The 282,909-nt window shown below is 48.1% G+C and overlaps 9 protein-coding genes across 15 annotated transcripts; 5 read left to right on the top strand and 4 right to left on the bottom strand.

The window, feature by feature from the left end:
* Window positions 1-889: 889 nt before the first annotated feature.
* On the top strand, window positions 890-58,781 carry WASF2 (WASP family member 2). 2 transcript variants are annotated; one of them, XM_058553366.1, is made up of 10 exons: window positions 890-1,057; window positions 35,003-35,052; window positions 37,231-37,403; window positions 44,346-44,480; window positions 45,258-45,411; window positions 47,566-47,683; window positions 48,688-48,818; window positions 51,373-51,528; window positions 53,282-53,796; window positions 54,731-58,781. In XM_058553366.1, the coding sequence occupies exons 3-10, from the start codon at window positions 37,274-37,276 to the stop codon at window positions 54,886-54,888; spliced, it is 1,497 nt and encodes a 498-aa protein (XP_058409349.1). In that variant the 5' UTR covers window positions 890-1,057; window positions 35,003-35,052; window positions 37,231-37,273; the 3' UTR covers window positions 54,889-58,781. The 2 variants fall into 2 exon arrangements, with proteins under 2 accessions (XP_058409349.1, XP_058409348.1); XM_058553365.1 differs by lacking the exon at window positions 35,003-35,052.
* A 7,268-nt stretch (window positions 58,782-66,049) lies between these two features.
* On the bottom strand, window positions 66,050-69,217 carry GPR3 (G protein-coupled receptor 3). The gene is made up of 2 exons (XM_058553364.1): window positions 69,163-69,217; window positions 66,050-68,492 (listed from the first exon to the last, which is right to left on the bottom strand). The coding sequence occupies exon 2, from the start codon at window positions 68,278-68,280 to the stop codon at window positions 67,135-67,137; it is 1,146 nt and encodes a 381-aa protein (XP_058409347.1). The 5' UTR covers window positions 68,281-68,492; window positions 69,163-69,217; the 3' UTR covers window positions 66,050-67,134.
* Window positions 69,218-75,801: 6,584 nt separating this feature from the next.
* Window positions 75,802-79,925, top strand: CD164L2 (CD164 molecule like 2). 3 transcript variants are annotated; one of them, XM_058553363.1, is made up of 6 exons: window positions 75,802-75,926; window positions 76,388-76,555; window positions 76,656-76,727; window positions 77,249-77,293; window positions 78,880-79,024; window positions 79,749-79,925. In XM_058553363.1, exons 1-6 carry the CDS (start codon window positions 75,839-75,841, stop codon window positions 79,750-79,752), a joined length of 522 nt encoding a protein of 173 aa, XP_058409346.1. In that variant the 5' UTR covers window positions 75,802-75,838; the 3' UTR covers window positions 79,753-79,925. The 3 variants fall into 3 exon arrangements, with proteins under 3 accessions (XP_058409346.1, XP_058409344.1, XP_058409343.1); XM_058553361.1 differs by lacking the exon at window positions 79,749-79,925 and having other exon boundaries at window positions 78,880-79,327; XM_058553360.1 differs by lacking the exons at window positions 78,880-79,024; window positions 79,749-79,925 and having other exon boundaries at window positions 77,249-78,020.
* A 2,353-nt stretch (window positions 79,926-82,278) lies between these two features.
* Window positions 82,279-86,847, top strand: FCN3 (ficolin 3). The gene is given in 10 exon segments (XM_058551942.1): window positions 82,279-82,311; window positions 82,732-82,771; window positions 82,774-82,905; window positions 83,189-83,284; window positions 83,630-83,674; window positions 83,918-83,950; window positions 84,169-84,296; window positions 85,423-85,552; window positions 85,648-85,782; window positions 86,606-86,847. Coding segments are annotated over 10 exon segments (1,014 nt in total).
* A 1,441-nt stretch (window positions 86,848-88,288) lies between these two features.
* MAP3K6 (mitogen-activated protein kinase kinase kinase 6) lies at window positions 88,289-100,328 on the top strand. 2 transcript variants are annotated; one of them, XM_058553359.1, is made up of 29 exons: window positions 88,289-89,010; window positions 90,301-90,440; window positions 90,526-90,549; window positions 90,827-91,017; window positions 91,136-91,304; window positions 91,701-91,807; window positions 92,222-92,392; window positions 92,484-92,596; window positions 92,973-93,132; window positions 93,343-93,505; window positions 93,581-93,688; window positions 93,784-93,833; window positions 93,925-94,020; window positions 94,181-94,268; window positions 94,349-94,482; window positions 94,863-94,990; window positions 95,239-95,375; window positions 95,716-95,821; window positions 96,305-96,462; window positions 96,560-96,752; window positions 96,860-96,998; window positions 97,301-97,460; window positions 97,832-98,008; window positions 98,293-98,398; window positions 98,671-98,860; window positions 98,949-99,061; window positions 99,158-99,231; window positions 99,521-99,597; window positions 99,811-100,328. In XM_058553359.1, exons 1-29 carry the CDS (start codon window positions 88,668-88,670, stop codon window positions 99,899-99,901), a joined length of 3,906 nt encoding a protein of 1,301 aa, XP_058409342.1. In that variant the 5' UTR covers window positions 88,289-88,667; the 3' UTR covers window positions 99,902-100,328. The 2 variants fall into 2 exon arrangements, with proteins under 2 accessions (XP_058409342.1, XP_058409341.1); XM_058553358.1 differs by having other exon boundaries at window positions 93,343-93,688.
* Window positions 100,329-100,345: 17 nt separating this feature from the next.
* SYTL1 (synaptotagmin like 1) lies at window positions 100,346-109,546 on the bottom strand. The gene is made up of 15 exons (XM_058553357.1): window positions 109,244-109,546; window positions 106,529-106,754; window positions 105,371-105,519; window positions 105,077-105,149; window positions 104,950-104,995; window positions 104,469-104,541; window positions 104,103-104,212; window positions 103,835-103,948; window positions 103,420-103,586; window positions 103,076-103,172; window positions 102,594-102,752; window positions 102,187-102,265; window positions 101,965-102,064; window positions 100,710-100,915; window positions 100,346-100,502 (listed from the first exon to the last, which is right to left on the bottom strand). Exons 2-15 carry the CDS (start codon window positions 106,714-106,716, stop codon window positions 100,363-100,365), a joined length of 1,701 nt encoding a protein of 566 aa, XP_058409340.1. The 5' UTR covers window positions 106,717-106,754; window positions 109,244-109,546; the 3' UTR covers window positions 100,346-100,362.
* A 3,561-nt stretch (window positions 109,547-113,107) lies between these two features.
* Window positions 113,108-122,577, bottom strand: TMEM222 (transmembrane protein 222). 2 transcript variants are annotated; one of them, XR_009221885.1, is made up of 7 exons: window positions 122,369-122,577; window positions 118,454-118,538; window positions 117,150-117,181; window positions 115,620-115,716; window positions 115,404-115,534; window positions 113,985-114,204; window positions 113,108-113,886 (listed from the first exon to the last, which is right to left on the bottom strand). XR_009221885.1 is itself a non-coding variant. In XM_058553356.1 (6 exons), the coding sequence occupies exons 1-6, from the start codon at window positions 122,560-122,562 to the stop codon at window positions 114,117-114,119; spliced, it is 627 nt and encodes a 208-aa protein (XP_058409339.1). In that variant the 5' UTR covers window positions 122,563-122,577; the 3' UTR covers window positions 113,108-114,116. The 2 variants fall into 2 exon arrangements, 1 of the variants encoding a protein (XP_058409339.1); XM_058553356.1 differs by having other exon boundaries at window positions 113,108-114,204.
* Window positions 122,578-131,899: 9,322 nt separating this feature from the next.
* On the bottom strand, window positions 131,900-196,189 carry WDTC1 (WD and tetratricopeptide repeats 1). Of its 2 annotated transcripts, none has more exons than XM_058553353.1 (16): window positions 195,796-196,189; window positions 180,034-180,181; window positions 178,495-178,578; window positions 152,892-152,938; window positions 152,342-152,453; window positions 149,360-149,547; window positions 146,185-146,367; window positions 145,332-145,426; window positions 144,809-144,924; window positions 143,420-143,495; window positions 142,694-142,802; window positions 141,433-141,606; window positions 138,094-138,329; window positions 136,367-136,544; window positions 135,231-135,423; window positions 131,900-133,886 (listed from the first exon to the last, which is right to left on the bottom strand). In XM_058553353.1, the coding sequence occupies exons 2-16, from the start codon at window positions 180,079-180,081 to the stop codon at window positions 133,689-133,691; spliced, it is 2,037 nt and encodes a 678-aa protein (XP_058409336.1). In that variant the 5' UTR covers window positions 180,082-180,181; window positions 195,796-196,189; the 3' UTR covers window positions 131,900-133,688. The 2 variants fall into 2 exon arrangements, with proteins under 2 accessions (XP_058409336.1, XP_058409338.1); XM_058553355.1 differs by having other exon boundaries at window positions 142,694-142,799.
* Window positions 196,190-230,621: 34,432 nt separating this feature from the next.
* Window positions 230,622-279,913, top strand: SLC9A1 (solute carrier family 9 member A1). Its single transcript, XM_058553352.1, has 12 exons — window positions 230,622-231,765; window positions 266,604-267,064; window positions 270,210-270,460; window positions 271,322-271,539; window positions 272,584-272,786; window positions 274,374-274,463; window positions 274,943-275,013; window positions 275,132-275,305; window positions 275,575-275,689; window positions 275,859-275,960; window positions 277,331-277,403; window positions 278,065-279,913. Exons 1-12 carry the CDS (start codon window positions 231,414-231,416, stop codon window positions 278,400-278,402), a joined length of 2,448 nt encoding a protein of 815 aa, XP_058409335.1. The 5' UTR covers window positions 230,622-231,413; the 3' UTR covers window positions 278,403-279,913.
* The last annotated feature ends 2,996 nt before the right edge of the window (window positions 279,914-282,909 follow it).

Raw genomic sequence — 282,909 nt, 5'->3', positions numbered from 1 at the left:
CCAGGATGTTTCAAATTCCCTGGGTGACCCAGGGTAAGTCATGGAGTTTTCAGTTTTCTCTTCTGCAAAACGAGGACAATATCCGCCTTACCGAGTTGCTCTAGAGAACTAAATGAAGTATCTTCGCTAACTTGTGTATCTGTCACATTGATACCCAGCTGCAGCCTTTTATAATCAAGATGCACATATACCGACTCATGCATGAATCCTCAACAAACACTCCAAGATAGGAGGCAGACATGACTGCTCCTATTTTGCAGAAGAACAAACTGAGACCCAGATAAGTTCAGGCAGTTGTCTGAAATCGCAGAGCGGCGTGGCGGCTTAACCAAGTTCTACTTTACCCGACCCTGGCCTGCCAAAACCAGCTTCTAGTCCCAGAAGCTCGGGCCTCGCCCCGAACGGATCCCTCCGCGGCGGACTGGAGCCTATGACTCACTTTCCCCACCCTACTTTCGGCCGGGCCTGCGACCGAGAGGGAAGGGACAGAACCATCTGCAACGAGGGGTGTCCACAGAAAGGTCTGGGCTTGGCCCCTTCCTTCCACCAAAAACACTGGTTCTTTGAACTCTAATAGGAATAATTCGTCTTTTAACAAACTTTGTGTGAGTTTTTACACTTCCTTAGGGGAGATTTTCCAACCTTGAATTTAGGAGTTGATTTAGTTTAATCTCCACCCCCACTTCACTTGGTTTGCCCCGCCGCTGTTTACTCTGATTGCGGAAGTAGCTCGGGTGGAGCTCCAGGGACGGTACACTTGAGTACGTCTTTTGCGTAGCAATTTAACTGGCATTCCACTCAGGCCAATGGAGTGCCCGGAAGCCCCAGGCGGGTGAGGCAGAGAGCCAATCAGGGTTGTTGGCGGGGTGTGGCTGCGTCCCAGGGCGGGGAGTCGCGTAATGGCGGACGCGGGCCGGTGGAGCGCGGCTGGGGGCGTAGTGCGTTGAGGGGGTCTGGCTGTGTGGCAGCCTGCGTGGCGGCCCGCGGTAACAGTCCCCGTGCCGAGAAGGGCGGGCGGCTGGCCCTTCTGTCGCTGAGGGTAACCGCGCGAGACCAGGTGAGCAACAAGTCCCCGCGAGTGGGCCCCACCGTGAGGCGCCGGGCCCGGCCGGGCCGCCCCTCCCGAGCGGCGCAGAGTCCCGGGGGAGTGGGTGCCGCGCCTCCTGCCGCGGCCAGGCAGAGGCCGAGCGAGCGGGCCGCGAGGGGTGGCGTCTTTTTCTACACTCCCTTCCCCAAGGAGGAGGTGTCCCGGAGATCCCCTGGGAGAGTTGTGGGGCCTGCGAGTCTGTGAGGCTGCGAAAGTGCCCCAACCTGACTTGGCTCTGCCACCAGCTCTCTGTGTGACCTTGGGCAAGTCACTTCCTTCTTTGGGCCTCAGTTTTCCCATTGGTAAAACGAAGGCTCTGCAGGCAGATGTACATGAGTTGGATGCCAGATGTTGTCTGAGATCTTGGGTAAAGTCTTCACCGGGCGGAGCCTCAGTTTCCATCTCTGGGCCATGAAAGAATTGAGGTGCTCTTTGAGACCCTGGTCTGCTAAGTTGCAGAGTAGTGGAGGGGACTGTCTGTGTGTGTGGGTACACGTACGTGTGTGTACAGGATGGTACTGCAGAGTAAGGAGGAGAGTTGCCTAAAGGGGCTCTGGATGGACCCCAGACTGTGGTGGGTGGAGTATGGTTGTCTTGGTCCTCCAGGATCCTAGAGCCTCGGAGATGGGGAAGTTTTATGCAGTTCTGCATAGAATTAGAGAAGAGGAAGGGTCTTCGGAACCTCTTGGGGCTGTGATTGAAATTTAGGCCCAAAAGAATTCAAGGAGGTTAGGAAGAGAAGGGAGAACATTTATGGTGCTCCTACTATGTGCCAGACCTTGTTTAGGCATATGTTCTTATTTAATTTTTACAGCTGTCTTTGAGACTTTATTTACACATGAGGAAACTAAGTTTCAGAGGAGTTAAGTAACTTGCCCAAGGTCACGCAGTATGGTGCAGAGTTTACCAACGATAGGGTATTTCCTTTGAGAGTCACTGGGCAAGGGGGAAGTCACTGCCCATTTAAAAGAAGTTTGCTTTGTCACAAAGCGGGAGAAGGGTCTGGTCCCAGACGCTTGAATTGACTTCTGGCGTGGAGATAGGCCAGGTTTTGATCTCTGCCTGGGTAATTATACGTGCATCCCCTTTGTTCAGTCTGTGAGTTGGAAAGGACCATTTCTGAATTGTAAAAGTCACATTGAAGTGTATCAGAACCTCAGAGAGCTCAGTTTGAATCCTGACTGGGTGGCCTGTGGAAGAAAGTTCACCAACTATTGGTGTATAAACTTGACTCTTGGTTCAGAGTGGTGCCAGCCCAGTAACTTTCTCCTCCCTAAGAAGGCCAGGCTTTCTTGGGATGGGAGAAATTTCCCATTTGTTAGTTCAGATTTCTTTGGATTCCTGGAGTGAAAGTTTCAATAGCTTGCCTCTGATTAAGCGAAGTGTTTCTTGTCTTTGTGCTCTCTGTTATCTGACTTCTAGATGCGTGAAGATTGTGGACCTGGAGTGGGAGGTAATTGGGTACTATAAATTGCAGCACTAATTTTTCCAAGTCTCAAAGCTTTTGATTAATCGAAATGGTAGGACCAGCAGTATGTATTGTTCTCATATGTCAATGGTAGGGAAGAAAATTGGAAGAGGAAGTTACTGAGAAAGAGGGCGTTTCTTAGCAGTGGAGCCAATATGTATTTCTTTGTTTGAAATTCTAAAACCAGAAAAGCAGCAACTGAAGGAGGAAGGAAGGAAAGAACTGTGAAACTCTTCTTCCCATTCAGATATCTTTAAGTGCTGTCCCTGTCTGCTCTGCTTTCACAGAAAAAGTTAATTATAATTTATTCAATGTTCAGAAATTGTATTCTAGAATGAAATAATTTTAAATTTTAAACCCTCTGAGATAAATATTTTAAAAATCAGAACATTTTACTGAGTACTTTATTGGTGGATGATTCTTTTTCTCAACATAATTACCAATTGCAGTCTGTTTTAACTGTGCATTAAATTAGTGGATTTCAACCAAAGAGGAATTGATCTAAATATTGGATGATGCAAATGTTACCATCACATTAAAAACACATAATGGTGTGTTTGGTTTTTGACATTTGTTAAGTCTTTTTAATGCTTTATTTTACAGGATTATATATGTGTGAATAGTTGTTAAGACATTGAATTTATTGCATGTGAAGATCTATCTTTTTTTTTTTTATAATTTTATTTATTTATTTTCCCCCCAAAGCCCCAGTAGATAGTTGTATGTCATAGTTGCACATCCTTCTAGTTGCTGTATGTGGGACGCGGCCTCAGCATGGCCAGAGAACCGGTATGTCGGTGCACGCCTGGGATCCGAACCTGGGCCGCCAGCATCAGAGCGCATGCACTTAACCGCTAAGCCGTGGGGCTGGCCCCAGAAGATCTATCTTCATTGTCAGTATTAGTTATATTTTCTGTATAAGATTTAGTCTTAACTAGTGTACCAGTCCACATTACCTTGGGGCCACAAAAAAAGTTCTTGGGGCCAGATGTGTTTCTGAATTTAGAATTTTTTGGATTTTAGAAAAGGAATATGGTACATGTACTGTGTGTTATGTAACATCCCAGAAAATTCTGGGGCAGCACCTTGTAATCAAACACATTACTATTTCTGTAGTAAAATGTCAGAATTTTCACACCAACTGGGATAAATAAATACTATAAATAGCCTCATGTCATTTCACGTCAGAATTTGCCGCCAAATGAATAATGAAAAGCTTGTTTTTTACAGCCTTTTGGATTTTGGAATTGAAGTTAAGGGATTGTGGACCTCTATGGATAAAACTTAGGTGATGACAAGAACAATTACAAGGAACAATAGTGTAAACCAAGCTAATTTCAAAACCATGGGTCCTAAAAACAATATTACATAGAAGACACTTTTTTGTTGTTTCTTTCACATAACAGTCTTATTCTAATTAATATATGCCAGTGTGCATTTTTCCTTATGTACCTAAATTTATCTTTTTCCTTTATTTTGGTGAGGAAGATTAGCCCTGAGCTAACATCTGTTGCCAATCCTCCTCTTTTCTGCTAAGGAAGATTGACCCTGGGCTAACATCCTTGCCCATCTTCCTCTGCTTTATATGTGGGATGCCTGCCACAGCATGGCTTGATAAGCGATGTGTAGGTCCATGCCTGGGATCTGAACCCATGAACCCTGGGCCACTGAAGCAGAGTGCCTGAACTTAACCACTACGCCACCGGGCCGGCCCCTAAATTTAGTTTTTAATACCTTCATTGGTTCCTGTTTTAGATGTTTGAATGATACCCTGCCCCTCTTTCTAAAAAGTAATTTATAGGGTCTTGTGCTCATCTGTTTTTGTATAGCAATTAAGAGAATTATACCTTTCTCCATATAATTCATAGAAAGACTAATCAGGTGAGGATCTGTAGATTCATGTTTGCAGAATCTAAAGCTGATGTTCCCTTCAGGATGGTCTTTAGTATGAGGTCATCACTGTTGGGTGGCATTTAAATAAAAAAATATTTATTTTTAATTTATGAGGGCTCCACTCTTTGCACATCTTGGTAAGGAGTATACTGAAATATATTTAATTTAGAGTATTTTTATTTTTACTTTTTTTTTTTGGTGAGGAAGATTGTCCCTGAGCTAACATCTATGCCAATCTTCCTCTATTTTGTATGTGAGCTGCTGCCACAGCATGGCTTGATGAGCGATATGTAGGTCCGCACCCAGGATCTGAACCCATGAACCCCAGGTCACTGGAGTGAAGTGCATGAACTTAACCACTACGCCACTGGGCCAGCACTGAGTATTTTTACTTTAAGCATATGCTGTATAAGAAACTTGAGTTTACCACCCTTATGAGTTTGGGTGATTTTTTTTAATGGCCAAGGACCTCTAGAAGCAAATTTACAAAAACTCAGTCTACTCTACTTTTCTTGGACACTTCAACTATAAAGTGAAGTGGACTGGTGGTGTTGGAGGTTAAAGAATTATTTCTTCTCTTTAGAAGAAGCCTCATGACAGCATGAATTTGAGAGATTCTGGCCTTCAGGACAGCACGTAGTCACCTGATTTGAGGGCCTCAGTTCATCTTCTTACTTGGGGGTGTCTCCATAGTTCCTAAGAATGGTACTTTCACTGTCTGGGAGATAGAAGGGGTGTGGAACTGTGTATCAGGAGTCACAGATGGAGTCGGTGTATGATTGGACTAGGGAATAGGAACAGTTCTTATTTAGACTACCCCAGTTTCTTCTATTTCATAAGCACTAATAATATTGCAAAAGGATTACAAATTAGTGGACTAACATCTTATTCCAGGTTTCCCTGTTGTGAGTGAGGATAAGCTCTTCAAGACAGGAACTGTGTCTTACACTTCTTTTGTATTCTGTAATGCCTTAAGACCAGGGCATCAGATTTGTCTTAGATCAGAATTTATCCATAAAAAAATATTCATGTCTAGCCTGGGAGCTCTGATGTCAATACACAACCAGGGTTGAGAACCATTGAGATAAGTACATTGGTAGGTGTTCAAAATATATGTTGATTAATTTGCTATTGGTCCTGGTGTGAATTGGGAAGGATGGAAGAGGACCCAGATTTTTTCATCAAGTAAAACAGCTTTCCAAGATACCAATACATCTAACAGTTGGCAGATCTGGACCTATAGTCAGTTCATTGCTAGTTACTCTGCCAGCATCACCACCCTGATTTTGTGACCTAGGCAGGATTAGATACAGTCTGTGTCAATAGGCAACTGAAAGTTTTGTTTACTTCTTGGGTGGTGGCTTTACTGACTAAGTTTGATTAGGGTGACAGTTGCTAAATTGGGAGTAGGTAGAAATGCAAGAATTGTTGGGGATTTGGGTGAGGGAGGTGGGCTGCTGGGCACCAGTGATGCCAAGTAAAGAAATGGAAAGTAGTAATTTGTGTGGGTCTCCAACACATAGCACAAAGCATGAAACATAATTGGTGTTCCATAGCTTTTTGTTGACTGAAGAAATGAATGGCTCTTTGGAAAGAGGTGTATAAGCTGTGAAATGAGACGCTTCCTACTCATCCTTCAGAACTGAGCTAAGATGGTATCTATTCCGTGAAGCCTTCTCAGGAAAAATTGAGTGACTCCCTTGTGTATTTTGTCCTTAGTTAAAGCATTTATCAGATTGTCAAATCTGATATCAGAGAAATTACAAAACTCTTTCCCCTACCTGACCATGAGCTCCTTAAGGGCAGGACTGTATTGTTCATCTTTGTTTGACTGGTGCTCAACACACAATAACAACTTAATAGATTCTAATAGTGCTTAAATTATGGCGTCGGTCTTATACTTCGTTCTCGTAGACTTCTCTTTTTTTTTTCCTAATTCATGGTCTTTCCTTTTCAGTTCATATCAGCAAACATTTATTGAGTGTCTTCTGAGAGGTAGGTCTTTCTTGGGCCTTGGGTAAGGTTTCTCAGCTTTGGCACTATTGACGTTTTGGACCGGATAATTCTGTAATTGTGGAGGGCTGCCCTGTGCGTTGTAGGATGTTTAGCAGCATCCCTGGTCTTTACCCACTACCCAGTAGCACCTTCCTTTCACTGGCTGTGACAACCAAAAATGTCTCCAGATATTGTCAAATGTCCCCTGGGGGGCAAAATTGTCCCTTGTTGAGAACTATATCAAGGGTAGGGGTGGTGGAGTCATAGAGGGAAGTGAGTATAGATGTCCTCAGGTGTGCACTCTCCTTTTATTCCTTCTTTCTGGTTGTACAGTCTTTCTCTGACTTGTGGATAAGAAAGAAAAATGAGAGAAATCAAGAGGTGACATCCTTAAAATAGCCCTATTGTTTTTAATCTGTTTGTTTTATTTGGTTTAATATATTAAGCAGGGGCCGGCCTGGTGGTGCAAGCAGTTAAGTGCACGCGCTCTGCTGCGGCGGCCCGGGATTCGCAGGTTCACATCCCGGTCGCGCACCAGCGCACTGCTTGGTAAGCCATGCTGTGGCGGCGTCCTATATATATAAAGTGGAGGAAGATGGGCACGGATGTTAGCCCAGGGCCAGTCTTCCTCAGCAAAAAAAAAAAAAAAGGGGGGGGGAGGATTGGCAGATGTTAGCACAGGGCTCGTCTTCCTCACACACACACACACACACACACACACACACACACACACACAAAATATAGACTATATTAAGCAGTACAGATAGCTGAATTATTTATGCAGATCTATGTAAATTCAGTTTCTACCACTGATTAGATGGAGTAAAGAACTACTAGAGTATTACTACTGTCCATAAGAGACTGTTTTCTCAGAAAAGCTCATAGCTGAAGAGTTTAACACCTAAAGAATAACCAGCAATGTTTTATAGAGAACTTGCCAGGACTTGTCAGGATTCTTCCTTGCTAATCTTTGAGATTCATGTCTAAGATGTATTATATATTTTGATGTCCCTGTGTAGATAGTTTATAACTCTAAAAATCATGTTTAGCTAATGGGCATGTTTTTCTAAGCTCAGTATTTTTTGTGATAGGTAGATGGGTCAAGGCAGTGGTTCTTGGTCCCTTTGGGCATTCATAAAGTGATGACAAGTTATCAGTAACATTTGAGGACTTCATTCTCCTCTGGCCAGCCCTCCACAATATAACATTATAATCATTCATGTCTTAGTCACCATTAAGTGAAGTTGAATGAGTGTTGTTTTTTCCTGTTCTATTTGAAGTTATGAATGGTACTCTAGAGAATTCAAATGTATAGTTATGAATGGTATCTCAGAATAGTTACCATTTATGCAAATGAAACACACTTCTTAACTTAGAAACCAAACAGAATTGAATTAGAAAAGAGAAGAATAGAAACAAGAATTGTTGAATGCTTGCAGAAGAAATAATGTTCACATATAGAAGTATCTCAGAAAAACTTGCTCTTCATCATGATTTCTAAACACTAACAAAGAAAAACAGTTTGAGATTGATGGGAGAGGCTATTAAATTTTGCCCGTGATATTACTTTACAAGCTGTTTTTCTTTTCTGGTAAAATATGGAAGTCTGAGAGGTACTCTCTTAGTTGTAAGATTAATTCCAGTTGAACAGAATTAAATTTTTTATTTTTAGAATATAGAAGCCGTTTTGGGAAGAAGCAGTGGTTCAGCTCAGTTCCAATTTGAGTGAATATGTGTATCTCTGCACACATACATACTTACATATATATTATGTGGCTTATGGTGACATTTAAACTTTGTAATTGACATAGAGTAACAAGAGCAATTCTTTTACTTTTAAGTATTTAGAATTGAGACCTTTTTCTCCCCTGATTATGCTATTGTTCTAGCAAGTACTCAGTCTAAAAAGCTTTCTCTCAAATCATATCTTGAGAAATAGTGTTTAACTGTGTAGAAGGAGGTCTTAGGTCATGCCGATCGATGTTCTCTTCCATTCACAGTTGAGATCCATAAGTAAATTTCCCTTTGTAGAATACTGTTAGTCTTTTTTTGTGTGTGTGTGTGAGGAAGATCAGCCCTGAGCTAACATCCATGCTAATCCTCCTCTTTTTGCTGAGGAAGACCGGCTCTGAGCTAACATCTATTGCCAATCCTCCTCCTTTTTTTTTTCCCCCCAAAGCCCCAGTAGATGGTTGTATGTCATAGCTGCACATCCTTCTAGTTGCTGTATGTGGGACGCGGCCTCAGCATGGCCGGAGAAGCGGTACGTCGGTGCGCGCCCAGGATCTGAACCCGGGCCGCCAGCAGCGGAGTGCGCGCACTTAACCGATAAGCCACGGGGCCGGCCCAGGAATAGTATTCTTTAAAGACTAACAGGGGCCGGCCCCGTGGCTTAGCGGTTAAGTGAATACTATTCTTTAAAGACTAACAGGGGCTGGCCTCGTGGCTTAGCGGTTAAGTGCACCCGCTCCGCTGCTGGCGGCCCGGGTTCGGATCCTGGGTGCGCACCGACGCACCGCTTCTCCGGCCATGCTGAGGCCGCGTCCCACATACAGCAACTAGAAGGATGTGCAGCTATGACATACAACCATCTACTGGGGCTTTGGGGGGAAAATAAATAAATAAATAAAATCTTTAAAAAAAAAATAAAGAATAGTATTCCTGATACCAAAGACATCTGTGGAATTATGGGAAGTATAAGACCAACTTAGCCCCCTTTTTTACTTTTAAAGCTCCTTCAGCATTCGTTGGGTGATACTTTGCACAGTGCTGCCACTTTGACATATACCATTACAGTCAGTCCCCAGCACTTGAGATTAATTATGTTAGTAGCTACATTTTATAAATAAAAAGGCTTAGAGAGGTTAAGTAACTTCCTCAAAGTCACTCAACTAAAAAATAGCAGATTTGAGATTGAACCTTGTCTTTTTTAATGAGATTTTTTTAAAGGTAAAGTGTTCACATTTAGTGAAATGCGTAGAAATGCAAGTATGTAATTAGATGAGTTTTGACAAATGTAAACACATGTGTAGCCAACACCCCAATCAAGAGATGGAACATTTCTATAACCTTCCAAAGTTCCCTCACACTCCCTTCCAGTCCGTCCCCACTGTTTTACAGGCAACCACTGTTCTGATTTTTATCCTCACTTATTAATTTTGCGTGTTCTTGACTCATACAGTATGCTCTTTTGTGTCTGAATTCTTCTGTTTAGCAAAAAGTTTTTGAGATTCAGCCATGTTGATGTGTATATCAGTAGAAACCTGAGTCTTTTCTAGACTTCTTTCCAACAAGCTGCAGCTCCTAATTTGTTTATTCTTACATCATATCCATATTTTTTGCTTTGATATTTGCATGTAATTTACTTCCCTATTCTAATATCCTAGATTTATTTGTTTTTAAAATCTCTAAAATTATAAAAATAATACATGCTTATTGCAGCAGATTATACAATCAGAAGTGAATAAATAGTGAAAGTTCCTCAGATTTATTTTTATTTTTGCTGTTTTCCAGTTATGAAAATAATGAGTATTCTTTGTAAAAAAAAAAAAAATTTCCAAATTCAAAAAATATAAAGCAGAGCATAAGAATCACCCATAATCCCACCAGTTAACATTTTGCTATAATATTTTCCTCTTTCTCTACACACTGTTTACCATAGCTAAGACCATAGTTTAGGGATTTTTAGTCTTCCCTTCTTATATTAAATTTGTCACATCCTCATTAATCAGTTCTTATTCTTTCAGTGCTTATGCTTGTGGCCACCCCAGATCTGAGTATCTCACTGGCAGTGATCTTGGCTGGGTTGGCCTCATCAGGCAACATTTTTGAATACTTACTGTACATTCCTTCATCGCTCGCTTCGTTCTTGCGTACCCAACACCCAACATTTCTTGCAGAGTAGGAGGCAGTATAATTCTGTGGTTATGAATGTAGATTCTGGAGTCAGTCCATCTGGGTTCAAATGTAGGCTTCTCACGTACTAGCTCTGTATGTAGCCTTGGCCAATGGCACTCTTAACCTTGGTTTTCTCATCTGTAAAATGGGGACCTAATTTTACTGTAAAATATAGAGCATATCTTAAAGGGTGTTGGAAGGATTAAATGACATCATTACTTAGTCCAAAGCTCAATAAATATTAACAATTGTTGTTACAAGTTAAGAAATGGCGTATTTGGTCAGATATATCTTCTATCTAGCGCAGAATTCTACTGCTTGTGGGAAAGGGATGAAAATGTCAACTTCAAAATTTAGGGCTGTGTTGCCCAAGATTCATAATTTCTCTTAGGAGTTTCTTATGGAAATGTTACCTGTGAATTTATCTGGACTAGCTTTGAATTATTTTTTCTTACATTCTGTACTCTCTATCTGAGTAATGAATTTTATTACTTTATATACTGGATTGGGTAGTAAACTGTTACTTTTTATTCGTTCTAATAAAAGCAGTGGCTCCTAGGTAGTAAGTGTAGACTGTGTGCCAGGCAGTGTGCATATCTCCATCCTTTCAGCAGTCCTTCAAATTAGTTTTTTTTTTTTTTTTGCTGAGAGAGACTGTCACCCTGAGCTAACACCTGCTGCCAATCTTCCTCTTTTTGTTTCAGGAAGATTTGCCTTGAGCTAACATTTGTGCCCACCTTCCTCCATTTTGTGTGTGGGTCGCCACCACAGCATGCCTTGATGAGTGGTGTATGTCCACGCCTGGGATCCCAACCTGTGAACCCCGGGCCACTGAAATGGAGCACGCTGAACTTAACCACTACGCCACTAGACCGGCCCCAAATTACTTGTTATTTACAGATGAGAAAAGTGAGGCTCAGAGAAATTAAGTGACGTGCCCAGGGTCGCACAACTGAGCCTCCTGGGACTAGAATTCAAAACCAAGTTCCCTCCTTTCCTCCCTTTCTTCTTTTTTGATGTAGAACTCCTGTCTTTCTGATTCTAAAACCTGGACTTAAATTTTTTTTTGATATACTTGATTGTTTCTTTAGACTTCTAAGTTTTATAACTTCTAAGATTTGGTGCAGAATCTCTGCCATTTCACACCCTCTTTGTTTCATATTAAAATGTCCTTTATATATCTATATCTATATTTAAAAAAAATCTGTATGCTTACAGAAGCTCCTCGGTCCTCTGGTCTTTTTGGATACCTTTCTCGGCCTTCTCTATTTATTTTACCGTTTTTGTGCTGTGCTGACCACAACTGTACATTCTATTCTAGGTACAGATGCACTTTGGTTTGTACAAGGGCAGGATAATGTGTTCTCTGTTTCCAAAGCTTTCGTAGTAACAGCTAGCATTTTGTTGCCTTTTTGTAGCGGTATTCAGGATGAGTCCAGGGACTCTGAAACCCTTTTCTTGTATTGTAACAGGTAGCTTTAGAGCTCATCATCTGATAATTATAGTTGGACTGTTTTTCCATTACTGCATTACCTTATTTTTGTCTGCATGGAAGCTATTTTCCACATTTCTCAACATACAACTTTGTGTCATGATACTTCTAGCTACTGCTGTAGAGTCATCTGCCAACTGGGAAGATTTCACTTGATAGTTTTTTATAGATAATTTCTAAAAATGTTACTTCTGATAGGTTTCAGCTCAATCCCTGGGGGACCCCTTTGTTTATATGTACCTCTTTATCTAGAAAAGAGACTATATCAGAACTCTCTTATTTCTGTTTCTAAATGAATTCTCTAAGGAAAAAAATTATTCTTCTTAAATCATATTTATTTGCTGTTTTCAGTAGCCTTTGGAAGAGTTTTTTTTTTTTTTTAATTCTGTCTATTTAATTCTCATATCATGTATCTTCTCACTTCAGGTGTGCATATCTGTTGCCTGAAGCCTTCCAAACAGTAGGTTCTCTGTAAGGCTTTATTATATTAAATGTTCAACAATAGGATAATGCCCAGTTTGGGGTTATTAGTTTAACATTTAACAGATTTATTGAGTACCTACTATGTGCGAAGTACAAGAAATACAACTCAGTGACTATGAGGGGCAAGGTCCCTGCTCTCATGAGTTTAAGGAAACTTGGATAGACAATAAATAAACACATAAGTAAAATAGTGAAAGATTGTGATGTGTTAGGAAGAGAATAAAATAGGGTGCTGTAATAGAGAGTAATGGAGGAATTTAGATAAGGATAGTCAGGAAAGGCTTCTCTGAGAAGGTAACACACTGAAACTGAGGAATGAAAATGAACCAGCCAAAGAGATGAGGAAAGAGTTCCAAGGTAGAAGGAACAGTAAGGGCAAAGGGATTTCAAAATTTTGCAGGACTGATAAGGAGTTTTATTTATTTATTTATTTATTTTTGTGAGGAAGATCAGCCCTGAGCTAACATCTGCCAATCCTCCTCTTTTTGCTGAGGAAGACTGGCCCTGGGCTAATGTTCGTACGCATCTTCCTCTACTTTATGTGGGATGCTGCCACAGCGTGGCTTGACAAGCCGTGCTTCGGTGTGTGCCCGCCCGGGATCCGAACCCCGGGTCACTGCAGCGGAGCTGGCGCACTTAACCACTACGCCTCCGGGCCGGCGCCAGGAGTTTTATTTTTAAGTAAAATGGGAAAGTCTTGAAGAGGTGTTTTTTTTTTCCACCTTAATTGAAGGGCTTGAAGAGTTTTTAAAAAAACTTTTAGTGCAAAATTTCAAGCATATATAAAAGTAAAGAAAGCAATATAATGAACTCCTATGTATCTGTCTCCTAACTTTAACAATTATTAACTCATGGCCAATCTTTCTTCTTCTAATACCCATTCTCTTCCCCTAATGTTATTTTTTTAACAGTTAATATAACTTTTACATATTTTTAAATTTTTTCCAGCTTTATTGATATAATTGACAAGTAAAAATCTTAGGTATTTAAGGTGTACAACATGATAATTTGATATATGTATACGTTGTGAAATGATTACCATAGTCAAGCCAATTAACACATGCATCACTTCACATAGTTAACATTAATAATGTAACTTTTATTTAAAATTATTATCTGGCCTATGGAACTCTGGCCCTTGAAATACTTGAATTAAGTGCTTTTATTTTATTTTATTTCTACAACAGCTTTAATGAGATGTTGACATACAATAAACCACATACAATAAACCACATGTTTAAAATGTAAAATTTGATAAATTTTGACGTATGTATGTACAAATGAGACGACTGCCATAGTCAAGATAATGAACATATCCATCACTCCTAAATGTTTCCTTCTGCCCCTTTGTGATCACTCCCTCCTGCCACACTGCTCCCCCTGCCCCCAGTCCATAGGCAACCACTGATCTGCTTTCTTTTTTTTTCTTTTTCTTTTTTTTTTTTTTTTGTGAGGAAGATCAGCCCTGAGCTAACATCTGTGCTAATCCTCCTCTTGTTTTGCTGAGGAAGACCAGCTCTGAGCTAACATCTATTGTCAATCCTCCTCCTTTTTTTTTCCCCCAAAGCCCCACTAGATAGTTGTATGTCATAGTTGCATATCCTTCTAGTTGCTGTATGTGGGACGCGGCCTCAGCATGGCCGGAGAAGCGGTGCGTCGGTGCATGCCTGGGATCCGAACCTGGGCCGCCAGTAGCGGAGCACGCGCACTTAACCGCTAAGCCACGGGGCCGGCCCTACCACTGCTCTGCTTTCTAACACTATAAATTGGTTTATATCTTCTAGGATTTTGTATGAAGGGAATCATGTGCTTATTGAGTATGTGCTTATTGAGAGGGGTGTCTGGCATCTTTCATTCAGGATAATTATTTTGAGACTCATCCATGTTGTTGCAAGTATCAGTAGTTGCCAAGTAATAATCCATTATATGAATATACTAATTTGTTTACCCATTCACCTGTTGATGGACATTTGAGTTATTTGCAGTTTGGGCTATTACAGATGAAGCTACTATGAACATTTGTGAACAAGTCTTTGTATGGACTTTTCTTTTTGACTTTTAAAATTGAGATATATGGGGCCGGCCTGGTGGCTTAGCGGTTAAGTGCGTGCGCTCCATTACTGGCGGCCCGGGTTCGGAACCCTGGGCGCGCACGGACGCACTGCTTCTCCGGCCATGCTGAGGCCGCGTCCCACATACAGCAACTAGAAGGATGTGCAACTATGACATACAACTATCTACTGGGGCTTTGGGGCGAAAAAAAAAAAAGGAGGCGGATTGGCGATAGATGTTAGCTCTGAGCCAGTCTTCCTCAGCTAAAAGAGGAGGATTAGCATGGATGTTAGCTCAGGGCTGATCTTCCTCACAAAAAAAATAAAGAAATAAATAAAAATAATAATAAAAAAAAATAAAATTGAGATATAATTTACATGGCAAATAATTCACCCATTTAAAGTGTGCAGTTCAGGGGCCGGCCCTGTGGCTTAGTGGTTAAGTGCGCGCGCTCCGCTGCTGGCGGCCCGGGTTCGGATCCCGGGTGCGCACCGACGCACTGCTTGCCTGGCCATGCTGAGGCCGCGTCCCACATACAGCAACTAGAAGGACGTGCAACTATGACGTACAACTGTCTACTGGGGCTTTGGGGGGAACAAATAAATAAAAAAAATTATAAAAACAAAATGTGCAGTTCACTGATTTTTAGTGTATTCACAAGGTTGTGCAACCATCACTACTGTTTAATTCCAGAACATTTTCTTTTCTTTTTTTTTTGGTGAGAAAGGTTGGCCCTGAACTAACATCTGTTGCCAATTTTCCTCTTTTTGCTTGGGGAAGATTGTCCCTGAGCTGACATCTGTGCCAGTCTTCCTCTATTTTTTGTATATGGGATGCCACCACAACATGGCTTGATGTACAGTGTATAGGTCCACACCTGGGATCCGAACCTGTGAACCCCAAGCTGTTGAAGCGGAGTGCATTAACTTAACCACTATGCCAACGGGCTGGCCCCTCCAGAACATTTTCTTTCTTTCTTTTTTTTTTTTTTTGTGAGGAAGATCAGCCCTGATCTAACATCTGTGACAATCCTCCTCTTTTTGCTGCGGAAGACTGGCCCTGAGCTAACATCTGTGCCTATCTTCCTTCACTTTATGTGGGACGCCGCCACAGCATGGCCTGACAAGCTGTGCATTGGTGTGCGCCTGGGATCTGAACCCGGGCCACCAGCAGCGGAGCGCGCGCACTTAACCGCAACACCACGGGGCCAGCCCCGACATTTTCATCACCCAAAAAAAGAAATCCCATACCTATTAGCAGTCACTCCCCATTCTCCTCTTCCCCCAGCCCTAGGCAACCATTAGTCTACTTTCTGTCTCTACGGATTTACCTATTTTGGACACTTCATATAAATTCAGTTAGGGCCGGCCTGGTGGTGTAGAAAAAAATAAACTGTACTTGATCAAAATTAAAAACTTTTGTGCTTTAAAGGGCATGGTCAAAAAAGTGAAAAGACAAGCCACAGAAATATTTGCATATCATATCTGATAAGGGACTTTTATCCAGAATATATAAAGAACTATTACAACTCAATAATAAAAGGACAAATAACCCAATTTAAGAATGAGTAGTAAAAAAAAACAAAAAAAAAAGGATTGGCAGACGTTAGCACAGGGCTGATCTTCCTCACCAAAAAAAAAAAAAAAAAGAGTAGTGGCCAGCTCATGGTTGTTTTTGTGTGTCTTATCTAAGAAACTATTACCTAAGATTGCAAAGATTTACACCTATGTTTTCTTCTAAGAGTTTTATACTTTTACATCTTATATTTAGGCCTTTGATCCATTTTGAGTTAAATTTTGTGTATGGTGTTAGGTAGGGGTCCAACTTTATTCTTTGCATGTGGGTATCCAGTTGTCCCACACTATTTGTTGAAAAGACAGTTCGTTCCCCACTGAATTTTCCTGCATCCTTGTCAAAGATAAAGTGGTCATAAATGTATGCATTTATGTCTGGATTCTCAATTCTATTCCATTGATCTAAATATCTGTTCTTCAGATCCCGGGCGCGCACCGACGCACCACTTCTCCGGCCATGCTGAGGCCGCGTCCCACATACAGCACCTAGAAGGATGTGCAGCTATGACATACAACTATCTACTGGGGCTTTGGGGGAAATAAATAAATAAAATTATTAAAAAAAAAAAATCTGTTCTTATGCTAGTACCACACAGTCTTGATTAATGTAGTTCTGTGGTAAGCTTTGAAATCAAAAAGTGAGTCCTTCAACTTTGTTCTTCTTTTTCTTTTTTTTATAATTTTATTTATTTATTTTTTCCCCCAAAGCCCCAGTAGATAGTTGTATGTCATAGTTGCACATCCTTCTAGTTGCTGTATGTGGGACGCGGCCTCAGCATGGCCGGAGAAGCGGTGCGTCGGTGCGCGCCCGGGATCCGAACCCAGGCCGCCAGCAGAGGAGTGCACGCACTTAACTGCTAAGCCATGGGGCTGGCCCTGTTCTTCTTTTTCAATGTTGTTTTGACTATGCTGAGTCCCTTGCACTTCCGTATGAGTTTAGGCTCAGTTTGTTAATTTTGGCAAAAACGCCAGCTGGAATTTTGATAGGGATTTTATTGAATCTGTAGATTAATTTGGGAAATATTGCCATTTTAACAATATTAAGTCTTCCATTAGTATGGGGTATCTTTTCACTTATTTAGGTCTTTAATTTTTTTCTATGTTTTGTAGTCTTTAGTGTATAAGTCTTGCACTTTTGTGAAATCTGTTCCTAAGTATTTATTCTTTTTGATGCTATTGTAAATGAAATTGTTTTCTTAATTTCATTTTTGGATTGTTCATTGCTGGGGTATAGAAATACAATTGATTTTTGTTTATTTATTTATTTTTTTAAACTTTTTTTTTTTAATAATTTTATTTGTTTATTTTTTCCCTCAAAGCCCCAGTAGATAGTTGTATGCCATAGCTGCACATCCTTCCAGTCACTGTACGTGGTACGCGGCCTAAGCATGGCCGGAGAAGTGGCGCGTCGGTGCGCGCCCAGGATCTGAACCCGAGCAGCCAGCAGCAGAGCATGCGCACTTAACTGCTAAGCCACAGGGCCGGCCCATGGTTTTTGTTTATTGATCTTATATCCTGCTACCTTGGTTTTAACAGTATTTTTGTGGATTCCTTAACATTTTCTGTATATAAGATCATGTCATCTGCAAATAGACTTTTACTTCTTCCTTTTCAATCTCATGCCTTTTATTTCTTTTTCTTGCCTGATTACCCTGGCTAGAACCTCCAGTACAGTGTTGAACAGAGGTGATAAGCATGGACATTGTAGTCTTGTTCCTGATCTTAGTGGGAAAGTCTTTGGTTTTGATATCACAGTAATACTGCCCTCATAGAGTAAGTTCAGATGTGTTTGCTCATATTGTTTTTGAAACAGATCCTAGACTTCATTTCATTTGTAAATATTTCAGCATATATCTCTAAAATACAAGTATTCCCCCACTGGAACATTATTAACATTGTTACGCCCCAATATCTTTAAATATCCAGTCACTTAACGAGTTTTAAGCCAGGGACGGGTATATGATACGATTTCCATTTTTACAAGATTAATTGCTGCAAAGAAAATGGATTATCTGGGGGCAGGAATTGATTGAGGTAACAGAAGGCTATTGTAGAAGTCCAGGTAATGATGGAGACTTGAACTAGGTTGGTGGAAAAAGAAATGCAATGAAGTAGATGTATTTAGTATATATTTTAGAGGGAGAGCTGATAGGACTTGATGATGGGTTAGATATGTGGGTCAAGGAGGAAGAGAAGGATTGAGCATGTCTTCATTCTGGAAACTCTTCTCTTAGCTTTTATGACAAAGCATTGTTCTGGTTCTCCTTCTGCCTTCCTTGATGCTTTCTTCTTTGTCAGTCTCCAAGTTGTCCACTGACCTTGCCTCTCTGTTTATGCTTTTATATTGGGAGGTCATCTACTCTCTCACGTCTTGAACTACAGCCTCCATGTAGTAACTCCCAATCTGTATTTCTGCCTCTGAACTCTAATCCCAGAATTCCTGTTGAATCACTCCACCTGGATATCCTTTCTGTACCTCCAGCTTTTCATGGATTGTTTCTTTTTGGGAATCAGTGGTCAGGTTGGTACGGCTTGTCTCTTCCTTGCTTGGGAGACATGTTTACAGGTTTTAAGGATGGATTTTATACAGGTTTTTTTTTTTTTTTTTTTTAAGATTTTATTTATTTATTTATTTTCCCCACAAAGCCCCAGTAGATAGTTGTATGTCATAGTTGCACAGCCTTCTAGTTGCTGTATGTGGGACGCGGCCCCAGCATGGCCGGAGAAGCAGTGCGTCTGTGCGTGCCCGGGATCCGAACCCGGGCCGCCAGCAGCGGAGCGCGCGCACTTAACCGCTAAGCCACGGGGCCGGCCCGATATACAGGTTTTAATGATGGAAGCTTTGCTTTTCTAAGAAAGATGCTTAGCATACCTGGGCAGCATTTTCCTTCAGGACCTTGACTTCCTCATAGGTTAAAACGAGAAGGCTAAGCTTATCTTCTGCCCACCCCCCTCCCCCAAATCCCCTGACTTACTGCCTTTTATCTTGACTCACATATTTCTATTTATTCATTTACTCAGTCATTTATTCAGCACATTTCAGGGCTGGTATAGGTCTGCCAACATAACAAACATTGGCTCTACTGTTTTCCCAATTCACCCAAATGTAAGGCCTCAGTGACTGTTGACTTTCCTGAACTTCCTATTTCTTTTCATGCCAAGACACTCTCAGGTCCTTCCCACTACTCCATTTCAGGTCCTTTGTTACCTTTTGCCTTGCCTATTGTCCATACTTCCAGTCCCCTCCCCATCTCTATTCTGTTCTGCTACTCTGCTTGAGTGAGATGTATAGCTTCTTCCTAAAAATACTATAATCTATAACTGTAGTTGTGTGACTCTCATCACTTATTGGCTAAAGTACAAACTCAGCCTGATATTTAAGATTCTGTGATCTGACCCTACTTGTCTTTGCAGCCTTGCTTCCCACTACTTTTGCAATAATGTGCTCCAGAAATGTCTCATTATTTTTTGCTTATGTGTCTCTGCTCATACTGTCTGTCTCCCTCAGATATAATACTCCTTGTCTCTGCACGTGCAAATCCTGCCTATATTTAATGTCCGGTTATATGACACTCCTGTATGATGCGTTCTGTGATTTTCTTAACCAGAAGTAAACCATAACTTTATCACTTTTTACTTTGTTTTATATTTATGTACTTTCTCATCTCTTCTATATGACTAAACTCCTTAAACAGAAACTATATCTTGTACCTCTATACATCTACAATGCTAGGGTCTTGGCACTTAGTTACTTAATAAATATTTGTTGAGTGAGATAATATTGCAGATAATGTTCATGGAGGCAAAAAACTAGATTGAATGACCTCTTGAGGTACTAGCCAGCCAGTGCTATATTTAAATAGATTTTTGTAGATTTAAGAGCTGGAAGGGTCCTTATAGATAAATTTTTCTCTCATTAAAAAAATTATAGAAAATTTCAAACATATACAAACGTAGAGAGGATGATATAATGAACCCTTATATGCCCATCACTCAGCTTCAACAATTATCAACTCATGGTCAGTCATGTTTCATCTGTACCACCACCTACTCCCTTACCCTTGTTGGATTCTTTTGAAACAAATCCCAGCCATCATGTCATTTTTTTGTGTGTGTGTGTGAGGAAGATCAGCCCTGAGCTAACATCTATTGCCAATCCTCCTCCTTTTTTTTTCCCCCCAAAGCCCCAGTAGATAGTTGTATGTCCTAGTTGCACATCCTTCTAGTTGCTGCATGTGGGACGCGGCCTCAGCATGGCCGGAGAAGCGGTACGTGGGTGTGCGCCCGGAATCCAAACCCTGGCCGCCAGTAGCCGAGTGCGCACACTTAACCGCTAAGCTACGGGGCCGGCCCCTAAATTTTTATATCTATAAATTTTAAAGCATGAAGAAAAGGTTGGTGATACCTGATCTAGTCTAATGTTGCCCCTAGTTCTGCTTTCACAAATAAACATGTTTTTCAGAATGTAAAAACTGAGGCCCAGAGAGATTAAGTAATTTTATCATTCAAAAGAGAAAGCTTATCAGTGACAACCTGGTCTCAAACTCAATATAGAGCACTTTCTATCGTCTTGTGTTGCACCTCTCCCGTTATGTAGATTCCATTGATCAATTAGAAGTTCTTCCTCTTGGATTACCGCCTCAGTATTTTACCCCTTCATGTAGTACTTTCTCCACATTGCTGCCAGAGAGAGCTTTCTAAATGCAAATCTGATCATGTCACTCTAGCCTCAATTTTAAATAGTTCCCAGTAGCCTTCAGCACACTCCAAGTGGTATATAATGCGGCATACAAGGCTCTCTGTGCCTCGGCTTCTGTCTGCCTTATTAGCCTCATCACTCATGACTTCCTGCACTTCAGCCACACCAAGCTATTTGCTGTTCCTGCAACACTGTTTGCCTCTGCACACACTGCTCCCTCCACCTGAAACTTCTCTTAAGTAACCTTTTTTGTCCTTTAAGACACCCTTTCTTAACTGACACCACCCCCACCACGACCCCTCCCCCCGCCCTCCCCCCAGCCCCAGACTGAGCTGGATACCCATAACACCTTGAACTTAAATTAACATTTGTAGTCACACTTATCATAGAGTATTTTATTTTATTTTTTATTTTTTTCCCCCAAAGCCTCAGTAGATAGTTGTATGTCATAGTTGCACATCCTTCTAGTTGCTGTATGTGGGACGCGGCCTCAGCATGGCCGGAGAAGCGGTGCGTCGGTGCGCGCCTGGGATCCCAACCCGAGCCGCCAGTAGCAGAGCACGTGCACTTAACCGCTAAGCCACGAGCCGGCCCATATCATAGAGTATTATTGTCCCTTTATTTACTTGTCTCCTTCAGTAGCTTTTTGAGCTTCGTGAGGGCAGGGGCACTGTTGAATTGTATCCCCAGTGTGTGGCACAGTGCCTGGTATATAAGGTTCCTTGAATGGATGAATGAATGAACAAACGAACAGATAATTGGATATCACTTCATATAGATCCCACATATAGTTTGAAGTTGTCATTTGTTTGCCAGATTCTCACCAGCTCTATTTGTATTTATAAAGGCAGGAAGGAAGGAAAAGAAAGAAGGAAAAGAAAGAAAGGCAGGCAGGCTGGTGGGTGGGTAGGTGGGTGGGGAAAAATTATTGAGGGGAGGGAAGTAAGAAGCTGATTTGGGAGGGAAAAGAAAGGTTCAGAGGCTTATTAACATTTTAGGCCAAGTGCCTGGAAATTTTAATGACAGCCTAGATTTCTTTCAAGCTTTGGACATGTGCTGATTTTCATGACTTACCCTATTCTGCTCTTCCTTAGCCTTTTTGGAAATTTATCTCCTTTGGCTGATAACTATCATTTTTATCTCTTTACCTTAGGAAGTAAGAGCTTTGAGGTACATGAATAAAAGGGAGGTGGAAGATAGCTCACGTTGGTCAAGGTGGCCTTGGATTTTAATTTTTTTGTGTGTGTGTGAGGAAGATCAGCCCTGAGCTAACATCCGATGCCAATCCTCCTCTTTTTTTGCTGAGGAAGATTGGTCCTGGGCTAACAGCCATGCCCATCTTCCTCTACTTTATATGGGATGCCGCCACAGCAGGGCTTGACAAGCGGTGCGTCGGTGCGTGCCTGGGATCCAAACCTGTGAACCCTCGGGCCACCAGAGCGGAGCACACACACTTAACTGCTGCACCACTGGGCCGGCCCCCTTGGATTTTAATTTTTAATGTCTCACTCTGTTCTGTACCAGATTAGACCTCTGACGATATCCTATGGCTTAGAGTGTATGTGGATCCTGTTGTGTAATTCTAAAACAGAGATTGAATTTGGGCTTTTCAGATTGGGTTCTCTTCCCTCATCCCATCCTCACCATCATGAGGGCCAAAGCACAAGGGCCATTAACTGTGGCTTCATTCATTTGATAAATATTTATTGAGCATTCGCTCTGTGCCTCGCATGGTGGTAGGCCCTAGGATTAGAGATGACTGGTCACCAGCCTCAAAGAATTCACAGTCTAGTAGGAGAGCAAGTAAGAAAATCAGTCATTTTAATGCAATATGATGGGATAGGCATGCATAGGGTGTTATGGAAGTTTAAAGAATGTGCAAGGCTAGGGACACCAAGCTCCTTTGGGGCAAAGCATGTCAAGAGTTGTTTCACTTGAGCTCAATCTTGGAAGACCTTAGAAGTTGGTGGGGGTTGTGGTGGGTGGTCAGACTTGAGCAAAAGTATGGAGGCAAGAGAGAACGTGATACAATGAGGAGCCTTGGGAAGGTCTATAGGACTTCAGGGAAAGTTATGTATATATGAAGATGTGACAGGAGATGGGACCATATTGTGAATGACCTTTTCTACTTTCTTAAATAAAAGGGATTATCAGTAGAAGTATTTTCATTCATGTAATGTAAGATGTTTAGTGTTTCTCTTACTATTGTCCCTTGAGCAACTGAATTTTATGTTCTATTTCTTTGATTTGTTCTTTTTATGATACCTGAATTTGGAGCCCTTTTTCTTTTTATGCTTTAGGTGACTCTGCTTTGAGAACCATCTAGTCAAACCCCATACTCAGGCATTGTGGAGTGGATGATGCAGTTGCTTTTAAGGCAGCTTGAAAGGAGGAGGATTTAAATGACCTTCAAAGACTAATGTCAGGCCCGCATGTCAATGTCACTGCAATTCATGCATGCATGGAGAGTGGGAAAGGGAACTTAATTATGGAGGAGGGGAGTCATAACCCTGCTTGAATGGGGTAGTTGAAAGTCCTGGGCCCCGCCCCTTAGCCTCAAAAAAGGACTCTCTTACATTTGCTGCCAAAGAGGTCACAGGGAGAGCCCACATAAATACCATCCTCCTTCTGGGGTGTGTGAGCCAGTCTTATTCTTTTACTTCCACAGGTGCAGAATAGGTTCCCAAATAGTATTCTGATCTCCATTGAACAGCATTTGGCATCTTAATGTCGTTCTCCAGAAAATCAATCCCTTTAAAACAGGGAACATGGCAATTTTAGGTCAGCAGGCATTTAAAGACACCTTTTTAACTTTCAAGGGCTGGCCTAATAAGATATATTTTGTACAGAAATACCAGTGTTACCAAGATGAGACTTGAATCATTTAAATCTTTAAAGCTCCATTCACTCTGCTAACCTTGGTAATTGTTCAGAATCCGTTACAGTGTTTGGAATGAGGGATCCCACAGTGACCTATGTCACTATCCTTTCGAACCATAAAATAGCTTTCCATAGTTAGCCTGGGTGACAGCAGAAGCCAGCCTTATGTAGTCAGGAACTGCTCCAACATGGCTATAGTCCGAATGACCAAAGGAGTTAGTCATAGTCAGCCTGCTCCATTTCATTAATTTGTTTTGGGAAGTGGTATCAGTGAAGCAGAGCTGCACCTTTGGCTCATTAATACAGAGCCTGAACAGGAAAATCTATTTCAGTGAAATCCTTGAGAGTTGCTGAAAACACGTGGTGCTTATTAATACTTTAAAGAGAACTTTTCTACTTTGGAGGGAAAGTGCTGTATAAAAATGGCCCCAGTTGTTACCTGTACAACATATATATTCATATAGTTCTTGCTATTTCTAAAGTTTGGAAAAAGTTCTGTGTTGATCTAAATAAAATTTTAATTTTTCTAAATACACATTCATATCTTAAAACAGCACTCATTGATAGATTTTGGTAGGAAGTAGAAAAACAAAGCTCAACCTTCCTAATTCCTCACCTGTGTAAGCCTTTCTCTTCCGTTTTAATAGAAGTTCTTCAGTGCACAGACCGTGGCAGAGCCTATTTTCAAAGCAGTTCATAGAGATTTAGCTATGCAATTTATTTACCCTTGGTCACCGAGAAAGAGTAAAAACCGAAGAACCAGATGGCCGCTGAGGGAAAATGTAACAGCAAACTTGAGGGGCTAGAGACCAGAGAGCAAGAAGAATGCTTGGGGGTGATCTCAGGGAGCTACAATTGGTAGTAACAGAATAGAAATTAGGTAATGGAAATTTTAGGCTGCTATACCAAAGACATGCTTCTAACAAATTTTGGCTTGGAATTGTCTTTCTAAGTAAAGCTTTTGTGATTATTGGAATGCTACGGGATTCATCTCTTGGCTTTTTGTGCCACAAAGGCATTAAAATTTAAAACAGACTCTTTAACATGATTTATGGCAGACAAGAAATACCAGTTCCGTTAGGGCAGGTGGTATTTAATTACCCCTCTCTGTGGGAGTGGGGCTGTTCCCACTAAAATTGTTTGTGGGTGAAATCACAACTAAGATCCATCAAGTACAGCTTTATATGTTTTTTTTTTTTTAAAGAGACATAAGTTTCTTGCATTTTTCTAATGTCAAAGGTTAATTTAAAATATTAATGCTGAAAGGATTAAAGATATTAAATCTACTAGGCAAGAATACATGTACATATTGTAATTACTTCCTTTTTACAATTAAAGTAATTGGATTATATTTAATGAGCTATTTACATTTAATAATTTAAAAAGATTTATCTTTTCAGTATTCCCCATATGCAGAAAGAGATGGGGGAAAACTCACTTCTGATATAATTATCTTTACTTGGGCTAAAAAGGAAAAACAACTGTGCTTTGTAGAAAAGGAGTAGAAGAATATTATTTGAAAATATACATATACAGTTTAGGAATTACCTATAGGAATGTGTTTTGGTTCATTGTAAAAGAAGATAAAAGATTAGATGCTTTAAAAAAAAATCCCCGATGACAAGATTTGATGAGCCAAACAGTGCACAGAGAATGAAACTTAAAGTGATTTTCAGGGACCTTGTAGATAAAAGTAAACTGTCAAAAGTGACGGAACCCCAAATGCCTAGCTGTTTGAAAACAGGAGTTTGTTTGAAAATCAGTAGCATCTGAACATGTTATCTAAGGCTGGCACTTTAAATGAGCCAGTGTTTGTGTTGTTTAAAGTGAAAAATGGGAAGCCCCTGAGCAGCTGGCTAAAATTGGGTGTAGAGGGGGGGAAAGCAGAATGTTATCCTCATTAACACCATTTCAGTTCTTCTAGGGTAAATATGTCAGGAAGGCTTTCTTGTGTTAGCTTGCAGTCTTTTGAGCGGGAAGAAACTAGTCTGGGGTTTGGTGGCACTTGTGTATGAAAATAAGAAATACGGGCATATTCGTCTAACTTCTTGGTTTGGGTGTTTTATGAAGAGTTGGTGTGGAGTCATGGAAAGAGCGTGAACTTTAGACACAGATAGACCTGGGTAAAGCTGACTGTGACTTTAATCAAGTTACAGCAGACCTGCTCTTAGTTTTAATTCTCTCATCTGCAAAGTCAGAATGCTACTGCTTACCTTTCAGAAGTATTTTGAGGATTAGAGATATCAAGAAAATGTGAATAAATATCTGGCGTATTTTGGGAATTCAACAAATATTTATTGAGCAGACACTATAGGATACAAAGAAGTTTTAAGAATCCCACCCTTGGCTCCAGATGGCCGCCTTTGTTACTTCTGCTTCTGTTAGGTTTGAAGATATTTTGTTTTTCAGTTCCTATGCTCAAAAGAGTTGTACACTCCCAAAATCTGTGCTACAAATTAGAATGTAGTGACTGCCATAAAAAAGATTCAGCATACCTCTTTGGCACTTTTGGAAAGGGAGAAATGACTTCAGACAATAAGAGTCAAGGAAGGCTTCTTAGAAGTGGTGACATTTACCTTGGGCCTTTAAGATGAAAGGATTTTTTTTTTTTTAAAGAAATGCCACAATCCAGATAATAGTCCCTTTGAGACTATTTTGCTTTCAAAGTACCTAAAGTGAAAATACTGAATTGACTCTTGACTATGATTTGGAAGACTGATACCCTTTGTCTTAATCCTTAAAATTGGCATAATGTAAGCAGAGGCCATCTATTTCTTTCTCAGCATTTGTCTCCACACACCTGGAGAGCCTATCTCAGAAGGAAAGAGGCCCACCTACTACTTGGCCTCTACTGAGACCAAAGAAGAGAGGACCAATTAGGAGAGCCCTTTGTAATGCTCAGCGCTGTTTAATTTGACCTGCTCTCCTTAAATTATTTCATTTCCACAAGGAGATGAGTCCAAACAAACTCAGCATTCTTTTGAATTAGTTGTAATGAAAGCTAACAGTTACTGAGTACCTACTGGGTGCTAGACACCCCTCTAGAAGACTTACATATATTATCTGGTTTTATCCTTAGAACCATCCTATGAGATAGGTTTTATTTTCCCCATTTTACAGATGAGGCTCAGAGAGATTAACCAGCCCTAAATTATATAACTAGTGACCCAGGGAATCCTTGATTCCCTTAAAACATGTCTCTGGGTTCACCAAGCTATATTGATTTTTGAATGTGGTAAGCACCTTTATGAGTATTAGCTTTAAAAAAGAAAAGAAATTTTCTGCCATTGTTCTCAATTGTGATCATTCAAAAAATTAAATATATTATTCAAGTATGTTATATGCTTATGGTGATGATATCCTACCTATTTGCAATGCTTTCTTGTTTGTTTGATTTCAGGACACCTACTTTTTCCTGTTATTTCTTCTAAAAGTACTCCATGGTATATACTTATTGGAGATAAATTGAAATTAATCTGACTTTAGGAATTTTACAATACCTTGTTATGATTGGGGGCCTTGTAAAACTAGAATGGAAGTCAGTCCTGAGTTAAACAGGAAGCATGGGGCTGTGATCCCTGCGAGAAAGGAAATAAAAGAGGTGCCATGATTACCCTGGCTTTCTGTCTAGATGTATATTCTAACCATGGAGCAGAGTGGGGGACATCAAGCTGAGCACATTGGTCTTGCTGAACTGAAGAGACAGATTGTAGTTCAAGGGAGGCTGACACAACTGGAAACTGTGGGGTGGAGTTCTGGAAGGGAGGGAGTTATGTAGAAAAATTGCTCTAGAAATCTCTTCAGGGTTGCCTTGAGTCATTGCTCACCGCACACATGCGTAGGGTCAAACTCCAGGAGGTTGGGGAAAGAGTACTTAGGAAGCTATGAGTTAACTGGTTTCCAGAGCAGAGAGGTATGTGAGTTCCTGCCAACCAGTGGAGAGCCCATGTTGCTCACTGGGAGCATCTGGTAGAGATTGTAGAAGGGCCACATCTTTGTACTGGGGCTAAAATATCCATAGACTAAAGGCTACTCTAGACCCACCCTAACAAAGCTTAAAAACAAGCCTCAGAGGTACCAAACTGAACCACAAGTAACTTAACTGCCTACCAGAACAAAGCCCAACACTCTTGAAACCAAGACAACGATGCTAAATACTCAACATTGTAAAATCACAATGTCCAACATCCAATCAGAAGTTACCAGACTTGCCAGAAAAATGTGGCCCATAACTAGGAGAAAGATCAGTCAGTAGAAACACTCAGAAATGACAGAGATGATGGAATTAGCAGAGGAGGATATTAAAACAGCTTTTAAAACTATGTTCAAGTATATAAAGGAAAATATGAACATATTAGGAGGTAAATAGTTTAGCCTTGCAAATAAATAGTGGAGTATGGTTCCACTCTCGTTTTTGTTTTTGTTCTTCCCATGGTGTTGATGGTTTAGTAAAATTTGAACATTCTTGTAAGTCTGAGTTATAGAATCATAGCATTTTAGGGGTAGAGAGAACTTTTAAAGATTATCTTGTCTACCCTCTCATATTATAGAAAAAGAAATGTTATATTTCATTGATTTTGAGGTATACATTTTCCCCACATTTTAACATCTCTTGAATCGTGATGCATCTTACAATCAGTGGCATCTTAGATTTGATGAAATATGGTATAAGCCCATTAGAATTGTGACTTTTCCATAAATTCTTAGTGACAGATTTCAAGACTTCTGCTTATATTACCCCCACTTGGAAAACTTTCCCCTCTTTATTCTTTATATCCAAATCCTGCCCAGTTCAGCTCTTCATTCCAGGAGGTCTATTCACTTCCTTCACTTCACAGATCCTTTCATCCTTTCTATTGTCATCATTGACTACATCATTCATTTGATAATTGAGCTTCTATTTATTTGGTGTATTGTTACTTAACTGTTGTTTTATCTGTCTCTGCAGTTAAATTATAAGCTCTTGGAGTCAAGGGAGGGATTTTATACTTCTTGGTGTCTTCTAGTGTCTTCTTGATAAATATTCTTTGATTGATAAGGGTGCTATAATTAGTAGTTAACCATTAATACAACCTTATTATGAAGCTTATTAATAGTGTTGTTTAATGTTTAAGAGAACCACATATAAAACATTTAGAACAGTGCTTGGCACATAGTTAAATGCTAGATAGATGTAGAATTAGTACTTCTACTACTACTACTACTGCTACTGCTGCTGCTGCTGCTACTGCTACATTCACTACTACTATGATTGTGATCATCTGTTCTGTGCCAGGCATTGTGTTAAGTATTTTATACAGGCATTATTTCATTTTTCTTCACAACAGCCTTACAAACTAGAACTCACTATACTAATTTAACAGATTAAGAAACAGACTGAGAGATTTGACTGCTTGCCAAGGACCCAAAGCTAAAGTTTGGCAGTAGTGGGTTGAAACCCACACCTCTGTCTCTTAATGTCCATGTTCTTTTTTTTTTTTTTTTAATAATTTTATTTATTTATTTTTCCCCCAAAGCCCCAGTAGATAGTTGTACGTCATAGCTGCACATCCTTCTAGTTGCTGTATGTGGGACACGGCCTCAGCATGGCCGGAGAAGCGGTGCGTCGGTGCGCGCCCGGAATCCGAACCCGGGCCGCCAGTAGCAGAGCGCGCGCACTTCACCGCTAAGCCACGGGGCCAGCCCAGTGTCCATGTTCTTGCTGCTCTGTGCCACTGCTTATTAGGTTTTGAGGGTTTTGGTAACTGCCTAGTAAACTAAGGGTAGAAAGAAAAGAATGGGTACTTACTTTCCCCTCTGCTCAAGGACTTTTGCTTATAAATCCCATGTTTTGAGTGGTGAATAGACCTTGTGAGAGGAAGTATATGTACAGTTGCCCTTTGCTGCTGACTCTTACTCAGTAGCTGGCGGCTTGGCCGTTAGTGACAGATGAGTGTGTGACACTTTTTCAGGAATGAATTCCTGTTACAGCTGGCAGAATAAAATAGTTGATATGGAATTGCATGGCACTTTGCTCCGTAAGTCCACTCCTTGGTGGTCAGGTGTAGTTGTGATTGCTAGGTCTCTCTCCTCACTTAAGCTGGTGTGTTAACAGTCACATCCAGGACTGCTGCTTCTGCCTGCTCCATGACCACAAGGTGTGTTTGTATATTGCCCTGAGCTGTCAGGCAAACATTTTGCTGAATTTCTTTTTTGTCGTTGCTCTGCAACCTTTTTTTCCCTGGCCTTTCTCAGTTGTGTAAATTCGGTTTCTTTTTGGCCTTTCTATCCCAGAGAGGGAGCAGCTACTGCAGAGAGAAGCTTGAAATATGAAGTGAGGCATCATAGAGATTAAAATGAATGGTTAGGCAGCTGGCAGGAAGAAATGAGACTTACTTGGTGCCTGATGTGTGATTCGGCTCTGAATGTCTCCTTCCTCCCTCATTTTCAAAACTGCCTCTGTATCTAATCAACCAGTGGGTACTCCAGTGCCATGACTGTAGGGGGCTTAACCTGGTTCCGTACTGACTGCTGCTTGCAAGAACCGGGAAAGAAAGGTTACAGCCGAACCCCATCATCTCCATTCCTAAGTAAGGTAGTAAAGTGGGATTAGACACTCTTCCACAAAAGCCAACTGTGTGTTCCCATATGGTAGCACATGCCCAGGTTTGGCTTTTTTCTGTCATTGGCTAGAAATAAAAAAGGAAGCTCTTAAAAATGAAGAATACTTTATTGGGGCTTGTGTGCATTATTGACGTATTTCTAGTAATCTTGTGAACTGATTTGTTGAGGTTGATACTTCTGTTTCATTTTTTGTGTTGGTGTTTGTTTTTCAGAGCAGCTTAGTTGTTTTTCATGTTCAACTCCTGTGTGAATTTAATGCTCAATGATTATAGCTGAAAGAAATCTAGTACTTGAGTACCCGCAAATGTTAGGGGTAAGATTTCTCTATTTTTTAGTAAAATCATTCATAGTTTATATTTATCCAATCAGAGTAAAAGTAAGCCCATTTAAATGGATAGTTTGGAATATTTCAAACCATTCCATTTTGACGAATTGTGTATTGCTAGAAATTGGCGTTAGATTGGGAAAGTAAAATGAACTTTGTGTCTGTGACTGAAAGTCATCAATGATAGCGTTGTAGACCCTGTGTAATTTAAGTGGATACATAACAGGGAACTTTGGCTAACATGGAGATATTAGAAATACTTTACGTGAATAAATCTTTTCTTTGGCGCTCAGAATACTTTGCAAACAAAATCTCAGGTTAATATAGCATCTCTCGAGCATTTTTTTAGTGCAGCTCACAACTGAACTAGAAGGATGAATTGAAATTTTTCCCCAATTACCAGTCATCATTAGACTAAGAACAAGAATCCAGGTTTCCAACTCATAGTTTAAATGTATTTTCTTTTGGACAACCAGATGGATCCTACTGAAAAGAGAGCCTAATTTTGGCCATTTAAGAGGCAATTTTCTATGGAATAGTTGATACTAGAAGAAACCAATTTTGAAGGTAAGAGTGATCCCCCCGATTTTAGCTTTAAGAGCAAAGCTATGATTAGAGCCTGAAGAGTAATTAAGAACAAAAGGTGATATTGCCCACAAAGATAGTGGAAAGTTATAGAATTACCAGATGTGAATGGTCTTTGATAGATGTACAGTGTGCTAAAGGAGTAAGGTACTGGAGTTTAGAAGTCCTGTTTCTTGGACTTTCCCAAAATGAAATCAGAACAAGGAGCCTTACACTTATTGAATGTAGGTCCATAGCTGGTGTCATTCCTTTATGAAATTGGAAATTTCTCCTGGTTTTAGATCACAGCAAATAAGTTCTTTTTCTTGGTTCTCCCAGTCACTTTCTCTGTCCGCTCTAGGAGTTCCATTTCTGTCTTGCTAGCTCCTTTGGACATTACTCTAGTGACCTAAACTGATTTGTCAGTAATTCCTTGTAATTGGAGAGAGTCTGGTTATATTTGTAGGTTCAGCCCCACCCTATATTTCAACAGGAAGTAGGTGGATGCTTGTCTGTAATGAGGCATTCCTCCTGTGGTTGTTGCAGGAGAATGAGGACTGCTACATGCAACAGTAAATTCATACTTATTTAAACATTTTACTAGACAGACTTAGATTACAGTAAGCCTATGTGTTGTCCATCATTTTGAAGTCAAATAATTATTTGACTTTTCAACTGAAATTCTTGAACCCTTGTGGAATGCATATTCTTTAACATGAAGAAATTTATCTCTTGAAAGAGGAAACTAGTCTGCAGAGTAAAGCTCTTCTCATATGCCCCCATCCAAAGTGCTGTTAACTATAAAACAGTGGGAAATGCTGAAGTGAAAGCAGAAGTCCTGACTGCCATACATACGACATCCGCACGTGTTCTCATCCCCTGCTACTGCTGATCAGCATTTTGGGGGTATGTTTCAAAGAGGAACTGTCTTGAGAAGCATTTCTGTTGTTTATTGCTATAGCTCAGATATACTTTCAAGTATACTTGGATGTGACCATAGAAATATGCAGGTGTTATCAGTGACCTTGGCTCTAAATGAAGCATTATTTATTTATTTATAATAAATAGCTAGTAATAAATATCACTGCCAGAATGAGCAGTCATCTGTCTTTTGTCCTGGTAATAACAGAAATTGAAAGTGGGCTACAGATGAGTGCATCCTCCCTCTCACATGCAGCCTTCCTTTATTACTTTCTTCTACCCTCCCAATCCCTACTTCACACCTTACCCTGCCCCAGGCTGTTGGGATCAGAGTTGTGAGAGTTCAGAGTGTAGGGTGGATGTCAAAGTCTTCTTTTGACTTTACACTGACCAAATGTGATATGTAAATATTCAAGTTAACTTTTTTTTGTGTGTGTGAAGAAGATCAGCCCTGAGCTAACATCTGCCAATCTTCCTCTTTTTGCTGAGGAAGACTGGCCCTGGGCTAACATCCGTTCCCATCCTCCTCCACTCTACGTGGGATCCCGCCACAGCATGGCTTGACAAGCGGTGCGTCGGTGCCCGCCCGGGATCCAAACTGGAGAACCCTGGGCCACCGCAGCGGAGCGCACGCACTTAACCATTTGCGCCACTGGGCCGGCTCCTCAAGTTCACTTTAAATATACAGACTTGTAGAATCTTACTGTTTGCGGGGACCTGAAAGAGCACCTCATCCAGTTTCCAATTCAAAGCATGAATCCTGTTATGGTACTGACAGTCTAGACTGGTCAGTGTACTGCCAAGCCATGGCTAGAATGGGATGCGTGGTCTTTTATTTGTTCTCAAGACTCATTCTCAAGTCCTTTAAACTGGAAATAGCCAGGGGTAAAGATGGGGGTTGCTGCTTAGGCTGGCTGGATGTCTGGAACTGGTCCAAAGCCAATTTTTCCTTTGGACTTCTTTGGGGAGCCAACTCCCAGATCAGTCTGGGAACCTCCCAGGATGTAAATAACTTAACCTCAGGGCTCTGTCTGGAATGTCCGTTGGACCATTCTGGATTCTACAGGTCCTGATATCTAGATGAATCTAGAGCTGGAGAAGGATTTGATTCATGGCCATGGTCCACCCATCTTTACAGCCCCTAGACCTGCTTCTGGCTTTGTGTTCAGAATGCAAGTGGATGTTGGCAAGTAAGGAGGTTATAACAGCTTTAGTTAGAAGAAAATCCAGGAATTTTAGAGCTTCTTAAAGATCATCTAGCTTAGTCTTTTTATTTTGCAGATGAAGAAACTGAAGCCCAGAGTGAGAATTATACCATTTTTGATTTAGAAGGCATTGTAGAAATCATCCAGTTTGATCTCTCAATGGCAGCATCTTCTTACAGTCTCAGAATGTCTCCCCCAACATGCCTGATAGCTGGTCATCCAGAGGCTGATACCCAGGAACTTATACCTCTGAGGAGAACCCATTTAATATAGGACACCTCTAATTAAAAGGAACTAACTAAATTGAAATCTACTTCTCTGTAACTTTCATCTTCTCAATGGTTCTAATTTAATTCCTCTTGTGTGTAACATCCCCCGAGATAAGACCCTCTCAAATCCCCAGATTAGCGAATATCACTACAGCATGTAATTTCCCAAAGTGAAGTATAACCTGAAAAAGAACTTTATTGATTCTATCAAGACAAGACATTCCACTCTTTCTTGTATCCAGAACTTCTTTTTCCAGCTAAGAACACTATTTTCTTGGTTTTCTTCATTTTCTCTTTATTTCTGTCACTGGCACTAGGATTTAGCTCTTTTCATGATACTTTTAATAAAGAAAGATACATTTACCACTTGTGAGTATAACTGTACAAAACTATCAGGAGAGAGCAGCAGATAGTGCTGAAGGGCTGAACTCACCCTGCAACCTGTCTGTGATTTCTCAGTTCATATTGGCTAGCTGTGGTGGGCCGCTCCATTTCTATTGTCTCCTTCTTAGCCTATGAAGAGTTTCCCAACTGGTCGTCTTAACCTCCAGCCTTCTCCTGCCCAAATATAACTTCTTTGCTTCTGTTAGAGTGATTTGTCCAAAATGCAAATTTGACCATGTCACTTCCTTAGTTCAGTGGTTCCTCGACATCCAGTGCTCCACAAATTTTCCACTAAGTAACTACTGATGATAGAGGAGCCTTTCTCAACTGGATTTCCATGAGAGAATTAAACCCTGATGCCATTAGACATCCATTGTATATAATGTATTAACTTTTCTCCAGTACATCTGGAATGGTGCTAGTTATGTACTGTCTTGAGGAGAATTGAGAAGATAGTTACTCTAATCGTTTTCTTTGTTCTGTGGTTCAGATGAGGAACCCAGTATGAAAGAGTGGAGGAGAGAGAGAATGTATGTTCTTTAGGAGGTCCAGAAGCATGGCTGGGAGCAACCTCCAGGAAAAAAACCCACCAAATTTTTTTGAAGTCTAGGGTTTCATCTTTTAATTTATGTGAATATTGTGTTCTACTACATAATATGTCCATGGTTAAAAGTGTTTTAAGGTATTTATCAATGAATAAAATTGATTTTACAGGAAGATTTGCCTAGGGTCTGTGGAACTACAAATAACTACCCTTTTTTTAGCCCTATAGTACACATTTTATATATTACATTATTTAATGTCTCTAGGAAAATTGCCCAAGATCACACAGCTAGTAAGGTGTCAGAGTCAAAGTACTAACCCAAGTATGTCTCAGCTCGACAACTTGAAGCTGAGTTGAGTAAAGAGACTTGAAAGTTTTTGCCCACTTCTAAGTTTATCTTCACCCGAATGTAGGATTTTTTTTTCTTGGTCAAGTTACTGTTGTGGTTCAGATCATGCATAATTCCATATTTTTTATGCAGAATATATGTAACTAACCTTGATTATCCAAAAGAAAAATGAGCAATGATGCAAGTAACTCTGTATAACAGGTGTCTTGTCTCTCTTTGGTGGCTCTATTAAATAACTTTTTTTAGTAGCAGATTTTCTTTTCTAATTATTTTTCTTGATAGGTATTGACATACTGTTGTTTCTTGAGTACTCTCTAGCTGGTGTTGGAGCTGGCTTTTTTGGCAAGAGGAAGCCATCTTGGTTCCAGGTAAACCCCACCCACATAATACCGAGTTGACTCAATTTGTGTCTGCTTACCCAAGGCACTAGGGAGAGCATAAATGCTAAAGTCCCAAGGCATTAGAAGTTGCCCCCCACCATGCACCCAGTCTGACATTTAGCTAGCCATCTGGAATCCAGTTTCCGTTAAGTGTCCAGAGAAAAAGTCTGGAATGCCCTGTCAGCGGCCACGTTCAACACAGAATTTCAACAGGATCTGGCTCCTTTAGCTCCTCTGAGAAGCTGGAACAAGTACTGAAATGTTTGCTAATGGAGGGAGCCACAGTAGCTGTTTTCAGCCATCTCTGGCTGCACCCCTGAATTTCTGGTTCTTCCAGAAAGCTTAAAATTTGGGAGTCTGAGGACATCCAGAGGATGGTGTACAGAGCCCTGTGAGGTTCTTTTATTTGTAGCCTCCTGCCTCCTTTCCTGTTGTAAACCATCTTTTCACCGTGAGTTACTACAGATTGCATCTTAATACCTGATACCCTTTACATTATGTAAAAGAAGAGAAGAGTTAGACTGGAAGGGAAAGTCCAGAGTTTGGATTAGAAAACCTGTTGAGTCAAAGGGGAACTCAGCAGAGGAACGGAATGAAAATTATTTCCTTAGACAGTAGACAAATATTCAGGAAACACCTCTGCACCCCAAAGATAGGCACAGCTGCCACACAGTGACTATTAAAGGGAGGTTCAAAGTTATGAGCAAACAGCTGATTCTCTTGGTTCTTGGGCTGTTGCTGTTGGTGACAGGAAATCTTGTTCCCCAAGCTGCTGGCTTCCTGTTTTATTTTTACTCTTAGCAGATCAGAATGTCCATAACAAGGAGCAGTCTGTTCCAAAGGGTTCTACTCCCCCTTTGAGCCTGAAGGGCTTTTTTTTTTTTCCTTTTGGTCATGCAATATGTTGGTTCACTTTTAAGATCTGTGATGTTTAGCTTGGTTGAAGTGTTTTGTATTTACAATCAACTTTTTTGGTGATGAGCTGGTGTTTTAAGATTTGTTGTAAGTAAACCTCTGTTTTGCTTTTTTTTTTTAACAAAGAGTTTGCAATACTGGGGAGTTGAGGACTTGAGTATGTTACCTTTATGCTTTACCTTTTCATTTGAAGCTAATTTGCCATTTTCCCTAGCACAAAAACCATTAGGCTGTTTTAGATTTCTTTAGTTTCGCAAAATATGGAAACAGGATCAGCCCAGTGTGCCTTGGCTGTAGTCACATCCATTTTGTTGAGACTAAAACCTCCTCCTATGCTTGTAAAGCTAGGAATTTGGTAATCTAACTCTAAAACAATAGCTCAGCATGAATCTGAAGTGCTGGGGGATTTCCTAGGGAAAGGGGCTCAGCCGACAGGATAAGAAACAGTAACTGGAAGATTTCCAGATCTGCTCCAGACACTTCCTGCTGTCTCAGGAGCTTTTTGGCCCAGGTGTGTTGAACCGGATGGGGAAGAGAAAGGGAGCTGTTGGATAGAAGAGAAAGCACTAGGGAATCTTACAACACAGTTTGCTCGGCATCATTTGACATATTGAACATGTAAAATTTTCCATGATATTCTTTCATTCTGTCAATTTACAGACTAAACTTTAGTAGTGTTAATAGATACTGGCAGCTAGTATTTAGTTGTACATTAACAGTCATCCATCAGGGAAGAACTGGAGAAGTTATGTCCTGATGTAGTTCAGTGGAATCACTATTGGCAACTTAATTTCATTGTGGAGATTATCAGATGACAGAAGCTCTTTTTTGATCCTTATAATTGATTGTCTGGAATCTGATCTGTCCTGGTTATGGATACCCCAAGGATAGGATCCATACCATCCAGGGCCTGCTGAGTGGGCTGTTTTCTGACCATGTCTCCTTGCCTCTGGAGACTCTTGTTGGTTGGAGAATGGTTGTTTTTTTTTAGGGTTTTTAGGTTTTTGTACTGCCTGTGTACCTCAACCAGCAGTCACCAGTTCAGAATTTCTAAACTTATCCAGCAAGCCTTCCAATAGCAAACCTTAAAAGGGGGTGGGGGGTGCTTAAAAAAGAAAAAAGGTAGAGGGGGAGAAGATTTTTTTAACACTATTTTAGATCAGAGCAAGACAAAAGACAAAAAGACTCACACAGCTCTAGTGTGCCTGGAATTTGTGGTTGAGTAATACTTTCCTGTTATTTCTTTTTTAGGTTGTTTTTCATCATTCAGAACATTGCCTGAAGCAGGTCCACCATGCCGTTAGTAACGAGGAACATCGAGCCAAGGCACCTGTGCCGTCAGACGTTGCCTAGCGTTAGAAGCGAGCTGGAATGCATGACCAACATCACCCTGGCAAATGTCATCCGACAGCTGGGCAGCCTGAGTGAGTGCCGCAGAGAGCTTGTGCTTTGCCCTCAGGGGTCGTTGGTGCTCTTTATTTAGTTTCCTTCTCCTCTGTGTTCCCACTTCTCCCCCATCTGCCTTCCCTAGGTAATGCGAAAATGTATCCCACCCCCTTCTCCCCAACGAGAGGCTCCTTTTTGGTATAGATTCTTCCCCTCAACCCTGTCTTCATCTACCACCACCCTCTAGGTTCCTCCACCTCCCCCCTCCACCTGCTTCAAAAGCAATCTGTGGGAAGGGTGGCAGGAAGGGCTGCAGCAGAAACTGCAGATGGAATGACAGAGCACAATTCTCTGTGTGTAAAGTGGGAGGTTCACAGAGCAGTATCTTGGGTTGGGGAATGTGTCTGTAATTGCACGAGCTATTCGATGTAGCCTGACTTTGTTGAAGCCTCAAATGTGCCAATAGTCTTTATCTACCGAACACCCCCCTTTTCTTCCCAAAGAGGAGTAAAGCAAACATGCACTCAGAAAGATCTGGCTGACTTGTCTACCCTGGTACATATTTAATTGTCCTGCTAGCCCCCAGGTCCAAGTTCAGGGTACAAATTACTTCTGCAGTCTTTGGGGTATTGGGAGTTTTGCAAGCTGTGTGAACACACAGTGACACAAATTGTAGCTGGAGTCATTCTTCTCTAAGAGGAAGATGGGGGTTAGCCCAGTCTGTTTTGGAGCTGAGGGAAAGCCAGCTCAACTGTAATTTTTTTTTTTAATTGGCAAGAATGAATGAGACTGCTTTGGGTGGGGTACATTGCATGTGGTTTGGATTTCATTCTGAATCAAGCTGACTTTTGTTTGCTTGAAGCCGAGGTATAGGAATGGCAGATGCTTGGATAGGCTCTGCATTTGTTTAGTGCCACTCCAGCTCCCATAAGACCCTCCGTCAAAATGCCATTGTAGTGATCTTCCTTTAGCAAAGGCATCTTGGTGTGAATTATTTCAGATGCTCACCCCACCTATCGCATCACTGCCCTTAGTGAAGGCAGTGGAATATCAAGAAAGCCTGCGTTCCCCCAGATAGTAATAGGCCCTGCCTTTAAAATAGGAGCCTGAGGAGACAGAGCTCTGTGACCAGATGATGTATGGGGTCTGAGATTCCTAAGCCTTCACCTAGCTCAGAGGCCATCTCAGTTGATCCAGGGCTTAGGGAAACCTGGATGGGGTGTCATGAAGAAATGAAACCCTGCCAGTGTCTGTCTTACACAAAGGAATATTGACAGCAATGCAACAGCAGTGCGGCTGACAAGGAAGCACATGAAGGCTGCAGAGAGTCGTACCGCTTCTTAAAAGCGTCATTTCTGCTTCTGACACCCTGAGAAGGCTAAATGGGTGGAAGTCAGTCACACACTGGTTCCTTCTCCCTAGGACAAAAGACATCTGGCTAATGATGCTTCTTCTTCTTGCTCAGCAGGAGTTATGCTCTCTCTCAGGTGTTTTACCAGGGTAGTGTTGATGGATGCCACTGCTTACTCTCCCACTTGTGATCAGACTACTATTGTCTTGAGGAAGTTGATCTGAGGGCCAAGGTCATTTTGTGCCTATGGAAACAAGATTTCCTCACGTTCTAGAGCTGACTGGCCCTTTATTCATTCAATAAACGTGTATTGAACATATTTCATGTGCCAGATGCTGAGAGGATACACTGATGATAAGAAATGTTCTCTGCCTTTCAGGAGCTCATAATCTACCAGAGGAGACAGAAATAAAGAATTCTCTTTTTTTTTTTTTTAATTTTTTTTTTTTTTATTCCCCAAAGCCCCAGTAGATAGTTGTACGTCATAGTTGCACATCCTTCTAGTTGCTGTATGTGGGACGCGGCCACAGCATGGCTGGAGAAGCGGTGCATCGGTGCGCGCCCGGGATCCGAACCCGGGCCGCCAGTAGCGGAGTGAGCACACTTAACCACTAAGCCACGGGGCCGGCCCTAAATAATTCTTAAGGGGAGAATGGGGAGAGGGTGAGAAGGGCACTCACATTTGTTGGTTGCCTCATTTATGCCAGGTTTTGAGAGGATCCTGACAGATTATCTCATTTAATCCTCTTAATAATCCTGTGAGGGTAGATGATGGTATTCCCATTTTTCAGATGAGGAAATGAAGGCTCAGAAAAGTAAGGCAACTTGCCTAGAGAGGTAACAGCCAGTAGGAGGCAAAGTCAGATTTCCTAAGAATTTCTCAGTTCTATCTCCTACCTCTCTCTCCGCCACTGCTGCCCTGCTTCAGACTCTCGTTGACTCTCACCTAAACTATTGCCCCAGCCTCCCTCTGTCCTTACTTTCTCTGATCAACCCCCTTAAATTTATAAACCTAAAAGTCTTACAAAGTCTATAAATCTTAAACCTATTCCCCTGCCAGAGTGGTCTGCCCAAAATGCAAATCTCACTTCTTACTTTTATAAATTCAGAATTGTTTGAATTGTTAAAAGTTGTCTTTGTTAACTTTTGTAATTTAAAAAGTGTTTTTAAAGTAAGAGTACAAATGTTAATTAACTATTTGTCTTCCCTGTTCCTCACTATGGAATTATCTAAGTTCCTTAGCTTGGCATTCAAGACTCTTCAAGACTTGCCTTCCTTTCCAGCCTCATTTTCTGCAATCCATCTTCTCCCATTTTACCATCTTTTTAAAAGATTCTTTTAAAATGAAAAAGGGAAAAAAGAGGGGAAAAAAGGAAGGAAGAAATAATGAATTATCAACTACTCATAGTTGTTCTGAGACACAGCCATACTCTCTCATACCTTCGTTGGTGCCCTTGCTGTTCCCCCTGCCTGGAGAGCCCTTATAGCTGCTCTTCAAGGCAGCTCAGGGATCTCCTCCTCCAGGTTGGACTAAGTGCTCCTCTGAGCTCCTATTACATGCCTGTATTATTACCTACCACATTATATTGAAAAATACCTATATCTCTTATACTAAATTAAAAGTTCTTTGAAGGCAGAAATCATGTGTTAGTTGTCCTTGCACCCCAGTGTCTATCTTGTATAGTACCTGACACCCAGTAGAAGCTCAGTAAATGTTTGTTGAATGATTCACGCCTGTATTGTCTCCACCATTCTATGCTATTGGTGCATGGAGAATACAGGAAAGGAAGGAAAACATTTTGTGGGGAGTGGAAGCACGAGTGGGGATAGGGAGGGTCAAGGAAGGCTTCATAGAAGAGGTTACATTTGAACTAGGCCTTGAAAGATGACTAGGATTTCATCTAGCAGAGAGGGATGCGGAAAAGGGCTCACATTTGCTTCAAGCTCATGACCTTGGCCTCATGTATTGTACTCTAGCCAGAAGTGCTTGGTGTAGCAGGGAAAGTCTGATTATGGAATGGATAAAGCACAAAACTAAAAATTCCACAGCCATGGATTGCTGTGTGATAGCATATCCAGAATTCTTATTTTCCCTCAGTGCAGGGAGATTGGCATTTCACATATTAGGTTGCCTTATCTTAGGAAATATAGGCACAGCCAGCCAGCCAGCACTTTTGAATCAATGTCCTGGCCACCCAGGAGAACGGAACCCCGACTTGGGTCATTAAGAAATCATGCTTTGGGGGCTGGGCCTGTGGCGTAGCCGTTAAGTGCGCGGGCTCCGCTGCTGGTGGCCCGGGTTCGGATCCCGGGAACACACCAACGCACTGCTTGTCAGGCCATGCTATGGCGACGTCCCACATAAAATGGAGGAAGATAGGCACGGATGTTAGCTCAGGGCCAGTCTTCCTCAGCAAGAAGAGGAGGATTGGCATGGATGTTAGCTCAGGGCTGATCTTCCTCACAAAAAAAAAAAAAAGAAAGAAAGAAATCATGCTTTGGGGCCGGCCCGGTGGCGCAAGTGGTTAAGTGCACGCGCGCCGCTTTGGCGGCCAGGGTTCGCAGGTTCAGATCTCCAGCGCACACCGACGTTACCACTCGTCAAGCTATGCTGTGGCGGCATCCCATATAAAGTAGAGGAAGATGGGCATGGATGTTAGCTCAGGGCTGATCTTCCTCACACAAAAAAAAGAAAACATACTATGTTGGGTTTTCCGACTGAGCACAGTGGAGCCATGCCACTGGGGGGCTTCAAGACTTCCACTCAGACTTCAACAAGAGCAGCTTCACATTTTTAAAAATCAGTTTTACCTGTTCCACTTCCACATAAGATTTCGTTTGAAGAGTTCTACTGTTAAGGAAAAAAAAAATTGAAGACTGCTTCTGGGATCTTTGCAAAATGCAATATCTATTATGAATGTCCTGATGCAATCGCGGGTCTGTCTTGGTAATCTGAATGAGTGAGATTTAACTCTGAACAAGGCACTTTGCTTTTTTCCTGTATGAGTATCACACTTTTGTTTTCAGAGATCGGAGTAATTTTTAGTGCTTGAAGAATAGGCACTATCAAATTACTGACTAGAATTAATATTTTAAGGGCTGGCCCCATGGCTTAGCGGTTAAGTGCGCGCACTCCGCTGCTGGCGGCCCGGGTTCAGATCCCGGGCGTGCACCGACACACCGCTTCTCCGGCCATGCTGAGGCCACGTCCCACATACAGCAACTAGAAGGCTGTGCAACTATGACATACAACAATCTACTGGTGCTTTGGGGGGGGGGGGATAAATAAATAAATAAAAATTTAAAAAAATTATATTTTAAATTTTCTCTTAGTGTAAAACTTAGGATATTTAGATATTCACACTCTTAAAAGTCATCTGATGTGGCTGAGCAATATAAGGAAGAATCTCAGTGTAACAACTTACATTCTTAGCTCATTTAATCCTGTGACAACTTGGTGAGGAAGATACAGTTATCCCCATTTTACAGGTGAGGAAACTGAGGCTGAGAGTTTGTGACTTGCTGAAGAGTACACTGGTATAAATAGAAAGAACTGAGACTTAAGTCCAGATTTTCTGGTTTGAAGTCACTGCTTCTTCCATGTATCATCTTGTAGTTCTGAGTATGCCTAGGGCCATACATGATGTGACGGGGGGAAGCCTTCCCATCACCTCACTCCCTCTTCAAGTAGCATCCTCAATGTTACCATTTTTATGTGTTGGGGTTCTTTGTAAGATTTTATTTTGAAAACCTCTGTGCCACGCTGTGCCACTACTCCCACTATCACTGCTCCCTTCACTGAGAAGCAGGAAATCCTGGGTACTCGCTTGGTCACCTAAGGGTAAGTTGATTTGGGGTTTTCTTTTCCTCCAGAACAGCTGGATGGTTAACACGTATTTTTGAGCCTTGTCTATTTTCCACACATAATGTTGCGTGTTTTTCTGCCTTAGTCTTCCAATCACAATTTTCCACTACCTGGACGAGCATGATACCATACGGTTTTTACAGGAATTTAGTCATATTATGGACAGGGGTCAGATAGGATCCTCAACCTGTAGAATAGAAATACAGCTCATTAGCCAATTTGAGTCCTTTGAGCCCCGGAGCTTCCCATGGTTGTAGGTCACAGAACCATTCAGTATGCAAAGACTTGCTCCTTCTTTGATTAGAAACTCCTTATTGACTAAATTTACCAGCAATTCAAAATATGCTGTTGATTCCTCTTATCCTTACTCTCTAGGTTACACTGGGAAGGTGAGCCGCAGTTTACCCTGAAGGTGCAGTTTTGGCCTTTTGGACTAATTTTTTCCCCTCAAGTGTAGACTAAGCATCATGTAGCTTTTTTTGTTTTGTTTTTTATTTTGTGAGGAAGATCAGCCCTGAGGTAACATCCATGCTAATCCTCCTCTTTTTTGCTGAGGAAGACCGGCTCTGAGGTAACATCTATTGCTAATCCTCCTCTTTTTTTTTTTTCCCCCCAAAGCCCCAGTAGATAGTTGTACATCATAGTTGCACATTCTTCTAGTTGCTGTATGTGGGACGCGGCCTCAGCATGGCCGGAGAAGCGGTGCGTCAGTGTGCGGCCAGGATCCGAACCCGGGCCGCCAGTAGCGGAGCACGCGCACTTCACCACTAAGCCACGGGGCCGGCCCCCATAAATGTAGTTTAGAAGCTAATTAAGTAATTCTCAAAGAAACCATCTTTTGGTTGGGCAAAGTTACTTCTGCCTGCCTTCACCTTGCAAGTAAGAAACTCAGATGGTAGATTTATTCATATGCACCACTTTTCTTTCTTAGCAAGAATGTGCTTTGTGGCTTGGAATGACAATATGGAGGTAGTGTCAGATTGCTCTTATGTTTCTTTGGCTGCAGGTTCTCTTTGCATTTCAGGGTTGAAAGTACAGAACTCTTTTCTTTTTCTAAAAAACAAGACATTGTGGAAAGAGACCACTGGTATGTTGTTTTTCAGGGAGGGCTTGAAAGTTTCAGCTTTTCACTTGTTCCATGAGATGTAGATTTGAAGGATTATAACCTAGAGCAAAGGCTTTCAAAGTAGTAGGTTATAAAACATAAAATAACCTTTTCACCCCTTAGAAGAAGTTATAAGTCTCTGCTGTGAGTTGCTGATAAGTTCAAGGCCCCTTAAAGATGCCACAACTCATCAGGGTGGTTCATTGTACTTTTGAGGCTCCATTGAGAATGTAATTTCTTATTTTTCATGTTAATTGTAGTCACCTAGAAGGTCCTTCTAACTCCCAATCTGTTTTCCAGAACCATTTTATGAGATACTTTTACAGAACAGCAAGGGGCTAAGGGCCATTGGCAAACGTGTAGACATATTGTCTACTCTTCCAGAATTAATTTTTTGTATTACACTTTTCAATTTTATTCAGCCTGCTTTGAGTTTCATGACTGTTCAGAGTTTGTCAAGAAGATTCTATTAGTTATAGAACATATTCAGATTGCCCAGGCTATGGAGGGTATGTCGCCGTCTCCAAGAGCAAGCATCTGCATATAGCCCAGACCATTTTAGAGGGTGGGTGTGTGTGTTTGGGAGGTGGGAAGTATGGTTTTTCTGACCATTTATATCACTTCTATGCCCTAGTGACTTGGTTTCTTTGCTCTTTCAGGTAAATATGCAGAGGACATTTTTGGAGAGCTCTTTACTCAGGCAAATACCTTTGCCTCTCGGGTAAGCTCCCTTGCTGAGAGGGTTGACCGCCTACAAGTTAAAGTCACTCAGCTGGATCCCAAGGAAGAAGAAGGTAAGGAAGCTGAGCTCAGCATTTGCAGGCTCTGCTGAGTGGTTTCTTTCATTTATTTATTTATTTATTTATTTATTTATTTATTTATTTATTTATCTATCTATCTATCTGTCTATCTATTTTTTTTTTTCCCCCAAAGCCCCAGTAGATAGTTGTATGTTATAGTTGCACAGCCTTCTAGTTGCTGTATGTGGGACACGGCCTCAGCATGGCGAGAGAAGCGGTGCGTCGGTGCGTGCCCGGGATCCGAACCTGGGCCGCCAGCAGCAGAGCGCGCGCACTTAACCGCTAAGCCACCCTGCTGAGCGGTTTCTTAGAATTTTTTTTTCCTGATTTATAAAAAAGTGAGGGGAGAAATCACAGAGACCCATGGAGTTCTGCTGTAAAATGACACAAGCCTGGGTGGAGTAAAGAAACCTTTTCAGCTCTACTGCACTCCCTTTCTCCCATTCCCCCAATTCCCTCCTTCTCAAATTCCCCCTCCCCCAGTCACATTTTGCTACCATAAAAGTACTTGGAAGATTCATTCCTCCTAAGGAGAGGCCTGCTAGATCTGGCCACATAGTAAACCTTTGTGTTGCCTCATTTTGTTCAGTCATGAAATGGCTGGGCTGCTGACAGCCTTGTGGGGCTTCCCCGGAGGGGGAGGAAAAAAAACCTGGCTGCACACAGCCGCAGCCAAGAAATGCAGCAGCTGAGGCCTCTCTGACTGGTGTGACTCAGTGTTTGCTCAAATAGCCTGTCGTCCATTTTCTAATGCCTTCCATCTTCTCTCAGTGTCACTACAAGGAATCAACACCCGAAAGGCCTTCAGAAGCTCTACCATTCAAGACCAGAAGCTTTTTGACAGAAACTCTCTCCCAGTACCTGTCTTGGAAACATACAACACCTGTGATACTCCTCCACCTCTCAACAATCTTACCCCTTACAGGTAACCTGGCTAGCTCCTTGCTTCTTCAACCTGTAGTTAACAACACTGGATTGTCTTTTTATTTAAAGATCTTGTTTACATCAGAGGATTGTATCAAAAAGGTTGCTACCCACCCCAGAGTTGCTTGTGGCAGCAGAAGCTAATATTTACCATATAAACAGTTGTTACTTATTATTGTCTGGTTTTTGAAATTTATAGTGAATATAATATGTATTGAAAGTTTGCTATAGCATTGCATGCTACGGAGTTTAATTTGGTATAAGCCAGGTCCATCTTGGATTCCATCCAAGGAATTTAGTTATTATAGAACCAAAAGGGCTTTGTTGCAAGGCAGTCCTATAGCATGCATCCCAGGGGCAACCTTCTAGCAAGGCTCCCACTTACTTGGAAACCACTAGATTACCAGATGTTTGGGCGTGTTAGTGGGGCCAGCCTTGTGGACTGGCTGCTCTGGGCCCTGAGGGTCCTTCCAAAGCTTAAGGAGTAATTGACATTCTTCCAAATGAGTGTCATTCACTTTGTTTTGAACATCCTTTTGACATTCCCCTCTGAAAGGACCTACACTGCTGCAGCTAGACTTGAAAAAGAAGATAATCTTATAGACAACTTAAAGCCCCTCGCTAGTGGCCTGGTAGTGTTATCATCCTGCAAAAAACCACTGAGCAGGGGCAGAAAGTGAATATTTATCTTGCTTGCATCCATAAATATCTTTGGAACAGGTAAAAAGTAATTACAGATAGCTGGAGGCAGATGTCTTCTGTGAGACATGGGTATACTGCAAAGTAGAATATGTGTGCGTGAAATTCAAGGACACCCACGTGATCCAGGGAACCTGGAATAGCAGCCTGGTAGTTTCTCACACAGATATAGAGAGAGTACACGGCATCTATCCTATATTATTGCTGTGTGAAATTATGTTTGTCCCCTGGCTTTCAAAGGTACTAGCTAGCAATGCAGGACAGAGATTTGACTTGGTAGCCTCTATCGTTTAGTCTAGTTGGATTTGGGCAAAGGGGTTGTGGGGCAGAAAGGGAGTACACACCTGATAATATTGAAGGGAGTATGATATAGAGTTTGTGTGTTAGGCTAGGATAAACAAATGATATTAAGACAAGTTTATTTTTCAGTTACTGGTATTTTCCTTTTTAACATTCTCCTCTCAATTATCTGGATTTGGCCTAACAGAAATGAGCAATGGTGTAGCTAACTCAGAACAAGATTTAGTGTAGAAATCATTGGTGTTTGATTTGGAAATGCTTTCTGTGTGTCGTGATAGGATTGGAGACCAGGGAATAGAATTGCCCTTCCGGTTCATTTTAGTTTAGAATAGTGTTAAATAAATGTCCACCCCTAAGCATATGGTTTCTGGAAAGTGAGAGAGACTTAGCCATGCCAAAGTGCAGGATTCCAACCAGGATCATCTATTCTGGCAGATAACCCTTACATTGACACTCAGTAGTTCACTCTGTACTTCTGTCACAGCCACTAAGAGATGGTAATTAAATCTTGTGGTCATAAAACAGCTGGCCGTGTGTTCTCATTGGGGCCCTCTTGTGGTTGGGGCGGCGGATGCTGAGCTATTCTAGAAGGGAACAAGAAGGTGGAGTACTGGGGTTATCTATTTACAGAGGAATAACAGCTGCACACATATACATATTCATGTATATATGTGTATCCATAAGTACACATGTGAACCTGCGCATGTGTGCACAGGTTCACAGGTTTCAGTTGGGTGGGAAGCCACTGATGCTTCCTAGAGAGTCCTGGGAAATTGGTGAGAGGAAGGGGAACCAGTGGCAGAAATTCCCTCTAATATGCCAGGATATCAGGATATCCTCAGGGAGATGTCTGTGGCCGTGCAGATCATTAGAAATAATCAAGATCCCTGCTGCTATAGCCCATTCTTGCCCTGACCATGCAAATTCCTCCATCAAGAATTGAAAGTAAGGCTAAGGTTCTTAAAAAGCCAGGTAAGTAAAGAGGTGCTGTTCAGGGGCATTGGAATGCTGGTATGGGAGAGGAAATATGCAATCGATTTGAATGACTTCTTGATCCTCAGTGTAAAAACTGCTAACTGGTAGGTGTTTGGAATATTGGATTTGGTTGGGAGCTCATCTGTCTACTGACAGCTACTTGTCTTCATTTCTATCCCAGGGATGATGGGAAAGAGGCCCTCAAATTCTACACAGACCCTTCGTACTTCTTTGATCTTTGGAAGGAGAAGATGCTGCAGGACACCAAGGATATCATGAAAGAGAAGAGAAAGCATAGGGTGAGGGGAACGGGGCCTCTGTTCTACACATCAGTAGGCACGATTGTGGAGGGGGGATAAAAAGGAAGCCAGTCTTATGTGAAGTAATCATTCCGAGTGGCTGCTTGCTTGAATGCCAGGTGAAACTCTTAAAAAAATGTGTCCACTCAAAGCACAACCAAGATGAAAGTATAAATCACACCAAAAATGTGTTTGTTCCCCCCAGTGCTATTAACAATTGAGTATATTTAGGCTGAGTTTTAGAAATTCACTTTCTATTCACCATTTATTTCTCTTGCAATTTGCACCTGACTCTGCTGGACACTCAAGCAAGGCTAGTCCCCTCCCTGCCAGTCTTGCAGCTCATTTCTCAGAGATCAGCACAAGGCTCTACAGTGTTTGATTTGCAACAGGAGCAGTTTAACACCTTCACTACTATTTGGGTGGGGTGAGGGTGTGGGCATAGGCCTAGTTTGAGGAGATGCTCCTCTCCCCTTAGACTCCCAGTGATGTGAGTCAGCATATGACCTATCAGTTGCAACCTCACAATCCCATTAGCATGGCTGCTGGGAGGCCTAAGAGAGTGCTAGGGGCTAGTGCAGCTGCACAGGCTGAAGAATTCTTCATTGGTTGTTTTGTTTTGTTTTTTAACTATTTCCTCATATCTGTCCCAGATATCTACAGCTGTCATTACTTCTTATCTCTCTCAATTGACCTCTGTGGCAGAGCAAATAACAAATAGCTATTTACTAACTTCCTAAAATTAGAGCTGCTCAAAAACATGAATGAGTTACGCAGAAAGGTAGTTGGTTTCCCATCGCTAGAGGTGTTTGAGTGTGGGCTTGAGTGAATATGTTTGACTCCGGAAGGTGTTTTGGGTTAGATGACCTCTAGTCACTCCAAACCCAGTAATTCTCTAAATTCTGTAGTTACTCTTGGGTGTGCGTTCATGAAGGTAGATGGAATTTTAATGAAGAACTTTGGAAAATGTTTTACAAAGGCTTTTCTGATTCTTTTCATTATAGAAAGAAAAGAAAGATAATCCAAATCGAGGGAATGTAAACCCACGTAAAATCAAGACACGTAAGGAAGAGTGGGAGAAAATGAAGATGGGACAAGAATTTGTAGAATCCAAAGAAAAGCTGGGGCCTTCTGGGTAGGTGATCCTTTTGTACTATTGGTAGCATTCTTTGAAGGGGCCAGGGACCTGGGGGCAACAGTCTAACTGCTCTAGTGTGTCACCTTTCACACCCCCTGAAGTCTGGCTGTGTGGCTTAGATCAATACCATTATTAATCACCTGCTTTAAAGTGCATCCATCTGGTGATTAAAATTTACTAAATAAATCAAGAGACTCAGCAGTTTAAGTGAGGTGACCAGAGTGTTCTGGAAAAGAAAGCTCATGGCTTCTAGTTCTCTTACTCTGCCAGACAATGGTATATCTAAGGGCCTCAAAGGCAAGACTGGAAGGGGAAGAAAAGTGGTCTTGGGAGCCCTTTGCCTCCAAAGCATTGATTTGAAGGTCGTGCCTAAGAGCTGGGCATTTCACGGGAGTGGGGAGGGCCAGGCAGAGAATTTGTGCACATCTCCAAAGCAACTTTTCAGTCAGCCTTTGTCAGTCTAGGGAGAGAGGCTGGCCAAGGGACTGAAAGCAGACCTCAGAGACAGTGTGGGAAAGGTCACTGGGCCAGTATTGAGGCTGTATATCTCGGTGGAGAAATAGTAGATGTCGGTCTGACCCCATTTCCGAATACCAAATCACACTGGAGGTTTAAAAGGAAAAAATGGTTTTAAAGCTTGGTTTGATGCTTATCCTGGTGTCTGACCTGTGTGACATTCAAAGCCAAGTCACTATGACTGCTTGGCATGAATGTCGCCCTGGTTTTTCCCCTAAATACACTGCATCCTGGCCGTCAGAGAACCATGCCAGCCCTTGCCGGTGTCTAGGAATGATAAAAGGAAAGAGTTGAGTTATTCTTGCTTTTAGGAATAACTCTACCATGAAAATCTTGACTTTTTAAAATCTTGACACTTCTGACACTTGTTCTTCCTGAATTAAGAGATTTGTTTTAAAGAGTGATGAAAATGGTGAGAGGAAAAATGAACCTTTCTCTCTACAGGGAAAGTGACTCTGGGGGTGCCTCCATTACCATCACCTCCCAGTAAAAGGGGCCATTTTGCTCCATGGTCCCATCTTGTTCAGACAGGCCTTTGTCATAGGTTCAGTGACTCTTAAGGCCAGAACTTGCATGTTCACAATGCCAACTGTTATGTATTTGTATATTTTTGTGGAATAGGGGTAGTGGAAATGAGGACTTTGTCTTGCATTTTCCTGTTGTCCGAGAGGTTTGGGATCAGGCTGCTGGTCCACCTGGACATACTTGTTGGTGAACCTATAAGAGATGTACCAAGCCTACAGGGCTCCAGGCCTTGGGGATTTTCGGCATCAGAGCATCATTTGATTCAGTTAGTTCCCTCCGACTCTGTTCTCCCTGGGGTCTGTTTAGATGAGTTCTTTAGAACCCAACAATGGAGCCAGCCCGGAGGCATAGCGGTTAAGTTCGTGCGTTCTGCTTCAGCAGCCTAAGGTTCACAGGTTCAGATCCCGGGTGCGGACCAATGCACTGCTAGTCAAACCATGCTGTGGCGGCGCCCCATATAAACGTAGAGGAAGATGGGCATGAATGTTAGCCCAGGGCCAATCTTTTTTTCTTTGTGAAATTTTTGTTATACATTATTGTTTATCAGTCACCATATAAGTGCATCCCTCCACCCCTGTGCCCACCCCCCAGCCCCTGGTAACCACCAAATAGTTCTGTCTTTGCATGTGTTGGTTTATCTTCCACATATGAGTGAAATCATGCCGTTTGTCTTTTTCTTTCTGGCTTATTTCACTTAACATAATACCCAGGGCCAATCTTCCTTAGCAAAAAGAGGAGGATTGGCATCGGATGTTAGCTCAGGGCTAATCTTCCTCAAAAAAAAGAACCCAACAATGGTGGGAAGAAGGGAGAGGTGGAGCAGAACAGGCCACATTTCGCTAGCTGCTTCTGGGTGTATTTGTGCTTGTTTGGAGGTTTGTCGTCGTTCATCCAGGGCCCAGTGCTCTAAGGGATGAATGTTCATGAGGCGAGCCCTAGCACCCTACTTTGTCGGCAGCTGATTTCATTTGATAAGAGATCTGGCAGAGAGACCACGTCTAACTACCACACAGCAACTTGCATTTGTCCTCATTTGCGATCAAACGCCTCCTTGGCCTTTGAGCACTCCAGAGGCTTGCCAACCTCAGAAGCAGGCTGTGTGCCAGTCACGTGTTTGCAGCTCACTAGCCTTGGAGCTTGGCTCTGCCCTTTGCCACAACACAGACTTTGGTGTTGGGGTATAGGCTGCTTCTAACATTTGGGAGAGAATTTAAAAGAACTGGGTTTGACAAGGCCAACACTGGGAAAAGAACAGCATGGTTTTGATAATCTGGGTTGAATCCCATTCCTATAAACAATCCAACAGAAATATCTGGGAGATATTTAACAATAAAATACTTAGTCCTAAAACAAAATTTCAGTATAACAGAAAATATATGGGGAATATACTTATTTTATTTCTCCCTAATAGCGTTTGTATCAAATGCATTTTTGTGGAATCTTTTAAGAAAACAAGAGAGTACCACTCAGACTCTTTAAATGACAGTTTTAACATTGCATTCATTGTCAGATACCCACCCACCTTGGTGTACCAGAATGGCAGCATTGGCTCTGTTGAAAATATGGACATAAGCAGCTACCCACCACCACCACAGTCAGACTCCATTTCTCCACCTTCTCCTTCCTTCTCTGAGGACAGCTTGCCTCCCCCACCAGCAGAATTCAGGTAAATACTGGTACCTCTTCCATCTACTCTGGGTGGCTAAACACTGAAGAACAAAATAAGAGTTCCAAATCGAGGCCAGGACCACTAAAATAATTTCAGGCAAATCTGTCTAGATAATAGAAATAATTAACATTTATCAGGTGTTTGTAAGGTAGCAGGCATTATGCCAAACACTGTATATGTTACCTGATCCCTATAAGAGTCCTCTTGAGATAGGTACCCTTTTTACAGATGAGTAAACGGTGAGGCACAGAGAGATCAATGAACTTACCTAAGGTCACCCAGGCAGTAAGAGGCAGAACCATGATTAGAAAGCAGGTCAGTCTGACTCCAGAGCCTGTGTTCTTAACTACTGGCTATACCTGAACAGATAGAAGTCACCAACTTATCTCATGTTTTTTTATTTAGCTTTAACTCAGCATGAAATGAAGTGGAGGATCTGCTGTCCATAAAATATTTAGCCAGACACCTTGACCAGTTGTCTATGAACCTAGCAGTCACCTTTCTCTCCTGTTGCTTCTAGTTCATTTCACTGCTGTAGAGAATCTCCAGAAAGAATGAAACAAAGGGAAAAGGGAGATGAAACTTAGAATCTGTCCATTTTGATATCTGTCAGTGTCCCTGGCAAAGGTGTACAGGGGAAGAGTTAGCAAGTAGCAGCTGAAAGTGGTCTGAAGAGTGTTGGATTTCAGTGTTTCCTCACAGTTCCTTTTTTCTTTCTGATACCTGACAAATGAGAGCTTTGAAAGGCACACTTTTCTCCCTGGACACTGTTGAATCAGAGATTGGATATGTTGAGGACTCTCAGATGGAGACCTAAAGCAGTGCTGTAGCCCCCACCTCCCCATCCCATTCTTCTTGGTTCTTGAAACCACTAATCCCACATCTCCTTCTGCTTCCCAAAACACTTCCTGCTGGTTGCCCTGTCAGATGCAGCTAAGGCTTGAAGGTCTATGGAAAATTCCAAGATGGATGCTTTTCTAAGGAGAAGCTGTTCGTGCAGGGCAGATACAAAGGTGGAAAAAGAAGCCCTTCAGCCTTCCACATGGCCTGAGACCTTGCAGCCACAGCCAACCATACCTCACCCAGGAGAGGCGTGCCTTAATCCTCTCTCAACCCCGGTCAAGTCTGGTGGCAAATTGATTTCCCGTCTCTGCTGACCCTCAGACCTTCATTCTTTCTCAAGTTTTTCCACATGAACACTGCAGATGCATTCACCTAAATCTGTACCCTACTCAGGTTTGGTCAGTTTGACTTGAATTTCCTGCCCTTACGAGATCTGGTGAATGTTAATAGCTGGAGAAACAGTCCAGTGGGTGGATAGTGTTTGAATTTTTATTCCAGTTCTTTCTTACATGCTTTCTTAGTCCTGACTTTACAATTAAACTGACCCTTCCTCTTAGAGGAGGGTTCAGGAGGGTGCCCTCCCTTAGAGAGCTGAAAGGTTTTAAGGGGACCTAACAGATGATCTTGGCCAGCCCTTACCAGATAGAGGAATCCCAAGTCCACTTCTTTCAGGTGGTTTTTCTCAATTTCTGCTTACACTTCTCTGCTTATGGGAAGCTCATTATCTTACAAGGCTGCCCATTTCATTATTGGTCTGTTCTGACCATTTCCAGATATTTTTTCTATTTTGAGCCAAAATGAAATCATATAGTTAACCAAAATGAATCTAGGGTTGTGGATAAGCTTAACTAGAAGGGATGTTTGCATCCTGAGAGTGATGGTGGCTCTTTTTTCTTTGTCCTTCTAGCTACCCAGCAGACAGCAACCAAAGAGGGTCTGGCTTAGCTGGACCCAAAAGATCCAGTGTGGTCAGCCCAAGCCATCCACCACCAGCTCCTCCTCTGGGCTCTCCACCAGGCCCCAAACCTGGGTTTGCACCACCACCTGCCCCTCCGCCTCCACCTCCAATGATAGGTGTTACACCTCCACCACCGCCTGGAGGATTTGGGTCTCCAGGGACCCCACCACCACCTTCACCCCCATCTTTCCCACCTCACCCCGATTTTGCTGCCCCTCCACCTCCTCCCCCACCGCCTGCAGCTGACTACCCGACTCTGCCACCACCTCCCTTGTCCCAACCAGCAGGAGGAGCACCTCCCCCTCCCCCGCCTCCTCCTCCTCCGGGGCCCCCTCCTCTCCCTTTCAGTGGTGCAGATGGCCAGCCTGCCGCACCACCACCACTTTCTGATGCCACCAAGCCCAAGTCCTCCTTGCCTCCTGTGAGTGATGCCCGCAGTGACTTGCTTTCAGCCATCCGTCAAGGTAAATCCCAGTGGTGGGTCCGGGACTGTGAAGCCTTGTCTTTCTGCAGCTGGGATGACTGATTGGAGGGTGGGTGAGGGGTTCTGTGCCCTTCCTAGAGTGGGGAGATTGGGACCTCAGGCCTCGGATCAGCCTGACGAAAGGCTTCACCCTAAAAATATGGAGATTTAGGTTTCTTTCCACTTTATTTTAAAGTATTTTTAACCTGGCATCTTTGAATTCTTTGAAAATTTATGCTTTCTGTATGTTTGCATCCATTTTGTGCCCCAGAGAAAAGCAAGAATCACTCTCCTAGAAGGTACTTCTTCAGCTGGACTCAGTTGCTCCCTCTCCTCCACTTTTTTGCCTTTCATATCCTTCTTCCCTCCTCTCTGTCCCCCTTTCTCACTCCCTTCCTCCTTCTCTTTTTCTCCTCTCCCCTTCCCTCTTTCGTCTCCCCCCTTCCTCCTCTCCCTCATCATCGTGTCATCCTTGTGGAGCATTTATTCTCTTTCTGTCAGAGGCCAGGTCTGGTCCCAAGGAGTTAGAGTGGTTTCTTCTGTTTGTGATCCTCAGGGAACTGAAGGATTGTCTAGAGGAGACAAGCTAGAGCATCTGAGCTCTGTGATTATCTGTGATAATTGGTGAATTGGGCAGACTGAGTGCCCGCTAGATGGGGTATTGTGGCCACGCGTGACATACCATCCTCCCCAGCCTGAGAGCAGGGAGACCGGGAAGAATGGCAGGTTTCCTTTTAGACACACTTGTAGCACTGGGGGCCCCCCACCTTTACTTTTTCTCCTGCTTCCCCCTTTTCCTCTTTGCTTTCTCAGAGGATCCTTCTTTCTGACTTTCCTGTCCCGTCCTCCGCCCACCAGTGACCATCCTCCTTCCTCAGTCCTGGTTGGATTCTGAGACTGACTCGCCTTCTTAACTCTTCTCTCTCTTCCACCAGGCTTTCAGCTGCGCAGGGTTGAAGAGCAGCGGGAACAAGAGAAGCGGGATGTCGTGGGCAATGACGTGGCCACCATCTTGTCACGTCGCATTGCTGTTGAGTACAGCGACTCAGAAGATGACTCCTCTGAGTTTGATGAGGACGACTGGTCGGATTAACTCTTCTGCCTGTTGCCCACCTTTTTCTTTCCTTCCTACCTGCCTTCTTTGATGCCTACCCCAACAGTCCTGTGGGGGAAAAAAGGGAGGAAAAAAAAGAATTTCAAGGGGCCAAAGCCTTCCCTGAAGCAACCAAAGATATATCCAAGCGCTTCCTCCAAATCAACATATATTTCCCACCTCCCCATAGTCTGGCCCCTTGGGGCTCCTGAGGCTCAGTAGCTATGTTCCCTCTACCCTTCAAGTGACTTGCATATTTAAGAGAAGGAAAAACCCCAAAGCACATCCCTTTGATAGGGTTTAAATTGGAGTTGGTACCTTCCCCTAGGAGCCATTTTCGACTGTGGTCGTCTTCTAAAATCCTTGCCTTCAGCTGCTTGGAATAATCCCAGCCATCTTCTGGTCCTAAAGCCCGCCTGGACCCATCTGGCCCCTTTCCCATGCACTGAGAGGGCAGAGCAGGCCACATGCCCCAGCAGCCATACTGCCACACCCTTCTGCCCTGATCAGCAAGGGGAGGCTACCTTTTGCTAAGCCTCTATGTCTGGATGCCTTTCATTCCAGGAGCCATCAAGCCCCTAAAGAATGTCTCAACCTCTCTGCCCAGAAATGATGCCTTTCTGAAAGGTGAGGTTGTTGCCTCTCTCTCAGGCTCCCTCTCCTGAGTGTGGTGGTCAGGTGTCCCTTCAGTGCCTCTCCCTCGCCACCAGGTGCCTCCAGGCACGACAGCCCAGTTCTAACCTCTGATACCCATGACCAGACTAGCCGTGCCACATGGGGATCTGGGCCTCTGCTGGCTGTCAGGAGCCAAGCTTAGAGACTTGGAACTGCAGGACTGGAAGAACAGTGGGCTTCCTGGGTCCTACCCTCTTAATGATGCTGAGATCTATAGATGGGAAGTGACTTATTCAAGGTCACACAGTTGGATGGTGACAGAGCTAGAGCCCAGAGTTCCAGATTCCAAGTCACCTGTGCTTTCTGGGACCAAATAGTGGGCACCTGCTGGAGCCCAGGCAGAGCAGTATTGACTCTGTGCTACTCCAGACCTCACTGTAGCTGGGGATCCAGGAGGAGGGCTCAGGGCCTGTGCCAGGCCTGTCAGTGCTGCTCAGACCCTTAGAGCCTCTCTTGTAATTTTTGCTCCCCCTTGCCTGTCACCAACGAACCACAATGCCTTGGGAGCTGCCCTTCTGGGGTACCAGAAGTAGTGAGAAGAGGAAGGGGGTGGGCAGCTTTGACAGGTGCTGTTTTCAATTCCTCTGCAACTCCTCCCCCTTTTATTTCCCCAATTTAAGCGTAGGTTCTGCCAACTGTAGAAACTGCAGTCCCTCAGGCTGGCAGCTGCCGCAGGTAGCTGCCTGGGGGGCCTGGCAGTCGTGAGGAGGGCTGAGAGGCGGAGGGACTCTGGGTCTTGTTTCCAGCTCCCCTCCTCGCTGCACACAGTGCTGTCGCCTCCCTCGCTCCCCCTTTTCCCAGAGCTAATACACAGGTGCTATTATTAAGAAAAAAACTGGTCAGCTTTGGCCAACAGTGAGGTTTCTTCTCTTCTGCCCTAACTATTGTGTAGCCTCTTATGCTGAAACCGGCTTCTCCTGGCTTCTCTGGCTTTCAGAGCCCTGAAACAAAGAGAAACAGGATCTGTCTTTACCCAGCACAGCAAATGGTTGTAGTAATTGCCAAAGCCCTCATAAACCCCTCCAGCTTGAGGAGAGTATGTAATCATGGGTACTGCCGCTGTGCCCTGGCTGAATGCTCCCCTTCTGCCTTGTTCCCTTGAACTCGGGGTGTGGGGACTGAGCCTGTAGGGGTCAGCACTCCCGCCTGCTGGGGCTGCTCCAGAGTGTGCCCTCCTCCCTCTCCCCAGATCAGGTGTCTCTGGTGCAGGGCTGACACCACGCTGCAGTGCTGAGCATACCAGGCTGTGTGTGCCCCCGCCTTGCTTCCCACCTTGCACTTTGGAAGCTGAAGGTGCATCCTTCAGAACCCTAAAATGGCTGTTGAGGGTGCCCCTGGCTGCAGCCCAGCAGTGGCCGGAGAGGCAGGCAGAGGGCAGTGATTCTCCCAAATAGGAGTCCTGGGGCCTGGCCAGGCCAGGGTTTGGGCCTAATGGCTTCGACTAAATTACCCCCATCCCCCTCCTTTCCAGAAAAAGGGGAGCCAGCGCCACTCGCTATCATTCTGCTCTGACCTTGAAGGGGGTGGTGTTGGCCTGGCTTCTGGAATGGACAGAGTGCGCCGTGGAAAGGGCTGGGGGCAGGAGGAGGTGGGGAGGGGCACTGCCTGCGGAAGGTAGGATTAGATCATTAGCTCAGTGACCTCCTAGGGTTTCGATGTGCTGTGTTCTCATCCTACAGCTGGTTTGGTAATGATCTGCAAGTCCCGGAGAGCAATAGCACAGCTCTGCCTGACGCTCTCATTAAAATCTATGCAGCCAAGCTCGGCGCTTTGTAGCAGCCGGCCTTGCAAAGCCTCCTCAGCTTCGGGGGCTGGGGACCCAGTCAGCTGAGAGGCCCTCTGGGCTCTACTTATGCATATGTGCACCAAAAAAAAAAAAAGCTTCTTTAAACCCAGAGCCCTTTAAGATGATAAAGGACCGTGTGCAGGTAATTGTGTGTCTTTGGAATCCTATAATTGTAGAATGTAAAGTTTAGTGATTATTTAAACTGAGCTGAGGCTGGTAAGAGTATGGAACTATGGCCCATAACGACTCTTAAGTGCTGAAGCCAAGGAGCCACCTCCCTTCCCTGGTCTGCCCAACCCAGGGGACCTGCCCCCATTCCTGTGGCCCAGGGTCCCAGCTTCCAGTCGGCAGTGTCAGAAGTGACTGTAGCTTTGCCGTGGTTGTGAGATGAGTACATTCCAAAGGAGCAGCTGTGGGGAGGGGGCAGGCTCAGCAATCCTTTGGAGGTTCAGAGCAGCTGGCCAAAGCTCCAGCTCGCCTCCAACGGAAGCTCAAGCGCCCTCAGAAACGACCCTGGCCAATGTCACTGCAGAGCCGAGGCGGTGTTGTCAGGGCTAATGTGAAATCTCTTCCCATGGCGCCGATCCTCCGGCTCTGCAGCGCCAGCTTGGACAGATTGAGGTCTCCGTGGCTTTGGTGACCCTGCTTAAGCATTCCCACCGTGTCCCAGCTCTGCTCTCGGCCTGCCTCCCACTGCAGTCCCCCTCACCTTACCTCAGGGCCTGTGGAGGGGTCAGTGCCCCAAGGCCAGGGGCTTTTGCTCAGGAGAGATGCCAGGCTTCCTGGGGGCGCCAGGCTTTGAGCTCTGCCGGGGTCCAGCTGACCTGGGACCAGGGGTCGCCCAGAGATGTGCCTCATTCTGTGCCTCAGTGAGGGCTAGGGAACAATTTTTTAATTGTATTAATTTTACTCAGTTAACTCACTTGAGAAACTAACCAATTTTTACTTTCTGTCTAGAATGATGTACATGTAGGCGAGTGAGCCGTAATGCTCCCAAAGTGCCTTGTTTTCTCTGATATAAATATATTTATAAGGACCTATTCCAGTGGATTCTTGGGTGTGTTTCCACATTGAGATTTTAGGGAGTGGGCATATATATAGTGGGAATACAGTCTGAAAATGGGCCCCTTTCCCCTGAGAGTGGGGAAGGAGCTTCAGTTGGAAATCTGAGCAGTGGGGTTAAAACGAACCCCTAAAGTGACCCTTTCCTCTTAGCCCTACTCCTCTCACGTCCTTAGAAGGATGTCCAGTTTTTTTTAGAGCCCTGTGGCTCCACGCCTGGTCTCATTTGTTTCCCCGCCAGGCTCATGTTTGTACCATAGTAGCACCCCAATGATCTGAAGATTCCATGTAACTATTTTATGTATACATGTGAATACATAAATGCCAACATTTAAAATAATTTGATAAAGTCTTTGTAGCCACCCAGCCACCTCTGGTGTGTGTGTGTGTGTTTAATGGGAGAAACGGTTAGAAGGGGGCAACATTGATAGCCACAGGTGGTGGCCAGAGCTCCAGAGGGAGGTCCAGTGTGGGTGGGCTCGCAAGGCAGGAGGCCTCTGGGTCTGGACGGTGCACCCTGTTTGGGAGGTGGGGATGAAGGCCGGAAACCATTTTGGTTTAGGAGGAGAGCCAATTTGGGGGACCTAGAAGCCCAGATCCTCAGGCACTCCTCAGCTGGCTGGGGCTGGGGAGACAAGCTTCTGGCAACTCCTTGCATCAGGCAGGAGAGGAGCATGGGCTGAATGCTGATGCTGCCTCCCAACATCTGGCTGGCATCTTGTCTGCCTCTCAGACCCAAGCAACTTACCTTAAATAGAACGATTTACAATGGAATCCAATAAAAGCTTTAGGCTTCTCCATGCCCCCTCTCCTGCCTGGGAAGGCGAGGGGGCTGGGTTTATGTTCTGACCCAAAAAAATGACCTACCCAGGAAGCAACGGTTGTTCCGAGCACAGCTGCTGCGGGTAACTGTCCCTGGGGGTAATTTATGAGCAGACACCGAGTTCCGGGGCCAGCAGACGCAGTGGGGTGGCCCAGGGAGAGGGGCGGGAGCAGGGTTGGTGACTCCGTTGGTCACGCCTGCTGTTGAGAGAGAGTCACCCACTGGCGTCCCAGGAGAGGGGGCAGAAGTTTTGAATTGTCAGCAACTGCTGCGCCAGCCGCTCTGAGCTCATCGCTGGACGAGGGGTGCAGGGGAGGGGGCGCGGGAGCCGGCTTGCCCTGGCGGAGCCCCTCGCTCCACCCTCCTGCTCAGGCCTGTGTTTAGTCAGCACTTGGCTTCCCGAGGCCGGTGACTGACAGGCAGCCAATCGCCCGCCCTGGGAGAAGACAAAATGGTGGTGTCGGGAGCCGCCCTTGCTGGGGAGTTGAAGGGAAGGAATGTGGTTCTCGGAAGCAGGAGGCCCAAGCTTAAATTCCGGCTCCTCTGCTTGGGAGCTGTGACCCTGTACTTCACTTTGGCTAATCCTGAGAGGAATGAGCATTTAGTTAAGTGCCTACTACCTGCCCAAGACTGCATACACCTTATGTCAACCTTATGAGGCAAGGGTTCCCCACTTTACACATGAGAAAAACAGGTTCCGAGAGGTTGAGTGAGTTGCCTGAGATCACGTAGCTGGCCAGGAGCAGAGCCGCGGCTCGAACATGGGTCTTTGCAGCCAGAGCTCCAGCCGTCCACCATGCAACTTCAACAGCCTTCGGTATTGCTCCATCTAGAATCATGGTCTTTAGTGTCGTAGGGGGCATGGTAAAGGTTTTCTGTTCTGGTCAACCCCACCCTCTGGTGCCAGTTATTTTTGCTCTTGCTTTGAAATCAAGTGAGCTGGACAGGGCCCAGCTATCGCAGACTTTTAGAGTTGGAAGCACCCTGCACTCTCAGCTGCCTGGGAACAAAGTGGGTTCCCTAGGAATGGGCTGGGGCTTCCCACAGACACATTCTGCTCGGTACATACTCACACACCTGTTCAGATGCACACGTTTATGCACACTCAGACATGTTTACGTGCAAAGAGGTACGTGAGTGGGCACACCTGAGAACCCAGAACCAGGAGCACATGCACACACTGCACGCAGAGCCCTGGCTTTGTGCAAACAAGGACACAGATCAGCACACAGTTACAGGAACACACGCAATCGCAGGCAAACCTCACACAAAGTCCTCAGGAGCCACCCCTCCCTTCGCACTGCCTTAACCAGTTTCTCACTGCCTCCTCCTGGCTGCCCAGTGGCCAGGGCAACCTGGCACCGTTTCCTGTAAGTTCTGCTCTGGGGTAGCTGTCAGCTAGTTCCCTCCTGGATCATGAGGCTGGGAGCAGTTTCAGGGGCTCCCCGTGGACTGCTCCCCAGCCCCAGGAGATGAGGGTGTCTAGAGGGGGGCGGGTCTGAAGCTGGAGGACAAAAAAAGCCTTTCCCACCCCAGGAATCTCTCCTGGTAGAATTGTCAGTACCATGGTGGCAGGAGTCCTGCATAGACACCCTCACACCTCCTCACACTCTGCGTACGTATTTAAAGAGGAGCAGACTTCCTGGCTGAGAAGTCAGAGGTCGAGTCTTCTAACTTCCACCTTGCTGCTGCCTCTCTCGACCTCAGCTTCCTCACCTATTCAGTGAGGAGCTGACCATGATGTGGTTCCTCCCCTCTGGCATCTCACCATCTTGGGAACTAACACCTCTTCCAGATATGTGTGCCTGAGTAGAGCACATCTATAAACATGACCCCATGGACTCCTCAGGCCAGTCCTGGGAGAGTTACCAACACAAAGCTTTTTATTCCTATTTTACAGTTGAGGAGATGAGGCACAGAGAGACACAGCAACTTGCCCAAAGTCACACAGCAAGTTGGCAGCAGGCATGGAAATAGAAACCCTCTTCCAATGCTCCAGGCTGTCTACGAAAGGGTAGAACCCCCTGTGGGCTTGGGCCCAGAGCCAAGGAGAAAGGAACTACAGAGGCTAAAGCCAGAAGCTCTGCCCTTCTGTCTGAAAGCCCTGAAGGCTGAGGGAAACCCAGAGGAGGTCCCAGGCTTAGGCGTTAACATGGAGGCTGGGAAAAGGCAACTTGGAACCTGGGTGGATTCCACTCCTCCCCTCCTCCCTGCACCAGTAGACTGCGTGAACCTCAAGCTTCCTCTCCCTCTGCAAAGCCAGAGGCAGGCTGAAAGGGGGTTCTCCCTATTCTTGTTCATCAAGGTATGCACACACATGTGAGTGCTGTGTGTGTGCATGCCTGGACTACACGGGTGTGCCCTCACACGTGGATGTGTGTTCATGCATGCCTACAAGTGTACTTAGGAGTACATTCATAGGCACATGTAACGTGTGCGTGCATGTGTTAGCAAGCCTGTACACATGTGACTGCATTCGTGTGTTAGGTGAGGTGTGTTTGGATGTACATATATAAATAGTCTCTGCATATCCGGCGGGTGAATTTATGGATGTGTAAGATTTTGCTTGCATGCGTGCTGAGTTTGTTCATGAGTGTACTGGATATGTGCAAATGTTCACATGCCTTTGTGTGAAGAAGTGGGGTGGAACATGTCCATTCACACGACTGGGGAGTGTGTGTAAATGTGCGTGCAGGGAAGGTTTCATGGGACTGTGTACACCTGAATCGTAGGAGTGCCGTCCTGAGAGATTATGATGTCGGTGTTTCCCCTGGCCCTGGTAGAGGGGGTGCCCTGCCTGGCTCCAGCCAGGCACTGGGCGCACAGCACCCTCACCCTGCCCCCGCACTCTATTCCCCAGACCCCTCCTGCTTGGCCAATTTGCAGCCTTTTGCTCCCAGCTCCTGAGAAGGCCTGCAGCAAAGTCAAGGGGCTGGTGGCCAATTAGCGAGGGGGTTAATCAGGGATCTGGGGACCCCTGGGGGGAGGGAAGCCGAAGGCAGGCATTGGGGTTGGCAGGAGCACGAGCTGCCTGTCATGAGGCTGGTGGGGGCATTGGGAGACAGGGAGGGGAGGCTGAGCCAGCTTGATGGTGCTAGAAACCAAGGGTCTGCCTGTGAATTCATAATTGCTGAGCACAGATAGCAGTGGAGAGCCTGTGCGACTGTGTGTACACTGTGTGCAAAAGGGCAGGTACATGCATTCAAGTCCTTGGATGTGGTCCTGTATGCAGGACTGTGGATACCATCTGTATACACATGTGCAGTTTTGTGTCTGTATATATGTGGGTGTGCAAATGGGGCTGGGTATGCAAGCATATCTGGACCCATGTGCACACTTACACTTGCCAAGGGTAAGTCTCTGTGTATATACACATGTGTGCAAGGGCACGTACATACATTTAACTATGTGTTCCTACATGCAAGCATGTGGACATAAAGTTGACATGGTGTGTGTCCATGTGTGCAATGATATATGTGCACAAGTGTGTGTGTACCAGTCTGCAGATACGTCTGGGTAGTGCATGTCTGGATGTGTGGGCATGTGTGTTTTCTGAACAGCCAGAGGCCTGGACCCCCCACGTGTGCCTTTGTGTGCCCGTGTGCACGTGTCCGTGTGCATGTGCCAGCGTGCGCACACGTCTCAGCGTGTACGGAGCTGGGGGATGCAGGGCTGCCGGGCTGCAGGCTCTGGGAGAGAATCTGACAGAACGAGACTTGCCGCAGCCCCCAGCCCTGGGAGCCTGTTTTCCAGCCTGCGGAAGCTGTGAGCCCGTGAACTCATCTTATATTAATAGCTGCTGTCTCCTCACTTATTGCAGGGAGAGGCGGTCATGGCCCCAGCGGGGGCTCAGCACTCAGGGCTGGGCTGCCCACCTCCCCACACAGGACCTGGGAAGAAGGGGAGGAGAGATGGGCCCCACCCCCACCCTAGGGCCTACCCCAGCAGGAAGGCAGGGCTCTGGGCCCCAGCCCTTGCCTCCTCCCATCCCAGGAGCCCACACTGCCCAGCTCACCCTTCTGGGCCTCTGTAGCTGGCTGGGATCAGGCATGGGTTTGGAAAACTGGCAGAGGCAGAGAGGCTGGACGGCTTGGCTAACCCCCAAACACACACACACACACACACACACACACACACACACACACACACACACACACACACACACACACACACACACACACACACACACACACACACGGGCATGTCGTACTGAGCAGCCCCAGGCTGAGCACCAGATGAGTCTGAGGCTGAAAAAGACATAGAAGGCTTCAGTCTGAGGGGGCAGACATGTCCCTTCTCTCAGGGACCCTCAGTTGGAGGGGAAACACAGCCCTGCCTTCAGGGGCCCCCATTCTGATGAGGAAAGCAAGACTTCTCTATAAATGTTTCCTAAGGAGAAGTGTAGCAAGGCATGTTGTATAAACCACAGCTTCACAGGCACAGGAGGTCTCGGCCGAGGAGGCTTCCTGGAGGAAGCACGGGGCAGGGGTATAGGGAGGACCTGAGCCGTACCAGCAGAACCCCGGGAGGAGGGAGAAGCCAGCCAGCCCCACCACGCACACAGGCTCCAACCCAAGGGCAGACTCAGACATCCCTCAGGGTGGGCCCAGGACCCCAGATACAGATTCCCAGAAATGCCTCAGACCCATCATACCACACCCTGACAGACAGAGGAGGACCCACAGCATGGGGGCCCCCCACAGGCCCTCCCGGACACGAAGCTGACAAGCATCAGGCCCTGCTGGGCCCTGGAGCCAGAAGCTGGGATGGGGAAGCAACGGGCTGAGCCTGCCGAGGGTAGGATGGCCACCGGGCCCCTCTCCTTCTGGACAGTGATAGGAGATCCTCAGGAGTGTGGTGAGGGCAGCAAGGAGGCCCTTCCCTCCCCTGCCCCTCCCTAAGGTCTGGGGTTAGTCTGGAGACCCCCAACTTTTCCCCGGCCCAGGGACAGGCCTTCCTGCACAGGTGTCCATGCTTGCTGTTTCTGAGCTGCTCCTGAAACCCACTCCTTCACCCAGGAAAGAAACAGATTTGGGGTCAAATGGACCTGGGTTCAAATCCCAGCTCAACTCCTTACTAACTGTGTGACTTTAGGCAAATCAAATGTCCCCTTCAGTCAGGCCTGTCTCAGCCTATTATTTCAAAATTACACACGCTCCCTGTGCCCCTTCCCTACTTTGTTTTTCTCTGAGGACTTATCACTCTCTGACATTAAGATTGGCCTTGAGCTAACATCTGTTGCCAATCTTCCTCTACTTTGTATATGGGATGCTGCCATGGCATGGATTCATGAGCGATATGCAGGTCTGCGCCCGGGATCCGAACCTGCAAACCCCAGGCCGCTGAGGCAGAACGCGCGAACTTAACTGCTATGCCACTGGGCTGACCCCTGACGTTACCTTATTTTTAACTTGTCTCTCTACTACTGTCTCTCCCGGCTAGGATTTAAGCTGTCCATAAGGATGGCAGTGAATGAATGAAGGCCCATTAATCTCAGAGTCTCAACTCCTTCTTCTGTAAAATGGGGAGAATAATAATACCAGCCCAGAGGCCGTGGTGATATTGTGTGAACTGTTTGGCCCAAAGCTTGGCAAGGGGGAGGTGCTTGCTGAGTGGGGGTCTTTTCTCAGTGACCTTCCATGAAGGTGGGGAGAGAAGATAAGGCTTGACCTGACCTGGTGGGGCCTCCCCACTTTGTGCCTGACTGGAGTTGTGTGTAGCTCAGTCCAGGCCTGCCCTCCACTGGCTCTGACCCAGCCCCTGTTGGCATGTCTACTCCCCTTGGACTCCTGTGGCCACTGTTGGGGAGGGGTCTTGAACACCAGGCAAAAGAGCTCTGGCCAGGGAAATGGAGAAAAGACCCAATTCCCAGCCTGGCACAGCTATGTGAGTCTGAGCAAGTGGCTGCTCCTCTTCAGGCCTCAGTCTCCCCATATGTACAATGAAAGGGTGGGCCAGAATGCTCTGAGGGCCCTACCTCCAGGCTTTGCACTCCTGTGAGGCCTGGGAAGCTGGGAGGCTTGGCTAGTCAGGGCTTCCTCTTCAGCCACACCCCAAACCTGCTCCTGCCCTTGCCTGTGAACCCATTCTTTCTGCTTCCAAAACACCCAAACCTCAGGGGCCTACACATTTATGTCCTCAAAGGCATACAAGGGCACATGCATACACTTACCATCACTCATCATTGCTTAGGAAAGAAGCTCTTCCAGCTCCAGAATGACCAGACCCCATCCAACCACCTCCCAAATGTGGCTGCTGGCTCTGAGAATGAACCCCAACACAAGTCATGGTCCAGGATGTCCTAAGCCCCAGGCTTGGGAAGGAAGGAGATGAGAGGCCATTGGCCAGTTGACAGAGCACAGGTTCTGGAAACAGATGTTCCCTTGGGCCAGTCACTAACCCTCTCTCGGCCTCAGTTTCCTCATTTGTAAAATGGAGACAATATTACCTGTGCCATGGGTGCTTGTTAGGCACAAATGAGATAACACAGACTTTGCACGGTGCCCAGCACACAGTAAACACCGCGGTTAGAAGGGGCTGTTGTTATTAAGGAAACTGACATACTTTGAGCATATACTACATACCAAAGCCCCAAACTCAAGCTAATGTGGGCGGGATGTGGGCATCCTCAACCCAAGAAAGGTCCATCACCCCTGGTTCCTGTCTCCAGAGGGAGGTGCCCAAGTCAGAGCAGAAAGGCCCATCAGATTGGCATCCTGAGGAAGGGGTGTCACCTGCCAGCCACACTCCACCCTGGGTCTCCAGCTCCCCAGATCCCCCAACAGGCCCTCAGGCCTGGCCTAATACTCCCATTCCAGGCTCTCCCCCATCAGGCCCCATTCCACCCTCTCCACGTACACAGACGGAAACATATTTATCACAAAATCATTTTTTATTGAGAGTTGGGTTGGGGACAGAAATAGGGAAGCACTGGGAGCCATACCCCGGTTGGCAGAGGGGTCAGGTGTTGACTCGTGCCCTGCCTCCTCTAGGGCACTGCTGGGTGAGGCCTGGCCCCCAGCCTGGCTGTGGCACTGGACACCAGGCTGGAGTGGCGTTGGGGTTGCTCTGTCTGGTCACGGCTGTCTGACCGGGCTGCAGTTTTCCCCAAACGGCCACCAGAGGGCAGCTGGCCCCCAGCGCAGAGGAATTCTCGGTTGCTCAGGTGATGGCTTCTTAAAAAAATAAAAAACCAGAGGCTGGTGTATTCCTCCTGCAAACCCGAGGGGGGCGGGCCTGGGGAGAAGGCTCTGGTTTCTATGATCTCTTCGATAAAAAATAAGCAAAAATAATAACAAAATACATGGTTTCTCTTTCTCCCTTTCCCCCCTCTAGGAACTGAGGTCAGAAATGGGGGTGTGGGGATTGGGAGTACCCTGGTATGGCCTGGATTTCAACATGTGGGTCTCTTTTTTCCCCCTTACCTCCCATAAATAAATTCATAAATAAATAAATAAATCATAAATAGATACTCTCTTTGTGTACATATATATAGAAAAATCTTTCTCTTTGTCCTGTCTAGGCAACTGAGTGACTAACCTCTCTGACTCTTTAGCTCAGAAACTCGAAAGTAAAGTGACATGGTCAAGGTCAAGGGAGGGGGAAGGTTGGGGACTTGGAATGGCACTGTAAAACACCCAGCAGAATTCTGGAACTCCAAGCCAGCTTGGCTGTGGGACATTTCTGAGTGGAACCCTGACCACCTGAACATTCTAGAACCATGGAGCCAGCCGGGCCCTGCAGGGATCTGAACAGAATCCTGTGAAACACCCAATGTCCTAGAACTCCAGAACCACCTGGGTCTTGCGGGTGTGGAGCTAGGGGGTTGGAACGAACTCCTGGAGGACCTAACATCCTGGAATTCTGTAGTGATCAGGGCTGAAGGGTCACCAGGATGCGACTAGACATCACTGGGGGAGCGGGATCGGAAGAGGATCTTGGAAGAGGAGCAGCAGCAGCAGATGGCCCACAACACCTTCTGCACGTCCTGGTTGCGGAAGGCATAGATGATGGGGTTGATCATGGAGTTGTAGGTGGCAGGGAGCAGGGTGAGATAGGTGTAGAGGGGTGGGGAGTGGGCATCACCCAGCAGGCAGTAGACGGTGAAGGGCAGCCAGCAGGCGGCAAAGGCGCCAAGCACCACGGCCAGTGTGGCGATGCCCTTGCGGGTGGCCACGTAGTGGGAGGCGGGCAGCAGGTGCCGTTGGAGGGCAATCTGCTGGGCATGGCGGCAGACGATGCGGCAGATCTGGGCATAGAGCTGCAGCATGATGCCAAACACCATGAAGAAGGCAACGGCCAGGACCACCAGATGGTTCTTGGAGAGTGGATATACCACGCCACACGTGGCCCGGGCATCCAGGCAGTTCCAGGCCAGCACAGGCAGCAGCCCCAGGCCCAGTGCGCCCCCCCACACTAGGGCCAGCATCACATAGGTCCGCGTCACGGTTGTCTCTGAGTAGTAGGTGAGGGCATTGTACAGAGAAAGGTAGCGATCTACTGTGATGGCCAGTAGGCTGCCAATGCTGGCAGTAAAGGCCATCGCCAGGACGCCAACCAGCACCAGGCTCATCTCTGCCGAGCCGATGCAGAAGACAGCAGCAAAGTGCAGGACCAGGCCCAGGCCCGCCAGCAGGTCTGCCACGGCCAGGTTGCCCACCAGCAGGAACATGGGGGCACGGAAGGCAGGAGTGCCCACAATGATGGCCACCACCAGTGCGTTCTCACAGGACACCAGGGTGCCAGAGATGCACAGCACTACATCCCAGGCCCTGGGTGAGGGCAGCGGTGCAGCTGGGCCCGTGGGCCCCTCTGCTGAGCCCACACTGCTCACGTTCACGTTGCCTGGGCCAGCGGAGAGCCAAGCCAAGGGACTGCTTGCACCCCACATTATGGTACCTGTAGAAGAAAGGCCCTGTGAGAAGCTGGCAGGGCTAGGTGCTGGGTGGAGGAGTCTGGAGGGGGTGCGGTGCCCCTGGGGATACGTGGTGGGGGTCTCTCCCTCAGGGTAACTGGCTGGGTCACAATGCCTTGTCCCCCCACTCATGCCCCAGGGCTCCTTCTAGGATACCTTTGTCCTCTCCCATGCCCCCGGGCCAGCAGGATCCCTGTCCTGGGTCTCTTCACACTTCCTTCCAACTCCCTGGGTCCTGCAGGCCTCTTGCTCCCACGTGTGTGACCAGAGGAGAACCAGATGAAGGACTACCATAAACGGATGGGGACCCATAGGATCCAGGAGATGCTGAGAAAGACCCAGGACTGGGGGAGGGAAACACATCTCAAGACTGAGAGCTGCTCTGCTCCCTCCCTATGAGGGAGGATGACGCTCAGTTTCTCAGGCTGCCAGACCCCTCACGATTCTCAGTACTGCCAGCCCCAGGCTCCGCCCCCCGGGAAGGCGCGTGAAGCTTTCACCAGCCCCCACCTTGCACTCCTGGGGTAAGAACACCTAGGAACTCACCACACCCCGCCCCAACAGACACTTGCCCAGACTTTTGTCCCAGGCCGGACCCCTCTTTCTGCCTGAACCATTGGGTCTTTGGAACAGACACCATCTCCTGAAAGTCAGGATCCTGAGTCAGACCCCTCCTGCTCGGACACCTGGATCTTGGGCCTGACTCCGCCTCCTGCCCGGATGTCTGGATCCCCAAGTCAGACACCTCCTCCTGCTCGGACGCCTGGGTCCCTGCCCTAGACGCCTCCTGCCGGCCCAACTTCAGATGACCTCGGGTCGCTGTAGGAGTACTCAGCCGCACCGGCTCACCCAGCTGACAGCTCTCAGCATCCGGACACTGGGTGCTAGCCTGCTAGCCCAGAATCGGGATTCCGGGTCTCGACCTCCGACCCCCGCTAACCCGCCGGCCCAGCGTCCCAGCACCCTGCGTGCACTCTCGGACGCCTGGTGCCCGCGGCTGGGCCTGCTACTCACCTCTCGGGACTGGGCGCGGCTGGGCCGAGGGGAGGTTCCGCTCGGGTCCGGACGGTGCAAGATGTGCGCGGACCCCGAGAAGCCCCCGCGGCCGCGGGAGAAGCGGCGTGAGTCACCCCGCCCCGCCCCGCCCCCGGCCACCGGTTCAGTGACGTCAGCGGCCTGCCAGCCAATGGGCGCGTCGCGCTGGAGCGCAGCGCGTCGCGCGGCATAGTAATAAGGCCTCGCACCGCCCGCTCCCCCATTCATAAAAAGCGACCGTGGCCGCGGCCCCGCCCCCTCCCGAGTTGGCCCGCGCTGTCCTTGACGCGGCGCCCTCTGCGGGCTGGGGGTTTCGGGGGCGCTGGTGGGAGATCCTTGGAGAAGTCTCGGGGAGGCTGCGGAGGATGTGTAGGGGGAGCGGAAAGGGGACCGGATAGGTTGTGGGGTGATGGGACTTTCGGGTGGCAGAGACAGGCTGACGGAATTCAGGCGATGGAGATCGAGTGATGGGGCTGAATGGGCGTCCCCGCTGAGGATGACGGGGGTTGCCAAGATGATGGGGCCCTGAGATGATGGTGACAGGAGCACGAGGGAGCAGGGAGGTGGGTGGCAGTGACGGTATGAGCATGGTGACAGGATCTTGGGGGATGGTGGCTTGGGTCGCTGACGTAAAGAAGGAAGCCCCCAGGGCAACCATAGCAAGTGTCGGGGTGACTCTGTGGTGCGATGGGGTTCAGGGATCCCAGCGTAGCAGAAGCGGTGGCAGGGAAAGAGAAGATGGAGTGTCCAGGTGATGGGACTTCAGGTCACCATGACCCTGTCACAAGTACTGAGGTATTGAGGTGACAAAGCTAAGTGATGAGGGTTATTGAACCTTGGAATGAAGATACTAAGTGACTGTGGTGAGTGGGCCCCAGGGTGAGTGGGACAGGGTAGAGGGTCTCGACTCACAGTGACCAGGCAGGTAAGTTGCTGCCGGGCAGGTCCTGATGATGCTGGGGCTGGGATAAGGAGCTGGGTGACGTCACTCATGTCAGCCCAATAGCGCCCTCTCAGCACGGGAGGGGGGTGCCTGGCAAGATTTCAAAACCTGAATTATTTATTCAAGGATCTGGAGAGCCAGCAGGGTGGTATAGGGGGGGCACTTCTCTGAAGCAGGAGGAGAGGGGAGCTGGGAAGAACTTGGAAGCAGAAAACCTGGCAGCTCAGTCCCCAGGGCAGCCTCTCTCAACCTCCCATCTCAGGCATCCTGGCAGGGTAGGGCATGGAGGAGAAGCTCCCTCTTCCCCAGCTCTGCCTGTCCTTAGTCCCAGGGAACCACACACACCCCTCCAGCCAGTGACTTCTCCAGAGGTGACAGATATGGCCAGTCCTGGGGGAGGGGACCTGGCTGCTCCTCCTCCCTCTTTCTCTAGCTTTGATCCTCAATGGAATCACCCAGGCCTGTGGGATGGCGGTGGTGGGGAGGGATCAGGTTAGGGCTTGAGGAAACCAGAGGGGCCCAGATCCCAGGCCCCACCGACTTCTCCCCGCAACACAGCACTACTGCAGCTCCCACCGTCAGCGTGGGGCAGGGGGAAGGAGATGACAGGCTGGTGGCAGGGTACACGGGAAGAGGAGAGGGTTGGGGCTGGGAAAGATGATGCACTTCTGGTTGGACGTGGTTAGTTTAGGGTGCTGAGCGGGTGGAGGTGGTCAGGAGTGTAGACTGGATTCAAATCCCAATTCCTCCATTTCCTAGCTGTGTGACTTTGGGTGAGTTTCTTAGGCTCTTTGTGCCTCTCTTCTCATCTGTAAGATAGGGATGATGTTAGTATCTACCTCATAGGATTGTGGGGAAGGCCTAGCACCTTATCAGCATTGGCTGTGTTGGCCACCAATAGTATATCTGGTAGGAGGAGGACACCCAGGAGGCACAGGTATGCAGGTAGTAAGTGAGGTTCTAGGGGTAGATGTCATCCCCCAGGGGAGGGAGCAGAGAGGAGGAGGAGCCTCAGGGCACCCCACCAGCGAAGGCACAGACTGGGGATAAGAGCGTTCTTGCTCCTGGGCCTTTGCACTGGCTGTTCCCTCCGCCTAGAACCCCTTCACTTCATTCAGGTCTCTGCACCCAAGCCACCTCTTCTGAAGCAGGCTTCCCTGATCTCTCTCCTAGATTACCACTCCTCTCCCCATCACTCTCTCCCTCCCTTCCTTGATTTATTATTTTTCAGATCACTCAGCACTCCTGCAATTATATATTTATTCATGTATTTTCTTTTTTTACTATGTGTCAGCCCCACCAGAATATAAGCTCCATGAAGGTAGAGACTGCTCTCTTCTCCGCTGGGGAACAGCCCCTGGCACGTAGCAAGTGGTCAACAAATAACTGTTGACTGGATGATTAAACTAAAAAGCAGCATCTGGAGAAAGAGAAGGAAAACAGAGTAGTAAGGTGTGCAGTGTCAAGGAAGGTGGGGGCGTCAGAGAGAGAGAATACACGGGCAGCAGCACTCTGGGACTCAGGGATCCACTTTTACCATCAGAGCTGGGTGCCAACAACTGTCCAGCTGGTCTCTGACAGGGGTGAAGGCTGCTGGGAGTTGGCATGAAAGGCGTGTGTGAGAGACTGTCATCTGCTATTCTGAATGGTAATGATAATTTTTTCTTTTAATTTTCATAGTTTATTAATCCTCTCATGAAAAATCTGCACAATCACCACAGATAAAGTCATTGCAGAATCTTTGGTCCTTCTTTTTGCCAGCACCACCGTTGACCTTTGGGGTCCCCCTGACCTTCGTTCCATTCTCACATTCCATTTGCTGTTTTCTTGAGGTCTTCTCCTCATGCAGGCCATGTCTTGCAAGGCTGTGTTTGGGTTCATTTTTCTTTGCATAATCCAAGGAATCATAAATCCTGCCCAAGCTTTGCTTTACCACCACCAAAATGGGTTCTGAATCCAAATACAAAGACGACATCTGGTGTGGTCTTGTACATCTTGGCTAGTTTTCCCCAAATTTCTGTCTTAGGTACTGTTGCCTTCCCAGGGTGAAGATATCGATGACCATGCTTCCACTGAAGTAGTTGACTGGCCAGAACATCCTGATCCGGATAGTACTGTGTTGTTCACGATGGAGGTCGATCCTCAGGCAGCCAGGGAGGAAAAGAATGCAGTGATGTTTCCAACCCTGAGAAACCCCGGAGACCCAAGAGACTCGAGTGAGGCTGCGGATTTTTATTTGTGCACTTTATCTCATGCTCCAAAACTGCCCCATGCCAACTGGACAGTTGAGGCCATCACTGCCAACCAGGTCTCTCTTCCCCAAAGACCTGCTCTCTAGAGGAAGGGGCAGCCCTTCCTCTTCTCTCCTCCTCATGCCCTCTGCCCTACATCCTTGCTTCCTCCCCACCAATGACAGCCCCTCCAATCCTTCCCACCTACCAGGTGCCAGACCAGAATCCAGTGCTTATAACAACCCTGCATTCCCATTTCATAGGTGAATCCCAGAAAAGCCAAATGACTTGCCCCAAACCACACAGTAAATGGCAGAGCTGGGATGTGAAGCCAGGATGTCTCTATATTCCCAGAAGGGGCTGGGAGTGGTTTGACTAGGGCGGACAATACCTGCAGTTCCCCAGGTGGCCACTAGATGGCCATGAGCACTCACTTCCAGGTGAGACTGCTTTCCTTACCTCTTTTCCCTCCATCAATCTGGGGACCTAGGCTCTCAAGGGAGGTGTGAGTGAGAGAGACACAGACAATATCCACACAAGCTCCTTGCCCGAGCCCCGAGAATCTGGGCATCGTCAGTGCACACATTCTTCAAAGACCCATTCATTCATTCAGCCAACATTCACTTAGATTTCCCCTGGGCTTGGGTTTGAGTGGGTGCTACCGATAGGGAGATGATCCAGCCACATCCCTGCATTTTCAATATTCAGTGAATATTTATTGAGCATCTACTATTTTCCAGGCAGGGTTCTAGACACAGAGGATACAGCAATGAACAAAAATCCCCGCCTTCTTCATGGAGCTTCCTTCTGACAGGGAGAGATGGACAATCTACAAAAAGGTACTTAATATATTGAGTAGGGAGCCTTTGAGGTCTCACAGACCAGTGGGACAGTCAAACATGTACACAAACAGCCACAACATGGTACAGTATGGTTATTTAATAAACACCTCCTTAATAACAGTATGGTTATTTAATAAAAACCTTTATGTGTGCAGGGAGTCAGCTACAGAAGAAGATACACATAGTTCCTGCCTTCATGGAACTTAGAGACTAGAAAACAAATGACTAGTTAATCATACATTTGACACATGCTCTGAAGAAAAAAGGTGTCGTGATGCAGAATAAGCAGGAGACCTCTTTTAAGTAGGGAGGTCATGGAGTGAGTCTCTTGGAGAGAGAATAGAAGAGTTTCAAGGAGAGGGCACAGCAAGCGCAAAGTTGCTGAGAAGGGAAGGAGTTGATATGTTTGAGGAATAGAGAGGAGGCTGGTGTGTCTGGAGCCCAATGAGCCAAAGAGGGAGGTAGGAGTTGAGCTCGGAGAGGTAGGCAGTGGGAAGATCAGGTAAGTCACGGAAAGCAGAGAGATGGGAGCCACTGGTGGGCTTAGGCAGGGGTGTGATATGATTTCACCTATGTTTTCAAAAGATCACTTACTGCTGAGTGGAAAACAGACTGGAGGGGATGTAGAAGCAGGAGTCCTACTAGGAGGTCACTGCAGTCACTCAGGTGAGAGACGGTGAGGAGTGAGGGCTCAGGCGCAGGAAGGCAGATGAATTCAGATCTACCAGCTGGGACGAGTGCTGCAGCAGCTCAGCCTTGCTCTGAGACGTCACAGAGGGCTTCCTGCAGGAGGTGGCCCTTTAGTGGTGTCTTGAAAGATTAGTTTGCCAGACAGATGGAGTCAAGGGAGGAAGAGGAGCCTCCAGGAGAGAGAACAGCTATAGGATAAAGGCAAGGAGGTATAAAAGAAGGTGTGTATTGGGGGAGGGGCTGTTCTATCTTCTTGGAGAGTAGGAAGGTGTTGGGGTGAGCCCAAGACATGCTGGAGAGACTTCTAGAGCCAGCAATCACAGTGTTGTGGAGGCCAAGCTATTAACTAGAAGAGACTTGGTCAAATCCATGGTTTCAATAGAGCGCTGCACTCTGAGGGCTGATTTGGGGAGGGACCCGGAGGCTGAGGGGCAGCAAAACCAGCAAAGGGAAGACAAGGGAGCAGGACCCAGGAGATATGTAGAGGCAGAATCTGCAGGATTTTAATCTGGGGGCTGAGACAGAGGGAGGATGTGAAGAGGAGACCATGGTTTCCTCTTGGGTCGCTGCGGGGATTGATGGGGGCTCCCTGAGTGGGGAAGAGGGACCAGACAGTTTCAGGGGCCTGAGAGACATCAGGTGGAAGTGCCCCAGAAGGAGATGGACCCACAGGAGGCACAGCAGAGGGGAGAGTAGCCTCTGGTCTTCTTGGGTCCTGGGTTCACATCCTGGCCTGCCTAGTTGTAACTGTGTGCCACTGGGCAGGTGATTTTTCTTCTGAAGCCTACAAACTGGGGATAACAAAACCCATGCCTAGAAGGTAGTTGTATACACTAGATGAGAAGCTGCAAGTAAAATCTCTTAGTAGAATGTATATTCTGCTAGTAGTAAGTGGTCAGTAATTGTTAACTATGTATTATTAGTTACAGGTGTGGCAGCTGGCGATGGAGACGACACTTGTTGGTTTTCAAATAGGAAGTGATGGCAAAGGAATAGCCGAGATGACCCAGAAGAGGTGGAATAGGGCTCAGGACTGAACTGGGCCACGAGCAACGAAGAGGGGGAAGGAGGAAAAGGAGAAGCAGATAGGGGGAAGAGGAAGGGAAGAAGGTGGGGGTGGGGGGGTGGGGGGCTGGGGGCGGGGAGGAAGAGGAGGTGTCCTCTAAGGAACCTGAGACGTGGCTGCAGAGGAAGAACCAGAAGAGGAGGGTGCCTGGGCAGGAGGTGCCAGGGCAGGAGGTGCCAGGGCAGGAGGCAAGGCCGAGGGGAAGGGTGCAGAAAGACCCGATTGTCCCAGTAACAATGAGACGGGTGACTTGGGCAGAGGGTGTGGTGGGTCGGAGGCTGACGTGGTGGGCTGAGGGACAGAAGAGAGCAGGGCGCCAGGGGTGAAGCGACGTGAGCAACCAGAGCCTAGGGGCCACCCTGTCCCCACAGTCGTAGGGCCTGGTTGGAGGGTGCATTCGGCAAAGCCCCGCCTGCGCCGAGCCAAGGAGGCAGGAAAGTGACCTCGCTTCAAATCCAGATTTTGCCACTAACTGTGACCTCCGACTAGTCACTCACCTTCTCTGAGCCTCAGTTTCCTCGCCTGTGAAGTAGGAATAACTCCCTACTCAGCAGAGTTTTGGTGAAGCTGCGGGCGGGGCATCCAGGGACCAGGTCGGCGACTAGTCCTGGACCCCTCTCCTTTTGCCTGAGCCCCGCCCCAGACCACCGGACCCAGCTCCTCCTGACCGAGGCCACTAGCCACGCCCCTATATGGCCCCGCCCCGAACCAACAAACCCCGGCCCACCTGGTTGCGCCACTGGCCACGCCCCCGGCCCAACCACGCCCACCTGGCCACGCCCGCGTTGCCTGGGTCTCGCTCCCCACACCCCGGCGGAGCCGAGTCCAGAAGGGACGCAGCACACCAGCTCTCCGCCGACCCCCAGGCCCTGACCCCGCGCCCATGGCCGCGCCGGGACCCCGCGCCCTCCGGGCTGCGCTCTGTGGCGGCTGCTGCTGCCTCCTCCTGTGTGCCCAGCTCGCTGTGGCTGGTAACGCGGGCCAGGGTCTGGTTGGGGCCCGGGCAGGGGCAGGTGCAGCGTGCCCTTCACCCAGCTGCCTGCCCAGGAGCAGTCTGGGCTTAGGGGGCAGGAGGGGGCTTTCCAGATGTGTGCAGGACGTCAGGGATGTGTTGAAGGGGGCTCTGGCTGCGTGTGGAGCCCTGTCTGTGTATATAGGCTCCAGATGTGAGGGATTAGGGAGCTTCAGGTGTGTCTGGGGGCAGCGGCTCCAAATGGCTCTGGGAACCCCAGGTGTATGCAAAGAGAGGGGGCTCTGGGTGAATGTCAGGGAGGTTCTAGGTGTGTGTAGCCATGTGTTTGTGGAAACTCCAGGTGTGTGGTGGGGCTTAGGGGATCTGGGTGAGTGTATGTGTGCAGAGGGGTGAGAGCCACAGTGGTAGGGAAGAGTGTCTGTAGCTGGGGTCAAGGAGTTGCTCCCACCCCACTCCCAGGTAAAGGAGCTTTGGGCTTTGGGCGAGGAGCCCTGCTCCGCATGAACATCTGGCCAGCTGTCCAAGGGGCCTGCAAACAGCTGAAGCTCTGTGAGCATTGTGTGGAGGGGGACAGAGCACACAACCTCTCTAGCTGTGTGTGGGAGCAATGTCGGCCAGAGGAGCCAGGTATGGAGTTGAGCCCTCCCCAAGTCGAGTGTCCCCAGTTCTGGACCCCACGGCCTTGGCCCCTCTCCCCACACCTCTTCCCTGCACCTTCTCCCACCAGGACACTGTGTGGCCCAAGCTGAGGTGGTCAAGGAGGGTTGCTCTGTCTACAACCACTCAGAGTCATGTCCAGGTAAGGGGACTCCCGCTGGCTTAAGCCAAGTTAGAGGGAGGGGGCTGAGGTGGCCCCAGCCACAGCTTGCCCTTCAGGAAGGAATCAGCCTCCCCTCAGGAAGTGGACTATGCCCATGAACACCCAGGTCCAGTTCAGTTCTGCCTTCAGCTCACTGAGAAGTCCTTTTCCCTCTCTGCCCTATTTCCTCATCTGTGAATTGATCCAGGACAGGCCCGTGGACGAGATGGGGGAGTTAGCTCTTCTAGTTTAAAGCATAGTGAGGACTTTGGAAATTCAGAATGGAATGCGGGGAGGGCTTCCTGGAGGAGGTGGCATCAGAGATGATGCTTAAAGGTAGAGAGGGAGAGAAGGCACATCTGGTGGAAGGAATTGTGTGAACTAAGGCTTGAAAGTACTTTGGGTAACCATAGACCTGGGACAGAGGGCCTGGTCAAGTCCAGGTGTTGGCCTGGGCTGGGGTCTTGATGGGAGTCGGGGGGTGGGAAGGCTGATTTGTTATGGATTCCCTGTCTCTTCAGCTGCCCATCACCACCCCACCTATGAACCGAAGACAATCACAACAGGTAGGCACTACCTGAGGAATGGGGCGGCGGGAGGACTAGAAGTCCAGGGAGGGACAGAGCTGGGCTCCGGCCCTGATGTGCTCTGTGACCTCAGCCCTGTGGCTTCTCCCTCTGGGCCTATTTCCTCACCTGTAAAAAGGGTTGGGTACTACCTCACAGAGTGGCTGTGAGGATTTTATGAGAGGATGTATAGCGCCTAGTTCCATGTCTGAGGCACAGAAGGTGATCAAGAAATGATGGTTCCCACCCCTTCTCCCCAGTACCAGTTCTGAGAACTCAGGTGAGCCCGCAGGACCTGCTGAGGGTACTGGCTCAGGTGCTGAGGGTACTGGTTCAGGTGCTGAGGGTGCTGGCTCAGATTGTCAATAAGATGTCCTCAGTGACTACCTACTGCAATCTCCAGGCCCAGAGAGGGTCACAGAGCAGGTTCCCAGCAGAACAGAGGCAGGAACCCCACCCCGTGGTTCCCACTGCTCCTCAGGACCTGGAGGTCAGCAGGCTTGGCAGGGATGGCTGAAGAGGCTCTTGTTTAATTAAAGCCAGAAATGTGATCTCAGAGGCTGAATTATTGATGGCTCAGCTCCCTCCGGCTCGAGCCCCAGATAGGTCTGTGCAACTCGTTTCTTCCCTCTTCTGCTCCTCTTCCCCCAGTGTCCTTCTCTGGTGCTGCAGCTGGGACTGCCCTTTGCCCTTCATATTCTCAGACCCCCTTACACAAGCTACGCCCTCTGGGAGGTGGACCCAGCTCCCAGCTGGGCCCCTGCCCACTGCCCCAGAATGATCTTCCACCACCAGCCCTGCCCTGCACTGGGCACCTGGCCCAGGATCTGAAATGGAATCCCTGGTGGGAGTTGATGGCTAACGTGGCCCAGCTGGGAGCCACTCAAACAGCCTGGCAACTGTGGGCCCTAAGGCGGGGCAGGGGAAAGGGTCAGGGTGAGTCGGTGTGAGTCTGGCTCTGTCCTTACCGTGAGGTGACTTTGGACAGGTCTGGCCCTCAGAGCCCAGCTTCTCCCTCTGATGTACATTGTCTAGTCTCCATTTATCCACTCAGTAGGGTGTGGGCCTCCACTCTTCCTCTGCTCCCTCCCTCTCTGAGTAAGGACTCTGACACTGGGTGACTCCAGGATCTCAGGACTTAGGAATCCTGAAAGGAGACCATATCATCTGTATCTGGCTGTGAACCCTGAGACCCAAGGCCAAAAGGGCCTCTGAGCCGAGGGTCTCTAGACGCCCCAGTTCTGGGTCCATCCTCACCCTGTTAGGCCAGTGTGGGAGAGGGAGGCTGGAAGGGAGCTCAGTCACCATCTAGTCCATGTGACCAGGAGGCCCGGAGAGGGTGTGAGAGGCATCAAGCCACAGAACAACTCAGGAACAGAGCCAGGGCTGGTGCCAAGGCCCCGCCCTCCCCAGCCAGGCACTGTCCCTCCCACCAGGCACTCCCCAACTGCCCACAGGATCTGGACTGAGCTTCTGAGCCTGCTGTTCAAGGCTCCCATAGTGAGGACTGGGGCCTCCAGGTGACCTGTGCCGGTTATTGGGGTGGGGCTGGTCCATAGTATCCTGCTATGACCTCCACCCTGCAGGGAGCCCCCCGGTCCCCGAAGCCCACAGCCCTGGCTTTGACGGGGCCAGCTTCACTGGGGGCGTTGTGCTGGTGCTGAGCCTGCAGGCGGTGGCCTTCTTTGTCTTGCGCTTCCTCAAGGCCAAGGGCAGCACCTACCAGACACTGTGAGTACCTGGCCAGCCGGCAGAGTCTCAGCTCCTTCTCCACCCGACTCCTGCCCCTCGGGTCCCCTTAGTGTCCTGCACCTTCTTCTCAATGGGGCAGCCCTAAGGGCAATGACTCCCTCCCGATGGCCCCCACATGAGCCACACCCCTCCCTTCTCCCTCCTCCAGGTGTGGGGTTCTCTCTGGGTGTTGGCTGGGGCCAGGACTCAGCCTGGGCCCTGTGTCTGGGAGCCTGGCTGAGCCCACCTGTCTTTGCCCCCTCATGCTGCCAGCAGGGAGGAGAACCAGTAGGTGGTAGTCCAGGCGAGCCTTGGGCCTGCAGCTCTGTCCTGCCCGGGCCATGTGTGGTTTGGTTTCCCTCTGAGAAGGCGAGCTGCTCTGAAGCCCCTGTGTGCTGTGTGTGCTGTGGGGCAGGTTGCCGCAGCCTCCATTAAAGTGTTTGCTATTCTGGCTGCTGCCTTCTCTCCAGGGGTGGTGGTCCCAGCGGAGGCAGGGTTACCGCCCTGAGTGCCCTCTCTGTCTGGCCTCTGCAGAATCTGACCCCCTTCGGGCCTGGATTCCACACTGAGGGGAAGGAGGACGAAGAGGCTGCCCTCTTGGCCCCCTTGTGGGCATTGGGGGTGGGAAAATCTTGGGTTACCAATTTCTGGCCCCTGCCGGCACTGAGCAGGCTCACTGCCCAATATCTGACATCCTCTTCTGTCCTGGGCCTGGTACCTGCAGCTGAGAGCATCCTTCAACCACCCGCTGTCTCCTCTGTCAACCCTGAAGGGCCCCCGCCTGGCACTGGGTCTGTGCCTGCTTCTTCCCACCGACCTGGCCTGGGCACTGTCCCCAAATAAAGGAACTCTTTCCAGCACTGTGCTTCATGTCCTGTGCCTTGGGCTGTGTTTGGATTGGATGGGGTGGGGGTATGGCCACTGGCTTCTCCTCAATGGGAATTCAGCCTTGGACTGTTGCTGTCACCTTTTAAAATATTTTCATCTGGGGCCGGCCCTGTGGCTTAGCGGTTAAGTGCGTGCGCTCCGCTGCTGGTGGCCCGGGTTTGGATCCCGGGCGCACACCGACGCACCGCTTCTCCGGCCATGCTGAGGCCGCGTCCCACATACAGCAACTAGAAGGATGTGAAACTGTGACATACAACTATCTACTGGGGTTTTGGGGAAAAATAAATAAATAAATAAATAAAATTATAAAATATTTTCATCTGTTCCATGTGATTAATCCCCTCCCCCTGCCCCTTTACAGAAGAGGGTACAGAGCTCAGAAAGGCAAGTAGACTTGCTCAAGATCACACAGTGGGACGGGGCAGGGCTGGGCTTTGGATCCAGGTTTTTCTGACTCCAGAGTGAGCAGAACTTCAGAACTCCTGCAGAGGCATCTCCAGGCTTTCTTGACTCCTAAAGTTATATCTCTGCCCTGGTGCCAAGGTGGAGACGCCCCCAGGACTCTCGACAGCCCTTTCCGTGCTCTGGCCTTCCTCACCCAGGCCCTCCTGGAAAGCCCCGCCCATGCCCGCCTCCCACCCTTCACCCCCCATCCCTGAGCCCAGATGTCTTCCCTGAGTAACATCTTCCACCCATGGGGCACTTGCTGGACACCAGGCATGTGGCTGAGTCGGACATTTAATCCCATGACTGTCCGAGGAAGCTGAGAAAATAGAGAGTAATGGTTGAGAGTTCAGCCTGTGAAGCCTGACTGCTCTGTGTGACCTGGAGCAAGCTCTTTAACAGCTCTGGGCCTCAGTTTCCTCATCTGTGAAGTGGGGTAACAGCAGTATCCATCTCAGTGGGATGTGGGGAAGGCTCAGAGCAGGCGCATGTGCTCCATCTTCTTCATTCCAGGACACCTGTCCACACGTTCAGCTGTGCAGCCTGCGGTGGAGCTTCTATGCTCTTCCTCTCCCAGGCCTAGCCTCCCTGCAGGCCTCACAGAGGGCTCGCCTGCCTACACATGGCACCACCATCCACAATGCCCCTCTTCCTCCACGCTCACTTCACCAAAGCTCCCCATTCTCTCAGACATCAGCCTCCCCTCGAGCCACACCTCCAGCCTCCTGGATCTACCTCTGGTTACCCAGCCTGACTCGCTGTCTCTCTTCTCCAAGCCTTTGCACAAACAGTTTCTCATTCCTGGACCACCCTCCCCTGGCTTTTCCAGCCAGCACTTAAGTGCTGGCAGGGATAATGCCCATTCTCTCTGGGGCTGAGGCAGGAAATGCCCCCATCTCCTGCTGGCTTTCACTCAGTTAAGGAAATTTCTTTACTGAATGTTTTCTTTTTCAAAAGTGGTAAATGCCTGTAAGGAACAAAAGGGCGATACAGAGGTTTATATAAAGAGTGAGAATTGCTCTTCCTCTGGTCCCACTCCCCAGAAATAACGATGGTTCACAGTATGTTTCAGACCTTTTCCTGTGAATTTACAACATACAGACACACATTTAGCTTTTTTAAAATACAAAGTGGGATCGTTTATACATATTGTTCTGCCGCTTTGTCCCTTTCGTTAGAGATCAGATTTGCCCTATGACTTGTCCAGATGGTGATAATTTATGCCTGCATCCTCTCAGTGTCCAGTTGGGTCATTTCCGCTTTGCTTATTAGAAGCAGCGCCGAGATAAACAGGCTTGTCCGCAGATCTTGGCACGCCTGTGGGAGAGTTCGGGAAGGACAGATCGCTGGAACTGGAAGGCAGGGTCTCAGAGAGGCCATCTCGTGTATCTATCCTGTCTGGCAAGCTCAGCATCCCCCTTCCCTGACACCCCCTGGATCTCACTCTCCCCACCCCTACAAGCAGTAGGCCTGGCATAGAGGAGGCCCTCAGGGAGGGTTTGATGAATGAATGAATGAACAGATGAAGGAGCCTTCCCTTTCCTCCCCTATGACCAGAGGTCTCTGTCCAGCTCAGACCTCACCCCTCACATTTGGACCATGGCTGCTGCCTCCGCACTGGCCTCCCAGCCTCCAGGCCTGCCCTGCATGGGCTGCCCATGCGATTGGCCTATATTAGCAGCTGTTTGCTAGGCGCTGCCAGGGGCTCTCCAACGGACTTGAGGGTGGGCATGAAGTTGCTTTGCTAAGGGTGATTCTCCCTGGTAGGGGGCATGGACTTGGGCAAAATCTCTGTGACTCAGGGCACATAACTGCCAGAGAGCACAAGTCATGTCCTGTCTCTAGGCCTCAGTTTCTCCTTGTTTATTCATTCATTTAACCAATATTTATTGAGCATGTGCTTTGTACCAGGCCTATAACCCATGGCCAATAATAATGACGATGAGCAGGGCTGTGTAAGGATCGGAGGCGATGTGCAAAGCACAGCCAGCATGACTTGTGGAGCGCAGTAGGTGCCCAACAAATGGTAGCAGTGGTCATTTTTAGTACTGTTGTCAAGGATGGGGGAAGGATTCCTAGTGGCGATGGCATTATGGCTGGACTGTCGTGGACAGGCGGAGCTTCACAGGTAGAGATGAAGAGGAGAGCATTCCAGATGGAAGGCACAGAATGAACTAAGGTTCAAAGGCAGAAAATCCCTATGGGAATCTAGCGGCCTGGAGAGATGGCTGGGGAGCCCTGGAGGCCAAGGTCAGATGTTGGACTCCATCCTGGTTGGACAGGACAGAGATAGCACCCATTCTCTCAAGGGCTGAGGGACGAAATGCCCCCACCTCCTGTTGACTCCAGCCTGGGTGGGGTGTCCCTGGGGAGAGACAATTGAAGGAAGTCTTGCTTCACGTCCTCCCACCGGCCTGGCCCTTATAAACGGGTGTCGTCTCTCAGGGGCACCAGCAAGATGGGCCGACTGTGGACCCCACTCTCCCTTTTGCTCCTCTTGCTTGGGAAGGCTGCCTGCCTGAAGACCCAGGACCACCCTAGCTGCCCAGGTAGGGGTCCAGGGTGCCCTCCCCAGGAACCCACCCTCATTCCCTCCCTGGGTGTCCTTCTCCCACCCAGGCTCACTAGCCTCAAGGAGCATGGTGGGAGTTGGATAATCTGGGCTCTGCGCATAAATGAATGCAAATAGTGCAAAACCTTGCCAGCTCCGGAGCAAGTGTCCTGACAGCTAGAATCTGGGAAATGGAAAGAGGACTGCAGGGGGGTCTGGGAGGAACGTGCCCACTCTCCCCATGCCCTCTCTGTGCCCACCCGGCCCTGCGTCTCCTGCAGAACCCAGGGAACTGGAAACCAGCAAAGTTGTCCTCCTGCCCAGCTGTCCTGGAGCCCCAGGAAGTCCTGGGGAGAAGGGACCTCCAGGTCCTCAAGGTGAGAGATATGGAGGAGCAGGCAGGGACCTGGGGTAAACTGGGGGGGCTGGGGGTGCAGCAATTACTGTCTGTGCTGAGAGGCCATGACAAAGGGAGAGGAACCTACTGTGTGCTGGGCTCCAGGCTGGGTGCCAGCAATCTAGGATCAACTTGGCAAGGTAGGTGGTACCATCCCCATTTTACTAAAGGGGAAAGTGAGGCTCAGAGAGGATAGGTAGTTTGCCCACAATCACAGCCAGTAAAGGGTGCAGCTGGGATTTGATGTCTGGCTCTGAATCCCTCGTTGCTTTTCAGCCCGGGGCATCGGGTGGGACTTAAAGCATCTCTGTCTTTGGGATTTCAGGGCAACCTGGACCACCAGGCGAGATGGGCCCCAAGGGTGAGCCTGGTGAGTGTGTGGGACCGGGGCCTCTTCTCCTTTCTTTGCTTCTGTCCCTGGACTAGAGAGGGGACTGTCTCTGCTTGGCTGCTGCTCAGGATTGGCTGTGACTTCCCTCCCACAGGGGGATGGAAGGCTGGGAGGAGTTGGGAGGGTTAGAAGGGCCTGGGCACTCTCCCCTCAGGTGGTTCTCGGGCATTTCCCTGGCGGTGTCAGACCTCAGAGTCAACACTCGGTCTTTCCCTGGAGCAGGACATCCGGCGACCCTACTCCGGTGCCAGGAGGGTGAGGCAGCATTTGCAAGAGCCGAGAACTTGGAATCAGGTGGTGTTGGGGTGTTGGTGGGCCACCGGGTGTGGCCCAGCCCTCCTTAGAACCCCTTTCAGGGGCCCGAAGGAGCCGAGAGGGCTCCTGGAGTTCCACACCTGGCCTGTTTCATTGCCTGTGGTGTGGGGGTTGGGGCATAACTTGGGGAAACCCTCAGTCCATCTCCCCTTCCCCAGGCCCCAGGAGCTGCCAGGAGCTGCTGACCCAGGGTGCCACCTTGAGTGGTTGGTACCATTTGTGCCTACCTGAGGGCAGAGCCCTCCCTGTCTTTTGTGACATGGACACGGAAGGGGGTGGCTGGCTGGTGAGTGTCAGATGGAGACGGGAATCCCAGGCTAGGCCCAGTGAGCACTTCTGCCCCTTGGCCTCTAGGGGGAGCCAGAGCCCACGGGAGCCAAGGCATTCTTGAGAGTAACTCACTGACAAACGTTTACTGAGCTCCCCTGAAGAAGTCTGAGAAGGCTTCACAGAGGAGGTGCCATTTGAAAGGGCCTTGAAGGCTGTATAGAAGTTCTCTGACAGATGAGGTACAGAAGGGCATTCCAGGTAGAGGGAAAGACAAACGCAGTGAGGCAGGAGAGTACAAGAGGGTTTGAGGGGACTGTGTGAGTGAGCTAAGAGCAGGTATGAGTGGTCGGCTGAGGTCTACTGGTGTGGGTCAAGCATAGGTTGAGGGCCTCTGCCAAGGCCAGTTCATGGAGGGCACTGAATGACTGACTGAGGAGCATGGAGGGCAATGGGGATCCAAGGATGAGTTTTAAGCAGGGGAGAGACCAGTCAGGCTTATGTTTTGGAAAGGTGACTCAGGCTACAACGTGGAAGATGCATGGCAGTGGGGGACAAGAGTGGAGACAGGGACACAGGTTAGGAGGACTGCAGAGGTCTGGGCAGGAGAAGACAGAGGGCAGTGGCAGCAATGGAAACAGAGACACTTAGACTGAAAGATATGTAGGAGGGAAACTACCGGGCCCGGGGACTGCCTGGCTTGAAGGAGGAAGTGCAGGGAGCATCAGGGTAAGGCTGGGAGTCCAGCTTGGGCCTCTGGGGGTGACCTTTCTGCTCTAATATCTTGGTTCTTATCATAGTAAATTAAAGCAGGTTATTTCGAATCTGACTCCCAGCAGGCCTGACCGGCTCCCGAAGGCGGGGACGATGTTTCTATCGTTTCAGTCTCCTCCAGGGCTCGCAAGGCTTTGGTGTGAACTTGAGTGTCAGTAAAAGTGAATAAGGGAATGTAGAGTTCATCAGTGTAGTCAGAGGCAAAGCCTACTTGGACTCAAACTTCATTAACAAGCCCCCAATCCAAAGGGGGGGTGTCCGCCCACCCCCCACAGTGCACCCACTCTCAGCTGCCACCGCCCCCTGCTCCTCCTCCCCCCACACCTAGCCTGGAGTAACAGCTGGTGTGCGGGCCTTCTCTGCCTCCCTAGGTGTTCCAGAGGTGACAGGACAGTTCTGTAGATTTCTTCCGCTCTTGGTCCTCCTACAAAGCAGGTTTTGGGAGCCAGGATTCCGAATTCTGGCTGGGGAATGAGAATTTGCACCAACTTACTCTCCAGGGTAAATTCCCAGCAGGGTCTAGGGAGCTTGAGGGGCGTTCCTCTGGCATTCTGGGATCTGAGGATCCCTCCGTCCCTGCCTCCCTCTTCCCTCAGGTATCTGGGAGCTGCGGGTGGAGCTGGAGGACTTTCATGGCAACCGCACCTTTGCCCACTATGCGTCCTTCCGCCTCCTTGGGGAGGCAGATCACTACCAGCTGGTGCTGGGCAAGTTCTTAAAGGGCACTGCAGGTGAGTGACCCTAAGGTGGGCCCTGGAGTAGGGGAAGAAGGCGAGGGAAGCTGGATCCTTTCCCAGCGCTGCCACTGGCTCCATGAATGACCCAGGGTGATTCCTTCCCCTCTGTGGGCCTCAGTTTACTCATCTGGGAAATGGCAATCGTGAGACACGGTGGTGCAGGAGTGAAGAATTTGGGCTCTGGAGGCAAACAGACCGGAGTTTGAATCCAGCTATGTCACTTACTAACTATGTGACCTTGGGCAAGTCCCTTCTGCGTCAGAGCCTCAGTTTCCTCCCCCTAAATGGGCAGGGAGGCAGGGAGGGCTGTTGTGGGAGCCATCTGAGATTCTGTTGAGTGTTAGCATTATCTGCTTTGGAAGAGGAACCAGGGAAGGCTTTTTTTCAGAGAAACAGTGACTTCTGAGGGGAAACTTGAAAGAGGGAAGTGGTTATGAGGAGGTACCTTAGGGGAGCCCCTTCCCTGCCCAGGCATCTGAGAAGTCCCTCCCGGCTCTCCCTGGCAGAGGTGCTCAGGCTGCCGATGGCAGCTGGGTGGAGACAAAGGAGCTAGAGGGAAGCTGGGGATTCTGGGAGGGCATAAGGCAGGGGGAGGAGCTAGTGGCTTTGGAGCCACAGTCCTGATACAAGTCCCAGTGCCCCTCTGACTAGTCGAGTGACCTTGGGCAAACACCCTGGCTCCTTAGCACCGCTGTTTTCTCACGGGGCCTGATAACATCCACCTCACAGTTGATCTGAGGCTCCTGTAAGATCATCTCTTCAATGGTGCCAGGCATGATGCCAGGCACCAAGATGCCTCCTCTCCTCTCCCTGCCAGGGGACTCCCTGAGCTTCCACAGCGGTAAGTCCTTTACCACCCACGACGCTGACCATGATTCAAGTGGAAGCAACTGCGCAGTGACTGTCCACGGTGCCTGGTGGTATGCATCCTGCTATCGATCCAATCTCAACGGGCGCTACGCGGCATCCCGGGCCACCGCCCACAAGTATGGCATAGACTGGGCCTCAGGTCTCGGCGTTGGCCACCCTTACCGCAGGGTTCGCATGATGCTTCGCTAGGGCACCCTGGCAGCCAGCACCCTTATCTCTCCTGTACAGCTTCCGAACCCTCGGCTACCCCTCCCTATTGCTAACCGCCTCTGTTCTCCTATCCACATTTAAAAATAAAATCATTTTAACCCTTTCCTGGCTTGCAGGACTCTTGTAGTTACTGGGGAAAACTCAAGAAGGTAGAGCAGGAACACAGGTTTCAGCTCCATTCAAGGAAGACCTTCCTTCCAATCGGGAAGATGGAAGGGTTGACCTCCTAAGGTAGTGAGGCTTTCATCTCTGGAGGTGTGCAAGCCAGGACCAGAGGAGCATTTAGTGAAGGACTTGGAAGGGATTCAAGCATCCACTGACAATGCAAAACCAGGTCTTGCAAGTGGATGCTTTTGTGGTGTGGATCACACAGCTTTCTCACGCTCTCTGTTGCCCCATACCTGTCCCTTCTAGGTTGTCTGTTTTCCACCCCAGCCTCTGTTGTAAGCCGAGTTCTTATCTTCTGCTACTTCTTTGCCTGTCCCATTAGGGGCTGGATGAACTCAGGGTCAAACAAAGGAGGGTACATTTCTCTTCCATGGGGCAACAGGGTAGTGAAATAGCAGTTACTGAGCTATCATTTGTCGAGCAGTTAATTTGCCAGAGCCACAGACTGTAAAGTGGCAGAGCAATAAAGAAAGAGTCTTATATCTGCAATCTGACAGGCAGTCCTGGGTTTGCATCCTGCTCTGTCATGTAGTGGAGTGATCTTGGACAAGTTACTCAACCTCTCTCAGTCCCCAGTTCCTGATTTCAGAGTCCACTGAGGTTTACACCAGGTTGCTGTCTCACTAATTCACACTAGAAGGTTAGGGATTCTTGGGAATTTGCAGCTGGGAAGCTATTGTAGCCCAAAGGCTGGAGTTTCTGGGGTTTGCCTTCAGATGGGTAGAGAAATGTTTGGGTGAGGACTCTTCTCAGGTCCCATGGTCATGTTCTGGGTGGAGGTCAAAGGTCAGCAGATTGGATTCTGGGGAAAGCAGCCCCCTGGCAAGAGGGCAAAGGCCAGGGCTCAGATGCCAAGTCCCATACCAGGGCTGAGGGCCTCCTGGCAGGCCGAGGAGCAGGCTTCCCCCATTCCAGTCCCTCCCTGCCTGCACAGCAGGGCCCTGGTGGACGCCCACACTTTACTGTGTTCTTCGGCAAACCCTGGAGATCTCTTTGGAGATCCATTCATTCAACAGATCCCTGTAGGACAGGGCCTGCAATTCACGCCTCTTCCCTAGTACTGGCCTGGGCACACATCCTATGAGCTCCTGCTGTGAGCAGCCCACAGCCGTTGGCGCGCACAGGGGCACAGGCTGTTCCGGAAGCGGCCAGACTCAGAAGTTCTGGAGGGAGAGGTGGGAGGGGAGAGGCCAAGTCCCGGGCCGCTAGGGAGCGGTGCTGCCCCAAAGCCGAGGGTGGAGCTTTCCCAGCCGGCCGGGAAAGGGCTGGGCCCGGCCTGTACGTGAGGGCAGGAGAGAGCAACTGCGGGAGCTTTACTGAGGATTCCTGGTGGCGGACACCGCCGGACCGATTCCCGGGATCCCCACGTAACTCTGAGCCGCGGATCTCTGGATGCCCCAGATTCCTGGGACCCAATTCCCGATTTCAGGTCCTCAGGACCTTGCAATTCGGAGCCCGGATTTCGCCCTGGACTGCAGATTTCCGGAACCGGGACTCCGGATCTCCAGATCCCGTAGGAGATTCCGATCCCGACCGGATTCCCTAACCCGAGATCCCTGGACCCGCCGCCCCTGCCTCCTGCCGCGCCCCGGGTGCCCAGAGCCGGGCGCCAGACGCCCGAGCGCCCCCGCATGGCGGGGCCGTGCCCGCGGTCGGGGGCCCTGGAGCGCGCCGGCAGCTGCTGGCAGGACCCGCTGGCCGAGGCGCTGAGCCGGGGCCGGCCGATCGCGGCGCCCCCAGGCCGGGGCTGCGGGCGAAGCCGGCCGCTCAGCGTGGTCTACGTGCTGACCCGGGAGCCGCAGCCCGGGGTGGAGCCCGAGGCGGTAGTCGAGGCGGAGCCGCTGCCCCTACGCTGCCTGCGCGAGGCCTGCGCTCAGCTCCCCGGGTCGAGGCCGCGGCCGCAGCTGCAAAGCCTGCCCTTCGGCACGCTGGCGCTGGGAGACACGGCGGCGCTGGATTCCTTCTACAACGCGGGTGAGCGCGCGCTGCGGGCGGGGCCGGGATCCGGGGCGGGGCTTAGGGTCTTGGGCGGGGCCCAAGGGGGCGGAGCTCGGCGACGCTCGGGAGACCCAGAGATGGGTGCGGGGTCTAGGGGGCATAAGGCGACCTAAAGCTGAGGGTCTCGAGGCTGGACTGTGATAAAAGTGGAATCTAGGGGATCTGGAGCGCGGCCGGGCTCGGGCAGGGACTTAGCGGATCCAGGCCCGGCTCCGGGGTTCAGGGTTGCGGCTTAAGCACTCTGGAGTCTGCACGGTGCCTGGGGAGCGGGGCAAAGTGTGGTATCTCAAGAGTGGGGTTAGAGAGCTCAGCCTCAGGATGAACTCGGGCGGAGCTCCTGAGGGCGGGTCCTGGGAGGTGGAGCTAGGTCTAGGGAAAGGGGCCGTACATGGGAGGCTGGAGTGCAAGGGTCCTAGCATACTGTTTCCGAGGATCGGGCTAGGGAGGCAGAGAGGGAAGCGAAGAGATCCCAAAGGACTGGACTGTGGGCGAGGGAGCTTAGGTTATGAGGCCCCAGCAGCCCCCGGAGAGTGGGCGAGGCTGGAGGCGGGGCAGGGGGTTGTCAGGTGGGGGGCCAGAAGGCGGCTATTCTCGCGCGGGTCACCCCTCCCTGCCGCCATCCCGGACGCCCCGCCCCGATACTTATTTGTTCATCCGAGAGTCCGAGAAGCATGCTTGCCGGATGTCCATAAAATCGCAGCCTAAAAATGAAGGCTGACTCGACCTCGAGGACAAAAAGACACACACAGAGTCATAGACTCACAAATCGCATGAATGTTGACTTACACCGGCCCTGCAGATGCTGTGGCACACAGAGATACAGTCAGACAGTAAGCTACACACACAGGCACACATACAGGCACAGTGTTGTCTACACACACTGCTGGTGCCTGCCTCTTTCATAAGACGGGGTTGAAGTCCCAGGGAAGGGAACTTCTGTGTTTGAATAACTCCTGCCTCTCAAATGGCCTGGAACAGCTTCTGGGCTGGTGCACCACCTCCCCTCCTCCATGCCCAGTGCCCACAGGCTCTGAACAGTGGGATGAGGGTCCTAGCCCATTGAGCCCAACTCTTCTCCTGCAACACCACAGATAACAGTTCTGTGTAAGAGCCAGAGGGACCCTAAAGGGGGAAAATGAGGCCCAGAGCAAAATTGGACCCTGCTGGAGTCACACAGGAAAGGGGGCCAAGCCCGGATGGATCCCCAGGCTCCTTCCCCACCAAGCTGGGCTTCAGGGCTCAGGGCCTCCACCTGTGTGCCCACAGACGTGGTGGTGCTGGAGGTGAGCAGCTCCCTAGCGCAGCCTTCTCTGTTCTACCACCTCGGTGTGCGTGAGAGCTTCAGCATGACCAACAACGTGCTCCTCTGCTCCCAGGCTGACCTCCCTGACCTGCAGGCCCTGAGGGTAGGTGGCCAGGTGGCTGGCAGGGGCAGGCACAGGGCTAGGGTGGGGCCTACCCAGAACACCAGTATCTATCTGTCCCCTGCAGGAGGATGTTTTCCAGAAGAACTCGGTAAGCAGAATCCGCTCCTCACTCTAATGTGCCCTTTGACCTCCACTATGACCTCTGACCTCTACTACCTTTATTTGCCTCCTCAGTCACCTCTGACCTCGCTAATGTCCCCTGACATTCTTGTGACCCTCTGTTCCCTATTGCCTCCCTTCATGAGGTGTGCCCCTTCCCTGCTATTCCGGTTCCATTGGTGCTGACCTCTGACCCCTTCACTGCCCCTCTCTAACCTGGTGCTGACCTCCGACCTCCCCACTGACTCCTGCCTCCTTCCCTCCAGGACTGTGTTGGCAGCTACACGCTGATCCCCTACGTGGTGACAGCCACTGGCCGGGTGCTGTGTGGTGATGCAGGCCTATTGAGGGGCCTGGCTGATGGGCTAGTACAGGCTGGGGTGGGCAGTGAGGCCCTGCTCACACCCCTGGTGGCCCGGCTTGCCCGTCTCCTGGAGGCCACGCCCACGGACTCTTGGTAATGGGGGCCTACAGAGAAGGTGTACCAGGAGGAGGCTGGTGAGGGTGCAGCAGGCTGGGGCTGAGGGAAGGGCCCCACCATTCTCTCTCCCTCCCTCCCTTGCTGCGGGCATCAGCGGCTATTTCCGAGAGACCATTCGGCAGGACATCCGGCAGGCCCGGGAGCGGTTCAGCGGACAGCAGCTGCGGCAGGAGCTGGCTCGCCTGCAGCGGAGACTGGACAGCGTGGAGCTGCTGAGCCCCGACATCATCATGAACCTGTTGCTTTCCTACCGCGACGTGCAGGTGTGTGGTCCTCGCAGATGCAGTCGGGGCGATGGCATTAGGTGTCAGACCAACCTGAGTTCAGCTCCTGGCTGTGCTACTCACTCGCTGGCGGCTTTGAGCAAATTATCTGATGTCTCTGAGCCTCAGTTTCCTTGTTTGTAATAGGGGATGGTCATGTCACCATCTCCCAGGGCAGTTGTGAGGTTGGGGCATGCAGTGTGGTCTCCATGTAAGGTGTGGTGTCTGCACCACCTGCTGGGCCTGAGGGAGGTGTGCAGAGGATGGTGAGTGGGTGGGGGAAGATGAGGTGTCAAGGGTGGGAGGAGACCCCAGCTCCAGGTTTTCCTCAGGGTCTTGGGGCCCACAGGACCCACCAGAGGCCATCATGCCAGTGCGTGCTTTTCCCTCATGCAGGACTACTCGGCCATCATTGAACTGGTGGAAACACTGCAGGCCTTGCCCACCTGTGATGTGGCCGAACAGCACAACATCTGCTTCCACTACACGTTTGCCCTCAACCGGTGAGTGGCAGAGCAAGGCTTGGGTCATAGCCACATGGGGACATAGGTCTCTGCTGTGTGAGGTCATTGCTGTCTGGGATCACTGCTATTCAGAGAATATGCTGACCATTTGCTGTCAAATGGTCCCTGTTGTTCTGGGTTACTGCTGCCCAGGGTAGGGTGGGGTGGTGGTGCTGCCCTTGGAGTTGTCACAGCTGTCCGACGTCACTGATCCTGAGTCATTGTAGCTAGGAATCACTTCCACCTGGGATCACTACCTCTAGAAAGGTCAGTGCTGACCAGGGTCACTGCCATTCTGGGTTCATTATTGTCAGGCCCCTGGAAGGGTCTCTGATGTTCAAGGTCTGCAGGTCCCTGGACAGAGTGGGGCAGGGCCGTCGGGCAGGTCCCCAGCCCGTTTTCTCCTTCACCTAGGAGGAACAGGCCTGGGGACCGGGAGAAGGCACTGGCTGTGCTGCTGCCACTGGTACAGTTTGAGGGCTCTGTGGCACCCGACCTATACTGCATGTGTGGCCGTGTCTACAAGGACATGTTCATCAGCTCTGGCTTCCAGGATGCTGGGTACCGGGAGCAGGCCTATCACTGGTAAGCAAGTAGACAGTGGGCTGAGCTAGTGGGATGAGGGATGGTGCTGTGGGCATCAGTCCAGCTCTGTGTCCCCCTATCCCCACCCCAGGTATCGCAAGGCTTTTGACGTCGAGCCCAGCCTCCACTCAGGCATCAACGCAGCTGTGTTCCTCATTGCTGCTGGGCAGCGCTTTGAGGACTCCGAGGAGCTCCAGCTCATTGGTGAGCCCCAATCCTGTACCTCTGTCCCCCTCCAACAGGGGCTCAGGGCAGGGAGAGAGAACACTAGGCTGGAGCTGGAGCTGAGCTCATCCCCTTTTGGACCTATTCTGCCTGAACCCACACCTGGGTCCTCACACCTGTCCTGGGCCCTCATGAGCCCTTGAGCCCACGGCTGTTCCTAAGCTCACGCCTGTGTTTCTTACACACTGACTTCCACATACACTTGTTCCCAAACCCTCACCTGTGCCTGAGCTCCTGCTCCCGCCGGAGATCTTGCCACACAGAAGTTTTCATGATATCTATGTTCATGACCACTTGAATGTTGTGGCCCACACCTGCAACCACACTCACTAGGGCCCGTGCCCCTCTCCCCTAGGCATGAAGCTGGGCTGCCTGCTGGCCCGAAAAGGCTGTGTGGAGAAGATGCAGTATTACTGGGATGTAGGCTTCTCCCTGGGAGCTCAGATTCTCGCCAATGACCCCATCCAGGTGGCGCTGGCTGCAGAGCAGCTGTACAAGCTCAATGCCCCTATATGGTAGGTGGCCCCCTCTGCAGCCTTGGCCTGGCCTGGGCTGTCAGCTCCTGCACCTATGTCCACTGGCACTCTAGCCTGAGCCCTGAGCCAATGGCACCTGGTGCCCATGGCACCCAAGGCCCATGTTCTGGCTACATCCAAGTCAGTCTACTCTCCCTGGCAGTGCTAGCTGGTGCCTGGGCTGAGTTGAAGACAAGGCTCTGCCTGCAGGTACCTGGTGTCCGTGATGGAAACCTTCCTGCTGTACCAGCACTTCAGACCCACGCCAGAGCCCCCTGGAGGAGCCCCACGTCGTGCCCACTTCTGGCTCCACTTCTTGCTACAGTCCTGCCAGCCACTCAAAACGGCCTGTCCCCAAGGGGACCAGTGCTTGGTGAGGCCCGTGGGGGTGTGGGACCTGGGAGAGAGGCAGGCACCTTCTGACGGCTCCCTCTCCCGTCATCTGCAGGTGCTGGTCCTGGAGATGAACAAGGTGCTGCTGCCTGCGAGGCTGGAGGTGCAGGGTACGGACCCAGTGAGCGCAGTGACCCTGAGCCTGCTGGAGCCCGAGACCCAGGTGAAGTCCCCGCCTCTTCTCTCCAGCCTTTCTCCCACCCCCAGACCCCACCTGCGCTCCCCAGCATCGGCTTCTGAACCCCTGTCTTTTCACAGGACGTTCCCTCCAGCTGGACCTTCCCAATCACCTCCATCTGTGGGGTCAGGTGAGGGGCGAGGCTTGGGGGCAGTCCGGGTGGGGACAGACACCGCTGCTGGCTGGCCTGTCACTCACTCGTGTTCTTCATCCCTTCCCAGCGCCTCCAAGCGGGACGAGCGCTGCTGCTTCCTCTACGTGCTTCCCCCAGCTCAGGACGTCCAGCTGTGCTTCCCCAGCGTAGGGCACTGCCAGTGGTGCGCGCCGCCGCCTCTCGGGGTCGGGGTACTCGGAGGGCCGGGATGCCCGGGGCAGTGAGAGAAAGGAAGGGACATGTTTCCTGGGTGCTCTGACATAGGAGGGGACAGTTTCCGCCCAAGATGCCCCCGCCGCCGGTCTGACCTCCCTCGCCCTCAGGTTCTGCGGCCTGATCCAGGCCTTGGTGACAAATCTGGACTCCACGGCGCCCGCGGAGGCGGCGGAGGATGTGGGGGAGGTGCTGGAGGTGAGGAAGGGGGCTGGGAGCTGGAGGAGGGGGAAGGGCTGAGGGCCCTGCTGAACCCCCATCCCACCCGCCCCCCGCAGTTTGATTATGAGTACACGGAGACGGGCGAGCGGCTGGTGCTGGGCAGGGGCACGTACGGGGTGGTGTACGCGGGCCGCGATCGGCACACGCGGGTACGCATCGCCATCAAGGAGATCCCGGAGCGGGACAGCAGGTGTGGCGCGCAGGGCCGCGCGGGTGGGCTTCAGGGCTCGAGAGGGCCCAGGGGCGCGGGTCAAGTGGGAGGGACCACGAGTTGAGAGGATCTTGTAGGCGAGGGAAACGCGGATGCCCTAGTGGTCGGCTCTAGTGGGCGGGCTCGTGGACGCGAGAGTCAGAGCCCAGTGGGCCCAGGCCTATGGACAGAACCTCAGAGACCAGGCGGGCGGGTTACGGTCGGAATGGGCCTGTGGGCGGGGCGATAAGGTGGGGAAGGTCCGAGAGGAGCTTGGTGGGGCGGGGTCAGATCCTGGGGGCGTGGCCTGGCTGGTGCTGGAGTTGGGTGAGCATCTCTGCCTGAACCTGGTTTCTTCCTCTCTCCCTACCTGACCCCAGGTTCTCTCAGCCCCTGCATGAAGAGATCGCTCTGCACAAACGCCTGCGCCACAAGAACATCGTGCGCTATCTGGGCTCAGCCAGCCAAGGCGGCTACCTCAAGATCTTCATGGAGGAAGTGCCTGGAGGTACCTGCCCTGCGTGGGATGGGAATGCAACTGGAGGTGTGGGGCATGGGAATGGAGCCAGGTGGGGGTGAAGAACCCTCGGGGAAAATGAACGCTAGCGTGTGTGGGTGGTGTAGCCTAGAATTAGCTGACTCAGTGCAGTTGGGTGATGGAGTCTGGGCCATGGCATGGGTGTGCCTGGGCCTTGAGCAGACAGCTGGGCTGGAGTAAGTGGGTGCCAACGATGACCTTGGACTGTATCTGCCCAGGCAGCTTATCCTCCTTGCTGCGGTCAGTTTGGGGACCTCTGCAGGACAATGAGAGCACCATCAGTTTCTACACCCGCCAGATCCTGCAGGGACTCAGCTACCTGCATGACAACCACATTGTGCATCGAGACATCAAGGTAAGCCCTGTAGCTGGCCCACCCTGGGTCACTGGTTGTGGTGGTGGGAGAAGGAAGATATATGGCCCAAGACAGGCTGGCAGTTTAGACTAAGGGGGCAGACCCTTTGCAAAGGGTGGGGAATTCATCAAGGAGGCTCCCTAGAGAAAGAGAGAAGTTCAGATCTGAAGCCAGACCAGGGGCCAGCTCCCAGAGGGGCATAAATGGATGGCAGGGGAGGAAGTTGATAGAGGCAGGGTCAGGCTAGGATTCCTAGGAAATGGGATCTCCGGATAGGGTCCAGTTCTGGCATCAGGAGCCCAGCCTGATGTCCACTGAGCACAATGTCCACTCTGCTCAGGGGGACAATGTGCTGATCAACACCTACAGCGGGCTGCTCAAGATTTCCGACTTCGGCACCTCCAAGCGGTTGGCAGGCATCACACCCTGCACCGAGACTTTCACAGGTAACAGAGTGTGCGTTGGGGAATGGGGTTGCTGACCTGGGGCAGAAGAACTCTTGGGGCCTTCCAGGGAATGGGGGTTTCTTCTGGGCATGGAGTTGGACCAAGGGCAAGTGACTGAGCCAAGGTGAGGTGATGGAATCTAGAATTGGATCTTGGATAGCTGATGACATTGAGTTTAGTGCCTGAAATGGAGTCCAGAAGTGTTGACACAGGCCAAAGTGGGTGATTGAGTTCAGAGTGGATGATGCAATCCAGGATATATGATGAACCTGCTGTAGGTGATGGAGTCTGTGAACGTGCTGGAGCCTAAGATGAGTGAGAAAACTCAGGGTAGATGTTTGACGACCGGGGTAGGTGATGGGAACTGTTTTGGATGATAGAGTTCAGGGTGGGTGCAGGTGGCCAGGGGATGATAGACCCCCCCCTGCCACCCCTGCAGTGATAAAGGCTAGATGAGCATTATTGCTACTGCTCCTGTCCTAGGAACCCTACAGTATATGGCCCCAGAAATCATTGACCAGGGCCCACGAGGGTATGGGAAGGCGGCTGACATCTGGTCATTGGGCTGCACTGTAATCGAGATGGCCACAGGTCGCCCGCCCTTCCACGAGCTAGGGAGCCCGCAGGCTGCCATGTTTCAGGTGAGACCCCTCAGGGCCTGGCTCATGAGGTGGGGTGGGGACAGACTGGGCCCTGAACACCTCTAAACTTTGTTTACCCTCCCTGCCCCCCTCCCAGGTGGGCATGTACAAGGTGCATCCGCCAATGCCCAGTTCTCTGTCAGCTGAGGCCCAAGCCTTTCTCCTCCGAACTTTTGAGCCAGAACCCCGCCTCCGAGCCAGTGCTCAGGCTCTGCTGGGGGACCCCTTCCTGCAGCCTGGGAAGAGGAGCCGCAGCCCTGGCTCCCCCCGACATGCTCCACGGCCCTCAGGTACTACGCAGGTGGAGGGAGTGAGCACACTGGGGTGAGGGCAGAGGAGCTGTGGAGGTGAGAGGGCTGAAGAGGGCCCCAGGCTGACAGCCTTGTCCCTCCCTCAGATAACCCTTCAGCCAGCCCTGCTCCTTCAGCTGACTCGACCACACAGTCCCAGACATTCCCACGCCCTCAAGCACCCTCTCAGCACTCGCCCAGTCCCCCGAAGCGCTGCCTCAGTTATGGAGACACCAGCCAGCTCCGGTGAGAGCCCAGGGTTCTGGGGTGGGTTTGCTTCCTCGGGTTTTACCCTTGTACTCGCTCCAGAAAAAGCCCTCGTTGGGGACCTGGCCACATTGACCACTTACAAGGTTGGCATGTGGTGCCTACCTCCCAAATGCTCTTAACTTGTATTTATTGTGCCCCCTCTATGCCAGGTTTATCTCTTTTATCCCTGTGAGGTAGTTATTAAAGTAAAAAACAGAGCCAGGAATCAAACGCTGGGGCGGAGGTGACTGGACGGCGTTGCTGTCCGCCCCCCACCGGCTGCTCCCTGTTGCACCCAGGGTGCCTGAGGAGCCCGGGGCCGAGGAGCCCGCGTCCCCTGAGGAGAGTTCGGGGCTGAGCCTGCTGCACCAAGAGAGCAAGCGCCGGGCCATGCTGGCCGCGGTGCTGGAGCAGGAGCTGCCCGCGCTGGCGGAGAATCTGCGCCTGGAGCAGGAACAGGTGGGCGGCCCGCCCCAGCGCCCCCTGGTGGTCAAGCGCGGACAGGGCTCCCGCTGATGGTCTCCCCCACCCCCTCCACCAGCATCTCTCTTGGCTCAGGTGGGAATACCCCCTGACGACCCTTTTCTTTTCTTTTTTTTTTTAAATAATTTTATTTATTTATTTATTTATTCTCCCAAAGCCCTAGTAGATAGTTGTATGTCATAGTTGCACATCCTTCTAGTTGCTGTATGTGGGATGCCGCCTCAGCATGGCCGGAGAAGTGGTGCGTCGGTGCACGCCCGGAATCCCAACCCGGGCCGCCAGCAGCGGAGAGCACACACTTAACCGCTACGCCACGGTTCGGCCCTGACGACCCTTTTCCTTCTCAGGGTCCCCGTCTGGGCAGGAATCATGTGGAACAGCTACTGCGCTGCCTCAGGGCGCACATCCACACTCCCAACCGCCGGCAGCTGACCCAGGAGCTGCGGGCGCTGCAAGGGCAGCTGCGGGCCCAGGGTCTTGGGCCTGCGCTTCTGCACGGACCGCTCTTCGCCTTCCCGGATGCGGTGAGGGAGCTTTCTCACAGTTAGGGCTGCCCAATAAAACGTAGTGAGCTCCCTGTGCTTGGGAATGTGCAAGCACTTGATGTTGTAAGATTCCATGTCTTCCCAGTGAAGATAGAACCATCGGAAAAGGGACATCTGCCCAGTCCTAGCTTCCCAGCCCGTCCTTTGACCCCAAGCCCACCTACCCAACTTGCCTGCGGCAGAAGACTTTCTAGGCCTTTCCAACTCAAACCCCATCTCTATTTGAGTTTCAGCACTCAGCCGCGCCCTTCCTCCCTCTCCAGGTGAAACAGATCCTCCGCAGGCGCCAGATTCGCCCACACTGGATGTTCGTGCTGGACTCGCTGCTCAGCCGCGCTGTACGGGCAGCCCTGGCTGCGCTGGGCCCAGGTAGGCGGGGGAGTGGAACCTGCCTGCCTGCGGGTCGGTGAGAGCGTCACCCTTGGGGGTGTGGCGAACACAAACTAGGCCGGTAGGGGGCGTGGCCGGCGGGGCCACGCATGACCTCGGCGGGAAGGAGCGAGTGGGGGCGTGACCAAATGGACATCTCCCATACTGACACTGCCTGGCCGGTGCCCAGAGCCCCGCGCCCTCCGCCGGTGTCTGGGGCTCCCAAATGGGCGTTCTCACCCTGCCTGAGCTCACCCTGCTCGGATCGGCAGAGGCGGAGAAGGAGGCAGTCCCACCGAGATCAGAAGAGTTGAGTAAAGAAGAGGAGTCCCAGCAGAAGCAGCAGGAGACCCCGGTCCAGCCGAACCGGCTTCCCGGGGAACCCGGGGAACCCGGGGAACCCGAGCAGGGTCCCCCGCCTCTGATGGTGCAGCTGGGCCTCTTGCGAGCAGAGACTGATAGGTAACGGCCCTGGGACTCGCCCATAGCTTCTACACGAACTTCACCCCCACTCCCCCCTCCATTCTACTTGCCTTCTGCCTTCCTACAGGCTTCGAGATGTCCTGGCTGAGAAGGAACGGGAGTGCCAGGCCCTGCTGCAACAAGCTCTACAGGGGGTGGATGGGGAGGCCAGGACCTGTGCCTGGGCCTCAGAGCCCCCCGGTGAGCAGGACCTGGCTGGAGAACACTAATGGTGGGTGTGAGGCAGCTTCTGGCAAGAGGCACCCCTGGGCTCACCACCTGACTTATCTTTGACAGCTGCTCTCACAGTGGACCAGGGCCTCGTGCAGTGGCTACAGGAACTGAATGTGGACTCAGGCACCATCCAGACGGTGAGGGAGAGAGTGCTGGCTATCATGACTCTCACCAACCAAAAACTCCATCTCCGCCCATCTTTCAGCTCTTCTCACTTTCTCCCTCTGATGCAGAGAATCTCAATACTGCAGAAGCACTTAGTATACCCCTGCCATTGTACAGATGAGGCAACTGAGGCCCAGAGAGGGGGGTGATCCTCCCTAGCTTGTTGGTAGTAGAACACAGCTAGTACCTGGGTCTCTGGACACAACTTTCTCTGATTTTATTGCTCCCTGTTTCTGTGTACGGGTCTTTGTCCACAATCAGCTGCTGAACCACAGCTTCACGTTCCATGCCCTGCTGACCTGTGCCACTAGAGATGACCTCGTCTACACCCGTATCAGGTATGGCCTGGGCCTTGCAGGGATGACCCACACATATGGGCTCATGCTGGCCAGATCCTGACCCCCAGCTACAGGCCTGCCTAGGTTCCTCTCTGGAAACTACAGGGACACCAGGGTCCCTTGGGGACAGAGGGGACATCAGGCAGATAGTGGGTACCAGAGAAAGCCCAAGGCCTTCTTCTGGCTGAGCCACATTGAGGCTGCTTCCCCTAGGGGAGGGATGGTATGCCGCATCTGGAAAGCCATCTTGGCACAGCGAGCAGGGTCCACACCAGTGACCCTGGGACCCCAGGAGGCTGAATGAGGGCATCAGAGGCAGGAGGCCAGACCCAAGGATGGATGAATGGAGGAGACACAAGCAGCTTCTGACACACCTGCCCTGGGACCCAGGGGCAACTGGAGGAGGCCAGGTGGGTGGGGGGCAGGGTAGGGCCTGGGCCTAGCCCCAGTGGGGGGAATCAACCACAGAGACACCCCAAGCTCATTGAGTACCACCAGGCAAAGACTATTAAACAGAACACTTTTGTACCCTTGGACCTTGGCAACTTCTGAGGTATGGGGGGGTCCTGGGACCAGCTCCCTAAGGTCTAAAGTTCCTTCACCTGGCCCCCTTCACATCCCTGGCTCTTTCCTACCATCACCCTCCCACCTTCCAAGCAGACATCAGCCCCTTATTGCCCTTGGATAGACTTTATTGACTTTAGCCAATGGCAGGCCCTGAGATGGTGGTCCAGAGAGAGGAGTTTGGGAGGGCTTGTAGGGCAGCTATGTCCTGGGGGCCAGGTTGGTTCTGAGGGGCAGAATGCCATCCACCCACTCACATGGTCGCTCCAGGAGTGTCTGCCACAGCTGCTTCTCCTCAGGTGTGGAATCCATCCAGGGCACCTGGAGCCCATAGCTGCTGCCTGGATGCAGGTGGGCAGGGGGTGGAGGGCATGGTCACATTGGACACCCCAGGTCCCAAGGAACACCGCCTGGTCCCAGATTATGCACTTCACCTCCAGTTCTCAGTGGACACCAAAGCTCAGGAAAGGGCAGAGATGTGCCCAAGGCCACACATTGAGCCCTTGCCTCCCAGCATCGACTCCCCCCCAGGGCCCTGCCCCACTCACCAGTGCCCAGGCTGAGGCGTATGCCCCCCAGCTGGCGGCTGGCCAGGGCCCCATGGTCCCAGAGGGAGAGCTCGGCACAGGCCTGGCGCAGGTCAGCAGGCCCAAAACCATCATAAACCATGGTATGGTTGAACACGGGGCTGAGGCTGCGTCGCACCACCCTTGTCCGTTGGCGGCTGGCCCGGCTGTCATCAGGCAGCACCCAGCTGTGGGGGAGGTGGGCTGGCATCAAGTGACCACCCCCTTACACTCCCCAGAACCAACCAGTCACCAAGTCCTACCCATACTCCCTCACAATGTCCATGTCCTCTGGCTCCTGCCTGAGATCTAGCCTCAAACCCTCACTACCCTGTGGAACCTTTGCACCAGCCTCTTCTCAGGTCTCCTGCCTTTAAAAATTACAACTCCTATTCACAGGACCTCAGACCAGAGTAATGTCTCTGAAATGCAGTTCTGCTACTCCCCAGCTCAGTGATCTTCACTGGCTCCCTGTTGCCCCCCAGAAGCAGTTTCCAAATTTTGTAAAGCCTTAGAGCCCTTTCTGCAAGATAAAATATTACTCAAAGTACAAAACCGAAAAGAACAACAATGTCTCTGGTTGAATCAGAGCTGGGAACTCAGAACCTGATCGGCCCACCTCTATTTCACTCTCTAAGAGTGGGGCAGCACCTGGAGCACCCCTAGAGGTCCCCCGGGAGCTTACTTTGAAAACCACTGAACTGGGCCGGCCCCGTAGCTTAGCGGTTAAGTGCATGTGCTCCGCTACTGGCGGCCGGGGTTTGGATCCCGGGCGCGCACCGACACACCGCTTCTCTGGCCATGCTGTGGCCGCGTCCCACATACAGCAACTAGAAGGATGTGCAGCTATGACATACAACTATCTACTGGGGCTTTGGGGGAAAAAATAAATAAATAAATAAAATTATAAAGAAAACCACTGAACTGCAAGTTCAAAGCCAAGCCCCACAGCCTGGCCTTCAAGGTCGTCCATGGAAGGGCTCTTACGATCTCCCAGGTCTCAGTCTCAGCTCTCCCAGTCCTATAGGCGCCAGTCACTCTGAAATGCAGCTCCTCAAAGGTGTCTTCAACCCTCCTGACCCCAGGCCTTTGCTCAAGCCGCCCCCTTCACCCCTGCTCAGTGGTGGAAGTCCAGACTTGTGGATCAAGGGTGGGTGATTAGAAGGGGTTTGTCAGAGGTGGGGAGCTCCACTGCAGGCGAAAGGAAGGGAAGCGGGGAGGTCTCGAAGCCCCTCACCATTGTATGTAAGTATCCAGAGATCCTGAGCGCAGCGGCACGAGGTCCCGAGCTTCCTTCACCCAGAAGTGCAGCTCCCCACTTGGGGGCAGTCCCCCGTCTGCAGAGAGGCTCGGCTCAGGCCCCGCCTCACGGACAGAGTCCCCCCACCCTCGCTGGACAGGACTCCCCACCTCCCAGGGCCCGTCCGTCCAGCTTGGCCTCTAGCGGGCGGTCACTCACCCTCGGAGCCGGCGGGGACGTACTTGAGGGACAGAGAGAGAAGTCCGCGGCTGAGAAGGTCGTCGGGAGAGGGCGGGACCTGCGAGAAGCGGGGTCGTCAAAGGGCGGGGACAGGGCCCAAGGGAAAGGGGCCATAAGGGGGTGGGGTCTCCAGACACCGGCGGGGCGTGGTTAGCGGGGAGGGCGGGGCCAGTGGGGGCGGGGCCTCGAGAGACCAGCCAAGAGGATCTGAGCGCCCCCGTGGCACGCGCCGTCCGAGACCAGGCCTTTGCATGGGGCCTTAAGGTTTCCAGGCCGAGGGGAGGCTCTCTCGCAGGCGGTGTCTGAGGCGGGCTGAGGGAAAGCCCAGTGGGGTAAAGGCGGGAGATCTGTGCCGCGGGGCCCCCCGCGCGGGCCAGCTGCCTCACCCGGGGCTGCAGGGGGAGCCAGGTGGGTTCGGAGTCCCAGTCCCACGTGTCCAGGGGCACTTCGACTTCGCCCAGAAAGATGTTGCGACCCAGGCTTTCGCGGTGCCACACGGACAGGCTCAGCACGCGGTCCCGGAGCTCGGCCTGCGGGACGGAGTACTGGGGACAGGAGGTGTGCTTTAATGGCGCACCGCTGATGGCCCAGCTCCAGTGCTGCAGGAGTGTTGACTGGGGCTTGTCCTACCACGCTCCGTGCAGGATGGAATCCTGGGGAGCCCCGAAGGGCATCAATGGGGGTCTGGACTAGCGCCATGCCCGCCACTAGCCTGACATACTGGAGAGCGCGTTAATGGGAGGACCTCCCTGCAGAATGATCAGAGCGACGGGCAATGATGATACTAAAGCTGCCCCTGCCACCCAGCCCCCGCAGGAAGGGGCGTCCGGTTCATTAATGGGGGGCCGCCGGGTCGTCGCAGCCTCACCCGGAGAGTCTCGTTGAAGACCGGGTTCAGATTCCGTTTCTTCACTGCCGTCTTGCGCTTGCTCTGCTTATCCGGGAGGAGGTAGCTTTTGACGTAGCTAGGGTGGAGGAGGTGAGGACCAGAGAGGTAAGGGGGGCCCCCCTCCAGCTCCTACTGCCCTGCTGGGAGGGGGTGTCCCCCAGCCACAGCCCGGAACACAGCTTCCCGCGCTAGGCCTCGTGCAGCGCTTTACGGGAGTCATCTCACTCCACCCCCGCGCCTATTCTCAGTTTGAAGATGAGGAAACTGAGGCCAAGAAAAGGGGTGGGGCTGGGCGGGGCTGGTTGCCGGCGTCCGGCACTCACGGGTCGGAGCGGCGGCGCCGGGCGGCAGCCAGGCCCTGGCACTGGATCACGTGCACGCGCAGCTCGGCGGCCCCCGGCTCGTAGCGCAGCGCGAAGTGCACGGAGCCGCGCACCTGCACCGCGCCCGCCTCCGCCTCCCCGGACAGGCTCATCTGGCTGCCGCTCAGCTGCGGGCGGTGGGGTGCGGAGTTAGGGCGGGCGTGCAGGGCTCACGTCGGGGCTGAGGGGAGCGCGGAGGGTTCAGATGGGGGCATAGTGGTAAAGCGAGGCGAAGAGGTAAAAGGCACTTCGAGGGGGCTTGCCTGGGGGCTACAGTGTCAAGTCCATGGTCGAGGGAGGGGTCGTGCAAGGGCTATTCGACGGGATATGGGGAGGGGAGGTCCCCCCCACAAGGCCGTCTCCCTCACTCGCTCACCGTGGAGGAGTTGAGGCTGGACACCGAGGAGCTGCTGCTGAGCATGCGGTCGAGTGAGGGGCCGGGCCTCGGGCCCTCCTCCCCGTTCTCCAGGATCTCGGCCGCTGCCTGGGTCTGGGCAAGGGAGAAGTGACGGGGACGCCCCTTTTCTCCCAGCCCCTTCCCCGACCGCGCTCGGTCCCGGAGGGCTCACAGCCCTGGGCAGCGGCACTCCCCGCCCAAAGTCTGCTCCGGGTCTTGAGAGCAGCCGTCGGCCGCTCCCGCCTACCTGGGCTGGGCGGGGCTGCGGCTCCTCCTTTCCCGGCGACAGCGACGGCGGCTCGGGCACCGGGTCCGCCCCCTCGGCGGCGTCGACCTGCGCGCCCCCTGGGCCAGGGGCTGGGGTGGGGTACAAGCTGCTGAGAGAGCCCCTCTCCGCCCGCCCCTGAGCAAATTTGGAGGGACTGGTTTACAACTCCTGTGACCTGCAGATTCAGGCCCCAGAGCTGCTCTGGGGTCGCCCATGGAGACCACGTGCCTCCCCCCTCCCCCAAGGCAGGAGGAGGAAGGTCAAGACAGGTGGTTGGGGTCACTTAGAGCTGCTTCTGATCCCCACAACCTCTCTGTGCTCCCCAACACACACCCTCCCACTTGCCTTCCTGAGCCTGGGGCTCCTCCTCATGATCTGAAGACTTTGGGGGGACATATGGTGAGGGGAAATCAGGTCCCTGAAAGAAGCCAGGGGTAGAGGTCACAGTGGGGGCTAGTGATGAAGGGTTCAAAGGTTATGATGGCGTCAGAGGTCAGAAGCTCCAGTTGGCTACCCCAGCTTCAGATTTAGCACAGCCCTCAGGGCAGGGCTGGCAACCAGCTGCAGGACCAGTTGGGCCTGTATTTCACACCCCCTTCACGCTACACCACCAATGGGACCAGTCCTGGGCCTCACCCAGGTCAGTCCCCACTTCACCCCAATAGCAGGATTCAGAGATTCCCTTAGAGGCAGGGTCCATACCTCCATTTGACAGAGGAGGATGACAAAGGCCCAGACCAGGGTCTCCTGATTCTCAGGCTGGGGCTCTTTCCCCAGCACATCCCCCCTCCACTCCAGGGGCACTGTCCATTCACTCATTACTCACCTCAGCCTCGCTGAGACTCTCTTGGGGGGCCTTGTCTATGGGGAGCCTAGGAGTAGGGAGAGGTGGTTGTCAGGGATGGGACCCAAGGGACTGTAGGCACCCTCCCCTCCCTGCCACGCCTCCTCACCTGGGCTCCAGCTCCTCTTCAGTCTCTTTCCCAGCAGCCTCAGCCTCCCTATTGCTGCCCAGAGCCTGGTCTCCTGTGCACAGGTGAGAAATTCTGTGAAACCCTGTTCTCAGGAATTCTGACCCTTGGAGATGCCCCCACCTCCTGTATCCCATGGAGGGGTGGTACCCACCCAAAGACACACAGTACCAGGGGCAGCCAGGACTGAAACCCAGGGGCCCTCTCTCCCTGTCCACATACACCCAGTATCCCGGGCTGCACGGGGCCTGCCCCACCCTGGGCATCTCCTCTCACCTCTAGAGCTCTTCTTCCTACGGATAGAGGCTCGGACAAGGTCAGAGCCAAGGTGGGCATGGTGGTGCCGTTGGGAGCGAGCTTCTTGGAACCAGTCCCCTGTCAGGATTTTTAGCTGTCCGGGGTCTGCCAGTGAGGCCCGGAGTTTGCTGGAGGATAAGGGAGAGCATGGCTGTCCCCATTCACCCAACCAACATTCCTGCCACCCACTCTGTGCCAGGCCCTGTACCTGGGGCCAGGGACATGACAGCAAATCAGACTTGATCCCTGCTCTGGAGGAGCTCAGGCTGGTGGGGAGACTGAGTCCGGAATAGACAAGTACGCTATAGTGAGGTAGGTGCCGTGACAGATGTGAGAAGGGCCAGCTTTGCCTGTGGGAATTCAGGAGGGCTTCCCAGAGGATAACATTTGAATAGCTTCTTAATGGACAAATTGGAGTTCTCCGGGTAGAGAAGAATAATTATTATTCATTAAGTGACTACTGTGCATAATCCATCCTAATTCTATGAGGTAAGGCTCCTTAGCCCCATTTTACAGATGAGGAGAGTGGTGCTGGGGAGGTCAGGTGAGTTGCCCAAGGTTACATAGCTAGGAGGTGTCTTTCTCCAAACAGTATTTGTAAGTCCCACGCTCCTCTGCCACTGTGCTCTTCCAGGAAGAAGGAACAGCTTAGAAGTGAAGGGTGGGTGTGTTCAGGGACAGTGGAGCACCCGGGTGGCTGTAGTAGACACTTTGAGCGTGTGTCGGGGGTGGGGTTACTGGTAGAATATGACATGGGGGAGGCTGGCAGGGACCAATCAAGGAGGCCTTGTGGACCATGCTTAGGAGCTTGCTCCTGACACGAGGTGCTGAGGAGCCATGGGAGGTTTCAGCAGGGGATATTAGGACAGATCTGGGGAGCTCCAGCTGCAGCATGGTGGGTGGGCTAGAGTGGGCAAGCCTGGAGACAGGGAGGCTGGCAAGGGAGCTGGTGCAGCTACCTTGGGAGAGGTGATGAGCTGAGCTGAGCTGGGCAGGGGCAGAGGGGACCAAAGGGCAAAAACAAGAAGTACCCAGTTATCACACAGGCTGCATGTTGGTGGGGGCGGGGGGGGCCACCCCAGCTTCCCAATGCTTGAGGCCCCCTCCCCCTGGGCTCCCCCCTATGCCCTGCCTCACCTGACCCGCCCTTCCTCCAGCTGGCGCAGGCAGGCATCTCGCTTCAGGACGTCGGCAATGGCCTCCTGCTCCTCCTCCGTCAGGAAGCTGAGGTCCAACAGTCCATCGGTCTCGGGCTCTGGCTCATGCGCCATGAGGCAGGGTGGGGCCCAGAGCCCCTCTTGAGATGGGTGGCCCCTCTGGGGCATCGGCTGGGGCAGTGCCCCAGCTGGGCATACGTGGTTCCCTGGGGATAGACCAGCGGTCAGGTCAAGCCCTGCCCAAATACAGGGCACATCCTGGAGCCAACTGCCCTTTTCTGCCCAAATATATGCCAGGTGGTGGGCAGGGTACAGCCCCAGGGAGGCTGAGATCAAGGTGGCATGAGATGCACCCATGGACACATGCATACACTGGCCCATGAACCCACTCAGGGACACACTCGAAGACGTGTACAGAGGGGCCGGCCCTGTGGCTTAGCGGTTAAATGCGCGCGCTCTGCTACTGGCGGCCCAGGTTCGGATCTCGGGTGCACACCAACGCACCGCTTCTCCGGCCATGCTGAGGCCGTGTCCCACATACAGCAACTAGAAGGATGTGCAACTATGACATACAACTATCTACTGGGGTTTTGGGGAGAAAAAGGGGAAAACGAAAAAAGGAGGAGGATTGGCAATAGATGTTAGCTCAGGGCCGGTCTTCCTCAGGAAAAAAAAAAGAGGAGGATTAGCATGGATGTTAGCTCAGGGCTGATCTTCCTCAAAAAAAAAAAAAAAAGAAGACGTGTACAGAGACACACATGCACACACTGATACAAGTAGACACAACTACACATAGTGAGATGTACACCTGGTCACACATGCACACTGATACCTGTATAAGGACAGGCACATGCACACCTGTTCCTCCATGAAGGGCCCTATGCAGTCATAGCCCAGACCCACGTCCAAAGCAAGAGACATACCCACAGGCTTAAGCCTGCACATGGGCATGTGTGCACAAGGGAGACAGGGCCCCACAGGTGGGTTCACCTGTACAAGAATAGGTCCAGGACAAAGACATGTCCCTAGATGGACACAAATCACACAGACTTTTGCACACACATATTACCCCCAACTGGATAGCGAGCTCCTTGAAGGTAGGAACAGCCAGTACTTTGCACACAACAGATGGTTGGTAATGCAGAAATAGATTTACACACATGCTGGGGAATGCACACACACAAACACACTCACAGACACACAGGCACACACACATTTCTGCCCACCCCCCTGTCTGGGGACCTCCCAACCCTGGTCCCCTCCCTTCACCCTTCACCTCCACCCTGCACTGGCTCATTTGGCCTTCCTGTCTGAGGCAACCTCCTCCCCAGCCCACACCCCCAACTTCCTCCCCCCGAGGTAACCGCCGCACCCACTCCCACTGAGGCCTCCAGCTGAGGGATGCCCCTACTGCCAGCCCTGCCCTCTTGCCCGAAGCCCCTGGGCCCCTGTGCTCTGGCCACATGGGTCCCCCACCTCCCAACCCAGGACCTGGCTGGTGTCCCGGTGGTGGAGGCCGAGTGCTGGCAAAGCAGCTCAGGCCTCTCAGGTACCACAGTGACTCCGGAAGGAAAACATTTGCCCAGCCCTGAGGGGCATGTGGACGTGGCAAGGGGCCCATGACTGGGCCATGGGCAGAGTAGAGCGGTGGCCTGAACCCACTAGGCGGTCTCTCCTCTCCTCCCCGCCCCTCCTGTCGCCTCCCACGCCAGAGCACCAGGTATAGCTGAGATGGGAAGAGGGCGGCTCAGCAGGCAGGTCCTGGCTTGTGCCTGCCGCCTGCGCTCTGTGCCCTCCCAGCTGAGTCAGTGTCCAAACTAGAGCAGTGAGCCCTCTCCCCTGCTGCGCCCCACTCACCTGGAGCCTGGGGTTCCTGCACGTCTACATTGGGTATCATGTATAACACTGTGTGAACACCTGTGTGCTCGACATTAATAATATTTCCTGAACATCTGCTGTGTTCAAGGCTCTGGGTGTTGCAAACGCACTGTTGGGGCCCTTCTGTGGCATGGTGTGTGAGCCCGTGTTGATGTCTCTGTGTTGAGTTGTTCCGTTGTGAGAGTCTCTGTCCGGCAGGCATGTCTGCGTACTGTGGGGTCCGTGAGCCTGTATATTTTGTGGGTGTGAATATTGTATTACTGCGTGTGTGTCTGTGTCATGTCACACACAGTGTGATGCTGCATGGGTGACTATTGGCTCTGTGGTGTGTTCAGTAACTTTCTGGATGACAGCACTGTGTGGTGTGTGCACTGTGTGTGTATTTCCTCCTATGCTGTATGTGTGACTGGGCTGTGTGTCGTGGTGTGTACTCTGGTGCCCTAAGGGCCATCAGGTGTGTGTGTATGAGTGTAGAGGTGGGGGGATGTTCTGCAGAGCTGACCCAGCCCTTATCACACAGGTCTGCCTGGGCTGGGCTATGGGCATCTGAGCCCAGGGTCCCCAGCAGCACCCACCTCTGTGTAGTCCCCTCTCCTTCCAGAGGCAGAATCAAGTGTCTGGTCCTCCCTGCCCTGTTTCAACACTATGGGACAGACCCATTGGTCAATAAAAGGGTCTGTCCATCTGTCTGGCTGTTCTAGTCCTAGGACGCTCCCGCCTCCCCCACCCCAGGTCCCAGAGGGTGCTCAGGATACCAAGTGGCAGTGCCTGCCCCTTGGGACACTGGTAGGGGACTCCCAGCCCCGAGGTGTCTTACCTGTAGGGGTCCAGTATGGAGGGGACGCCTTCGTAGGGTGACCCCAGCTCCCCTGGCAGCCGAGTTTCAGGGTCTAGGAGAATATCAGTGAGGGACTAAGGCTGACTCAACAGGCAGCTCAGCCCAGTGACTGCCCTACAGGAGGAGGAGGAAGAGGAGGAACACCTTCTCAGCAGGGCCTGATGCAAAACCGGGCCTGGACTTGGGCTCCCCAGGGGCATGCCCCAGCCTTGGCTTTCAGAAAACCCAGAGCCAATTTGGTGGGTGGGAAATGGCTGGGGCTTGGCTCCATCTCCACTGCAGACTTACTCTGTAACTCCTCCAACCCCTCAGAACCCTGGCTGCTCCGTCCACAGAATGGGTAGCAGCCCCACCCCACCCGCTGGGGAGCTGATAGGAACCTGCTTTGAAAGCAGTTAGAAACCTTTCTAAGAGCAATGGAAGGATTGCAGACTGCAGTCAGACAACCCTGAGTAAAGTTCCTGTTCTGCCACTGTGTGACCTTAAGCAGGTCTCTTAACCATTCTGAGCTGCAATTTCCTCCTATGCAAACTGTGGGCAGCAGAGTGCGAAGAGCCTATTATAAAGGAAATGACAGTGCCTGGTGCAAGCTGGCATATAGTAGGTACCAGGTGGCCCCTCTCCAACATGGTTCATTTTGACAACCACTGCCCCTCCATGTCCACATACCCCTCCCGGGCAGTGCTGGCCACACCAGAGCTGCTCTCTGGTCCTTCTGCCACCCTAGGCCCCGTCTGTTTGAGGAGGCCTGGACTCTTCTGAGGCCAAAGTGAGGCTCCCACACTCTTCCTCTGTCCATGGGGAGCTCCTCTGAGAATCCTCCCAGATTCTGCCCTACGCTGAGAATAGATTTGGGCCCAAATTACCTTTGCGTTGGGACCATAAACCAAGGCCACACCAAAGCTTCCAGATCCCCCCAAGTCTGCTTCATTCCACTCTGCATGTCCTTTCCCACCCACTGTGATGGCTTAAAGATTAGAGGGTACCTCACAGACCCTCCAAGAGAGGAGGTGGGGCAAGGAGTGGACTCTAAATGAAACTCCACTTCTCCTCCCCCTCATGGAACCGGCTCCCAAATGTTACCACCACTCTGGGCACCTTAGGACCCCTCTTCCACCCCCAGCCCAAAGTCCAGCTTTACTATTTATTTTTTTGCAAATCAATGTTATTTTCTGAGCCTCATCTGTTAAATGGGGGTAATAATCCCTCTTCAGATGGTTTTCACTACAATTCATTGAGATCCCTGCAGGCCCTTAATAAATACATATGTATTTGCATATGCAATATCCATTGAGTGTCCACGGTGGGAGCTGTTACTGATGCCCACCTCCTCCGTTAAGTCTCCCAGAATGGGAGGAGAGTGACCAACAGCATCCTCACTCCTTCCCGCCATCTGGTCCTGGCTCCTCCCAAGGATGTTTCTCTGGCTCCCCCACTCCCTCTCAGCAGCCCTCACCCCTGGAAGGCATCAAACATCACTGTCTACTCTTCTGGCTTCTAAATTCCCTTCCTCTCTCTCATCTCCTGTCCTTACAGCTTTGACGGTATTGGACTCTGATATTTCCATCCAACTTTCCCACTGTCTTCTCAACTTGAACTACTCTGTATCCTCCCCTCCTGAAACCTTCTCTTATTTCCAAGTTTCCACTTCTGTGAACAGCCCCCATGTCCCGGCCCCAGGTCTCCTGTTGCTTCCTGCCAGTCACCAGACTGCCCCTCCTCTCCAGGTGCTGTCCCACGCATCCCCCAGCCCTCCCCCATCTCCATCACCCTCTCACTGCCCCGGTCTCAGTCCCCACCCAGCCTCTTCTGGAGGTCTCCTCCTGTCTCCTGGCCTCCCCACTCGGCCCCTCCAGCCCTTGCTTGCACAACTGTCAGAGGGCCCTTTCAGCACACACTTTTATCTGTCATTCCTCAGCTTTGGAAGGTGCCAGCAGACAGCCGGGGTAACCTTCTGATCCTTTAACAAATCTGCTCCAAACCAGCCCAGCCTCCCTTAGACACTTTCACTGAAGTCTCACACCTCCCAAGACGGTCCATCCTCCTTGTGGGCTGCCCAACCCCTCAGCCCAACCCTCAGGACCCCCACCTGGCTCTGACCGTCCTTGTCTTCTACATCCTTAGATCCTTACCTACAGACTCTGCTTTCTGTCTCTTCATCACCCTGGTCCATTTGTGCTCCCTACTCCTCAACTGCAGAACACTTTCCCCACCTGCCCGCCACCCCTTCCAGGGGGCTCAATGCCTCTGCACTGCAGCGTCTCTAGGCAACTCCCCACAGTCAAGAGGCCCCAGATCTAGGTTAAAATTCTGGCTCTGCCACATGGTGATCTAGGTTAAAATTCTGGCTCTGCCACATGGTCCCCCGTGGCCTTGGATCAATGACAATCTCTGTAAGCCTCACTCTCTCCCTTTATAAAGCAGGGACAATAGCAGCCATTCCATAGGACTATGTAAGGAGTGTTTTCCTTTTCTTGCCTCCAGCTTCCATTCGCCCTTCTTGTCAGTCACAGCACCCCAGTCCTTTGGAGAAACAGTCCCTCCCCACTTTCCCTCCTCGTGCTCCAGTGAGGCCATCTTACAGGGTGGTTCTGCGTAGGGGCTCTGGAGCCAGGCTGCTGGAACCTGGTTCCTCTTCCTACCTCTGTGACCTTGAGCAAATCACTTCTCTGTGCTTATTTCTTCATGTGTAAAATGGGGATGATGGCACCTACCTCATAGGGCTGTGGTGAGGAAAAATGATACTTTATTACAAAGCCTAGCACATAGTAAGCACCCAATAACTGTTGGTGATTTTTATGGCACCTATGTATGTTCTGTCTCTCCAAGGCTAATTTAAAGTTCTGCTGGGCAGGAACAGCCCTTAAAACTTTTTTCTATCCATTTTACTGTGGTCCTCCATACTGGAACTTCTCCACCCCCAAGCAACTCTCAGATGGACCCCAATATGCAAAACAGATTTTTGAAAATGGGAGCTGCTCTGAAGTAGGGAGGGGGCACCTCTGCCTCACCCTGAAGAAACCCCAGGCTTGGAACGCAGAGCACTGCAGGGTCTGGGATGAGCTGACCTCTGCAGGGTCTGGGATGAGCTGACAGACGCCTGATCTAGGGCCCTGAGGGCCAGCAGCTAGAGCTGTCCTCAAGGCCATCCTGAGAATGAATACAAAGGCTCTTCAGGATTCAGAGACCAAATCCTTTGCTAGTTCAACTAAAGTGATCCATGGCATAGGGCAGGGTTGGGAGAGACTTCACCCAGCAAGTGGCTTTTAGGCTGGGCCTTGGGAAGGAAGGCTACGATTTCAACAGGTGGAAACAAAGGACCAGGAGTGGGCAGGTGCTGGAGAACAGGTGCTGCCCTGTCTTGCTGCAGAGTAGGGTACATGGAGAGTGAGGAGCCTGCAGGGCCCTGAAGGCCATGAAGTGGAGGCGCTATGGAGCAGGGCAGTGACCAGATCACTGGGGCTCAGCACAAGGAACTTGGCAATGTGATTGATGGACATAGCAGGGGCCAGGTCCAGGCCTCAAGCCTGCCCAGCCCCAACTCTCAATCTGACTGCCAAGTTTTTCCCAACAGGGAACATGTAAGGCGTTTCAATACACACTTGCCTCGAGAAGAAAGCTTTGGGACAGTGGATGTGGGATTGTGTGGAGCTCCCACAGCCTGGGCCCAAGGCAGGATGCACCTGAGGGATGCTGATGTCCCTCTAAGTTCCAGGCACTGGGTGAGGACTCAACTATGACCTTGTGAACCAGATTCCTCGCTGTGGGGGCAGGGATACCCAAGGACACCAAGAAGATAGGAGCTGAAGGGGCGAGGGGGCCACTGAAGGACAAAGCACCGTCTGGAGTCAAAACTCTTTATTATCCTGCCCCAGGAGCCCACACAAAGGAATCCATGGAACAGGGGTGAGGGGGCAGCACAGGCCCTTTCCACAACTTGAAGAGAAGGGGAAGCTGTGGTAGGTGGGAGGAAACAGCTCCCTGATGGCGCTGGCTGCTCTGACGCCTCCCCACATCTTGGACCCGAGGGTGCCATCACCAGTGCGAGGCCCACAGCCGGGACTGGGGCTGAGCTTTGTTTACACTGTTCTGATCTAGAGGGGGCCACTCTGGACATGTCAATGTCACTCACCTCTCATCTCTCCAGCCTGGCTGGGGGAGCCCAGGTCCCAAACTGCAGGGGGAGGTGGGCTCTAGTGCTCAGAGGCCCCGGGAGAGTGGGAAGAGGGAGCTGCATGGGCCAGAGGATGCCAGGAGATGGGGCACAAACTACCCCTAGTGCAGCTTCTGGCAAGCATCCAAAAGGGGGCCCATCCAGCCTACTGGACCATTCTAGAGGCCAGTGGAGCAAAGGCCCCAGGGAAGCTTAGCTTATGGAGACTTTTTAGTGTAACTCACCCACGCTGGGACCAGAGCCCTGGCAGGGGGACGGGCTTCAAATCCAGCTCTGGCCCCTGTGCCTCCTTGTCTGGTGAGTCCAAATGTCCTCCCTTCCCTCACTGGGCACTGGGCTGAGGCAGAGGGAGCCCAGCAGGCAGTAGCAGGAACAGCTCTACAGAGGGAAGCTAAGGCCTTTCCAACAGATGAACAAAGAAAGTGCCTCAAGGGCAGGAGTCACAAGCCTGGGAAGCAGGGGACAGAAAGCGTCTGAGTGACCAGTAACACACAAAAAGCAAATACCCCACACCCCATGCTCATCCTCAGGCCTTATTCAACCCACCTAGCCCAGACCCCTGGGTCAAAACCAATAGGCCCATCCCTGCCTTTCGGGGCGAGGAGAAAGAATCTGGAACCAAAAGGGGTGGCGGCTGCCTCCTCAGGAGCATGGTGGTCCAGGGCCATGGGGTAGCCATCACCGAAGGTTAAAGACCAGGCTGATGGTTAGGATGATGCCCAGGAGAAGGATGAAGGGCAGCCAGGTCTTCACGAAGGCCCCGATGCTGATGGAGAGGAGAGAGAGTGGAGTACGGGTGAGAGGGGCCCAGTGAGTGAGTGTGCGGCACAGACCCCCTCCATCTACAGACCTAGACAAGGCTGCTACCCCTAAGGAAGCTCCTGGAACCATTCCCTCACCCCCAAACTTGGTCAACCAAGGGACTGGGCTGGGCCACTATGGAGAACCACCATCTACAGTCCCAGGCAGGGTCTGTTCCAGGCTCCTGGTGGAGATGTGACACCTTGCTGGGTGCGTACAGGAGATGTGCCCACCCTCTTTGGGCCTCACTGGCTTCATCCACAATCCCCTCTTGTGTCTGGGGAGCTGTCTCCAGCGAGAGGACTAGGAACTTGAGTCTGGGTGGGGAAGCCAGGAGCGCCCTGTGCCCACAACACTCATAATGGGCCTACTGGCAGGGGAGGGGTTGGCAAGAGCTACCACAGTGTTGTGGCTGGAGCCAAGGGGCTGGGGTCAGGGCCCCGGGTTCAACTCCGGCTCTGCCTCAGTCTCTGTGTGACCAGTCTCAGGGGACCTCTAAAAACCTTTGGACTAATAAATAAAGACCCCTGAGTCTCCTTTTCAGAAGCTCGTAATGATGAGTGCAGCTAGAGGAAAGGTTGGAGAGGCAGCCAGGTTAGCCCAGGTGTGTGCTGGCTCCCAAGTGGGTGGGTCACTCAACCTCTCTGAGCTCCCCTTATCTGTGAATTGGGACTAAGGCCTTTGACCTCACAGGTTGTGAGGCTGTGGCTTCAAAGGTCCTCCCAGGCCACCACTGGGGCCCACCTGCCCAGAACTCTGCCTCTGATGAGGGATGCTGGGAAGGGACCCTGTGGGATGGTCACCTATCCTCCTGCGAGGGTCTACCTGTTCATTTGACATAAGCACAGGGCTCTGTGGACTCACAGCCTCCCCGAGGAGCCAGAATCATTATCCTCATTTTACCAAGGACAGGTGCAGCTTAGAGAGGCCAAGGCAGTTAACCAAGATCTGTGAGCAAGTGACAGAGCTGGGCTTGGGACCCACGTAGAGCTGGACTTCAACAGAGCCATCTCCCTCTCCACCAGAACTCAGTTATTCTAGAACCTCCACAGCTCCAAGCAGCATTTGCTTTGTCTCTGCTGGCTGGAGGACTCCAAAGGTAGCCCTGCTGGGATCCTTGGGAGAGCAGCCCCAGGGGAGGGTGGTGAGTGACAGGCAGCTCACCTGACGTATTTCCCATAGAGCAGGCAGAAGAAGCACAGTGTGACCATGTTCCAGTTGGTGCTGTTATTGTAGCGCATCAGGTTCAGGGCCAACGCCACATGTGAGTGGCAGTTGTCACAGCAGAGGTTGTGCTGGAGAGGCAGGAAGGGTTGGGTCAGGCCGGGCTGCAGGGGAGCCTCCCAGCTGGGTTCCCGCCCTCAGGAGTGGCTCACCTACCATGCGGTGCTTGTACTCCTCAGAGGCGTCGTGCACAGCTGTGTCCCACGCATTGGGCCCACTAGCATATACGTGAGCAGGGTCCAACTTCCAGTACCTGAGGAGAGAGGGGGTTCTGGGCATTGGCTCAGCTCCACGAATGTTCCCTGATGCCTGCTCTGTGCAGGGCCCTGACTGGGTGCTGAGGCTGCAGGGTTGAGCCAGGTCCAGGGAAAGAGACATGCAGCAGACAACTGTAACATGCTGTGACATGCCCAATGCTGTGTGGATCCTGGGGAGGATATGAATGAACTCAGTTGGGGGGGTGACAACTGAGTCCAGTCTGAAGGAAGAGGCATTAGCCAGGCACAGAACAGGGACTGGGCATTCTAGGCAGAGGGTACAGCTTGAACAGAGGTAGATGCACAAAACTGTGCAATATGTACCAGTAATTAGGTAACTGGGCACTGCTGGAGGATTCAGAGGGAGAAACAGGGTGACAGGATGTTGGAAGGTGAGGCTGGAGATGCAAGTGGGGCCATATTGTGGGGGACTTGAATGGCACCCTGAGGAATTTATCCATTAGAAAGCATTCTCCCTGTCTCCCTACATGGGAGACCTGGGTGAGTGGGAGAGCAGCTGGTGGAGCTAAAGCTCATAAATCCCCTTGGGCATCTCAGGCCAGGGAATGCTGGGAGGTCAGAGCACCCTCTGGCTGCTGTGTGGGGTATGGCTTGGTGGAGGAGCCCAGAGACAGGGGACCAGTGAGAAACCAATGTGGCCTGGACTGGGGCTGCTGAAGCATTCCTGCCTGGAAACGGGTGCCCTTAAAACTGTCCTTGAAAAGCAGCCTGGCAGCAGGCACCCAGCCCAGAGGCCCCTGGCTCACATTTCCACCTGCCTGTCAGGGAGCCCTGCTCCAGGTCGCCTCTGCTGTGTGGGTCACCAACTCCTCCTTGGGCCCCAGCCCTCCTGGGTGCAGCCTCAGGCAACAGAGCACCTGAGGCTGTTCTGAGCACACTGATGACTGAGGCGTTGTCACAAGACCCACAGTGAGATGGGTCCCCAAGATAGAAAAAATGAAGTCTCCAAATCCCAAGCAAACCAGCAATAGCTTCCAAAGGGCCTGAACTGCTTTTATTCTCTCCAACCAGAACTTTCCAGCAGAATTCTAAACAATGCCTTCCTTATACCTTAAAGGCATGTTCGCTCTTCAAGGGGCAGGAGAGAGTCCAGGTTTTGGAGTGAGACACACCTGGGTGAGTCCTAGCTCTGCCACTTCCTGTGTGATCTTGACCAAGCCCCTTCCCTTTCCTTACCCTTCCAATGGGGCGTGAAACATGACCTTGCAGAGCTGAGGCAAGGCCTAGGTGGCTTGTGGGTAAAGGACCCAGCCAGGAACTGGCACAGTAGATGGTGGACCCTGGCTGTCCCTCCCCTCTCCCCATCCTCAGGGCGCTGGCTCCTGCTGTGCCCCAGAAGGCCTGGCCTGCTTCTCTGGGCAACAGGAACCTGGCCCTAGGGTCAGTCCCACGGCTGTTCATCACTTACTTAGCAGGCTTCCCAAAGGCCATGTTGTCTTCCTGTTGAGGGACAAGAGCAGAGATCAGTGGGGAACCCGCATCCAGCCTGGAAGACAGACCTGGGTTGGTGGTGGAAGTGCAGTGACTTAGAAGGAGGTATGTAGAGTGGCCAGAAGTGGGGTCCAGGCCCTGCTCTGGGGCTGGCACAGTATCTGAAGGGACAGCAGCAGCTTTTCTGTGGGAAGAAGGCAGCGTGGCAGGAGTACACAAAGCATGGCACCCAAAGACTAGAGACTCGGGGTGTCAGCCGCGACTGCCCCTCTGTGTGGCTCCTAGGTAATTCTCTCATCCTCTCTGGGACTCATTTTCTCCAAGTTCTCCGGTCAATCTCTGATCTTTGATCACAGAGAGGCAGTTTCCTTCACGGTGTGAATGATGACACCCTCTGACCTCCTGACCCGACAGTGGTGGCCCACACGGAGCCCTTCTCTGCGTCTGGCAGTCTGACTGCATTCAGAGCAGGGCTGTGGGGGCTGGGCCTTGAGAGGCCTCCTGTGAGGGAGACGTTTAAGCCAAGTCCTAGACCTGCCACGCACGGAGTTATGCAGGGACAGATTCTGGGTTCAGAATGAGGAAGACCCTGCTGACAGAGCTGGTCAAATAAGAATTATCATAAAAGTATATGACAGGGAAATTAATGGACATGAAAGACCTTTGTCATGTTAAGATGATCATGACAACTACTAATATAAACAGGTTGGTGTCACCATACCCCTTCATTCCAGCCTCTGATAAAGATGAAGCTGCAACCTTCAAATCGGCAGGATACTGCCTACTCATCTGGAGCAAGCCCACTGCACCCATCTTGGGCACATCCCCAGGGAACAGACCTGAGAACACGCTGGTTCATTCTAGAAGGCCCACCCCCTCTTCTCCATGGTCATACCCAGGGAACCATGTCAACCTCCCCTGTGCCCCCACCTTGTGACTCCCACCTTCTGAAGGTCCAGAGATGTGGTTCCTGGATGATGTGAATCTCCACTCTTGCCTCTAACCCCTACCCATGTCTCGGTACCCCAGGGGTGGACAAAGGGCTGGGTCAGTTACTTAAGAAGGATTCCCGGCCACGCTGCCCTCCCAGCCTGTCCTGCAGGCAAAAGAAGGGGGAAAGGGGTCAAACACTGGTAAGGAGCAGAGGGCCAGGGCCAGGACTGCATGGTATCTGCATTCTCTTAGGTCATGGGGAGACAGGAAAGCTGCCTACAGGCAAGACAGGTCAACCTTCCACTTAAGCCTTGGAACCCTCCAGAGTGGGGCAGAAGGGGGACTCACCGAGACAAAGTAGGGGCCAGCGAAGTCCCGAATGACTCCTGTGGATGTACAGATGCCCATGTGACCAATGATGGGGAAAAACCACCTGTGAGAATAAAGGACAGGGAAGGAGCAGAGCTTAGGGGGCCTTTTAGCCAGTCAGACGGATGCCAGGGACCCTCTATCCAGTGTGAGAACATGTGTGATGTTGTGTGACAATTAGGGTGGCCAGGGGCCTGGGGAAGCACAGAAGAGGGGGAAGTGCACACAAAGAGTACAGTGGGATACCACGGCACCCCCACAGAATGGCTATAACTAAAATGACGACAACACGGAGCGTGGTGAGCATGAGGAGCAACCAGAACTCTCCTTCACTGCTGGTGGGAGTACAAATCGATTCTATCACTTTCCAACAGTGGCAATATACTCTACGCCTCAGCGTATACACCCAACAGAAACAAATACTTATATCCACCAAAGCTATGTACAAGAATGTTCATAGCATCTTTATTCAAGACAGCCGGAAACATTCGTCAAAACTCATTGAACTGCACACTTAAAATGTATGCACTTTATTGTATGTGAATTATATCTCTATAAAGTTGATTTAAAAAAATAACTGGAAATAATCCAAATGTTCAACAATAGTAAAATGAGTAAGTAATTTAGGGTATAGTCATAGAATGAAATAGTCGGTAACAATGAAAAAGAACAATCTTCTACATACAACACAAATTCTCATAGATATAAGGCAGAGTGAAAGAAAACTTACGCAAAAGTACATACATATTATTCTGTTTATATGAGGTTCAAGAAAAGGCAAAACTGGTGCTAAAGGGAAAAAGAGGGGTTATTTCTGTGGCAGAACTGACTGGGAGGGGCACAAGGGAGCCCTCTGGATACTGGAAATGTTCTCTGTCTTGATCCGGGTGACATGAGTGTATACGTATGCAAAAATTCACTGAGCCATATACTTAAGATTTGTACACTTTATGGTATATATTATATCTCAATAAAAAAGTTGAAAAAAACAGGTGGGGAGAGGCATTTAAACCAATCTGTGTGTTGGGGGGAGTTCAGGGAAGTCCTCCCTGAGGAAACAATGAAGAAATAGTAGGTGCAAGGGTAGAGATCAGGACAAAGGCATGGTATATTCCAGGAACTAAACGTTCCAACTCTTAAAAGCCACAGGCATTTTTACAAAACCAAATCTCAGATAGACCCCAATATGCAAAAACACAGAGGAACCCCAGATCTGTCTGTAGTCTGAGAACCATGGCTCTACAGGACCTGGGTGCTGGAGAGACGGATCCAGGTTAAGAAGGGCTCACAGGGGTGAAAAAAAAGACTCACAGGGGCAGTGGTCAAGCGCTGGTCTCAAGGCTGCACCCTGTTAGGGAGGTGGAGGCAAAACCTACAGACGCAGCGCAAGAAAGCATTTACGTGGGGCTGGGCCAGAGTCAGCAAAGACTTCACAGAGGAGGTGACTTTTAACCTTGACCTGTGAAAGGACAGGATGTCAACAGGTAGAAAGCAAAACTTCAAGCAGCAAAGTACTGCACGTGTCTGGAGAATGAGAGGGACTGGAGTGGAAGGAAGGAGGGTGGCCAGTTCAGAGGTTATTCAGGAATACTGACAAGAGATGATGGCGATCCTGACTAGAGTACTGGTGGTGGGGTGGTGAGAAGCAGATGGATTAAAAGATTTTTAAAAGAAGACTGGACAGTTTTATGACTGACAGGATAGAGGTCTTCCAGGTCTGCAGCCTGAGCACCTGAAAGGATGGTGGGGCCAGAGTGGTCTTTTGAGAACATAATTCAGATTCCATCATCCCCATGCTTAACACTCATGAACGGCTTCCTATTACACTTATAATATACCTCAAACTCCTTCCAACAGTTTGGCCCTGCTTATCCCTTGAAGTCACCTCTCTCTCTCTAGCTACACTGCCTATTTCTGGTTCCTCAAACACACCAACTCCTCCGACCTCAATGCTTTTTTTTACATTTGCCTCCTTCCAGAACACCCTTCCCCTAGAGCTTCACACGGCTGGCTGCTTCTCATCATTTAGGCCTCAGCTCAACTGTCAACATCAGAGGTCTTTGCTGACCATGTCTTCTAGATAAGCCGTACACAACCACAGGCGCCCCAGACCCCATTACTCTGCTTTAATTTCTTCCTAGGATCTACTACTATCTGAAATTATCTTGTTTACTTACATGTTACTGTTTCTCTCTCCCCACTAGTACGTAAGCTCCAAGAAAGCAGGGATTTTCTTGGACAGATGTTTGGATTCAGTTGCCTCCTTTCTGATCCCCTCTCCAAGGACAGCTGACAGTTCCTTGTGCCACATCTATTCCTAGTTCTGCACTCCAGGTCAGTAATCATCACAATGCACTATGATGGTTAGCTCACGGTGAGTCCTTTGACAGGAACATGAGCCCTTCGACAGGGGCACTATGGCTTATTCATCTTGGTCTTATGAACACCTGTACATAGATCTGAATAGAAATGGGATGTGAGCTGCTTCTGGCCCAGATGACTAGGGATTGTGGTGCCTCTATCTCATGTCGCTATCAGCTCTCTGAAGAGCAGAGGACTGCACGAATGCGTTTTTGAGAACAGAGAAAAACCAAGGTCTTAGGTTAACAAGACAGGTTTTAGCAAAAACAATATATTCCTGACTATCCCTCCCAGGTATTCTCATATTAACATTTTATTTTCTTCATAGCACTAATCACTATCAGCAGTTCTCTATTTCCTTCTACCATGCCTTAAACTCTAAGACAGCAAGGATCATATCTGCTTTATTCACCACTGTACATTCTTATCACCTAAAACTACTCTAGGCACATAGGAGTCACTTAGCAAATGTGTTAAAAGAACATCAAATGAACACTTTCTTAAAGATTTTATTTTTAAAAGACTCAGACTTGGATGTTCTTAAGCAAATGCATAAGTATTTGAAAATGCAAAACAATCGAAGTATTTTAATATAATACAAAAATTAAGGTCGTTTTAGGATCAGCAACATATAAGGCCAAAAACGGTTCCTTCTCCACACCACTTGGCTGTTTTTGACACAAGGTAAAAATCTATCCCATCAGGTGAGAGGGGATAGGATGCAGTCAAGATATCAAGTTATGGAGTCAGAAGACTGAGTTTGGGATGCCTCTGCTTATTGGTGTGTGCACCTGATGAAGACATTAATGGTATAGGAAGCTCAGCTTCATCATCTGAGAAGATAATTCCTACCTTAGCAAGTGGCTGTGAATTCAGAGAAAATGGGTGTGAAAGAGCTTGGCCAGCTGTCCAGCACTGTGAGGAGGGGTTACTATCAGCTATCAAGGTGGAAGCAGGACGGCAAACCAGGCCCCCCGACTCAGGAGCTCCGAGCTAAAAGGCAGCAGCACTACCAGAGAACCTGCTCTCTGCTGACAAAGGCTAATGCCACAGACAGACCTTGGTCTGGGAGGCAGACACCCTGGGACCTACACCCGCTTTGCAACCGAGATGGTGGTCCTTCCAAAAGTGACCACCCAGGAGCCGGTGTGGTCCCAACCAAACTCCCACTTGCCTCCAGACCCAGCAGAATGTCTTGCGTATAGGAAGTGATCAGCAGGCATTTGCTCAATGAATGAATATACCCGTGAACGAATGAAGATATCTCCTCAGACCAGGTTAGGGGCCCCTCTTCTGTACGCCCACAGGTCCTGAGCTTCCCAGCCACAGAAGCTTTCCCGCCGGTCTACAAGTGTCTTTCTCCCTGACTAGACCAGGTGTTAAGGAGGGCGGGGAGCGGGCTTCTGGCGACTGGGTGAGGCGTGCGGGCCAGACCCGAGCGAAGGGCTTGTTGAGCGTCCGGGCCGGAAGCTGGCCCGGGGCAGCCCGCGGACGCCGCGCGGGCCGCGACTCTCTCCGACCCCGGAGACTCACGTGAGCACCGGGATGGGCGTCCACACCACGCAGTAGGGGAAGCGGCTCCGCTCCACGTCCATGGCGCCGCTACCCGAGCCGCTAAACTGCTTCTTGTCCGTCTCGGCCGCCGTCGCCACCTCCACTTCCGCCATCCCGGGCGGGGGTGGCGGCGGCGGCAACAGCAGCGGCGAACTCCCTTCCGCTTCCGCCATGCTGCGCGCGCCCCGCTCCGGCCGGCCCCTGCTCCGGCGCCTCTCGGCCCGTGGCGTCACTTCCCGCAGATGGGGTTCGCCCGGCTTGGCCTTCCCCCCGGGAATTGGAGCCACGTCCCTCTGGGCCCGGCCTGCCTGGCCCGCGTGTTTCCCCTATACTGCACGGCTTCGGAAGGGATGCCCTCAGGCAGCGTGCAGTCTAGCGCGGGAGACCGACCTAGAACTCTATAATTCAGTAGGCTAAAGGCTCCTGAAAGGCGTAGTACAGTCGCTATTTACTGAGCGCTTCTTAGGTGCCAAGCACTTGACACATTGTTTTTAATCCCCATAAACTGGTTAGACACGCGAATTTAGGTTATTTCCCCCAGGTTACAGGTGAGAGGCTGAGGCTCAAGAGGTGAGGTGAGTGGCCATGACTCAAACCCGTCTGTCTCTCTTGTGCTTTTCATTGTGATCTCTCACGAGGTAGTGGTAGCGTAAAGGAAGGACAGACTAAAATATTGTGTGTGGCGTGGGTGTAGAAGCAGGGGAGACTTGCCTGAAGATATTGGAGCTGAGTCTTGATGTTTCACGGGTGTGGGGGTGGAGGGATGCGTGCAGCCGTGCAGAGAAAGGCCTTTTGCAGAGCACGGTGTGCAGGAGTGTGACTATCACCTTGGCTAGAGTACATCACAGACCTTAGATGTGATCCGATCCCTTCACTGTACAAATGGGGAAACTGAGGCTCAGGGAAGTGAAGTAGATCAGTCACATTCATATAAAGAAGCCAAGCTCAAATCGTGGATTCTTTGGGCTTTTTAAAGGATGCCAAGATAGACAAAGAAAATGGAATCTGCTGGGGTGGAAAGGGGTAATGAGGGGACAAGAAAGAAGGCAGCAGCTAAAAATCTGGCTAGAGGGAGGTATGGACAAATCCACTCAGGAAGGTGGGAGCTATGCTTTTTTGGGAAGGTCTTTCTTCCATTGAACTACCCTCCCTCAATACTGATCTGTAGAAAGCCTGCTGTCCTGTTTTTAGCACTTAATATTTTAATGCATTTTTTTGGAATATGTCTGTCTCTGTTCCTTGATTTCAGTAGCTAGCAGTTTCTAGGGCAGAGCATATGCCCAGTAGATGTTTACTGACTTATTGAATGAGTGGATGTTTTATAAAGGCCTCACAGATATCACAGCTGAAAATGATTCTAATCCACTCAAAATTCTTTGAGTATGTTTGTGCCTCTCCTGTGACCCTTGAGTAGTGTGTGATCCTTGAAGGGCAACAACCAGCATCTCGCACAAGGTTTGGAATAGATCAGGTGTGCAGTATGGTTGTTGAATGATTAAATTACATTATTCTTGATTCAGTCACTATAACTAATCTCTTCTGGATCACAGGCTCTGAGGAATGTCTATGCCTTAGACATTCCTCTACCATCACTGTCAACCCATAATTCTAGCACAGGGCTGATGGGTGCTCTTTAAACATTTATTGTATGTATGGGTGAATAAACAACTACAGTAAGTCTTAGGGCGTGCCACAAATTTGGTAGTACTAACACAGGTACTGCATTTCATATGACAACCTTCAGTGGCTGCCCCTTGTACTTAGAATAAAACACAGATATCTTACCATGGCTTACAAGGTCCTGCATCTGGACCATGCCCTTTTCTTACTTGTTCACTGTACTACAGCCACCCTAGCCTTTTTTCAGTTCCTCTCGTGTGCCATGCTCTTTCATACCCCTGGAACTTGGCACATATTGTTCTCCTCTGCCTGAAATGCCTCCCCCCTTCCCCCCTTAAACTGGCTAACTTCCATTCATCCTTCTAGTCTTAGATTAAATGTCACTTGCTCAGAGAGCCCTTCCCTGGCCTCCCAATCTAATTAGAAAGCCCTTGGTAATCTCCCTAGGAAACCTTGTTCTTTTCCTTCACAGCACATTTGTAGCTATGTATTATTGGACTCACCTACTAGGCTGGAAACTCCTTGAGGGCAGAGACTATATTTGTCTTGTTTACTTCTGTAAACTCAATGCCTAGTAGTGTCTAGCACATAGCATTTGCTTAATAAATATTTGCTAAACTGAATGAATGGCAAAGACTTACAAGCTTGCTGTCACATGTTGGCTATAGACAGTCTGAGGGCAGGAACCTATTTTGTCACCTGCTACCTCTCGGTGCCCCTAGGTTTGTTAAGGGGCCCATGGAGGTTGGTGCTCAGGAGTAGGGTTTGACCAGAGAGCCCTAGCTCCCCTCCCTATGGCCTGCACCATCCTACCCTTGCCCTAGGTAGCTGCAGAAGCAGGGACATGAAGAGGGCCAGGTACCTGGAGGGAGAAGCAAGCTCCTTCTCTGGCTCCTGTGGGGCCTTTCCCCCAGGCTTGCCCTCCACCACAGCCCGTCCACCGGGGCCCCTCCCACATGTACACATCACCTTGGTTCTCTTACCAATGTGAAAGCCTCCCTGGCCTATGCCCTTGCCTCCTCTGCTGCTGCTGCCACCCCATCACCCACAGACAGATGGGAAATCTCCATCAAAGACTAACACTTTCTTCCAGGCTCAGAGGATCACAGCAGGGTCCTGGAAGAAGCTCCTCTAACAGAGCGCTCAGGAAAGGATTGATAGGGCTCATAGCTACCCCTCCCCCCAACACACACACCGACCTAAAATAGGAATGACCATCTGGATCCACTTACAGGGTTGGCTAGGGGAGGGAAGGATGGCAGAGCTGGAACTGTCAAGCTGGGAAAGCTTCGAGGGTAAGATGCTGCTTGTTTTAAGGGTGAACTCGGGGCACGTCCTCTGTTGGTGGGAATCAGGGTACCCCGCAATTGGCCCCATGTACGAGTCCCCAGGGCTCAGATACCACGACCCCCAGGCCATCTCTCTCCTCATCCTGGCATTCAAGGTCCCCATGGTCTGGCCCCAAACCCTAACCTTCTTTTCCACCCTCACCTTTCCCTGTCTCCCTTGGGACTTGCTTGGAGTGACTCTCACTGGGCTGTTTGCCCTTCGGAGAACGAGCCCTGTGCTTCCTGCCTCATGTCTTTGCTCACATTGTTCCTTCAGCAGAATGCCCTTCCTCTGCTCTCCTACACCATCTTCAAGGTTTCTGGCACATTCTCCCTCTTTGCTCCCAGAGCACGAAGGCTGTGTTTCTACCTATTGAATATTCATGTGTACTTGTATTAGCATTAGCTGTTTACATGTCTGTCTCCCCCAAGAGACTGTGAACTCCTTGAGAAGGGGACTAACTGGATCTATTGGTCCCCGTAGCCAGCACGGCACCTGGCAGATAGGAAGTGCTCAGGGAATGGCACTGGAGCTATCTGTTGACCACAGATGGTCTCCTTAAGGGCTCTGGGGAAGAATCACCTCAATCAATAACCCAGGGAAGCAGGGCCGAGCCAGGGGCGACGGCAGTGCAGGTTGGGGGGCTGCTGGTTTGATGCAGTGTGTGTGTGTGTGTGTGTGCTGCAGCCTTTCTACTTCTGCTCTGTTCATTACCTTCTCTGGCTCCTGGAGAGTGGGATCCTCCCCATTAAGCCCTAAACTGTCTTCCAGGATGGCTCCAACCCTTTCTGTGGTGGGCGGGGGACCTTTTTTTTTTTTTTTTTTTTGAGGAAGATCAGCCCTGAGCTAACATCCATGCTGATCCTCCTCTTTTTGCTGAGGAATACTGGCTCTGAGCTAACATCTGTGCCGATCTTCCTCCACTTTATGTGGGATGCTGCCACAGCATGGTCTGACAAGCGGTGCTTCGGTGCGCTCCCGGGATCTGAACCCGGGCCGCCAGCAGAGGAGTGCACGCACTTAACCGCTACACCACGGGGCCAGCCCCTAGGGGAGGGGACCATTTGAGAACAGACCCTCTGACTCCTTAGACGTCAGAGTTTACAAAACAACTTTCTTTTCCATTCCATTTTATAGAGGGGCAGACTTACCCAAGATTATAGAAGGTGCAGCTAGGACCAGAATCGAAGTCTCCTACTCCCAGGTGGGCAGTAAAGCACTCAGGAGTCAGCCAGCAAGCCCAGTGTTTGAACCGTAGCTCTGTCAGTGGTTGTCATACCTCAGGAAAGTAAGTGAACCTGTTAGGGCATCAGTTTCCTCATCTCTAAAATGGGAAATGATAATTCACATCTTGTAGCATTTTTGTAAGGTTTATTTGATAGGCTATACCTCAGCAGTTCCTGGCCCAAAATAAACAATGTTAGCTATTATAGCAGTTAAAACTACACATCCCCATTGTAGGACTCTTAACCACTTAAAAAGCACTTTGATGCATGTAATCTCACTATGATTTGGAGCCTCCTTACAATGCGGTGAAGTAACCAGAGCAGGTATCATGACACCCATTTTACTGATGAGGAAAATGCGCCCAGAGAGGTTCAGGAACTTTCCCAAGGTCTAAACATATATTAGAGGGAGTTGGGGTTCTGAACCTCGACCCCTGGGCTGTGTCTGCTGGTAACCACTTTTAGGGCCATTAAAGAGTGATGAGGCCAAGACCAGCCTGGCATTCTGTAAATCACCATAAAACTATGCAAGCTATGGCATCATTAGGACTAGAACCTATTTTATATATGTAAAAAGAAATGGGTCGGGAGCAGGAGGCAGAAGAATGAGACCAAACGATAGAGTGCCTCATGCCTGCCACCGTGTCACCCACCTCTCATGCCAGACACAGACCCTGGCACATGGCAGGGCACTCGATGGCAGACTGTATGGGGGAGAACTCATGGTCCCAGTGAGATCCAGCGTTCAGGGACCATGCACAACCCCCGTACTTGCTATTCCACATTTGCCAGATAATGTGGAGGCTCCGGACAGCAGAGACTAGCCTGTGGTGTGCATTTTCATTAAGCCAGTGCCAGGACATAGGAGGAGCTCAAAAAGTATCATGACACTAAATAAGAAAATGATTTTTAAAGAATTGGACCAGGAATCAGAGATTAGGGATCCATTCCTGCTTTTGCCTCTAATTCACTGGGGTCCTCAGGCAGCCCAGCCCTTTTTCCTGCCCCTCTTTGGAACTCATTGTCCCTATTTGTACAATGTGGAGATGGGGCTAGATCAGTGGTTCTCAGCTCTGGCCATACATTAGAATGAATCTGGGATGCTTTAAAATAATGGATGGATGCCTGGGCCCCACCTCAGATCAATAAAACAGAATATTTGGGGGGGGGGCATTGGTAGTTTTTAAAGCATCCTCGGTGATTCTGATGTATACTCAGGGATGAGAACCTCTGAGCTAGATGATCTCTGCCTTTTAAGCTCTGCAACATTTCAGCATGCTCCTAAGCACAAACACCAGCAGCAGGCCTCTGGGGCCAGACCTGCCCACCACCAACACAGGGGTCCCAATTCTAACGTCTGTTTTGCTATAGACTCACTGTGTGGGCTTGTCTGAGCCCAGGCTCTATCAGCAGGGCCGGTGGGGGCTTTGGATGAGTCACGCATGTGGAAGCATGTTAAAAATGGAGTACCACAGATCTTTTTACTGTCTCTATAGTTTTGCCTTTTTCAGAATGTCATACAGTTGGGATCATGCAGATGGCTTTCAGACTGGCTTCTTTCACTAAGCAATATGCATTTAAGTTTCCTCCATGTCTCTGTGGCTTGATAGCTCATTTCTTTTTATGACTGAGTAATATTCCATTGTATGGCTGTACCAGTTTGTTTATCCACTCACCTTTTGAAGGACTTCTTGGTTGCTTCCAGTTTTTGGCAATTATGAATAAAGCTGCTGTAAACATTTGTGTGCAGGTTTTTGTGTGGACATAAGTTTTCAACTCATTTGGGTATAAATACTAAGGACAGCGATTGCTGGATCCTATAGTAAGACTATATTTAGCTTTGTAAGAAACTGCCAAACTGTCTTCCAAACTGGCTGTGCCATTTTGCATTCCCACCAGCAATGAATGCAAGTTCCTGTTGCTCCACATTCTTGCCAACATGTTATTGACAATTTTTTTGGATTTTAGCCATCCTAATAGGTGTGTTGTAGTATCTCATTGTTGATTTAATTTGCAATTCCCTAATGACATAAGCTGAGCATCTTTCATATGCTTATTAGTCACCTGTACATCCTCTTTGGTGAGGTGTCTATTCAGATCTTCTGCCCATTTTTTACCTGGGTTGTTTTCATATTGTTGAGTTTTAAGAGTTCTTTGTATATTTTGGATACAAGTCCTTTATCTGATGTTTTGCAAACATTTTCTTGGTCCTTGGCTTGTCTTTTTCATTCTCTTGATTTTGTAGAGCAGAAGTTTATAATGAAGTCCAACTTATCAATTTTTTCTTTCATGGATTGTGCTTTTGATGTTGTATCTAAAAACCCATCACCAAACCCAAGGTCACCTAGATTTCTCCTATGTTTATCTTCTAAAAGTTTATTCTTTTGTGTTTTACATTTAGGTCTATGATCCAATTTGAGTTAATTTTTGTGAACGGTGTAAAGTCAGTTTTTTTTTGCATGTAGGTATCCAGTTGTTCCAGCACTATTCGTTGAAAAGAGTATCCTTCCTCCATTGAATTGACTTTGCTCCTTTGTCAAAGATCAGTTGACTGTATTTATATGGATCTACCTCTGGTTCTCTATGCATTCCATTGATCTTTTTGTCTATTCCTTTGCCAATACCACTGTCTTGATTATTGTAACTTTATAAGTCTTGAGGTTGGGTAGTGTCAATCCTCCAACTTTGTTCTTCTTTGACTTTGCTATTTGTGTTGGCTATTCTGGGTCTTTTCCCTCTCCATATAAACTTTAGAATCAATTTGTTGATATTCATAAAACAACTTATTGGGATTTGGATTGGGATTTCATTGAAGCTATAGATCAAGTTGGGAAGAAATGACATCTTAATAATATTGAGTCTTCCTATCCATGAGCGTGGAATCTCTCTTCATTTATTTTGATTTTCCTTGCTTTCTTTCATCAGAGTTTTGTTGTTTTCCTCATATAGATCTTGTACATATTTTGTCATTTTTATTCCTAAGTACTTCTTTTTTGGGGGGAGGGGGTGCTGATGAAGGCTGAAGAGGTGGAGCACAGGGGATTTTTAGGGCAGTGAAACTATTCTGTATGACAGTGTAATGGTGGATACATGACATTATGCATTTGTCAAAACCCATAGAACTATACAATACAAAGAATGAACCCTAGTAAACTATGGACTCTAGTTAATAATAATGTATCAATATTGGTTGATTAACTGTAACAAATGTACCACACTAGTGCAAGATGTTAATAATAATAGAGGAAACTAAGCCAGGGAGAAAGGGGGTATGTGGGACTCTCTGTACTATCTGCTCAATTTTCTATAAGCCTAAAATTGCTCTAAAAAATAAAGTGTATTAATAAAATAAATAAATAAATAAATAAAAAGAGTACCAACTCCAAATGAAAGGGAGCCCATGGTGAAGTCTTCCAATGGCTCCTCCTTGCTTACAGGATGGAGCCTACAGTCTCTCACCAAGCACAGGGAGTCCTTCACAATTTGACTGCCTCTCCAGTCCACAGGCCACCCCACCCTCTACAATGCAGTTGAACTGAATCACTCCAGCTCCGTGAGGAAATCTGGGACTTTGCACTACTCCCTTGGCCTGGAACGTTGTCCCTCCCTTGTCTGCAAATGTCTTGAAGAAGCTTCTGTAGACTTCAATTTGGGAACACAGAGGAATGATACCAGCCCACAGCACCTGCTTCATAACATCACCTATTGTGCTTCTGGCAGGACCTCTTTCCTTTCTGTCTCCTGCACTAAACCAAGCATACCCTGCTGACCCCAGCCTGGTTCTTTCCAAATGTACAAACAGAAGAATCACAAAATTTCAGTAGTGAAACTATCGTTCCCACAGTACTGAACCACAGTGCATCCCAAACTGTGCATCAAGGCCCCCTAGGGTGCCACAGCAAATTCACAGGGAGCACAATAGGATATTTTAAATTTGAGAGATACTCAACATCTGTTGGCTACCGAGAGAACTACTAGCTCACGGTAGTTCACGGTTTCATCATTAGGTTGCGCTACATTCCTTTGATTATGTCATCTTTGAGAAGCTCGGTTTTTAGTGGTTGCTGTGATAAAAAGCAAATGAAAGTCAGTGTGGAACAGGAAATAAGGGTGGTGTCCAATCTGATTAGAAAGTTAGACAAGTTTTGCAGTGCCCAACAAGCACACAGATCTCATTAGTTACTGTAGTTAAGAATGAAATAGGAGGATTGGCAGATGTTGGCACAGGGCTGATCTTCCTCACAAAAAAACAGAAAAACAAAAAAGTAACAATATTAGGGGCCAGCCCCGTGGCTTAGTGGTTAAGTGCATGCGTTCCGCTACTGGCGGCCCAGGTTTGGATCCCGGGTGTGCACCGACGCACCGCTTGTCCGGCCATGCTGAGGTGGCATCCCACGTACAGCAAGTAGAAGGATGTGCAACTATGACATACAACTATCTACTGGGGCTTTGGGGAGAAAAAGGGAAAACAAAAAGGAGGAGGATTGGCAATAGATCTTAGCTTAGGGCCGGTCTTCCTCAGCAAAAAGAGGAGGACTGGCATGGATGTTAGCTCAGGGCTGATCTTCCTCACCAAAAAAAAAAAAAAAAGAGAAATAAAAATATTGTTTCTTCTTACTTATACGTATTATTTTTTAAATGATGACTGACTGTAGGACATAAATTGTTATTAAGTGATTTGTGCTTAACAACTTAATAAACTGAACTGTTAGGTATTTCTTGTGGCTTAGGGGCTCCAGGAAAAAATTACTGAGACACTAACGATGGGGTAAGTGCTGTGAGCTGAGGAACTTTGGGAATGAATCTCTGTTCTAAGAAATCCTCTAGTCCAGGGCATATCAAAAAACTGCAGGTTGTGAAATCAATTTAGTGGGTTACAACCAGCATTTTTTCTCCTTAATAAAATAGAATGGCAAATAGAATACATTGCATGTAGCAAGAGTAAGTATTATTGTGTAATACTTATGTTCATTATATACATACAAATAAGCATGGGTATCTTAGGTCACAATGTAAAATGTGTATTTCTTGTTTGGGTTCCAATGTAAAAAGTTTGAAAAACCACTAAGACTCCAACCTCCTTATTTTACAGATAAGGGAACGGCCTGGAAAGTGAAAGTTGATTATCGCAAATCACAGCCACCAGTGCTGGGCTCTGTGCTCAGCCCTGCTAGGCTGGGTGACCACTGCTCACAGGGACCCTCCAAGGCAGGCCTCATTCTGCCCGGTAGAGGTGTGGTTACTCAAAGTCACCGAGCTACAGAGGTGAGGGATCACGTACCCACACTTTTGTCCCAAGACCCATTTGCACCCCACAAACGCCACCAGCCACACCTAGAACAAAATGGTTTTAATCAATTGCGTCACCCTCACTCTCCTGGGAGCGGAGCAACATAAAGGCTCGGCTCCTGCCCCCAGAGGACAGTAAGGCTTATGTGTCTCTCCACACTGCAGGGCCCAGGCTGGGCAGGCAGGGGGCGGGAGGCGGGAGGCAGGGAGGGAGGGCGGGAGGCAGGGAGAGGCGAAATGTTGGGTGGCTCGAACACAGGAAAGCAAAGGGGCCCCTGCTGGTCCTTGGGCCCCAGGGCCCAGCCCCAATCCTCCCGCTCTCCCCTCCCTGGCTGGAGAAAGGTCACAGAGAAGAGACAGGGGAGCAAGTCCCAGCAGCAGGAGAAGCAGCAGCAGCTGTTTCCTTCACCAATAAATATACTTCATTACCAAGCTAGAAGAGAGGGGTGGGAGGAAGGACTGGGGTGGGGAGGAAGGGGGAGAAGCTGCCACCTGTGTTGTTGGGATTAAAGCAATGACGAGATGGTGCCAGACCCCCCACCACTATCCTCACCCCCATGTCTTCTTAAAACTGTGAAAAAGCTTTTAACATGGCCCTTCTGTCTCCAGGGCTGCTCTGAAGCCTGACTGAGAGGAGGCACCTGGCAGAGACGGAGGGAGGGAGGGAGAAAAGAAGGGAGGCTGCTTCTCCCCAGAGGCTGCAGCTGGAGGGCTGGAGCCAAGTAAGCACTGAGGGGAAGTGGGAGGGAGAGGGGAGGAAGGATGAACCAACTACCGCGAGCAGCTCCCAAGCTGAGAGCAAAGGGGGCAGAGAAAGGGAGGCTTGGTGAGTGGTGGGGTGACCGTTGCATCCAGTGTAAAGCTTGGGGCTGCTGAGGAGGGAGGGGGCTGAGTTAGGGACTTTACCATCCAGAGTGGCTCAGGAGACCCCCCCCCCCCCCCAGAGCAGCAGGGGACAGAGAAAAGCCATCACTTCTTTGGTCTTTGTGGCGGCTCAGCATGTGGGGTGGGAGAGAGGGCAGAAAGGGCCCTTGGCAGGGAGTGCCACCTCAGTGAGAGTAGGCCTGGCTGGGAGCTCTGGCAGAAAGGTCACAGTGAGGCCGAGGAGCGCCCGAGAAAGGAGAGTGGCCATAGTGTGGAAGGGCTGGCACGGGTGGGTGGTGCCTCACCCTCTGCCAGGGCCCTCAGGAAAGGCTGAGCCCCAGAGGTGGCCAGTGAAAGCAGATGTAGGGCCCAGAGCCTGGGAGGAGGGCAAGGATGCTCCACTGTGACCAGGCAGTGGCCTGGCTTTGCCCACTCCAGGGCTCCCATCCTTCCTTCTGCTTCCACCCCGACTCAGTGGCTCTGGAGGGAGGGTGGGACCCCATTCTTTTTCAGAACCTTCCCTGAAGACCATGGGAGAGCTAGCCTTGCCTGCCAGGGAGCAAGTGTGGCAACAGGTCAAGGCTGGCCCTTACGGACTGGGAATTCCATTCCCCCTTCTGCTGCCGACTGAAGGATAGAGCAGTCCTTGAAGACAGCTTCAGCCCTTGCCTCCCCACCTGAGGCAGGCTGAGCCCTCCAGAGATATGGAAGCGGGAGGTGGGGGCAGATGGAGGGGCTTCCCCTCCTGCTCTTCTGCTCAGGGCTGGGGCCAGTCAGGGGCAATCCACCCAAAAGTCTGAAAGCCAGCAAGTTGCAGCAACCCCCACCCCCAATGCCAAACTAACAAACAAAACAGGGGAAATGAAAAAATAGGGCAGGGGGGAGACAAACCAAAACAGAACCCCCTGACCTCCTGCCCAGGGTAGAGGTTCCAGCCAGTAGCAGGGGCTGGGGACCAGGGCTAGGAAGGTCTAGCTGGGCCGGCACTGCACCTGGCCCTCGGAGCTGTCCTCATCATCAGAGGCCCCAGCACCCCCACTGCTCAGGCCTGTGATCCGGTAGCCCATGTTGAGCAGCATCACCTCCAATGGGTCTGCATTCATGCGCCGCTGGTTGGCCTGGGAAGCACCCTCCATGTCCTCTACAACTCGGCCTGTGAGGTCTTCACTCTGTAGTGGGGAGGGACACATACTACTGGGATCTATGTGTGCGGGAGGGAGTGGGGGATGACACACATACACACAGACTGAGCTACACATATGGAGGGGGGATGTATATACCAGGAGATGTATATGGGTATACATCAGTTTACCCATATGTGTGTATGGGTGGAGGGGAACGTGCATACTGGGATATACATGGGACACACACACACCAGGATCCATGTGAGGGAGATGACACGCCACAAGGGGTTATATATGGGGGCGGCCCACAACACATTGGGATACATATTGGGGGGAATACACACACCAGGGCATACACAGGGGCCCCACTTGAGAAAGTGATGGGGACACAGCACATCAGGATATATATGGGGGACTCATACATGGACATGTATGAGGGAGGTCTTGCACCAGGATATGTTGGGCACACACACTGGATCCCAGAGTGGAGGGTGCAGACATACTCCCCCCATCCCACTCTTTTCTGTTCCCACTCCTAAGGACCCTTTCTTTATCCTTCTTTTCCTCTCCCCTCAAGGGAGGGTCCTGTAGGATTGTCTCTTTAAAATTCACAGCAAATTGCCTTTGGAATTAGATACACCACTTGACTTGTGTTTTGCCAGCTGGGAAGAAGGAGGAGGTGGGGCAGAGGGCATGGGAGGCCTCAGGCCGACATGCCTGCTACCCACCCTGGGAACGGAGGGGACCACACTGTCCTAAGTGTCCCTGTTGGCTGGACACTTTATAGGCATCACATCTTTAATCCTCAAAGCAACCTTCTGAGATAGTGCTGTCATTCCCATTCCAATGCAGATGATAAAAACCCGAGTCAAGGTGGTTAAGACCCTCAGGCAGTGAATGAAGGGACCAGGATTCAAATGCAGGCCCACTCGACTCCAAAGCCTGCATACTTCCCATGTGACTGAGGGACCAGCCTCTGCACAGCTTCTGGGGACACACCACAGTGGTATAGGAGGGGAACCTAAGGAGCCATGAGGTGTGCTGGAGCTGGTCTGGTTCCCTCCCTACCCTCCCACACCCATCCTTGGCTCCTGTGTCCTGTATGTGAGTCTCATCTTCACAGCTTGCTCAAGGATATGTCCCTTGAAAGCAGGAACCAACTCTTGTTCCCAGAATTGCCCACTGCCTCTGGAGCTTTCAGAACTTGATGGCTCTCACCTTGACACAGCCTTCGGCTCCGGAGTAAGAGCTCACTCATCCTAGCAGCTTACAGCCTCTGCGTGACTCATTTCCCTTCCCGACCCTCACAGGCTCAGCCAGAGGCCTTCTGCAGGGTCTATCCCTACCTTCCTCCCTGTCTGCCTTTGGCCACCTTGCCTACACCCTCACCTCTGGCCGGGGGTTCCAGAGCCGCACAACAGGGTCGATGCCACTGGTGGCCAGGAAGCAGTAGCTGGGGTGTGGCTGCAGACAGTTGACGATGGACTCGTCCCCCTGGAGCACGCGGACCAGGTTGGTGGTCTCCTTTTCCCAGATGAAGAAGGAGCCATCGTCAGAGCCACTGACGATGTATTGAGCGTTGCTGGCAGGGGGGCAAAGGGCAGGGAGGTCAGGTGGGGTACTGCCCTACAGCCTCAAGTAGAGGCGGTGTGGCTGAGGGCAAGGGGGCACAGGGAATTTTGGAGCCTCTCAGCCCCCGAACTCTGGGGTCTTCACTTGACTCAGAACTCCCACATACGGTAATCCTCTCCATACTGCAGCGGCCAAGTCACCGTTCAACTGTTCTCTTAAACTTAGGGTCAGGGATTGCCTCTCCAAGACACTCACCCCTAAAATACCTTATAAGCTCCTTGGGTGTGAGGAGCGGATCTTGTATCTCTTAGGTCTCTGGGGATACCCTTGTCTAAACGTTCCCTCAGTAGTACCAGACTTCCTGGATCCAGAGCCCCAAATCCTACGGTACATCTGCCCTTCACGCACCGTTGACATTTAGAGGGGATCTTGATGGAGAGATTCTTGATTCCCGTTCATGTGTCCTACCTACCCAAAGAAAGTACAACATCTACAAAGGAGGGTTGGGGGTGATGGTGTCTGAGACACGGGCTACGTCTCTCAGTACCTGGGGCACAGTTCTGAGCACACAATAGGTATGCCAAGATTGCCAGGCTCTGAGGGCTCTTGCCTCATACCCTCAGCAGAGGGAGACTCCAAGCATCCAGATAAAGAAACCAAGCTCCAGCACATGGAGACAGGGAGAAAGGGGTGGGAATAAAGGAATAGTCCAGGCATTGCACTGGATGCTTTATGGATTACCTCATTAGTCCTCGTTATGGCCCCGTGAGTGGGGATGGCTGGCTTCATTTTATAGATGAAGAAACTGAGGCACATAGAGGTGAAGCCATTTGCCCAAAGGTACAGAGGCAGAGCTGGGATTTGAGACTTTACTAAAAGCATTATGCCCTCACGGCCCCCCAACCTCCTGCTGCCAACCGGGCTGTGCCCTCCTCCTCTTTAGGGCCTCGGACCTGCCAAAGAAATTGGCCTCCTTGATATCCGTGGTGGTGTTGCAGTGGCCACAGTAGCGGAACTGATAGTCGTAGCTTCGCTCCCGCAGCACCATCTCATCCTCTGAGATGGAGTCCTTGCGGCTCGTGCTGCGGAGGCGGACTGGGCCGCCACCACCACCAGCTCCCTTCTTCTCCTCTGGGGGTAGAGATCAAGGAAAGGTGAGAGTCCTGTCCCTCTCTCCCCTCCCCCAACTTTCCCCCATCCCTGGCCCTGTTTTCAGCCCAAGTACTAGCGACGTAGGGCTACCTGCCTCTACTCCTACCCTGGAAAACTGGAAACAACTGTGGGGAAGAAGCATCTTTGGACCCAGCCCTTAAGGATGGTCAAGAGGAGACCTCTGATGCCAGGAGAGCGTTGGCTCAGGTCCCTGAATAATGTCTGGAAGGTTGCACAGGCCCAAGGTCTGTTTCTGTGGAGGTGAGAGGTAGGGAGGAGAGGGTGAAGCACTACCAAGCGAGCCTTGGGGGGATGATATTTCTAAATAGAATCATAGCTCTGAAGGCAGTAAGGTCCAAGCCCTTCCTCGCTGGAAGAAAGTTATCATGGATGTCCAATGAGGCACTGATGAGTTAAGTGTCTTGGGTAAAATCACACCAATTTCCTCAGTGCCTTAAAAGTGCCTTGCTCCTGCCTGCTTCAGGGCCTTGGCACGTGGTGGTCCCTATGCTAGGAACTCTTCACCTCCCACAGCTACACTTTGTATCTAGTTAACTCTTCCTCCTCATCCTTGAGATCTCAGCTTAAACGGCTCTTCCTCAAGAACCCCAGATTGCCATCAAGCCCTCGCCCATACACCTATACCATATCAGGTCCCCATGGCACTTGTCACACTCTTTGTTTCTCCTTCATCGCTTGGTTCCTTCACTAGGCTGTAAAATCCACGAATAAAGAAATCCCATCTGACTTGTTCACAGCTGTATTGCCAGGACCCAGCACAGTGCCTGGCACATGGTAGGTGCTTAATAACTATTCAAACAAATGAATCAATCACAGTGTTAGTAAACTGCAAAGGAGAAAGGTGAGGGCCCATGTCTGCCTCCAGTGAGCTTACCTTTCATGTTTATAGACCACACTAAAATTACCCAGCTTGCCCTCCAAAGTTACCAAGGTGAGCTGGGTAGGGCTTTGAATGCTCTGTGTGCACGTAAGGCAGCAGGTTCAGAGACGCTGTGCTTTGCCCAAGGTCACAAGGTTACCACATGGGCAGAGCTGAGACTGGAACCTGAGGCTCCACACCCTGTGCCCGAGGCACTTCTACCGCCCTGTCCTGCTGCCTCTGCTGCAAGCATGCAAACTGGAACCAGTGCAACCCCAGCTGCTGCCCCTTACTCAGCTGCCCAATGGAGTAGCCAAGGCCCTGTCTGTGAGCAGGTGAGAATGCCCTGCGTGCCCCATGGTCTGACTGGACTCAGCTTACTCCTATCCCAAATCACAGGCACTAAACCAGGGGCTTTAAACAGGCTATTGCTAATCCTCAATAGAAACTCTGAACGGCAGGTGCTATCATTCCTCCTTTTCAGATGAGGAAACTGAGTCTCAGACGAAGACTGTCTCAAGGTCACATGGTTTCTGAATCAGCATCTGAACCCAGGCCTCTCCAATCCCAGAACCATGTCCTCTCTAGAATGTCATGTAGCACCTCAAATAGAAAGAGTGACAGCAACCGTTCCTCAGTGCCACTTACCACCATCATTTTTGGAGAAGAGGGCGGCTGTGATGTCACGGCCCAAGGCATCACAAGCGCTGCTGTGGGCCTGCTCCGGGAACTTCCCTTTGAAGTCATCCAGGCACTCCAGGGCCTCGGCCACGTACTTGAGCTCAAACAGGCAGCGGGCCAGGCGGAAGTGTGCCTTCAGGTGGCATGGGTTTAGGGAGATGGCCTTGAGGCAGTCCCTCAGGGCATCGTAGTGGTCACCATCCCTGGAAAGGCAGGGAGTGTGGCTTGGAGATAGAGTCAAATGGCAAGCAAGGAGTTCCCACTGTCTCTTCTGCTTCCTGTGGCCACCCCAGCCCACCTCTGACAGATCTCAGGGTGACAGTACTTGGGGATGAAGAGAATGCTTGGGGATGAAGGTCTTGCTCCCCAGGAGATAGAGTATGTTAAGGAGGCAAGCTAGGAACACCCAGAGGTCTTGGAGGTTTGGGGTGTGGGAGCTGGGTGTGTGGCAAAAACCGGTGTCAGGCTGCCCTCTGCTGGACAGAGTATGCAACCGCGCACCCGCTCACCCCAGGCACCCGCAGCTCTGCAGCAGCAGGCCTGGCATCTTGCCCGCCTCAGGCTCCCCAAGCCCTCCTTCTCCCTTCCTCCATTCACCTCTTCAAATCCCCCCTGACTGGCCTTCAAAGCCGTGTCTGAGGCAGGGGGCCCTCAAGGACAGTTCTGTGGTCCGGGGAAGCCAGAAGTGCCAGGCTGGGGACCCAGGGTCTGACCAGCAGGCTGCAAGCCCTCAGCCAGACCCCCCTCAGTCCTGGCTGACTGATCTACAGCAGCTGTGGCCTCTGCCTCCAGGGGGTGGAGGATGGGGTCTGACAGACTGGCAGAGTCAGCTCTCTGGAAGCTGATGGTGACGGGGGGGGGGGGGGGGGGGGGGGTGCACACCAGGAGCTCCAAATCGTCCCCACTCACTTCCCCAACCTCCCAAAGCATGGATGAAGGGAAGTGGAAATTTTCTTGTGGGGGGAGTAGGTGGGGAGGGCTCAAAGGAGAAGCCCCTCCTTTTCCCACCCTGTACCAGAATACAGGATACACACTCCCTCAGCCCCCACAGACCGGTTCCCACCGCTCATCTGGAGAGCCAGACGGGCCACAGGAGCCACTTCTCCTTTGGGAGCTGTTTTTTTTCCTGCCGGGCTGAGGTGGGCCTAGGCCCCAACTGTGCCAGGCAGCACTCCCCAGAGCTGATGGCGCCTCCACCAAGGCAGAGCTCACAACCCCCCTGCATAGGGCCAAAGCAGGCCTGCCAAGGAAAATGTCCTCCTGACCCTTCTCTCCTACAGCACTCAGAGGAAGCATTCAGCCCTTGGAGCAGCCATGCTCAGACTAGGAACAAGCAGCTCAGCCAGTGTGGGGGCAGGCAGGAGACTGAGTGCTTCGATGGCGCGGCCTGCGTCAGAACGAGTGGCTGTGATGAAAGGAGCAGGCGCTGTTTGGAAACCCAATTACCGCCTGCAAGGTGCCCCTCAGAGCTCCTGGGGAGAGCCAGACCAGAGACCAGCCAGAAGCCAGAGGGTGACAGCTCCCACTGCATTCAGGAGCAGATGGCAGCCCTGGGGAGACTAGCCTGGGACAGAATGTGACATTCTAGGGGTCACTGGCAGGCATGTGGGGATGGGGAGAGAGCAGGCTGGCCCCAGGGCTCACCCATCTAGACTCAATGCCAAATCAATCTCCCTGAAAAGGACAGCCCTCAGCACATCCCTCTCCTGCTCAAAACTCTTCAGTAGCTGCCCATCATCCACTGAATCGAGGCCAAAACGCCACCGCTCTGCATTCCAAGTCCTTCCCAGGCCGGCCCCAGGCTACCTCACAGACTCATCTCCTGCCAGTCCCTTCCAGAACCCTCTGCTCCAGCCAAATGGATTTGTTGTTCTGCAAACAAGCTCTTTTCAGTCAGTCCCCCACCCCCACGCCTTTGTTCACACCATTTCAACTCCCTGGGAATGTCCTTCCCCCACAGTCCCCTTCTCCTTTTCAACTCCTTTCATCTCCTTAAGCCTGCCCACACTTAAAGCCCATTCAGATAGCACATCTTCCTGATGCTTCCCTGATCCCCAGCTAAAGCGACCCAACTTTTCTTAATGCCCACAGCTCTGCACCTGACCATTCAAAGACTTACTGCTTCCTCCCTCTTCGATGATGAACCATGTCCATGCCTTTATCCTTTGTCCAGAGGCTGGGCGCTCTGGAGCACAGGAACTCAGAGTGACAGAACTTTGTGTCCCTAGTACCTAGCACACAGTAGTTGAAGGAAGATGTTGAGGGCACCAGGGATTGGGAAATCATCCTCCTCTCTTAGCAAGAATGCAGGAGTGAAACAGCTCTCAGCCTAGAGTCTGGATGAGGACCACTGCATTCTACCAACTGCTGGGACAGAGAGGTGAAACACCTCAGGATGGCCCTAAACCGTCATCTCCTTGGTTTGGCTGCCATCTGAGCCCTTGGCAAATTCCTGATGCCAGAGCTAAGCCCTGTGGGGGTAGCATCTTCCCAAACCCCCATCCACCATCCTGCTGACTTGGGTGGGTTTAAGCTTCTCTCTCTGGCCTGCCTAGTTGCAGCCAGACGATGGCACACCAGCTGGCTTGTCTGTCTGGGCAGAGCCGACGGATGCCAGACGGAGCAGAAATGGCTGTGGGCCCAGCTCTATCCATCTCCAGTCCTGGCCCTGGCTGGGGGATGGGGTCTGCCTGCCTGCTTGCCTGCTGGTGCTGCAGGCAGAAGGGCTGGGGGCCCTGATGGTCTCCAAAGATAAAGAGTTCTTCAGGATATGGACCTACTCTTTTACCACCAGCCACTACAACCCAGCACAACCCACAGCTGGCTTCAGATCTCTGGGATCTTGTTTGTGCTTGGTCCAACTGGTCTAAGAGCACAGGAAAGCAAGCCCCAAGGTCAAGGAGCTGCAGAATCATTTCAGACAGATACCAACTGAATTCACCAAACGCCTCATTTCCATCTAGGAAGATTCCACTGCTCCTTCAAAGTCCAACTCTCTAACAGTTGGGACTAACCGTTCTCTCAATCCCTACTTCCCCAGTGGCCACAGCACTTTATAACAAAGCACCATGTTGAAGGTACTTGTAACATGTTCCACTTAACTGTGAGCTTCCTTGGTGCTTGAGACTTCCTGACTAATGGGTCAGACACCTGCCCACCACCAGCCAGGAGGCGGGGAGGAGAGGCCGGGGCCTAAGAAGCCCTAAGAGGCAGCAAGATATCACTGCCACCTTTCCTGGGTGCCTCAGCAACTTGGCTCCAGCAGGCCCACTGCCTTCATCCCTCGTCCTGGCTGGGCGCACTCACCACTTGCGCTTCATGTAGGCAGCAGCTCGGTTCCCGTAGAGCATTGCGTTGTGAGGGGCCCTCTGCACGGCCTTGCTGTAAAGCTGAATGGCCTGGGTCCACTGCTGGCAGGCAAAGGCCTCATTGGCTTGCTGTTTCACGCGCTCCAGGTATGGGGGTAGCTCTACCTGGGGGCTGTGGGAGAAGCAGAGCCAAGTCAGGCCAGCCAAAGAAGGTCAGAGCAGCCCCTCAGGAAGTCTGTAGCCCTGCCTGAGGGCCACCTAGGTTTTCTTGGCCCCTGGGATCTGCACTGTCATCTAGAAAAGGAGACCACTTGTATTCTTGACCTGGGTTACCATGATAGCTAATGGGCACAATTCCAGATACTCCGAGCCAGTGAAAAAACAGAGGAGAAGAAATAAAGCTATCCTGGGCAGGTTTAAGGCAATTCTTTTTTTTTTTTTTGTGAGGAAGATCAGCCCTGAGCTAACATCCGTGCTAATCCTCCTTTTTTTGCTGAAGAAGACCGGCTCTGAGCTAACATCTATTGCCAATCCTCCTCCTTTTTTCCCCCAAAGCCCCAATAGATAGTTGTATGTCATAGTTGCACATCCTTCTAGTTGCTGTATGTGGGACGTGGCCTCAGCATGGCCAGGAAGCGGTGCGTCAGTGCGTGCCCAGGATCCGAACCTGGGCCGCCAGTAGCAGAGCGAGCGCACTTAACCGCTCAGCCACGGGGCCAGCCCTAAGGCAATTCTTAATCAAACTCCTGGGCATGACAGTAGCTGACACCACTTGCCTCCACCCTGAGCTGAACCTTGTGACCACCCAAGTCCCTCCCACGGATCTATCTATAGAGAATTCTGTTTCTCTCAAGGGCTAGAGGATTTCAACGCCTCTGTATGTAGAGCCCAGCACAGGGCTTGGCAGAGACTAGGGGCCAAAAGATGCTATGGGATGGGGAAAAATATAATGGGAGAGGCCCATCTACGTGAGACCCCTTTAGGAGAGAGCTCAGTGCTAAGAGGCAGCTAGGCCCTGGGTCTTGACCCTAGTTTCTGGTCCTAGGGACGAGAGCTTCAGTCTGAGCATGACTGGAGTCCTACCAGGTAGGAGTGGCATTGGGACTACTAGCCACACTCCAGAAACCTCTTTGCTTCAGTCTTCCGACTCTGGGGTGTGTGCACGGGTAGGGATCAGGAGAAAGGTTTACAGGACATGCCCCTCCCTCCATAAGACGTAATTGGGGCGGGGAGGGCTAGACAAGTCAGGCCGGCCTCACCTGATGTGTCCCCTACTCTCTGGCAGCCGGAAGCCATTGCTGTGAAGGTGCAGGCCGTTGGACACACCGTTGGACACACCATTGGTGGACATCTTGCCGTTTTGAACTTCTGGCAGGGAGTGGGGAGAAAGGAACAGCATTAATTCAAGAGGAGCTCCTCATTTCTCCTCAGCAGCCCTCCAGCTTCCATTCCATCACAGGGTCTGATGGTTCCATTGTGGAGCCATCCTCCCAGGGTAAGATCCATTCCCAGAAAGCAAGTTCTGACAGACCAGCAGGCAAAAGTATAAAGAAAAGCCTACGCGCCCTCTGCTGGCTGGAGCGGGACACAGCTTCAACTTGGCATTACCCTTAGCTGGTGGTGGGGGTGCCAGTGGGAGAGAGAGGAGGTGACTAAGGCAATTACAGGCCCAGGAAGAAGTCAATGAGGAGACTGATCCCGGACGTGAAGGGAAGGGCAACTACTTCATGTCCTCAAGAGCCAAGCTGTGGAAATCTGCTTTTTCAGAGAGAGTGAAAAGGGCTGTGACACAAACCCCTTTGACGGATCTCTTTGACCCAATACTGTCTTCCTTCTTACTGCAGAGAGTGTTATTTCAGAGAATCTATCCTTTTGGAGGATCACAGCCACAGCCCAAGGTAAGGGGCAGGTTTCTTAGCAGAAGTGGCACACACTCAAGCTCCCCAGCAGAGACACCCTGAAGGATACCCTAAGGGAAAACTTACCCCCTGAGGAGTGGCATTTTCTAGGCAAGAGGAAGGTGTATGGCCGCTGCTTGTAAGTCAGGTCAAACAAATAGACCTAGAGTAGAGAGGTCAAGAAAAGAGATGGAGGCTGTGAGGTAAGAATGTCGCTAGACCATGAGCAAGGCCTTGGTGGCTCTTAGGAACATAGTGAGTGTTGAGCAGGGGACCATCCAGTGAGGCCAGGAGGGGTTTCTATGGAGCAAGCCTCAGGCAGGAAAATCTTCCAGTTTCTGACCCTTAGGGTGGACCACTTGAAATACTGTCATTAATTAGAATCACATGTTTAAGTTGGCAAAGTCCTCAGAGGTCACAAAGCCAAGTGTCTCATTTTACAGACGGGAAAACTAAAGCCTCAGAAAAGGGAAGCAATTTGCCCAAAGTACCACTGCTAGTTACTTCCCTCAGTAAGTACTACTTAACAATTATTGAATTCTTACGTTGCTCCAGGAACTCTGCTTAGTGTTTTATATGACTCATTTCATCTCATTTCATCCTAGAAACCACCCCATGAAGAGGTACTATTATCATCACCCTCTTTAAAGATGAAGAAATATAGGCTCAGAGTTTAAGTAATTTATCCAGGGCCCTAAAAGCAGCATGTGGCACAGCCAGGAACCAAAACCAAGTCTGCCTGGCTCTGAACCACTCTGCTAGACTGCCTCTCCACTCATTGTTACGCTACCTTCAGGCCAGGTAATGGCTCAGCAATCTGAAGCCAGAGCCCTGTGCTAAACTCAGGTGCTCATCTATTCTCCATCCCATTTCTTTAATACAAAATCACACCTTGCCTTGTAATGTCATCAACTGTTTCACTTACCATGTCTCCCCTGTCAGCCTGGGATGGATCATATTTTGCATTTGTCTCCCTCATGTTTCTGATAATGCTAGTCCCAGAGGAAGTGCTGAGGGAGTGAGTGTAGAATAAATGAATTTATGCACGGCTTACTAGATGTCCTGATCGAGAACACGCAAACAGAAAGTTTAGCAACCTGCCATTATCAAAGAACACTTCCCAAAGCTGGCCCTAAACCACAGCCTGGCTGTGTGCTCTGAGCCCCAGGACTTCCTCCTAGGAAAACAGCAGATGAAGAAACTCAGGCTCAGAAACATGAAGAGATTCATTCAAAGTCACAGTACACAACTAGTAAACAGAAGGTCAGTTTTAAAGCTTATGCTCAAGAAAAAGACCAGGCCAGGGCACCTCTCTGGGAATTCTAATGATGCCACGTCACTCTCACATTTTACTGTAATGTCATGGACAATGAGGCTTCTTGTCTGCCTCATGGCAGTGGACATGAGGTACACAGCCCTGGCTGCTGGATATGGGATGGTAGGGGGGGCAGAGCCACCTTGGGCAGCCATACATACCTGCTCCCCTCCCATGTTGACCAGCAGCTCTGTGCCATTGGGGCTGAAGGTCACATAGGTGGCAACCAGCACTCTCAGACGGTTGTTGTAGTCAGGCAGCTTCACTGGCAGGTGACCTGCAGGGAACAGTCCAGTCACCCTAGTGTGAGGCTCCCAGTCCCCCCCAAAAGAGACAGGAAGTTGTGTGAAGTCAGCCACATCAATGATGACAGCAATTGTCTTCACCATAAAAGCAGCTATAAGTGCTGAGCCCTTACTGTATGTGCTGGGCCAACTGCTTTATATGCTTTATCTCATTTAGTCATTACAACCTCATTTTACAGAAAAGAAATTAAGACTCATCAAGGGTAATCTGCCAAAGGTCACACGATAACTGGTCAATGGCAGTCAGGATTAAAGCCCAGGTCTGTCTGACTCTAAGCCCTGTGCTCTTGACCACCATGCCACACTGCCTCCCTGCACTGTCCCAGAGAAAGTGAGCACCCAGCCAAGAGTTTGGGGCCAGAGGTGGGCTGAGCCCTACCTGCTACGTAATACTGGGCTGCACCATCCGGAAGGGGCTTCTGCCGGTCACAGAAGGTATGCACACCTGCTGAAGGGCTCTGCTTCATGCTCTTTCTGGTGGGAAGGCAAACCACATACGTTACAACACCTAACACTACCCCTGGCTAGACCAGACCACACTCCCTAGAGGAAAACCTAAGTTTGTATCCCTGAGAGATACAGGAGGTACCTTTCTTCCTCATCTCAATGACCCCAAAGGTCCGCCAACTAGACAGCTGTGGACACCTACGTTATAGCGCTTTACAAGTAGGTCCTGCCAACCGTCTTGGTCCTCGTGACCACCACATTATCCCCATTTTGCAGATGAGGGTGGTAAGGCACAAGGCCTACTCCAAGTCATATGTATGTGAGGAGCAACAGTGGTCACTCAAACTCACAAATGAGAGTAAAGCAGGCTGGATGTTCCTGCCCCTGTCCCAGAAGTCCACTGAAAACCCAGGCTGGCGATGCCACTCAGGTCTGGGACTTCTGTGGAGGTTCTGAGTATATTCCACTTTTGTTTTAAAAAAAAGAATAAAATGAAATTCCACGTACAAAAAAGAAATTAGAGGTAACAAGATTATAACTCTGTACAAACACTCATAGTAAAAGAAAAAGCAGAAAATACTATACACAGTAATTTCTTTCAGGTGATAGTTTATGGGTAATTTCCTTACTATACTTTTCATATTTTCCAAAACAAGCATAGATAAAAGTTTTTTAAAAACCACACAATTTTAAAAACCCACCTCAAAAAGAAGAGGACATGGCATTGAGGGAAAAGGGCACCAGGTTTCCAGGGCCTTGCCCACAGGAGGCTGAGCAATTCATACCTGTGGTTATGGATCATGCGAATGTCGTAGAGCCTCACGAAGGGCCCGCTGGCCCCTACCGCCAGACAGTTGTTGTCCTGGGGGTTGACGGTGAGGCACTTGGCCTCCACCAGCTGGCCACAGTACTCCGTCAGGTCAATCAGCACCTCCGAGTGTTTGCTGTTTTCCCGAAGGTCATACTGGCTGTGAGAGAGGACAGAGTTAGGGGACTAGGGACTGGGTGGTTGTGTGGAAGGCAGGGGAGAAGCCAAGGTCTTGTTATGTAAGGGGACTGGGAGAGGCTTTGCACCTGTTTGTAAATAATGGGAATGTCAAAAACCATCCCTGTTTCTTGAGTGCCCACTGTGCACCAGGCACCTGTAGTGTGCTTCTCACACATTCTGTTTTATTCTAACATAACTCCTTAAGGTAAATACTACTGTACTTTTTTTTTTTTTTTACAGATGTCAGTATTTTTGCTATTAAGTACTATTACTACTGATTACTAAAACTTAGTGAGAAATTGCTTTGTGTCCAGTATTGTCCCTAAGTGCTGTACATGTATTATCTAATTAACTCCTCACACCACCCCTAGGTACCATTAGAACACTGAAGTTCAAAGAACTTAAATGACCTGGGACGATCCTGCTGGTAAGTGCAGAGGTAGGATAGCTTCCTAAGACTGCATTTTAACCACTCTGCTCTGCTTCTTAATTCTTTTTCTTTTTTTTTTTTTTGTGAGGAAGATCAGCCCTGAGCTAACACCCATGGCAATCCTCCTCTTTTTGCTGAGGAAGACTGGCCCTGGGCTAACATCTATGCCTATCTTCCTCCACTTTATATGGGACGCTGCCACAGCGTGGCCTGACAAGTGGTGCCTCGGTGCGTGCCCGGGATCCGAACCCGGGCGGCCAGCAGCGGAGCGTGCGCACTTAATCACTACGCCATGGGGCTGGCCCCTTAATTCTAATTCTTAATTCTATTCTAATTTAGTTTCTTGCAGGAAACAAAAGAAGTACGAAGATGACAGAAAAGAGAATCTGGAGATCATCTAAGAGCTACCCACAATCCCAAGAGCCAAGCCAAGGATGAGACCCATCTAGGTGGTGAAGATCATGCCAAAACGTCTACCCGGCAGCAGCACACACCCATCGCTGCAGTCTGGGGACTGTTCTGCAGCCAGGACACAGGCACATTCAGAGTGGGAGGGACATCACCCATGGACTCGTCCACCTCTTGCCTAGAAATCTGCAATAATCTCTTCACTGTTTGCCTTACCTTTCTAAGCCATCTTCACCAGACTGGTCTTCCTAAAATATTGTTTTTGTTACATCACTCTCGTGATCAAAAAACTGCAGAGATTCCTCAATACTTTTAGCATGAGTGTACTTTTAGTTTACTCTCACCAAACTCTTCAGTCTGGTTTTCAAAACCTGATTTCACATACCTCTCCGACCTTGTTCCTCGGCTTTCTAAACATGGGTCAATTACAACTACAGAACTCTTGATCCTGTATGTGCCTCGTTTACCCCTACCTTCACAAACTCGGCTCAAATTGGGGAGTCCACTCTTCCTTTTCTTGCCCATACAAAGCCTGTCTATACTGGAAGCCCAGCTTATGTTCACTTTCTGCTAGGACACCTTCCTAACTGTGCCTGCGCCTAACTGCTTAGGCTCCTCCTACCCAATGCCCTAGATGCTCAGCCTCTACATGCTGCCCTGGCACAGTCTGGTCAGTCAAGGTCAACAAGAGCAACATAGAGTTGGACTCGCTACTGACCAAGTGCTTTCTGTCTTCTAAGTACTATGCTAAGGTTAATTTTAATGCTCAGGCCACCAAGGGAGATACTATGATAATTCCCATTTTATAGATGAGGAAACTGAGGTTCAGGGGTAAAGTGACTGGCCCCAGTAAAACACTGAATGACAGTTGTAGGACTTGACCCCAGATCTGTCTGACTTCAGTGCCTTGCTTCTAATTGCTGTGTTACAGTTCATACACAACTGAGATACCTCTCCTTCTTTGTAACAGGGAAGAGAGTACCAAGTCGTATAGGATCTCAAAGGAGGCAATTAAAGCAGGTTGGGGAGATAAGGGAAAAGTTCTAAGGTCACATCTGAAGAAAGGAGTTAGAGAAGGGCAATGAGACAATTTTAGGATTGTCTAAAGGGAAGGTGTGACAGTACAAGGCACTGGAAAAGGGGACAGTCTACTTTACCATTTCTGGCTGGCTCTCCCCCTCCCAGGCATATGCCCACTAACCAACTGTGCAAGAGAAATGTATCAATAGCCTCCACGTGCCAGGCACTGTGCTGGGCTCTAGGGACACAACCAAGGACAAGACAGACTGGGAGCTGCTCTGAGAGTGAGCAGTGAGGGATACAGACAAAAAAGCGAACCAACAAGTAAATAAAATAAAAGAACTCCAGATGGTGATTGGAGTTATAGAGGATACAAGTGGGGCGCTGAGACAAAGAATAATGGGGGCAAGTAGGTCTACTTTAGACAAGATGGTCAGAGAAGGTGCTTCTGAATAGGTGACTCTTTCTTTCCCTTTTTTTTCTTTTGGTGAGGAAGACCAGCCCTGAGCTAACATCTGTTGCCAATCCTCCTCTTTTTTTGCTGAGGAAGATTGGCCCTGGGCTAACATCTGTGCCCATTTTCCTTTACTTTATATGGGACACCGCCATAGCATGGCTTTGACAAGCAGTGTGTAGGTCTGCACCCGGGATCCGAACCGGCAAACCCCGGGCCGCTGAAGTGGAGCACGTGAACTTAACTGCTATGCCACCAGGTGGCCCCCGGAATAGGTGACTCTTAAGCTAATCTCCTTACGGTGAGAAAGAGTCAAACTTGGAAAGAGCTGGAGACAGAGAATACTAGGTAGAGGGAATAGCAGTGTGAAAGCCCCGAGGAGGCAGATTCTGGGCATCCGAGGTGGTGAGAGAAGGCCACGGGCCTAGATGTCATGCAGGAGAGGGTAAAGGTGGGGAAGGCAAGAGTAGGGTAAGCAAATGTTCCCAGCTGAATTTGCCCACAGACAACTGCCCTGGGCAGACGAATGTGGCTGCAACTCTGCTGGAGGGAAGGAGCCAGGCCTGTGGAAGGAAGCAGCATGGGCAGACAGGATGGGGAAGCCAACATGCAGTGGAAGCACGGGAGGCACAGGCCTCACTCGATGCCCCAGGCCTTTACCGGATAAGCCCATCCTCAGCGGCACTCCAGAATGTGTTGGGCCACATGGGTGCTGTGGCGATGCGTTTCACCCGGTTTGTGTGGTCTCCAAACATGTGGATCGTCTCCTTTACGGTCAGGTCGTGGACATGCACCTTGGAGTCGGCTGCCCCCGTGATCAAAATGCGGTCCCCAGCGTGAGGCAGGAACTGCTCCAGAGAGAATGAAGAAGAGATTGGCAGGCGGTAGAAGTAGGGTTGGCCATGGAAAGAGATTAGCTTGGATGTTAGCACCCTCTTTCCATCTCCATATCAGATAAGAAAATGAGCCCATCAAAGGCAATCCATCAAGAAAACTTTGGATCTCAAGCATCAGCTCACAGGCCTAAAGCTCAAAATCGGGACATATACCTTTACCTTGCCAGAGTGATCCTGACCTATGTCAAGTCAGATTACCTAAGGAACCCTTTTCCTCTGATTCTTCCCCAGGTAAGAGCTGAGTAGAGGATAATCACAGCTGTAAGCACTTCGTGTGCCAGACACCAGGGCAGGTACTTTATCTTATTAAATAACCCCATTAAAATAAACCCAAATAATAAACTCTAAAATAACCCCATTAAAAATTGAGATTTGGCACTAACATTCAGCAAGACTGTGTTCAAACTCAAGTCTGTCTGACTCCCACATGCCATGCTGCCTCATGACGACTATTTAATAACCATGGGATTAAGTAATAAATTAGTCTTAAAGTGAAAAGGGCTTTCAGTGTTTTAAGGGAGTGGGTGTTTTTAATTGGTTCAAATACTTCTGGAGAACAATCTGGTAACAGGTAACAAAGTAAAAACTATTTCTATCTTTTGACCTCAAACTTCCACTTCTGAGAAATAATTCTAAAAGAACAAAGGGACTTGTGCAGAAACGTTCAGAGCAGCACTCCTTATAACGGCAAATACTGGAAACGGCTCAAATGGCGGCCTTGGGGAAGGGCTGAGCAGAGAAACGATACACCTCCATGGGGCTACTATAAAGAATGAGAGCCCCACCATTCTACTGAAGATGAGAACAAAACACTCCAGATGACATATGGTAAGAACACAAGAGCCACAAACAGCTTTGAATAGTAACTTTTTAAAAGTATGCAGTTCTATCACCTAGCTTTGAGGAAGAAAAATATTTGGGTGTGGTGTTAGTTGAGTTCTTCTCTTCTTTCTTGAGTTCAAAAGACTGAATTATCTTTCTTTCTTAATTAAAGAGTTTCTCCCAACCTACAACAATGCTGAATGGGTGCTGGGAGTGGGGCATTATGCTGCATTTGAACAGCTAAAGTCCCACTTGACTTACATGTTCACGCAAGAGCAACAATTCACTCTTTCCACATACACTTCTCTATTGGCTCACCAGGACAAGGGCTAGATGAAATAGACGGAATTTAATCATTTTTAGGGACAACTAGTAGTCTTTAATCCTGTCTGGAGACAGCATATACTCCATATACAACAGAAATAAAGAGATGAGCCCTTGGGAAGAGCTTGTGGCTGTTGCCACACTCGTCACACACTGTAGCTGCCACCAGGAGGAGCTTGTGGGTAAATAAATAGATCTGCAGTGTTCTACCCCAAGACAGAAGACTCCTTTTCTACACTTTTTTTTTTAACAGAAGAGGAGGCTGAGGGTCTGTGAATATAAGTACCTTGCTCAAGGTCTTACTATTACGGAGTGTCAAGGCCATTGTCAAATTCTGGTCACTGAACTCAACGTTTTGTACTCTCTGATGCCAAACTGATGGCTTAGATCCCTTCTCCAGATCCCACCACACAGACTCAAACTAGACCTAATACTTCTCAGGGGGAAGAAAACAGTCTCTGTTCACCATGCAAGAGGTGAATCAGCATTTTTCTGTCTCTAAAATCATAGAAATTCATCTAGAATTGGTCCCTGGAACAGGAGATGAGAATCAGAGCTTGGGAAAGAGGCAGGGTTTAGGGAAATAGGTAGGTTCTGAGCTCTCATATCTACCTTCTTCTTCAGGTATCTTGTAACTCCTCTTGATATTAATTAGGAAAATGATTCTTAGAGCTTTCCAAAGGACAGCCTCACTCTCACATACATCCATTAGAGAATTTCAGAGCTGGAAAGGTCATTTATTAAAGGTCATTTCCTCCAACTTTAAACCTGGCAGATAAAGTTCCCAGTGAGGAGACTACCTCAGTGCTGGGACATTTACTACAGCCTCAGAGGGCCTGTCCTACCTTTTTCAAATAGCTTTTTAAGCATTAGACAATTCTTTCCTTCATTAGGCCCACATTTGCTTCTGTGGACTTACAGCCACTAGTCCTAGGTCTGTTCTCTGGGACCAAAAGGGACAAGTTTCATGTCACTTCCACATAACAGAGCTTCAGAGGTCTGAAGACACTTGTAAGTCCCCTTTCCACCTCTCCTCAGCTCAACTCCCTTCCGCCAATAAATCAGCAGACTCGAAGGTAGAGCAGCTGAAAGCACCTGTGCTGGGGCTTTTTACCAATCATCTCATTGAACTGTACATCAACCCTGTGGATTGCTACTCCCTTTTTTTAAAATTAAATGATTTATTTACTCATTTATTCATGAATCTGGAGGATTTTCCTTAGCTACTTCCTTTTTGATGAGTAAACAGATGAGTAAACAGACTCAGAGAGGTCAGGTGATTTGCCTAGGTCACACAGCTTCCAAGAGGCAGATAAAGGAGTCAAACACAGGTCTGCCTGCTATCTAAGTTCCTGCTCAGAACCATACCTCCCACCATCCCCACTCACATAAATATAAATTCATCTAGAGCTGGCCTCTTGGCTCTAAGAGAGGAAGCAGAGCAGGGAAAAGAGATAGCGTTTTAGGAATTACCATCAGATGCTCAGCTCACAAAGGTGTCTGTGACCCCAGGGGGTACATGGGTCACATGCATGCAAACACGACCATGAGCACAGCCTAGTCACCCCTTTTCACTTATTCTGTGGCTTATCCTGCTCACCTTAACAGAGAAGATATTTGCAGTGTGTCCCGTGTGCATGGAGAGCAGCTTCTTGTGGTGCAGTGGGTCCCACACAATCGTGTGCTGGTCATCGGAACCAGAGGCCAGCAAGCTGCAAGCACATTGAGGGGTTCTGACCTCTCCTCAAGTTCCTGGGTCCCCTTCCCCTGTCCCACATTCCCAGTTGATAAGGAGTTAGGCCACAAAGAACTTGAAGAACAGTAGATGTCATAGAATTCAAGGTTATCTTGTAAACATTAGTTGATTCTCTTCTATTTCGTCCTGAGAATTTCCCATTATTCCTTAAACGCATTAGCTTATCAAAAAAACAGGGTTTGGATGGTCATCCCACCTTCCATCTCTCTGGGATTCATTGTTTAACTGTGTGTGCATAATGATGGACTAAATGTAAGGACACAGTGGAAAGCAGCAGTCTCTTTTCACTTGGGTCCACTCTTTTCCTTAGATCTACTAAAAGGAGGGAAAGTCCCCTGCACCCAGCCTCCTCACCCCTTCCCCAGCACCCCGAGGTGCTGTAGCTCATACTTACTCTCCTTTCTCATTCCACTCCAGACAGTTGACACATCCTGAGTGACCCTGGGGGAGCAAATGGAAAAAGACAAGACGAGAGCCAGTTAGAGCTTCTCCTGGGGACCTCAACATCGAGAAGTGGAATGGAACAGGTAAACTAGCCTTTCCATCATCAATGTTTTCCAGGTGCATGTGAGTGACCAGAATTGAATTAAATTGTTTGGGATCTCACAATATATAAGTAATGTCATTTTCACGGTCTCACTTGATACTGAACACCTCTGAGCCATAAAGGGCAGGTTTCATTGGTCTCATTTTGCAGAAAAGTAAACTGAAGTTCAGATAACAGTAAATAGTGGAAGTGAGATCCAAACAAATTTCTGCTCCTACCACTAGAAGAGACATCCCCGGGCCGGCCCTGTGGCTTAGCGGTTAAGTGCGCGCACTCTGCTGCTAGCGGCCCGGGTTCGGATCCCGGGCGTGCACCAACGCACCGCTTCTCCGGCCATGCTGAGGCCACGTCCCACATACAGCAACTAGAAGGATGTGCAGCTATGACATACAACTATCTACTGGGGCTTTGGGGGAAAAATAAATAAATAAATAAAATTATAGAAGGAACATCCCCACAGCCACAGAAAATTTGCCCCGAGGAGCATCTGACCCAAAGGCAGTCAATTAACTAGAAGGTTGATCTTGCATTCATTTGGCATTTTTTAATTTGTTGAGTACCCACTGCATGCCAGGTACTGTTCAGACACTGGGGATTCGGCAGTATACAAAAGAAAGTCCCTGATATGCTGGAGCGTTCTTCAAGTAGGTGGAGCCTGGTATAGCAAGGTAAATTGGGCGCGAGTCTTGAGCTTGGGGATTTGAATTGAGAAATATGAAGAGAGTGAGGCAGTTAACGACAGACACTGAAGCTGAAAGCATGCACAGAGAGAAACCATGGCAAAGGTAGGGTTATAAGAAACAGAATCCATGAAAAGCAGAAGGTATAAAGTGGCAGAAATGAGTCTTACATGGGAGAAGGAGAGAACAAGTCACTAGGCATTCCTACATAACTGTTCTTTCTGTTCCCTCATCCTTCCTCATTCCTAATGGTACCTTGATTTTCATTTAATTATCTCCCTGCCCCAAATCAGACTATGTGTTTTAGGAAGCGTAAATCCATTGTCCTTGCCACAGTGATAGGTTTAGGAACTTAGGCCTAAGCCAACTGGACACGGCATTCACTTGGGCACAGGGATTGGCTCAGAAATGAGCCTGTGACCCCAATCAGATGCAAAGGAGACAGTTGCTGGGAGCTTCTGGAAAAGGAGTTTTCTCAGGCTCAGGAGAGAGTCTATGAAAGAAATGCCTTTCTTTCTCTGGATGCTGGGTGTACTGATGTGACACCTGGAACTGCCACCAGGAAGGAAGCCAGCCTGAGTGTGAAATCAACACACAGAGGAAAGCCCAGACAAGGGAATCATAGAAAAATGGAGCCAGAGTGACCAGAGTAACCAACCCTGATGCCTACTGTACTCCTGGACTTCCAGTTAAGTGAGCCAATCAGTTCATTATTGTTTAAGGCCATTTGAGTTGGGCTGTTACTTGTGGCCCAAAGCATCCTAACTGACAAACTCCAACTCATTCTTCAGGTCTCAGTTTATAAGCACTTCCTTCAAGATGCCTTTCCTGTCCTATAAATTTGGGAGGGAGATATACCCTTCCTGTGGGCTCCTACTGTCACACAGTATTACGGCTCTGTGTCGACGTGGCTGTCAGCTTCACCAGACTGAGCCCTGAGAAAGCAGGCTTTGTGTATTGTATTCATTGCATCCCTAAGGCCAGGTACAGTGCCTGGTGCATATCTGTTGCCTGAATGAACAAATGAGTGCAGTGGGACTAGTGGGAAAAATCGAGAGATGTGAACAAATCTAATCCCCTGACTGTCTAGTCAGAAAAGGCTTTTCCCCTGCCTTCTTCCCTCTTACCCTTTGTCCTGTAAAGACTCTCATCTGGGTTGAATCTCATTTCTTTCCAGGTTCTGCACTTATATCCATTACAGACACATTCATTCTGTTCAAACTCGTCAGATCACTTGCTGACCTGAGCCTCTCACTTTCCCATGGAACTTGGTTGAAACCCCACACATGGCTCTGGTCATTCTTTCTGGGTCAGAATCATTTCTGTCCTCAGCCCTCTCATTTTCCCACCAGGCTGTAAATTACTTGTGCCTGGGGGTCACATATTCAGTTTACAATCTCCCAGAGTACCCAGGGCCTTGAATGATTGCTACTTACTGAGGGCTTACAAAGAACTAGGCAGAGTGCTAGCACTTGTGGTAGGTAGAACAATGGTCCCCTACAGATGTCCATGTCCTGATCATCTGGAATCTATGAATATGTTATGTTAGGTGGCAAAAGAGACTTTGTAGATGTGATTAAGGTTAAGGTCCTTGAGATGGGGAGAGTAGCCTAGATTATCCAGGTGGGCCCAATATAATCATGTGTCCTTAAAATCAGAGAATCTTTCCTGGCCGCAGAGAACCAGAGAGATATAGGTGCGAAATGGACTTGACCTGCTGTTGGTGGCTTTGAAGATGAAAGAAGGGGGTCATGAGCCGAGAAATGCAGCAGCCTCTAAAAGTTGGGAATTGCAAGGAAACGGATTCTACCCTACAGCCTCCAGAAAGAACACAGCCCTGTCAGGACCTTGTTTTTAGCCTGGTGAGACCCATTTCAGACTTGTGATCTACAGAACTGGAAGAAAATAAATTTGTGTTGTTTAAATCGCTAAGTTTGTAGTAATTTGTTATGGCTGTAACAGGAAACTAATATAGCACTCTACATCCATTATCTTGTTTAAGAAATAGGTATCATTACTCATTTCATGGATAAGGAAAACAATGCTCCAGGGAGGGGAGAGGAGCTGGAGGCTGAATCAATTACCAGTGGCCAACGATTTAATCAATCAGGCATATGTAAGCGTAACAAAGCCTCCATAAAACCCCCAAAGGACGGGGTTTGGAGAGCATCTGGGTTGGTAAACACGTGGAGATTTGGGGAGCGTGGGCATGGATGCTCTGAGCCTCTTCTCATATACCTTGCCCTATGCATCTCTTCTATCTGGCTGTTTCTGTATTATATGCTTTTATAATAAACTGGTAATATAGTAAGTAAAACGTTTCTCTGAGTTCTGTGAGCCTCTCTAGCAAAATAAACAAACCCAAAGAGGAGGTCGTTGGAGCCTCCAATCTACAGCTGGTTGGTCAGAAGCACATGTGACAACCTGGACTTGCGACTGGCATCTGAAGGGGGGGGGGGGTGGGGGATGTGGAGAGGGCAGGGTAGTCTTGTAGGACTGAGCCCTTAACCTGTGGAATCTGATGCTATCTCCAGGTAGATAGTGTCAGAATTGAGTTAAATTGTACGGCACTCAGCCGGCGTCAGAGAATTGCTTTGTGGTGTGGAAAAAAAAAAAAACCCACACACATTGGACCTGTCTAATGTGGCATGGCTAATAGTGGTGACAGGAAGCAGGATTTTAACTTGAGAGCTCAGGCTCTTAAGTACTGTCTGAGAAATGCATGAATGCTTCCAGAATTACTGTACAGTATTTGTCCTCAAATCAGTAACCCATCCAAAGCACAGAAGACAGAGGCACAGTGGACAAATATGATACTTATGATTCATTTTTACATAGTAAAAAATAGCTCAGAGGCAGGTAAGTTGGAGAAAGTATAGAGAGAAAGCTCAAAGCAGATTCTACAAAAATACAAAGTAACTACTGACAAAAAAATATTAATAAAGGGCTTTATAAGTTAGAACATGTGTTTGAAAAGCTACTTTACAAGGAACAGAGTGTTTAAGAGGAATTATTTTGGCCTTGATAAATAAGGCTAGCTTAGATATAGGCACACGATCTATAATTACACTGAACAATACATTGGAAGAAAATATGCCTATGACATATCAGAATTAAAAAGTGGGCAAAAAAGGTGAGAAAACCTCAAATTTTTAAGGAATTGAGAGGAGGTACTGTTTAGAGATGGCTCCCAGAGAAGAATAGACCTCTGTGTGCCTCCCTAGACCCCTGGAAATGTTTCTACCTAGGGAAAGCCTTGCACACCAGGGACCTGGAGGAAACAGAATGTGCAAAGAGAAAGAACCTGCAATAAAAGCTCCAAATCTCACTTAAGTTTCAAATTACAACCTAACTCTTAGTTCCTGCTTAACTTGATTAAATATTGATCATAATTACTATTTCCTATAAGTCCCTATAACTTGCCAGGTAGCATGGTGTACAGGAGAGAAGGAGGCGGGGAGCAGTATTTTATCACTGACACTGCTCAGACTTGTAGGTCTTGTATCAGAATGATGATAAAAAGCAAATGGACTTTTAGTTGATTTTATTATTGCTTTTAAATTCCTTACAGATTATGCACCTCCTTATAGCCTGCAGTACTGTCCCCACCTTGGTATGCCACAGAACACTAGATATTAATACACCTGATCTCATTATCACTTCCTTTTTACAGGCAAGACCAAGTTGCAGAGATATGGGAGCCCAGGTCAATATGACTCCAAAGTATTTCTTTGGCTATGCTGGGCTACCTCATATGCCACTCTTATTCCTATTTGTATTAAAAAGAGATCTCATTGCGACCATCACCTTAGAGAACTGCTGGGCAATTTCGTATAAAGTTAAGCTTATATCTACCCTGTGACCCAGCAATTCCATTCCTAGGTATTTACTCCAGGGAAATGAAAACATTCCTCCACACAAAGACTGGTGTAAGAATATCCACAGTTGCTTTATTTCTAAAAGCCCAAAACTGAAAATAACCCAATGGTCATCAACAGGAGACTGGATAAACAAGAGGTAGTATTATCCATACAGTGGAATACTACTCAGCAATAAAAAGGAACGAACTACAGATAGGTGCAACAACATGGATGAAACTCAAAAAACATTATGCTAAACAAAAGAAGCCAAACACACAAAAATATATACTATATAATTCCATTTACATAAAGTAGAAGAACAGGCAAAACTAATCTATGGGGAGAGAAGCCAAAAAGTGGTTGCTCTGAGGTAGAAGGGTTGACTACAAAGGGCACCATGGGAACTTTCTCGAGTGATGAAAGTATTTTATATCTTACTGTGGGTGGTAGTTACACAAGTGTCAAAACTCATCTAACTCAATGCTTGAGACCTATACACTTTATTTTTATGTAAATCATACCTGAACAAAGAAAGAAAAAAGGTAACAATAACAGCAATAGTAGTTGCTAATATATACTAAGCACTGTGTCACACGTACCAGGAACAATATTGTGCCCTTCATATATACTTTTAGTTAATCTTTACAACTATCTTGTGATGGACACAGCATTACTATTCTCATTTTTAAGATGAGGAAAAGGTTAATACCCCATATTGTGTAAACAGTGTAGCCAGAATGTGAGTCCATGACTGACAGATTCCAGAGTGTGGCTTTTAACCATGATGTCATACTGCTTTTTAAAATTCTGAGCTGTCTCTCTTAAAACTTAAATGTCTGCTATGTGCCTGCCAGTACTGTACTGGGCTCAGAGAGACACAACTGAGTCAGACAGACACATCTCCTGTCCTCTCAGAGCTGATAAGGTTTTGTTTTCTCCTCCTTTTCTCCAAACCTATAACATTAGCCTTTCCCCATGTTATTATGATCTCCTCATAGCATCACCTCAATGGCTATAGAATATTCCTCCAAAGCTTAAACTGTATTCACCTCTACCTCAGTGTTGTACATTTAGGTTAGCTCCAATTTTGATGAGTTGATATATTTTAACAATTTATTTATTTATTGATTTTTTCCCCCAAAGCCCCAGTAGATAGCTGTATGTCATAGTTGCACATCCTTCCAGTTGCTGTATGTGGGATGCAGCCTCAGCACGGCCAGAGAAGCGGTGCGTCAGTGCGCGCCCAGGATCCGAACCCGGGTCGCCAGCAGCAGAGCGCGCACACTTAACCGCTAAACCATGGGGCCGGCCCAGTTGATGTATTTTAAAAGTCCAGTGGGAGAAGAACATTTACAGGTGACTGGGCAGCCCAGACTAGGCACCATGTCATGGTTTTTTGCATTTGGCTGGAAATATGTAAAATCTGTGTTGTCACCCTAGGTATAGCCCATGCTACTCAGGAGCTTTAATGAGCAGTCACAGTGTGGAAAAGTATATTAAAATGGGAAACGTTTTTAATAAGTACAATTTAGTAGACAACAATTTATCAAAATGTGGGATCCAGAGAGAAAAAATAATAAGTCATTCTTGCTAGGGGAAAAAGTCGGGACCCATTACATTAAGGGAATAAAAAAAGAGAAGCAAAGCGCTAGGAAGTCTGCCAATCAGAGTGTATCCTGATATAACCAAAAGGACTGGAGACTCTTTGTCCAAATTTATTTTTTTTACAAGAGGAAGCTGAGGATATGAGGCTTGTTAGTGAGAGGCAGAATTGTAAAGTGAAAGAGCTGTCTGGGTTCAGCTCCGGCTGGGCCTCTTCCTAGGTGTATGGGCAGTCATTTAAGATTCCCAGAGCCTCAGATTTTTCATTTGGAAATGGGGATGATGATAATGTCAACCAGACAAGATCACTGTGAAGATTACATGATGTAATATATACAAGGTGCCTAGCACACTTAGGTAAATACTGGCTCCCATCACTGGAACTAGTCCTCGGATATCTTCTCTTGCCGACCTGTGCGTGTTCCTTCCAGATCCCGCCATCAATGACCCCTCCACATGGCTAGGATATTCACAAAGGGACACATCTTGAACAACTGGATTGCTTTCTATTTACTTAATTTTTCAAAAGGGTGATTTCTGCAGCTATTAAGTTGCTACCCTAACTCTGATCAAACAGATAACTCATTTATTCAACACCATTATGTATAAGGTACTGAGAGAAAAGGGAATAAATAGTAGGATAAACAAAGACAGGTCCACGCCTATGGCAACATGAGACAAAGTTCTACCATAACAGAGGAAGGAGAGAGGTACCAAAAAACCCCAGAAGAATCTAGGCAAGTCGGGCTTTAGGAATAAGCTTAAAGGATCTTTGAGGACATTGTCTGGATTGAAGACAAAGCCTGTGGCCCAGTTTTCATAGTGACATGTACGGACCCTCTCTTAACCTCAATTCAGTCATATACACATTTAACTTACCCACTGACTTCAGACCTAAACCCCTGTACAACGAAGTTCCACTGAAAAGGTCAATGTCAAAGAGCATGAGAGTTAGAGATGTTCAGTGGAGCCTCCACAAGAAATACCAACTAGGAAAGCCAGGAAGCAGATGGCCATGTGCTTCTCTATAACTCCTTAACAGTGTGTACATATGAATCTGAACAAGCAAGGCTTAGATTAAAACCCAGCAAACATTAATTGAGCACCTACAAAATGCCAGGGTAAGTGCTAAGCTTTCACCTGTATCAATTCATTTAAACTTCACAATACACATATTTATTAGCATGTATTAAGATTACATATGTGTAATATTATAACAGAATGGACAGAGTCATGAAGGCAAACAAAACTCTTTAGAATTCTTCACTCACTCTCCATTCACTTAATGATTTGATAGTTATCTTAAGGGCAGAATGATCTGAATATCCAGACATTTCCATAGAATGTTTCCTTTTGTTGTTTCTTTAATCTAGCTCAATGGTTTCTCAAATTTTAGTGTGCCTACGAATTACTATAAGGAGTACTAATACTAATAAGGATACCTAAAACTTAGCTTACTACGTGTCACGCCCTATCCTAAATGCTTCACATAATTACCCTTGAAAATCCATTAAATTGTCCATAAAGTACAGTGAATGTGGTTTCATGTGTATAAGCTGTGTTTCCTTGGGCAAGTTCTTTAACCTTTCTGTGCCTCAGCTTCTACATCTGTAAAAAAGGAGATAATAATTACACGTAACCTCATGGAGTTGTTGTGGGGAACAAATCAACATTTGTAAAGCACTTTGGTCACTTTGATAGCTGAGTGGCAGAATCAGAAATCCAAATAAGTTCTTTCCATTGCACCATGATAATTCAAGACTTATAGTACAGCTTGATGCGAACTATGATTACTGGGGAAGGAAAAATCCTCCCACAAGTCATGAAAAGGAGTGGTTTAAAATATATTTCAACTTCTATATGCTTTAGCTAAAAATCTAAGTATAAATATAGTGGGGCAAGTCAACAACCATAATTCATATTAGAAAGTCCCTCCTTATACTTAGCTTATATCTGCTGTCTATCCCTGCAAATTCTCTCTATTCATTCAATCTTTTTATTTGAGCACCTACTATATGCTAGGCGCTCTTATACACACAAAGGCTATTGTGGTAAATAAGACAGAGAACTCCAATGGTGAGGGGAAAGAAAAATTAAACATGTGAGTCAGTAAGATGAGTTCAGAGTGTGATAGGCGCTACAAAGAAAACAAAACGTGGTGATGGGATATACTTTAGATACAGCGGTCAGGGAAAGCTTCTCTGATGAGGTCACGTTTGAGGTAAAATTTTAATGCTGAGAAGGAGCAAGCTACACAAAGATCTGAAGGAAAAGCATGCCAGGCATAGGGAAGAACAGGTACAAAGGTAGGAACAGGCTTGGTATGCTGAAGAAACAGAATGAAGGCCAATGTGGCTAGAGCACAGTGATGAAGGGGACAGAGTAAGGCAAGATGAGTTCAGGGAAGGGAGAAGAGGTCAGATTCTAAGGGTGTCTTATAGGCCACAAGCTTCATCAGGCCAGGAACTGTGTTATTCTTATTCACTGCTATATTCATCTCTCAGAGTCTAGAACATTCCCAGCATATTGTAGGTACTGGATATTTGCTTGAACATATGACTGAATTAATGAATGACTCTGAGTTCTGCCTTCTGGTGCTTCAGAACATGAATTTACTCTATCATCTAAAGAAGAGGTGGCACTTTTTCTGTAAAAAGCCAAATAGTAAATATTTTAGGCTTTGCAGGCCAAACGGTCTCTATTACAACTATTCAATTCTGCTGTTGAAACACTAAAGCAGCCATAGACTGCTGCTTTACGGAAATGAACATAAATACATAAATGAATGAGTATGGCTGTATGCCAATAAAATTTTATTTATAAAATAGGTGGCAACAGATTCAACCCAAACCCTATCAAAATCTTATCTGCCTTCTCTGCAGAAATTCACAAGCTGAACCTAAAACTCACACATAAACGTAAGGGACCCAGAATAGCCAAAACCTGAAAAAGAAAGACAAAGTTGGAAGACTCACATTTCCCAATTTCAAAACTTACTACAAAGCTACAATAATTAAAACAGTGTGATACCGACATAAGGACAGATATTTAGATCAAGGAATAGAATTGAGAGTTCATAAATAAAGCCTTACATTTGTGGTCAATTGATTTCCGACAAAAGAGCCAAAACAATTCAATGGGGGAAAGGATAGTCTTTTCAACAAATGGTGCTGGGACAACTGGATATCCACATGCAAAAGAATGAAAGTGAACCCCAACCTCATACCATACACAAAAATTAACTCAAAATGGATCAAAGATAATATAAGACCTAAAACTATAATATAAACAAAATGGATCAAAGATAATATAAGATCTAAACTACAGATAAAATCTAACACTATAAAACTCTTAGAAGAAAACATAGGGTCCGCCCTATGTTAGCGGTTAAGTGAGCGTGCTCTGCTATTGGCGGCCCGGATTCGGATCCCAGGCGCGCACCGACGCACCGCTTCTCCGGCCATGCTGAGGCCGCGTCCCACATACAGCAAGTAGAAGGATGTGCAACTATGACATACAACTGTCTACTGGGGCTTTGGGGAAAAAAAAAAAGGAGGAGGATTGGCAATAGATGTTAGCTCAGAGCTGGTCTTCCTCAGCAAAAAGAGGAGGGTTAGCAGGATGTTAGCTCAGGGCTGATCTTCCTCACAAAAAAAAAAAAAAAAAAGAAGAAGAAAACATAGGTGTAAATCTTTGTGACCTTGGATTAGGCAATGGTTTCTTAAATGTGACACCAAAAGCACAAATGACAAAAGAAAAAAACGATAATTTGGGCTTCATTAAAATTAAGAACTTTTGTGCATCAAAGGCACTATTAAGAAAGTGAAAAGATAATCCACAAGATGGGAGAAAAAAATTTCAAATCACATATCTGATAAGGGTCTAGTATCTAGCATATATAAAGAACTCTTCTCAATTAAAAAATGGGCAAAAGATCCAAATAGACACTTCTCCAAAGAAGATATACAAATGGCCAATAAACTCATGAAAAGATGCTCAACATCATTAGTCATTAGGGAAATGCAAATCAAAAGTACAGTGAAATACCACATCACACCCACCAGGATGGCTATAATCAAAAAGATAGATAGTAAGTGTTGGTGAGGATCTGGAGAAACTGGAACCCTCATACATTTCTGGTGGGAATGTAAAATGGTGCTGCCACTTTGAAAAACAGCTTGGCAGTTCCTCAAAAAATTAAACATAGAGTTACCATATGACCCAGAAATTCCACTCCTAGCCATATACCTAAGTATACCAAAGAAAACTGAAAATACATGTCTACACAAAACTTGTACACAAATGTTCATAGCAGCATTATTCATAATAGCCAAAAAGTGGAAACAACCAAAATGTCCACCAGCTGATGAGTAGATAAACAAAATGTGGTATACCAATATAATGGAATGTCATTTGGCCATAGAAAAGAATGAAGTACTGATTCATGCTAACATGGATGAATCCTGAAAACATCATGCTAAATGAAAAGAAACTAGATACAAAAAAAAGGCACATATTGTATGATTCCATTTATATGAGATATCCAGAATAGGAAAATCCAGAGACAGAAAGTAGATTAGTGGTTGCCAGGGGTGGGGCTAGGGGTAGGTGATGAGGAATAACTGCTAATAGGGGTAAAGGGTGTCTTTTGGGGGTGAGGAAAATGTCTGGAATTAGACAGTGGTGATGGTTGCACAACTTTGTGACTATACTGAAAAAACACTGACTTTTATAAATAACATAAAAAAATAAACTTATAAAAACAAGCCAATAAACTGGGGCAGGCTGGATTTGGCCCACAGGCCATAATCTGTTGACCCCTGATCCAGAGGATAGTCCTTGAAATTTCTCACAAAGTCAGCTCTCCCCTCTATCTTTTTCTCTGAGAGTGACTATTTAATAAACTCGGTATTTTATTTACTTCTCTAAAACGATATTACAGAAAAACTCTGATAAGTCTGTTGGAACCAAGTTACACTATGCCTGTTAGAATAAAGTTACACTATGAAACTGCTTTGGTCTACCAACTATATTCAAAAAGAAAGTCAATCTAATTTGATATGACTTGTTTCCAGTGAATTTATGCTCAAATTATACAAGAAACAAAATAGAAACAAAAAAGCAATCAGGCCAGATTGCGAAGGTGAGACATATAATGTTTGAAATTCGTTTAAGAAACACATTAAGAAAACTAATAAAGCAAGAGAATAAATCCACCAAGCCAAGAAGTATTTGTTAAACCCTTTTAAAAAGCAGACACATGGGTGAGGTAGGAAGAATATGAACTCTGGAGTCAGAGAGATCTGATACAATCTTATTAATCTTATTTCCACCACTTAGGTGACCTTGGAAATGCGCAGTTTTACTCTCCTTATTTGTAAAGTGAGGTTACTTTCCTCTCCCTCTCTCTACCACGTGTCTAACACTGTGCCAAGAAATCTCACAAGTGAAAGAAACAGAATAGATCAAAGTGTGATCAGAACTTTAATGTGGACTTGGAAGATCCTGGTGATGCAACCAAAAATGAAAGCAAGACAGCACCCCCCACCCCCCCACCCCCAAAAAAAGTAAGGACTGCAGGCCACAAACTGGAATCCCAGGATATTTGGCTCTTGTTCAGTTATGACAATAAAACTCACTGAGACAAGATAAGCTAGCACATGTAAATCAAGGGGGACGTGGAATGCTCAGAAAAGATGTCCAAGGAAAACAGAGAAGTGGTTTGATCTATATGCCAGAACATCTCAGAATTAATCCTAATTAATATTAAATTTAAATCCTCTAATCTCAACCTCCATTCTGGCTGCCTTACTCAGTTGCTGCCACTACAACAGTTCTTTGTATTTTCTTAATGAACATTTTTAACTTTCTATTTTGAACCAATTTCAAACATATAAAAAAGTGCCAGAATAGTACAAAAGCACCCATATATACCTTTCCCTTAATTCATTAATTGTTAACATTGTCACATTTGCTCTCTCTCTCTCCCTCTCCTCCTCTTTCTCCACAAACACGCGCACACACACGCATACTTTATTCTCTGAACCATTTGAGAGTAAGTTGCAGACTTCAGGACCCTTTACACACTTAACTACTTCAGTATGTATTTCTTTTTTATTTTGGTGAGGAGATCAGCCCTGTGCTAACATCTGCCAATCCTCTTCTTTTTTTTTGCTGAGGAAGACTGGCCCTGGGCTAACATCCATGCCCATCTTCCTCCACTTTATATGGGATGCCGCCACAGCACGGCTTGCCAAGCAGTGCGTTGGTGAGCGCCCGGGATCCGAACCAGCGACCCCAGGCCGCTGCAGTGGAGTGCGTGCACTTAACCGCTTGCGCCACCGGGCCGGCCCCTCGGTATGTATTTCTAAGAACAAGGTCATTCTTTTATTTAACCAGAATACATTTACCAAAATCAGGAAATTTGACACTTATACAATACTATTATTTAATATATAGTCCATATTCAAATTTCACCAATTGTCTCAATATTGTTTCTTTGATTTTCCTGATCCAGGATCCAATCCAGGATCATACACTACGTTTAGCTGTCATTTTCTTTTTTAGTCTCCTTTAATCTGCAACAGTTTCTCAGCCCTTCTTTGTCTTTTATGACATTGACATTCTTGAAGAATATATCAGCTGTTCTGGAGAAATGTCTCTCAGTTTGGACTTGTCTGATTATTTCCTAGTGATCAGTTTTAGGTAACGCATTTTGACAGAAATACTACGTAAGTGGTCTTGTGTCCTCCTCAGTGCACATTGTCAGGTGGCACACAACGTCTCTTTGTCTTGGTTAAGGTGGTATCTACCAGGTTTCTCCGCTATAATGTTACTTTTTCCCTTTGTTATCTGTGAGGAAATACTTTTACATTGTGCAAATATCCTATTCTCCATCAAATTTCCACCCAATGGTTTCAATCACTCATTGATTATTCTTGCCTGAATCAATTACTGGTATGACGTGGTATGACAGTTATAAAATGGTGATTTTCCAACTCTATCCTTTCTTCATTTAGTGGTTGGCAATCTACTAGAAGGAAGTGCTTTTCTCTCTCTCTCTCCCCCTCCTCTTTCCCTCCCCCTCTCTTTTACCAGTGCAAACTCAGATGTCTTTTATTCAGTGGGTGCTAATTCTTTACTATCATTATTCATCCTGATGCTCACGGATCTGGCCAGTACCATGCCCTCCAACTTGGCTCTTGTGTCCTTATGATATGTCCCTATCAATTTTTTTTTTTTTGTGAGGAAGATCAGCCTTGAGCTAACATCCATGCTAATCCTCCTCTTTTTTTCGCTGAGGAAGATCAGCTCTGAGCTAACATCTATTGCCAATCCTCCTCCTTTTTTCTCCCCAAAGCCCCAGTAGATAGTTGTATGTCATAGCTGCACAACCTTCTAGTTGCTGTATGTGGGACACGGCCTCAGCGTGGCTGGAGAAGCGGTGCGTTGGTGCGCGCCCAGGATCTGAACCTGGGCTGCCAGCAGCGGAGCACGCGCACTTAACCGCTAAGCCATGGGGCCAGCCCATGTCCCTATCATTTTTCACGTAATTTTTTACTTTCTGTTTATCGTCTGCCACAAGATGTTGTAGGTTCATCTTGTACACTCTCTGTCCCAGATCTGGAATCAGTTATTTCTCTAAGGACCCCTGGTTCTTTGTAGTGGGGAATGGTATTTAGAAACCAGTAACTCATAGCTATTGAGGTATCACTGCTTCTGGACCCTTTCAAAAGACAGAGATGGAAATAATCTATAAATATATATTAATATATGTATTTTTTAAACAATGTGTGTTTTTCAAACAATTTGAGTTCATACTGATACTGCTAATTCCAGTCCAATACTTCAGAGTTCTTCTTTGCCTGTCCCTATTCCATATTTGAATTTCCCTTCTCCCACAGTGAAAAGGGAACAACACTGATATATCTATTTATTATAAATATTATATTTATAATTATATATAATAGATATATAATTATAAATATATTTGTGATGCATTAATATAATTATAAATTATAAATATATTTATTATATTACAAATATATTTATTATATATTAATATTGATACATTTATACCAACACTGATGTAATTACTCATTTGCTCAATTCTACAATACACACAAAATAGTTACCGAATTGCTATAGCAATACCACCATAAATGATAAATCTAGTAACTAGAGTTCAATCAAGATTTCTCTAAAGTTTATTTTGTCTTTAAAATATATATAGTCAAAGTACTGTGCTTAAAAATTACTTGGGTTAGTTGGCATCCTCCTCCTCATCTTTGTTGATTTAACTTCACTTTTTGAATGTGCAAAACCTCAACATGGTTCTACAAGTAAAGACTCTACAAAAAAGTCCAGAGAAGGGTTACTCCCCTCTCTCTATCCCTCTACCCGCTAGAGATGACCAACTTCATTAGTTTCTGCTTATCTATTCTATGCTTGTGTTTGCAAAAATATGCAGGTACATATATAAATTGTTCTTCCCCCTCCTTTGTTACATCTATATTGGCAAAGTTATATTAAAACAGCCCTTAAAGATATGGAAAAGATATTCAATTTTACTCATAAGAGAAATGTAACCTAAAACTACATTGAGATACCATCTTTCATCTGTCAGAATGGTAAAAAATTCAAAAGCTTAACCATACAGTCTATTGGTGAGTTGTGGAGAAACAGGCACTCTCATGCATTGCTACTGGGAAGGCAAAATGGCGCAACTCCCACAGAGGGAAATTTGGCAATATCTAACAAAACCACACATACATTTACCCTTTGGCCAGCACTCCCCACTTCTAACTTTTTATATCTGCTGAAGATACATCTCCAGCAATACTAAAATACGTATGTGCAAAGTTATTCATTATGGTATTCTTGTAATTACAGAGTCCATAATGGGAAATTCATTGAATAAATCTTGGTTCACCTACATAATGGAGTACTACGCAGCTGTAAAAAAGAATTCTATGAACTGATATGAGTGATTTCCAAGACATACTGGTAAGTGAAAAAAGAGAATATACCTATCATGCCTCAATGATTCTTCATCCTCAACAAGTCCTCCAAGACCAGTCAGTCAACCCCTCTATTCTCTCCTTACACGCTACCTCATGTCTTTACTTCCTTCCCTATCCTCCTAAGAATCTCTGATTCATTACTATAATCATTCTCTTGCAACATTCATCTGACAAAACCCCAACCCCAGATGATCTTCTAGCTCTCCTATATCTTCAACTTTGCCTTTCTCTACTGATTCTTTCCCCTTGGGATTAAACATGCTCAAGTTTCTCTAATCTAAAAAAGTCCTTCCTTGATGCCAAATCCACATCTAGCTATGGGCTTTCATTTCTCTTCTCTTTCATAGCCAGATTGAAAGAGTAGTCTATACTCAATATTTTCACTTCCTGACTTCCCACTAACTCCTCAACCCACTTCTATCTGTCTACACCACATGCCACAAAAATAGCTCTTGCCAAGGTTACTGTCGTAGCTTCCTTGCCCTAAATCAAAGGCCACTTATTAGTCCTTATCTTTCTTGGCCCCCGGCAGTACTTGAGAGTGCTGACCACTTCCTCCTCAATGAAACTTTCTTCTGGGTTCTGCAGCACCACCCTCTCTGTTTCCCTTCCTACTCCTCCAGTTGCTCTTGCTTGATACCCTTTGCATACTCTTTGTGCAACTGGCCCTTACGTCAGTCTTCTTTATGGATCTATCCTAGGCTTTCTTCCCACTCTACACAGTCCCCAAAGGCAATCACAACTCACTTTCATTGTTCCAATCTATATGCTGCTCACGCTCCCAAATCATCTCCAGTGTGCACCTCTATCCTAAGCTCAGACCCAAGTATTCCAACTACCTACCCAGAAAGCACTAAACAACACACGGCCTACAGCTCCAGAACATCCACAACCAAGGTCATCATCTGTCCCCTCAAACCTATTCCTTCTCCAGTGCTCCCTAACTCAGAGCATGATACTGCCATTTACCCTGCCACTCAAGCCAGAAACTTGACCTTCATCCTTGACTCCTCTCTTTTTCTAATTTTCCACATTTAGTCACCAAGAATTCTGTTAATTTTACCTCTTAAATGTCTTTCAAATTCACTGACTTTTCTCCATCCAAATTATCATTCTCCTAGTTCAGGTAACCCATCATCTCTTCCTGAATCACTGCCACAGCCTCTTAACTGGTCTGGCAGTCCCCAGTTTAAACCTCTGCAATCTTCATTTTGAAGGCAAGATTAATTTTTTTTAAAAGCTTAACTCTAATCATATTGCTCCCATGATAAAAACTATTCAATGGCTCTCCAATGCCCTTAGGATAAAGTCCATAGTCTTCAACATAGCTTACAACATCCTTTATTATGAACATCCCACCCACATTCACCTCACCTACCTCATCTGTTATCCTTCTTCCACTTGTATTCTGTGACCATCTGTTCCCTTGAACCGAGTATCATCTACTCTCTCTTGCATCACTCATATGCTGTTCCCCCAGCCTAGAACTTTTACTCTCCCTATCCCCACCTGCCCCCAAATCTAGCTAGCTTCTCCCATCCATCTTTCAGGTATCAACCTAGACTACACTTCTCTTAGGAAGTGAGCTGAGCTCTCTCCAGCCCACCATGTTTCACTCATCTGTGAAATTTCTCAGAATAATGATGGACACACAGGGGAGAAGAGATTGGGGTTGGGGAGGGAACAAACGTTTGCTGAGCATTACGTCTGACATAAGAGTGAAAGAGTGTGACAGGAGTATAAATTGGTACAAACTCTATGAAAGGCAATTTTGGTAATATTTATCAAAATCAAAGATGCATATACTCTCTGACCAATAATTCCACTTGTAGGTATTTATTCTATAGATATATACTCAGATGTGCCAAATGATGTTCCTTGCAAGGAATAATGTTGTACATACAAAAGACTATAAGTAATCTACATGTCCATCAACAGGGACAGTTTAAATAAATTATGGTAAACTCACACAACAGAATACTCGGAAGTCGTGAAAGAGGTAGAAATTAGAAATGTCTTTATGTACTAACATGGTAAAATCATGAAAGCATATTTTTAAATTTTTAAAGTAAGGTACAGGGGCCGGCCCCGTGGCATAGCGGTTAAGTGCGCGCGTTCTGCTGCTGGCGGCCCGGGTTCGGATCCTGGGCGCGCACCGATGCACCACTTGTCAGGCCATGCTGTGGCGGCGTCCCATATAAAGTAGAGGAAGATGGACACGGATGTTAGCCCAAGGCCAGTCTTCCTCAGCAAAAAGAGGAGGATTGGCATGGATGTTAGCTCAGGGCTGATCTTCCTCACACACACACAAAAAAAGGTACAAAGCAATAAATATGTTAGGCTAACATTTGGGAGAAAAGGTGAGAATTTTATGCGTAAAATTTCTCTGGAAAGATACTAAAACTGATTACATTAGTTCATTCCAGGGAAGTAAATTAGATGGCTAGGAAAAAGAGTGGGGAAAGAGACGATCTTTTAAACTTTTAAAATTAGAACCATATGAATGTTTACCTGATCAAAAAATAAGTAAATAAAAAAAGAAAGGGCCTAAATAGTCAGATGCTAGGTTAAAGAAGAAAATGTTTAAGAGGTGTCATTCATGTCATCCACCCAAACCTCGAGGTCAAAGAGATGCTAATGGAGTTGTTTTGATTCCAGTACAATGAGCAGTTTTAGATCATGATTTAGTTTAAAAATCTAAAGTGCCAAGATTTGAGAGTGCCAAGGACAATTTTCTACCGTAAAAGAGGGAAGATTGCAATAAGATTGATGTACTTCTTGATTCAGATCTTCCTAAGGAAGAAAAATCCAGGAACAAAATAATTAAAGACCTAAAAGTGGATGGAAACTGGTCATAGAAAACCAGAAGACAGTAACTTACAGGAAAGAAGTATGAAAAATAAAGAAAATCAGCTTAGAAAAGTAGATTTTTCAGAGGCTTGAGGAACTGGTAGGATGAGTGCAATGGAAAGAATATCTAAGAAATAAAGTTATCCAAGTTAACGTGGATGCTTTTTAAATAGGCATCTCTGTGGGTACAAATTCTACCGATATACAGGAAAGGTAACAAGCTACTAGACGGGTTAAACTTGAAATTTTAAAGAAACTTAAAATGCAAACTAGAAAGTCAAAAAGTAAAAATCAGGCGAGGGGACGGCCTGGTGGTGTAGTGGTTAAGTGCGCACGCTCTGCTTCGGCAGCCCAGGGTTTGCAGGTTCGGATCCCCGGCACGCACCGACACACTGCTTGTCGAGCCACGCTGTGGCAGCGTCCCATATAAAGTAGAGGAAGATGGGCACGGATGGTATCCCAGGGCCAATCTTCTTCAGCAGAAAGAGGAGAATTGGCAACGAATGTTAGCTCACAGCTAATTTTCCTCTCACACACACACAAAAAAAGTAAAACTCAGGCCAGATTATGAAGCTGGAAGGTACAGAAATAGTATGGCTGAATGGGGATAAGGTTAAGGCAGCTAACTTAAATACAGAAAATCACAAAAGCCAATCAAACCAACAGGTTTTTAATGAGCATCTACTAAAGGTTCAGCACTGTGTCCTGAGAGTTCTCCTTAAGTTTCCATTTGCATTTTTCAAAAGCATACAAAGTAGTAAATTAGGAAATCCAGGAAAAAAATTTCCCCCAGATAATAAAGAAGAAAACATTATAATCAATAACTACAAAAAGGAAGGAGCTTTTACTGTTGATTTTACCTCTTTTATCCCACTTCCAACCCCCATTAATCACCTCTTTCTAATGCCAAAAATCAACTGTTGTCAATCAATGTGGGGTCTACATGCAACAACGGGTGGGAAATAAAACAAGGGAAGGAAATGACATAAAGTGTTTTTAAAAGTTAGATGCCATCAAATCAGCATGTTAGGACTGGCATCTTAGGAAACTTTAAGAGCTTTCCATAAATAACAACAACAATAATAGCAGCTAATATTTGAGTGCTATATACCATGAATTTTACAATATGCTGGGCACTGTAACCTAAGAAACCTAAGAAACAAACAGGATATGTACATTATTTTATAGATGAGGAGATGGGTGCTAGAATTTAAAGGACTTATCCAAGGTCAAAGAGCTAATAATGGCATTTTTATTACTATTTGGGGGAGGGGAGGTCACAAAAAGGTACTCCCTCCATCGTCAAACTAGGAAAGAGGGAAGTAAGATAGCCTTTTGAGAGTTAAGATTGTAAAAATCACTACAGTTGAACTTTCCCTCCTCCTTGGCTTCCATGATACCATGTTCTCCTCAGGTTCTCCCACCACGCCTACTCTTTCTGTCTCCTGTGGGTAGAGTAAGAGAAGAAACAGGTAATCTCTAAATGTTGAAACATCTTGGTTCTTGGTCCTGGGCCCTCTTCTCTCTCCTACTTTCTCCCCAAGTGATATTATCCAGTCATCTTGTTTCATGGCTCTATAGACCACTGGTTCTCAAACTTTTTAGTCTCAAGAGCCCTATAAACTATTAAAAATTATTGAGCATCAAATACTCCCCACAATAATTGAGGACCTCAAAGAACTTTTGTTTATATGGGTTATATCTAGTTTTTTAAAATAATTTTATTTATTTATTTATTTTCCCCCTAAGCCCCAGCAGATAGTTGTATGTCATAGCTGCACATCCTTCTAGTTGCTGTATGTGGGACGCGGCCTCAACATGGCCGGAGAAGCGGTGCGTCGGTGCGCGCCCGGGGTTCCAAACCTGGGCTGCCAGCAGCGGAGTGTGCGCACCTAACCGCTAAGCCACGGGGCTGGCCCTGGGTTATATCTATTGATATTTACCATATCAGAAATTAAAACTGAAATATTTCATGCTATTAATTTCATTTAAAAATAACAACAAAAATAAGTTAACACATTTTAAATGAAAAGTAACTATATTTTCCAAGATAGAAGATTTTAATGACAAGAGTGGTATTGCTTTACATTTTTGCAAACCTCTTTAATGTCTAGCTTAAGGGAAGACAACTGGGTTCTGATATCTACTTTTGTATTCAGTCTGTTGCAATATGTTATTTTGGTTGAAGGATGTAAAGAAAATTCAGCCTCATAAAGATAAGTAGTTTGAATAGGGAGGAGTATTTTAATACCCTTTTCAGATAATTGTAGATACGCTTCTTTGATACTACATCAAAACTCTACAAGTAATGGTTTCTTGTAGTTATAATGTGGAATCTGAAACCACATAAATGAACTATTGGTACCCTACTACATGAAAACACATTGGTCTACTCCACCTTATGCGTGGCTCTTTTGAGCATGCATGATTTTGTTACATTATACAGTGGTCATTTTGAAAACAGTGACTCAGTGAATCTGAAGATCTTCACATGTTAACATCCATTATACAATACTGTTGACATTTGTTAATATCACCACAGATCTTATCAAAAAAGTCTTTTAAGTATTGAGAAGCTACCAAGCTCATAGTGGCAGATACAAGTTTTTTTATATTCTTTTTTTGTGGTTCTGCTTAAAAGCTCAAATTTTACCCTTTGCAACAAATACTGTCAGTTGTTAGTGACAGCTCACTTGATTCATTTTTAAGAAAATGTCTGCCAAATACCCACGTTTGAATAACCGTAGTTTTCATCTGCTAATCATTCTTTCAGTGTTCCATGAAAACAGCGGCTAGTTGAGCTTGCAACTCAAACAACTGCACAAGTGCTTTTCCTCAAGACAGCCATCCTAGCTCAGTGTGCAGCAGCAGTGCTTTATAGGTATTTCCCATCCCAAAATACAGAGTACTAAAGAGATGTGTACTTAAGGGTTGAAAATTAATAAAATTAGTAATTTTTACTGCTTCACATCAAGGATATTTTAAGGAAAACTGTCTTTTTTTTTGGTCACTGCAAGTGCATGGGGTAAATAATTCAATGACAGTTTGATACTACTTGCCCTGATTCATGCTAAGGTGACAGTAGTTTTACTCACCACTTTTTTTTTGCAAATTTTTAAATGAATTTTTTTTTTTTTTTTTTGGCAAAGCATGTCTTTAGTATACTATGAAAGTAGTTTTGACCTCATGGATTCCCTTAAAAAGGTTGTAGGAATCCCCAGGGGTCTGCAGACCACACTTTGAGAACTGCTACTAAAGACTATCTCTATGTCCGTGACTCTCCAGTTTTTATCCCAGTCTATGCCTCTCTCCTGATCCCAGATCCACTGGCTCCCGTAACAACGATAGAAATGTCTTTGCTCCTATCAGAGGCCAAGTCCTCTGCTTGAACTCTGAATCCCAGCGCTTCCAGCCTTCCCCAGGACTTTGCTCCTTCAGCCATTCTGTCCTCCTGTATCAGCAATCCCTTCCTCTCTCATCAACATACAAACATGCTCTACTATTTCTTATTCTTACAAATCCCTCCTTTGATCCCATAGGCCCCTTCGGCTATTGCCCCATTTCTCTGCTTTCTTTTGTAAACAAAGTTTTTTAAGAGTTGTTTACACATCTCAATAAAGCTGGAAAAAAACAAAATTACTTTGAAGGGAGGAAGTGAGGAGAATTAAAAAGATGTCATTCTTCCTCCAATTTCCTGAAATGACCTCCCATTAGTTAAAGCCAACCAGAAGAGAGAGGACGAGAGACCACTAATACATCTGTGCAAATCAGCTGCCCAGGTAGTGAGCTGAAGAAAGAAAGGTGAAAAGTAGGTGTAGAAGAGCATGAGTAGATATCTTTGATAGTTTACCCTTTTACTGCTTACATGCTATTATTCCTTTCATCTAGGGGAAAAGGAAGGAAGGAAAGAGGAAAGGAAAGGAGGAAAGGAAGAGAAGGAAGTAAGGGAAGGAAGGGAAAGAAGGAAGGAAAGGAAGGAAGGAAGGGAAGGAAAAGAAGGAAAGAAATTTCCATCACCCTCTAAAAAAAGAAGAAAAAAAGAGTTGTCTACACTTGCTATTGCCGTATCTTCTCCTCCAGTCACTCTTCAGCCCCTCCAATCTAGCATCTATTCCCATCACTCAAATAAAACTGCTCTCAAAACACTCAAATAGACTGCAGTCACTGTTTTGTCCTCACCTTACTCAACTTCTCAGAGCATTACCATTGACCACTCCTTCTGCCCTGACATACTCTCATTACTTGGCCTTTACACTCTCCTGGTTTTGTTTCTTTTCTACTTCACTGACTACTCTTTCTTGGTTAGATTTTTATCTCCTTAGCTTGTAATCAACTTCTGAAAGCTGAAGTGCCTCAGAGCTAGGTCTTGGACCCTATTCTCCAAGGCTCCACAGATACTCGTGTCACCAGATTTCCCCCTGTAGTCCATAGCTTTCTCCTGATTAGTACTGTCAACTGCTTACCCGACATCTCCACAAAGCTATCCGACAGGCTTCCAAACTTAACATGTCCAACTCCCGAATTTCTCCCAAACCTATTTTTCTCCCAGTCTTCTTTCCATCTGCTCTCACTTCTCTAAGTCTCACAAGTGACAAAGCTGGGATTTAAACAGGGTCTTTTTTTTTTTAACATCTAAACCTGTGTACATTCCTTCATACTGTGCACTGCTACCATAGGCCCTGGCCAAGGTGGCCGTCAGGCAAGTGCAAATTGAAACAGTTCACCTTAACATAATTTTGTTTTTGAGTATCAAAATAGATGGAATGGAATCCTGTTTTGTATTCACAGAAGTTTCCAAGTCTATTCTGGACAAAGTTATTAAACCAGAAAGAGATGGTAGAGACAATACGGGCTAGATGGAGGCACAGCTAAAAGGAGAGGCCCAGGGCCGGCCCCGTGGCTTAGTGGTTAAGTGCGCGTGCTCCGCTACTGGTGGCATGGGTTCGGATCCCAGGTGCGCACCGACGAACCGCTTCTCCGGCCATGCTGAGGCCGTGTCCCACATATAGCAACTAGAAGGATGTGCAGCTATGACTGGGGCTTTGGGGAAAAAAAGGAGGAGAACTGGCAACAGATGTTAAGCTCAGAGCCAGTCTTCCTCAGCAAAAAGAGGAGGATTAGCATGGATGTTAGCTCAGGGCTGATCTTCCTCACAAAATAAATGAATAAATAAATAAAACTATTAAAAAAAAAACAAAAACAAAACAAGGAGAGGCCCAGTATGCCACGGGTCACTGTCTACTCAGCATCCACCAGAGCAGGGTTTCTTAACCTCGGCATTATTGACATTTGGGGTTGCATAATTCTTTCTCTTACTGTGCATCCTAGGATGTTTAGCAGCGTCTCTAGCTTCTACTCACTATACGCCAGTAGTACCCTTCTAGTTTTGACAAGCAAAATTATTTCTGGACATTGTCAAATGTCCCCTTGGAGGTAAAATCTTCCTTGTCCATCCTTCAACTGCACTAGAGGGAGGTACTTTGAGTTATGTTCCAAAGGAAATATGGAGAGAAACTAAAACTAATAAAGGATAAATCACAAAATATATCAAAAAATTATGTTTTCAAAGAATTTTTGGAGATATGGGAAAACAATCATGATATAAAAGTATAGAAGGGTTTACCCAACTGTGTAAATGGTACGAGCCCCATTTTGTAGAAAAAAAATTTACATAACAATGGAAAAAAACTGGAAGACTTAAGAATCATAATTGTTATTTATTGAACTAGCTTACTATGATCCAGGCATTGTATCATAGTGCTTCAGACAAATCTCATTTAATCACCACAATGATTCTCAGTTATTGCTCTGTTTTACAGTTCAGGAAACTAGGGGGAACTCGCACAAGAATATATAGCTGTGAAGATAGGTCTTGAACCTTAATTTATCTAGCTCCAATGCCCATCTCTTAACTACTATTCTGCTTCATAATACACAAAGGTGGTATACCAAACGTTAACAATGTTTATCTCAAGACAGTAGAATCAAAAGTTATTTTGTTTCTTCTCCATATTTTCCTGTCTATTCCATATTTTCTACTACAGTATTTATTACTTCTATAATCAGAAAAAAAATTTTAGGTGAAAGTCATACAGACAACCTGGTAACATGGAGAAAAGGATTATTATATGTTAAATTAAAAAAATATAGGAAACTCAACGTAAAGTATGATTACAATTTTGTAAAAATATGCAAGAGATAAAAGGAAGTATACAAAATGCTACTATATTGTAATTGTATTAGGGAGGTGGGACTAAGAAGTAATCTTTACTTAATTTTTCCATATTACTATTAATGTAGTTATATTTTATCATGGATAAAAGTTGATAATTAAAAGAAAACAGTAACAATTACCTATAATCTCACTAGTTCGAGATAACACTGTTAACATTCAATAAATTTCTTTCTATTCTTTTTCTAAGATCAACATGTTCACTTACAAACACTAACCTGAGGAACCAAAGAGAAATAAGAGACCAAAGAAAATTCTTACTCAACCTGCAGATAAAACTAAGTTGGATAGGACAGCTAAAAGTTAGATTCAGGGGTTGGCCCCGTGGCTTAGCGGTTAAGTGTGCGCGCTCGGCTACTGGCGGCCCGGGGTTCGGATCCCGGGCGCGCACTGACACACCACTTCTCTGGCCATGCTGAGGTGGCGTCCCACGTACAGCAACTAGAAGGATGTGCAACTATGACATACAACTAACTACTGGGGCTTTGGGGTGAAAAAGGAGGAGGATTGGCAATAGATGTTAGCTCAGAGCCAGTCTTCCTCAGCAAAAAGAGGAGGATTGGCATGGATGTTAGCTCAGGGCTGATCTTCCTCACACAAAAAAATAAATAAAAGTTGGATTCAAATCATAATCTTGAGGAAGGAAAGGGAATGGAACTAATATTACGGAGCGTCTCTGTGTCAGACACTACGAAAAAGCTGAACTTCTGGACTGAAGGCTTGGCTCCCCATGTACTGGACAGGACAACACTGGACAAGGTGCTTGGCTTTTCTAAACATGTTTTTTTTTAATACCTATTCCCTACTACTTCCCCATTTCTTTGAAGCTAAAATGAGAAAGTACGTGTGTGTGTGCGCACATGTGTGTATAAAAACACTTTGTAAACTCTAAATTCCTGTACAAAGGTAAGAATCATTACTGTCCAAGCCAATAGTAAAAACAGTGGTATGCAACTGAACAAACTTTTTTCAAGCCCAAAGCAAATAATATGACCAAAACATAACTTCTGTGTCTCTGTATCAATCACTAATCTTGACTCACATTTGCCTGCCTAATAAAACTGCTAGAAAGGAGAGGTAACCTTTAGGTATGACCTACAGAGAAGAACTTGTTTATGCCTTGAATAATGCCAAGAGGACTCCCTGGAGGCAGAGAATGGAGAGGCAGCCATCTGTGTCTAGGGTGAAAATTGGATCTCTTACCTGCAGCTCTGCTTCCAGGCCCAGGCGTCTGATAAAGGGGTCAGTGACATGGTAGCGCCGCTCAAAGCTCAGGGCACCCCGCTCCTGGCGGACAGAAACAAACTCATAGTTTCTTGACTCAATTCAACGTGATTTTACTATGTGCCTATTAGATACCCAGCACTGTGCTGGGCACCACAGGAACTAGAAAAGATAACAAGAAATTGGCTGGCAGTAGCTCACACTATACTTAGGCAGGGATTAGAGAATGATAGAAGAGAGTATATAACTAAGCACTAAGTTGTGCTTGTTGGGCTACCAAAAAAAAAGCAAAAATGAAAAAATAAGGAGAGAAAAAAATTGGAAACAACAAATAGGGAATTTTTCCATATTTAGGTTGGAGAGGGTGGGCATTGTCTTTAGGATACATAGTGTAGGGGATATACAACGGAAAAAAATAACTTGCATGGATCCTCCCACTCTACAATTCTGTGCCTCTAGGAAACAGTCCTTGCCCTTGAGAGCCACCCAGTCTAATGAAATCACAAAAAAAAAAAAACCCACAAACGGACAAAGCTCCAAAAGGATTCAGGGATGCAGGGAAAAATATACAAAACACAGACTAACGTGCACCAAGTACATGGCTCATGTAGAGGCATGGACTCAATCCTTCTGGATGGTGACCACAGCTTATGCTGCAGGACAGTTAATTTTTAAAAGATTTTTAATTAAAAATTTTTTTAGCACTTAACCTTTTTAAAGAACTTTCTTATGTTCTTTCAGATTTCATTCTCAAGATCAGCCTGCAGACAGACAGACATTATCATTTAAAAACAGAAAACTGAGGCACAGGGAGGTAAAATGAATAAAGTCTTATATGTAGTTAATTAGGGCAGTGGTGAGATTCAGCTCCTAACCCCAACTTGGGGTACTACAGAAGAACATCACGTCTTGGTCGAATCTCTTCCATTAAGACCCCGTCCTCCTTTACTGAAGGTTTCTCTGACAAAGCCTGGGCCACCTCACTAAATGAACTTGACTGCCCAGTCATCCATTCATCTCATAGTACTGGAGTGTTTTCTATGTACAAACTGCAGAGAACAGGTGCGGGCTTTCGTATAGGAGACCTTTGAAGAAGAGAAGAAAGAGTCTACGCTGAACTGGGACTAAGACGGTCCCAGATTCTGTTATTTGTACAACTTATCTTCTGGAGCAACATGAAGAAGCTATATTTACTCCTACTACACACACCCCCCCCCACACACACACACGGATGTGCACACACATGCACAACACACTGATGGCTCCCTTTCCTCATCAGCCTCCATTAATCTCAGCAGCCCAGGTATAAGCATTTGGACAGAGGAGTCTCCATGTTCTTGCGTAAAAGAAGATGGGAGTCAAGTGACCTTGATTCTAGTCCCAGGTCTAATTTGCCACTAATTAGCTAAGTGACTTTAGGCAAGTCACCGACTCTAAACCTCAGTTTCATCAGCTGTAAAATGAATCTGTGGAAGAAAAAGGACCTCATGTTCTGGTTCAGAGCTCTGGGATGCTTACCTTGATCTGCCTACAGATGAGGTCTCTAGTTATGTTGACTTTTGCCATCTTCTCTTAATGGATTCAACAGAAGGAAGCTATAGAAGGATCTTCAGGACCCTTGAGCATTCCAGCCAAGCCCAGGTCCACAAGACACACATTTAATTACCTGGGAAAAAAACATCATCAAACCTTGGGGGATGGAATAAGGTAAGTTCAGAGCCCTGATTCCAACCCTCAAACAGCCCCCCAGCCCACCCAGTAAACTGGCTATTGCCTGTGATTTATGACACGGTAGGCTGGCCCTGCTCCATAGTGGTGAAGAACCTCTGGTGGGTGGAGGGCGTGGAGGGGGTGGGGAGACAATGCCTCACAGCCACAGGAAGTATTGGAACAAACACTGAAGGAGTAACGTATGCTTCACTAGAAAATGGGGAGTTGGATATGAGTATGAAGGAAGATGGAAGCATATCCTGAAAGTAAGAACAAGGCACACAGAATGAAAGATGTCAAGTTTCACTTGCTCAGTATGCATCTGTGGCAACCAGTCTGAAACTTTTAATTATGCTTCAAATCCCTGACCCTCAGCTTAGCTCTCCCCAAAACCAAATCAGTATCACAGACAGAACACTCAACCCTCTAAGAGATTCACAGAATCAAAGAGCAGACAGGAAATGTAATGGTGACCATGTCCAAGATCCAATGCAATAAAGAAATCCCTCTTCAAAATCCTGACAGGTAGGCTTTCAGTTTCACGACCTCTTGAAGCACCTTATTCCTTTATTATACAACTGACAGTGAGAAAGACCTAGTAATCTCATTTCTTATAATTTACCATAAGAAAACACAAAATATAAGAAATAAAACAGTTCCATACCCAAGAATATTCATCACAGATTTTGTAAAAGGAAAAAAAATAAAACCACACAAGTTTCCAATGATAGAGGAATGGCTACATAATGTATAGCCATATGATATTATGCAGCATTAGAAAGGCTACTTATGAAGGAAAAATGCTTACATCCCATCAAATTTTTATATAATAACACGATGCTTCTTCAATAAACACTACTATCACAGCTATGTTTAAAAAGGAAATATAGAAAATAATTTAAGGGCCGGCCCCGTGGCTTAGTGGTTAAGTGCGCGCGCTCCGCTGCTGGCGGCCCGGGTTCGGATCCCGGGCGCGCACCGACGCACCGCTTCTCCGGCCATGCTGAGGCCGCGTCCCACATACAGCAACTAGAAGGATGTGCAGCTATGACATACAACTATCTACTGGGGCTTTGGGGGGAAAAAATAAATAAATAAAAATCTTTAAAAAAAAAAAAGAAAAGAATTTAATAGCCATCTTTGGATAATACTATGATTTTTTTCCTTTTTGATGTTTTAAAATTTTTTCTATAAAAGCACATTAATTTTGTAATCAGAAAAAAAAAACACTAGAGGAAAAAAATAAACCATTAGGTTTTAAAATAAAGTTCTGCCTCCTGTTACTTCCACCTTTTGGTCCTGGTTCCACCTCTGCAGCCACACAGAAGGTTTAGTCTTTCTTCCCCATCACAGCCCTTTGTGCTGTGATGATGGCTCTCAGGGCCCACCAGGCCTCTCCGCCAACCCTCCCAAGCCAGCAAGACCTCCTGAGAAGACTTCTGGACCTCCTGCACCTGGCTTTCCACCAGCTGGGCTCCTGCAGATTCCTAGCACATCCCCCTTAAATCACACCTTTCTCCACCTGATCTGCGGGCAGACTCCTTCCTTTCCTTTGGCATTTAATCCACAAAAGGAAACTCTCCATATAAACACTACGTTATTGCAGATATTTTTTTCTTTAGGCACACAGTAGAACAATAAAGAACTTGCTGCCTGATGTTCCCATTCAGCCCAAGTTCTTTGGGGCTTATGCCTCCATGAGCCACTAGGGGATCATAGGCTCTTAAAAGCGCAAGAACCTTCCCTTACAATGCGGAAGCCATCCAGCATTGCATCTTAGTGAGCATTACCAGGTAGATACGGAAGTCACTGGCACTACTTAGCGTCACAAAACTTGTGAGCACCAAGAACATCCAGGGATGTCAACTGAGAATAACTACAGCTTCGTGATGGCTTTTCCAGGGGACATTGGCCATCAAATTAAAAATGTGAATTTGAACAAACTGACATACACTAAACACTGGCCTGCAATTGTGTTTACGGCTCTGGTTTGCGATATAATGGTCAAAGCCAAAACAACACCAGTAATTTCCCCCACAATCACCAAGAATATGGGGTAAGGCTTATTACAGTGGAAAGAACACCAAAGTCAGTGAGTATATCTGGTATTAAGCAAGACCAGTTATATGGTCTTGGTCAAGTCTCTTAATCTCTCCAAGTAGGCACTCATTCCTGTGACTCACAGGCACAGGAAGCACTGGAACAAACACTGAAGGGGTCACGTATGCTTCACCAGAAAAAGGCTCACTCTTTACCACCAACATGCTTTTCCTTGGAAGACTGCTGGCAAGGTTAAATGAAATAGTGTTAAGCACAAAGTTTTTTGTTTAATTTTATTTTGAAAAGAATATAAATACTTTTTTGAAAAGAATATAAATACTTTAATCTGCTAAGAAATAGTAAGTTGCCAAATATTACACACTTACTATGTACCAGGAATTGTGCTAAATGCTTTATATTCATTCATTTATTGATTCAACAAATGAACACAAGAAGCTTCTACTATATGCCAGGTACTATTCCAGGCCCAGGGGATATAGCAGCAAACAAAACAAGCAAGTTCCTTACTCTCATGGTACTTACATTCTAGCAGGAGGGGACAGATAATAAATAATAATACAAATGAAATAAGAATATATCCAATAGTGAAAAGTACTATGATGAAAATAAAACAGGTTGATATGAGAGTGATTGACGGGCTACCTTTAGACTTGAGGTCAAAGAAGATGTAGTACACATTTGTGGAGTTTTCTGGCTGCTCAGCATTTGAATCCCTTCCAATATTTTGGGAATTCCCCGTCTAATGAGTCTGGTGGGAGGCAGAGCACCCTTCCACTGTGAAGTGAGAATGGTGGAGACTAAGATTCTCTTTCTGAGGCTTGCTTGCAGCTAGAGTGTGTACATATGGCTCAGGTTATGCCAACCAGACACATCAGCCCCAGACCTTAACTGGGATATGGTGTCAAAGAATCCGAGGACCATGGAGAGTCGATGCTGGCAGCAAAGGTGGCTATAGTGGCCATTAAGGTCCAGTCAGCTGGTGGTAGTGGCGTAAGCCATATAAGTGGACTGGTTCTGTGAATGATTTTGGCTGTGGATCCTGGCTGCTACCCAGTTTCCCCTGTTCTAGCCCATTCTTCAAGCCTGGCTTTGTGGCCTTCCTTGATATTTTGTAAATTTCCCTAATATCCTTTCAATAATCAGCTGGAGTTGGTTTCTGTTGCTCACAACTACAAATCCTGCCTGATACAGAGGGGTTCTCTGAGAAGATGACATTTAAGCTGAGACATGAATGACAAGAAGTTGTAAAGAACTAGGGGAGGGCACTTCTGAGGAAAGAGAACAACCAGTGCTAAGGCTGTAGAGGAAGATTGATTCAAAAAGCTTGTGTGTAGATGCTATTACTATCATCATTTTACAGATAAGGAAATAGAGACATGACATCATTTTCACAATGTCACACAGCTAATAAACTGGAGCTGGAGCAGGGACTCAAACCCAGAGCTGTATGCACACTCTTCACCACCATGGCATGTAATTCCTAGAGATCACCATGAGAATCCACCAAAAGAGCCAACTAAATTGTCACTACTCATTCACTAATTTTTTTAAAACATTAACTGAGTATTTACCAAGTACCAAGCACTGTGCTAGACCAAGACAGCATAGAATCAAAGGCAAGGGGCTTTAGCTAAGATTGGTGTGTGACTTGCAAACACTAAAAGGAACAAGAGGAGGAAAAAGCACAGAAACCAGACAAGCAAAAAGCAACTACAATTCAGGTAAATGGTAAAATGGAAACTGGGATTTAAAACAATATCAAACCTCTGGTAGGCAAAGGTTTAAAAAAACAAAATGTCAAATTTAATACAACTACTGTTCAGTTAGCATTCTGGTGAACATTTCTGTTCCCACCCTGAGAAGAAATGATAGCATACTGGCAGATAGCTCTTTCTAGAGCACGGCCACCTTCTCTCCTCTCAAGGAAACAGAGATTCAGTGCCTTTCCACAAACTTGTACAGGAAGACAAGCATAACTGGAAACATTTCTAAGTAGAGATTATTTAAAGGGTTCACATCAGGAGAGAAATACTCTCACATCTACCAAGGGGCATAACTAGTTTCATACTTCAGTCCAAAAGTCTCTCAAATATAAATAATCAGATAAATAAATGAACAGTTACTTTAATATGAGAAGGTTAATCATGGGCAGATTTTAAAAGCATTATTTTAAGGAGGGCTCCAAAATAGTCAATTCTACAGAGTAAAGAACTCATAGATAAGGAAAGATATGAATGAAAGATTTGGAATCGGCAAAAGGAAGTTATATATATACGATTAAACACTAGAAAAGACTATATCCAGGAGATTTCTATCTCTGGTGCAGTATGCAAATTACATAATGTCCAGTTCTGCTGAGAGGCAAAAACACTGAAATAAGTGACTTCAAGAATCCATAAGATAAAATTTTCAACGCCTATTATGCCAGGCACTATGGTGGACTTTGAAAATATGGCAAAAAACAAGGCAAACACAGACCCTTCTCTTCAAGAACACACAATATAGTTTTCATTAATTGAATATCAATGGCACCAAGGCTATTGTAATCAGAGGTCCATAGAGGTACTAAAAAAGGCTATTTTAACAAAATGAATAGCTAGGATAGTAAATAGAGAAGGAACAACATGGAATAATAAATTAAATCTTGTTTATACTCATTTATTCATAAAAGAAAGTACAAAAATGACAGTGGGAGAAACAAACTAAACATATGACAGTAGAGCAAGAAAGACAACTTGGAAAGCACTAATGAAAAATGAGGACTTGAACACACCACAAGCAACTTTTGTATGTGTGTGTGAGGAAGGTTCAGCCCTGAGCTAACATCCACGCCAATCTTCCTCTTTTTGCTGAGGAAGACTGGCCCTGTGCTAACATCTGTGCCTATCTTCCTCCACTTTATATGGGACGCCACCATAGCATGGCCTGACAAGCGGTGCATCAGTGTGCACCCAGGATCTGAACCCAGGCTGCCAGCAGCGGACCGCACGCACTTAACCACTACACCACGGGGCCGGCCCCCACAAGCAACTTTTAATGTATATTCTTCATTCCAAGGATAGCATAGTTAACTGAATATACCCTTAATTTCACACTTAAAGCTTTACTAACATTGAGGGTTAATTTGTTTGCAGAACATGAAAGCTCAATAAAAACTTTCTCTAGCTAGAGTACAAAGGTTTAAGAATGGCATCTACTGTACTTTAGAATATTCCAGGCCAGCTCTAGTTGATACTCAATGAAAAGAAGGAAGAAGGAAGCCAGTTTCTGGGTGTCGGGAATATGAAAAATATAAAAATACCTAAGGCACAGAGGAAAACATATGACATAATGTTATAAAGAAAATATGAGCTGCTATGCAGATGTTACACTTCCCAAAAGGTATTCTATTCCTGGAGTTCTAAAATGCCTAACATGTCACCACTTAACCCCATCCCTTCCACAAACTTTTAACTTAGGCTACTGGGAAACTTTCTTCTATGGGCATATCTCTACTATTATAAAGGAAGCTAATTAAGAAAATAAAATTCAATTAACAAATCAATTTGGAGGAATTAATCTACTTCACAATACAAAGGGTACCAATAATACAATAGCCTGAGGTCAACAAGCCTTAGAAGAAAGTACACCTGGTGAAGATTACTCATAGGGAACCAAAGATTGAATGGTAATATCCAAACATGAGAAACCACCCATTTCAGGTGTGCCATAGTCCTTATTTGGGCTCCGGACAATGCAGCAGAAAGAGAAGCAGACTTAAAATACTTAGGCACCTGGGCCTGAATTCCAGCCCCCTCACTGTGCCAGTTAGTACCTCCTTAGGCAACTAACTTAACCTTTCTAAGTTTCAATTTCCTCATTTGTAAAATCGGGATACTAACCTACTTCAATGGGTTGTTGGGAGGAACGAATGATGAATATATGTGAAAGCACATGATAGTACCTGGATTGTAGTACGTGCTCAACAGATGTTAGCCAAATCTGAATTCTACTAAGACCTGATAACTCCTGTTATCTATGCTCAGTGGCATGACATTTCTCCCTTACTTCCTTCCCTACCAGAGAGACAACGCTGACTGGGGATTCCACTGTTGGATGGTGGGGCATTATTATAATAGCTACAAGCATTATTCCTAATAGCTAAAAGGTGGAAACAACCCAAACGTCCGTCAACTGATGAATGGATAAACAAAATGCAGTATATACATACAATGGAATATTATTTTGCCATAAAAAGGAATGAAACACTGATACATGCTACAACATCAATGAGCTTTGAAAACGTTATGCTAAGTGAAAGAAGCCCACATATTGTATAATCCCATTTATATGAAATGTCCAGAATAGGAAAATATATAGAAAAGAAAGTAGATTTGTGGTTTCTTGAGGTTGGAGGGGCTGGGGGATAGAGGGGTGATAGCTAAAGGATATGTGTTTCCCTTTTTTTAAAAATTTAAGTGAAATTCACATAACATAAAATTAATCATTTTAAAGTGTAAAATTCAGTGGTATTTAGTACATTCACAATGTTATGCAACCATCACCTCCAGCTGGTTCCAAAACATTTCTATCACCCCAAAAGAAAACTTCATATCCATTAAATAGTTAGTCCTTAGTCCCTCCTCCTCCCAGCATCTGGCAATCCCCAATTTACTTTCCGTATCTATGAATTTACCCATTTGAGATATTTCATATAAATGGAATCTTTCAATACGGGCCTTTCGTGTCTGGTTTCTTTGACTTAGCATACATCTTGAGGTCCATCCATATTGTAGCATGTATCAGTACTTCATTCCTTTTTATGGCTGAGTACGATTCCATTGCACTGATATGCCACATTCTGTTTATTCATTCATCCGCTGGCTGTTGTGAATGGTGCTGCTATGAACATTTGTGTAAAAGTATCTGTTTGAGTACTTGTTTTAAATTCTTCTGAGTATATATCTAGGAGTGGAATTGCTGGGTCATATGGTAATTTTATTTTTAACTTTGCGAGGAATCATCAAACTGTTTTCCACGGCAGCTGCACCATTTTACATTTTAACCAGCAATGTACGAGGGTTCTAATATCTCTACATCCTCACCAACAAGTGGTGTTTTTTTTCCTTCCTAATTATAGCCATTCTAATGGGTACAAAGTGGTATTTCATTGTGGTTCAGGATTTCTTTTTGAGGTGAGGAATATGTTCTAAAATGGACTGTGGTGATTGTTGCACTTATCTACGAGTATACTAAAAACCATTGAATTGTATACTTTGAATGGGTGAATTGTATGGTATATGAATTATATCCCAATAAAGTTATTATACATATATAAAAAAACAAAGAAACTACTGATACTGGCAACGATGGATGAATCTCATAGATTCTGAGCAACAGAAGCCAGATATTAAAAAGTACATACTGTATGATTACATTTATATGAAGTTCTAGAACAGGCAAAATTATAGTTAAAAAAAAAAAAAATCAGGGGCTGGCCCGTGGCTTAGCGGTTAAGTGCGCGCGCTCCGCTGCTGGCGGCCCGGGTTCGTATCCCGGGCATGCACCGACGCACCGCTTCTCCGGCCACGCTGAGGCCGCATCCCACGTACAGCAACTAGAAAGATGTGCAGGTATGACATACAACTATCTACTGGGCTTTGGGGGAAAAAAAATAAATAAATAAAATTATAAAAAAAAAAATCACAAGTGTTGCCTGGGGCCATGGACACTGAAAAGGACGGAACATCTGAGAACTTTCTTGAGTGATAGAAAGGCTCTATATATTGATGGGAGGATAGGTTACATCGGTATTGGGAGTATGGGTTACATGGGTATATCCATTTGTCAAAATTGTATCATCAAGATTAGTGCATTTTAATGTTTGTAAATTTCAACCAAAAAATAGAATGGGAGGTGGAAAGCAGGGGAGATATAGAGGAAACAAGAATGGCAGAATGTTGACAGTTGTTGAAATAGGATGATGAGTTCATGGGGGTTCATTATTCTGTTCTATTTACTTTGTATATATTTGGAATTCTCTCTAATAAAGTTCTTTTAAAAACCCTTCTTTCCTACTATAGAGTCATTCAAAACATGGAAGACTGATTAACGAAATGGAAAACCATCAATCATATATAGTTAGAAAACCAGGTTCAAGACATACACATGGCCATCCCAGCCTTGGGGGAAAAAAACACAAACCAAAAAGTGTACATATCTAGAATGCTATAACAAGAAGGATATGCACCAAAAATGTTATCCAGTGGTCATCTCTCTGGTAGGACAACAGGCAATTATTTTTTTTTTTTCTGTTCCTCTGTATTTCCCAACTATTCTACTGTAAACATTTATTGTTTTTATAATAAGGTAGAAATAGCAGTTAGAAAACAGCTTTGGACTGAAAGAAACTTGAGTTTGAATCTGGCTCTACTACACACTAGGTTGTGTGATATTGGGCAAAATTATTTACCTTCTCTAAGCTCCTGGGTTTTTTTGAACCTGCAATGTAGGTATATGTAATAACATCTATGTCATAGGATTATTTGGAACAGTAAATGAGATAATGCACTATAAAGCACTTAGCACAATACCTGCCATGTGGTAAGCGCTCAAGAAACACTTCAATAAAAACTTTCATCTGTTACATGAGATAATAATAGTACCTACCCCATAGACTGTTAAGAGGGTTACGTGAGATAACTGGCGCACTGTAATACTAAGTGTGAGTGACAGTATTATTTGTAATAAGAAAAAATTGTTTAAGAAAAGCCTCTCTCCAAAAAGTCAAACATAGAGTTGCCATGCAACCCAGAAATTCCACTTGTAGGTATATACCCAAGAGAAATAAAAGTATATGTCCACATGAAAACTTGTAGATGAATGTTCATTCATAGCAGCACTGTTTATAATAGCCCCAAATTAGAAACAACCCAAATGTCCATCAATGGATAAATAAATGTCCATCAATGGATAAATAAAATGTGGTATATCCATGTAATGGAATATTATTCAGCCATAAAAAGGAATACATGCTACAACATGGATGAAACAAAAACATTATGCTACATGAAAGATGCCAGACACAAAAAGCCACATATTGTATGAATCTATTTATATGAAATGTCCAGAACAGGAAAAGCTACAGGGACAGAAAGTAGATTAGTGGTTGCCTAGGATTGAAGGAGAAGATGGGAGTGATGGGGGATAGGTGGTGATGGCTAGAGAGTATGGGTTTCTTTTCGTGGGTGATGCAAATGTTCTGGAATTAGATAGTGGTGACGGTCGCAGAACTTTGTGAATATATTAAAAAGTGCAGAATTGTATACATTAAAAGAGTAGATTTTATGGCATGTGAATTATATTGCAATTATAAAAAACAAAGAAAAGCCCCCAAACTCTGTCTTCTTTTCTCTACCTCAAAATCACAACTTAAGAAAAGAAAATTTAGGGGCTGGCCTGGTGGTGTAGTGGTTAGTTTGCCCACTCTGCTTTGGCGGCCCAGGGTTCGCAGGTTGGGATCCCGGGTGTGGACCTACACACCGCTTATCAAGCCATGCTGTGGCAGCATCCCATATAACGTAGAGGAAGATGGGCACAGATGTTGGCCGAGGGCCAATCTTCCTCAGCAAAAAAGAGGAGGATTGGAAACAGATGTTAGCTCAGGGCTAATCTTCCTCAAAAAAAAAAAAAAAGAAAAGAAAAATTTAGTTCTCACCCTTTCCTTCATCTGTCTCCTACCTTGAACTGTAATTATTTATGTGGCTTTTCTTCCTTAAAAGACTAAAAGCATCCTGAGGGCCAGCTCTTCATCTGATCCAGCTACTGATCCTCCTACATCTCCAAGGAGTGATGTGGGCTTAGCAGGTGCCAATCAATACTTGCTGAAGGAATAACAGCATGACTATCTTGCATATATACAGTGTTTTATACCTATCAGAGTGCTTTTGTTCATCTTTTTAATTTGAACTTCACAACAATCCTATGAGGAAGCTGGAAAGCTATTATCATCCTGATTTAACAAGAGAGAACTGAAGCACAATGCTACGTGGTACTGAGGAAAAGGACTGGACTGGGATCTAGGCTCTTGTGCTCCAGGCCAGGCTCTGCCTCTGACTGGCTGTATGACCCTGAGTGAGGCATTTCCCTCTCTCAGCCTACTTCCGCATCTGTAAAATGAGTGGTAGACTCGGAGATGAGCTGCAAAACCCCTTCCAATGCCACTAGCCTATGATTCTAAGGATGCACTGCTAGGTAGCAGTAGAGTGGAGATGGAACCCAAGTCGTCTGTGTTCTCCATCCTCGGGACATGCTGCCTCCCACTGCAGGGAGGTGCCCCCAGCCTGAGTGATAACTGATCCCCTTTCAACATTCTGAATTATGCAAAAGATGTATGCAAGTTTCCTTTCACTTTCTTTGTGGTGGTTTTCCTACTGGAGCAATCCTATAGAAGAGAAATAAATGCACTTCCAATGCATAAAAGTCACTGGAACTAGCATAATAAAACAAAAACAGTTGGGCTGTGGAGTCCAACAGACCCAAGGTTCAAATCCCAGTTCTGCTACCTACTTTCTGTGTGACATCACTTCTAAACCTCAGTTTCCTAATCTGTAAAACAGGGATGATGCCTACCTTCGCAGAGTGATGAGGAATGCGAAGAGCCACACATGTAAAAAGCCTGACACTGAGGCTGGTAAATAATATTTACTGAACATTCTAAGCATTTTACAATTGTTGCCTGACAGACTACTCATAACAATCTTATGAGATAGGTACCTTTATTGCTCTAATTTTACAGATAAACTGAGGCACAGAAAAGTTAATTTGTCCCAAGTTACTGTTATTAAAGGGAAAGTCAAACTAGATAGTTTAACTCCAGGACCTAGGCTGTTGGCCACTAAAAAATACTTACTGTTACTATCTTTAATTAGACCACGTCCAAACTTTGTCTCTTACCAGCTTAATCCTCAGGATTAAGCTAAGGAATCAAAATCACCTTGACTCTCCTGGTCTCAGACACAAAATTAAGGAGTGCATTTCAGGTTCATGGACTAAGCTGGCACAAGGACAGCATCTGGGAAAGGTATGGTTTGTACGACAGGCCCATTAGCAATGCACTTTTGGAAAAGTTCTTTGCCATCTTTGAGGCTCCTGGCTCAAATGAGTCCACATTTGGGACTTCTCTGTGGAAGTCCATCCTAAGAAATGCTTCACTTTCTGGGAGGCTCTGAATGAAAACTCACCTTCATGTCTTCTCTGCCTGAATGGGTTTGTATTGCCACTTGAGCTTTGTGAAAAATATTCCTTGCTGTTTTCAAAACTTTGCTTTTCAGTGATCATAGCTAATTTATCTGCCTTCTCCTAGTGCCACGATTACTTTCAGGTAGTAGAAGGGAACAGAAAGAGAAAAGGGAGCATATTTTGATAATGCTGTCCTCTCTCACTGTATTTAAGAGCATCCACAGCCTTGGATTTTGGCTTTAACTTGCATCTTTCCAAATCCTACCACAATTTAAGTACCTCTCATAGGGAAGCCTTTGATATGTCACCCTCTAACTTTACTCCTAGCAGAAAGATCAAAGAAAGCTAAGCCAATCAATTTGGAAATGCTTCCTTTCTAATTCAATTGCAGCTGTGTTACATCCAGATGTCTGACTCAAGAGGGAACCAGGTAAGCTATTGGCATCCAAACACTCAGGCCTCAACTGATGAAGCTCCCTGACCAGAAATGCCTGACTTCCATTCTGAGAAAGGCTCCCTAAAAGGTTCAGGGATATGCACAGTTTTCTGCTTTCTGAAAGGAAAATCTGGAAGTTATGAACAAGGACAAAATTTTACCAAGGTCCTGATCCTAACACTACCTCAGAGAGCCCCTGGATAGCTACCTGGGCAAGGTCTGATTCTGCTCCACCCCCCTCCCCAAGAAAATGGGGTTAATACCTCCCCAGATGGCTACAGGAAGGATTAAGGGTTATTATTCTTGGCACACACGGCTGTCACAGCTCTAGCAGTTGTGACCTTGTTCATCCTAAAACAAGACATTAAATATAAAAATGCAAACAGTGATCCCTGAATCTGGTTCTACAGTAGGGTGAGAATTTCCTTTCCACAAGGCCTTTGACACTGCCTCCTGTACTCCAACCTGTTGGCTAAATCCTCCTCTTATTCAGGCCTCAAGTTTTTAAGGTATTAGTCACTAACGCCACAAAGCCCTTCGAGGAGTCGGCAGCTATTATTAATAGCACAAAGAATGAGGCTCAGAACTCTCAGAGTTTCAGTCAGGCCTGAATTCACCTTGACAAGCCAAAGTGGTACCCCTTCACCCCCAAACACAGGCTCTCGAGGGCAATCAGTGAGGTCTAGTGAAAAGCATATATTACATCATTTAGTCCTCAGAAACTCATTGTAATGCAGGTGCTGTCATAAGCCTTATTTCACAGATGAGGAAACTGTAGCTCCAAGAGGACACGTGATTTACCCGAGGTCACACAGCTAAGAAGGTACAGACATAGGTTCAAATGTTAGCCCTACTACTACTAGCTGTGTAACCTCTAGCATATTTTTTAAAACTTTTTGGAGCCTTAGTTTCCTCATTTGTAAAGTGGGGATAATGATAATACCTACCTCACAGGGAATTTCTGAGGATTAAATGAGATATTGTAGGAAAAGTGTCCAGCAAGTGCCTGGCACAAAGTAAGTATTCAATACATGTTAGTTTTTTACAGATTAAAATGACAGAAGTTTGATATCATTTCCACGTAATAAAAGAATTTAAAATAATAAAAGATCACTTAGTCCAATTACCTGCAGAAGTATGAACTCTTCTATCATATCCTTGATAAGAAGTGGCATGGCAAAGCCTCTGCTTGAATACCTCCAATGACGGGTAACTCACTCCCTCACAAGGCAGCCCATTTTGTTTTTAGAAAGCCAAATTCTCTTCTATCAAGCTAATGTCTACCTCTTAGAATTTCTGTCCTTTGATCCTAGTGCTGCTTTCTAGAATCACACAGAGAAAGTCCAGTTCCCTTTCCACATGACAGTTTTTCAAGTATTTGAAGGCAGGTATCGTGTTCCCCCAGGCTTTTAGCTTTGGTCCTTTCAGCTCTTCCTCATGTGTCACAGTCCCAGGGAAGACAGGCCTGGGTTTGAATTCTGATCCTCTCCCTTACTAGCTGTGTTACCTTAAGCAAGTTATTTAACCTCTCTGAATCTGTATCTTCATCTATATAACAGGGAAAATGATTTTCAGTTCACAAGGTAGTCACAAGGGTTAAATTAGGTAAAGTAAAAAGACTACCCAGCATAGAGCCCAACATATACCAGGCCCTCAATAAACGTCAGTCACTTTTCAGGGTATAGTCCAATTAGTAAATATTTCTCTCAAAGTAAATTAGCCAGAATTAAACATAACACCAAGGGATTGGTTTAAGATGGCAACTGCCAGAGCTTGGGTTTTTGAAGAGCTTTCTTCTTAGATAGCTAAAAAGAAAGCACAGCCTACGAGTTATGTGGGTTCATCTACAATGGCAGCCCAAAGACGCACTGGAGAATCTGGAAAGGTGAGGACGAAAGAAGCAAGAAAACAGGATGGATTATTAAACCAGTGACCCAAAAGAAAAGATGAGTATCACCATATTACAGGTTGTCTATGACTCCCTCTCTGAGACCCAGGACTGCATATGCAGACCACATTCCCTAATTCAAAAAGGAGAGAAGAAAAATAAAAATAATTCAAGAATAATTAGAGTCACAGTTCCAGGTCTCCCCAAGAGTTGGGCCCTCAAGATCCACATATGTTTAGCAGGGGGCTTCAAGATCTTCAGTTGTATCCTTCCAGATCCTGAAGTTCAGGTGTGTGAAAACACCCTACATAGGATGTCCCATGAGTCAACACTGAGCTCCTTCTAGCTAGAAAAATTGTCAGCTGTGTGACAACTCTAAAACTCAAAACTGGCAAATCATCAGTGTTAACACCATCACCATAATCATTACACATATTCTCTTTCCTTCAGTGACCCCAAGGGAAGATATCCCAGGCAGAAATACGGATTGTTGTTTAATTATTCTGCAGAGTTGACCCAAAGCACTGCTTCTACAAATTGAGGTGTGACTTGAACATAAGTGCCCCCAAAGGGGTCAAAAGAGGGAAGGACAGCAAGACCCCGGAATTAAAGCAGTATGATCACAAACTATGGCAGAAAAGGTTGTTTCCCACTTGCCACTGAAATACAACAACTTGCACTGAAGAAATCCACTGTTAGTCTCAGACTCAGACCAAAGGAGCCCTACTAGTTACTCCTTGGTTTATGACAGAGGATCTGGTTATTATATTCAATAGCCAATATTCAATTCAATTCAATTAAAAATATAAGAATTATTAGGAAGAACAGGCCAGAACTCAAACCAGAAATAGCCTTAAATAGTTCCTTCACCTTAGTGAACAGAGACTGGCCACTCAAGAAGCACTGTAAGGTACAGAAAAGCTTAGTGCAGGCCACTGGGCATACTTGTGCCCTTGGTGGGGATTTCATAATGTCTTTGAGTCAGGAGGTGCCCTCAGAATAGTTTTCTTCTCCAAACTGTCTCAGGCTTTGTTAAAAGGGAACACTTTACCCTGATCATCTACCCCATCCTTGGGAAGAATGAGGAAGCTACAGCCACCCTACCAGGCTTCTAAACCCTCAACTTGAGAGGAAAACTTTAAAGCTGCTCTACCCCAGGAAGTTAAAGAAAGTCACAGAAGAAATAGTCAAATTAGGCTGTCAGACATTAGTCATAAGTCTCGATACCTCTTTCCTAGAGACCCTAGTAGTACACCTGCAGAGGAGAGCCAGAGGGCACTAACCAAATTCAACCTGGCTGGCAAGGGGGCGTCCCACTGCAGCTTTCAGTAATAAGAATTGGATCCCGCTGGTTTGAAGGCTCTCTTCTAGTCCACACTTCCTATTTACCCTTTGAAGTGGGTACTCACTAGCCGGTTCCCAAGTAAAGGCCCTTTGTACAGGCGCTACAGTCGCCCGGTGGAAACACCTTGGCAGAGTTTAGTTTGGTGCCAGGACGGGCCACTGAAGGCATCTGCGGCTGCCAGAAGCTTGGACACGGACGGACGGACACACACACACACAGAGACAGAGAGAGAGGAAACTAAGAGAGCAGGTCAGGTCAACGTTGCCCTCCCGGCACTTCCACCTGCCCCCTTCTTCCTGAGACCGGCGCCAGATCAGATGTCAAACAAAAACTCCGAAAAAAGTCCCGTGATGGGACGACTTCCACCTCTCTCTCGGCAGAGCCTCCCCCGACGTCCCGGATAGCCCTCTGTCCCCATCCCGCCCCCAACCCACTCTGCCCTCCGCCCCAGCGAGGCCTGCCCCCTCTCGGGACATCCCAGAGTCCCGAAGCGGGCAGGCTCAGGCCCCCGGGCCGGCAGGGCTGGGGCCGGCCCAGAGCGGGCGGCCCGTATGCCGCGGCTGCGGGAGCCGGTCATCGCCTCGGGGCCCGCGGAGGGCAGGGGGCGGCGGCTTCTCGTACCTGTCAGGCCTCTTCCCAGGACCAGCGGCGGCGCAACTTCAGGAGCCCATGTCCGTCCGGGGGGCCCGGCCCCTCTCCCGGGAGCGGGGGAGCGGATCCCGGGGAGGGGGCTGGGGGGCCTGGGCAGCTCTAGCCCCTTCCCATTCTCCCCGCCCGGCGCCTGGCCGGGGCCGGACAGCGCCTCCGCCCGCCCCTGCGCACCGCCTCACACCCGCGCTCACACACACTCACACTCCCTCGCGCGCTCTCACACACGCACTCCCCTCCCTCCTCCTCCTCTGTTTATCTCCTCCAGCTGTCTGGGGACCCAGGAGAAGCCCAGCACCGCGCCTGCGCCACGCAGTCTCCGCCCCCGGCCCGCGCCTCACACCGGCGGCTACGCTACGGAGACAACGCCCGGCCGTTTCCAGAATGGCGAGCCGGGCCCCCCACCCCCCGTGCCCGGTCAACGTCTGCTACCGGTGGCGCCCACTAACCTGCTAGTCGGGAAGCCCCGCACCGCCGCAACCAATCCGCCTCGCCGCTTGCCGGACCGGCAGCCAGTGGGCAGGCGGGAAAGCGGGGCTGAGCCCTGGGGCATCCTGGGAGTCGTAGTTTTTCCCAGTCGAAGAGCTCCTGCAGAGCGGGCTCAGCCCGCCCAGTTGCCATTAGTTACCCGGACGCACCTCCCACCCCACATCCACGTAAAATGCTCCCTCACGTCGCTTCTGGAACACCCCTGCAGGGTCACCCGTTGCCCCCTAGAGCCTGACACAGTCTCCTAAGAGCCTTCTCAAGACTGCATCAGAGACCCTGAATTGCGAGACCCTTATGCTGGGGCCCCAGGGACCCTAGAGCCAAGCCTCAGCTTACTCCTTCCTGCTCTAGGGGGCCGCTGAAGTGGCACGTTCCTCAGTCTTGTCTCCTGGGCCTGAAGGAAGAGCAGAAAAGGGAATCAGTCCTACATCGAGTGGCCTGAAGGGGAGCCAGCTACACACACCTCTGGGAACCCTCAGGCTGATGGGAGAGACAAAGTCCATCTGAGACTGATGGAGGCACTGCTGTTTCCACCTCTGAGGAAAAGAGGGCAGTTCCAGCCTTGTGGAGTCCTAAGTCTGATGGAGGAGACACCTCCTCTCTAAGGAAGTTCCCAAGTGACAAAGGAGGCATCATGCCTAACTTATGAAGGCAGAGACCAGGCCCCACCCCTGAGGAGCCTCAAGTCAGAAAAGGAAGACATTGTCATCTTTTGAGAATGGAAACTTGTCACTCACCCACAGGGTGCCATTTGTCAGATAATAATAATTTGCTTTTATTGAGCATTTACTATGTCAGCAGTGTATTGAGTACAGTTCCTTAGATAGGTACTGTTACTATCTGTGTTTTGCAGAAGAGGAAGCTGAGGCATAAAGAATTTAAAAGCAACTTGCCCAGGGTCACATAGCTGATAGGAACCAAGTTGAGATTCAAACCCAGATCTGCCTGACTCCAGAGTTTGAGCTTTTGAACACTATCTGTCCGTCCAGTGAAAACCAGGCAGCATCCACCCTCAGGAAGGCCTGAATATACATATTTAGCATTTATAGTGTTTGTTTCCTGTTTATCACTCCATGAGTTGCTTGTTTTTTCCTGCTTCTGCTCACATCAAGAGTATGAATTAGTCTGTGAGCTCCCAATGGGTGATTTCTCCCTATTTGGAGGAGTTAGAACCTACCTTTGTGAATTCAGTTTTGTGAAATGCCTTTCTCCTAAAAAATGTTTTGGTCATTCCTCCTGATCTCTCCCCCACAGATGTTCCACTGAATATAAAAAATCATAAACTTTTGGACTAGAAGAAAGCTTTGAGATCATCTATCCATAGCTCCCCAGGTTCAGGCTGAAATCCTGGTTAGGGTCACTGGGTCAATTAAACTGAATAACAGCTAACATTTATTGAACATTTACCATGGGAAATAAGTACTTATTGGTGAATTAAGCAATACTCTCACAAATCACATAGCTAGGAAGTGGTACAGTTGGGATTAAAATCCAGATTATTTTAATCCAAAACCCCCATTTTAAACCCTTGTTCTATGCTGGCAATGTCACAGAGGATCTTAGAAACACCAACAGGAGTATGGGTGATGTTTCTGTGACTCCTAGCACAGTCTCTGGCACATTACAGACACTCAGTAACTATTTGTCATCAGAATGAACTTTTGTTGGGAATGGATGACAGGAATAAGACTATTAATAATAGTTGCAACTACAATTTATTGATTATTTTCTACCGGGAGCTTACTGGTTCTCTCATGCACTCTCTCTCTTCTATGTATATGAATATATATGCATATATGACATATGGATATATGTATATATACATGTATTTATGTACACACACATACATTCACACGCACACTAACTCATTTGATCCTCACAACCACCTCATGAGTTAGGTATTATTCTTACTCCCATTTTACATAGAAGAAACAGAGACTTACAGGAGGATTAAGTTCAGAATCAGACACCCCTCCCAGCTATGGGTGTTTTCAGATCAATTTAAGAGAGAATTTTCTAACCAATAGAGCCGGGCTACTTTGGGAGATTGTGAGCTCTCTGCTTTTGCTAGTATTCAGGTATAGGATGTATAATCCTAGAGTGTTCAGGGTACTCTAGAAGCAATTATTGTACTGTGTAGATATTTAATTAAGTGACAAATTCCAATATTCTCTGATTTGGCTTTTGGAAACAGACAAAGATTATTCAAATAAGTCATGTGGCGATGAATGCAGCTCCTTTTTCTCTCCTAAGAGCATCAGATGATGCCCCATCTGATTAGCTCTGCAGACGTAGTCATAGGTACTACCCTTTTCATCTTCTGATTGGACTTCTGGACAAAGGGAGCGTATTCAACCTAAAATTGAAGATGCTCATATTTTACCACCCAGCAATTCTACTTCTAATAACTTAGAGGAACTGTTGCATGTGTGCACAAGGAGACATGGGCAAGGACACTACTTCTAGCCCTGTTATAGTAGCAAAAACATCAAAACAACCTAACTGTCCTTCTGTAAGGGAATGGTTGGATGAATTGTGGTTTGTTCATACAGTGAAGTACTACACAACCAATTAAATGATTTACATGCTGTCAAGATAGATAAATCTTCAAAACGTAGTAATGAGAGGAAAAAAGGAAGTTGAAAGACGATATATTAAGTATGATATTTATGTAAAATTTAACACAAAAAATACCACATATTACAGATACTTACATATGTAGTGAAATTACAAAAACTTCAATGGGAAAGACATACAGCAGTTTGGGGAGAGTGGTTACCTTGGAGAAAAAGGAAGAAAGAAGAGGTGAGGGATGGGATTTTAGCTATATTTATAACATTTTATTTCTTAAAAGAGAAATTAGAAGTAAATATAACAAAATATTAAACATCACTTTTATCTTGGTGGTTGTATTATTATCTGTACTTTTCTGAATGTTTGAAATAGTTTGTAATTAAGTATTTAAAAATTTTTTAGGGGCCGGCCCAGTGGCTTAGCGGTTAAGTGCGTGCGCTCCTATGCTGGCGGCCCGGGTTCGGATCCTGGGTGCGCACTGACGCACCACTTCTCTGGCCATGCTGAGGCCGCGTCCCACATACAGCAACTGGAAGGATGTGCAGCTATGACATACAACTATCTACTGGGGCTTTGGGGGGAAAATAAATAAATAAATAAATAAATCTAAAAAAAAAAAATTTTTTTTAAAGATTAAATGAGGGGTAAAAATCCATCTTGACATAGACACTAGGCCTGTCTAAAAGTTAAAGGTCCACATCTGTATTGTGGTAATCATTATCATACAAGAATCTCATTGTTTAAAAAAATCAAACCATGGCATAGTGGTTAAGTTTGCGCGCTCTGCGTCAGCAGCCTGGGGTTTGCGGGTTCGGATCCCGGGTGTGGACTTACATACCACTCACTGCCATGCTGTGGCGGCATCCTACATACAAAATAGAGGAAGATGGGCACAGATGTTAGCTCAGGGCCAATCTTCCTCACCAAAAAAAAAAAAAACCCCACAAACAAACCAGGTACTATCTCCTTTGTGTTTCCTTTAGGACTTCTGGGTGTGAAGCCTTTGGGAGTGCAGTCTAGGTCACTGAGAGAAAAGGTTGAAACCCACTGATTTCAGTTAGTCCCTTCATTTTACCAAGGAGAAAACTGTGGCCTAGAACAATTTGGTGACTTGCTGAAAGTCACAAATCGCCAAGGGCCCAAACTGTCCACTCTGGTCCAACTGGTCCATCGAGAGTATCCAAACTCATCTTGGGCACACTGCACCTGTGTTTAAACTGTTCCCTCCTCTTGGAATCACTCTCCCACTCCCATTTATCCTACCGATTTTCTGTTCCTTCTCTAAAACCCTACTTAGCTAGACTAAGAAAGAATTAACCAATCTCACTCCCCAAACTTGGGTCTGAATCTTAGAGTCTAGGGGCCTTAATCTGCTTCCCTGCTCAGCACCCTCTGTTTTCTGCTCAGCACTTCCCAGGAAAGCAAGTGCTCCGTTTCATAGGGCAACATGTGTCCTTGTTTGCACTACTCTCATCATTAGGGAGTTCTTCTTAATAATAAAGCTCTTACTTCCACTTATTTTTCTCAACTTTGTTCTCCGTGGCAACATAGATTTTGTGTATTAAATGACATAATAGTTGTGTCAACCATAAAGGCCTGGGACAGTTTGGTGAGAGGTAGCAGGAGTGATAGTTATAATGATCCCTTTTGCTCTTAAAAAAGCTTCAGACAATGAATACAGCTCTCACGTCCCCACTGAATCTTCTCTGTCCTAAATGAAATGTCTCCATTTCCAATCCAGCCAAAAAAGAAGCAAAGATTGCCACTAGTGGGGACATTGAAGAGACTATGTCAAGGAATCCTATGGCATTTCTAAAAGAAGCATTCCAAAAATGTCTGTGCAGTGATGGCCCCGCTAGAATAGTTAGCAGATCCATTGAGGCTGTTTCCAATTGCAAGTTTACGTAACCTGACCAGAAGTGGCTTTGACACATGAGGTTGAGTTTTCTCACGTACTGAGAAGTAAGTAGGTGATTGTTGTAATTAGCTTAGCTCTTCACAGTAATTCATTTCTATTTTTTCTGCTCCAGCATTCTTAGTTTTCGTTTTCACTGTAGTAACAAAATGGCTGCTGCAGCACCAAGCATCATATCTATGTTCATGGCAAGAAAAATAGGGGGAAAGGGAGCAACACTAGCTGCCTTTTATTAAGAAAGCAAAAGCTTTTTAGAAGCCCCCAACAGTTTTCTGCTTATATCTCACTTGCCGGAACTATGTCTTGTAACTACCTACAAGGTAGGTCTGGAAAAGTCTAGAAAGCAATTATGTACCATTTTCAGTCTCTGTATTTCAAGAGGAGGCAAAGGAAAAGAGATTACTGAATGGATATTGGGCTAGCCAACCAGGAGTATCTGCCATAGAACCTTTCAAGATGATAGTTTTGGGCAGAACTCAGAGTGCCAGGAACAAGCCCAGTTCTAGATGATTAGACTCTCAGTGGAGCCAGGGTTCCCAGTATCAATCAAAATCAGGGGGATGACTTCTGCTAATCAAACTCACAAGAAACAGATCAAATAAAACTCCAGTGTTTTAACGTATAATGGGGAATAGTTGTTAACCTTGCAGACAATAGAGCAAGGTTCCTTCCCTAGGGAGCAAGTTAGTGTATGCAGGCACTGAAAAGCCAAGACTGTGTTACCTGTTGGATGAGCAGGTTATTTAGCCTCTTTATGCCTCTGTAAATAGAGTATACTGTATGCCACCATCTACTTTACAACAGTTATAAGTAGAAATTAGAGGTATGCATGTGGAACGCATTGAAATTATGAAATTCAAATTTTAAAATACCAATGAATCAGAAGACTGACACTACCAAATTTTACGACTTATAATAAAGCTACAATAATCAAGACAGTGTGGTACTGGTGAAAGAATAGACAAATAGATCAATGAAACAGAATAGAGAACCCAGAAATAGACCCAAACAAATACAGCCAACTGATCCTTGACAAAGGAGCAAAGATTATTCAATGGAGAAAGGGCAGTCTTTTCGACAAATGGTGCTGAAATAACTGGACATCCACATACAAAAAAAAAAAAGAAGAATCTAGATACTGCCCTTACATCTTTCACAAAATTAACTCATAATGGGTCATAGACCTAAATGTAAAACATAAAACTATAAAATTTCTATAAGACAATAGAGGAGAAAATTTAGGTGACCCTGAGTTGGGTGATGTGGTTTTAGATCCAGGAAAGAAAAAATTGATAACCTGGACTTCATTAAAATCAAAAATATCTGCTCTACAGGAGACACTGTTAAGAGGATGAAAAGACAAGCTACAGACTGGGACAAAATATTTGCAAAACACATATCAGGTAATGGACTTGTATTTAAATATACAAAGATCTCTTAAAACTCAACAATAAGAAAACAAACAACTCAATTTAAAAATGGACAAAAGTCCTGGACATCTCACCAAAGAAGATACACAGGTAGCAAATAAGCATAGGAAAATATGCTCAGCATCAGAGGTCATTAGAGAATTGCAGCTTAAAACAACGAGATACCACTACACATCTATTAAAATGGCTAAAATCCAAAAAACTAGCAATACCAAATGCTGTCAAGGATGTGGGGCAACAGTAACTCTCATTTATTGCTGGTGGGAATGTAAAATGCCACAGCCACTTTGGAAGACAGTCTGGCAGTTTCTTATAAAGCTAAACATAGTCTTATCACATGATCCTGTGATTGTGCTCCTAGGTATTCACCCAAACCAGTTGAAAACTTATGTCCCCCCAAAACTGCACACAGATATTTATAGCAGCTTTATTCATAATCACCAAAAACTGGAAGCAACCAAGATGTCCTTCAAAAGGTGAGTGGATAAACAAGCTGTGGTACATCCAGGCAATGGAATTTTAAAAGAAATGAACCATCAAGCCACGAAAAGACAGAGAAAAAACTTAAATGCATACTACTTAGTGAAAGAAGCCAGTCTGACAAGGCTACATATTGTATAATTCCAACTATATGATATGCTGGAAAAGGAAAAACTATAGAGACAATAAAAAGATCAGTGGTTGCCAAGAGTTTGGGAAAGGAGGGATGAAAAGAGGATTTTTTAGGGCAGTGAAACTATTCTGTATGATACTGTAATGATATATGACATTATGTATTTATCAAAACCTCTATTGATGTACAATACAGAGTGAACCCTGATGTAAACTATGGATTTTAGTTAACGTATCAATATTGGTTCAACTGTAACTAATGTACTACACTAATGCAAGATATTGCTAATAGGGGAAACTTTGGGGAGGGATGGAAAGGAAGTATATGGGCCTCTCTGTATTATCTGCTCAGTTTTCTATAAACCTAAAACTGCTCTAAAAAATAGGCTATTAATTTTAAAAAGTAACAACGAGATACTTTTGGGCAAAAGTTTCTTTTCTTTTTTTTCAAATTGCATTTTGATGCTGACAAAGATGGGGAAGGATGGGCAAATTTACCTACTGCTAAAATAAAAAGGCAAACCACAAAGGGGCCGAAGATATTTGCAACATATATAAACAAAAAGGGCTCGTGTTCAGAATATATAAAGAATTACTATAAATCCATAAAAAAAGACAGACAACCTTTAAAATAAGGGGCAAGACAAAAATGGACAAGAAGCTTGAATAGAACATACTGAAAGAGGAAATTCATATGGCCATTACACCTGTGAAAACTTGGTCAACCTCAGTCATCAGGTAAATGCAAATTAAAAGTACCAGAGATCTCATTGCTAACTCAAGAAAATGGTTAAAATTTAAAAGATTGACACTACCAAGTTTTGGTGAGAGTGTGAAGCACCTGGAACTCTCATTCGCTGTTGGGAAGAATGTAAAATGGTACAACCACTTTGGAAATCAATTTCACAGTATTAAGTAAAGTTGGACATCGTGCATATCCTCCACTCTAAGTAGATTGTGAACAAATGTTATGCATAAGAATACCAAGTTATGCACAAGAATATTCATAATAGCCAACAAAATCATAACAACCAAAAACTGGAAACAACCCAAATGTCATCAATAGTAGAATGGATAAATAAATGGGTATATTCATATAGCAGAATACAATGTAGCAACGAGAAGAAGCAAACTACTGCCACAAGCAACAACCTAGATGAATGCCACAAACATAACAGTATAAAAGGAAGCCAGGTACGCGGTATGATTTCATTTAAAATTTATTCAGATTGACATATCTAGATCTAGCTCATTTAATAGCTGTATGGTACATCACTGAGTAAAGACACTATAATGTTGTTTCACCATTCCTATATTGGTAAACATTTAGGGTACTTCCCATGTATTTTGCAGTTTTAAACAGTGCTGCCATGGAATTGATCGTATGCAACTTTCCAAACCAGACAACTTCTTGTGAGAAATATTAAACGTTTACATATTGGATAAATAAATAGATAAATTTCTTATTCCTAGGAAGTAGCGTTATGACACCATATAATACTTGATTTCAGAATTTCAGCTGATGGTCAACAGCACAAGCAAAGGCTTGGCAGTAGGACAGAGTTTGGCAGACAGGCTGTAATTAGGAGATTATCTTGGTTACTGCCAAATTTCCCAGGAGATCAGTTTGGATAGGGAAGTTGAGGTCTAATGGAGAGAATTGAAAAGCCCATATGAGGAGTTTAGACTATATCCCCACAAGCACTGGGGAGTTCTTGAAAATTCTTGATCAGGGGAAGTGCATTCAGTCATCAGAAATTCACTAAACACCCACACTGCATTAAGCACTGAACTGGGTAGTCATCAGGCCTACAAAGGCAAAAGGCACTGTTCTATTCACTCATAACATAGTGAGAAAGATAAATGCATCTATGTCCAAAGCAATAAATTTGGTAAGTTTTGTAGAGGTTTATGTAGAGTTTGCCAACAGGAAGGAGTAACAAATTCTGGTTGGTTGGGGAGAGCCAGGGAGGGGTTTGAGGTGAGCCTGGAGTTTGACAGGCAGAAAAGTTAAAGGATGACATGAAATCAGAGACTCTGAGAGCTGATATTCCAGAAGCGACTACCTCCTAGGTGAGGACAGGGGAGATCTGGGACAGGGGAGGGAAGGAGGTTTACTTTTTATTCTATATCTTTTAGTACTTTTGAATTTTGCACATGCCTGAGTAACTCGCCCAAGTTCTACAACAAAGTCTGTGTAATTGCAACCTATGCTCTTAATCATTACAGTAGGCTGCCTCCTAAATAATAATTCCAGGCTTTGTCCACTTGGAAGAGAGAAGAGAGGTAGATGAGATTTGGTGGCACTGACTCCGACGGATGAAGGAAACAGGTCAAACGGAATCCTTAGCTTGAATCCTGGGTCGCTGAAGGAGAGTGGTGCTGATGACCAAAACAGGCACCCTGGGAAGGTCTCTTGATTCGGGGAGGAAAATGATGAGTTTGTTTTGGGAAGGGTGAGTTAGAAATTTGGCAGAAACATTTAAACAGAGATATCCTGTAGACCAATCCCCAAGACCTGTTCAGGGGGTCTGCAAACTAAAAAAAATTTATTTGCCTTTTCCTCTGTCATTCTCTCACAAGTGTACAGTGTTTTCCAGAGGCTACCAGACATGTGATAATGAGATCAATCTGACGGCTAATGGCAAGTATGCTTGTGTATTCCTGTGATTTAAAATGTTCTCAGTTTTATTTTCTAATATGATAAACATCAATAGATATAGCTCACAAAAACAAAGTTTTTTGAGGTTCTTAATAATTTTTAAGATTATAAAAGAGTCCTGGGACCAAAAAGTTTGAGATCCTCTGCTGGTCAATGGCTTTCAAACCATTTTATCAAGGTCTCACAGAGGGAACTCCGTTTTATATCATGACCACAATCCACATATGGACCATGGACCACGATCTGCATATATACGCAGATGTGTAATTGAATGAGAGTTTCACAAACCAGTATTTGAGATGCGCTCGGTGTTTTCTATTTCATTTTAAAAGTTAAAATGCTGGTAACAGCTCCCTAAATTGATTTCATGACCCACTAATGGATAATGGCCTGCAACTTGAAAAACACCGCTTTAGAGTCTAGATGATTGGAAATATGGAAGGAAGCTGGAACATTAGGAGAAGCCACTCTCAGTAGAACATGGTGTCTGCTTCATATTTGTTGAGGAAGTAAATGGGGTGAATGTACTGTTCTTCAAGCTTCTGGTTCTCCAACTACGTAACATTTGCATAGAGTAAAGAGGTTATTGTGAGGATCAAATAAGAAAAATGTAGGTGAAGTCTCTGTATATTGTAAAATACTGCAGAGATAGGAGGGTTTGCTGTTATAAAAAGCTGATTGAAATGTATAAAGATCATTAGTCTTAAAATCAGAAAATTTAGGTTTAAATCCCAGCTCCACTACTACTAACTCTGTGACATGGGTATTATTATTAATAACTAATATGTATTGAACGTTTAATGTATGACTGGTATGGTGCTAAGCTTTACTAAAACTTTATCTCATTTAATCCTTACTATGACTTTACTCTGTGAGCTGTCTTATATTGTACTCATTTTACCTACATAGAAACTGAGGCTTGGAAAGCTTAGATAATTTACAAGGTTACTTAGTATAGAAGACCTTTTCTTTTTGTTTGCCTGTCTGCCTATCCAGTGTCTAATCTCTTCTCTTCTTTGAAGAACCCCTGGATTTTCCTTAGGGAACCACCCCTCCCACACATTTAGTCCCTGTGGTTTGGGGAAACTGGCTCAATCTCTTGGATTCAAGGCCCCTGTGGAAGGCAGCTGAGGCCCCTAGCCAACAGCCTGCATTAACCACCAGATAAGTGAACAAGCCTTTAGATGATTCCAGGCCTCAGCCTTTAAGTCTTCCAGCTAAGGCCCTAGACACTGGTGTAGAGACAAGCCATCCTGTGGTGCTCTGTCTGAACTCCTGACCCAGAGAACTCATGATCATAATAAATGGTTGTTTTATGCCAATAAGGTTTGGGAGGAATTTGATATGCACCTACGGTAATTAGAATACCTCTTCTCTTTGCCTGGTTAACTCCTACTTACTCTTCGGCTCTCATCTGAAATGCCTCCCTGAACAAGATGAGGTTAGATCCCTGCTAGTAATCTCCCATAGCATCCTCTACTTCCTCTTTTGCGACACTTATCACACCAGCCATGGTTTTTTTCATTCTCCACTTTTTCTATACTGTGAGCCCTATGAAGGCCAGGACCATGTCTGCCTGTAGAATCTCCAGCAGCTAGCCTGGTGGATACCTGCCCACAGGATGTTCTCAGAAAATACTTATTGAGTGAATGAATGGATATTTTGCCCCGCAGTGCCTGGCACAAATTCTGAACATGCAGCAAAGTTGGACTTACCCTTGAGGGTTCGGGAATTTTTTTGGGCAACATTCCTATGTGGGGTACTCCATTGTAGCTAGAGTGGTCTTGAATTACTACATAAGTCCTTTACTGTTGCCGTGAAAAGATGTCTAAGATATACTGTTCAGTAACAAAAAGTAAGTTTCAAGAAAGTTTATAGGCTTTCACTTCCACTTTGGATGAAGAGAGTGGCAAAGATCATCACTCCCACCCTAACAACAAGAAAAAGGCAGATGATCTACAAAGTCATGATTTTTCTTGAGCCCATCAGAGAGCTGAGGTTGCAAGACAACCAAGTCAATTGAATTCCAAAGAGGAAGAAGCCTCTCAAAGGTGAGATGGGACGCACAATTGTGTCTTCTTTGTCAAAGCACAGGAGAAAGAGGTGGCTGCCAGACAAGCAGGAAAGAAGAAATTAGCTAAAATTTTAATAAATTTTCAGACCAAGTGTAGGCTAGCACATCAGTTTGGTATCGACTGGGGCCCCAGACACAAGGAGAGCTTGTACTCACTCCAGGCTCTTTTCCAGAGGCCTCCATGGGGTGCTCACAGAATTGGAGGCAGAGCAGGAGACCAGAGAGAGCCCCCTCAGCTGCACAGTTGTGCAGGAGATCATTGGTTGCTGCTGAGGGATGAGTATAAAGTCCTTCATGCTTTTCCAGACCCTTCCTTCTTTTCAACAAGCAAAGGCCTTACGCAAACTCTCTCATGCCCAGGTCTCTCTCAGCAAAGATCTATTGCTTCTGCAGGAGGATTAGCTGTAAAGCCCATCTGGCTGGGGCGGTGAATGTGTAGGAAACACTCTGGCCTCATGACACAAGCAAGGGGCAGCTTGTGGGGTAGAAGCAAAAACCCTCTACCTTTCTAGGAGAGGCAGGAAACTATCCTGGGCCCAGGGTCCTACAGCATTACCAAGCTGAGGTCCACCAACACTGAAGACCAATCAAAAACACAAGGCAGAATTTGGCTGCCACAAAGAGGAGGGACAGGGATGCTGAGAGGGCTCCAGCCTGAGGCCCAGATGCATAAAGCCTGCCTAGGACTGAGGCTGGATCAAGACAACAGAGAAACGCACCCCACTCCTTGCCCCCATGACCAGCATAGTACCAAGTAACAGGTATGCAGGGGTGGCTGAAACTGCGGGGGCAACAAACCAAAGCTGGGAAAATCCACTGTCAGCAGACCTACAATGAAAAAGGCAGTGGAAGTTCTTCAGGCAAAAGGAGTATGATACCAGAGGAAACTTGGATCTACACAAAGAAATGAGACGTATTGAAAATGGTAAAAATAAAGTAAGTAGAAAAGACATTTTTCTTATTTTCAATCTCTCTAAAAAATAATTGCTAACGCAAAAATCATCAACAGTGTATTGTGTGGCATTTACAACATGCTTAAAAGGAAAATGCATGAAAATAACAGTACAAAAAGACAGTAGGAAGGAACTGGAAGTCTACTGTTGTAAGATTCTTACAGTATACGGGAAATGGTCGAATATTATTTGGAGGTAGACGAGTTAAATATGTATATTATAAATCCTGGGGTAACCACTAAAATTTTAAAGAGGTATAGCTAATAAACCAATAATGGAGATAAAATGAAATCATTAAAAAAATACTCAGTTGATACAGAAGGCAGGAAAAGAGGAAAATAGGAACAAAGAACAGATGGGACACAGAAAACAAGTGGCAAGACAGTTTAAATCAATCCATATCAAAAATTACATTAAAAACGATCTAAACAGCCAACACGAAAGGCAGAAATTGTCAGATTGGATTAAGAAAGCAAGACCCGAGCCAGCCCTGATGGCCTGTTGGTTAAAGTTCAGTGTTCTCACCACTTTGGAGGCCCTGGTTCCTCTCCCAAGTATATTTCCGGTTGTGGAACCACAACCCCCACCCCATGCCCCCCCACCCCGTCTGTCAGTTGCCATGCTGTGGCGGCAGCTCACACAGAAGAACTAGAAGGACAGCTAGTATATACAACCATGTACTGGGGCTTTGGGGAGGGGAAAAAAAAGGGAAGATTGGCAACAGATGTTAGCTCAGGGTGAATCTTTCCCTGCAAAAAAAAAAAAAAAGAAAGCAAGACCCAACTATGTTCTGTTTGCCATAAATCCATTTTAAATATAAAGACATAGGTAGGTTAAAAGTTTTAAAAAAAGTTAAAAGATAGAAAACAATATTGTTTTCTAGTGTTTCCACGCTAACACTAATCAAAAGAAAGAGGAGTAGTTATACTAATATTAGACAAATAGTCTTCAGAACAAGTAGTAGTATCAGGGATAAAGAGGGACACGACATAATGATAAAGGGGTTAATTTATCAAGACGACACAACAATCCTAAATGTGTGTATACCTGACCATAGTGCTCCAAAATACATGACACAAAAACTGATAGAACAGAAAGAAGGCAAATCCACAATTATAGCTGGAGACTTCACCATTCCTCTCTCAGTAAGGAGTAGAACAACACTATCAAACAACTTGAACTAACTGACACTTATAGAACATTTCAATATTTCACCCACAACAGCAAAATGTACATCCAGTTCAAATGCACATGGAATATTCAAGACACCCTATATTCTAGGCCATAAGACAAATTAAACAACACACTTCTAAATAACCCATGGATCAAAGAGCATGTCACAAAGGAAACTAGAAAATATTTTGAATTGGATGATAATGAAAACATTGTAGCAAAATATGTGGAACACAGCTAAAGCAATGCTTAGGGGAAAATTTATAGCATCGAACTTAGAAAACAAGAAAAATTCTAAATCAACAACCTAAGCTTCCACCTTCCTTAAGAAACTGGAAAAAGAAGAGCAAATTAAACCTAAAATGGAGGGAGGAAAATAATAAACAATAGGAATTAGTCAAATTGAAAATAGATAAATAATAAAGAAAATCAATGAGGCCTACAGTTGGTTCTTTAAAAAGATCAATAAAATTGATAAATTTATAGACAGACTGATGAAGGGAAGAAAAGAGAAAAGATGCAAACTACCAAAATCAGGAATGAAGGAGGGAGCATAACCACATAGCTTACAGATATTTAAAAAAATATAAGAGAATGTTATGAACAACTTAATGCCACTAAATTTGCTAACTGAGATGAAGTGGATAAATTCCTTGAATGACACAAACTACCAAAGTTCACTCTAGAATAAGTAAATAGTCTATTAAAGAAATTGAATTTGTAGTTAAAAATCTCCAACAAAGACAACTCGCCAGACCCAGATGGCTTCACTGGCAAATTCTATTGTACTTTTAAGGAAGAAGTAATATAAATTTTATACAAACTACTCCTGAAAAATAGAAGAGGAGGGATCATTTTCCAACTCATTTTATGAGGCCAACATTATCCTAATACCAAAACCAACAAACACGTTATAAGAAAAGAAAATCACAGACCAATATCTTTCATCAACGTAGTTGCAGAAAACCTTTAAAAATATATTAGCAATCAAATCCAGCAACATATAAATGGATAATACGTCAAAACCAAATGGAATGTATCCTAGGAATACAAAGTTCATTCAACATTTAAAAACCAATCAATGTAATTCACCAAAACAACAGACTAAGAAAAACCATACAGCCTTAATAGATGCAGCAAAAGCATTTGACGAAATTCAACATCCATTGATAATAATAATATTAAAAAACAATTCTCAGCAAACTAGGAATAGAAGGGAACTTACCCTAACAGTGGGCATCTATAAAAACCTACAGCTAATATCGTACTTAATAGTGAAACACTGAATGCTTTCCCTCCGTGATTAGGAACAAGATAAGAATGTCTGCTCTTACTGATCTTATTCAATCTTGTAGTGGAGGTCCTAATCAGTGCAATAAAGCAAGAAAAAGAAATATAAGGCACATAGATTGGAAAGGAAAAAATACAACTATCTTTATTCACAGCTGACATGATTGCCTACTAGAAAAGCATAAAAAGCTACTAGAACTATTAAATGAGTTTAACAAGGTTTTTATAGAATTTGATAAGTTTATTCTAAAATTTATGTTGAAAGGCAAAAGAACCAGAATAGCCAAAACATTATTGAAAGAGAATAACAATGGAGGAGTCACATTACCTAATTTTAAGACTTACTATAATGCTATAGTAATAAAGACAGTGTGATATAAGTGAAAAAATAGATATTAAAATCAATGTAACAGAATAGACCCATATACATATGGTCAACTGATTTTCAAACAAAGTTGCAAAGGGAGTTCAATGGAAAAAGGATAGTCTTTTCAACAAATGGTACTGGGACACTTAAATGTCTATATCCCAAAATATGAATCCTGATCCACGGCTTGTACCACATACAAGAATTAACTCAAAATTTATCATAAATTTAAATTTAATACCTAAAACTATAAACTTCTAAGAGAAAATGGAAGTGAAAACTTTTACAACTTTGAGTTAGGCAAAGATTTCTTATATATGACAACAAAAGCGTGATCCATAATGAAAAACATTGAGAAATTGGACTTCATCAAAATTAAGACCTTCTGTTCTTCAAAAGTTACTGTGAAATGAATGAACAGATAAGTCACAGATGGAGAAAATATTTTCTAATCATGTATCTGATAAAGGACTTGTATTGAGAGTATATAAAGAAGATATATAAATAACTCTCAAAATTCAAATTGGTATTGCTATTTGCCAGATAGTGTAGTAGGTGCTGGGGGTATAGAAGTAAATGAGACTGACGCAGGTTGCAGCTGCATGAGGGAGACGGAGACAGAGATTTAAAAGGGAAAGGCAATGTAGCATGGACAGTGCCAGGCTAGGGGAAGTGTGAGGAATGACAGAGGCCCTGAAGAGCCCTCCTAACCTAGTCTGGAGGCTCAAGAAGAAAGGGCTGCCCAGGAGTGAGATTTGAACCCAGGCATCCTAGGAAGATCCGCAATATAAACACATTATTTTAGTTGACTCACATTCACCAATTTTGTCTTGCCACAAAATTCTCCAAATCCTTGCTACCTAAAATGTGCTCTGGCACTAGCAACATTGGCATCACCAAGGAGCTGGTTAGAAATGCAGATTCATAGGCTCCACCTAAGACCTACTGAATCAGAAACTGCATTTTAACTAGATATGTATACACATTAAAGTTTAAGACTCCCTGTTCTAAGGTACCTTGATTGCAGGAGCTGTGGTTTTTGGACTCAGTACCTTAGGCCCATGAAGGGAGGATTTTTATCCATCTTATTCTCTTCTGTATTCCCCAGTGCTTGTATATAGTTAAAACTCAGGCTAAGAGATGGGAAAACTTATGCATTTAATCCTCCACCCTCCAATGCTCTCAGAGAGGACTCACAGGATACTAAAGCTGGAAGGACCTTAAATACCAGCCAACGCTGTCTATTACAACTATTTGTGATAATGGAAATTGTCTATATCTCTGCTGTCCAATATGATAGCCACTATCCACAACTGTCTATTGAGCACTTGGGATGTAGCTAGTGTGATTGAGAACTGAATTTTAAATTTTAGTTAGTTTTACTCCATTTCGATTTAAATAGCCACATGTGGCTAGTGGCTACTATATTGACAACGCAGATCTAGACTAATCCTCTATTCTATGGACAGGAAGACTGAGGCTCTGAACAAGGTCAGTGACTTGAGTAAGATCACACCATGAGTAGATGGGGACCTAGATGTGATCCAGTGAGCACTAAAGATGAAGTGCACTAAACTTGGAAACAGACCTGGGTCTCTAGTACTGGGTCAGCCATGAGACTGGGCAACTTGGATAATTTCTCTGGGCCTCACATGTCTTCTGTAAAAGGAGGCATTTACTTTACGCTTGCTTGAGCTAAAAGCCCTTCCAATTCTTCAAATTGAAATTTGAGTAATTTTCTAATTGGGTAATTTGTGTACCCTCCTCGCGTAGTGCCACCTAGTGGTGAACTATAAACCCTGCATCTCCTCCTCCTGGATCAAATTCTTGGCTAAGGAGGACGGAAGCCCTTGCGAGTTGACCACTCCTTTACTGTGAGTGATTTGGCCATCAGATCCCACTCCGATCTACTCTCCTCACGTAGTCAGCAGTTTGGTGCTGACACTGGTAGATGTCCCAGGGCTTCTCCTGACCACCTCTCACTCCTGCATCCACAGGACCAAAGCTTTGTGACTGTGCTCTTGGTGGAGCCGTATCTAACTTACACGTCAAAAGTCTCCTGTCCCTGCGTCTGGTCCGTGGTATGGTGGCCACCTCCTCTGCCTAGCCCCCAGTTTGATTTTTTTTTTCTTTTTCTCTAGACACAGCTCAGGTGATGACCAAGAGAAGAGCCAGTGAGTGGAAAGCCATGAGCCCCTTAACATCAATCTGGGGACAGTACCAGAAAGATTCTCAAGGCCCCTGCCCCCAAGGTCATAACAGCTCTGTGACCTTGGACAAGTTATTTAATTTCTATGAGCCTCAGTTTGCATAGTGGAGATAAAAATACCTATCTCTTGAGTAGTTTTGAGAATTAGAAATATGTAAAGTACTTAGTGCATAATAGGTGATCAATAAATGGTAGATGGTTACAATCACAGGAATAACATACACCTTCTATTTGCTCAGCACCCATCTCTGAACTCTAGGGGATGCAGAAGAGCTGTAGAAGATGTGATGCGAGCTGGCTTCTGCACTGATTGTAAACAGCAGGTTACCGCACAGGAGCAAGAGCAGATAATTGGAGGCAGGGTATAATTAAGTGCAAAATGGTGGGTCATGGCCTGCGAGTGCTGCAGGAGCACAGTGCCAGGAAAGATAATAATCATCCTCATGTCTGCATAACACTTCAGTGTTTACACTGTCCTTCAACATCTATAATTTTACTTATAACAACTGTGAGGTAGATATTAATGTTATCATCTCCATTCTACAGAGGGAACTGAGGCTCTCAGAGGCAAAGTGACATGCCCAAGGTCACTTTAGGAGTGGCAAAGGTGGGATTTGAGCTAGGGGCATCCTGACTCAAAGGTGGCCATCTTTTCACTCCCCAGAAGGTTTTCTGAATGAGTCTGGACTTGAGATGGGTCTTGAAGAGTGAGAGGCATTGGTGAAGCGATGGAGCCTGTTCAAGCAGTGACACCCATCAGGGTTGCAATGGAAGAGGGTGGGAAATTGGATCAGGTGACCAGTGGGATCCCTCTGGGTGGGGGGAATGCCCTGATTCTATACACTAAGGATTCCTAACCCGGTCTGGTGGGGCAGAAGAGGTCAGGGAGGGCTTCCTGGAGAAAGTGGCATCTGCGCTGAGACGTGAATGGTGAGCAGGAGTTGGCCAGAGCTCCCAGGCAAAAAAAATATCATGAGCGCATTTGGAGAGCTGGAAGGAGTTCAACCAGGCGGGAGCAGAGTGTGCTTCAAAGTAAGGCTGTGGCCAGATGGGGCAGGGCCATGTAAGCCACATTAAGATCTTAGACTTTATTTCAGGCCACTGAGGACTCAACGGGAGGTTTACCCAGGCAATTTGAGCTTTAGACCAATCACTCTGATTGCAACATGGAGACTGAATAGCAGGGGCCAAAGTGGAGGCAGAGAGACTGGTGAGGAGGCTGGTGCAGCAACCCAGGCAAGAAAGGAGGGCTGCCTGGTGGAAGGGGCATAGCAGGGATTGGGAGACAATTAAGAGGCAGAAAGGACCAGAGTTAGTGAGTGATTGGAAACTTGGGGATAATGGGGGGTGGAGGCAAGCAGAAAGAAAGAAGGAGGAGTTGAGGTTGACTTCTAGTTTCTGGCTGGAGCAGCTGTGTGGGTGGCTGTGACAATTTCTGGGCTGCAGAAGATAAGGGAGAAGCAGTGCCTGAAAGGAGAGCCAAGGAGTGAGGCTTTGAAGGGTGAGAGGGATTTCGCAGCTGATGAGGATTGGGAGGTCAAGTACTCCTAGTGGAAGGAAGCAGAATTTCCCCTTTTTATTCATTCAACACATATTTATCGGGGCCTACTATGTGTCAGACACTAGGCATACAGCAGTGAACCAAAGAGGACCTTGTCCTCGTGGAGTTTACATTCTAGTGGGTACAGACAGACAATAAGAAGAGAAATAAGTATATAAATATGTCAGGATGTGGTGGGTGTTATGAAGGCAATGAGACAGAATAAGGGGATGGGGATGATAGAGGCTGCCGTTTGGATGGGGTGATCAGGGAAGTCTTCTCTGATTTTTAGGCAAAGACCTGAATGAAGTGAGGGAGTGATATGGGGGGACACCCTTCTGGGTAGAAAGAAGGGCAAGGCTTTGGGCCGAGGCGTTCTCTGCGTGCTATGGCCACTCTAGCCACGGCACGGGGTGAGGTCAGAAATGGAGGCTGGATACCCTGTAAGAAATTTGGATTTCACCATAAAACCATTTCCTTCTCCCCTGAAAGGTGAAACTCCCCAAGATCATTTTCAAGCCCATGCTTCTGAAGACTTGAACTGGTTTAGCTGTCTCCTAGCTCTGCCACTTACCAGCTGTGTAACCTTGGGCATGTCACTTACCTCTACGAGCCTCAGCTTTCTCATCTATAAAATGGGTATACTAATACAGAGTTGCCGTGAGGACCAAACAAAGTTATGCACAGTGCCCGGCACAGAACAGATTACTCATGCAAAAGATGACATGAGTGGAGCCATATTAAAATAGAGCCAAAGCAGCCATTTCAGAGGAACTGCCTTGTGTGTCTTGTTTTCTTTATCTTCCACACTGAACCAAACCATCAACAATCCAAGAAGTCGGTAAGGACAAGAATATCCTGTTTGTAAGGACTGATAAAACTGACCTTTGCTGATGACCGAATCACTAACCAGTCAATGAAGTACAAGTCTAGCCTTTGGCCTGATGACCGAATCTCGAGCCAATCTATGAAGTACAAATCTAGCCTTACCTCACTGAGCACCAGTGAGCTCTTCTTTAACACAACTCACCTCATCCTCTCTTTTTCCCATATATGCCCTGAGCCTCTCTCCTGTAATTGTAACACGTTTTGCGTCTCTACCTGAATCCATGTCTCCCTAATTGCCCAAATAAATATCTGCTATTTACATTGTAGTGATTTCTCCTCAGTCAACACTCAATTATGTTAGCTATTTGTTTTCTTTTTCCATGGAGGGATAAAAGATACAGGCTGGAGAAAACTGATTTAACTAAGGTGTGAAAACCTGATAAATTCTAGCATTGAACTCACATTGTTACCGTTGCTGGCAGGAAAAGTACACAGATACATTTCTCACCTCCCTTTTCTCTCCTCACTTTTCCTCTTTCCAGCTTCTGACCTGGACATACTTGTGTTTCCAAGCAGGTCTGTTGAAGAGAGACTGATAACAGACAATTTCTGAGGTGGCCTGATATCTTAGATTCAGTCTTGAAGCCCCCTCTTCTTCTGCGCCCCCTACCCCCACCGGTGGACCGGTTTCATCTCACTATGGGAGGAAGGAGCAAGCAGAGGGGGTGTGGTGGAAGAAATGACTCAACTTAGATCTCATAGATATTTACATAAGGCCCCACCCTGCGACTCCCTGTCCAGGAGTCTCCGCGCTGGGCAGGCGGCTCCAGCCCTTACAAGGTGTGGCCTGTTGAGATTCTAAATGTTGAGCCTCTAAAGACCACTGAACCAGGACAGGGTGGGGTGGCAGGGTGGGCAGTGGAGGTGATTGTCTCTGTGTTAGTGACTTAGAGTCGTGCCAGAGCTTGGCCTCTGCAGGCAACGAAGGAAGAGCACAGGGAAGGAAGGGACCTTGGAAGGGGAAGGTTGCAGGGGGCCTCAAGAAGCTGAACTGTGTGACCTTGGCTGAGTCACTATGTAATCAGCCATACGCTGCTCAGCAGCCTTCAGTGGTTCCCCGCGGCCACAGGAGAAGTCTCAGAGGCTTCAGCCAGGGTTGGCTCACCCCTTCCCCACGCTCCCTGAGATGCAGCCTCGTCAGTGGTCCCTGCTTGGAGTAAGCAAGACCCCCTTTCTTTTTTTGATGTCTTTCTCCCCTGGGTTTCATATATATACACACACATACAGATATACACACACACATATTATACATATATAGATATGATATATTAAAAAATAAACTTTTTCTTTGGAATAATTTTAGATTTACAGACAAGTCACAAAGATAGTCAAGAGAGTTTCCACATGCCCTCACCCAGTTCTCCCTAATATTAACATCTTATATTACCAAGGTGCATTTGTCAAAACTAATAAATTAGCATTGATATATTATCATTAGCTAAACTCTAGGCTTATCACTAGTTTTTCCACTAATGGCCTTTTCCTGTTCCAGGATCCCATCCAGGATACAACATTGCATTTAGTCCTCATGTCTCCTTAGTCTCCTCTGGTCTGTAACAGTGTCTCAGTCTTTCATTGTTCCTACGACCTGGATAGTCTTGAGGCGCATTGGTCAGGTATTTTGCAAAACATCCCTCGTTTTGGACTTATCTGATGTTTTCCTCAGGACTAGACTAGGGAGATGGGTTTGGGAGAAGAAGAGCACAGAGATGAAGTGCCCTTCTCATCGCATCCTGTCAGTGGGCAGATGCCACCCACATGACTTATTACTGGTGATGTTAATGTCCATCACTTGGATGATATTTACCAGGTTTCTCCACCATAAAGTTACTTCCACCCACTCCCACTCCCTACTCCCTCTCCTCCTCTCCCCTGTGTACTTTTCGTACTCTATTCTTCACCTAGCCGCTAAGTCCAGCCCACTCTCGAGGGGTAGAGGGTGAGATTAAGCTCCACCTCCAGGAAGGGGGAGCATCTACACAAATTATTTGGAATTCTTCTTTAAAAAAGATTTGTCTCTTCTCCCCCATTTACTTTTTTATTTAATCATTTATTATATCAGTATGGACTCACAAAAGTCTATGTTATACTTTGGGTTATAATCCACTACTATATTATTTATTTTGTTTCTCAAATTGTCCCAGCTTTGGCCACTGGGAGCTCGTTCAGGTTGACACCTGTGTCCCTTTGCCATGCCCACATGCTTTTGTTTTTTGAACACTTCATTATTTTCTGGCACCACAAGATGCTCTGGGTTCATTTTGTCTTTTCTCTGCCCCGGGCTTAGAATCAGCCCCTTCTTCAAAAATCTCTGGTTCCTTTTACTGGAGAATGGTTTTTAGAACCAAAATCTGGACGCTGGATCATTGCTCATTGCTACTGGGGAATAGGCTATGTTTTTAAATTGTGAAATATATACAGAAGAGTACATCAAATGTATAAGTATAGTTTAAAGAATAATTACAAACTGAGCACAATCAAAGCTGTTTTTAACATTAATTATGTTCATTCCTTTGTATCTTCCTCCTGAAACCTTCCCCTGACTTGCAAGGCCAGGATTGGGGGCCCCTCATATGAGCACCCATAGCTCCTAGTACTTATTTCCATCCTGATTCTATATTAATGTATGTTCATGGTAAACAAGTTGGAAGATGCAGAAATGTTTAAAGAAGAAACCAAGTCTGCATTATTCTACCATCCAAGAGAAAACTTTCTAACTACCAGAGTGGTCTGAGGATGTAATAGGTTCCCTCTAGATCTTTGCCTCATTCACTAGCCACATGGGGCCACTGAGCTCATGAAATGTGGCTGATTTGAAGTGGGATGATTTAGTACAAAAAAAGAATGTACACTTTTTCATTAACAACTTTTTATGTTGATCACATGTTGAAAAGATAATATTTTGGATATGCTGAGTTACATAAAACATTACTAAAATTAATTTCACCTGTTTCTTTTTACCTATTTTTTTTTTGGTAGTTACTAGAAAATTTTAAACGATATATGTGGCTTGCATTATATTTCTATTGGACAGGGGTGTTCTATAAAGAGTGAGCTCCCCGTGACCAGATGTATTTGAGCACTGAGTGTATTTTCGTGGAGTGGTGATAGTAGCAGTGGAGGTTGGATTAAGTGATCTTTAAGGTAGATTTTAGCTGTGAGAGTTTATGACTGTGTCTCCAGCCTTTTCCCCCACTCTTTGCCTGTACCTACACTCTGCTTCTACAAAAAGTGTTCTTATTCTCCAAACATACCCTTTGGTTTCTTATCTCTGAGCCTCTGTTCATACAGTACACTCCATCTGGAATGCCCTCCCCACTATGTCTCCTGTCAAAATCCTACCCAACCTGAAAAGCAGCTCACATGTCATCTGATCTGTGAAGCCTTTCCTGGCCCCTCACAGTCGGAAGTAAACACTCTGACCACCTCTAGCACTACTTAACAACTCCTCAGTACATTTTGTACTTGTGCAATTTGCTCACTTCTCTCCCCTACTAAATTGGAAGTGCCTTGTGGGCAGGGGTACATAGCACAGATACTTCCAAGACCTGACATCCAGATCCTCCATATTTCCTTGTCCTCCTTCCTAAGACCCATCTTCTGGAGAACACGCTCTGAAGTCCAGGTCCATCTTCTCCTTTCCCATCTTCCCTGCTCACTTTTTACAAAAGTTTCTCAACTCAGGTTTTTACCCACAGCATTGCCCTAAGGGTAACAACCTCCAGGATATCAACCAAAGGTGAAGGACCCTAATGACAGGATAATAAGGCATTTTGTAAGTCAAGCAGTTGCCAGTTCTTTGCTTTCAATAAGGCTGATAGAAGTTCTAATTTTTCGTCATTAAAAATAACTTTTGATAATAGATCACTATGTGATTTTTGGCTTGTAACGCAGAAGGAAGTCAAATAATTCAGTGACATTATGGTAACAAAACTCCCTCCATTCTCATCTATATATTTATGTGAACATGATTCTCAGTGATTCCATTTATAAAAATAAAAAATAGACATAAATTGATGCTGAACCCAGCCTCATTCCAGCAATAAATAGCATTTATTCATAAATATATGAACTAATTGAAAAACATCTATTTCATTAAGAGATGTATTTCCAATTTCATTTTACTCTTTGTTTAATAATTATCTATCAAGATATATTTTATGTTGCTTTGATCAATTGTGTACTAACATAATAATAATACTAGTGATACTTCAATCAAAGAAATTTTAAAAACATAGGACCTTAGAGTCAAAGGAAATTTAAAATTATTTTAAAAGTTTTTTAAACTGCAATTTTATATATAAATTTCTATTGAAGTATGAATTAGGTAATCAATAACAGACTTCCAAGCACAAAATATATCCCAGATAGCATTCTGTGAGAGGGAAAAAAATGCAGCTATGCATTCAAGAAGAAAAAAATAACGATGTAGCATTTCTGCCTGTTGAAAGTAGAGCTTGTTCCAGTATTTTCTCGAAATGAATAATAGTGAGTATCAAATCATGATGGTAGTTACATTCAATTGATGACGGAATAGTTTTATTTAAAATATTAATATCGGGCCGGCCCCGTGGCTTAGCAGTTAAGTGTGCGGTTCGGATTCCGGGCCAGCACTGACGCACTGCTTCTCCAGCAATACTGAGGCCGCGTCCCACATACAGCAACTAGAAGGATGCGCAGCTATGACATACAACTATCTACTGGGGCTTTGGGGAAAAATAAAATAAAATAAAATTTAAAAAATAAATAAATAAAAAATAAAATAAAATATTAATATTTACAATATGCTAGAAAATATACCCTTTGCAGTGATTTACATTTAAGATGAATATTTTAGTTGTCAATTTAAAAATGTGCCAGATATCCTGCGTGTGGACCCAAAGATCCATTCTCCACCCTCCTCCTCTCTGCCTCTCCCTTAGTTGGCTGACTTGCATGGAGGATATCAATGGCTCTGTGCTTTCTGGCCTTGGCTTGGGTTTGGCCAGTGGAGAGTCCTGGCAGGAGACAGAGGCAAAGAAAAGAGAGGGGTAAAGGTCTCTACTCTCTTAGTCCCTACACTAGACCTCCTGAGGTTTAGTCAGTCTTCCTCAGTCTCAAGATAGAAAGTTAGTGCTCCTCTTAAGGCAGAGGAATTGCCCCTTTAGATCTCAGGTGGTAATAGCCTGGCTGCTGCCCAACCCAGCTTCCTGTCTGATCCCTTGTGATTTCCCTACATACTGACCACACCTTCTAAATTAGTCCCTTTGAATATATATAACCCTCTTGAATTGCCTTAATTTGAGTGTGCCATTTGTTTCCTGTTGGAATCCTCAAGAATACAGAGAGGGTGCAGAGTTTTCAAAAATTCTTTAAGGGGGCACAAGAGCAAAAAGTCTGAAGACCACTGATCCCGACGATGGCCTCAGCCATTCATTCCATAAACATTAATTGCATCGTGCTTGGTTACAAAGATGAATTAGATGGGGTCCTTCTCCTCAGGTAATAACAGTCTAGTGGGACAGAAGACACACAAACAATTAAGCAAAAGGCAATATAATAGAGTGATGCATGCTTTAAATAAAGATATGGGCAACAAGTCATGGGAGCATTGTAGAGAGAGCAACCCACTAGTTCTACCTGCAGGAATCGGGGAGGCTTCGCAGAGGAGGTCTCCTTTGGTTTATGGCACTAAAGATAAGTAGGAGCTTGCCTGGCTGTGAAAGAGAGGAAGGGCATTCAAGGCAAGGGGCCAATGTGAATAAAGTTACCAGAACCAATGGTTATTAGCGGATTGCTGAGTCATGGCTGGGTGTTCAAAAGGTGATTCAAAAAGCACAAAGAATAAATGAAGCAATGTGTAAATATGATTAAGTTAAAATTAAAAACCTATACATGGTAAAGGACACTATAAACAAAATTAAAATGCTAAGTGATTCCCTGGGAGAAAAATAATTGTAATTTATATATAAATAACACCTAGAAATCGGTAAAAACTAAAGACGAGCAAACAAGTTGAAACATAGGCAAAGGACATGAGCAGGCAATTCTCGTAAAAGGAAATCCCAACGGCAGGGAAATGCAAATTAAGATGATTAGATACTGCTTCCAAAGAACAGAGGATGGAAAGGGGAAAAATAACAACTTTACAGTGGAGAAACCTGGAACACTACCTTAATCAAGTGATCAAGGGTAATAATGTCACCAGTAATAAGTCATGTGGGTAGCATATGCCCCCTGATAGGATGTGATGAGAAGGGCACTTCATCTCTATACTAGTCTTCCCCCAAACCTACCACCCCAGTCTAGTCATGAGGAAAACATCAGATAAGTCCAGATTGAGGGACATTCTGCAAAATACCTGACCAGGGCACCTCAAGACTATCAAGCTCATAAGAACAAGGAAAGACTGACGGGGCTGGCCCCGTGGCATAGCGGTTAAGTGCATGCGATCCACTGCTGGCGGCCTGGGTTCGGATCCCGGGCGCGCATCGACGCACCGCTTGTCAGGCCATGCTGTGGCGGCATCCCATATAAAGTAGAGGAAGAAGGGCACGGATGTGAGCCCAGGGCCAGTCTTCCTCAGCAAAAAAGAGGAAGATAGGCATGGATGTTAGCTCAGAGCTGATCTTCCTCACAAAAAAAAAAGGAAAGACTGAGACACTGTCACAGACCAGAGGAGACTAAGGAGACATGAGGACTAAATGCAATGTAGTGTCCTGGATGGGGTCCTGGAACAGAAAAGGACCTAAGTGAAATCTGATCAAAGTCTGGAGTTTAATTTTTTTTTCTGAGGAAGATCAGCCCTGAGCTAACATCCATGCTAATCCTCCTCTTTTTGCTGAGGAAGACCGGCTCTGAGCTAACGTCTATTGCCAATCCTCCTCTTTTTTTTTCTCCAAAGTCCCAGTAGATAGTTGTATGTTATAGTTGCACATCCTTCTAGTCGCTGTATGTGGGACAAGGCCTCAGCATGGCCGGAGAAGCGGTGCATCGGTGCGCGCCCAGGATCCGAACCCCGGCCGCCAGTAGCGGAGCGCGTGCACTTAACCGCTAAGCCAGGGGGCCGGCCCGCAGATGTAATTCTAAGTACTTCACATGCATTAACTCATTTAATTTTCACAGTAATCTTGTGATATAGGTTCTACTATTACCCCCATCTTACAGATGAAGACACCGAGTTACAGTGAAGTTAAGGAACTTGCCTAGGGTCACACGACTAGATAGTGGTAGAGACAGCATTCAAATCCAGGTAGTTGGGCTCTAAGTCTGTCCTACCAACCATTACGCTCTCTGCCTCGAATCCCTGCTGTCATGGAGCTTACATTCTAGAGAAGGCAAGATAGACCGTAAAAATATGTAGTATGTCAGACAGTGAAATTGCTGTGGAAAAAAATAAAGAACAGAAGGAGAGAGGGAGTGTGGGGTGGAGGGATTACACTTTAAAGAGGGGGCGTGGACATCAGGGAAGGCCTCACTGAGAGAGGACATCTGAGCAATGACCCCAAGGAAGTGAAGGAGGAAATTGTGCAGATATCTGGAGGTAACAGCATTCCAGGCAGAGGAAACAGCAAAGTCAAAGGGTCTGAGGAAGTGGTAAACCTGGAGGGTCTGAAAAATAAATAGCAAGGAAGCCAGGGTGGCTAAAGCAGAGGGAGTGAGGGGAAAGAGTCAGAGATGAGGCCAGAGAGAGGTGGGGGCTAGATTGGGTGGGGCCTTGTAAGTCATAATAAGGACCTGGGAAGGGTCTGAGCAGGAGGTGACAGCATCTGACTCAGGCTTTACAGGGATCTCTGCCAGGGGCTGGTCCCGTGGCGTAGTGGTTAAATTCCCATGCGCCGCTTCAGCGGCCTGGAGTTCTCGGGTTTGGATCCTGGGTGTGGACCTACACACCGCTCATCAAACCATACCGTGGTGGTGCCCCACATACAAAATAGAGTAAGAGAGGAAGATTGGTACAGATGTCAGCTCAGGGACAATCTTCCTCACCAAAAATAAATAAATAAATAAATAGATCTCTGCCGGAGGCCCTTGTAATAATCTGGGCAAGAAATGGTGGTGGCTTGGACCAAAGTGGTAGTGGTGGAGGTGGTAAGAAACGGTTGGATTCTGCACACAGTTTGAAGATCTAATTGACAGTATTTGCTGAGGATTGACGTGAAAGAAAGGAACCAAAGATGACTCATGTTTTTGGCCTGAGTAAGTGGGAAGATGGAGTGACTGTTTCCTGGACGAAGAAGACAGTGGGAGAAGCAGGTTTGGGGAGAGGGTGGGAAGGCCTGGAATTTCCTTTTGGACGTGCTGACTTTGAAATTCCTGTTGGACAACCAGGTGGACATGTTGATTGTTCACTTGGATGTAGCGGTCGAGTTTAGAGCAGAGGACTGGGCTGGTGATAAAAATCTATGCATCATCTGCATATAGATGTTATTTGAAACCACAAGATAGGGTGAGATCACCAGAGAAATGAATATAGATATAGGGCAGTGAAAAGGTGAGAACTGAGCCCCGGGGGCCCCAACATTTAGAGGTTGTGGCTGAGGAGGATGAAGAAGAGAAGGAGGATTCAGCAACAGGAGACTGAGAAGGAACAGCCAGTGAAGCAGGAGGAAATCTGGGAGAGAGCAGGGTCTCATAAGGTAATTGAAGTAAATGTTTCAAGAAGGAGCAAGTGAGCAAATGTATTGAGGATGCTGTTAGATAAAGAAAGAGGAGGACTGACAAATAACCATTTGATAGAGCAACACGGAGGTGTAGGGTGGCAGAATATGCCAGCCCAAAACATGCCACTTTGGAATAGGGATTATTTGGAGCTAAAGGTGATTGAGAAGAAGCAGATACAAGAAAAGCTCTCTGCCCAGCCACTATTTGCATAAAAGCAGGCACAAATTTACAAAGGTGTGCCTCAGCCCCTACCAGGAAGGACAAAAGTTAATCACTGGAGACAACTTTAGACCCTCATCAACCTGGAAATAGCAGCAGAGGAATCTACATAACAAACTTAGTAACTAGCCTTTATCTACCATTAGTTTCCCATATATTTGCCTTCTCACAATTCGCTGCCCCTTTGTTTTGTCACTTCTCTAAAAATTTACTGTTCCTTTACTAAGATGCTGTATAAGCCCAGTTCTAACCAAACCTTTGAATCATTCTTCTCTGGGTCCTCTGGGGTACGAGATGCACATGTTTATGCAATTCTGTTGGTTTTTCTCTTCTTAATCTGTCTTTGGCCAGTCTAATTTACAGGGTCCCAGCTGGAGAACCTAAGATGGGGAGAGGAAGAGATTTTTCTTCCCCTACAGAGGTCATAAGTGACACTGACAAGAGCAGTTCAGGTACAGCATATGGTGTGAAAGCTTGATTGGACCAGATTTGAGAGACTGGGAGGAGAGAAATGATGCAGACAGTACAGACAACTCTCTCAAGTTTTTGGCAGTAGCTGGAAGGGAGTGTGGGGTGAAGAGATGTATGTTAAATTGTCAAAATAATACATTACACTCATGATAGAGGTTGATTTCACTGATGGTTCAAAGAGACTTTAAAATTCGATAAAACAATAAAAAACGTTGAAAGCAAAAAAAAAATTGAAAGCAAATATAACAAACTGTAACAGCTGATAATCCAGAAAGTTGAAAATTTTGGTGTTTGTTATATTACCTTTATACTTTAAAATTTCCTTATAAATAATTAAGAAAAAAAAGTTTGTGGGCCTGAATGTGTGAAGGACCTTGAGTGCCATGCTAGGAATGGGATATGCAGCTGTCCCAACAGGGGATGACCACGGCTCAGAAAGCTCTCTCTGAAAGCTGTCTGTAGGGGAGCCTTGAGGTGGAAGCAATTAAACGTTTATTGTAATAGTCCAGGCCAGAGTTTTCCAAAGTGTGGACAAGATCTTCTGCATCAAAATCTGCCAAGGGCACTTAATAAACATTCAAAGCCTGGGGCATTCCTGTTTGGCCTCCTAAATCCTAATCTCTCCAGCAGGGCCAAGCAATCTGTATCTGAGAACATGAGGCAGGAGCAAATTCAGGGAAGACAGGGGGCTGTGTTTTGTACCTTTGGGGATGGAGGTGCCCATGGGACATCCAGCTGGTGAGTGGACATAAGAATATCAAGTTCTCTCTTCTACTTGCCCAGGGTGTGCACGTTTTTTCATGGTGGCTATCAGCCTAGAGAAGTGGGAAAAGCTTGGACTTCAGAGTCAGCCAGACTTGGACCCACACCTGGCTCCTCTTCTTCCCAGCTCTATGGCTGCAGACAAGCAACTTTCCTCATGGAGCCTTGGTTTTCTCATATGCAAATAAGGTATCCTCTGACTCATTCATTCATTCATTCATTCATCCGGGAGGACTCTCCTACCCTTCTGGAGCTCACATACAGGGGAAATGACACTAAATAATAAATGCAATAAATAGGTAAATTATTTCCTATCTGAGAAGGTGAAAAGTGCTATGGAAAAAAGAAAAAAGGGAGCAGAGTAAGGGGCTGGGACTGGGTGGTATACTTGGTGGTCGGGCAGGAGAAGTGTCACTATTAGTTAGAGTTACCATGTAGTAGCGTCAAGAAGGGAGATGTGTGGAAAGGCTTGAAAGATGTGAGGGAGCGAGCCAAGTGGATATCCAGGGAAGAGTGTTCCAGGTAGAAGGAACAGCAAGTGCTAAGGCGCTGAGGCAGAAGTGTGGCTGGCAGTATTTGAGAAATAGCACAGAGGCAATGTGGTTGGAGTGGAGTGAGTGAAGGGGAGATTGGAAGAAGAAGGCATTGCAGGGCTGTGATTTTCTACAACAAAGGAAAGAAAGAAATGAACTCAGTTACTGAGTGCCAACTATGTGCCAGGAACTGGGCTTGACATACAGCGGCATTTAATCCTTGCAATAACCTTACAAGGAAGGTATTATGACCCCACCTACCTTTTATACACATGAACAAACTGAGTGACAGAAACAAAAAGTGACTCGCCCATGATGTACAGCTAGTAAGTGGCCCAGCAGATCCTTTCCTCATACGACACATTATTTGCCATGTATCTGTTGGTGTCATAGCCATAGCAATTCCGTAAAATTCTCATCACTTTCAGTGAAAGGATGCAATGAGAGGATGGGGAGCAGACACAGTCTAAGCAGGGGGAGATGCCGCCCACGGCCCAGGCATCCTGAGACTGTCCAAGATCTTCAGGAAGAAGGGTCTGCAGAGAGTGGCCTCTCTGAGTCAAGAGCAGCGTGGGCCTGGAATAATTAAAAAATGAGTGGTGCCGGCCTGGTGGGGTAGTGGTTAAGTGCGTGCACTGCACTTGGCGACGCAGGGTTTTGCAGGTTCGGATCCTGGGCGCACACCGACGCACCGCTTGTCAAGCTATGCTGTGGTGGCGTCGCACATAAAGCAGAGAAAGATGGGCACAGATGTTAGCCCAGGGTCAATCTTCCTCAGCAGAAAGATGAGGATTTCCATCGGATGTTAGCTCAGAGCTAATCTTCCTCACACACACACAAAAAAAAGTGAGGACTTGCTAAAACAGGGTTACAAATATTGCATTATATTTTAACTGTTTACCTTTAACAAGACCATGCTTTTAACATGCAAATACACAGCAGTATAATTTATCTAAAATTATTAAATTTATATCATGCTGTAAGTGGTATGGTTTGAATATGGGACCAATTTCACAGACCTAAGAGTCTTGCTTCTAGCCTATCAATGTGTCTCTGTAACTGAATGCCTAATTTCACGTGACCCTCACATCAAAAGTCTACATTTGAGGCCCTTGGTACATGTAAATAAAGATAATGAGAGTAAATATATGTGGTACATTGCTGAGTGCTGCTCCAAGGGCTGTATGTACATTGGCTAATATCCTCATAACAGCCCCATGAGATTGGTACTATTATTGCCCACACGTTACGGAGGAAGGAACTGTGGAACAAGGAGGTTGATTGATTTACTCAAGGTCTTATAACTAGTGAGTGGTGTTGCTGAATCTGAACCTAGACAATCTGGCTATCCACGGTAGGCAACCCCTGTGCTTAACTCTTATGCTATACTGCCTGGGCTGGGCCTTGGCCATGGGCTGTCCCAGGTGGTTTCCCTCAGGGCTCTTTCTTGGTACTTTCATGTTGTTATAACCTTCTCCAGGCTGTAGAGGATCTCAGGGCTGGCATTTCCTGGCCCTCTGGGGTTCTGCTACCTCCCAGGCTGGCACCCAAGGACTCACTGAGGCCTGGAATGAGGGAGAGTCAGAGAGTATGGAGGATCAGTGTGCACCAGTGAACGTTGCCCTTGAGACTGGAAAGGACTATAGGTCTGAGGATTCTGGCCCTGTGTCACCTGTGGAAAGTCCCTCCACCAGCCTCATCCTTTCTCTGTCTTCTTTTTTCTACACTGAACCTGTGGTGTTTTGGATATTAGAAAGCTGACTTGAGTCCTGGATCTCCTACTAATAGCTGGGTGACCTTGGCCAAATGGCTTCATGTCTCTGAGTCTTAGTTTTTTCATCTGTAAAATGGAAATAAGAATAGTAGCTACTATTTATTGAGGCCCACTATGCACAAGGACTCAGATGGTCGATAAACCTGGGCACTTGGTTGTGAACTATACAGGACTGAACCATTGTGAGACATTATTGTCATATTCTGATCCTTGCTCTAAATGCTGTTATTCTCTGATTATTTCCATTATAGCTGATGTTCTCCTTTCATTTGCTCCCAGGTGACACAGGCCCTTGGCCTTCTCTGAAGTCTCTTCTAGGCTCTTCCATCATCTCCCAAGTGGCTGGACCTGTGCCAGGAGAATGTGAGAGACAGAGAATTCAGTTTAGTGTTGGCACCTTCAGTCACTGTCACATCACTGTATCATCATTTTATTTATTTATTTATTTTTATAATTTTATTTATTTATTTTTTTCCCCCAAAGCCCCAGTAGATAGTTGTATGTCATAGCTGCACATCCTTCTAGTTGCTGTATGTGGGACGCGGCCTCAGCATGGCTGGAGAAGTGGTGTGTCGGTGCACGCCCGGGATCCGAACCCCCGGCTGCCAGCAGCGGAGCGTGTGCACTTAACCGCTAAGCCACAGGGCCGGCCCATATTATCATTTTAATATAGCTTTTTGTGGAAGAATGGCATTTCTCAAGAAACTTGCCCAAATTATGAGTGCTCGATGAGTTATCACAAAACAACTGTATCTGTGTAACATTTGTAACCACCACCCGGTAAAGAAATAGAACATTATCAGCACCCTAAAACCTCTTGTTGCGCCCCCTTTCTGCCCCCTCCAATCACTCCCACCTCTTTCTTCCTCATGTCTTATTTCTGTGTTGCTAGAGCCCAGCACAAAACCCTGACAAGAGGCCCAGTAAATATTTGCTAAATTGAACTGAACTCTTTTGAAATCATTTTGTGATCTCGAGCTAGTCACTTTGACTTTCTTGGCCTTGATTTACTATTCTGCAAAACAGGGATGTAATGTCAATAGTTGTCAGCCCTAGTTGTACATTAGAATCACCTGGAGGAACTTTTGAAAAAATATCCATCATGCTTGGGCACTATCCTAGAGCAACTGAATCCAAATCTCTGAAGGAGTGTCCCAAGCAATGGTAGTTTTTAAAAGTTTTCCAATGATTCCAGTACACAGCCGTGACCTCTTGAATCTTACCGATTCCAACCAACACTGTATGTTCAAATCTCAGTTCCACTACTGCTAGGGGATGAATTGTGTCCTCTCAAAAGATGTTGAAGTTCTAACCCCCAGTACATGTGAATATAGTCTTATTTGGAAATAGAGTTACTGAAGATGATCAAATTCAGATGAGGTTATTCATGTGGGCCCCTAGTCCGGTCTGACTGGTACCTTGTAAAAAAGGGGAAATTTGGACCCAGAGACAGAGACACAGGGAGATCACCTTGTGAAGTTTGGAGTTGTGCTGCCGCAATCACGGAACACCCAAGATTGTCCACAAACCACCAGGAGCTAGGAGAGAGGCATGGAACAGATTTTCCCTCACAGCTCTCCAAAGGAATTAACTCTGCCAACTCCTTGATTTCAGACCTCTAGCCTCCAGAATACGAGACAATAAATTTCTGTTCTTTAAGCCACCCAGTGTGTGGTACTTTGTTACAGCAGCCCTAGCAAACAGACACAACTATTTACGTAGTAGCTAAGGAACTCTCTTCAGCTGTTTCCTCATCTGCAAAACTGGAACCATAATAGTGGTTCTCTGTGCCAGGCTCCATTCTAAACACCTTACATAGATTATCTCATTTAGTCATCACAGTATCCCTCTGATATAGGTACTCCTAGTATCTCCACTTTATAGATGAGAAAGCTATGGAACAGAGAGGTTAAGTAACTTGCTCAAGGTCACATGTTAACTAAACACATAAAATAATAATACATCCTTCACAAGATTATTGGGACGCCTTCATGAGATTGTGGATGTGGACGTGAAAACATTTTACCCATGTTCGAATCTCTGTAGATTCGGGACTTTTGCCGTCTCTGACTCTCCTTCCTCTGTCTATGCGATACTTCCTCCCCTGGGCGACAGGGGTCGCTGCGCTGCGCGGGCTCTGACAGATCCTTCTAGCCCGCTGCGCTGGCTGCTCGCTGGTGCCTATAAGTAACAGCGCCGGGCTCAGCGAGGCATCAGTCTGCCGCCACCGGGGCTGGGGCCGGGGTCAGGTCTAGATCTGGAGCTGGTCGCGGAGGAACTGAAGCTGGGCCGGGGCGGAGCGGAGCGCCGCGCCGGGGCCGCAAGGAGGGGCGTGTTGTTGCTGGCCCACCGCGAGCCGCCCCCAGCCCGCGCCGAGGCGCCCTCCCGCCAGGCCGCCTGCCTCCGCCTTCCACCTCCCTCCGTTTCCCCGGAATCTCAGCCCGGCGCGCCTGCATCCCGGCCGTTCTCTGGGTGGGGAAGCTCCCGGCCGCTTTCCAGCTTCACTCCTTCCTCGCAGCCTGGGCTCCCAGCCCCCTCTTTTCTTTTCCTGGACAGGGTCCCACCCTCTTCGGTCCCCTTCCTTTAGCTCAGGCTCCCTGCCCCTTCCCTTAAGCCGAGTCAGCTCCTCAAGTCACTTTCCTCGGCCGAGGGTCCCAGCCTTCCCTCTTCCTTTTCCTTGCTTGGGGTTCAACCTATCCTGTCCCTTCCTCTGACCCAAGGTGCAGTCCCTTCCCCACTCCTGCTTTCTCAGGCTTCCAGACCTTTTGGTCTCCTTTTCTGGTCCTTCCTGGGTCCTTGTCCCTTTTCCCCATTTTGGAGTTCTACATCGTGAACCCAGCCTCCCTCCACCTGCAGAGGACTCCTTCCACAAAAATTCCTTTCTAAAACATGAACTTTTCCTAGAGACTACTGCAGTCTCTCTTCCCACCTGCTGACCCCTTGCAACCTATGTCCCAGGTCTTACTCTCACTTTGCTAAGGGTCAAGGCCTACTGGGCGGAGGGAGCAACACAATGCTTCTGTGGTCTGGCATCCCTGGCCTCTCTCCTCCCCGAATCTTCCCTTCGTTGTTCGTGTTGGTAGCCTTGGTGGGGCTGCTACCTGTCCTCAGGAGTCATGGCCTGCAGCCCAGCCCTACTGCCAGCACCATCCGTGGCTCAGAGCCACCACGGGAACGCTCCATTGGGGATGTCACCACCGCCCCACCAGAGCTCACCCCTGAGAGTCGCCCTGTTAACCATTCCGTCACTGAACATAGCATGAAGACTCGAAAGGCCTTTCCAGTCCTGGGCATCGACTACTCACACGTGCGTACACCCTTCGAGATCTCCCTCTGGATCCTGCTGGCCTGCCTCATGAAGATAGGTAAGTCCAGTTTGCTCCACTGCTTCCTCTGCCACCAAATTGTTGAGCTTCTTGCCTCCTCCTTACCACTTGAGGCTGCTCAGGAATAAGGATCTGGACTACCCGTGTAACGTCGGCAACCTCCATTCTGCCATCTTGGTTCTCTTCAAACTCTATCTCTGTGACTTCTATGGTCTGAGGTCCCCCCAAGATTAGAGCCAGCATTGTGCATGGGAGAAAACAGGGTTAGAGCATGGGATGCTTCTGATACGAGATACCTTCAGCAAGGCTTCCAGGCCTGGCAAGTCTCCTTTGGTTGGGCCAGACCCCGAGGGGAGCCAGGCACCAGCTGTGTGTGAGACAGAGAAGAGTGTCTTCCAGCAAGCGGCACAGTCTGCTCTGTCAGCTGCAACCAGTGCATTTCCATGCTTCGTGGGAGAGTGTCCCAGGAGGGAGTGTATTTCTACTTGGCCTGGCTAAGGAGTTTGAGTATAGTGGGGGACCTGTGTGATGGAGACCTAGAAGTGTGGTGGAACATGAGGGATCCCCATATTCTCACCTTCTTTGTCCCCAGAGTGTTATCTGTCAGTTTTGCCTGCCCAGGCTAGTCGGGAGCCCCTGAGTCAGTTTCCGGCCCAGGAATACCATCCCATATACAATTTATGGGACAGGGGGCCCTGGAAATTTCTGAAGTCTGTTTGCGGGTGGAGAGGGAGTGGAGGAAGTTGAAGTGTAGTCTAGCCCCAGCTCACCTCTGGGTTGGCACCCGACTGTGTCTCAAGGTGCTGTCTGGGCTGGCCACTCACGTTGGCCTGCCATTCAGCCAAGTGGGAGATGGACAGGTGGAGGGGCTCAGGATGTTCTGGTCTGAAGAGACTTTGAAATGTTCTTTTTGGGAGAAGGAAACAGAAAAGTCATTCTCTTCCAGAAGGTTGGTCTCCCTGCTAGGCCTGACTACTTTTCTGCAGGGTGATTGATGGAGCTCCCCTGAGTCTGCATAGCCCAGAAGTCCCTGGAAGTGTGTCCAGGGGGGCTTTGAAAGCTGCCTTAGCTTTTTTTACCCCTGGTTTGATGTGGAAGGCATGAGGGCCTGAGACTCTGCTGGTTTGGATTTGGGGAGTTTGTGACTCCTGGCAGGAAGCCTTGTAGCTTGCCCAAGGACATGCAGGAGCTGGCAATGCCAGGCTGGTGTGAGGCAGGCTCTGGGACATGCTGCAGGAGTCCACTCTGTTTTGACAGATCCAGAAGCTGGCTTCCTGGTGCGGGGCTTTAGTGCTGTGACAGTAGCAGGGCCTGTACATGGAACTGGGCCATCAGTACCTATACCCTGATGGCAGCCAGCTTCCTGGAAAAAATCAGGGACTGGGCAAGGGAGCCATGTGTACTGATTCTGACAAATACATGACCTTGAACAAGCTGGGGCCTTTTCCTGAAGGTCTCGTGCACCAGTGAAACTGGCAAGACTCTCTAAATTTGACCATTTCAATTGAGTCATGAAACTTGTATCTTAATTTGTTGTAAGAAACTGAAGTGACTGTGATGTGTCATTTGCCTGTGTGAGACCAGGAGGAGACCTCACAAGCACTGTCTATGGTTTGCTGTCCTCTCTCCAACCACATCTGGCGTTGTGTTAGGGTCTTGGGGCTGGTACCCACACTGCAGGTCTCAGTGCCTCCTGGTGGGATGACAGCATGACCAAAAAGTTCCTACTCTGGGCAGTCAGGAGTTTGTCCCTGCAGGCCTGATATCTCTAGTTCTAACGGGGTCAGACTTGGCCTGCTTTGTCTGTACCAGAACCTGTGCCAGGGACCCTGGGCAGCTGGAGAACAGGGATGGTGCCATGGCAAGGGTACCAGTCTGGAAGTTAGGAAGCTCCCACCTCCCTCTATGACCTTGGGGCAGTCATGTGTCTCCATCTGTCACTTGATCTGTGTGGCCCCTTCCAGGTGTGACATTTCTGCCGTTCCATTGACTTGGGTAATCCGGACAAGTCATTCAGCCTCGGGCCTCAGTTTTTCCCATCGTAAAATGAGGAGGCTGGATATGATCTCTGAGGGCCTTTGCAGCTCCATAAATCTGTATCTCTGGCTTGGAAGGGCATTTTTCTGCCTCTGAAAACAGGGGAGCCCTAGCATCTGGCCATCCTGGGGAATAGAGTAAAGAGAAAGGTGGCCTGAAGATCTCAAGGGTCCCTGTTCAGGTGGCAAAAGGGAAAGCCCATTTTTTCTTTTACTTTTGCAGTGTAGAATTGAAGTTAATGAGGGTTCCACCACTCTGCCACTTATCCTCTCTGAGCCTCAGTGTCCTTGTGTATAAAGTGGAGGAAATAATAGTATCTAGCTATAGTGTTGTTGATGTGACAATGACATAAGTTAATGCACATAAAGCTGACTTTGTACCTAAGAAGCATTCAATGAGTGGCAGCTGCCCCTGTTGGTATTTTAACCACCTAAGGCAAATGCATTCCTACCCCAGCCTCCTACAGTCTTCCTCTGAGGCTGGAGAATTACAACTCTCAACCGAGGCTGCCACGGGGTGTCCTTCCTTAAGGTTTCAGGGTTTTGGGTGTGTCTTACTGACTTTGTTCTTCCTTTCACTTAAGCTGCCTTCAGAGCTGGTCCTGGGGGGAGGGGAGATGGCACCAGCTGACTTAGGGCATAGGAATGGGGGGCTGAGGCCGTGCTCCCTCTGCACAGTCAGATACCCAGGAACCTGGGAGTTCAGTTTGAGGTCTTTCCTATTCTCTCTCCTGTGCCCCAGTGTGGGTTGGAGCTGTGTTGAAGCCCTCATTCTGTCATCTGTGCAGCTGCTTCCCTTGCAAGGTACCCCTCCTTTAAAAATAGAAAGTGCTGGGTGCAAAGAATTAGGATCTCATTCTTATCCTAATCATTGAGCAGAGCTTCAGGTAGACACTGTCAGAGATGAGTGTGGGAGGGGTGGGGTTAGAATTGAAGTTCTAGAGTAGATGTTTCTGGGTTCTCTTCTAACTGACTCAGTGGATGACATTAGGTAAGTCACTTCCCTTCCCTGGGCCTTTTTGCTCTGACAGTTAGGGATTCTTGCCTTTTCCTTGGTGGGGAGGGGCTAGTGGCGTGGGCAGGTCGGACTATTGAGAGAACTGTGAGAGTCATCCCAAGCCTTGGGTTAGATCCGTTCTCCACCCCTACCCCACCTTGTGATCTGGACCCTGCATGAATTTTGTTTTGTCCTCAGTTCACCGGACTCCTAGTCCAGTGCTGGTTCCAAAGGAGAGCCTCACTGTAACCCAGCTCACCATTGGCACCTCCTGCCTTTGTTTGCAACACAAACAAATCCCTGCCCCGGAACTCCTGGCAGAGGCCCAGGGGCCCATAAAGCAGGTATTCTTCTTGTCTCCTGATCAGAGACAAAAAAGCCTTCCTTTGTCCCTTTACATCTTATAGCTTTTTTCAGTTTTGGTCTTTGCAAGGCATATCCTGCCATTTCCTCCTTAGGACAAGTCTGTGACTTGGGGAGATGGGGGTCATTATTGCGCACTTCACATGTGTGGATATCAGGTCCAGCAACTGGTTTCCTGTAAAAATAAGACTAGAACTTACCTCTGCCACTTTTCAGAAGGAGAGAGGAACAACTTAAAGGTCACCTTGAAACTGTCTCAGGAAGCCCAGATGGGAGTCTCTAAAAAGAAAGAGGTGACCTTTTTCTCTTTGGGGAAACAACTGACTGACTGCAGGACAGAGTGGGGGGAGGTCGCCTGGGAACTGGGTGGAAGGCTGAAGGTAGGACGTGTGTCCAGAAGCGCCAGGGCACTTTGAGGGCCTGGGCTCCTGGTATTGCCTGGACTTCATTCAGCTGAACACCCACAAGGCACGCCTTTCCTCTCGTTCTTGCCACGCGCCTCTAGCTCTGGTGGAAAGGAAAGACCGGGTCACAAAGGCTGGGCTCTGCCCCTCAGTACCTGGTGACCGTGGGCCAGGCACCTCATTTCTCCGCACCTGACTTGCATCATTGGTGAGGTGAAGACACCATCTCTGCCTTCTAGGACGGATGTAAGGATGAAACATGGGCATGCCCAGCACAGTGCCCGGCTCACTGCGGTAGCTCTCGGGGCCCGTTTAGATTCCTCCCTCTTTGGGCCGTCTTCCCAGCCCACTGTAGCCCACAGCAGTCGCTTTCACTTCTCCCCGGAACCCGTTTCCCTTATTGTTTATCCACAACTTTGGCATGAGGCCTAGCCTGCCCTGTGACATCTCTTCTGTTGTGTGTGTGTGTGTTTTAATAAGAATTACCATTTATTGAGTATCTACAGAAGAGTGTCAGGCACTTTATAAAAGTAATCTCATTTAATACCTACTAAAATCATATGAGATAAAGGCTATCTCTGTTTCACAGTTGAGGAAGCAGCTCGTAGAAGTTATCTTCTGTGACGTTGAATTGCTATTTATTTCTGTTTGAGTCTTGGCATAGCCTCCTCTAGGGGTGCACCTGCATCTCCCGCCCCCCACAGTCCCCTTGGCAGATGCACGAGGCCCTGACTGAGTAGGTTCCCAGCTCACTGCACGTGCACTCGGGCATTTCAGGACTCCCTCTGGGAGCTGGGCAGATGTCAACAGTGGGAGCTGTCTCTGTGCCCTGAGAAAGCTATAGGAGTTCCGTGCCTGGCTTTGGGCCTATCCTCTGTCCCTGTGAGTCGCATGGGTGCAACTGAATCCCACAGTCAGACACAAGGGTGTCCTCTGGTTGTGACTGTGCCTGCCATCTCTTTGCTGGTGCCCTCTCGGTGGTCTGACCAGGCTTGCTTTTTCCCTGCTTGGGCAGGGGAGTGCAAGTTAAAGGGTGGTTGCCTTTAGCCAACAGGGGGTGGCTAACCTTTTGAGTGTGATCCCCTGTCTCTGGGCAGAAAGGGTGCTGGGCTGCTTTTGGTTACCCTCAGGGCCCAGTAGGATCCCTGGAGAGGCAGCCTCTGTGCTGGGAGCAGGTGGCACAATTTTCTTTAGCCCTATAAGGCAGGCAGAGTTCAGTAGTAATTCTCATTAGTACTGTCATTTGTTTCCAAAGCACTTGCATATACCGTGTTTAATTCTGATCGTCTCAATGGTCCTGTGCGTTAGAATAGCAGGTGGTATTAATGTACTCATTTTACATCTAAGGAATCTGAGGTCACATAGCAACTAAGTGGCAAAGGACACAATCCCTGGACTTCTAACCCAAGGCCCCATCCTCTTTCCTACCTGGCTGACATGTCAAGTCATTGGGAAGATCAAGGAGGACCAGAGATCCCAAGGGGCTTTGACAAGAGTAAATGACCAGGCACATCCACATTGGTGACCTGGATGGTTGTCAGGAGGGACACCAGTTCCTCCTGTAGGAGGGGAAGGCTGAAGGAGCAGGGTGATCTGGGGTGGTCTGGAGCCCAGGCCAGCTCAGCTCCGAGTTCTTATCAACCCCTCCAGCACATCTGTATTTTTATGAGGAGTGTGAGGGCTGAACTCAGCCTTGGGACCTGTCATTCTCAGAGCTGTTGTCTGGGGAGCAGCAAACCTTTGAAATGGAGGCCTTTTCCTTTCCCTTGAAGTGTTGTAGGCCCTCGGGGAGGAGAAAGGAGAGGCAGAGAAGTGAATTACAACAGAAGACATGCTGGATGGGCAGGAGTGGGAAAGTCAAGAGACCTGAGCGCTGGTCTTAGCTCTTTGCTTAGCTGTGTGACTTTAGGCAAGACACAACCTCTCTGAGCCCCTGTTTCCTAATTTGTAAGTTTTGTTAAATATTAGCTGCCACTCATTGAGCTCCTATTTCAGAAGCTGTGTCAGGTACTTGCACAGCTGGAAAACATTGGGTTTAGGCCCAGGTCTGTCTGACTTTGGAGCCCATGTTCTTTTCATCATCATGCCCTGACTCTCTTTCAGTTCAGAAGTTTTATTTTTCCCGTAATCATTTTGAACAGGGAAGGGTTTAAAGGTTTTAGTATTTCAAGTCTTGGCTGCTCTCTGTGGATTGTTTCTTGGGTTTAGGGGAAAAACCGTGACCCCCTCCAAGTGCCGCTGTGAAGCAAATAGCCCTTCTCAGAAGTGGAGGCATTCAGAACATAGGAGGGGCAGGGGACTGCAGCTGAGGGCCCCAGGCTTCCTGTGGGAATGCCGCCTGTGCACAGCTGGTGAGTCTCCTCCCTGCTCCCTCCTCCTGTAACCCCCGACCTGCCCCTTTTCCTTCCGTGGTGGGGAGAGAAGGCTCACTCAGCAGAGCCAGGACCTGGGTTATTCCTGAGTCATCCATCGCCTGTGTGGGCCTCATTTTGCAGCACTCACTCCCCCTGCAAATGTCTGAGTCAGACGTGTCTCCCCAAGGTTGTCTGCACACACTGCACCGGGCCAAACTGTCTCTTTAGATGCCGATAAACATCAACCGATACTTTAAGGCAGCCCGTGATTATATGTGGGTATTTTTAATCTTATGGGCTAATCTAATTTTAACTGCACTAAATTTTGGGTTGGGCCAGGATCGGTGGGCTGCCCCCGTTCCCTGGGATCATGCTGACTTCATTTCCTTCCCCCTTAAAGCTCATCCAAATCCAACATGTGGGGCCAGTTTTGGGGTCTGTTAGGCCAGACCTGACCCCTGAGTTCTTATGCTGACTTGCTGAGAAACTGGAGTTTCCCAAATTACCCCAGCAAGCTCTTTTCTGAAAAGCTATGTCCTTAAGTAGCTCTGGGTGAGGTTCAGGATGAGTCCTGTTCCTTCCCAGGCCCCATTCCCGGTCCCTTGAGGGACACTTCCTCCCTAGACTGGCCCTTCCACAGTGCTCAGCCGGTTTGAGACTAGGCCACTGAAGGTGGAGAAATGACATCACAACTGTGTGTCAGGCAAAGCCCACAAGCTCACCAAAAGAATAAACAGCTAACACTTACATAGTACTTGCCGTGTGCCAGGCAAAGCTGACAAAGGCTGTGTCTTTGTGCTGGGCAGCCAGGACTGAGAGGAGCTAATTAATTCGTCTGTTCAAGTTGGGGTTGAAGAGGCAGGTCAGCTGAAATCAGCCATCAGGCATTTAGCCTGTGGCCAATCAGGGAACCAAGAAGAGTGAAACCCAGGGCCTGCTCATTAGGAGCTTCCAGTCTGCTTAGGAGAAAACGGTTGATCTGTGCTGAGGGCTGGGCAGACTCCTGGCAGAGGCAAAGTTCAGAGGGAACAAGCAATCCTTGGGGGCAGAGGTGGTTAGGGAAGGCTTCTCAGAGGAGGTGGAACTTGAGCCAGTCTTGAATGATGGAGAGGAATTAGATAAGCAGGCAGGACAGAGAGAGCTATTCTTAGTACAGTTGTGTGTCGCAGGCCATGGGGATATGTTGTGAGAAATGTGTTAGGCGATTTCGTCGCTGTGCAAACATCTTAGAGTGTGCTTACACAAACCTACATGGTATAGCCTCCTACACACCTGGGCTGTATGATACTAATCTTATGGGACCACCATCCATTCACTGTCATATATGCGCTCCCGAGTAGACTGGAACATCATTATGCATTGACCAGAATGTTGTTATGCGACCCCTGACTGTACACAATTTCCACGAGAATGTAAATCCCTTGAGGCCAGGGCCTTTGTTTGCTTTCTTATCTGTGCTTGTCAGAGAGTAAGGGCTCCTAGGTATTTGGGGAATGAGTGAGTGCATGTAGAGATAGAGTCCATGTGAAGCCTTTGGGGCAGACAAGAAACCAGTTTGACTGCTCAGAGAGGAGAGAGAGCAAGGGTTGGAGAGGCTGGTCCCAGACCTAATGCCAGGCCAGGGAGTTTAACAGAGCTCGGATAGTGACACAGTGGTGCTTTAAGCGTCAGCCTGTTTCTAAGTGGCGCTGCCTTGGCTGCCTCCCTCCTCCCTCAGCTTGGCTTTAATGGAGGGTCTGCAAGGGCATCCTCTCTGGGCTGGGTGGGGGCTCTCTGGTAAATCCGGATCTATTTGGTCTGCCCTCAATTTGTATAAGTAAAAGTGAGATATCAGAGCTTCCTCAAGGAGCTGCCAAGAGCCCTAATTGAATTAAGCTTTTCACGAGAAGATTCCTCAAGCCATCAACCGCACTGTGACTATGAATTAATGAGACCAGTGGCCATAAACTGTGCAAGAAGGCAATCTTGTTAATTTATAGTGGTACCTGGACAGGTTGACTTACAGCCTCTCTGTTTTTAATGCGTCTGTTGGGGGTGGACTGGGGCCAGAACCTCCTTTCTATGGCAGATTTATTTTTATAATATGAATAAATAAAACTTGTTCATGCTAAAAAACAAAACAAACAAACAGAAATAGAACCTAATGGTACAGAAGGGTATTAAGGTAAAAAGGGAAAGTTCCCTCCTCACTTTTCTGACCACCTCCACTGTCATTCTTGCTGGAGGTTACCACTCTTAACTTTCTTGTGCATCTTTTCAGAAATTTTCTATGCATACACATACACAGTGTGTGGACAGATTTAGTTTTCATAAAGCTATTTGTATAAAGGAAAAGAGCTCTAGGCTGGGAATCAGGGACCTCCGTCCTAGTCCTAGCTCTGCCTCTTTCTTGCATATTGACCTATTGTAAGTCATTTTGCCTTCCTGGGCCTTAGTTTCCCTATCTGTGGATTTCAGTTTCTTTGAAAGGCACTCCGGGACTTTCTAGTGGGAACAGCAGTCATCCCAGGGGAGCCCCTGCTCTGGTGAGGCCCTTACAACAGTATCTCCACAGCCCCATCTTTTGGGGGGATGGGCCAATGCTGTCGTGAGTCCTGGCTTCAGAGCACAGAATTCTCAAATACAGGATCATGGTCATCACCAACTCCAGCTCAGAGTTATGAGATTGAACAAATGGGTCCACAGAGAGCCAGCTCTTTTGCTGGGGAAGTAAGACAACATACAAGGGAGAAAGCACAGGTGGGAAATTGTGTGGCTCAGATTGGGATGCTGAGGGGATCAGAGAAGAGGAGGAGAGATGAAGGAAGGCTTCCTGAAGGAGGTGATCTTGAGCGGTGGGCCACATGAAGAGGAACATCATTTGGGAGGGCTTACTGTTAGAAGGAATTCTGGCTTAGGTGAGAGAATGGACTGGATAACCTGCTGTTCTTTTGGATCTGGGTTTCTAAGATTCTTCCTGAGTCCCTGATGGAGTTTAGGGGACATGCAGACCCCCTAAAATAGTCTGCAGACATTTGTATATGTGTGTTTTTATCAGAGGGAGAAGGCCCATGGTAGCCACACATTCTTGGAGGAATCTATGACCCTCTCAAAGGTTAAGAGCCCTGCCCTTTGTGCTGTGGGAGTTTGAAGAAGGGTAAAGAACTTTCCTTGGACAAAGTGGTACTTAACCCTGGGATGAGTGGGGTTTGCCTGGGGGACTGCAGAACTCCTTCTAGGCAAGGAGAATGAACCAGTCAGAATGAGTAAGCTGTGTCCTTACTGTGACAAGAGAAGGGAAAAGGACTCTGAAAGGAGAGAAAAGCTTTTCTGGATTGGGGATCAAAGCAGATGCAGCAGGCTCCTCCTGTCCTGTGCAGGCAGGGAAGGTACTAGGTGCCTTCCGCCCACTGGGTCTGCTGAGTTTCCATGGTGAGCCCAGCTCACACCCCAGGAGGTCAGTCAGGCCTCCTGCACTTTTTCTTAAAGTGGCTAGGGCCCAAACACACCTCTGGGGCTCTGTTAGGGGAAGCAGCCACCTTTGAGGTAGCAGAAGCAAGAGATTGCCTCTGAAGGGGACAGGCTTTGAGGGCGCAGTGCTAGGCAGCCCCAATTGGCCTCTGCTGTCTCCTGAACTGAGGACGTCCATCTCTTGCTCTCACTCTGTTTCTGGGAGTGAAAGTAGAGAATATTATTCTACCTCTAGAATATTAGAGGTAGAAAGAACCTTATCATCACCTGTGGAGGGCCCAAAGGGGAAATGGAGACGTTTTGATCCAGTCCTCTCATTTTCCAGTGGAGGCCCAGAGAGGGTCTGCCCAGAGCCACATATGAATTAATTGCAGAGGGAGGACTTTCCCTACTCTGTTAACTAACCCAGGCGTCTCTAGGCAGTCAGAGCTGGACCAAGAGAAGGGGCTGTGGTCTTTGGCCTGGATACAGGTATCTAAGCATTGGTAACTCTCTAGTGGGCCCTTTAAGCCTAAGGGCTGGAATGTCTATCAGAGAGCTGTTCCTGGCAGGGAAGCCATTTGGCCTTGGCTGTGCAGGTCCTTGCAGGAGAACCAAGTGCAAGGCTCCGGACCTCTGAGCCAGCCCAGAGGCTTCTGCCCTGACCCGTCAGATTCCTCAGGCCTTTGTACTCCATCACAAGCCAATGTTGAGCCTGGGTGCCATGCTTTTTATAGCATCTTTGCCATCAAACCAGGGAATGAGATCTTATCTCCTGGGTCCTGGGCCAGGGCACACAGGAATCTGGATGCTGTACCAGGTAGGCAGGATACCAGCATGAGGTGGGGGCAGCTCACCTAGCTGAGCACAGCCCCAAGACTCAGGTTACAGCTCAGTGGAGGAGGGGAACAGGCACGCTACCCCACCCTTCTGGGCCTGCCTGGCCGGTGGAATGAACAAAGATGCAGGAGAACTGCTTCTCTTAAGGAGCTCAGGGACTGGTCAGAGAAATGCGATATAGACGCAGAACAGTCAGGCAGTAGAAAGCGGGTGTGATTCAAGGTGCAGATGGAATTCTGTGAGGGCTTAGAGGAGGCAGAAAGACCTTCCCACTTGGGAGGATCAGAGAAGACTTTGTGGAGGTGACTGTTGAACCAGGCCTTGAAGGATAGGTAGGATTTAAATAAGATGCTGGAGTGAAACAGGTCTCACTGGGCACAGCCAGAAGCTTCTACTTGGGGCAGGACCTTTGGATTGCAGAGGAGTGTCCCAGAACAGTTCCCTTTGGAAATGTGGTTAGAAACACAGGCTTTGCAGCTCGACAGACCTGGGTTTAAATCTCAGCTCTGCCACTTTATAGCACTGCGACTTTGGGCAAGTCACTTCCCCTCTCTGAGTCTCAGTTTGATCAAACGCAACATGGGGTAGCACCTGGCAGGGTTGTCAGGAGGATTCAGGGAGAGTACCCTTGTAAGATGAGTGGCACAGAGTTTGGCACATTCTGAACACACAATAAATGATGGCACTTAGGAATCCCTCTAGGATCAGGAGAAAGAGAAATAGTGGCTTGTTTTTTCTCTCTGACTCCTGAAGAGTCTCCCAGCAACTGAATAATCACTCAGCAAGATTTACTGATGCCCTGCTGTGTGTCCAGTGCTGTGCAAAGCGCAGGGGTGAGGCGGCTATGGATAAATAATATTTATCCTTTTAATGGTACACCCCCTAAGGTGGGTAGAGCACTTTCCAGCATGCATCAGGAAACCTTTTGGGGAGATGCTGTTACTCTCCTTTCTACAAATAGGGAAACTGAGGCCCAGAGAGTTTAGTGACTTGCCTAGGGTCATATAGCCTGACTGTGGCATAGCCAAAGCCAGACCCAGGGCTTCCCATTACAAGTCTGATGCTATTTCTCCTACATAACAGTCATTGCACCACCTAGCTGGAGTAGCAAGACTTATCACTTGAAACATTTAATGAGCAAAGCACAATTTTGTATGACAACCTGATGTGTAGCTATGAAAGCACTAAATTTTGCGGAACAGATGATGGTTTTTAAAATAGGCCCAGCTAGGGCCGGCCCCGTGGCTTAGCGGTTAAGTGCGTGCATTCCGCTGCTGGCGGCCCAGGTTCGGATCCTGGGTGCGCACCGATGCGCCACTTCCCCGGCCATGCTGAGGCCGCGTCCCACATACAGCAACTAGAAGGATGTGCAGCTATGACATACAACTATCTACTGGGGCTTTGGGGGGAAAAAATAAATAAATAAAATCTTTAAAATAGGCCCAGCTGTGATGAGGTGCCAGGTGAACTGTGCCAATGTCAAGGACAGAAGGTTCTGCCACTTTATAACTACATCACCCTGTCTGAGCCTCAGTTTCCCCAGTCAAATGAGATAGTATCTGTAAAGCCCCGAGCACATCATAAGTGCTCCAAAATGGGAGTTGCCACTATTCCTATAGCATTAGAGGAAGAGGAGATGAGAGGAGTCTGGCAGTGGAGGATGATTTTAGGTATGTGGGCCAGAGGGCATCGGGATAGGGCTGAATGTCACTAGGACTGGGATGGGCGTACAAATGAGACTGACCTGAGCTGTCTGAGTTTTGTCTTTAGTGGGGAGAGAGGGAGACGCACACTCAGCAAACACTGATTCGTGCCTGATAAATGCTGTGCTGAATATGGAAAGATGAATAAGTATAATCCCAGTCTCATGGGAGAGGCCAACATGTAAATAGGCACTTGCAGTGCGCTGTGAAGTGCCACAGCAGGGCCCATGGAGCTGTGGGTGCACAGGAGGAGCTGGGTGGGGGGCAGATCAGGGAAAGCTTCCCAGAGCTTTGAGCTGAGCCTTGAAGGTTAAGCAGGAGTTTGCTCAGCTCGTGTGGAGGGAGGAGCTGGGGAAAGGCACAGAGATGTGAATAATGCAGAGCCATAGATAGTGCAGAGCCATTGACCTTTACTTTTGAAAGTCATTGGGGCATTCTTTACCCCCTCATCTCACTCCCAAATGTACTTCACCCACCTGCCTGACTGGACAGAGAAGCTGAGCCTCCCTGTGGGGCAGTGAGCACCAGTGAGGGGTGTTGCCACATGTAGGTAGTGAGGAGGGAGCCACCGTTGATTGAGACCTACCACGTGCCTGGCCTTGTGCCGGGGGCTCCACATAGTGCGTCATTGCCTGAGAGTCATGACAACCCCGAAGGGTGCGTTTCATGCTATCTGCCTTTGTCCAGCTTCCAGCTACCTTGGCAAAGTGAAACGGAATAATTCAGTGCACTGCCTCAAAGCCCAGAGGACTTCAGGGAGGGGAGAGAGATGTGGTTGGGGTGAGCTGGGAGCAGAGGCCTTAGTGTAGGTGCCTTCCTGAGACCCTCATAAGAGGAGGGGAGGTGGTAGATCAGCTGAGAGTCTCAGCACCAGCTGAGGCTCTGAGCAGCGGGTATGAGTGGGCACCTGAGAGGAGGCCCAGCCAGCTGGGGTGGGGTGTGTGTGTGGGATGTCTGGGTTGGGGTCAGTGAGAAATCAGATTGGGTAAGTGGGCTGGGCTGGATTCTCGAGCATCTAGAACTTCAGCCAGAGGGGTAGACTTGGCCTGGGCTTCTCAGGCTGGTGGAAGGCATGGTTCCATGGATTGAGTGCTTGCCTCCTCCCTCCATTTCCACTTCTGCTCTCCTCTCCTTGTCCAAGCCGCAAGCGTCTCTAACCCAGGTGACCCCAGTGGCCTCCCAAATGATCTCCTGCCTCCACTCCCCTCTGCCTGTAATCAGCTCTCCAAAGAGCAGCCAGAGGGATCCTTTAGAAAGGTAAACCAGAATGTGGTGTTGCCCTGCTTTTAAAAACCTTTCAATTGCTTCCTGATGAACGTAGGATAAAATCAAGGAGAGGTGTGGCCTACACCTCTCTCGACTTCACTCTCTGCTGCTCCTTCCCCTCCTCCACTCACCAGCCTTCCTGGTTCCTCAAACACATGAGCCTTGTCAGGCCTGTTCCTCCATACGGCCGGCCGCTGCACTTGCTTTCCCCAGCCTGCAAGACTACTCGTAGACCGCCTCTCTCATTCAGGCCAGGATCAAATGTCATCTCTTCAGAGAGGCCTCCCTGGCCACCCAGTCTAATGTGTAGCACACCCCCCACCAGCCCCCAGCTCCCAGTGTCACACTCTATTCCAGGTACTGAGGACACAGCCAGGAGCAAGACGAGGAAGCTCCTGATATCAGGGGGCTCACGTGCCAGTGTGGGGTGTTGGACAGTGAACACAACAATGTCAGGTAGTGATAAGTGTCCTGAAGAAAATAAATATGAGAGAGACGTGCTACTTTGGATGGTCAGCGAAGACCTCTCTAAGGAGCCAGCTTCTGAGCTGAGCAAATGATAAGAAGGAGCCCACCTTTCAAAGACTAGGGCCTCTAAGGAGGGTGTGTTTGAGGAACCTGGAGTGGAGTAAGAGAGGGAGGCGTGGTATGAGAATGGAGAGGAAGGCAGGGGCCAGATCGTGCTGTGGGCCTTGGGTTAGGCTTTGGATTGGATTCTAGGTGCTGTGTGGTGCCATGAAAGGCTTTTGAGCTGGTGATGTGGTCTGACCTGGAGCGGGATGTGCAGAGCAGCCTGGCAGTCAGAGATGGAGAGTTTGCTCTGGCTCTGGGCTGGCCACAGTGAGCTGAGCAAAGCCCGTCCCTGGCCCACAGCTACACAGCCTGGGTCTGTGAAAGCAACAAGAGCGAAGCTTCCGAACAGGCACCTCTGGCCAGGCCAGAAGTGGGACGGAAGCTCTGGCCTGGGAGAGCTGTTCCCAGGGAGGGGTGAGCAGGGAGCAGGGGCAGAGCAGGAGGGAATGAGGGCATATGGGGAGGGGAGGGACTGAGTGGGTTGCCAGGCTCTGCTGGACTTCTGCCCCCTCCCCTGCCCAGCCCTGTGCCCGCAGGCAGGCGGTCACCAGACCTGTCATGTGGGAGGCGTGGCACTGCCGAGCACCGGGGCCCTGACAAGCCTGTCCTGGCTGAACCCTGTGGTCCCACGCGGCCTGGGGAGTTGTCAGGCCTGGAAAGGGCAGGTCTAGAATCAGAGAATCAGACTTTATTGTTGGAAGGGACCCTAGAGACAGTGAGGATCCAGAAGATGTAATGGGAAAGATAAGGAGCTGGGATGAGAAGGCCTGGACTTAAATCCTGGCTCTTACTCTAGCAGCTGTGTGGAGCCTGACTGCAGATCGTGGAGGTTCAATGACAATGCTGAGGAGAGCACCTAGCAGTAAGGTCTCATAAATGGTGAACAATGACAGAGCCTGGCCCAACCCCCTCATCTCACAGAGGAGGAAGCAGAAGGCCAGAGCGGAAATGACTTGCCCACAGGCCACAATGGGTGGTGGTAGAGCTGGGGTTAGTTCTGGTCTCCCAACCCCTAGTCCTCAGCTCTTCTGTGATGGTGTAAGCGGGCCTTTTTTCCTGTACCGTTCCTTCTGGAACAGTCCCCTGCTCCTTCTGCAGAGGTGAGGCGGCTGCCCTGGGCATCCCACCTTCTCTTCAGCTTGCCTTTGAGCACCTACTGTGCGTCAGGCGCAGCCATGTGGGAGGTGGTTCCCACCCTTGCGGCACTGACAGTTTTGTGTGGGAGATAGACGTGTAAACAGCTAAAATACAAGGCAGGCTGAGGTGACACAGGGAGGCAGCACAATGCAGCATGGGCCCTGGTGGCAGACGGGTCTCGGTTCTGGCACTGCTACCTAGAATGTAGTGGCGATGAGGCTGAACCCACGTTGGGACAGATCAGGAAGGCCTCTGATTCACTGCAGAGGAGCATGGACTCTTTCCTGTAGTGGCAGGAACTGCGGAGGTTTTAGGGGAGGCGTGACTATGACTGGCCTGTGTTTAGGACAAAGGCTCTCCTGGCAGGTGGAGAATGGACTAGATGAAGTTTTTCCCAGGGTTGTTGGCTCTGGGAATTTTCTGCCTCCTCCCTCCATGGATAATTATCCTTCCTAAGAAACTGATCAGATGGGAAACTGCAGGAAATGATTTGGGACAAGGATTGTGTAGGAGTTGGGGGGAGAGTGGAGAGGATGCAGCAGGGGAGGGGATCCGTGCCAAGCGGCAGGAGGTGGCTCCCTTTGGAGGTGGCGGGGGGAGCCTGGGCAGGCTGGGAATTTAAAGCAGAATGTGGGTGGCTTTAGAGGAGCCAAGTCCCTCACCAGCTCCTCTGCTCCTCCGGGTCCCTGATGGGGAAGGGAGTGAGGTTGACTGGCAGGGGCTGACTTTTCTGAGTCAGCGGGAGCTGGGGTCCTAATGGGAAAGTGTGAGGCAGTGTGGCCTAGCAGCTAGAGCACTGGGCCAGCTCTGCTGCTCAGCTATCCTTCCACATCTGAAATTCCATCATTGTGGGCCAGGGCCTATTATAGCAAGTGAGTGTGCACCAGGCACCCTCTCCTGGCACAGAGCACTGCTCCTGTTTGGCCTCATGGGTTAAACAGCAGCTCTCAGTGTGTTGAGGCTTCCGGGGGCCAGCTCCACTTAGCGTGAGCAAGTGACTGAACCACAGCGACCAGTGATTAGCAGTGAGGAACAAGCGAGTCCCCATGTCTGAACCCAGGGGCAAGGCTGCCTGTGCAGGGGCCTGGATGGTGGAGATTCAAGGCGTCTTTGGGACAGTCAGAGGTCAGTATAGCCTGGTGGCTTAAGGTCGTCAGAGTCCAACAGACCTGGCTTTGAATCCCAACTCCACTGCCTACCAGCTGTATGACCTTAGGCTGAGTACCTGACCTGTGAGTGTAATTTCTGGAGGTAATTCTCCCCTGCATGTTTTTTTTTTTAACCTTTTTTCCCTTTATTTATTTAATTGAGGAATAACATACATAACAGTAATTACATACAGTAGAGTGCACAAATCTTAAAGTGTACAGCTCAGTAATTATTTACAAATGTTTGTGTCCATGTTAACAACCACGCAAATCAAGATAAAGGACATCTGTGTACCCCCCTAAAGTCCTCTCCTGCCCTTCCCAACCTGTACCCCCACACTCACCCGAGGTAACCACTATTCTGACTTCTGTCATCATCAATTGGCTGTACCTGTTCTTAACCTCATAGAACTGGAATCAGACCACAGGTGCTCCTTTGTGTCTGGCTTCTTTTGCTTAGCGTATCCATGAGGTTCCTCTTTGTCGTCGTGTGTACCAGAGATTTGTTCTTTTTATTGCTCTGCGGCATTGCCTTGTATGAATACACCACAGTCGGTTCATTCTCCTGTTGATGGGCATTTGGGTTGGTTCCCTTTATGACAATTATGAATAAAGCTGCTATGAACATTCTTATACTCCATAGGGTTTTGTGAAAATTAAATGAAATAATCTATTACAGCAAAAATGTTTAATACTGAATTTTGGCTTAGAGCAAGTGCTCAGAAAATTTTCCTCCCAGATTTTTTTTGTTCATAAAAAGGAAAAAAAATTCAAGCACTACCTAAGTATATAAAGAAAACAATGTAGGTCGTATTCCTTTCACTCCTCTGCTCCTCAGAGCTCTTCACGGTTCAGTGTGTCTGCCTGGACTTTTCCCTACAGTTGTATGAAGTTCTTTTTAATAAAATTAGTTTCATAATAATCATCATGCTGTCCATACTCTTTTGCAACTTACTGTTTTCATTAAATCTGATCTTTTAAGAGTCACCTTATCTACACTGAAGGAGCAGCGTCGAGAGGAACAGGCTGGAATGAGCTCCTGAACCAGTCACTCGGCGCCATGCACACTGGCCTGGTAGAGCTGCTCTCAGGCTTCCCTCTGTGTGGAACCCAGGGTTTGGCTTCCGGAGCCCCGGATGCAGTCCTGGCTCTCTTGTACCCTATCTGGATGTGTTCTTGGGCCTACGTGTCCTAAGCTTTGGTTTTCTCATCCTTAACTTAGGAGAACCGATACCCATCTCAAAGGGGTGTCGTGAGGTTTAAGAGAGATAAAGTATAAGGAAGTACAAAGCAAAATGGACAGTGATGCATGTGTGCTGGTTATTATGTAAAATCATGGGCTGTCAGAGCTAGAGGAGGAGGCCTGTGAGAAGCTAACCCAGCTTGTCGTCTCACAAGCGAGAAAACTGTGGCCTGGGGAAGGCCACAGAGTGGTGGAGCCAGAACCGAACCAAGGGAGGCAGCTTCCCACCTCACCCCGAGGGTTCCCACTCTCCCTGGGCCAGAGCTTGGCTCTGACCGGCCTACTTCTTATTTGCAGGGGACTTGCTGCGAGGGAGGAAGGACATTCTAGAAAATTTCACAGGCCCAGTCTCCCCACCTGGTCCCTGGCTGAGGCCACTGGGACAACTACAACTTCCAGGATGTGATTTGTACCCGCCATTCCCTAGACCAAGAGGGCAGAGAAGCAGGGGCTTGGATGAGGAGGGAGATGCTGCCGCAGTCTGGCTAGGCCACAGTGCCCTCCCTGTGCCAACTGTAGCCCAGCCTGGGCCTCTATCAGTGCCCCAGCCCCATGGAGCTCACTCCCTCCCCCTAAGAAGCCAGGCTGTCACCCCTGCTCCTGACGAAGGCCTGGGGCTGAGTAGTCTCTCAGGCGTCTTCTAGCTCAGTGTTCAGATCTCCTGAGCCTTTGCCCTCACAGCTTCTATAAGAGGATAGAGGGGGGGTCCCCCAGGCCTGTGAGGTTAGCGCCTAGGCTGAGGTCAAGAGTCCGGAAACAAAAACCTGACTGGCCTTACTATCCTGCTCCTCCCCAGGAAGAATTTGGCGTGATAAGATTTGCACAGTACCAGCCCAGGTGAGCCCCACTTTCCTCCTTGTTTGGGCACTGCACGCAGTACCAGGCACACGGTGGTGGAAATAGCTCCTCATGCTCGGGCTCCCGCCTCTCTTGGAGCCGCAGTTCGTTATGAAAGCACCCATGGCGGCGACATCAGGGAGCCAGGCAGGGCCACCTGGGAGTGCCTTGTTGATCCAGGGTGAGGCTTGGGGAGGGGCTCTGAGCCCTGGTCTCTGCTTTCAGGGCAAGGTTGTGGAGTGACACATGTCCTAGTGGCAGTGATGGTGGTGATCACAGAAGTCCTGCACAAAGAAGAGGAGGCACCACCACCTCATGCTCGAGCCCTGCCTGGCACGGCACTATACCGGGCCCTCTGCCCTCATCTCAGGTGGGCCTCATCTGACCCTGTGAGGTGGGTGGAGGTGTCCGCATTTTATAAACGAGGACCCGGCGGTCTGAAGAGGTTAACTAGCTTACCCATGGTCACATGCTCCAGAAAGTAGTGGAACTGAGCAACCTTGAATCCTAGGAAGCTGGAGTGAAAGAGCCCTTTGAGGTTACCTGGTCCTCTCCCCTCATATGACTGAGCAAACCTGAGGCCCAGAGTTAGAGCAGCGTGGGGACTGGCATTCAGAGACAGTGTTCTTCCCATTCCATTGACAACAACAATAGTTATTGCCATACTGAGGCCCCCAGTATGAACAATCTGAGACAGTTCTAGTAGGTCCGTCCTTTGGAGAATTGAGAAAATAGTTATCCAAATCATTTTCTCTGTGGCTCAGATGAGGAACCAGGTTGAGAAACACCCTGGAGGATGAGCCCCTGTCAGCTCTGGAGTCAGCTTCCTGGGCTTGAATCCAGTTTGGCCCTGCCACTTACCAGCTAGGAGGCCTTGGGCAATAACCTAGCCTCTCCGAGCCTCAGGTTTCTCATCTGTGATGTGGGTATGACAGTGTCTCCCTCATTGGGTAATTGTGAGGACTAAGGAGCCCTCCATGAGGGCCATCACCATTAACGTCCCCGGCTCATGAGGAAGCCGGGCCACTGAGCTGATTAGAACCAGGGCTCCAGCCGGAACTCCAGGCCCTCTGTGTCCTGCCCTGCAGGGGCTGCTTCCCCAGTTCCTGCTGCACAGGTGTCCCCGCCTCTGTGCTGTGTGCAGGATCATAGGATGGGCCCTACCCAGGCAGAAGCAGGTGCTGATGGAGGCTTTCTTTACTCCTGGGCACAGGGCAGTGACTTCTATGGGATGGGCTGGGGGCAGGCAAGTAGGCAGGCCGGCAGCCTCTCAGCCTGCGTGGGACCTTGCCCCTCTGTGCTTGGCTCATCACTGATGGGCTCCTGGCCTCCAGCCAGGCTGACACCACACAGCCACATCTGAGCCGGCCTCCAGAACCTGTGCCCTGAGGACCAGAGCAACAGCAGGAACCAGTTACAGGTCATTTCCTACCTGACTTAAGGGCAGAGCTTGGCCTCTGGGGTCAGGCAGTCCTGGGGTCAAATACCAGTTTTGTTGCTTACTGGCCGTGTGCCATTTAGGCAAGTTCTTTAAGTTCTGAGCCTCAGTTTCTCCTATGGAAAATGGAAATAGTGCCTACCTCATGGCACTGCTGAGGCTAAATGAGAAAGCGCAGGGCTTGGTGTTAATTCTCCCTTCCCGTGCTGGTGTGCAGCTGGAGGGCTGCACCGTGCCCCCCAAGGCAGTGTGCACAGGCGTGAAGCAGGGGCCCTGCAGGCCAGACCCAGGCCTGGGAGGTGCCTCCGGAAGAGTTCCATTCCTCTTCAGTAGGGTAGCAGACAGCTCCTGGTTCTCCTGCTGGCAGAGCACACACAGAACCAGGGCATATAGGTACTGCTAGGGGTCCTAGAGGGAACCAGAGGTTTAGAGTGGTTGGGTGGCTCACCCCCAAGGTCACTCAGCAAGGGAGGGACAGAGCTGGAAGTGAACTGGGGCCTTGCTCCGAGCATAGCAGGAGAAAAAGCCAGGGCTCAGAGCTGGAGGCAACATAGTTGGGCCGTGGCTCTGGAGTCAGAAAGACCAGGCTGTGGGGCCTGAGTTAGTCCCTTCACCTCTCTCTGCCTCTGTTTCCTCAGCTGCAGAATGAGGATGGTGATACCTACATCAGAAAACTTGTAGGAGAATCATGCAGTTAGGTATACAAAGCATCACAGTGAAGTGCTTCATGAAAGGTAGTTTAAGAAAAATGTGGGAGTAGGATAGGGGGTGGCACTGTGTTCCAAGCAAGGACCAGCTTTGGAGTGTGAGTCTTGGCTCTGCCACTACCTTGCTGTGTGACTTTGGCCAAGACCCTGTCCCTCTCTGGGCTTCATTCTTTGCATCTGTAACATGGAGGGGTTGGATTGGAATGGTCTGGGAAAGTCCTGCCTCCTCTAACCTCCTGTGGCTCCTTGCTGTCCCTCTTCTCCCCCAGGAGAGGCCTCACCTCCCTTTGCTATTCCTGGAGCCCTGGGCCTTTCTGGCACCAGGACCAAAGCCTGAAGGCAGCTGTGTCCTCATCTTTTCTCTGCAGTGTCCTCTAAAGGGCAGCCTCCTCTGAGCATGCTCAGCTCTCCCATCCATTCAGTACATCTCCTGGCTCCTAGAGGCCTGAGATGACAAACTGTCCCCAGTGGGCAGGGAGAGGAGGCAGGGAGAGGCCCTGCGAGTGTGCCCTCTGTGTCCCCTCCTTCATGATGCTCAGGCAGCTGAGCTGTTTTCAGGAGGAGTATGTAGGAGACTTTCAGGGCATCTCTGGAGATGGATGCCTGGGGCACCTGCTGAAGGGGACGCTCTGGCCTCCCCACCCCACCCACCTGCCTCAGGGACTCTGCTGCTGAGGTTTCAGGGAACCTGCATCTGCACAGCCCAGCCGCATCTGCAGCTCTTGTGATCTGTACTCAGGTACCCTGGAAGGAAGTTTTACAGATTTTATAGGGGAAAAGGAGCAGGTTCAGTGGGGCTTCAGAGGGCTTCTTCCTCCCCTAGCCTCCCCTTCTGCCTCCCCTTAGCCTACCCCCTCAGCCTCCCCTAAGCCTCCTCTCAGCTTCCCCCAGCCTCCCCTCTGCCTCCCCCCTGCCTCCTCTCCCCCTCTTGCAGCCTCCCCTCAGCCTCCTCCACACTCCCCCTACACTACCCCCAGCCTCTCTCAGCCTCCCCCTAGCCTCCCCCTCCTCAGCACCTGTGGAGACTCCTGCCAGCCAGGCTCAGCCTGGAACCGATGATGACAGGGGTACGGCACCAGGCTGTGCTTCTGAGGGGCTGCTTCAGAGTGTGGCCTGGTCTCCTGGCAGCTGTGCTCTGGTGCCAGTGAGCCCTCCTGGGTCTGGGGATGGGAGTGCAGAGATGGAACCATGCCCTTTGCTGAGCGCTTTCTTTGGCAGCCCCTTGCTCCAGATACATAATCTCATTGCGTCCTCAGAACAGCCGTTTGAGATAGAAATGATTATGAGTCCTGCTTTTCAGATGAAGAAACTGAGACTCAGAGGTTGAGTACCTGCCAAGGAGACATGGCTAATAGGTGGCAGAGCCAGGAACCCAGTCTTCTGGGTTCTCAAGACCATGCTCTCTCTTAACCGCGGGGCTCTCTGCCTCCCCTCACTGGTGGCTGAGTTTGGGTTGAAACTTTGGACAAAACCCTGAGGTGATTCCTCTGTTTGTTTTGCAATGTCTCCCTTCCCAGCCATCTCTCTCAGGACCTCCCCTGGCACAGCCCTCCTTCTAGCCCAGGCCTGGTCCCTCTGCCTCAGACCTCCAGAGTGCTGGCTGCCCAGCCCCCAGAGAAGCTGCTTCTAGTGCAGACTGCCACCTGACCGGTGGGTCCTCCTCTCACTGGGACCTGGCTGCAGGGCTGGGCCAAGGCTCCAGAGCGAGCCAGGCCGTGAGTGACCTCTGCTCCAGCAGAGGGCCCAGCCCCTCTGGTGTCACGACTTTCCTGCTGTGCTCTTGTGGAACCCAAGTCAGGCGGCAGCCACACTGGGCTGCAGAGCAGGCCAAGCCCTGGAGGAACAGAGCCCAGGGACACAGAGGCCCCTTGCCCTCCCACCCCTCCATCCAAGATGTGTCCTCTCTCCCTGTGTCCTCCTTGGAAGCGGAGTTGTCACAGTGTTCGCTGCAGCTTGCTGGGCGTTTGTTTTTATCTTCCTCTGAGTGTTTCCACCTCCACTCCCTCCTCTTTCTCACAGCAGCCTGTGCCATGGCATTGCTTATCCCCATGCTGGAGGGAAGGAAGTGAGGTTCAGGGCAGGACCGTGATTTGCCAGAGATCACAAAGAAGTTCAGATGAGAACTGTGACAGAACCCAGCTCCGTTGTTGGCTGACCAGGGCTCTTTACGCTGCCCCGTGCTGCCTCGTGCGATCTTGCTCCGCTTGAAGACTAGTCTGGGCCCAGACACTGTGCCTGTTGGCATGGACAGAGATAGAGCCCCAGCTTTGTCCATCAGCAGAACTCATTGGTCTGGTGTCAGAGCTGGAAAGGCTCTCAACACGCCTCTGAGGATGAGGAAGCTGAGGCCAGAGAAAGGCAAGGGCTTGTTCAAAGCACCTAGTGAGTTGGTGGCAGGGTCTGGACTGGAACCCAGGTCTCCTGATCGCCAGCCTTGGCTTAGCTCAGGCCCTTTCTCTCTCCGAATGTAGCTTTCTAGTCTCGGGAGGCATTTGGAGGTAGGATGGGGGAGAGCTCTGCCATCCTGCTGGAATCTGCAGGAGGCAGTGCCAGCTGCTCCTGCAGCCTAGACTTAGTCACTGTGTGTTTGGACAGCTCTGCCCCACCCCAGGTGCTGAGCCTAGGGGGCCAGCACCATCTCCCTTGTGTTCCTCCTGAGGTGCTTGCAAGCAGGACTTGTACACCATCCCCAGGGGAGAGCCCTCTGGTGGCTCTGCCTGGCTCACCAGGTTGACCCAGAATTCCCTCTCCAGGATATTTAAGGCCTTTCATGATCTGGGCTTGAGTGAGCACTGCACTGGGAGTCAGCAGTCTCAGGTTGGTGACCTGATTCTGCTGCCCCATGTGACCTTGAGTGGGTGTCTGGACCACTCTAAACTTCTTTTTCCTCATTTGTTGTCTACTGCCTAGAGTTTTAGTGAGGACCAGAGGAAAGGCTGCTTTATGACCATCTGAGTAATTATTTCCTCTCCAGCCTTCACTGTCATTTGTGCCTAATAGAAATCCTCTACCTACACCACACTTGCTCCCCCAGCCTGCCTTTCCAGATGCTGGTGCTTTGCCAGAAGGCACTCCCTGCACCTCCCTAACCCCAACCCTTCTTTCGGGTTCAGGCCAGTTCAGCTAGCGTTTAGTGCAGACAAACTTAATGCCAAACACTGGAGATGAGGTTAAATCAGACAGGAATTCTGCCTTCGAGTAGTCACGAAGGCTCCATAACCAAGTCATGATCCTTGCCATGTGCCAGGCTCTGTGCTCAGTGCTGGAGAGTCAACGATGATTAGGACAGGGTCCCTGCCCTTGAGGAGCATTCTGGAGGGGAGACAACCAACCAACCACATGGTGTGAGCAGACTTTCAGTGGAGTGCCTGGAGGGCCATGTGTCCCAGGCTCTGCAGGACCACAGACTAGTTTCTGCCCTGGGGGTATTCAGGGAAAGCTGCCAGAGGAGCTGATAAGTGAGCGGCTGGGGAACTGGCTCTCCAGTCACCCACCCTGACGGGGCCTTGTGGTTTGCTCAGTGCTCTCATGTCTGTGGTCTCACGTCACCCTCGCAACAACCTTGTTAGGTCCTCAAGGCAGGGGATGATCAGCCATTGAGCAAATACTGATTGTGAGCCTACTATGTGCCAGGCACAACTCTAGGTGCTGGGTGTACAACAGCAATTGTGACCGTCTTCCCTGATGGAGCTTACATTCTGGGTGGAGGGACCGTCAGTGAGCACATACAGACTGTCAGGAAATGTCAGGTGCTGTGATGAAAGATACAACAGGAGAAGCAGATACAGAGGGTAGGGGAAGACCTCCCTGAGGAGGTGGCATTTGAGCAGGGACCTGAAAGAAGGGAGAGAATCTGCTCTCCACCTATGTGGGGTAAAGGCCCTGGGGTGGAATCGTATTTGCACTCAAGGAAAAGCCAGGAGGCCAGTAGAGCTAGAGGGGTGTGAGCAGAAGCAACAGGGTTTGCCGCTGAATTGGGTGTGGGTGTGAGGGAAAGAATGGAGTCAGGATGATTCCAGGGTTTGGGGCCTGAGCACCTGAGTGGTGCTGGGGAGATGGGGACATTGCAGGAAGAGCAAGTCTGAGGCTTGGGAAATGGGAGTTCAGCTCCTGTGCCCTCATCACTCTGCAGGTCCACCCCATGCGCACCCAGACACACCAGGCTAAGGGTCACCCCACACCCACCCCTCCGGAAAGCATCCTCATCTTCTTGGTCCCACTCCAAGCTCTGTCCTCTGAGAGTCATTTTCTTTCATCACTGTCTTTCTGGCTCTTCTGAGAGGTCACCAAAACGCTCAGGTTGAGGGGTGCCTGACACCCCTGCTTCATCACCACCCCCAGATGCTATGAAGCACATAATAGACTCGGTAGCTGATTGAGCTGGGAGGAGCAGAAGCTGTTCGCTCCCCAACCTGCCAGCGCCGCCTGAATCTTGTCGTCCCCTTGCAGCACCCCCCCTCCCCTGTAGCAGCTGAAAATGGGTCGCGACTGCTTTCTGCAGGGCTGTTGTCCTGGAAATAGTAGAATTTCTCTTTGTGTTGCTTTCCTGCCGCCACCTCTCTGTGTCTAAGTTCGATGATACTGTGAGCAAGTTCAAGTTATATATGGTGGATTTAATTCATTGCTATGCTTCTAAGATAAATGACTTTCAACTGGAAGGGACACTGAGAGCAACAGATATTTGGTATACTCAATTTCAGTGTTCTCTGAAATCTGCATTTGGCAAACTGTACCCTACCGCCCACCAAAAGGAAAAAAAAGAAAAAACCAGCTTTCCTATGGCTGTAAGTTTTCTGGAAATGGAACGTCTCTTATCGAGCCTCTTGTTTCTTCCCCCACCCCAGGTGTGGGGCAGATTGGTGCTTGGAGCTCCTGATAGCGGGACCTGAGAGCAGTCTGGCGGGAGTCACAGACGGGGCCAAGGCTGGGGATGGGCGTGGGGAGGGGAGAGCACGAGCTGGGGAGCCACATACCAGAAGAGGAAGGGGACGGTGGCTTGAAAGCAGACTAATCTCAGCTTCTTTTCCGGCTCAAGCATTCTGTGCTTTCATCTCCTCCACACTCCAAGGCTGAAATTTGGGGAGCCCAGAAGGGCCTGCTTTGCAAGGGATATGATTTAGATTTTTCTGCCAGTGGTGTCATGGGGTCAGGAGAAAGTGGAAGCCGAGGCCCTCTGCTGTCACTGCCAGCCACAGAGGCAAGGCCTGCCTGGGCCTCTTAGTGGAGGACCTCAGAGTATGAGAAGCCAGCCTTCAGCGTAATGCCATCACGGAGGAACCGTCTAATGCATTATGGTGCAGACAAGGCCATACATACAGTGAGGTTGCTCCACGGGGGGCGGGGTGGGGAGTGGGGTTGGCCTGGGTCTGAACACTGCTCTGTAGCCCTGGCTCTGTGACCTTGGGGCGTGTAAGTGACCTCTAACCTCTTTACTTATCTCAAAACAGAGATAATACTAGTACCTACTGCACTGGGGTTGTTGAGAGAATTAAATGAGATGCTGCAGTGAAGTGCTTAGCACAGTCTCAGCCCTGTAGAAGCAGTTATAACACAGCATGTAGAATACACCATTAATACAAAATTTTAAAACTATAGATGCAGAAAAGTTTGGAAGTTTGCAATCAAACTGTTAACAGTGTAGATTTGGGGGTTGCATGGCTTCTATAGTGGGTATAGGGAATGGGGGAAAATCACTGGCAGATTACTCTCCTTCTACTTAATGCACTTACATACTGTTGGAAAAAAGTTTTAAATGACCGTGGGTTCCACTTAAAATCACCAAAGCAATATATTTCCATTTTGAAAAAATCTAAAGAAACTAATATATATCACATGGTCACCTGCTGGGGACCCAGACCAGCCAGGAGAGGCTTCTGCCCCACCCCCCTGAGCTGCCTCCCCTAATGGCTGCCTGGAGACCTCTCCCTTGCCAGGCCTGTTGTTGCCTACTAGAGCTCTGTATCTTGTCAACACACACGGGCTGTTTACTGCCAGTCCCTGTCCCTACCCGCCTGGCCTGTGTGAGTCATCCTCCACCTCACGCATGGGGACTCAATCCGGCGCCTTTCCTGTGGGGGGTGGGGAGAAGCTGCTGGAGTGAAATTTATTCAACAAATGTTTATGGAGAGCTTAGATGATTGGGGAGGCTGGGCTGGGTACTCAGAGGTGCTGCCCCAGCTCAGGGTGGTGTGGGGTAGGGGCTACTGAAATGAGTCTTCAGACCCTGGGAGAAGGCTGGTGGGAGTGAAAGGCAGGGCAGGAGCAGAACCTGGCTTAAGACTAGGTCAGGGGCATTTGGGGCCAGGCCTGAAGCTGAGGGGACCCTCTGAGGCCTGCAGCATCAGCTCCGGCCCCTTGAATCAGTTCCTTGCATGTCCTCCCTGCTCCAGCCGTGTGCCAGCGTCTCCCTCGCTGTACAGTCTCATTTCCAGGCTGGCTGGAGGCTTCAGGGTCCTGGTAAGGCTTTTGAAACCCTCTGTGTTCATTTGTTCACACTCCTTCCCCACCAGTCTCCTGCCCTCAAGACCCAACTTCAATCCCACGTCCTTTAGGAAGCTTCTATCATTCCCTTAACCTGCTTTTCCTGAGCATCACCTTCATGGGATCCAGGGCTGTGTGCTGGGATGCCAAGTCAACTAGAACACCAGCTATGGAGCTCCTGGCTCCTCAGTTTGGAGGAGCACCTGACTCAGCCTGGGGGGTTCAGGGAATGCTTCCCAGAGGAGGTGACACCTGTGCTGGATTTTGAAAGATGAGTAGAAGTTCAAGCTAAAGAAGAGTTTCCCTCTGTGTGCACAGATGGTGTTTGGGGACTTCTGGCATCTGGAGTACAGAGGTTGATGGGGATGGAGGTTAAGTGCTAAGGGTTAATCCTGAGCTCGGCCAGCTCTCTGACCTCAGGATCCTGATCACAACGTACCTGCTCTGAAGCAGCCTGTCCTGCTGGGTCTCTGAGAGAGCCCAGGGAGTCGCTGCATTGCTCTGCTTATTGTTCTCAATCTGGCTGTCAGGCCCCGTCTGGCCCATGTGGCATTTCTCTCCTTACCTCTCCTTCATCAATCGTCTCTGGAGTTTGTCTGCCGCTTCACAGTATACAAGGTGCTTCTGTCCAGTCCCTGGATTACCACTTGTCTACACACAAGGAAACTGAGGCCTGTCTGTGGTGTGATGATTTGCACAAAGCCTCTTGGTTACTACTAAAGGGCAGAGCTGGGCCTCAAACCTGGATTTTGGCCTCCTGGCCCAAATCCATGCCTCAGGTGGCCCAGCAAATAGTGCTGTGATCTCTGCTAGCTTTTTAGCTAATTTCCCACCCAGACTTGATGTTCCCAGAGGGTGGGACCCTGTCTCCCGGAGACGTGGATTGAAATAAGCAAGAAATAGAAGTGCCGTTTGGAAGGATGATGGGGGAAGGCACAGAGACTGGCTCCCCCGGCATGGGAAACGATTCCTACCCAGGTACTTTGAACAGATTTATTTATGGCTGTTTTTGCAGGGGAGGCATATTGCAGACTTCAGTTCTCTTCCTGTTGATCCTAACAGGCTTAGTTTTCATTGACGCAGCATGGCACAAAGAACTGGCAATTAGGAGACCAGGGTTCTAATTTTGACTCTGCCACCTCCTAGCCAGGTAGCCTGGGGCAAGTCACTTCACCTCTCTGAGCCTCGGTTTATCCTTCTGTCAAATGGGGGTCAGGATATGAGGCGAAATGAGAGGAGCTATGTAAAAGCCCCCAACACAGCACCTTGCTTCAGACACTCTAAGAGTCCACTAAGTGTTTTTCTCCTTCTCTTGTCTGGAGGTTGTATCTTAAAGTGAATCATGACCAAATACGCTCTTACTGAGTAGGTGCTATTGGTTGACCTTTTTTAAAAATTGTCATTCATTGGGTGACTCCTGTGGTCTAGGAGCTCTAAATAAAGTATCTCAGTGACACAGCCACCTTGCGGGTGGTATCACCACCCCAGTTCCAGAAGAAGGACTAAGACTCAAAGACACATATTAACAGGTATTGTGCTAGGTGTTTTACATGCTCCATCTCATTTAATCTTCACAGCAGCACTCATATTTGGATATTGGCAAAGGCTTAGTGAAGTCAGCCTACCTTTCCATTTGTCTTTTTCTTTCCTGTTTTTCATTCATTCATTATCCATACATCCATTTGCCATGTGCAGGGTACTTGTGCTGGGCTCTTTAGAGGATACAGACTCTAGAATGGCTTTTCTCCTGCTTCTCTCTCTCTGGCAAACTTCTATTGATCTTTCAAAACCCAATTCAAATGGTCCCTCCCCTGGGAGCATTTCAGAGCCTACTCTGAAATTTCAGAGCCAACCCCACCTCCTTCCTCTTTTCCACACTTCACATCTAAAAGTCAGTTTTATCTCAATTCACAAATAGTTGATGCCTATTCTATGCTGGAAGTGGAGACCCAGGTGATTCTAAAAAGTTCCCAGGCTTAGGGAGCTTAAAGCCCAGTGATGGAGAAGTACACACCAACAGGTCATGATAATGTAGTGATTCATGTTATACTTGGGTGTTGAAGAAAGTTATAATAATAGCAGTCACCACTTTAGCAATAGCACTGGCAAAGCAGTGCCAGCATTGCTTGGCATTCTTTATCCTTATTATCTCCTCTTGTACTCCAGAAACCCTCTAAAATAGGGTGTTACACAGATGGGGAAACTGAAGGTTGGAGATATAACGTAACATGCCCAAGGCCACTGGGCAGAGTGGCTAGTGCCACGCGTCTTTGTCTCCGCTGGTCTGGCTGTGAACCTGCTGAGTCTGTGCTAGTCTGGTTTATCTTTCTCCCTGGTCCTCATGACTGACGTTGATGGTGGGAAGAATCAACACCGAGAAGAATCAGATTCAAGAAGAACCAGAGCCCCTCCTACCCCAAAGGACCCTCCAGCCCTGGTGGAGACCGAAGCTGAGTACAGATCAGGCAGGCAGGGGCTGAGCAGTTGGATAATTCCCACCTCCTGCCCTAGGAGTTTAGTGGAGAAGACTGACTCCTTCTGGCTGAGTTAGCTCAAGAAGGCTTCCTGGAGGGGGCAGCCTTAAAACATAGGAAGGATTTCCCAAGGTCTTTACTAGGCCACTAAAGTGAAGGGGAGCAGTGTGAGACTTCCCTGGAAAAGAGCTCACGGAAAGAAATACCACCTCTTGCCATCTGGGGACCACTTTGGGCCTCTTTAGTCCTGGGCACTGACGCTCCCCTTAGAAACCAAATAAGAATAAAACCAGGAAAAAAAATTAAAAAAATAAAACCAGGGATAATGTGGTGAGTGGCTAAGAGCACAGACTCTGGAGCCAGACTGCCTGGGTTTGAATCAGTTACCACCTACTTGACTTTGAGCAAGGTGCTTAACCTTTCTCAATTTCCCCATCTATAAAATGAGGGGATGGTAATTGTGGCCTTCCAGAGCTGTGGTGAGGTGCAAGTGAGTCAGAAAGTATCAGAGCACACTGCTGTAAACTGTAGAGTGCCAGGCTTTTGTTGGGAAGTATACCTTTCATTGCTGTAGTTGAGACTGGTTGCTGGGGCAGTTGAAGAGGGAGTTAAAGAAATGGAATCATTGTGCAACCAGGAATCCCCTGGGACCTGGCCGAGTTGCAGCCCCAGAGCAGTCCTCAGGCCTGGAACTAGGGCGGCAGAGCCCCTCATGTGCCCCTGGGTCCCTGGTGACCTGGCACTGGAAGGCTGAGGAGGCCCCTCTTCCCAGCACTCCCCTCTGACTGCCCAGGCCAGGGGAGAGATGCGGGAAGTGGGATCAGGGGTGTCTGGTCACTCTGGCAACCAAGGGTGACGTGAAACAGCCTTGCCTGCGTGCTCCACCGCGCCGGTCTCAGCAGATGGGGACAGTCCGAGGAGACGTAAATAAACTGTTCTCATGGTGAAGAGCAGAAAAGCTGCAGAGGAGCCAGGAGCCCCTCACCAATTCAAAGTTTGCTTGTGTTTGTTTAGCGTGCTTGTGTGTGTGTGTCAGAGAGAGCAAGTGTGGGTGTAAGAGCAAGTAAGGATATGTGTGTCAGAGAGAGTATGCGTGAGTGTGTGTGTCAGAGAGATTGAGAGTGTGTTTGAGAGCAAGAGTATGGGTGAACGTGTGTGTGGTCCCCCAGTACCCCCAGTTGCCCACCTGCCACCTGTACTGGACAGGATGAGAAACAGCTCTCCCCTCCCCCAGCCTCTTCACCTCAAAGGGGAGCCAGCCTGGAACCGTGTCAGCGAGTTTGCCCTGTGGCTTGGAGATGTTGAACTCCACACCTTCTCGCATCCTTGCTCTGCCATGACTGGATGCCCTTGCAGGAGGCCATGTGGCTTGAGAGATCACTGGGCTTGGAGCTTCATGGGTTCTCGTGGTGGAACTGGTCATGTGACCATTGCCAGGTCACTGGTTCTCTTTGCGTCTCAGTTTCCCTAACGTGTAATGGAGGATTTGGATGATCTCGAAGGTCTGTTCCAGCTCTCACGGCTCTGGATCTGCCTCTACCCCACCCCTGATTCCATCCTGGTGACATCACCACTGCAAGTTCAGGCCCTGGAAGTTTTGCCTCATTTCCTGGCATCTTGGGATCTCGCTTCAATGCTGGGTTTTTGTCAGGGGACCAGGGGCACCAGCTGTGCCCCTGTCACCACACCCGGTGTCAGCAAGCTTCCTGCGCTGTGACGGGTCTCTTCAGGGATGCAGGGTGGGGACGACTGGTGGAGTCAGGGTCTTGGGAGAGGGATAAGCCAAGAACAGGCTTGCACGCCCCCCCTTCCCTGAGCCACTGTGCCTGATGACAGACTCCACCACCACCACCACCCCCGGAAGCTGCTTTCCAGTAACGTGCCGCCTACCCGTGGGCAAGGAGCCAAGAGTGGCTCCCAGACTTTCCTCCCAGCCTGGGCCTGGCCGTGGCCCTCCCCTTCCCATGCCCGTCAAGGCTTGCTGAGAGGCAGGGCCAGCACAGGAAGACCTGGGGAGACCTGCTTGAGGTGTGCCCCCAGCCCTAGTGCTCTGGGGGCTGGCTTATTTGGAAGAAAGTGCATTGCACCTGAGTCATGAGGCCTGGGACCTTGTCCTGGGTGGCCTAGGCATGTCCTGCCTCCTCTGCGCTCCAGGTTTTCATCTGTCAAATAGGAATGCCAGCTGTCTCTTCACCTAGTGGTGGAGGCCTGATGGCCCGAAGGTCATGAGGTTGGGAAAAGCATGGCCATCCCCAGGAGCTCCTCATGGAGGTTCTGACCCTGAGCTGCCTCAGTGTCCCCAGTGCACAGCACTGGCCTGGCTCAGAGAAAATACCTGCACTGGAGTAAAGGATTAATTAGCTCTCTCTGCTGCAGGTTTGAGATGCTCTAAACTAGAGTAGAATTCCCTTAGACTCTCGGGAAGCCACCGAATCTTGCTGAGCCCCAGCTTTCTCTTCTACAAGATGGGGACAGTACCTATCCCACAGGCTGTTGTGAGGACTAAAGAGCACAGTGCCTGGCTCGTGGTGCACCTTCAGGAGTAGTGAATATTCTTCATGTTACTGCTCTTGGCTTGTTTCATACACCTCCCCCTGTCCCCCAAGTGCACTGTCTGGCACTTTCTGGGGCCAGGAAAGCTTTGTGGATTGGACAGATGGCATAGAGGGGTGGGGAGGCATTTTTAAAGCCTAACATGCTAGGTGGAGGTGGAAGCTGTCATCTACCTGCCCTGGGCTGTCTCTTTAGACTCTTCTGCCTTCTCCTAAGGCAGCTGTTGGTGCTCACCTCCAGGGCAGGTGGGGGTAGAGTATTGAGGAGGTCAGCTGGCTGGAGCTGGAGGCGCTGCTTCCTGGCCCGTGCCTGCAGGAGGTCTGCTCCCCTAAACCCCCATGCTGCCTGTCTCCCTCCAGGGCAGTGCAGATCTCTGGGGTGTGGTGCCGTTGTCCTGTCTACACTGCTTCTGCCTGGGTTGTCTGACCTTGCTGGGTGCCAGGGAGAGAGAGGAATCTGGGCGGCAACTGTAGATTAGTTATAAGAGGGGGAGGCACCAGAGAAGGACTCCTGCTCTAACCTGAGCAGACTGGGGTGGTGAGGAAACACTTCCTGGAGGAGGTGGCCAGCAGAAGGATATGGTGTCAGCCACACACAGTGGGGGTAGAGGCACAAGAATGGTGTTCCAGAGAGATAAACTAGACTAGGTAAGGATCTGCAGGCAAAAGAGGATGTGGCTCATTTAGGGGAATTGCAAGGAATTTGGCAAGGCTGAAACATAAGAATTGACAGCGGGGAGCACGGGACATGAGCAATACCAGATGCCGGAGGAAATGTTGAAAGTTTGGACTTTAACCTAAACAGCCAGGGAGACTTGGACTCAGCGTGACTTAGCCCTTCCCAGTGTACCAGCCAGTTAAACACTGGGGTTTCCTGGTGGACACTGCAAAGACTGGGAGACTTTTCAGCAAAAGAGGTGACTTCTGGTCAGGTCTATTGTGAAATCAGGAGAATGTACATGCTGGCTTTGGGGGCCTCTCCTGGTCTAGGATGAGACATGATTTATATCTAGTATGTTTTAAGTGTCTCCTGGATCCATGGCACTGTGCCAAGGCTCTGGGCCTGTGGTGTTATGAGTGAGTCTTGACATGTAGCTACACTGGCACACCCAGATCAGTACCCGAGAGCAGGAGAGCTTGGGGCATGGGGAGGGATGTTCCTCCTTCCTCAGGATCTCAGGGGTAATGAGAACAGAGGCCTGGCCAGATAGGTTGTTGGGAGTCATGTGGGTAATGCCCAGCCTTGTGCATTTTCAAATCACTAGATGCTTATTGAGCACCTACTGTGTCCTCAGTCCTGGGGATATAATTATAAACAGTTATGGAATCTGCCTGCACAGAACTTACAGGCTAGGGAGGGGAGGAGAGCAAGAGCTTTCACCTTGAGCAAGGCGTCATACCCCCAGCTGACCCTGGGGGTTATGGTATCAAGATGCAGCTAGATGCCCAGGGCTTCTCTACCCATCTCCCCACCCAAAAACAAACCAAAAAAACCCATAGGGAGCTTGGGGCCAAACCTGGCACTGAAAGACGCCATCTCTGAAGGGGATTTTTGCTACCTCCCAGCTCTGGATTTGGAGCACCAAAGTGCCCATGCAGAGATGGCCTGCTGCTGCTGCTGGCCAGGACCTGGCTTGGGGAGATGGTTGCTGGGTCTCAGGCAGAGGGGCAGGTTCGTGCCTCCCTTGATGGGGAGGAAGGATGGGAGGGGTTGACTTACAGAGAACTGTGGAGTTTGATGGGAGCTGGGGCGGGGGGTAGGGTCAGACCTGGATTCTGTCCTGGTTCTGCTGTGGATTTGCTGTGTGACCTTGGGAAGTTTCTTTCCCTTTCTGAGCCTCAGTTGCCCTGTCTTCAAAGTGGGTGGGATTGGGCTAGAAACAGGGTGGCAAATGGGTTTTGTCTCACATGCAAAACAGATTAATTGCTGCTGTCTTCTTGAGCAGCTCTCTGGGCTCAGCAGGAAAGCCTGCGAGTCTGGGATTGGAGGGGGTTGCTGCATGCTTTCTGCAAGTTTGCAGACGCCGGGGGTGTGACCCCCAAGTTCCTTCCTGCACTGATGGTCTTTGATTCTTCTGTGCTTCCTACTGTCTCCTGTGTCAGTTCTCCACCAGCCTGTTGTCTGCTTTCTGCTTGAACACCTCCATGATGGGGAACTCATTGTCTTCCCTCAGACAGAGGTGTTAGATCGTTAGGCCTGGTCTTGAGCTCACCTCTGCCTCCCTGAACTTGTAGCTGGAAAGGTGACCTGGGTTCAGACGTAGGTAATGCTCTTAGATACTTGGAGCCTCAGTAATCAGTGTATAATTTTTGGCCTTCTGGAGGCGTACAGAGCTGCTTCTTTCTACTATCTTATGGCAGTGACAGAGAGAGCATCTGTAAATCCTTTGAAAAAAGCACTTTAAAAACATCATCACTGGGGCCGGCCCAGTGGCGCAAGCGGTTAAGTGCACATGCTCTGCTGTGGCGGCCTGGGGTTCGCCTGTTCCCAGGCGCGCACCAATGCACCGCTCGTCAAGCCATGCTGCGGCGGCGTCCCATATAAAGTGGAGGAAGATGGGCACAGATGTTAGCCCAGGGCCAGTCTTCCTCAGCCAAAAAAAAAAAAAAAGAGAGAGAGAATTGGCAGATGTTAGCTCAGGGCTGATCTTCCTCACAAAACAAAAAAAGAAAAACATCATCACTTAGTTTATACAGCAGCCCTGTGAAGCCAGTATTATCACCTCCATTTTACAGGTGAGGAAGCTGAGGCTCAGAGAGTTAACAGAGCAGTCCTCTGAAGCCAAGCCTGTGCCCCTCTCACCAGCTGCTCTACTTGTCCCCGGCCCTGTCCCCAACCTTCTGTTCTCCTGGCTCCCCACAAACCTGCGGCCTCCCATTCTCTCCCCCTCCACAGGTTTCCATGTGATCCCCACCATCTCGAGCATCGTCCCAGAGAGCTGCCTGCTGATTGTGGTGGGGCTGCTGGTGGGGGGCCTGATCAAGGGCGTGGGCGAGACGCCCCCCTTCCTGCAGTCGGATGTCTTCTTCCTCTTCCTGCTGCCGCCCATCATCCTGGACGCAGGCTACTTCCTGCCACTGCGGCAGTTCACAGAGAACCTGGGCACCATCCTGATCTTCGCCGTGGTGGGCACGCTGTGGAACGCCTTCTTCCTGGGCGGCCTCATGTATGCTGTGTGCCTGGTGGGTGACGAGCAGATCAGCAACATTAAACTCCTGGACAACCTGCTCTTTGGCAGCATCATCTCGGCTGTGGACCCCGTGGCTGTGCTGGCCGTCTTCGAGGAAATTCACATCAATGAGCTGCTGCATATCCTGGTCTTCGGGGAGTCCCTGCTCAATGATGCTGTCACTGTGGTGAGGGGGCAGGGACCACACCCAGGTGCATACGGGGCACTGACCCGAATCCAGGTCCAGAGTGAAACCCACATCCACCCGCTAATGATAGTAGTGAAACGGCTAATGTCCATTCCTGCTTACTCTGTGCCAGGCATCGTGCTGAGCACTCGACATGGATTATCTCCTTTAATCCTCATGACAACCATAGGAGGTGCTTATTATTCTCACTTTACAGAGGAGGAACCAAAGTTAAATAACTTGTAGATTATGATAGAACAGGTTAGAAGCCAGGTCTGTGTGACCCCAGGGCCTGAGCTCTTGGCCTTACCAGGTGATATGCTCCGTCCCTGACTTGGATTGTAATGTGATCTTGGTTAAATTACTTATCCTCTTTGTACCTCAGTTTACCTTTTTATAGACCATTTAGTCTCTGAGGAGCATTTCAGCTTTCATGTTGCCTATGTCTTAAGTTAGAGTGCAGAATTTTGGGGTAGCAATTGTGGAATGGGACCTTGCCCCCCAAACTTCCAGAAAGTGATATGTAAAATGAGTTGGCCTGGGTTGGCCACTTGCTTGCTGTGTGACCTTAGGTAAGTGACTGTACCTCTCTGAGCCTCGGCTTTGACAGCTGCAAAGTGAAAGAATAGTTAGTGGTTTCCTCCCAGGGTCTAGTGAGGACAGACACCCCCAGTGCAGGGTCTGCACACGGCAGCGCTGCATATGTTGCACATGCCCTTCCTCCCAGCCAGTTTCCTCAGGAAACAGACATGTATGTACACACTCACGTCGTGTTGTGAAAACACCTCCATCCCCCTCCTAGCTGGACCCCTCAGAGAGCAGCTGCGCACGCAGGAAAACATAAGGACACGTGTGCACACACCCAGTGCACGCTCGCACACGCACTCTCCTTTCCCCACCCCCAGGCCCTCAGGAAGCTGCACCTCAAAGAAGAGACAGACGGTGGTGGTCGGCTGCCTGCAGCCTCGGCTTCCTGGGCTTCCTCTTCGTCTTCCTCTTGTCGGCCCCTCATGGGGCTGGTAGAGCAGCAGCCTGGCCCTAGCCAGCCGGGCCTCAGTCCTGGTCTCTGCTAGCACCAGCTCTTGCCCAGGGTGACCACACAAGCCTCAGTTTCCCCATCTGTAACAGGGATTGCGGTACTTAGCCTGTTGTCCTCCCAGGGTTCTTGCAGGAGTCACACTCACAATGTCTGAAACTAGTAGGTGCCAGAGACGAAGCCCTCCCATTGGATCTGGGTGTTGGGGTTCAAGTTGGCACTACTGGGGAGCAGCGGGGCATGGTTGTGTCAAGTGGATACCTCAGTCTAGCCACCTTGGGCCCATGGCCATGCCTCCCCAAGATGGTGGCAGTGTTCACTGGTGTTCATTGAGCACTTCGTGTCTAAATGTGTATTGCCTCATCTAATCCACATGGAAACTCCGTGAGGTTGGCACTGTAATTAATCTGTTTTTCCAGGTGAGGAAACTGAGGCACTGAGAGGTTAAGGAACTCATCCAAGGTCATATTTGCTGATAAGTGATATAGCTGGGATTCAAATCCACGCAGTCTGAGTCCACACCCCAAACACTTACCACTATACTACACTGCCTTTGTAGTCCCAGTGACAATAGTACCAGGCTGGGAAGGAGAACCTTGCCCTTTACACCCACCACATTGGCCCAGGTGGTGCACCCTGAGGACCCATGAATCTCCTCAGGCCAGGTGTGAGTTTAGGTATCCCGGGGCTGAGAATGCACCTGCTGAGTGCTGCTGGTGCCCTGCTCTGTCTCCCAGAAGACTGTCGTCCAAGCAGCACTGGGGACTGGCCAGTGCTCAGCATCTCCCCTTCCTGCCTGGCCCAAGTTGGGCCCTTTCTAGAGCTCTGGACGTGGGTGTGAGTGCCCTGTTTTCCCAGACCATAAAGCTGAAGGCTGCCCCTGAGCTGCATGGTTTCAGGCCTCTGCCCTGGAGCAAGTCACATCCCCCACCCAACCCACTCCTCCAGGTGCTGCCCAGGTACTGGGGGCTTTGGAGGATTCCCTCTCAGGGATCCTCAGGTCCTCTTCCCCTCTCCCTCAGCACCTCCCAGGCCCAGAAACTGCCTAGCTGGTTTCCTGGCAGAGCTGTCTAGGAGTAGACCAGGCAGCCAGCGAGCCAGCACCTAAGCAGGGACAGAACCTCAAAGCTGAACCTGCCTGGGAGGCCCCACCACTGCTGTCAGGAAACGAGTTCTGGGCCCAGTTCTGCTGCTCTCGAGCTGGGGGCCCTCCAGCAAGTCGCTTCAGCATCTGAGCCTCAGTTTAGACATCCTTGGCCTGCCCACCTCCCAAGGCTGTTGTGTGTCAAGCAGGATAACTGTCGTCAAAGGGATTCACAGTGTATGAAGTGCCACTTAAACGTCTGACGATGGTGTTATGATGACCGTCTGTTTCCCAGTCCGGCAGGTGGGGAAGCCTTAGAGAGCCTCTAGTTCCATAGCGTCTGAACTTGGTTGTTCATTGCAACCACCTGGGGAGATTTCTAGGCGCCCCCCCCAACCCCCACCCCCACCCCTCCAGAGAGTCCAGGTGGGGTATGCCTGGCAGTGTGTATTGTCAGAAAGCTTCAGAGGTTAGGAAGTCCTGTTCTAGTTCATTGTCTGAACTTTCCCTGGTTTGTGCTGAAGGAGAGACTGAAGTTGGGACAGGGACGTGACCTGCCCAAGGTCAAACAGTGAGAGGCAAACGTAGTCGTGCCAGTAGGAGCTGACACTGTGATGGGCATGGCTCTAAGCACTTTCCTTTATTAACTAATTTAATCCTCACAACAGTATAATGTGGGTACCATTATCCCCATTTTATGGATAGGAAAACTGAAGCACAAGGAGATGCAATAATTTGCCCCAGTATACAGCTAGGGAGCGGCAGAGCCAGAACTCCAACCCAGGCAGTTTAGCTTCAGTCTGTGCTCTCTGCCAGCATGGCATCCTGGAGGCCCAAAGCAAGACCCTCTGGCCCCCAGGCCAGTGGTTTTGAGCACCTGCGTGGCACTAGGGTTTCTTTACTACCATGTGGCCTCTTCTTGTGGCCGTGGTCAACAGAGGGGACGGGATCACCCTGGGTGGACCCCAGAGAGTCATGGGGCAGTGCCCTGCCCTCCTGCCGACCAGCCTGCACACCCTCCCCAGGTCCTGTATCATCTCTTTGAGGAGTTTGCCAACTACGAACGTGTGGGCATCGTGGACATTGTCCTCGGCTTCCTGAGCTTCTTCGTGGTGTCCCTGGGCGGGGTGTTTGTGGGCGTGGTCTACGGGGTCATCGCAGCCTTCACCTCCCGATTCACCTCCCACATCCGCGTCATCGAGCCGCTCTTCGTCTTCCTCTACAGCTACATGGCCTACCTGTCAGCCGAGCTCTTCCACCTGTCGGGCATCATGGCGTGAGTCTGGGCGTGGCACTGGGATTCCCCAAGCTAGTAGGGTCATGAGGGAGCTCCCCAGGGACGAGACTCGAGCACCAGGCTCCAGGTCCTGGGACTGCCCCTGGAAGCACTGAGTTTAAAGTTCTGGAAAGTCTCAGTTCTGCCACTTCTTCCCTTCCTTTGTCTCAAAGGGACTCCCTTGGTCGTAGCTGGACGCAGGCACTCACATGCACTGCTCCCCTCAGCAGCTCCAGCAAGGAGGCTCGAGGCTTCTGTTGAAGTGAGGAGTCCTGGAGGTCCTGAGGCCTCAGCTGAGTCTTGAAGGGGAGGAAGTGCAGAGGCAGGCCTGGATTAGGGATTAGAGTGCCAGCAAGGAAGCTAGGCCAGCAGGAGTGGAGTCCAGGTGTGGTCACCAGGCTGGGAGGGCCTGGGCTGCTGCTTGGAACAGAGCTCCTTGTGGGGACTATTGTGCGTTAGGGGACATCACACTTGGGGAGTAAACCCAAGGCCACGGACATGTGTAATCGACTTCCTATAGGCAGAGAGGCAGTGTGGCCTCGGGGAAAGGGCACAGGCTTTGGAATTGGGCAGACCTAGTTTGCATCTTAGTTCTGCTACTCGCTGCCAGTGTGACAGTGGGCAGACAACTTTATTTCTCCAAGCCTCAGATCCCTCATCTGAAAAATGCAGGAATATGCTTGAGCCTGTAGAGTTGATATGAGGATTGAGAGAGAACAAGTGTGTAAAGCCCGCAGCGGGCGTCTGAGCCATAAGAGGAGCTCAGTAAACAGGCACCTGTCAGCCTCCCTGGCAGCAGAGGGGCTCTGGGAAGGCACAGCTCAACTCTGAACTCTGAACCCCACTCCTCCCCAACCCCAGACTCATTGCCTCGGGAGTGGTGATGCGCCCCTACGTGGAGGCCAACATCTCCCACAAGTCCCACACGACCATCAAATATTTCCTGAAGATGTGGAGCAGCGTCAGCGAGACCCTCATCTTCATCTTCCTCGGCGTCTCCACTGTGGCTGGCTCCCACCACTGGAACTGGACCTTTGTCATCAGCACCTTGATCTTCTGCCTCATCGCCCGAGTGCTGGGTGAGGTCCCGGGCAGCCGGGGAAAGTGGTGGGTGAGTGCTGTGTGTGTGTGTGGTGGGTTGTGTGGAGGGGCCCAGGTTGGCTCCTGGCTGCTCCAAGCACAGCTGAACGGCAGGGGCTTCCCCACTCCTCCTCTCTGCCATGCTGAGGCCATGGTGGGCCCTTGAGGGGAACAAGCCCATGCTGCTGGCGAGTCTGTGATCTCTAGGGAGACAGTTGTGGTGTTTCAGAGTGGAGGGGCCTCAGGGACCCTGTGACTCTGAGCCTGTCAGTTTCTGAGGAGGGGACCGAGGTCCACAGAGTGTCTGTGAGTGTTCTCTGCATTGTCTTGTGCACAGATGGCTTTAGCTCTTGCACAGATGGCTTTAGCTCTTGCAAAGCTGCATGCAGCTTCTCCAAACCTACGCTGTCAGTGCTGGGCTGCACACGGGTACCAGGCCCTCAGGCCCTTGGATTCTGCTTACACTTTCCAGACACACCTCACCTCAGTGACTGTGTCACCTCCCCACTCTGGATCTCACTCACCTCCTTTCTGAGAGTAGGTCTGTGGTTGCCGAGCCTGCCTGGGCATCACAGTTACTTGGTGCATGGTTTTAAAACCCCTTTAATCCTGGGCTTCATCCTCCAGAGATTCTAGTTCTGTGGGTTGAGGTCAGACCCAGACCTCTGCACTTTTTAATGACTTTATTATGGAAAATTTCAAACACGTAGAAAAGTAGACCCCACGTACCCATCTTATTTAATAGATATCAATTTGCGGCCAGTCTTGTTTCATCTCTTTTCCTATTATGCTCCCGACCTTTGGCCACTGGAGGCCTCTGTGATGTCTCTAAAGTGCGTCTGGGTTGGGGAACCCCCTGAAGGATCCACCCAGCTCTTGGATTGAGGGATTCAGCACACCCTGGGCTGAGCAACCCGGGAAATGAGTAAGCTGGGCAGGTGGGCAGGTTCACTAGTGGAGGCTCTTCCAGACAGAAGTCACTGGTACAGAAGCCAGGGGGAGCTGGGGACAGCCTGACCCCTCTTCTTGCCCCTCCCTGGCAGGCGTGCTGGGTCTGACCTGGTTCATCAACAAGTTCCGTATTGTGAAGCTGACCCCCAAGGACCAGTTCATCATCGCGTATGGGGGCCTGCGAGGGGCCATCGCCTTCTCCCTGGGCTACCTCCTGGACAAGAAGCACTTTCCCATGTGTGAGCTGTTCCTCACTGCCATCATCACCGTCATCTTCTTCACCGTCTTCGTGCAGGTGCTGGACAGGGCAGAGCAGCCCTGCCTGGGGACCCTGACTTTCCAGTGGAAAGAGGAAGCGCATGACCCAAGATGGGGTTCTAGTCCCAGCTTGACCAATAACTTGCACAACCTTGGGCAAGCCACTCCCCCTTTCTGGGCCTCGGTTTCCTCAATTGTAAAGGGAGAATTGTGATAGTGAGTCATTTCGAAGTGACCAATCGGAATGGAAAGTAACCAGAAAGCTGCCTAACTTAGTTAGGAACCCAGATAGCATTAAGAGAAGTGAGTATAGTCAGCAAACCCACGATACTCATTGTAGGACTTTAGGGAAGTGATTTAATATCTTAGGATCTCAGTTTCTGCATCTGTAAAGTGGGAGTAATAGCACAACACAGGGCACTGGAAAAGTCACGGAGCTGGGCAGCAGGAGGTGTGGAGTCAGTCTGAGCTCTGCTGCTATCTGTGTGACCCTGGGAAAGACCGTTCTCCCGTCCCTGGGTGTCAGTTCCCCATCTGTGAAGGGAGGGACCTGGACTAGATGATCCCAAAGAATCCTTCCAGTCTGCTGGTCCGTGATTTCTGTGCATTTAAATGACCCAGGCTTAGCTGAGAGCCCACCCCCACCCCCCTCAGAGTCCCCAAGGAAGCCCAGCCTGGGATGGTGTCAGTTGTTCCATCTGTCCTGACCTGTGACCTTGGGCAAGTGAGAAACACTCTGGGCCTCTGTTTCTCTGCCATCCCCTCCGTCTTTCCTGGACACTAGTCCTGGCAGAGCCCTTGATGGGAAATGTCATTGCCTTCTCAGGAGAAAAAAACGTAAAGGACACCTCCTGGGGCAGGACTTATTTTCTGTCCTTTAGAAGGAGAGGGGGCTGCCTCTTTTGTCCTCTTGCCCTACTTCCATCTTCAAAAATGTTTTTTCACCTTGACTTTGCAGTTGTATATGCTCATGACTTACTAAGCCCATTTTCAATGGAGGCAGCGTTGAGGTAGGGACCTTCCTGCCTGCCTGGGTTTGATTCCAGCTCTACTACTTCTGTGAGACCCTAGAAATTACTTTACCTCTGAGTCTCAGTTTCCTTATCTGTCAAATGGGGACAATGAGAGGACCTACCTCTTAGGGTTGGTGTGGGTATTGAAGAGCTGATACTTATAAAACACAACTGGCTCTGGCACATGGCAAGTGTGCAGTTAAATTAGCTGCTGCTGCTGTTACTAGGTCCTCCCTGGTCTCAGTCCTGCGAGGGGGGCAGAGCAGAGTGGTTCTCTCTGTTAGCCAGGCCTGCCTGCCCTGGGGTTGCAGAACACATCTATAGTAGAGCCCACAGTTGAACCCACACCCTCTGACCCCTGCCCCCAGGCTAGATGATCAGTGTGAGAGTCATTCGGCTGGATGGGCTGTCAAACTTCTGGCTGTGTCTTCAGGAAGAAGCAGGCCTTAAGGACCAGCCTTTATATAAGTGCTGGCTTAGAGGTTGAAAGATTGGGGACCTCAGAGCAGAAGGCATCCCAGCCTCAGGGGTCCTGCGGGGAGGTGGGAGCCTCTGTGGCCTCCCTGCCAGGGTAGCAGAACTGGAGTGCCTGACACCCACCTGCCCCCCAGGGCATGACCATTCGGCCCCTGGTAGACCTGTTGGCTGTGAAGAAAAAGCAAGAAACGAAGCGCTCCATCAACGAGGAGATCCACACACAGGTACTGGAAGCTGGACCCGGGCCCTTGGTTGCAGGAGAAGGCTCAGGGAGCTGGGGAGTAGCTAGGCCTCGCATCCATGCCCTCAGCCAGCCTTTCCTCCCTTATCCCAGTACCGGGGTGGTTCTTTAGCCTCTGGAGGTCACCAGGTCACAACATAGGGAGGTGTGGTATAAGCAGCCTGGAGCCTGAGGAGGGGGCGTCATGCCATCTTTACCTCTAGTAGGAACCTATCCCAGGCATCGGGCACAGATGGGTTCAGAGAGGGAGGCTCAGCCGGGCCCCACTGGCAGAGGGTTTGAGGTGGTGCCACTGGGATTCAGGATGAGTGAGGTGTAGGCGCCACCTCCTGGCTGTCCCTGGAACTACAGGGCTGGGCTGAGCAGAGCCGCCCTAGGGTGGAAGATGGGGGGCCTATTCAGAAGTCTTGGTAGGGACGGAGCCCAGTGGTGAGGCTTGACCTGGCCCTGGGCCCGTTTCAGTTCCTGGACCACCTTCTGACAGGCATCGAGGACATCTGTGGCCACTATGGCCACCACCACTGGAAGGACAAGTAGGTGGCAGGCCTGGTGGGCAGGTGGGTGGGGAGGGGCAGGTAAGGGTCTCCCAGGGTCTGGGCATTTCCTCACCCCAGGAGCTGGCTCTAACCATCTCCTCCCTCTTCCCACCAGGCTGAACCGGTTTAATAAGAAGTATGTGAAGAAGTGTCTGATAGCGGGCGAGCGCTCCAAGGAGCCCCAGCTCATTGCCTTCTACCACAAGATGGAGATGAAGCAGGCTATTGAGTTAGTGGAAAGCGGGGGCATGGGCAAGATCCCTTCTGCCGTCTCCACCGTCTCCATGCAGTGAGTGCTTATGGCCAGCCCCCCAGCTTCTGCACCCACACACTGACCCCTCGACACCAACCTGGAGCAGGCCACTTTGGGGGGCAGTGAGCCAGGCCCCTCTGTCGTTCTGTTAGGGCGGGTGAGAGAGCTGCAGGGCTTCACTGAGGACTTGAAGCTTTGCTCACTCACCTGGACCATCCCCTGGTGACCTCCTTCTGGCTCAGCCCTGCAGGCTCCAGGGTCACAGGAATTTTCTTGGGGACCTAACCTATGCCCTGTTGTCCCAGGAACATCCACCCCAAGTCCCTGCCTGCCGAGCGCATCTTGCCAGCACTGTCCAAGGACAAGGAGGAGGAGATCCGCAAAATCCTGAGGAACAACTTGCAGAAGACCAGGCAGCGGGTGAGGGGCTGCTCCGCCTGAGCCCCTTCCACAGCAGAGAAGCCCCTCTGCCCCCTCTCCTCTGCCCCCTCTCTGCTCCAGCCCTGCCCGCCGTGTGCCCAGAGCCACCTCGGCCCCTCTAGGCCCATCTTCCAGGGCCTGCCCTGCCTGACAGCTGTTCCTCCCACAGCTGCGGTCCTACAACAGACACACGCTGGTGGCAGACCCCTACGAGGAGGCCTGGAACCAGATGCTGCTCCGGAGACAGAAGGCCCGGCAGCTGGAGCAGAAGGTATGTCTGGGTCGAGAGCTGGCTCCTGCCTTTCTCTGGGAGTCTGGGTTCTTCCTCTTCCCGCACCTCCACCAACAACCCTTTTTGAGCATAGAGACACTCCAATCTAGTTTTTTGGCCTCCTCCACTTGTTTCAAAGGCTAAGCTCCAGGGAAGGTTCCAGAAAGCTGCTTCCTTCTCACCTCCTCCCACCTCAGAGCAGCGAAGAGGCCAGGGCCCCTCATTGTATCCTCAGGCACCTGAGCTAGAAGAGCCTATCCATGTGCTCTGTCTAACCCTTCATTTTCTAGTGAGAAAGCTAAAGCTCATGGGGGGAGGGGACCTGCCCAGAGTCACAAAGCAAGGCATACACGCATTCATCCGTTTGGCCAGGAAACATTTGTCAAGTGGTTCCTAAGTGCCCGGCAGCAGCATAGCCTGTGAATCCGGCAGTGACTCAGCGCAGTCCCTCCCTCACAGAGCTTCTCGTGCAGTGGCCCATGCACGACAGGAAGTGCGGGGACCTGGGCACCTTGAACAGGGAGGCGGGCAGGGTAAGCTTAGGAGTAAGAGCCAGGGTGAAGGGGTGTGGGCAGAGCAGTGGTCCAGGCAGAAGGAAGAACGTGTGCATTAGTGCCGAATCACAGAATGTGGCACGTTCTAGAAATAGACACTGAGAGAGTTCAGCTTTCAAGGAAACTTGTTAATGGTTTAAGGGTTTGGGCCTTATTCCGAGGACATGGAGAACTATGAAGGGTTCTAAGGAAAAGAGTGACATGGGAAGGGGTGGGGGTGGCCCAGATTAGTGCGGTGACTGGGGGAGATGAAAAGAAGTGGGTAGATTCAGGGCATTTAGGAGGGGGAACTAGCAAGACTTGGTCACCAGTTTGAGATGGGGCTGAGGGAAGAGGAAAAGGAGTTAGGGGTCATGTCTAGCCTTCTGATTGGGGTAGTTGGAGTGGTGGCTGCGATAAGGGATGCTGAGGAAGGAACAAGGTTTTGAGGAAAGTAAGGAGCTGAGCGCAGTTTTGACATGTTGCACTGAGATACCTGGGGGCCATCCAGGGCCCAGCTGTCCACTCGTGAGTTTTCTTTATGGGGTTGGACTTCAGGGGCAGGTGTGGGCTGGAGGTAGAAACTGGGGCAGTGTCACTGTGGAGAGGCAGCCCAGGAGATCGCATAGCTTGATGAGAACCTGGGCCAAGCCCTCAGGAGCCCCTGAAGTCCCAGCACGGCCCCAGCGCAGGCCCAGGCAGATGAAAAGCCTAATGAGGAGTTGACAGAGAGGGAGCGAGCACTCCGAACATGCCAAGGGAGGGTGTGGCCACCAGCTTCCGGCGCCCTCCAGAGGGACTGCCTGCGCTTACCCCTGTCTGCTCTTTCTCTGTCAGATCAACAACTACCTGACGGTGCCGGCCCACAAGCTGGACTCGCCCACCATGTCACGGGCCCGCATCGGCTCAGGTAAGGCGGGGCACAGGGTGCCTGGAGAGGGGCCTCGAGGCTGGGCCCTCAGTGCCACCGTCTCCTGATGAGGCTACCGAAGGAACAGGCCTCAGAGCCAGGGGGAGGACTGGCTGCTCCCTCACTGACCTGCTCCCAGGCCATGAGCTCCTCTTACATCAGGTGGAGGTGGGGATTCACCAAAGAGGGGGCAGAAGAATGGCCCTGCTGTCCTCCTCAGGACAGAGGTGCTCCACATGGGGGTCATAGTGAGGACTGTGAAGAGAGCTGGGTGCCTGGCAGGGAGGCAGGAGGGATCTGCACACTGAGATCTCCAACATGTGGGAGAAGCAAGGGCAGGCCTCTCCCAGTCCTGGGGCCCCGGGAGCAGACAGCAACTCAGGAAGAACCTCACACCTAATTTTTGGTCTGAGGAGAGACACCTCTGGGAGCCCCAGGTCTGAGGAGAGAAACACAGTCCTACCTTTGAGACCCCAGTGTAAGGGGAAGAGAAGCTCTCTGATGAGGGCTCATAGAGGCCCCTGTGGAGTGATTCTGCAACATACCAGGATTGCTGCACTCACAGGAAGGTTCTGTGGGAGTCACTGGCACAGGCTGAGGTGGATGCATGCTGGGCAGGGCTCGGGCAGAAGCCAGCTTGTGCCTTGCTCTTGCTCCCTAGACCCGCTGGCCTATGAGCCAAAGGCCGACTTGCCTGTTATCACCATTGACCCAGCCTCCCCGCAGTCGCCTGAGTCTGTGGACCTGGTGAATGAGGAGCTGAAGGGCAAGGTCGTAGGGCTGAGCCGGGATACGAGGTTGGCCGAAGAGGACGAGGACGACGACGACGGGGGCATTGTGATGCGGACCAAGGAGCCCTCATCCCCAGGCACCGATGATGTCTTCACACCTGGGCCAAGTGACAGCCCCAGCTCCCAGAGGATACAGCGCTGCCTCAGTGACCCAGGCCCCCACCCTGAGCCTGGGGAGGGAGAGCCTTTCATCCCCAAGGGGCAGTAGCGCTGGGGCCAGCGGGCAGTGCCCGTCCCACCACAGACTCTCCCACCAGAGCAGGGGCTGCTGGGGGAGCAGGGGGCTCCCTCGTCCTACCTGACCTGGATTGGCCCTGCCCCTCTCCCCGCCGCATGGCAGCTGGGCCCACAGTCCCCATCGCAGCACGGCTTCCCCCTGCCTCCTGGGAAGTGCCCTCCCTCCCACCAGAACTGCCTTCCCAATCCATTAGGCAGAACTGCTGGGCTGTGAGGCAGACCCTGCCCCTTCCCGATCCAGGCTCTCTCCCACACTGGGACTAGGGCCTCTGAGTTTCCCAGACCTCAGAGGCCCCCTCGCACTCCATCACCCTCCTCATTCAATCCAATCTTAGTTTCTAACCAAAAAGCCTCTGGCTCAGCCTTGGTTCCACCTGGGAAGGAAAGGAGACGAGGCCTCTCTTGGCCTAGGCCAGGCTCTCTGTTAACAGGAGAAAGACTAGGGGGACCAGGCATCTGACTGGGGGAGGGATCGGTGACCCATGGCAGTCCCACCCTCCTGCCAGCTCTGTCACCCTGGCCGGCCACCCTGACCTGTCCTTATTCAGAGCTGCAGGCTGAGGGCAGCTCTGAGCTTCTCTGTCTGGAGCTGGGGCGCTTTAGACAGTGAAGTGACTCAGTTTTCCAAACTGTGCTCCAAGGGACCACCGGGCCCTTCAGGGGCTGCTGTCAGGGGAAGGACTGTCGGGGGCTCCAGAAAGTGCTGCCTTTTTATGTGTTGTGTTTGTTCACACTTCCATGTATGATTGTATTTGCACAGAGGGCATTCCTGTTTTTAAAACATTTAAAAAACCCCTGGCTGACAGAGCTCTGGCCCTGCCCTCCTACTCCAGAGAATTACCCTCCTCATCTGTGCCTCTGCCCAACACTCTCCCCCAAATCGGTCCTCTGCCTTCTGGGCTCTTAAGTGTGGCCCCAAGGCTCTGGTTTCAGAAGTAAGCCCCCCATCCCAGTCATGGGCCTCCTGGCACCTTCTTTGCTCTTGGGCCTGGGCCTCAGTTCCTGCTGGCCTGTTCTTTCTCTCTTCCCCCATTGGCCCCTAGAGTCTCTCCCTCTTACATATACTGTACCCAGCTTGCTGTGGAGCCCAGTTCTTGGGAGAGAAGGCCTCCCAGCAGCTGGGGCTGGTGGATGGGCAGGGTCCTGGGCCCCCAAAGGCCTTTGCTCACAGGCACACACTCCCACCCCTGCTGCCACCATGGCCAGTCCCAGGCCTATTGGTGTCTGTCCTTCCCCCTAGGGCACTCCCTTCCCCAGGATTGTGCAATAGTCAGAGTGTCCCTCTTCCCAGTGGACTGGGAGGTGGGTGCTCATCTGTCTCCCCTCCTCTCCGTGCAAGTGCTCCTTGGGCAGGAGTCACCATGCAAGGGTGATGTTGACAACCATGTTCGAAGCCACCACAGCTGCTGCCGCTCTGCCGCCTGTACAGAAGAAACGGAATCTTTTTCATATTCTAATAAATCCATGTGAGTTTTTGATAGAGTTGAGGGCTGCTTCCTGGGGACCAAGGACTTTGGGGAGGAGGGTGGCCTGGGGGCCTGAAGGACTTAGCTCAATGGCTGGCACAGAGAAATGCTTAATCCATGTCAGCTGCTAGTGTGGTGATTACTGGGTGCCAGGCACTGGAGATACAGCGGTGAGCAAAGCAAGATGCTCCCTGCCCTCAGGTGCCTTCAGCGGGGAGAGCGGCATTAATCAAACATTCATACAGACCAGGAAAAACCCAGGGTGTTTGCAAATGACGGTGAATGAAAGGTCGGGGGGGGGTGAGGAGGGCCTTCCTAAGTGGTATCCTAGGAGAGGACTAGAGAATGAGCCGAGGTTAACCAGGTGAAGAAGGTTTCAGAGAGTTCCCGAATATTCTAATTGGGAGCTGCACATCTGAGAAAAGGCTGGTGTGGCTGGGTCAGAGAGTGACAGGAGGGGAAGCAAAGATGGGACCTTGCAGTCCACGGTTAAGATTTTGGTTTATACTAAGGGCAATGGAAAGATTCTCACCTGTTTAGTGGGGACAGTAACCTCTGAATGAAATGTGCTCAGGTGTGTAATGGGCTCAGCACAGAGTGGGTGCCCAGTGGGCTTAGTTCAGCTGACGTTGGATCCCTGAGGTGCATTTCCAGGAGCTGCCCACCAGAGGGCAGTGGGGCCTTGGCACACACCCCAGGCACCCTTGGAACCTGGATTGTCCAGGAAAGCATCTCCTTTGCCCAGACTGAGACCTGTGAACAGAGCTGGTTTGATTCACAAAATCTGAAGAGCCCAGTGCCAAAAGGGCCCTAGGGAGGGACCGCATCATTCATTCCTATATCAATTGGTGTCCCAACGAGAAACGGATGGTACTCAAAGGGATACTGAAGAGCCTTCAATTAAGGGATTCTTTACACAGGTGTGAGCAGGGTTAAGGGAACCTAGCAGGGATGGGACCCAGGGGACTCACACTACAGGAAGCCATTACAACCCGGAGACCTGAAGGGCAAGAGGAGGGAGCTGTTACTATGGAAGAGGGGCAGCCTGCTGGGGCTTGGAAGAGGGGCTGCCTGCTGGAGCTGCAGCCATAAGGGGCAGAACACAGCCCTTGCCAGACAGGGAGCCAGGGGATAAGTGTTCTGACTTTGATCCTGCTGGTGCCTCCCCTTGGCCAAACCCATCTGAAAGCCAGAAGGGAAGGCCCCTGAGTGACTTCACAGAATTCGGTCCACACAAGTCAGCCTTCCAGGAAATGGAGCAAGAGGATAGTGGACTTAGAGGGAGACAGGATATCTGAGCAGAGCCATTCCTTTTGCCCCCCACCATCCGTTCTTGTCCTTCAGATGAAAAACTCATGTTCCTATTGCTTAATGGTTGCAGAATTTCTGTTTGGGTTGATGAAAATGTTTTGGAAATAGATCGTGGTGATGGTTGCACAACCTTGTGAAGGTACTAAATGCCATTGATTGTTCACTTTAAAGTGGTTCATTTGATGTTATGTGAATTGCACCTCAATTTTTAAAAAATGGAAGGAAAAAAAAAAGTTCATCCCAAACAGGGGAAACAGTCTCATCAACCACCTTATCCTTGTCATCCTTCAGTCATACTCACCTGGATCCCATCTGAAAACGTTAGCACCAGGGCTCTTTCAATAAGACAGCAGGGGAGGAACAACAACAGCAAAAACCTGCTGCAGCCGGCCTTCTGTAGCTGGTCACAAGGCCTGAATTAGCAGTCACGGCATCCTCCTTCCACCCCCTCGTATTCCTGTTACCAGCTGCCAGCACTTTGGCTGACTGGGTTCTTTACCTGGCCAGGGGGTTGGGGGGGCATGGTCCTAAGCCTTTACTCCTATGAAGTTTGGGTTCCTATTGGTCTTTGGTTTGTTGGATTGCCAAGTTTCCCATTGATCTGAGAGGCACCTAGTAAATCTGGATTCTGGACATAGCCTTCCTGCCCACCCTCCATTTTCCTTCTAGTAATCCAGATTAATCACCCTATCTGGTACAACTGACCCCCTCTCTGCCTTTTGGTTAAGCAACACACAGAGCTCCAAATGACCAGAGGGAAGACTCTATGTCCAGTTTAAAGAAGCCACATCTGTGTTCCCTGGAGGAAGTATTCCTCCTTTGGGCACTAAGGTCTCCAGACCCACTGAACACAAAGTTGAGGGGATGGAGAGCAAAAATTCCTCCATAGGTTATTTGGAATAACAGTGAGAGGAGGCACTCCCATCTCTACCCTTGGTCCCTGGCCTCTGTGTTCTGGCTGAGAGAGATGGAGGTATATATATTGGCTACTGATTGAAAGCAAGTACTGCATCCTTCCTGTCAATAACCTTGCAGGATGGTGTCTCCCAGCTGGGAACTCTTCCATCCTGTCAACTGCTTCTGAGTGACAGAGCACCTTGTAAGTCCAGTGCATTCCATGGGTGAGACCATTGCTGTATGCCCTTCCCCATAAAATAACACTAGGCGATGTACAGGATAGCAGAGTGATAAATAAGGCATTCTGAAAAGTTCACAAATGTTGGTCCTGGCAGGGAAGGCAAGTCCATATCAGGAATACATACTTATTACCATGAGATAATAAGTTACTGTTCCCTTCATAAAGGAAGGGGTCAATGTAGTCAACCTGCCACTAAACAGGTAGCTAGCTGGTCCTTCCTGGAGCAGTCATTCTCAAATTTTTGGTCTCAAGAGTCCTTTACACTCTTAAAAATTATTGAACAATTACACTTTTAAAAATTACAAAGGGTTTTTGTTTATGTGGGTTGTATCTATCTATTTTACTGGATTAGAAATTAGAGCTTTATTTATTTAAAACTAATATATCCATAGCATGTTAATATAAATATAATTTTTTGTGTGTGTGTGAGAGGAAGATCAGCCCTGAGCTAACATCTGATGCCAATCCTCCTCTTTTTTGCTGAGGAAAATTGGCCCTGGGCTAACATCCGTGCCCATCTTCCTCTACTTTATATGGGACACCGCCACAGCATGGCTTGACAA

This window comes from Diceros bicornis, chromosome 13 (genome assembly GCF_020826845.1).
Source record: "Diceros bicornis minor isolate mBicDic1 chromosome 13, mDicBic1.mat.cur, whole genome shotgun sequence".
NCBI classification, from domain to species: Eukaryota; Metazoa; Chordata; class Mammalia; order Perissodactyla; family Rhinocerotidae; genus Diceros; species Diceros bicornis.
This window is presented reverse-complemented; position numbering and strand designations above follow the sequence as displayed.

Excerpts from the sequence above, each read along its gene's own strand:
- WASF2 (XM_058553365.1), top strand. The coding sequence starts at position 37,274 with ATGCCGTTAGTAACGAGGAACATCGAGCCAAGGCACCTGTGCCGTCAG. Across the intron at positions 47,684-48,687 it reads AAGAGAAGAGAAAGCATAGG|AAAGAAAAGAAAGATAATCC; the intron begins GTGAGGGGAACG and ends TTTTCATTATAG. Across the intron at positions 53,797-54,730 it reads GCTTTCAGCCATCCGTCAAG|GCTTTCAGCTGCGCAGGGTT; the intron begins GTAAATCCCAGT and ends CTCTTCCACCAG.
- GPR3 (XM_058553364.1), bottom strand. The coding sequence starts at position 68,280 with ATGAGTGGGGGGACAAGGCATTGTGACCCAGCCAGTTACCCTGAGGGA.
- CD164L2 (XM_058553360.1), top strand. The coding sequence starts at position 75,839 with ATGGCCGCGCCGGGACCCCGCGCCCTCCGGGCTGCGCTCTGTGGCGGC. Across the intron at positions 76,556-76,655 it reads ATGTCGGCCAGAGGAGCCAG|GACACTGTGTGGCCCAAGCT; the intron begins GTATGGAGTTGA and ends TTCTCCCACCAG. Across the intron at positions 76,728-77,248 it reads CCACTCAGAGTCATGTCCAG|CTGCCCATCACCACCCCACC; the intron begins GTAAGGGGACTC and ends CTGTCTCTTCAG.
- MAP3K6 (XM_058553358.1), top strand. The coding sequence starts at position 88,668 with ATGGCGGGGCCGTGCCCGCGGTCGGGGGCCCTGGAGCGCGCCGGCAGC. Across the intron at positions 92,393-92,483 it reads CGGGAGCAGGCCTATCACTG|GTATCGCAAGGCTTTTGACG; the intron begins GTAAGCAAGTAG and ends TCCCCACCCCAG. Across the intron at positions 92,597-92,972 it reads CGAGGAGCTCCAGCTCATTG|GCATGAAGCTGGGCTGCCTG; the intron begins GTGAGCCCCAAT and ends CCTCTCCCCTAG.
- SYTL1 (XM_058553357.1), bottom strand. The coding sequence starts at position 106,716 with ATGCCCCAGAGGGGCCACCCATCTCAAGAGGGGCTCTGGGCCCCACCC. Across the intron at positions 103,587-103,834 it reads CCAGCCTCAACTCCTCCACG|CTGAGCGGCAGCCAGATGAG; the intron begins GTGAGCGAGTGA and ends CACCGCCCGCAG. Across the intron at positions 103,173-103,419 it reads CGGCGCCGCCGCTCCGACCC|CTACGTCAAAAGCTACCTCC; the intron begins GTGAGTGCCGGA and ends CCTCCACCCTAG.
- TMEM222 (XM_058553356.1), bottom strand. The coding sequence starts at position 122,562 with ATGGCGGAAGCGGAAGGGAGTTCGCCGCTGCTGTTGCCGCCGCCGCCA. Across the intron at positions 117,182-118,453 it reads CTGGCCCCTACTTTGTCTCG|GAAGACAACATGGCCTTTGG; the intron begins GTGAGTCCCCCT and ends GTCCCTCAACAG. Across the intron at positions 114,205-115,403 it reads CTCTATGGGAAATACGTCAG|CATCGGGGCCTTCGTGAAGA; the intron begins GTGAGCTGCCTG and ends CCTCTCCATCAG.
- WDTC1 (XM_058553353.1), bottom strand. The coding sequence starts at position 180,081 with ATGGCAAAAGTCAACATAACTAGAGACCTCATCTGTAGGCAGATCAAG. Across the intron at positions 152,939-178,494 it reads GCCTGGAAGCAGAGCTGCAG|GGTCACTCAGGATGTGTCAA; the intron begins GTAAGAGATCCA and ends TTGCTCCCCCAG. Across the intron at positions 141,607-142,693 it reads GAGAGTAGGGGACACATCAG|CCCCCAGGTAGAGCTACCCC; the intron begins GTGAGGCCGGCC and ends CTTCTCCCACAG.
- SLC9A1 (XM_058553352.1), top strand. The coding sequence starts at position 231,414 with ATGCTTCTGTGGTCTGGCATCCCTGGCCTCTCTCCTCCCCGAATCTTC. Across the intron at positions 272,787-274,373 it reads TCTTCACCGTCTTCGTGCAG|GGCATGACCATTCGGCCCCT; the intron begins GTGCTGGACAGG and ends CCTGCCCCCCAG. Across the intron at positions 274,464-274,942 it reads ACGAGGAGATCCACACACAG|TTCCTGGACCACCTTCTGAC; the intron begins GTACTGGAAGCT and ends GGCCCGTTTCAG.